At 55.3% G+C, this 247,678-nt stretch overlaps 10 protein-coding genes across 20 annotated transcripts; 3 read left to right on the top strand and 7 right to left on the bottom strand.

Moving 5' to 3' along the window:
- Positions 1 to 19,168: 19,168 nt before the first annotated feature.
- LOC123638852 (putative protein TPRXL) lies at positions 19,169 to 23,198 on the bottom strand. Its single transcript, XM_045552662.1, has 4 exons — positions 23,094 to 23,198; positions 20,755 to 21,150; positions 19,407 to 19,567; positions 19,169 to 19,295 (listed from the first exon to the last, which is right to left on the bottom strand). Exons 1-4 carry the CDS (start codon positions 23,191 to 23,193, stop codon positions 19,233 to 19,235), a joined length of 720 nt encoding a protein of 239 aa, XP_045408618.1. The 5' UTR covers positions 23,194 to 23,198; the 3' UTR covers positions 19,169 to 19,232.
- An 835-nt stretch (positions 23,199 to 24,033) lies between these two features.
- On the bottom strand, positions 24,034 to 36,094 carry IQCN (IQ motif containing N). The gene is given in 5 exon segments (XM_045552654.1): positions 24,034 to 25,099; positions 30,806 to 31,912; positions 32,672 to 34,624; positions 34,626 to 34,732; positions 36,082 to 36,094. Coding segments are annotated over 5 exon segments (4,164 nt in total). The 3' UTR covers positions 24,034 to 24,115.
- Positions 36,095 to 46,483: 10,389 nt separating this feature from the next.
- JUND (JunD proto-oncogene, AP-1 transcription factor subunit) lies at positions 46,484 to 48,366 on the bottom strand. The gene has a single exon (XM_045552644.1). It carries the CDS (start codon positions 48,195 to 48,197, stop codon positions 47,157 to 47,159), a length of 1,041 nt encoding a protein of 346 aa, XP_045408600.1. The 5' UTR covers positions 48,198 to 48,366; the 3' UTR covers positions 46,484 to 47,156.
- Positions 48,367 to 64,523: 16,157 nt separating this feature from the next.
- On the bottom strand, positions 64,524 to 76,059 carry LSM4 (LSM4 homolog, U6 small nuclear RNA and mRNA degradation associated). Its single transcript, XM_045552639.1, has 5 exons — positions 75,891 to 76,059; positions 71,807 to 71,848; positions 69,965 to 70,063; positions 67,209 to 67,392; positions 64,524 to 65,112 (listed from the first exon to the last, which is right to left on the bottom strand). The coding sequence occupies exons 1-5, from the start codon at positions 75,891 to 75,893 to the stop codon at positions 65,021 to 65,023; spliced, it is 420 nt and encodes a 139-aa protein (XP_045408595.1). The 5' UTR covers positions 75,894 to 76,059; the 3' UTR covers positions 64,524 to 65,020.
- Positions 76,060 to 89,973: 13,914 nt separating this feature from the next.
- On the top strand, positions 89,974 to 114,113 carry PGPEP1 (pyroglutamyl-peptidase I). 4 transcript variants are annotated; one of them, XM_045552621.1, is made up of 6 exons: positions 89,995 to 90,092; positions 90,807 to 90,932; positions 91,880 to 91,932; positions 104,894 to 105,010; positions 107,710 to 107,942; positions 109,638 to 114,113. In XM_045552621.1, the coding sequence occupies exons 1-6, from the start codon at positions 90,059 to 90,061 to the stop codon at positions 109,828 to 109,830; spliced, it is 756 nt and encodes a 251-aa protein (XP_045408577.1). In that variant the 5' UTR covers positions 89,995 to 90,058; the 3' UTR covers positions 109,831 to 114,113. The 4 variants fall into 4 exon arrangements, with proteins under 4 accessions (XP_045408581.1, XP_045408577.1, XP_045408586.1 ...); XM_045552630.1 differs by lacking the exons at positions 89,995 to 90,092; positions 90,807 to 90,932 and adding exons at positions 100,947 to 101,006; positions 101,140 to 101,194 and having other exon boundaries at positions 91,892 to 91,932; XM_045552625.1 differs by lacking the exon at positions 90,807 to 90,932 and having other exon boundaries at positions 89,974 to 90,092.
- A 16,571-nt stretch (positions 114,114 to 130,684) lies between these two features.
- Positions 130,685 to 133,091, top strand: GDF15 (growth differentiation factor 15). The gene is made up of 2 exons (XM_045552612.1): positions 130,685 to 131,013; positions 132,188 to 133,091. Exons 1-2 carry the CDS (start codon positions 130,704 to 130,706, stop codon positions 132,832 to 132,834), a joined length of 957 nt encoding a protein of 318 aa, XP_045408568.1. The 5' UTR covers positions 130,685 to 130,703; the 3' UTR covers positions 132,835 to 133,091.
- Positions 133,092 to 135,071: 1,980 nt separating this feature from the next.
- On the bottom strand, positions 135,072 to 138,705 carry LRRC25 (leucine rich repeat containing 25). The gene is made up of 3 exons (XM_045552604.1): positions 138,629 to 138,705; positions 137,209 to 138,026; positions 135,072 to 135,553 (listed from the first exon to the last, which is right to left on the bottom strand). Exons 2-3 carry the CDS (start codon positions 138,015 to 138,017, stop codon positions 135,415 to 135,417), a joined length of 948 nt encoding a protein of 315 aa, XP_045408560.1. The 5' UTR covers positions 138,018 to 138,026; positions 138,629 to 138,705; the 3' UTR covers positions 135,072 to 135,414.
- A 13,294-nt stretch (positions 138,706 to 151,999) lies between these two features.
- On the top strand, positions 152,000 to 170,981 carry SSBP4 (single stranded DNA binding protein 4). Of its 8 annotated transcripts, none has more exons than XM_045552569.1 (16): positions 152,003 to 152,410; positions 159,022 to 159,094; positions 159,381 to 159,442; positions 159,536 to 159,656; positions 162,461 to 162,550; positions 163,249 to 163,308; positions 163,397 to 163,466; positions 163,610 to 163,826; positions 164,161 to 164,206; positions 164,288 to 164,323; positions 164,418 to 164,472; positions 164,543 to 164,613; positions 164,691 to 164,769; positions 165,127 to 165,155; positions 165,252 to 165,359; positions 170,699 to 170,981. In XM_045552569.1, exons 1-16 carry the CDS (start codon positions 152,352 to 152,354, stop codon positions 170,798 to 170,800), a joined length of 1,278 nt encoding a protein of 425 aa, XP_045408525.1. In that variant the 5' UTR covers positions 152,003 to 152,351; the 3' UTR covers positions 170,801 to 170,981. The 8 variants fall into 8 exon arrangements, with proteins under 8 accessions (XP_045408519.1, XP_045408540.1, XP_045408551.1 ...); XM_045552576.1 differs by having other exon boundaries at positions 170,695 to 170,981; XM_045552577.1 differs by lacking the exon at positions 170,699 to 170,981 and adding an exon at positions 165,750 to 165,918 and having other exon boundaries at positions 152,008 to 152,410.
- ISYNA1 (inositol-3-phosphate synthase 1) lies at positions 166,294 to 169,423 on the bottom strand. The gene is made up of 11 exons (XM_045552554.1): positions 169,329 to 169,423; positions 169,093 to 169,221; positions 168,787 to 168,948; positions 168,334 to 168,466; positions 168,049 to 168,242; positions 167,729 to 167,878; positions 167,434 to 167,649; positions 167,170 to 167,334; positions 166,976 to 167,089; positions 166,688 to 166,905; positions 166,294 to 166,591 (listed from the first exon to the last, which is right to left on the bottom strand). The coding sequence occupies exons 2-11, from the start codon at positions 169,210 to 169,212 to the stop codon at positions 166,384 to 166,386; spliced, it is 1,680 nt and encodes a 559-aa protein (XP_045408510.1). The 5' UTR covers positions 169,213 to 169,221; positions 169,329 to 169,423; the 3' UTR covers positions 166,294 to 166,383.
- Positions 170,982 to 173,785: 2,804 nt separating the features above from the next.
- On the bottom strand, positions 173,786 to 241,955 carry ELL (elongation factor for RNA polymerase II). The gene is made up of 12 exons (XM_045552542.1): positions 241,769 to 241,955; positions 199,239 to 199,286; positions 192,584 to 192,705; positions 192,255 to 192,418; positions 189,648 to 189,922; positions 187,061 to 187,185; positions 181,112 to 181,208; positions 179,928 to 180,420; positions 176,625 to 176,691; positions 176,292 to 176,463; positions 175,262 to 175,306; positions 173,786 to 174,871 (listed from the first exon to the last, which is right to left on the bottom strand). The coding sequence occupies exons 1-12, from the start codon at positions 241,901 to 241,903 to the stop codon at positions 174,755 to 174,757; spliced, it is 1,860 nt and encodes a 619-aa protein (XP_045408498.1). The 5' UTR covers positions 241,904 to 241,955; the 3' UTR covers positions 173,786 to 174,754.
- Between the last annotated feature and the right edge of the window lie 5,723 nt (positions 241,956 to 247,678).

The following is a 247,678-nucleotide window of genomic DNA, read 5'->3' as shown; positions in this document are numbered from 1 at the left end:
GGGAAAAATCCAAAGGAGAAGAATGTTTTGTGACGTGTGAAAATTCTATGAAATTCACATTTCAGTGTTCCTAAATAAAGTTTTATTGGCACGCAGACACGCCCATTCGTTTACCTGGCTGCTCTTGCTCTAAGGAGGCAGAGTAAGTAGCTGTGAAAGATCCAAAGATCTGCAGAGCCCGATGTATTTGCCAACTGGCCTTTTATGGGGTAAGTTTATGCATCTCTGCTTTGAGGATTAATAGGACAATGGGATTGTGTCCACACGGCACCCGAATACAGGCCCCTGCACAGTGACTTTTTGCTAAATGGCCTTTGACTTAGTCCCACTCCTCCTAGCTCTACTTCCCTAGCTTTGACACCATTACTTCCCAACTGGACCAGTTCAGGAGCCTGGTACTTTCCCAGCCCTGGTACTTTCAAGAACTCACAGCATTCTACCATTGCTTCCAAACCTCCAAAGCCATCCTATTTCTTAGGAGATGAAATCTAAGCCCCTACGTTGCAGCCCATCAGACTTTACCCTTCTGAACCTTTTCTTCCAGGATTTTCTATACAAGCGAACTGCCCTGTATTCATGCAGAACCTCCTGTTCCATTGCCTGACCAGGCTGGTGGCTTCCTGGCCTCAAGCACGTATGTGAAGAGGTGCAGGAAAGTTGAGACTAAATCAGCATTGAGGGCATCATTTACCCGGAACTATGCTAGGTGTTGGGAATAGAATGGTGAAAACTAACATGAACTTGGAACTGAGAACTTTCAGTCTTTCTGGGGATAGACAGGTAGGAATTAAATAATCACACAAATGTAAAGTTTCAAGTGTAACATATACTTCAAAAGGAAGGTAAAAATGTAACAGTTACTAAATTCCTGTTACTATGGCTGTGTAACAAACCAGCCCAAGATTCAGTAGCTTCAGATGACAGCAACAACATTTATTTCAGTCTCCAATCTGCAACTGAGGCAGGCTTGGCCATAAATAGCTTATCCCTGGTGGCTTTGGTGTCTGCTGGGGTGACTCAAGGCTGGGGGCTGGAATCACTTGAATGTTTGTTCACACACATGTCTGTCATTTTCTCCTGGCTATAGGCTGAGACCCTTCCTGGAGCTGTTACCTGGAACATACACATGTGGCCCCCTCCCCACCTGACAGGCACCCTGGGCTTCCTCACAACATGGCTGCTAGGTTCCAAGCACAATCGTCCTGAGAGTGAGTTAGCCAGGTGAAAATCATATTGCCCTTTCTTTTTTTGTTTGTTTGTTTGTAGAGATGGGGGTCTCATCATCTTGCCCAGGTCAGCCTTGAACTCCTGGACTCAAGTGGTCCTCCCACCTCAGCCTCGCAAGGAGCTTGGACTACAGACACACACCACTGTGCCTGGTTCCCATGTTATTTTTTCTGGCCCAGCCTTGGAAGTCACACAGAATCATTTCCATTGCATTCTGGCCATAAAGGCTGTTACAAAGTCCCTTCCAAATTCAAGAGGAGGGCAACCTGGGGAGGGGCCAGCTTCCGGAATAGCCTGTGGGACAGAAAATATGCTATGCCTATTTTTGGAAAATATCACCTGCCACCTGTAAGGCTGGTGGCGGGCACCCCTCCCCTCCCTAATGGAAAAAGAGGAAGCCCCTCCTATTCCTCCATACCTGCCCTAAAGCTGAAACAAAGAAATTCCTCACTCTTCCCGCTGAAACCTTCCCTCCAGAGAAACTCCCATCCCCCACCCCTAAAATGGTATATAAGCCCACCCAGACTTCTGGGCGGGGCGCCTTCTCTGGTTCCACTCGTGGGACCATGAGGCTCGCCCGGGCCCCTCTCTTGGGACTCGTTACCCCCACTCGGAAGCACCCCAATAAAGCCTCTTTACCTATCCCTTTTAACTCTGCTTGTCTTTCTTTCTCTGGCGCCAGCCACTCCGTTCTTAAAACCTTACATTTGGTGCTGAAACCCCGGGAAGGGTGTTTGGCTGCGCCGGCCCGCTCTGGGGTCTTGGCTGCGCCACCCCTTTCTGCGAACTCTCGCATTCTGGACCGGGAGCTCTGCTGATGCCTTCGAGTCCCTGATTGACGACCTCGGCCTGGGTGAGTCACCCCGTGTTATCTCAACCCAGATTGCCCACCGGGAGCCTACGTTCCCTCCGGGAAACTGTTCCCTGTCCGTTAGTCCTTCCGGAGACCTCTGTTTCCGTCCGGGATCCTGGATCCCTCAGGGCTCGCATCAGAGTTATTCCCCGGCTCCGGCCTGGGATTGAGGAATTTGGGGACGCCCGATTCCTCTCTTCCCTTTTAGTCCGTGGCAGTGTAATCTGAGTGGAGACGTCCCTCCGTTTGCACTCGCCATCCAACCTCGGGCTCGTTCCTGGAACGTCTCGTTGGTTCTTGGGATCCTGGATCCCTTCTCTTTGCCCACGTCAGAGGCTCCCTCGTTCCAGGGGCTGAGGCTATTCGGGGACGCCTGAGTTCCTCTCACCCCTTTCCATGCTGGCACACTAGTCTCAGGCGGAGACGTCCCTCCAGACTTTTGCTGCCTCTGTAGCTAGGAAGCTGTTCCTGGCTGTTTCTCCATCTGGGCTGAGGTGACATGGGTAGCCAAAATTCCAAAATTCCCCGCGAGATGCCCCTGGGGTGTCTGCTGGCCAATCTGAAGGCCCTGGATTTAGACATCGGCCCAAGCGCCTCATTCTTTATTGCAACACTGCCTGGCCAATGTATAAATTGGACAATGGCTCCCAATGGCCTGAAAATGGGACTTTCGAGTTCAATATTCTGCAAGACCTTGATAATTTTTGTCATAGGAACGGCAAATGGTCGGAGAACCCATATGTCCAAGCCTTTTTCTGTTTGCGCTCCCATCCTTCTCTCTGTCTGTCCTGCCACCCTGCACAGGTCCTCCTTGCGCAGGGTCCCCCACCGCCCTCCGCCTCTTCTCCCTCTAACTCCCCACCGGGCGTCTCCTCAGATGCCCCTTCTGCTTTCTCCAATCTACCTGACTCGCTCAGCTCTCACCCCACTCGACCTCCACCATACCCGGATGTGCCCCCTCACCCTTCCCCACCACCCAGCGGCTCGCCGCTGACGTCCCCCGTCAGCCATCACACTCGCTCTCGAGTAAACGCCTCCGATCAGTCTCTCCTCTGTCCGTTACGGGAGGTGGCGGGCGCCGAGGGCGTCTTACGGGTGCATGTTCCCTTCTCCCTTTCTGACCTCTTCCAGATTGAAAAGCGCCTAGGTTCATTTTCTAATGACCCTGTAGCCTATACCAAAGAGTTCCGTTACTTGACACAAGCATATGACCTTGCCTGGCATGATATTTTTGTTATACTATTCTCTACCCTTGCTATTGATGAAAGGGAGCGCGTCTGGACAGAGGCTCAGGAACATGCTGACAATGCCCATCTTACAGACCGCTCTATGCCAGTAGGGGCCAAGGCTGTTCCTCGCAAAGAGCCGGAGTGGGAATACCAACTCGACACCCTGGCCGGCCAGGAGGGCAGGAAACGGTGGGACTGCATGTTGCAGTGTGTCCTTGCCGGCCTCCAGGCCGCTGCCCACCGTGCTGTAAATTATGATAAGCTCAGGGAAATCACTCAAAGGGCAGACGAAAACCCCACGGCCTTTCTCAGCCGCCTTACAGACGCCCTTATCCAATATACCTGCCTAGATCCTACCTCCCCCGCGGGGACTACTGTCCTTGCAACCCACTTTATTACTCAGTCCTCCCCTGACATCAGAAAGAAACTCAAAAAGGCAGAGGAGGGCCCTCAGACCCCTATCCGAGACCTGGTGAACATGGCATTTAAAATCTTTAATTCCCAAGATGAACACAGGCAGAGGCCCAAGAGGAGGCCCGTGTCTGCCAAAAGGCACACCTGCAGGCCCAAGCCTTGGTTGGAGCCCTGAGGCCGGCGGGACCCGCGAAACCATCGACCTCGTCTAAGGTGACCAGCCGTGCTCCACCAGGCACCTGCTTCAAGTGCAGTAAGGAAGGCCGCTGGGCCAAGTGGTGCCCGCAGCCACTTCCACCCACCACGCCTTGCCCGGCATGTGGTCAAGAGAGACACTGGAAAAGTGACTGCCCCTCGGGACAGATGTCCGGAGGGCCAGTCCTTCCATCCCTAGACCTGCCAATGGCAGTTTTGGGTCTGGCTGCCGAAGACTGAAGAGGCCCCGGCTGGACGACTCCGATCTCCCTCACTGAGCCCAGGGTAACAACCAAGGTAGCGGGTAAGGCAGTGTCCTTTCTGGTTGACACGGGGACTACCTACTCTGTCCTGCCTTCCTTTTCAGGCCCTATGTATCCTTCCCAGGTGTCGGTTATGGGTATTGAGGGCAATCCCTCTCAACCCCCCACCACCAGTCCCCTAACCTGTCTAATAGATGACTGTCCCATCACCCATTCCTTCCTTATCATGCCCTCCTGTCCCACTCCACTATTGGGAAGGGACTTATTAACCAAGCTGGGCACCACCCTCCACTTTTCCTCTGGAACCTCCGCCCTCCTTCTTCTATCTCTCTCTCCAGATTCCTCAGCTCTGCCCACAGCCTCTCCCACCTTACCAAGTCCTGCATACCCCCTCTCTTCTGAACTCATAGACCCTCGGGTTTGGGACATCTCCACCCCAGTAGTGGCCATACACCACACCCCCATCTTCATTCGACTCAAAGACCCCTCATCCTTCCCTTCCCGGCCACAGTTCCCTATTTCACCAACCCACCACAGAGGTCTAAAACCCATTATAAAACCTCTTCTACACAAAAAACTTTTAATTCCAACCAACTCTGCCTATAACACACCTATTCTCCTGGTAAAAAAGCCAAATGGCTCCTACCAGCTAATCCAGGACCTCAGACTCATTAATGAGGCAGTTGTCCCCATATACCCTGTGGTGTCTAATCCCTACACTTTACTCTCTCATATTCTACTGTCCACCACCCACTTTTCTGTCCTGGACCTCAAGGACACTTTCTTTACCATTCCTTTAGGCCCAGCCTACTATAATCTCTTTGCCTTTATGTGGGAAAATGTTGACACACACATGTCTCGACAACTCACTTGGACTGTCCTGCCCCAGGGGTTCAGGGGCAGCCCCTCACCTCTTTGGTCAGGCTCTCACCCAAGATCTTATTCAATGACCCTTACAGCCGAGTACTGTCCTCCAATATGTGGATGATTTATTACTCTGCAGCCCCTCATACTCCAACAGCCATACACACACTGCCTCTCTACTCAACTTTCTTGCCTCTAAGGGTTACCGGGTGTCACCAGCTAAAGTTCAAGTACCTGAACACACTGTTACCTTCCTCAGACTGTCTCTCACTCCCTCCTCCCGTCCTCTGACTGCTGATCGCCAATGGGCCCTCCGCAATCTCCAGCCTCCCACTGCTGCTAAACAAATTCTGTCCTTCCTCGGGTTCGTTAGTTTCTTCTAACACTAGATCCCCAACTTTTCTCTCCTTGCTTAACCCCTCTATGAGGCAGCACGTGATGCCTCCGCTGGCCCTCGGTTAAACCCTCAGACTGTCTGCCATGAATTCCTAAAACTTCACGACTCTCTCTTACAAGCACCGCCTCTAAGACTCCCTCATCCTGAAAAAACCCTTTATCTTTACACAGATGAGCGCCAGGGCCTGGCCCTCGGCGTCCTCACCCAACCTCTGGGACCTACTCCCATGTCCACCCCAGTGGCCTACTTATCCAAACAGCTGGACACTACGGTCCGTGACTGGCCACCCTGTCTCCGTGCCTTAGCCGCAGCCACTACTCTCACCAGGGAGGCCCTTAAACTCTCCCTGGGACAGGACTTACATGTCTTCTCCACCCACCGCTTACAGGACCTTGTAACTCACCGCTCTTTAGCCCTCCTCACTCCGTCTAGACTACAGGAATTGCATCTCTTGTTTATAAAAAATCCCACCATTACTTTATCTCAATCCCCAACTCCAAACCCTGCCACTCTGCTCCCCATTCCCTGCCTATCCCTGTCCTACTCCTGCTCAGAAATGGTTAAAACCTCCACTACCCCTAGACCCTATCTGTCAGACAAGCCACTCCCTACAGTGGACTTAACTTTCTTTGTTAATGGCAGCTCCATCACAGGTGAGGACGGCAAACGCCGGGCTGCCTATGCCATTGTCTCTGTCTCTCAGGTAATAGAAGCCTCCCATTGTTAGAACCGGTTCCCCGTTCGGCCCCAGGAACAGAATGGCAGAGTCCAAGGCTGCAAAAGGCAAAGGAGTTTATTGGCTGACTCGAGCCAGGGTCCAAGTCCCAGAGCACCAACTCAGTGGTCTCTTTACAAACTAGGACCCCGCCCTGGGGTAAAAGGTAAGCTTTTATGCTTTTCAGTAGGTTACCTACGCTATGCACACCATTCTCCCTCCCCCCTTAGTTCATTTGCTCCTTCAAAGGTGGCTTGATCGAGTTGTCTCCTGATTGGTTGGCTCCAAGGTGCTCCACGTCCCAATACTTTTCTAGCTGTTTTGCAGAGTCACTGGGCGGGAAGAGGAGGACCCGTCCCAAGAACTTGTGACTTAGGCCCACCCGTCTTGGGGAACTGAAACTTAGGCCTGTGTCAGGAGATTCAGCCTGTCATGGAGTCACTCCTGCTCCCCCTTCTGCCCTTCACCATCTTCTGGAGGGCACCACCTCGCACTCACTGCTCTCACCCGAGCCTTACACCTAGCCAAAGGCACGATTGTAAATATTTACACAGACTCCAAGTATGTGTTTATGATAACTCACTGCCATGCTGCCATATGGAGAGAACGGGGCTTTCTCTCCACCAAGGACTCCCCTGTTATTAACACCACCCTTATCTCCCATCTCCTCCAGGCCCTTCAGTTACTCACCCAATTAGCTATCATACACTGCAAGGGACACCAGTCGGACCAGTCCCTTGTCACTAAGGGAAACAACTATGCTGATACTGTCGCTGGCAGCGTAACATGCCCAAAACACCCTAGTCTGGCTCCTCTTCTTTTCCTTTCCATTCCTTCCCTCCAACCTCGCTACACTCCAGAGGAGCGCGACGGCCTTCTCACCCAAGGGGGATCAACCACCACCGAAGGGTGGGTCCTTCTTAAGGACGGCAAGCTGGCTCTCCCTAAGGCACAGGCCCTGGAACTCACTGGCCAGGTCCACTCCTCACTACATATCAGCACTAAGGGCCTCTCCCACTTCTTACAGCCTCTATTTTCACACCCTTCCCTATATTCTCTCATCAAAACTGTTTACTCGGACTGTGACATATAAGTGCCTCTGTTAACTCTCAAAGGGGCCTAAAACCCCCTGTTATCCACCCACCAGATGCGTGGTCACCTCGCCAGACAAGACTGGCAGGTCAATTTCACTCATATGCCACCTCACAGACATTTCAAACTCGTGTACGGGCTGCCTTTTCTCATTAGGCCTTTTCTCATTGACTATTATCTTCCAGCCCAGCCCCCACATTTTGCCTCCTATTTCCCATATCTTTCTCTCCTCAGGCAACTTCTCCGTGACAGCCCTGCGACTCGTCTCTCCAATGCCGCCTGCAGGAATTATCCAGAGTGACAGTAAATCAGATGCTTCTTCATCCCTACTCTCCTCTTCCAGTCACCCCTCTACCAGCCAACTCCGGCCCATAGCCCCCGCTACGCCCCTCAAAAGCAGGAAGTAGCCAGAAAGACCGCGGTGCCCTATTATCACTAAAAGGCAGGAATGTAAGGCTGGTGGCGGGCACCCCTCCCCTCCCTAATGGAAAAAGAGGAAGCCCCTCCTATTCCTCAATACGCGCCCTAAAGCTGAAACAAAGAAATTCCTCACTCTTCTCACTGAAACCTTCCTTCCAGAGAAACTCCCATCCTCCACCCCTAAAATGGTATATAAGCCCACCCAGACTTCTGGGCGGGGCGGCTTGTCTGGTTCCACTCGTGGGACCATGAGGCTCACCCGGGCCCCTCTCTTGGGACTCGTTACCCCCACCCGGGAGCACCCCAATAAAGCCTCTTTACCTATCCCTTTTAACTCTGCTTGTCTTTCTTTCTCTGGCGCTGCCCACTCCGTTCTTAAAACCTTACACCACCTAGGGAACTTAACCAGACCAGGACGGGATGGAGGAGGCTTCCCAGAGGAGGTGACATTGTAGCTGAGGTCTGAAGTTTGTATAGGTGTTTGCCATAAGAAAATTCATAAGCAGCTGTGACTGTTTATGGTAGGAGGGAGCATAGCACATTTGAAGAACTTAAAGAGAGAGAGAAAAAAAAGACTAGTTTCCCAGACTGCAGAGAGGGAAGGAAAGGAAAAGAGTGCAGGATAATCGTGAGCAACCAGGAGGGGCAGACCACGCAGCACCTTATGGGACTTAAGGCTTTGGAGCTTAGCCTTAGTGCTGGTGGAAACAGCGCTTGGGTTTTGAGTTAAGGAGCTGCACGATCAGGTTTGCATTTGAAAGTGATCACTCCGGCTGCTCTGCAGGGAAGTGATTGGAGGGCACCCAGGGAAGGTGTAGGGAGCCGGTTTCATCATTTAGGCAAAGGACAATGGAGGCTTAGACCAGGGTGGGAGCAGTAGAGAGAAGGCAGTGGAAGGGAGAGATATCTAGAAGGTAAAACATCGAGGATTCACGGCTCCCAGCCCAGAAAGGGATATTCCTGTATGGATAGCAATGAAGGCAGCCTGAACCCATTGTGGCCACCAGATATCTGGACAGCCCATTTCACACCAAAGCCTCCTGTTAGTCACTGTCTTTGAGGGCCAACAGGGTTCTCACACAATCCCCGCTCCCTCCATGGAGTGTGGATTCTATTCAAATTTTAAGGATCACTTTCAGTTTTTTCTCAAATAGTCAGGTAAAGCCTTCACTCCTTAGGGGAACAGCCCACCTGGGGCATGTGTGTGCACGTGTGAGCATGTATAAATAATACATATACATTTTTAAATTCTTTATTTATTTGTTTTTTTGTTTTGTTTTGTTTTTAGAGACAAGGTCTCACTTTGTTGCCCAGACTGGAAATTCTTATTTTTATCAAACATAAAAAGTTGCTACATTTTTTTTCTTTACTATTCTCACCTACACAGATTAAATTGGAAAGAGTTGACAACTTAGATAGACCAGCTTTGGAATGCAGATTTCTTTACCATTTGTCAAATGGAATGGCTTTAAGGCAAGGTTCTTAGGTAGGTCTTTCATGGGATAGTATTTTGGCAAGGTTAAAAAGACAAGATGATGCCAGGTGCAATGGCTCACACTTGTAATTTTAGCACTCTGGAAGGCTGAGGCGGGAGTTCAGGAACTCCCCACTGAGGTGAGGAGTTTAAGACCAGCCTGAGCAAGAGCGAGACCCCATCTCTACTAAAAAATAGAAAAAATTATCCAGGTGTGGTGGCATGCGCCTGTAGTCCCAGCTACTTGGGAGGCCGACGCAGGAGGATTGCTTAAGCCCAGGAGTTTGAGGTTGCTGTGAGCTATGATGATGCCACTGCACTCTAGCCAGGGTAACAGAGCAAAAACTCTGTCTCAAAAAAAAAAAAAAAAAAAGACAAAATCAAAAGATCCTATTTTGGATTAATCTCATCTTCCCAGTGGCAAATTTTATGACCCAATTCTCTGAAGCACAGAATCATGTGTTATGGTGGCAAAATTCTAAGGTGGCTCCCAAGATGCCCACTCCCCAGTAGTCATGCCTCTGAATGCCCTACCCTGGGGCTGTGAACAGGACCTGGGACTATGATGGAAGTCACTCCTGTGATTAGGCTACCCGAGCTGGCAAAGGGGAGGCATCTTATATTTAAGATACCAAATGAATTGGTTTTGAGTTAACCAGAGGGGAGATTGCTCTGGGTGAGCCTGACTTCATCAGGGACATCATTTAAAAGATAATTTGAGTCAGGTACTAGTACCTGTAGTCCCAGCTACTCGGGAGGCAGAGATGGGTGTATCACTTGAGGCCAGGAGTTCAAGACCAGCTTAGGCAATGTATCGAGACCCTGTCTCTAAAAAACAAAAAAACAAAAAACAAAAAAAAACAGTCTGAGGTCAGAAACTGGAAGTACCAGAGAAATGCAATCCTCCTAGCCTTGAAAAAGGAACTAGCTGTTTTTAAAAACTTCCTATGGAGAGGAGCAGCTGAGGTCCACAGTCCTCCTGCTTGGAGGAACTCAATTCTGCCAACAGTCTAAATGAGCTTGGGTGAAGTCTCTGAGTGTCTCAGTGAGAACCCAATCCGGCTGACACCTTGTGAGGCCCTGAACAAAGAATCGAGTTCCACCATACTCAGACTCCTGATCCACAGAAATTATAAGATAATAAGTGGATGTTATTTTAAGCTGCTAAATTTGTGTTAATTTGTTTTGCAGCAACAGAGAATGAATACAGCTATGACATATCCTTGCCAAAAATGTCTACCCTGTGATAAGGACGTGTCAATGCAGGTTCATCCATTGTGATAACTGTACCACTCTGGTGAGGGATGTTGACAACAGGGGAGTATGCATATTTGTGGGGGCAGGGGGCATATGGGAAACTTGTACCTTCCATTCAATTTTGCTATAAACCTAAAACTGCTCAAAACATAAAATAAAATTTAAGCCAGGTGTGTTGGCATGCACCTGTAATCCCAGCTACTTGGAACACTGAGGTGGGAGGGTGACATGAGCCCCACGAGTTCAAGGCTAGCCTGAGCAACATAGCAAGACCCCATGTCTTAAAAAAAAAAAAAAAAACTAATATCCATTTAAAAAAATGTTTACCCTAAATCTAATCAAGCCGTAAAACCAAGGGTTGGCACAATTTTTTGGTAAAGGGACAGATTGTAAACATTTTTGGCTTTGGGGCCATATATTCTTTGTCACAATGACTCAACCCTGCTGTTGTAGCACAGATGCAGTTGCAGACAATGCCTAAATAAATAGGCACGGTTGTGTTGCAGTAAAACTCTATTTACAAAAATAGACCAGGCATGGTGGCACATGTCTGTAATCCCAGCACTTTAGGAAGCTGAGGGGGAAAGGATCCCTTGAGGCCAGGAGTTCAAGACCAACCTGGGCAACATAGCAAGACCCCCCATCTCTAAAAATTTTTTTAAATTAGCTAGGCTTGGTAGCCTGCATCTGTAGTCCCAGCTACTCAAGAGGCTGAGGCAGGAGTATCACTTGAGCCCAGGAGTTCGAGGTTGCAGTGAGTTACAGTGATGCCACTGCACTCCAGCTTTGGTGGCAACATGAGACCCTGTCTCCAAAAAAAAAAAACAGGTGGCAGAACTGCAGGCTGTAGATTGTCGACCCCTGTTCTAGAATATGTGAGGAGGGTTAGGCAAGTTCCCAAAAGTGCAGGGTCAGATCCCAACTTTATATAAAATGTTGATATTTTCTTCATCATTCATTTTTAAATTCATTTGCTTTTTTAAAAACTTATAATAAATTCCTAATAAATAGTAAATGTTCATTCATTATCCTCACATTGCAACTTTGCTATAGGTTTGAACATTTTCATAAGGGAAAAAATTGAGATGGGGAGATAATTACAAAGTCTCTAGAATTATTTTTCTTTTTTTTAGAGGTGGGGTCTTGCTATATTGTCCCAGCTGATCTCAAACTCCTGGCCTCAAACAATCCTCCCACCTCAGCCTCCAAAATAGTCCCAAGGGACTACAGGTTCGAGCCACCATGCCCAGCCAGAGTCTCTAGGATCTAACATAAATCCATTCTTGCTGAAACTAGATGGGCTGGTATGTCAATTGCCCTGGGAGAGTTCCGTTTATTTCTGTTGTCCAGGAGTAATTGTTAAAAGTGTTCTAGTTTGGGTGACACGTTATGTGGTTATGTTTAGCCACAAGAGTATAAAGTAGGGATTGAAATAACCATGTTCCCATCCTGCCTGTGCCATGGCTGGGAGACCTTAGGCCAACCAATCCTCCTCAAAGCACAGTGGTTGTCAAACATTCAGAACAAGCAAACTCTCAAATGAAAACTCACTGCAAAATCCCCTATGTAAGAAATAATTTGGAGTAGCATTTTATTAGTAAAAATTTCTTTATGATGTTTATATTAGGATTTACATACCAAGCAACTGATTTTCACTAAGGCTGTTGAGATGGATGGACACATAAATTTTAAACCAGAAGTTATAGATGAAATGTTCTTCTGTCTCTCCGCATCCACTTTGTTTCTGCTTTGGGTAAATCTCTGACTCACCGAGAAACTGTGGAAAAGAGTAGCTTTTTTTCTTTTCTTTCTTTCTTTCTTTCTTTCTTTTTTTTTTTAACAGACACAGGGTCTTGCTATGTCACTGAGACTAGAGTACAGTGGCGCCATCATAGCTCACTGTAAATCAAACTCCTGGGCTCAAATGATCCTCCTGCCTCAGTCTCCAAAGTAGCTGGGACTACAGGCATGTGCCACTATGCAACATTAATTTTTTAACTTTTTGTAGAGACAGGAGGATCTTGCTATGCTGTCCAGGCTGGTCTTGAACTCCTGACCTCAAGCAATCCTCCCCCATCAGCCTCCCAGAGTGTTGGGATTATAGGTGTGAGCCACTGTGCTCAGCCAAGTAGGTATTTTATTCTAGGGCTCTCTTCATAACGTAAGCAGCCTCTTAAATGGAGATGGTGGGAGAATCCTAAATCAGTCATCTCCAACACCTTAAAACCAGCTTCGCAATGTATCTGAGCATGCACTTTAAAATCACAGTTTAAAATATTTTTTAATGGAATTTAATGCTAATGTTTGCAGAACTCCCAAAGCCCACCTTGGAACACTGGTTTGGGAGGCAAATGAATGAGCTAGACACCAGGGTCTCATTGAGCTCAAAAGCCTCTGTTTCTAAGGTTGCTTTTCCTAAAGCTCTGTCTGGAGTTCAACAAAGGGGAGAATGAGCAGCACCTTTAAGATTTGGACTCTCCTATCATTATAGCAAAAGCCCCAGAAGCAAGTGGGAATTTTAGAAAGCGGTGAGCAAAGAATAAGATCCATTTATGTGGAATGAAAACAGTTCATCTGTTGAACTTGCACAAGGCAGATGGTCCAAAAGCGAAGCAGAGATATGTCAGCAGCTCTTTCTGTCAAACTCCAAGAGCCTCCAGTTTTTAAGATTAAAAAAGCATCTTTGTCCTGAAAGTTTGGAAGTCAGGGAAGAGGGATAGGAGAACTATAACATGGTTATTGTTCTAATGCCAGCTTGAATCATGAAGTCAGCTCCTGAACCCAAGGCACACAGGCCAAATACACCTGTACATATAAATTTGAGCCAATTGCCCGCTTTAAAACATGAGAATGTTTTTGCATAAAAGTCTGCATTTCTGGCTTTGCTTATGACAACAGGAAGATCTGACAATGGGCTGTTTTGTCATGTTGATTCTGGGCTACTGTCAGGGTGCCTGTGCCCACCCTAGACACAACCTATGCCCTCCATGTGTCCAGAGCCTCCATCCCTTCCTCCTGCTCACCTAGGTGCGTGGAAATCATCTGGATGACTCACTAGCCTCTGGGAGCATTTGAGGGTGCCACCTGTGGAATAGATGGTCGTGCTTCTGAGACTAAAATTAGAATAAGGTGGTCCAACAAGGATTGGGACAAAAGGCTCCTGGCTCTTAGAGCTCTTGCACCTTGGACCTGTGACCTGGAGCAAATCTCAGCTACCTCTGCAAGGCTCTGTTTCACCATCTGTAAAATGGATGCAGAAACTCCTGCCCTCCCTTAAGTATGGGCTGTGATGATGATCAGATGACAGCACCAGGTGCTTTATAGACTGATCCTCATCAGTGGTTTGGTCTGTCTCACACTCATCCATCCCCACTTTACCTGGTACCAGTGCTCCACTTTGCCTCCCAGAAATATTCTCTTCCATTCTCAGTCTACATGATTGGCTGGTGTCATCTCCAACCTCAGCCCCAGTGGTGGACATTGGGTCCATCCAGCCAATCAGAGTGCTACATTCTCCCAGAGATAATCACTGGTTCAGAGTATGAACCAACTGGGGCCAATAGAGTTGAGGCCAAGACTTTGGTTCAAACTGTAGGAAAGGGAAGCCCTCTTTTCTACTGAACTTGAAGAAAACAGCATGTTGGCCACCATGTTGCTAACCTGGGGGTGGAAGATCTGAGACTAAAACCGACAATGAGGAAAGAAGAATAGAAAGTTGGTAAGAGGTAATGTCTGGGTCAAATGTAAAAAAGTATAAATATATACTTTTATTATTTTTTTTGAGACAGCCTCACTCTGTCACCCCAGGTAGAGGGCAGTGGCATTAACATAGATCACTGCAACCTCCAACTCCTGACCTCAAGCCATCCTCTTGCCTCGGCCTCCTCGAGTGCTAGGATTATAGGTGCGAGCCACTGCACCCAGCCAAATATATATAATTTTTGTAAATTTCTTAAAAAGCTGAAAAAAAATAGCTCATAAGAAGGAGAAATTAAACAAAAACAACACGAGGCACTTAAAGAGCTCCCGAGACTATCACGTTACCACGTGCTTCACTCCCCAGCTTTGACAACTTTGAACTTACCGAGAATTTTCTTCCCCCACGACCCTGCTCTGCTCTGAAGGCCAAAATCTTCCCAACATTTCAGGCTCCGTTGGGAACACCAACTCCTCCCTTGAGCATTTTAGTATTAAATAATTCCCACCCACATCTGCCATTGGTGCAGGAGACACCCTCGTGTCCTCTCAATGAACTGCTATATTTTACCTCACTCATTTGTGTGGGTTTCTGTATTTTGCAACTAAAAAAAAATCCCTAAAGAATCACATTTTCTATTCCAGAGGCAGAGGTGAGGATGAGGGTTCCTGGATCTCCCACCTGAATGAGTGCATCGAGGGACCCAGTGACGATCAGGTTGTTCTTAGGACCAAAAACGGCTGTCTGGACTGTGTCCCCGTGTTGCAGATCGGTGGCCAAGAATATGCGCACGGATCTTCCAAACCCTGAACCGGCAGGGAGCTGGGCTTACTCCTCCTGTGCCTGGAGGAGCTTGAGGGTAAGGCGTTCAATCACCAGGGATGTTCTGGAGCACCTGCTGTGTGCCGGGAAGGTGGACATGACCCCTGGGGAGGGAGCGCCCCCTGCTCACCTCCTGGTTTCAGACTTCAGGCCTCTGGGACTATGCGACAATCAATCCCTGTCGTTTTAAGCCCCCCAAGTTTGTGGGCTAGTTTGTTACAGTAGCCCCAGGACATTTGAGCCGATTTAAGTGGGATGAGGAGGTGGCAGCCACTGGAAAGGTGGGAACAGCAAGAGAACACCAGGAGGTAGGAGCATCCTGAGTGTGTTTGAGGAGCTGCAGAGAGACTGGTGTGGCTGCCAAGGAGTGAAGGAGGGGGAGATGGAGGATGAGAAACCGTGGCTCGATTTAACAAATAAACAAATACCAGGACACCCAGTTAATTTGAATTTCAGATAGACAATGAGGTTTGTTTGTTTTTACTTTTTCACTAGTATAAGTATATCCCAGATAATTGTGCGGGACACACTTACCCTAAAAACTTAATTTGTGCAGGACACACTTATCCTAAAACTTAATTTGTCGTCTATCTGCAATTCACATTTCGCTGAGGGTCTTGTATTTTTTCTGGCAACCCTAACCCAGGGGACTTGCTCACTGGCATTCCAAATATGATCTGAGTGATGTTTTGTTGAGAGGACCCCTAGCAGGGCAGGGAGGTGCACAAAGGACAGATTTATGTAGGATCACTGAGGCCCCAAAAAGGACACAAATGGGCCAGGCAAGGTGGCTCACAGCTGTAACCCCAGCACTTTGGGAGGCTGAGGTGGGAGGATCCCTTGAGTTCAGGAGTTGGACACCTGAGCAACATAGTGAGACCTCATCTCTACAAAAAGTAGGAAAATTAGCCGGGCGTGGTGGCATGCACCTGTAGTCTCAGCTACTAGAGAGACTGAGGCAGGAGAATCGCTTGAGCCCAGGAGTTTGAGGCTGCAGTGAGCTATGATTTTGCCACTGAATCTGGGCAGCAAAGCAAGACCCTGTCTCCAGGAAAAAAAAGAAAAAGACTTTTGTCCTTGGAACACCACGGGTCACCAGTTGATTTGCCCCTTTCTGTTGGCACCATCAGCTCAGGTGCCGTGTGTGCCTGGTGAACGTGATACCATTCAAGCGGGCATCCTGCCCTGTCACAGGAACTATTTGCTTGTAAGATAGGTGCACCATCAATTCTTCCAGATATTCAGAAACAGCATATTGGTGAGTAAACAGATGTTCTGATGCAAGGCAGCATCATGTTTGTGGAGTCAAGCCAGACTCTGGGTTCAAACCCCAGCCCCTCCACTTACAGCTGTGTGACCTCAGGCAAGTTACTTAACTTCTCTGTGCTTTAGTTTCTGCATCTATCAATGAGAATAATGAAAGTGCCTACCTCCCAGGGCTATTGTTGAGAAGTAAAAGAGTTAACACCTGCAAATCCCTTAGGACAGGTTCTGACACATTGTAACCACCCAAGTATTAGCGACTATTATGACAGTAACTCTCATGAGTGAGTCGCTATGCTATGTGCTTCACATACATCATCTCATTTTAGCAACTGTCTGATGACACACGTCCACTGTGCAAGGATATCTGCATTACATTCTTGTGCACAGAAAGATTCTCAGCAGGCCTAGCTTGACCACACCCTGCACATGAAAGGTTTGGCCTTGACCTACTCCTGGGAGGCCACCTCTAAGCACTTGCAATGTGCTGTCTGATAAGAATGGTTTGCTTAATATGATGGATTCCACCTCTCTCCAGGAGAACCAAAGAGATGTCATATCATCGTTATTTCTTATAGCTGAGTAGTACTCCATGGTATACATATACCACAGTTTACTAATCCATTCGTGGATTGATGGGCATTTGGGTTGTTTCCACATCTTTGCAATTGTGAATTGTGCTGCTATAAACATTCGGGTGCAGGTGTCTTTTTTATAGAATGACTTTGTTCTTCTGGGTAGATGCCCAATAATGGGATTCCTGGACCGAATGGTAGGTCTACTTGAATCTGTTTAAGGTATCTCCATATTGTTTTCCACAGGGGTTGCACTGGTTAAGTGAAGTATCCAAAGAATGGAAAAACAAGCATCACATGTACTCACCAGAAAATTGGTTTCCCTGATCATCACCTAAATGCACATCGGGGAAGGATACCAATTGGGTATCAGACTGAGACGGTGGGGGGGGTGTATACCTACATGATGAGTGCGTTGCACACCCTCTGGGGAATGGTCATGCTTGAAGGTGCAGACTCGGGGAGGTGGGGGGGGAGGGGATGGAGGTATGACTACATGGTGAGTGCCAGGCGCACTGTCTGGAGAGTGGACACACCTGAGGCTCTGACTCAGGGGGATGGGCGGGACACGGACAATGTATATAACCTGAGCTTTTGTACCCCCATGAAGAGCTGAAATAAAAAAAAAAAAAAGAATAATTTGCTTACCTGGAGGGTTTGGGTTACACCAGATAGTAACGAAGTGATTTATGGTGGGAGCTTTGGGACATATGGTATCACCTTGACCTATGGAGGGGCTGTAGGCTAAGGGAAGCCCCTCCTGGCCGCCCTGGAGCAAGGACAGTCAGCCATGTCTATGTGACCGACTCCTGGCAAAAACCCTGGATACCAAAGCTCAGGGGAGCTTCGCTGGTAGGCAGTGCACCATGCGTATTGTCACACACTGTCGCTGGGAGAATTAAGAGCTGTCCACGTGACTGCACTTTGAGAGGAGAATCAGAAGCTGACACACCTAGGTCTCCTGATCTCTGTTGCACGCACCCCTTCCCTTTGCTGATTTTATTTTTTATTTATTTAATTAATTTTCTTTTTCTTTTTCATTCTTTCTTTCTTTTTTTTTTTAGAGACAAAGTCTTGCTCGGTTACCCAGGCTGGAGTGTGGAGTGCAGTGGCATCATCATAGCTCACTGCAGCCTCCAACTCCTGGGCTCAAGTGATCCTCCTGCCTCAGCCTCTCGAGGAGCTGGGACTACAGGCATGTGCCATCATGCCTGGCTAATTTTTCTATTTTTTGTAGAGAGGGGGTCTCACTCTTGCTCAGGCTGGTGTCAAACTCCTGACCTCAAGTAGTCCTCCCACCTTGGCCTCCCAGAGTACTAGGATTACAGGTGTGAGCCACCATGCCCAGGCCCCCTTTTTTTTTTTTTTGAGATGGGGTCTTGCTATGTTGCCCAGACTGGCCTCAAACTCCTGGGCTCAAGGGATCCTCCTACCTCAGCCTCCCAAGTAGCAGAGCCCCTTATTTTTGTCTTGTCATAACACCAACCAGAATTTCTCATGGCTACCTAATCGTCCCTCTCTCCTGCTAGACTGGAAGAACCTAACAGCTGGGGATTGTGTGGACTGACTCATCTGTGTACAAAATCATCCCTCCCTATCCTGGCCCACTCTATCTCTGTGACTATTTGGCAAGGATGATAACTCCTATTTCAAAGATAATAAAGTGAAGCCCAGTAATTTAGGAGATTCCCCAAGAACAGGGATTGGCAAACTACAGTCCAGGGACCAACACCAACCTGCTGCCTGTTTTTGTATGCTTGTGAGCTAAGAATAGTGCCTGCATTTTTATTTGATTTTATTTTTGAGACGGGCGATCCTCCTGCCTCAGCGTCTTAAATGGCAGAGACTACAGGTACACACCACCACACTCGGCTAATTTTTAAATATTTTTATAGAGACAGGGTCTTGCTATGTTGTTCAAGCTGGGCTCAAACTCCTGGCCTCAAGTGATCCTCCTGCCTCAGCCTCCCAAAGTGCTGGGACCACATGTGTGCACCACTGCGCCTGGCCCCTTGTTGGTTTTTAAACCCCTCCACGGTTTTCCTACCACAGGGCCTTTGCACATGCTGCGCCCACTCCCCACTTTCCTCAGGGTGGCTCCTTCCCAACTTTCAGGTCTGGGCTCCTCAGAGAGGCTCCCCTGCCCTCACAGCAAACCTGGACACACTGGCCCCCCATGGTCTAGCTGCACTGTCAATCTGTGACTCCATGGCCCTCGCCACCATCTGAAATGATCTCATTGGATCCTCTGGTTCTGCTTTTTCCCCCTTGAGACTGTGGGGCCCATGAGAGCAGAGCCATGGTCCCCACTGTGATGCCAGCACAGGGCCCAGCACATGGTAGGTGCTCAATTAATGTTTGTCACACAAGTCCATGACTCAGGAGGCCTCAGATGAACAGTAGGCACTTTATTTCCTCAGGCGCCACCCTCCCCAGGGCCCCAGCCCCATCCAGGCCCCTGTCTCCGTCATCCCCTCACGGCAGGCTCACTCCGGAGAGCTGTGGGCGGGCAAAGGACGACCTTGAACTCACGGATTCCTGGTGGGAGAAAACGCACAATGGAGGTAACGAGGCACCGCAGGCTCTGCCGCAGGGGCTCGCCCTGCTTAGGGGAGAGGCGGGCCCAGCCCTGCCCTGGCTCCAGCTCACCATGGACACCTCTTCCAGCTTCTGGAACTCGGAGTCTCGCTGGCGGCAGTACCCCACAGCCATGACCACAGACCCGGTGAGCAAAACAGACAGCAACAAACACACGGTCACCACCACGCCCGGGTTCCTGTGTAACTCAGGGGCCCCAGCGTCACCTGTAGCTGGAAAAAGGAGCCTCAAGTTCAGCCCTGGGACCCGCCCCCCCCACGTCTGCGACATCCACCAGGGCCAGAGCCTTTCAAATCCCTCTTTGAGAAGCTGTGCTCACTTCCCTCTCTGGTCGCTGCTGCCACCTTTCGAAAGCACATTTTCATATTTATCTATAAAGAATTCATTTAGTTTGTTGTGTTTTCTTCGTCATTGCCGGGCATTCTCCAGAGTCCTCTCAGAGTGAAAACAATCTAACCCAGACCTCTGTTCCCAAATGCAGCGACATTCTAAGGATGCGTGGAAACGGGACACTCTGTGAAGATGCCGTGTATTCTGTGACTTGAAGCAAAAGGTCATCATTGCACTTCATGTTTACACTCTTCTTGGAACATTTTGGAGACAACTGATTCTTTTAAATAACAGATTTTTCCAGCCCTCATAAAAATGCTGACCTCTATTTAGTCCCTGGGGCCCTGTCTCACCACACCCTGCAACTTCCTCACCCTCATGGCCCCCGACTAGTGCCCACTCAATCCTGTTTCAGCCACCTCACTCTTTTTCAAACACACCAGGCGCAGTCAGCCCCACCTCAGGGCCTTCGCACAGGCCTGGACTGCCCTCCCCCTAGATACCTGCATGGCTCCCTCCTTCACCTCCTTCAAACTGGGACCCTTGCTGACCACTCTTAAAATTTTCGAACCATTTGTACCCAGGCCCCAACCCTTTGTCCGGCTCTATTATGTTATTTTATAAACCAATATGTCATGAACTACCTGTCTCCCCACTGGAGCAGGTATTATTGTCTCTCTTACACTTCGCTTTGTCCCCGGGACCTGAGACACACTGGGCACTTAATAAACTTGCGTAGAGCCAGGCGTGGTGGTGTGCACCTGTAGTCCCAGCTACTCGGGAGGCTGAGGCAGGAGGATCCCTTGAGCCCAGGAGTTGGAGGTTGCAGTGAGCTAAGATGATGCCACTGCACTCCAGCCTGGGTGACAGAGTGAGACCCTCCCCTTCTCACAAAAAAAAAAAAATAGTGCATAGAATGAAGGCTGCAAGGGCTTTAGACCACGGGAGTGGAGGAGGGAAGTCTTCAGCACATTCCTGGGTGTGTGCCTCTCCCTCGTGGTCAGTCTCAAAACTGCAGTCTGGTACCGCAGCCACCTCCCCGCAAATGCTCAAACCTCTTAATGCTCACCTGGGCCAGAGGGCTCCGATGTCCGGTCCGTGGGGGCCAAGGACACGGAGGAGGGCTCCATTCCCAGGCTGTGGGAAGTGGGACTCCAGGTCAGGGTCAAGGCTGTGGAACTGGGGGCAGTGGAATGGAAAGTGGGGGAGAGCTCTAAACTGGGCGAGCCGGAGCTGGGGTCGGTGGCTGTCTCTGATCTCATAGAGGTGGAGGCCACCGTTGAATCTGTGGAGCTGGGGCTGGGCTGGCCCGAGGAGGTCACCCCTGAACTTGAGGGGCTGAGGTGGGTCGTGGAGTCTGACTCCGAACCCAAGACACTGGAGTAGGTGTTGGGGGTTTCCCCTGAACCGGGGGTGCTGTGGCTGGAGGGAGAAGAGATCAGGGGGCTGGAAGCTGAGGACTCGTCTGTAACAAGTGGAAGGAAAAACAGCATTAGGGGTGCAGGGAGCGCATGATCACGCACCACCGCTTCCCCTGTCCACGCAGACAATAAACACCCAGTTCATAGGCAGACCAGAAGGATTTAGGACACCATGTGCATGCTCACTGGGGAACTGAGGCTCCCTGGAGCAGTCAAGCTCCTTGAACCAGTTTCGAGTCCTGGTTGGTGCTCCCAGCCCTCTGGCCCCAGGGCTCTCTAGAAGCCCTCTTCAATACAGGCAATGACTGCACCTGGGCAGTGTGCTGAGCCCCTCCTTTCAACTTTCTGGGACTCGGTTTCCCTTTTCATAAAATGGAGGTCACGGGAAGTTGGTGCTTCGGGCGGGTCATCACTCAGGCTCATGGTGGGTGTGCGGTGCTGCTCACCTGCGCAGACCCGCCCTGAGCTCGGAGGGGCTGGCCCTAATCTTCCCCAGCTCCCCGGAAGGTCCCTCAGAGCTTTAATGGGGGACACAGAGACATAAGTGCTGGGAACCCCCACACTGTCTTGGGCCAGCCACTCCCTGCCTCCCACCCCATCCCAGGCAGGGAGCCCAGGGCCAAACTGGGGGGCAGGTAAACAGTTCACCTCCCAGAACTACTTCCTGCCCAGTTCCAGGTGGCTGGGCCTTTAGGTGCTGCAAGCTCGTCCTTCAGCTGCTCACTGCCCCACCCTGTTCACTATGCCCCAGGCAGAACTTTGCATTTTCTCTTAGCCTCACACCAGGCAGCAGAAACCCGGAAGTGACACTCAGCACAGGCCCTGGCATGGGGCCTGGGTCCACTCCCTGCTCCCTAGCGCTCTGTTCAGTTTCCCAGGCCCTGTGGGGATGACAAAGGAGTCTAGAACAGGCATGGAGCACTGGCCTGAATTCACCCCTATTTTACAGATGAGGTTATGAGGTTCAGAGTGGTAGAGGGCCTGGCCTGAGGTGATCGGAAAGGTGGGCAGAAGGTCCCTCATGGACCCCCAAGGAGTCAAAAACTAAGAAGTCAGCCTCCCTGCACTACCTCCCACCATTGTTTGAAGAGGAATCCACACTATAAGAGGTTTCTGCTGAAATGAAGATGATTCAGAGGCCATAGTGGACCCCAAGCCAAGCCAAAACTCTGGGGAGCTGAGCTTTAAAACTGAACTGAGGAAAACCAGTGGGCCTTGAAAGAGGAGGAGGTGGAGGACACAAGCCTTACCAAGTGCCTGGTATAGAGTAGGCACTCTCGAGCAGATGGATAGTTTACCAGAAAGTAGGGCTATTTCTAGGTCTCGTGCCAGGTGTTTGCTTTTCCTAGAGATGCCTTGACTTGGAGGCTAGCACGAGCCAAGTCAGGTGGTCCTAATGAGGGTCTGGCACAGGCTGGACTGAGCCTCAGTTTCTGGAGCTATGAAATGGGGCTACATATGGTAACTCCTAACTGAACACCTTACCTACAATAAGCAGGCCAGCTGTGGTGGTCTCTGCTCTGATATTACAGCTTTGGGGCTGGGACACACTCAGAGAGAGTGGTGTCTTGGTGGGAGGGGGAGGGGGATGCAAGAAGCTCAACTCCACCCTGGGAACTGTCTTCTAGGGTAGCAGAAGAGAATTCAGTGAGACACCAAGAAGAACGTGCCATGGGTGACTCCTAACCAGGAAATGTGCCCTTGTTCCCTGGCCCCCTGTGGCCCTGTGGTCCTCACCATTCTCCCTTAGGGGGCTGGGCTAGGAGAACTGAGGTTTGAAGCCCCAGGGCTTGGGGGCAGGGGTTGCTCCTTCTGACGTTCTAACTTCTCCATTTGTTTCTGGGGAAAGGACAGCCTTCTCCAGAGGGCTGGCAGGCCAGCGAGGCCTGAGGGAGGGGTCCAGAAGCCAGGTGTGTGGCTGGGCCGTGTGCCCACACCCGTGCCCCACGGCTTCTGAAAGCTGGGCCTCTCTCTTACCCGCTCTTACCTGTGAGGGTGCTAAGGGTAGGAAGAGAGTCGCTCCCAAAAGCTATCAGTAGCGGCACCAAAGCCAGAAGCAGCAGCAGCGGCAGCAGGGGGCCCGCCATTCCTGCGCGGGGAGGGCCCGCCCGCTGGCACAGGTGTGCCGCCAGATGCCCGCCCGCTCCTGACACCTGCGCGGGCGCCCCCTGCTTGCAGAGCACATGGCTGCACAGAGGTGAGGCACAGGTGGGGCATGTCCCCCAGGGGTGCGGTTCCCGCTCCTCCTCTTCACCTGGACCCCACCCTTTCTAACACCCCGCCTGGACTTTGACCCTGAAGCCCGCAAACCCTGCCATCCACTCGGGACTTCCCACCCCTCCCTTTCCCTTTCCCTTTCCCGGCCGGCACCCGCCCTCATCCCACGCCGTCATCCCCTCTGTCCCTGCCCTGGCCAGGCTGCCCACTCTGGGCGCCCCCAGCCCCCTCCCCTCCTTCCACCCTGTCCCTGACCCCGCAGGGCTAGGGATATCTCTGTCTTGCTCTGCCTCACCCAGACTGGGGCCTTGCCAGGGGTGGCCCAGTATCCCCCCGGAACCGTGGGGACATGACTGAAAGCCTCCAGCATTCCTGCCTATCATGCACCTGTAGGACCTCTTAGGGCTGAGGGACTAGCGGAGGGGCTCTGGATCAGGCCCCAGACACTGGTTTCTGGAATGCACTGGGGAGAGCTTCACTGGGAACTGACTGGACACCAGCCTGCTAGCCATGGATGGATGTGGTGGCACAGGTGAGACTTCACTAGCGGCTCCTGACCTTCAGAAAAGACTTGGTGTCCCCATCCTGGCCACCATCCCCGGGTACCAAGTGTATGCTTGGAAGCTTTGGGGCTCCTCCCCTCTGGGATGTCCCAGATCCCCCCACCATGCCTGAGACGCTCCCATGAACTCAGAACACTCAAAGCAAAGTCCAGGTTGTGGAAGATTTTACTAATGAGACCCAGAGAGCCACAAGGCCCCTCCCTGGAGTCCCCTGCTGGCAGCCAGGTTTCTAGACACCAGGCCAACGTGAGTGCAAGTGCCTCGAGCCGGCCCATGGGCTTGTCCGGCCCAAGAGTGCATCCGTGGTGAGGCAGTTCCGGGTGTAGTGGCCTCTCCAGGTGGCCTGGACCATCTTGGCTGCCTTCTGCTGCTCCGTCATCTGGCGGCGGATCCTGAAGCCCCTCCACGCGGACTGGATGGAGGTGGCCGCCTTGTTCTGGCGATGCAGCTGTCTGGGATTCTGGGGCACCAGGTGGGAGACCGGGGACCACAGCGTGCTCCCATGGCCTGGGGCGCCCCTGCCCGTGCCCTGCACCACCCGCCTGAGCTGGGTGTGTCCACACATGTGGCAGGTGCGAGGGTTGGAGCCCACGAGCATCACCACGCTGGGTGGGCTCCCCAGCCCAGAGCTCAGTGACTGGCAGAGGCTGCAAACACCGGGCTGGCAGGACTGGAAACAGCGGTGGTCCGACGTGGCCCTGGCCGCCAGGTCCTGGAAACAGGGCTGGGGGGATGCGGCCACCGACCTGGGGTGCAGCCCGCCCCACGTGACCGGGAGGAGCATTTGCCTACGCCGGGAGTTGTCCCTGCGGGTGCAGTAGCCTCGCCACGCAGCCTGGATGAGCGTGATGGCTCGGTAGAGCCGCGCTAGGTTCCGCCGCACGCGGTAGCCACGCCAGTAAGTTTGGATGACCGTAGCCATCACGTGCCACATCCTGATGGTACGGCGCACCAGGTAGCCACGTGTGCCCGCTTGGATAGTGATCACTGCGCGGATGAGTATCGCCTCCACAGTCTGCATTGACACCATCAACTCCGGCGACAGCCTGGGATCCACCGCTGCCTGGCTGCACACTGTCTCCCATGGTGCAGGGTCCCTGGCCGGCTCCCATACACCTCGGGGGGCCACAGCACAGCTGGTGGGCTTCACCACTACACTGGGCACGGCAGAGTTCCACGATTGGCCACCAGCCACTCCAGCATCCACAGGGCCCTGGAGTACAGTGGGGTTTAGGGGTGCATGACTCATGAAGGCCTGTGACCCCAGCAGTGTGTCCTGGTTAAAGAGGAGCCTCAGGGAACCACTTGGTGAAGACTCATAGCCCAGAGACACCCTCCGAACTCTGGGGGACAGCCTAGGGATGGCCGTGCTGTGCACCACACCATTGGAGCGGATGATGGGGGTTAAGCCTGCCATGGGTACACCCATGGTGTGCCTGAGGCTGCCCGAGGGGGCCTGGGGTGCTTGCTTTTGCACCTCGTGGGAGGGCACAACCCTGGCCAAAGACCCTTCTAGTAGCTCTGGAACAATACTGTCATAGATGGATCTGGAGGATTTTTTGTGGCCGACAGACTCATGGCAGCTGCTCTGGGCTGGGTCCCCAGACACTGGTTTCTGGAGTGCACTGGGGACAGCGTTCGTCTGGAGGTGACCAGACGCTTCCTTTCTAGCCGCGGACAGATACGGCAGCACGAGTGGGTTCACTCTGAGAGGCCCTGACCTCTGGGGAAGAAGAGGAGGGTTCCCCATCCTGGCCACAGACCCCGGGTGCAATCCGAGTGCCCTGGTTCTGCCATGGGCCAGCAGGGGTGATCTTGGGCCTACAGTAGAAGCTACTGTCCCTTGGTAATGGCTTTCAGATCTGACATGAGCCACAGGCTGCTGTTGAACTGAGGGGGGCTCGGTGGTCCCAGGACCTAGGAGCTTACTCATCGTGGCCCTGCCAACCACACACCTCCTCTGCACGTTAGGGGCCCTGCTAACAGCCATGAGAGGGGAGCTGGGGAACCCACCACTGGTTGCTGACTTTGGCTGCAGAGTTGGGGTGCTGCTGCTAGCCATGGGGTGCTTGGGCTGGAAAGGGACAGGGACTGTGCCTTTGGCTTGGCTGGGAGCAGCCTCCCCAAACAATGGCACTGGGCCTTGGGGAAGAGTCTCCCACTCAAACGAGGACCTATGGTGGCGGCCAACACTGTCTCCTGAGAGACCATGGTCCATCCACGGGGTTGCCTCAAGGACAGTCGCTTTGCTGGTTAAGTCATCGGACTCTGACGCATGGGAGAGCGCCTCCTCTAACTCTCCTGGCTTCACCGTGGCCTGGTCCTCTGTGGCCCCGTGTGACATCAACCCATGATCTTGGCTCAATTGTAAGGCCCTTGACAGGACCGTGGGCTCTCGGTGCAGACTCCTGGCTCTCGAGTGCTGAGGGCAAACTTGAGCCAGGCTAGTGGCATGAGCCACCTGCACGGGGACTATACACCTCTCCACAGCCACTCCGTGGTAAGGACGGGGAGTGACTCCAGTTACCACGGCACCGTGGGGAGGGCTTGGGGTGGCTGTGGTGGCCCAGGGGTTTGCTGGCGGGCCTTGCTTCTTCCTGTCGGCACCACATGCTGCCAGGCTGGGGGCCGCCCTACTGGCCATAGAACCACGGGGAGGGCTCTGGCCCACACCCCTGATCACGGACCCTGGGGGAAGGCTGGCAGCTATGCCACTAGGCATGGTGCCTGGGGCCACACGTGGGGTCATCCTGTGGGCTCTGGAGCCTGGTGCAAGACCACCCCCTGCTGTGTCCACCACAGGGTCCTGCGGGACAGTCTCCCCGTGTTGGCAAGTGGACGGGTCTATCAGCACCACAGAAGGGTGGCCGTGGTCCAGAGGTACTGGAATAGCGACATTGATCTGAGACACGCTGGGGTTCACATTCATCAGGCAGAGTTTGGACAGGTCCCTCCCCAGTCTGTTGGGCACTGAAGCCGGAGGGAGGCTGGGGCCCACCCCTGTGGCCACAGAGGTTCCCTTGTGAATCAAAGGACCACCTGCGTCCCAGACCTGGGATGCGATGGGAGCCAGGCCATTGGCCACCTCATGTGGACTTTGGCCCCTGTCAGTTGCTACATTTCTCCGACAGGGAATCCCACACAGGCCGGCGGGCCCCCGAGACATGCTAAGGAACATAGTCGCAGCCATTGGCCCCTGGGGCGAGTTCGCGGCCAGGCCCCTGAACAGCGTGCTCTTAGACAGACTGTACCCTTGGCCCAGGCTGCAGGCCTCCTTGTCAGCCGCAGAGGCCTGGCAGAGATTTGGTGTTGAAACAGTGACCACAGAAGATGGGCACACACCCAAATGCCTCCCACTGACACTGGGTGGCTGATGGAACCCAATGGGCACGGTGTTGAAGTCAGAGTCCTGGAAGCTGGAGACCACCCCACTAACTCTCAGGGGCTCTTCACATGGGTCCACCCCGAAACCCGGCGGTGGCTGGCTGAAACTGTGGTCCATGCCATCAGCCACACATGGGTAGGGTCTACCTGAGCTAACTGAAATGACAATTGAAGGGTGGCACAGACCAGGGGGTACTGCATCCTGCCTTGGGCACAACACATGTGACTCCATCCTGGGAACCCAGCCAGGCTCCCTGAGGCTGACCACAGATGGCTGGGGTAGGCTCGAGGCCAATACAGTGGCCACAGGTGGCTGGACCAGGCTTAGGGCCTCCCTACAGGCCACAGATGGCTGAAATAGGCTGGGGGCCACCCCACTGGCCATATATGGGTAGGCTAGGCTTGGGGACACCCCACTGGGTCCTAATGCCTGGGCTGGGCTTGAGGACACCCCACCTGCCATAGATGGGTAGGCTAAGCTTGGGGACACCCCACTGGGTCCTAATGCCTGGGCTGGGCTTGGGGACACCCCACTGGGTCCTAATGGCTGAGCTGGGCTTAGGGACATCCCGCCGGCCATAGACGGGTAGGGTAAGCCTGGGGACACCCCACTGGGTCCTAATGGCTGAGCTGGGCTTGGGGACACCCCACTGGCCATATATGGGTAGGCTAGACTTGGGGACAACCCACTGGGTCCTAATGGCTGGGCTGGGCTTGGGGACACCCCACCGGCCATATATGGGTAGGCTAGGCTTGGGGACACCCCAGGGGTCTGAGATGGTTGAGGTATACTAGGGGCCACTTCATTGGCCATAGATGTGTGGGCTAGGCTTGGGGACACCCCACTGGCCAAAGGTGGTGGGACTGTGCCTGAGGACACCCAAATAACCTGGGATGGCTGGGCTAGCCCTGGGGTCACCCCATTGGCCCTAGAAGCCTGGGCTAGGCTTGGGGATATCCCACTGGCCATTAAGGGGTGGCCTAGGCGTGACGACCTCTTATGGATCATAGATGACCGGGCTAGGCTTGAGGACACCCCCCTGACCAAAGATGGCTGGGCTAGCCCTGGGGCTGTCCCATTGGTAGTAGAAGGCTGGGCTAGCTCAGGGGTTGCCCCATTGGCTGCGGATGGCTGGGCTGGCCCTGGGGCCACCCGATTGGCTGCGGATGGCTGGGCTGGCCCTGGGGCCACCCGATTGGCTGCTGATGGCTGGGCTAGCTCAAGGGTTGCCCCATTGGCTGCTGATGGCTGGGCTGGCGCTGGGGCCACCCCATTGGCTGCTGATGGCTGGGCTGGCGCTGGGGCCGCCCGATTGGCTGCGGATGGCTGGGCTGGCCCTGGGGCCACCCGATTGGCTGCTGATGGCTGGGCTAGCTCAAGGGTTGCCCCATTGGCTGCTGATGGCTGGGCTGGCGCTGGGGCCACCCCATTGGCTGCTGATGGCTGGGCTGGCGCTGGGGCCACCCGATTGGCTGCTGATGGCTGGGCTAGCTCAAGGGTTGCCCCATTGGCTGCTGATGGCTGGGCTGGCCCTGGGGCCACCCGATTGGCTGCGGATGGCTGGGCTGGCCCTGGGGCCACCCGATTGGCTGCTGATGGCTGGGCTAGCTCAAGGGTTGCCCCATTGGCTGCTGATGGCTGGGCTGGCGCTGGGGCCACCCCATTGGCTGCTGATGGCTGGGCTGGCACTGGGGCCGCCCCATTGGCTGCTGATGGCTGGGCTAGCTCAAGGGTTGCCCCATTGGCTGCTGATGGCTGGGCTGGCCCTGGGGCTGCCCCATTAGCTGCCAGATTGGTGTCAAATGGCCGACCTAGGCTGAGAGCCACCCCACGGGCCACAGATGGGTGGTCTGGGCCTGGGGACACCTTACTGGACGCTGTCTGCTGGGATAGGCTGAAGGTAAACTTACTGGCCCCTGGAGAGTGACCTAGGTTTGGGTCCACCCTAGTAGCCAGTGTTGGCTGGGACAGGCTTGGGGCCAAGCGCTTGGCCACATATGGCTGCTGACATACAGGCGGAGCCACCCTCCCTAAGGCCAGAGTCCTCCTAAGTTTTGGTCTGAAGGCTGTCTGAGGCATTTTCTCAATGAGATTTACGGAGCTTTGGCCTGAGGAGAACGTGGCTACCTCACTGTCTGAGCCCCAGTGCACACCCAGCCTGAGGCGGCTGCACACGGAACTGTGGTGGACAGGTGGCACTTTCTGCAAGCCCATCTCGGGCTGGCAGGGAAGGTTTGGGGTCCGGTATCTATGGCCGACTAGCTTGGTCTCTGCTATATCCCCAAACCTCTGGAGCCACACCCTGGTCTCCTGAGGGAGGAGGGGTGCCAGCCAGAGGTCCCCTTCTAAGCCGCCTTCCCAGGGGTCCTCCGCCAGGTCGGTGGCAGCAAGGCTGACCCCAGATGAGGTGGAATGGCTGAGGGAGGTGTATCTCTGCAGCGGGTTATGGGGTTTGCTCTCATCCGGGCTGTAGTTCATGGAGCCCTGGGAGAAGTTTCTGGCCAGGCCATTGACTGGCCCCCGCGGCAGGCTGACCATGAACTCACTGAGGGTGGACACGGGGCGGTCAGTGGCTCGCTCCTGGGGGCGGGGCGAAGCCGAAACAGAATGGTTTGCTGCATTCCTGAGCTGTCCAGGAACAGATGTCTGGGCATAGGCTTTTGCCAGCCCACTGCCCAGGGCAGCGTGGAACAGGCTGCGTCCCCGAGTCCCGGCTGCTTGCACTTTGCTCACCACGGCATCTCGCAGTGCGCTTGGGGTCACCTTGGTCATCACCTCCCTGGTACCCGGGGAGGCCTGTTTGTAATCTGGAGGCTGAGTGCTCCTCTGCAGGGCCTCCTCAGAGGCCCTGGGTGGCTGAACTCCGGTCCCTGAGGGTCGATACAGATTGGGAAGCCCCTTGTTGACCCTTGAGGACTGACACCAACAAGCAGGGCCCCCACAGGCGGGCTGTGGCTGGAGGACACGGGCAGCCCTCCCACTGTTCATGCTGCCCACAAGCCTGCCTGAGGCCACCCTGCCTGCCCCCGTCGATGCCCATGGACAAGGGGCTACCCTGCTGACCATGTGTGGCTTGTGGGAGCTTGGGGCCATGCCATAGGCCACCAAGGGCTGGTTCATGCTCCGGCCCACGCCCTTGGCAATGAGCGGCTGCCACAGACCGAGTGGCGGCTGCAGGGGTGGTTGCCTGGGCAAGTTGGGGCCCTCCCCACTCCCCTCGGGGTTGAGATCTGATGCCAATTCACCCGCCCCTAGTGTCAGGCACACATTTTCCTTTCTGAATTTCAGGCTCAAATACAGGTTTGAGAAGTCCCTGCCAGACCTCATCTCCCAGGACAGCATGGGGTCCAGGCCAGTGTTCAGGGGACACTGGTAAATGCTGGTGATCACCCTACTGGTCACAGAGGCTCCCACAGGGACCACTGATAAGTAGGGTAGCCCCCACACCATGGCCCCATCCCCCATCTCCTGCACAGGCCCGGCGGGCCGCCCCCTGGCGAAGCCCCCCCAGGCCCCGACCTGGGAGCCCCTGACCTTGCTGCACCGTGTTCTCACGAGGCCCAGGGCAGGCCCGCATGAGACTGACAGGCTCTCCCTGCAGTCCACCACCACCGGGGCTGGCGTCACAGTCATCCCGCTGCCGGCTGTTTTCGAGGCGGCCTTTGGGAGGATGGCTCCAGTCCTCAGGGCCACCTGAGACAAAGACTGGCTAAGAACAGCGCCCAGCTCGCCCTGACACAGGGCCTGACTCAGAGCCGCCCGCTCCTCGTCTGTCAAGGCCTTGCCGAGAACCTCGGCCAACTTGCCCTGCATGGCCTTGGTGAGCTCCGCCCGCAGCTCGCCCCGGGACAGGGCTCGGGACAGGGTGACACCCAGTTCGCTCCAGGACAACGCCTTCACCAGCACCATGCCCAGTAAGCCCTGGGGCAGGGCCTTGGCCACGGTGGCACCCAGGACCTCCTTGGACAGGGCCTGGTTCAGGGCTGCCCGGACTTCTCCCTGGGAGAGGGCTTTGGCCAGGAGGACACGGAGGTCTTCCTGGGAGCCCAGCACAGCAGCCAGCTCAGTGCACAGGGAGGCCAGCTGGGAGGCCGCCACGTCCTCTTGGCAGGGCGCAGCCTGGCTGGGCAGCGATGGCTGGGCCCGCTCGGCCCCGCTGTCTCCCCAAGACTCAATGTTGCACGTGGGCTGCACGGTGGATGCCAGCATGGGCACCAGCATGCCCTGGCTCTCGGGGGACACTGGGTGTGGGCCCTGGGAGGTCTTGCTCAGTGCATGGCTGTGGGGCTGGAGCTGGGTCAGTCTGTCCTCTGGCTTGGCTCGGGGCGGAGCGCTGAGGACGCCAAGGTGCTGGCAGGGCTGAGTGGATGCCTTGGGCCCGGCCAACAGTGGCTGGGACTGGGTCTTGCTGGTGAGGTCAGCGGCTTGGTGGGCTGTGAAGAGGCACTTGGCTGTGTCTGTGACCAGCTGGGCCTGTGACTGTGCCTTCATCAGCCCGGTGGGCAGATGTACTTGGGATTGGAACTTCATCGCTCCTGTGGCCAGATGTGACTGGGAATGCACCCTGCTCAGACATGTGACAAGATGAGCTAGGGAGGGGGCCTTGGTCATTTTGGTGGGCAGATGCAGCTGGGATGAGGCCTTGGCTGAACATGTGCCCATCTGTGTTAGGGTCAGCTCAGCGGGCAGACATACCTGGGACAAGGCCTTGGTCAGTGAGGTGGCCGGCTGTCCCTGGGACACACAAGGTGGACGTTCATGCCACAAGGCCTTGGTCGGCGAGGTGGCCGGCTGTCCCTGGGACACACAGGGTGGACGTTGATGGCACAAGGCCTTGGTCGGCGAGGTGGCCGGCTGTCCCTGGGACGCACAGGGTGGACGTTCATGGCACAAGGCCTTGGTCGGCGAGGTGGCCGGCTGTCCCTGGGACACACAAGGTGGACGTTCATGGCACAAGGCCTTGGTCAGCGAGGTGGCTGGCTGTCCCTGGGACACACAAGGTGGACGTTCATGGCACAAAGCCTTGGTCGGCGAGGTGGCCGGCTGTCCCTGGGACGCACAGGGTGGACGTTCATGGCACAAGGCCTTGGTCGGCGAGGTGGCCGGCTGTCCCTGGGACACACAAGGTGGACGTTCATGGCACAAGGCCTTGGTCAGCGAGGTGGCCGGCTGTCCCTGGGACGCACGGGGTGGACGTTCATGGCACAAGGCCTTGGTCGGCGAGGTGGCCGGCTGTCCCTGGGACGCACAGGGTGGACGTTCATGGCACAAGGCCTTGGTCGGCGAGGTGGCCGGCTGTCCCTGGGACACACGGGGTGGACGTTCATGGCACAAGGCCTTGGTCGGCGAGGTGGCCGGCTGTCCCTGGGACACACAGGGTGGAGATTCATGGCACAAGGCCTTGGTCGGCGAGGTGGCCGGCTGTCCCTGGGACACACAAGGTGGAGGTTCATGGCACAAGGCCTTGGTCGGCAAGGTGGCCGGCTGTCCCTGGGGCAGGGTCACAGCCATTTCTACAGGCACGTACACCTGGGACTGGACCTTAACAACTTCTGTCCTCAGGTGAGCCTGCAATGAGTCCTTGTTTCCTTCCTCAACCACTTTTGTCCAGGACATAGCCCTGGTCATTCCCATGGCCACGCTGGTCTTAGAGGCCGTGTCTGCATTCCCCAGCCTCGGGGGGCCGGCCCTGATTCTCTCTGCCTCCAGCAGAGGCTTGTCCATGGCCTTGGGAGCTGCCGCACCTGGATGTGGCTGGGGGAAGCATTTGGCCTTCCTGTCAGCCAGGTAGGAGTGGGGCGAGACTCTCGCTGCCCCTGTGGCCTGTTTCATGTTTGTGGCAGCCTTGGCCTTTGGCGTGTTCAGATGAATGGGGGACGAGGTGTTGAGAATTCCGGCTGCTGCTTGCGGTGGAGCCTTCAGAGTTCCAGCTGTTGGAGGGGCCAGGCACAGTGTCCTCAGGACAGTGGCCACCTGGGCTGGGGTCTTGGTTAGCATGGCTGCCAGGCGCATCTGGGCTGGGGGCTTGGTTATCGAGGTGACTGGGCATGTCTGGGATGAAGTCTTGGACGTGGTGGCCACCAGACTTGTTTGCAGTGAGCTTTTGGCTGTGGTGGTCGCCAGATGTACCTGGGGTGGGGTCTTGGCCATCATGGCCATGTGACGTGTCTGGGGCAGAGGCTTGAATGTTGAGGCCAGCAGGCACGCCTGGGGTGGGATCTTGGCCATCTTGGCCACAGGGCATGGCTGTGGCAGAGTGCTAGTCACCGAGGCTGTTGGACGCACCGGGCCTTGGGTCTTGGTCATCGCTGTGGGCCCTGGACATATCTGGGCTGGGGTCTTGGTTATTGAGACCTGGGGAGGGGTCTTGGTCATTACTATCGTGGGCACTGGGCTTGTCTTGGGTGGGGTCTTGGTCATCACGGGCACCGAATATGTCTGTGGCGGGGTCTTGGGTATGGGGACCACTGGACACGTCTGGGGCAGGGTCTTCGTGATCACAGGCCCAGGGCATATCTGGAGGGGGCCTTTAAATGTCTCTGTTTCCACACAGGCCTGGGTTTGGATTTTGAGTGGTCTGGTGACTGCCTGGCTATTTCCCGATGGTGGCGGCTCTGGGCACCCCCCTTTGTTGGTTCTGGCAGTCACATGCTTGGTCTTCACTGTGTCACCCTCTATGTGGATGAGGCAGGCACTTCTGACAGTTTCAGTCAGCAGGCACGGCTGGCATTTTGTGTCTAGACTCACTGGGCACGGAAATCGGATTGCGACTGTCTGGTGCGGCAGGAAGGCCACCCCGGGGACCTGAGGAGTAGCCCGGCACACAGGCTCCGGGGGCTGCGGGAGCGGGGCTGGCCGGGGGGTGCTGGGGGCCAGGCTGTCAGAGGACGGGAACTGCGTCTCCTTGCTCACCATCCTGCGCCCGCACAGGGGGCGGTTCTCTTCCTGGTGCTGGAACCGCACCTGCTGTGGGGCGTGGTAAGGGATGTCCCCCTCCTCTGCTGCCACCTTCTTCACCATCAACCTGCTAGACCGGAGGAGGTGTCTCATGCTGAAGCGCCGCCAGGCCTCCTGGATGGCCTTGGCCGCTGTCACCTGGGAAATCAACTTCTGGCGGAGGCGGTAGCGCCTCCAGTTGGCTTGGATGAGGGTGGCCGCCCGGGACAGCATCATGTCCATCTCGTCCACCAGGATGTTCTTGAAGGCCTGACTCTCGACCACAGCCCGGAGGCGTGGGATGCGCCGGGGCGCCATCTTGGCCTCAGCCAGCTGTTGTGAGAGGCGTTCCTTGTCCTTCTGGGGCCCATGCTGGGGCTGTGGAGACCCTTTCCCCAAATTGTCTTGGAGACCAGGCCCGGGCAGGGGCTGGAGGAAGCACTGCCCACCGGGTGGCAGCTGGTTTGGGAGCTGTGGCTGTGCTGCTCGCTGCATCGTCCCGGTTCCTGAGCAGGTCAGCGTTGCCTGTGGGGCAGCGGGGGTACACGGGGAGTGGAGACCATGCAGGTCAGCGGACTCCCAGCCCAGGCAGACGCTCGCCCCAAAACCCAGTTCCGCTTGTTCCTGGCACCTTGCCGTCCTCCTCCTCCCTTTATCCACCCCTCACTCTCCTGTCCACCTGCCCAGGTGGCTTTTGGGACCTGTGTATCCATCTTTCATCAAACCGTGGCCACCAACAGTGCATGTTCTCACCTGAATCCTGACCACCTACCAGCTTTTCAATCTCTGCATCTTGAACACACTCTGAGTAAAGCATGGACTACACTGTTTTGGAAATTTCTTGTTTGCCTCTGTGTGTGTGTGTCTGTGTGTGTCTGTGTATGTGTGTGATTTGCCTGTCCCCATTAACTGTGAATTCCTAGAGGGTAGGAACAAGGTCTGAGTCATTTCTCTGTGTCCCCATCTCAGTCACAGGGCTTGGCTCCAAGCTGTGAATGGGTACATGTTGGGTGGGTGGGTGTCTTGGCTGATAAACGGTGAGTGAATTGGAGGGGCAGAGGGACAGGAGACTAGGTGCTGAATGGATAAATCAGTGCATGAATGAATGGTAGATGGGTTTGAGTTCAAAGCTAGATGAAGGGCTGGGTAGAAAAATGAATTGGTAAATGAAGTCAGTGATTGAATTGATGAACAGGTAAATGAATAGAAAAATGGACACTGGATGGATGGATGGATGGATGGATAGGTAAATGGACTGATGAGTAGATGGGTGGATGGATAAATGGATAGAGGGAGAGACGGAATAGGTACGTAGATGGATGGATGAATGGGTGGGTGGAAGGAAGGATGGCTGGATTGATAAATGGGTAGAGGAAGGAAGGATGGATGGATACCTAGATGGATGGGTGGATACATGGATGGATGAATGGATGGATGGAAGAAGGACGGATGGATAGATGGGTTGATAAATGGATAGAGGGAGGAAGGAACAGGTGAATGGATGAATGGGTGGATGGATGGGTGTATAGATGGATGGATGAAAGCTGAACAGATAAATGGATATGTAGATGAAGTGAGCTGAAGGGATAGGTGAAGAGATGAACAGGAGGTGAACTGATGGATGGTTGGATGGATGGATGGATGGATGGCCGAGTGGATCAGGAAATGGATGTAGATGGCTGGCGTTGGTGCATAGATCACTGGCAGATGGAAGGGTGGAGACAGGAAGAAAGAGGGAATGACTGGCTTTCAGAAGTAACTTGGGTGCATAGAGAGTTGGGATGCTGTCAAGTTGGGAGGATATCACACTAGTTTGGAAAAAAACCCCTCTTCCGGCTAGGCCAGCCAGACCCCTTGCCCAGCCATCTTCTTACCTTGGAGGGTCATAGAGTTGGAGGAGGAGCAGGAGAAGAAGGTGCAATCTTGGAAGCCAGCCTGCAAGAGGAAGAGGCAGCCTTCAATCCTTCATCCCATGCAACGTGCAGTGTACTGCCCTGGGCTGGCTCTGTGCTCAAGACCAACATGAGAAGAAATGTTAGAAGCAAAAAAAGCTAAATTATGAAAGAAAAAAATTCAAGTCCGCAAAGACTGAACATACAAGGAAGTTCAACCCAGTGTTATTTTGTAGTTAGAAACAAAACAAAACAACTGTAAATAACCAAAACAGTGATCAGTAAGGGTTCAGCTACAAATGTACCAAGAAGCATGTTCAACGATCTCCATCACTGTATTGTTTATTTTTTTTCTCCCCCCACCCCATCACTATACTGTTTGGAAGAGTAAAAACTGGAAGAGACCCAGATGCTTATGAACAGAGAGATGGCTTAAATTAATTAGCAGAACATTCCTACAAGACCACGATATCCAGCTATTAGAAATGATGTCTGGGCCGGGTGCAGTGGCTCACGCCTCTAATCCTAGCACTCTGGGAGCCAGGAGGATCACTTGAGACCAGGAGTTCGAGACCAGCCTGAGCAAGAAGAAGATCCCATCTCTACTAAAAATAGAAGAATTAGCCAGGCATGGTGGTGCATGCCTGTAGTTGCAGCTATTCAGGAGGCTGAGCCAGGAGGATCGCTTGAGCCCAGGGAGTTTGAGGTTGCTGTGAGCTAGGCTGACGCCACAGCACTCCACTCAGGGCAACGGAGTGAGACTCCATCTATAAATAAATAAATAATACAGATGCCCCCTCCCCCTGCAATTCCACTCCTAAGAGATGACCCCATAGTAAAAAAAGTGCCAGGTAACCCAGAATCTACCCCAGTATGCTCACTGCTGCCTTCCTGGTGGTGATACCAAACTGGAAAGAAATTGAATGCCACCAACAGGGAAATGGTTGAGTCAATGAAACATTATGCAGCCATAAAAAAAAAAAAGTAAAATCCACACTGGACAAGCTGGAGGGGAATAATTGCATATTGTTAAGGAAATAAAAAGGGGTTGGGCACAGTGGGTCACACCTGTACTGTAATCTTAGTACTTTGGGAGGCCCAGGCAGGAGGATCACTTGAGCCCAGGAATTTGAAACCAACCTCTCTGAAATAAAAATTTAGCCAGGTATGGTGGCATGTGCCTATAGGCCCAGCTACTTGGGAGGCTGAGGCAGGAGGATGGCTTGAGCCCAGCAGTTGGAGGTTGCAGTGGGCTGTGATGACGCCACTGCATTCTAGCCCGGGTGACAGAGTGGGACCCTGTCTCAAAAAAAAAAAAAAAAGAAAAGAAAAGAAAAAAGCATGAGGGTATATCAAAGTAGGCTTCTACTGGACCAAGTCTTCCTCAGGCAACAACTATAAATGCCAGACAAAATACAAAAACCTTCCTGAAGACATTGGGGATATAACAAAAGCAACCAGATTCTTAAGGGGAGTTGGCACTTGGAGTTTCCCATTTGTTCCGAGTTTTAGCCCGAAGCCAGGGCCTATTCAGTTCCTCACAAAAAGGTTAGAAGTCACATAGAAAGCCCTCCTTCTTTCTGGCTTCAAGAACCAGAGAGCAGGCCGGGTGCAGTGGCTCACGCCTGTAATCCTAGCACTCTGGGAGGTCGAGGTGGGAGGATTGCTCGAGGTCAGCAGTTCGAGACCAGCCTGAGCAAGAGTGAGACCCGTCTCTACTAAAAATATAAAGAAATTAGACAAACAACTAAAAATAGAAAAAATTAGCCAGGCATGGTGGCACATGCCTGTAGTCCCAGCTACTTGAGAGGCTGAGGCAGGAGGATCACTTGAGCCCAGGAGTTTGAGGTTGCTGTGAGCTAGGCTGATGCCACGGCATTGTAGCCTGGGCAACAGAGTGAGACTCTGTTTCAAAAAGAAAAATAAAAGAACCAGAGAGCAGAGTTTGGGGCAACTCTGGCTACCAGAGAGTCAGAAGGAATCCCAGTAAGGAGACTGGCAGAGAAGGAGAGCTCCAGATGTGGTATGTAAACTGCCTGACTCACCAGCTGGAATGTTGGAGCATATTCTATGTAGCCCAATAAGGCTAAAGACTATGTGCCTCTCAACAGACAGTTTGAAGTTTGAGTCCAGTTAACTGCCTGCAAAGGCAAAAATAGGCATACTTTTTGGAAGAATATAACAGAATCCAGTACCTCCAGAACATAACATTCACAATGTCTAGAATACAATCCAAAATTACTCAACATATGGTTACACAGGAATATGCAACTCATTCTCATGAGAAAAAGCGATCAGTGGAGTATGACCCCAAGGTGCCCCAAATGTTGGAATTAGCACACAAGGCTTTAGAGCAGCAATTATAATTATGCTAAATAGGAAAATATGCTCATAACAAATGAAGAGACTGAGCATCTCAGCAGAGAAGTTTTAAAAAAGAGAAATATTAGAAGAGAATCAGGTGGAAATTCTGAAATTTAAAAATGTACTGGATGGGCTAAACAACAAAAGTGCAGATGACAGAAGACTCAGAAAGCTTGAATATAGGTAAGAATTATCTAATCTGAAGAACACAACAACAAAAAAATTGGGCCATAAAGCAAGACTTAGGGACCTGTGGGACAATATTGAAAGGCCTAAAAAGGGAAGGGCATAAAAAATATTTGAAGAAATAATGGCCAAAATTTTTCCAAAAACAAATTTTACAGATTGAAAAAGTTCAACAAACTCTACAGAAGATAAATATGAAAAAGTAAAACTAAACCACACCTAGGCCCGACACAGCCAAAGTCCGGAAAAATAAAGATCAGCTCTTGAAAGCATTCAGAGCAAAATCTGGAAGGGATTCCAAATTTTGGAAGAGGGCACGGTTCTGCCCACCAGAGGGCAGAGATGTTTGCTGGTGCGGCCACTGTGCTTTGTGACAAGCAAAAAGTCACCCTGGGGGGGAGGGAGGGGGGCAGGTGTGGGGACAGGTGATCGGCACCTGGTGGTGTGGGTGTGTATTGGGAGCCCAGGTGCTGGAGGGGATAGGAGGCCTGCAGGTATTTTTACTATTTGTGAGTCGCCTCTCCGTTTTTGTGTTGAGAGGGCGCAGAAAGGTTTTCACCAGGGCAAGAATACAAGGTCGCAGGTGTACCACCTTCTGGACCCACAGCTGGGCCAGGCTTCACTCGCTGTCCATCTTCACGCCTGTCACTAATGTCTTACCAGCGCCCTCTACTGAGGAAATGTAACATCGCACCCACTTGAAAGAAGACATGACAAAGGAAGTCCCTCATTTATCACAGCACATATTGAAGGGTCCATTTGGAGACAAGAGGCCATACATGGATAACTCACACACATATATTGGAAGTGTTGAAATAAAATTTTTAAAAACTGCCAACCCATAATTCTATATTCACTGAAAATATCCTAGGCTGGACGTGGTGGCTCACGCCTGTAATCCCAGCACTTTGGGAGGCCGAGGCCAGAGGATCGCTTGAGTCCAGGAGTTGGAGGCTTCAGTGAGCTGTGATGATGACACTGCACTCCAGCCTGGGCAACAGAGAGAGACTCTGTCTCTAAATAAATAAATAAATTGTTAAAAAGGCAAAATAAAGACATTTTCAGATTAAAAAAAAAAAAACTAAGAGAATTTGTCACCCATAGACCTGCACCAGGTATGAAAGACAATAAGTTTCCTTTTGTTTTTTTAAAAAAATACATGTGACTATATAAGCAAAAGTTAAAACATTGTCTTATGGCATTTATAATCTATGTAGGTGTAATTAACATGACAACTATGGCATAAAGAACACGAATGAGGGTAAAAAGACCTACAGAGTTGACAGGTGTTGACATTTTAGGCGAAGTAGAATAATATGGACTGTAAGCCAGATTGGCCAGCTGGGTATGTATGTTGCCATTCCTAAAGCAACCACTGAGAAGAAACACAAAGAGATACAGTTTAAAAGGTGATAGTTAACTTAAAACAGAATTCTATAAAACATTCAAATAACCCAAGGAGAAAGAAAAGCAGGAGGAGAGAAAAATGAAAGTCACAGACAACAGAAAGAAAAGAAATCAAACAGTAAACTTAAATTCAACCATATCAATAATGACATAAAATGATAATGGATCTCAAACTCCTCAAGCGATCCTCCTGCCTCAGCCTCCCGAGTAGCTGGGACTACAGGCATGCGCCACCATGCCCAGCTAACTTTTTAAATTTTTTGCAGAGACGGGGTCTTGCTTTGTTGCTCAGGCTGGTCTCGAACTCCTGGCCTCAAGCAATCCTCCCACCTCGGCCTCCCAGAGTGCTGGGATGACAAGCATGCGCGACAGCGCCCGGCCTGCTGTCACTTATCTACTTGTTGATCTCTTGCTCTGGGCCATGATCGCCATGATGGCAGGGGTGCACCTGTCCTACTCATAGCTGTGACCCCACATACATGCTCAGAAAAGGGAACCCACCCTCTCTGCCTCATCAAGACCTGTCATGTCGCCTTTCCATTTTCCACATGGAGAAACTGAGGCTCAGAGAGGCAGGGTCACCTGCCCAGGGTCACGCCAGGGCACACAGAGCAGAGCCATACCCAGCTCCCTGAGCCTTCAACTCCAGATTGTTCAGAGACAGCAGGGTTGGCCAGAGAGACTATGATCCCCAACTCCAGGGGCCCCAAGAGTGCCCCTTGCCCTGGAGGGGAACTGTGCCCCCACCAGGCCCATGTGACACCCCCCACTTCAACACCAGACCAGCCTGGGGTCAAAGACTGAGGCTGCATTCTCTCTGCTCTAGGAGCCAAACCCTAGATCCTTCTAAGTCTCAACTTCCTCACTGTGACCACGAGATCACCCCTGTAGGATGTAGGCAGGGGCCAATGAATGCCATGACAATAATGTTGTTGTTGCTGGTGGTATTCTAGTCCCACCTCAGAGGGAAAAGGGGGCCCAGAAGATGAGAATTAGGTGAGCAGAAATGTGTACAAAGACCACATTCGCTGATCAGTGCAGTAGGAATCGGAAGACAGGACACTGTATGCCCCCTCAGGCCACCTGGCCCCGTCCTTGCCTGTGTCATGAAGCCTCTCCACGTGAACAGAGGACAACCCACGGAGGAGGGTCTTCCCTGCCACAGAAAATTCCCAAGGACGGAGAATGCCTGGCTGTACGAGGAGTAGGACACGGTGAAGGAGGAAAGGGAGCCGCAGCCATAGTCAGCGTGACAATTGGGCAAATGGACAAGAAAAGCCAGTCTCAGAAGGGTGGCGTTTATAAAAAAACTTTACAACAATTACTCAGGCAGCGGTGGAGGTGGGAGAATCACATGAGCCCGGGCGTTCGAGGCTGCAGTGAGCTATGATTGTGCCACTGCACTCCAGCCTGGGCAACAGAGTGAGACTGTGTCTCAAAAAAAAAAAAAATTAAGCAAGAGCATCATTTAAAATATGGCCTATGGGCAGACCCAGCAAGGGTGAAAGCAGGAATGCTCCAGATGGAGCAGCTGGAGGGATCATCTCCAGGAAAGAAGAAAGAAATTTCCCAGGGTTTTGCCACCATCTGTGACTGTTTTTCAAGATCTGAAGCAAGTGCCTTAAGAGGGTAGCATTGGTTAATTCTGGGGCAGGTTATTCCCTGTTTGAAACATTTCATAATTTAAAAAAAAAAAGGTCCCATTGGTTTCTCTGCCCTGTGAACCTTGGCCAAGTTCACACCCTTCTGGGACTCAGTTTCCTCCACCTGGAAAATGAAGCTGGCATGCTAACAGTGGGCTCATGCAGGAGACAGCATCCTGAGAGGGGAGTAGGTTTGTCTACGGGGCTTGCAGGGGCCCCCCAGCTCCCAGGAGACCCCAGCCCGGCAGAAGCAATTCAAGTCCCCTCTGCCCATCTCGCACTGTAGCAGCTTTGGGGGACAACTTTGTCCACTCGTGGGTATGTCCATGTAACCATTCATTCATCAGACATTTACGAAGCACCTACTGTGTGTGGCAGGCACTCGAGGGGCTGGGGACACCATGTGGGTCAGCAGATGATACATGAGAAAGAGGTTGAGTTTCTAGCACGTTTGCATATGGTGATCGTGATGGTGATGGGGGATGGCGGGGGGGATCAAGACTCCCCTCGCTCACTCTGCTCCTGCCACTGGGGACTCCTTTCTAGCCTCAACTGGATGGACTTGGTCCCACCTCAGGGCCACCACACGAGCAGGTCCTTCTGCCAGCTACACTCTTTCCACCATTCCCAGGTTAACTGGCTCCAGCCCTTGGGTTCCAGTTCAAGCTAACCCCCACATGGACCACGAACCTCCTCCTTTCACACAGGGCATTCTTACTTCACCCCGTGGTGGCCCAAATGCCTCAATGTCCTGACTACCATGCACCCCAAGCCCTGAGATGAGCCAGGCCCGTTTGGAAGGAGCATTAACATTGACTGAATGGTAAGACAACTGCCATGGAATCACTCGCCCTGCCGGCTCCCCTGGGGGTGGGCACAGAGAGGCGCCTAAGGTCTGCAGAAGCCGGCACACCCGGTTGTCGTCCTTCTTCACCTTGCTTTTAATCGGCCTCCCCCGTTAGACTGTCAGCTGCCCAAAGGTTGGGACTCCAGTCTCTCATTTGTCATTGAATCCCCAGGGCTGAGTAGAGTGCACACAATAGGTGCTCAATAGATATTTATGGATGAATAAATGAATGGTTGGATAAATGGATGGATGGATGGCTAGGTGTAGCCCAAGCTTGAGGACTTGGAGACGGCTGCTTCAGGAACTGAATGGGTTCCCTTCCAGGGTCTGGGGTTTCATTGACCACAGGGTACAGGGCTTTGGAGGCACTCAACCACAGCGGGTGAGCAGATGGTGGAGAGAGAAAAACGGGATTGGGGGTCATGGGAAGAAGGAATAGGGCCCCCCCAGACATATAAGCTGAGCACTTGGCTCAGCAATTTTGAGTAAATTGAGTCAATTTGAGTAAAACTCTGAGCCTCAGTTTCCCTATCTGTCACAATAGCTAAGTCCACCATCCCCAGGGTCTCAAGGAGACACAACAGGCTTTCCAGGGTGGACCCCCCCCAGGGGGACAAATCCACTATCAAGGCTTCGGGGGCCCCTAGTGCCCCTGCTCTGAGGGGCTGAGGAGCTTGACCCACCACTTGGAATACCCCGGGTGGCCCAGAAGGGCTCTGAAGGCGCTGGGAGCCAAAAGGGAACGACAGGGTCCCCTGTATACACCCCAGACAAGCCCTCAACCAGCCCCACTCACCTGCCCCTGAAGCTGAACCCACCAGCCCGAATGACCAGCCTTGGGCCTTGGTGCCACGGCAGCTTTGTGACTCACAGTCAGGTTCCGGCCAATCCCCACCAGCCCTGAGGGTAGGGGATTCTGGGAGTTGGGGGCGGGATGTGGGTCAGGGCTGAAGATCATGATGGTTGCTATCTATACTTGCTCTTCGTGAGCAAGAAGTCAGGGCTCTGAGCACAGAGGGGGTCCTAACCTCCATGTGTCTGGAGGTGGCTTAAGTCTTCCAGCCCCTGGGCATTTTTCTGAGCACCTGCTGGTGGGACCTGCCCCAGGCTTCCAGATACAAACAACTCAAATAATTTGGGGGTGTAAAATTTTATTCCTCTGGGAAAGAACCCATCAGGGAGTGGGACCGGCAACCCAGGGAGCTAAGCCTGAAACGGGGAGAAGGAGATGTCCATGGGAGGCTGGGGGAGGGCATCTCAGGCAGAGGGCACAGGCCCTGGGGTGGGAAGCAGCTGGGTGTGATTAGGGAACAGCGAGGAGGCTGGTTGGTGTGCACGGTGGAAGATCAGCAGGGGCCTGATAGGTGGGGCCTCGGAGGGGAGTACAGGAGTTTGGAGGGTTTTTGGTTTTTGTTTTTGAGATAGAATCTTGCTCTGTTGCTTCAGGTACAGTGCAGTGGCATGATCCTAGCTTACAGCAACCTCAAACTTCTGGGCTCAAGAGATCCTCCTGCCTCAGCCTCCTGATTAGTTGGGATTACAAGTACATGGCACCATGCCAAGCTAATTTTTTTCTATTTTTGGTAAAGATGTGGTCTCACTCTTGTCTGGGCTGGTCTCGAACTCCTGACCTCAAGCAATCGTCCCACCTCAGCCTCCCAGAGGAGTTTGGGTTTTATTGAGAAGGCACCAGGGAGCCATGAGAGGGCTTAGAGCAAGGGAGGAATAGCAGCTTCTGACCTGCATCCCAGGTCTGGCTCTCTGACTAGGGGCTCCTTAAGGGGGGGCTGGACCTGGTGCCTGTTGGTGTCACTGTACGTCCTGCCAAAGTGGTGATGATCCTGGTCCTGGAGGGGGAAGTGAGGCCACTGCCCTAGGTCACCTCCTGGGGCTGCGCTGGGCCGGGGCCCAGTGTGAGTCACCACTGGCCCAGCCCGAGGCTGACACACACCTTGGCTTCAGTGCAGCAGACTCCAGCCAAAGCCACACAGCCTGGCCCAGAAGCCTCTGCCGGACCTGGGCTCCTTAGGGGGCCGCTGGGGGGCCCCAGGGCAAGAGGCCAGGAGGCATCCCCTCCTCTGTCCTCTTCTCTATACTGTGGATATGGCTTTGGACAAAATTGGTGACATGGCAGTTGGACAGGACTTACATACTCCGTGTTTCAGCAGTGACCAGAACAGACCTCATCTGTGCCCTCAGTGAAGCTACACACAAACCTAGACTGGTCAGGGAATAGCAGAGGAACGCAGGGCACTGTAGGAGCCCAGTAAGGTACTGGCCCAGCCTGAGGGATATCGGGGACACTCTCTGGAGGACAGCGTGTGCAGCTGGGAGGTGGAACTCAGCTGGGTGGCTGGAGGAAGGTAGCAGGCACTCTGGCGGTTGTGCAAAGGCCCTAGCGCCAGGAGGAAAGAAAATGGAGTCTGCGTGAGGAGGTGCCTGGAAGGAAACATCGAGGTTCCTCAGAGACCTCTTGCCTTAGCTGGGAGGTAGGTGAGAGTTCTGGGTTCGAATCCTGCTCTGCTATGTAACAGGGGTGTCGAGCAAGTTGCAAAACTCTCCTGAGCCTTGCCTTCTCTATACATTGGGGTCTATGCCAGACACCATCACTGAGTGCAGTCATTGCTGTTCAACCCCCAGGCACCTCCCTGGACTCCTGACTTCTGACCTAGAAGATGTCACCCCCATGCTCATTTCACAGCACAGGTGGTAGAAGCCATCAGGGCAAGAGGACTTGGCTGAGGTCACACCACAGCTGCTAACTGGCACCTAAGTTGGGACCCAGTCTCCAGATGAGTGAAGCTCTGCCGGTCTCCTGTGTGTCAAGACCCACCTCAGTACCAGCATCCTTCTTGGGCAGAGTGGGGGACCCCTCCTGAAACAGCTGCCTGACCTCAGCACAGGGCGAGATCACACAGTTTAAAGCCAGACCCTTGAAAAGTGTAGGTGGTGAGGAACCTTCTATGAACCTGTTTCCTCACCTGCGAAATGGGCACAATTCACCTGCCTTCCCTGGCAGGACACGTGCCCACCTTGGGCACCAATATTCACATCCCTGGGGGCCCAGGTGGGTCAGAAGCCCAAGGCTCAGGGTCCTAAGGGCAAAGGCGGGAGCAGGCAGGGGAAGTGGGCAGCCCGGTGTTGAGGCCCAAGAGGCGACTTGCCCAAGTCCATATGTCTGCACAGTCCTCTAAAAAGGATGTGTGACCTCAAGCCAGTTGCTCAACCTATCTGAACCCTAACTTTCCTCAAAATGTGGGAATAGGATGTTGGGGAAGGAGGGTGCCCCAGGGAGATACTTGAAAAATCCTGGACTGTGAGTCCGTGTGGACAGGCTTCCGGTGCTGGAGGCACACCATGTGGGTCAGCCCCCACCTGCGCCACCTTCCTTCTGGGACCACCGGCTTGCCCTCCGTGAGCCTCCAAATTCCACTTCCCTCCACCAAACGGTAATAAAAGCTTCCATTAACCGCCAACTGTAAGCCAAGCACTGCTTTATAAATATAAACTCTCTTAATCTTCACAACTTTACAGGCCAGTTTCTCGATGCTGTATTTCACAGACACGGAAATAGAGTCCCAGATGGGTAAATACAAGGTTAAATATGTTTCTGTCTCGGGTCGGGGCTGTCGCCTTTCCACCTCGCAATCTCTCCTCCCCAAAAGGCACGGAGGACGTTAGCTAGTTCCAAACGCTGCTCAGAGACCCCAGGATCCCCTCCCCAACCCCAACATCAGGCGGCCCCGCTCCCAGACTTGCCTAGATGGCGCTCGCTGCGCGCCAGATGTGCAGGCCCCGCCCTGCTCCCGCCCTCGTCCCCCAAAGGGAAGGAGTCGCGGCGGAGGCCGGGGGCAGGCGGCCAGGGGGAGGGGGTACGGCCAGACCCCTCCCAGCCCGCTAGGCCTCGGCGGCGAAAGGAGGAGGCGGAGAGCCGAGCTGGCGTAAGGAGACTTTACTGAAAACAGAACGCCGGGCGGACCGAGGATTACAAACAGGAATGTGGACTTGTAGCAAAACAAAAAAACAGAACAAAAAGGGCGGGGGGGGGGGGGGAGTTGGAAGGACGGGAGTGGGGAGAGCAAGGAAAGGGGTGGAGTATTTTTTTCTTCTTCCCATTTCTTTAAAAAACCAACACGAGAAAACACACACACAACACACCAACGTTTGTTCCCGAGTAGAAACATAAATAGGGCAGGATCGAACACTCTGTTCTCTCTTCCAAAGGCAAAAAAATAAAAGGAAACGCAAAGGCTTGAGGCTGCGCCCCCTCGGAACCCCCTTCCGCGGCGGTGTGTACAAAGGGGCAGTCGGGACGCGCAGGTTTATGCAACGCGGTACGGCCGCGCGCAGAGGACAGAGGCAGCGCGAGGGCGGGGGGTCATGCGCTCGCCCCCCCGGGAGCAGGGGGTCCAGCTTGTCGAGTCCGGGGCGCCCCCTCCGAGTCCTGGGCACCCTCGGGGGATCCCCGGGGGCCGCGCCCTCTCCGAGTCCTGGGCACCCAAAGCGAGGGTCCCCGGGACCGCGCCCTCTCCAAGTCCGGGGCGCCCACGACTCCCCTCCGCGAGCCCGCCCCTTGGGAGAGTGGCCGCGCATGCGCCCCGCGCGCGGGCTCAGTACGCGGGCACCTGGTGCTGGGGCAGCAGCTGGCAGCCGCTGTTGACGTGGCTGAGGACTTTCTGCTTGAGCTGCGCCACCTGCTCCCGCAGCAGGCTCGCTGTGGACGCCAGCTCCGTGTTCTGGCTCTTGAGGGTCTTCACTTTCTCCTCAAGGCGCGAGATGCGCTCCAGCTTGCGCTTGCGGCACTTGGAGGCGGCGATGCGATTGCGCAGCCGCTTGCGCTCTGCCTTGATGCGCTCCTGCGTGTCCATGTCGATGGGCGACAGCGGCGGGCTCTCGCCGAAGTTCGGCACGTCGGGCACCGTCTGTGGCTCATCCTTGAGCGTGGCGAGGCGCGGCGGCCCCAGCCCGCCCGGGGGTGGCGGCGGTGGGAAGGGCACCGGCTCTGTAGCGAAGGCGACCGTCGCAGCGCCCCCCGCGGCCCCAGCACCGCCCGCGTAGCTGCTCAGGTTCGCGTAGACCGGTGTCTCGGACGCGGCCGCCGCCGGGGCCAACTCGCCGGAGGGCGCAGAGCCCGCGACTGTGCCCGAGGGCCCGGCGGCGGCGGCGGCGGCGGCAGTAGCGGCCGCGCCCGCGCCGAGCTGGTTCTGCTTGTGCAAATCTTCCAGGGCCTTGACGAAGCCCTCGGCGAACTCCTGCTCCTCGCTGGCCGCCACCTTGGGGTAGAGGAACTGCGTGCTGGTCGGCGTGGTGGTGACCAGCCCGTTGGACTGGATGATGAGGCGCTCGAGCTCGGGGGAGGCGAGCTTGAGCAGCCCCAGGTCGGGGGAGGCGAGCAGGCCATCGGGGGGTGAGGTGCTGGGGGCGCCGTCGGCGCGCAAGGGGGCCGGAGGCGGCGCGGCCGCCGGCTTGAGCGCCGCCGCCACCTGCTCGCTCAGGCTCAGCGTCAGCGCGTCCTTCTTCATCATGCTGCCGGCCGCCGCCGTCGGGGGCGCCCCGGTGAACAGGCGGCCCGGGGACGCGAAGCTGCTGCCGTTGCCACTGCCGCCGCCCAGGCCGCTCAGCGCTTCATCGCCGTAGAAGGGTGTTTCCATCCTCCGCCTCCCCCGCCTCGCCGGCCCGGGGGGGGAGTGGCTGCGGCCTCCCGGGGGGCCCGCGCCCCCCCCCTTGCGCTCGGCCCTGCGCCCGCCCAGGCCGAAGCCGCTGCGCCCGGCCTTCCGCTGGCGGCGGCTCGTGAGCCGCGCGGCTTGTGCGTTCTCTTATAGCCTCGGCTCAGCGCGATGAGCTCACCGCCCCCGTTTGCCATTGGACGCGGATGACGTCGGTCATTTGCATGAAGGGGTGGGGCCAGGCCGCCGACGCCCGCCTGGCTGCCGTTGCCCGGGCGACGCGCGTTACACGACACAACAGCGCGCTGCCTTGTGGGTTGACGTCATGGGGGCGGGCCGCGCGCCGAGGCTGGGTCACCCCGCCCCTGTGTACGACCGATTTCCCCAGCGCCGCCTCCCGCCAAGGCACGTCCCTGGTGGCGTGATGCGCCCGGCCGCAAGGTGCCCGCCTGCTGGGGCCCCCGCCCCCTCGAGGCCCCGCCCCGCGTCCGCGCGTGGGGCCTGGGCCAGGCGGGGGCGGGGGAGGTGCCGGCCTCCGGGGACGGAGGGGGATGGGCGCCAGTGTGGATAAATAACTCCTCTGCGCCTCCCGCGCCACTACGGCGACGGCATCTCTCTCAGCGCCTTTTGGGTACTGGAGGCCTGGTGGGGCCGTGCTGCGGGGCTCGCCGGGGGTGCGGGGCAGGTCAGTCTTCCCCGCCCTCCATCCCGGGTGTGTTTGCTCCAGGAAGACGGGGCAGGGAAGAGGAGGGTCGCCAGAAGTTGCTGGAAGCTTTTCAGTTCTGATAATTTCCGCTGGGTGGGATCTAGAGCCCTGCCTTTACAGATGGGAAACTGAGGTTCACCAAGATGCAGTGACACCCCACCACCCCAGAGCTAGCTAAGAGTCACAGCAGGGTCAGGGCTGTGATTAGGCCTGAGCTCTTATCCATCCATAGAGCCCTAGAACCTGGGAGTCCCACATTTTAACTCTGGGTCTGCCAGGGCCTGATGTGGGTCCCTGGACGAGGGTGCCCCACTCCAGGGGCTGGGCCAAGAGGCAGAATCCCAGCTAGTAATTATCACCTGCTTATTACTACGATTATGGCTACTAGGCTTAGTGGGCCACCATTAAGAGTGGTGGGAAAGAGGAGCTCATTCCCACCTCAGGGCCTTTGCATGTGCTGTACCCTCTGCCTGGTATTTCCTTCCCCCAGTGCAAAGTGTGCCCTCAGGGGGCACCCACCCCCTGACTTCATTCCTTTATTGTAGCCTCTGAATCTGTCAGAATGATGGGATGAACCGTAGTCCCTGGAGGGCAGGGACCTTGTCTATCCCAGCATGCTGGGTGCACAGTGTCCTGCACAGGGCCTGGCACACAATGGGTGCTCAGTGTTAGGGGAGAATGCTACCTGAAGGGTGGCTGTGGGTGGTCTCCAGCCTCAGTTTGTCTGACGGGTCAGTGAGCATGAGTACTCCGTTTCCTACACCCCTTCCTCACCTGGGCCTGCCCCCAGCTGGGCTCTGGGGCAAGAAGGCCCTAGGGGAGGCTGTCACCATCAGCAAGAGACCTGGCTTGTCCTTATTAATTGGAATGTAGTGAGGAAATAAGAGACAGAGACCTGACCTGGCAGGCCTGAATGCTGAATTTCAGGGGCAGAGGGCTGGGCTGTTTGTCTCTAGATAGGTAGGGAAGGTGTCTGCATTTCCACACACGTGGGGCTGTGTGTTCTCCAGAGCAGGTTCTAGCCTGGGCAAGGGACCCCTAGTGGGAGGAGACCCAGCCCCCAGACCTGCAGCCATGCTGTGGGGCCAGACTGGAGGAGATGGGGTCATGCTCCTCCCTGAGGCCGCAGGGTGAGTGGGCGGCTTAGGGAGGCCCTGCCCTGACCTTCCGCCTTGGCCTTGGCAGCTAGGGCAATGGTCCAATGAAACCATAGTCTGAGCTAGCCTGAGGGGAATGGTGGACTTTTCTCAAGGCAGGAGGGCTGTGAGAGGCCAAGGCATGTTACCTCTCTGAGCCTCAGTTTCTCCCTCCTGAAAATGGAACATATAATCCTCCCTACCTTGTGGAGTACTGTGATTTTTACTGGGGGATTTGAAGAGATAGTAAGGGCTCAATAAATGTTTTTTGTAATTGTTTTACTTAATTATTATTTGGCCAAACTTAACTACAGTTCTTTGGTCTTTAGTTCTCTCAGCTTGTAGTGCCCTTACTTAGCCTCCTGGAAAACTCCTACTCATCCTTCAAAACCCACCTCCAATGCCCCCTTCTCCAAGAAGACTTTCCTAATCATGTCCCCTGGGATTCCCCTAGTCCTCCATCTGTGTCTGGCTCTGTCTCTCCCATACAGGAGGAGGGGAGGTCCTCAGGGCTGGATTGGGAGGGCTTGTCCTGGCCTCTCAAGTGTGGGGAGCTACTTTTGGCAAGCTCCGCTACCCTACTCCTCCAAGGGCTCCTCTGCCTGTGCATTGCTGTTTCTACTGCCTCAATGCCCTTCCCTGCCTCACTTTCTTCTCCCCAGCCAGGGAGCCCTCCAGACACCCCATTCCTGTCCAATTTGTCCCATCGCTGACCCCACAGCAGCTGTGTCCAGCTCTGTCCTCCCAGAATGGAGGCTTCTCAGGGGCAGGTCTGAAGTCTCTTGGGACAAGGGGAGGCCTCTAAATCTGTGAACTAGGGATCTCTCATTCATTCATTCCACATGCATCGTTCAAGCACCTACTGTGAGCCAGATGGTCTGACTCCCAGAATGAGCCAAACACCTGCACCTTCCCAGGGCCTGGTGTGAGGGAGAACTTGGTGAGCACAGCTTAGGGGACAATAAACGGTGTCCCCTCCATAGAGGGTGAAGGGGCATGCACCCCAGATGGGCATAAAGAGAAGCTGGAGCAAATCAGGAACTGATGGAGGACGGAATGTCCCGGCAGCAGGAACAGCAAATGCAAAGGCCCTGGGGTGGGAACCAGCCAGATATATTGATGGAAGGTGGGGAGGCAGGTGGGACTGGATTGAGGAACCCATGGGAGCCAAAAGGAGAGAAGGCAGGGAGGGCCTCCACCTAACCCAGGATAGGATTTGTCTCCAAGGCAGTGGTAGATTCAGATGGGGTTGGGGGTAATAGGGCTCAGCTTGGAACTCTGCATTTTCTCACCTTTATCCTCACAGCAACTGCACGAATCTTGCAGGGAATGTTCTTCCACTTCCCAGAGCAGTGTCTGCAGAAGGCCTGGCACCTGTCCCAAGTCCCACAGCCCAGCTGGAGAGAATCCCGCCCTCCAAGCAGAGGCCTCACCTGACGCCCCCACTCCCACCTGAGTGGATATTTCCTTTCTTTCTTTATATATATATTTTTTTTTCTTTTTTTTTTTTTTGAGACAGTCTCGCTCTGTTGCCCAGGCAAATGCCCTGGCGTCAGCCTAGCTCACAGCAACTTCAAACTCCTGGGCTCAAGCGATCCTCCTGCCTCAGTCTCCCCAGTAGCTGAGACTACAGGCATGCGCCACCAGGCCCCGCTAATTTTTTGTATGTTTAGTTGTCCGGCTAATTTTTTTTCTATTTTTAGTAGAGACGGACCCGCTCAGGCTGGTCTCGAAATCCTGAGCTCCAGCGATCCTCCCGCCTCAGCCTCCCAGAGTGCCGGGATCGCAGGCGTGAGCCACAGTGCTCAGCCTACTTTCTTGTTTAAAACAACCTGTAATTCGGTTTAATTTTTTAGCCTACTTTCAAGACTCAGAAACCTAAAACCAACTTGATAAATCAGAAAGTCCTAAAGAAAGAAAAAACCCAGGAGTTAAGCAGGCAGAGGGGGTGCCGCGAAGGGGGCCTCTGGGCAGGGGGCGGGGCTTGTCGGTGTTGGTCCCCTCCTCCACCCTTCCTTCACGATTCCATGGAGTTAGGGTAGGGCCTGTGGGGACCCTAACCCGCGCTTAGGACCTGCGGGCTAATGGGGCTGGGGCTTGGAGGGACAGTCCCCGGGTGGCAGGACCCCTGCGAGGCGGCGGGGGCGGGGCGTCGGCCTTAGGGCGGGGGGGGGGGGAGGGGGGCGCTGTCTGGCCTCGGCACATTCCTGAGGATCGGGTTACTGGGGAAGGCTGCAGCCTCTCTCCCCCTTTCCTGCCCCCGCTTCCACCCTCTCCGGAAACAGCGCAGGTGTTTGCCCAGCCGCACGGAGGGCACCCATGCCCTCAGGAGTGCCTGCTCTCTGAGTTGGCACTGGCTCTTTCCAGCCTCAGCCATTTTACAGATGGGGACATTGAGGCACAGTCAGCCCCCTTCAGCATTGATACTGATGGAACTAGATGGAACCTGGCAGAGCCACTTTATGACCGTTGTTCCTGACTGCTCTGAGGCTGTGGTGTCCCCAGCCTTCTTCAGGCCTGCAAGAGTGGCTCGGTCCTGTGTCTGTTGATCGACGGACTGAGCGTCCAGAGTCAGGCCCAAAGGACTAGCACAAGGAGAACGCAGCTTACCCTACTCACCCCCCCAGGGCAGGTAGGACGCCTGCACTCAATCAGCATGCACCTAATGTGCACTTGCCCTATGTCCAGGCCTAGGATAGGCCCTTTCACAGGCAGATGTTGGGGAACAGAAGGTTTGGGGGTCACAGGATGGTTTGTTGTCTTTTCTTTCTTTGGCCAAGCTCACACACCATCTTTGGTCCGTTAGACCATGCTGTATGCTGGGCAGGGGGTTTCACCACCCTGCCTTCCCTCCGGGATGAAGCACACTTTGGTCAATGTTACTGTTTTCTTTTAAGTTGCCCCCCTTTTCTGTTTTTACTTCAGTAAATATATTTCAAAAGGGAAACTTCGTGTCACCACCAAGAATGCTTGCCATAAATAGAAAGAAACCGAAAAAACGATGAAACAAGAGCCAAGCCAGGCATTCCATCCTCAGGGACACTCAGGGCTGGGGCTGGACCTCCAGTGTCTTAGTAGCGTTAAAGGCAGGGAAGCCCCAAACAGAGGGCAGGAGGGGCCTCAGGGACCCACTGGGCAGGCCTTCCAGTCCCCTTGGTTCCAGTACGCACTGAACCCAGAGTTGCCGGTATCTTGGTGATCGGTTCACTACGCCTGGGTTTCACCGTTTCAGACTGAGGGCGGGATGGTAGGGGAGTGTGGGGGACTCCATGGGGCCTCTCGGGGGAGGCTTCAGTTTAGCTCCGTGAAGTGGAAGCTCCCAACTCCACCTCCAGACCTGGGGCTGTCCCCACCCACAGTCCTGTAGGCCCTGACCCCTGTCCCTGCCGAGATGCGGGCCCGACTGCCTTCCCAGTCTGCCTGTGGTCTGTGAATCAATGAAGGAGTGAATGAATGAATGAAAGAAGGCTAGGTAACATAATAAATGAGTCAATGAAATAATGAATGGATGAGTGAATTAATAAATGAGCGGAAGTATCCACGCTGCTAAGAGGGGAAACCCACTCTCTAGAATTTAGAGATCAAAAGGAGTTTTTTCTGTAAAATTCGGGTTCAGTCAACAGGCCCCACTCAAGCATCCAGAAGGCCACATGTAGCCCCAAGGCCGCGGTTCCCCACCCTGACTAGATATTCTGCCGCCTAATCTCCGAAGTAGCCCTGGAAGGAGGGGCATCTGTCCCCATTTTTCGGATGCACAAACTGAGGCTCTGAGCAAAACGTGGCTTCAGTCTTTAGAGGGCAGGTTCCCCTCCGGGTGGCCCTGCACACCTCGGGCTGCGTCTCTGCAGGAGGACTGGGGCACCGGAGCTCAGGGGTCCCGGCTGGTGAGGAGCGGGCGCGCTGGAGCCGGCCCCGGACTTGCAGGGCCTTGCGGGCTGTCACCGGCTTGGCCGCCCGCCAGTCAGCAGAAAGGATCTGGGCCCCAGTTGGGGAGTAGATTGAAAGGGGGCGAGGCAGGCAGCCCAGGGGGCGGGGAGGAGGCGGCTGCCCAGGCCCGGGGTGGGGGCGGGGATGCAGGCAGTGTCCGGGTCGCTTAAGAGGCTCCGAGGGAGGAGCAGGTTTGGGGGGCACCTGGCACGTGGGCAGTTAAACGCCAGCCCCACCAAATCAGGTGGAGCGGTGCAGAGACCCCCCCAGTGCCCCGGACACCAAGCCGAGCTCTTGAACTCCCACGCCTTCCCCTCCCCCCCGCCGCTGTTGTCCGCGGGAGGAAGTGGCGAGAATGCGGGGGAGGACCCCCTATTCTCACTTCCCCTGGGGCAGGGCGGGGCCTGCGGGGTCCTCGCCTCCGCGGGGAGACGCCCCCCCCCGGGGTGGGGGCGAGGATCCGCGTCTGGGCCAGGGCAGCGCAGCCCCAGGCTGGGTGACGTCCCTAAACTCTCCAGGCTTTGATGGTTGAAACTAGGGGGAGAAACCGACTTTGAAACAGCTAGTTGCTGGGGAGAGAAGACCCCACCTCGAGTCCCGGGGACCCGGCCAGACGCGGACACGCCCGGCCCTGGAGGAGTCAGGGCCGGCCGGAGGGAGGGATGTCGGCTCGGGGCGGGAGACGCGGAGGGCACCGCGGGGGCCAAGGCCCGGAGCCAACCGGGACCGCTGGCTTCGCCTGGCCACGCCGGACTTGTCCGCCGCCGCCCCCCCCCCGTGGGAGGTGGAGGAGGGATCCCGGGAGGTTCGCGGCCGCCTGCGGCAGCGGAGGGGTTAATGCACCGCGGCGGACCCGGCGGCCGGGGGGATGGGGGGCAGGAGGGGGCGGCTGGCGTCAGCGCCGACGTCAGGGCTAGACAGAGCCGCGTAAACGCGGACGCCTGGGCTGCGGGCCCCCGCCCCGCGCGGCGCTGGAAGCTGTGGATGTGGTGACGAGAGTGGTCCCGCGCCATCCGGAGCGGGAGACTGAGGCACCGGAAGGCGCGTGGCCTGCCTGGGGCTGAACCCGGGGGCAGCCCAGGTCCCGCCCTGCAGCCCCCTCCCGGGCCCCCGCGGTCGGTGGGCTGAGATGAGTTGCTTTCGGGGGTTTTTGTTTTGTTTGCTTTCCGGTGCGCAGACGTATCCCCACAAAACCGCCCAAGCAGACGTTCATCCCGTGCCCCGGCGAGTCGCACGTCGGCGTGACCTCAGTTTCCCCAGCTGGATAATGGGGAGAGCTGACGTTCGCCCCGCCTATGAGAGGGGGTAGGGGAGAACAGAAAGGGGAGGCGGGCCTCAAAACCTCGCGGGTTCTGGGCCCCCCTCTCTCCTCCTGCCCCTCCTCTGCTCGTCCCCCCCCCCTCCGCTTCCCTTCCCTCCCCCTCCCACCCCACCCCCACCCCCTCCTCTCCTACTCCACCCTCCTCCCTCCCATCCCTACTTTCTCCTCTCCCCCTCCTCCCCCCTCCCTACCACCCCCGGCCGCCCCTACTGGCTGCTAATTAAATGCAGGGCTTGGGGGGAGGGGACAGCACACAGTTAACCCCTTCCCCACCAGGGCCCTGGAGGGAGCCCTGAGCAGAGAAGAGGAAAGGGTGTCCCCCACTCCGCTGGAATCACCCTCTCCCCCCAGGGTGGGCTTCAGGCCCTGGAACAAGCCCTTTTGTTGAGTGGGTATGTTGAGGCCAAGGGAGCCGCCCCAGGGTTCTGGGCAAGGCTGTGCTCAATGGGGCCCCTCAGGTAGGAGCTTAGAGATAGATGGGAGAGAAAAGCTAGACGGTGACTTGGAGATAAATGAGAAAAAAGCAGAGATAAGGGAGAGAGAGAGCAAAAGAGGAAGGGAAGAAAAAATAGAAGGAAGACAGAGCCCTAGAGAAATGAACCAGGTCTGGAGAGAACTGGCGCCCAGGCGGGGTTCCCAGAGGAGGCTGGCAGGGAGGGCTGGGGACTCCCGGCCCTGGTCTTGGCCACCTGGCCTGGCTCACCCACTGACTTCTAACAAGGCCTTGTGGCCTGGACTGAGGGTCACCCCTGCCCAGGGAGCCATTGGTCACCCCACATCCCGCACCCTGTCCCTGATGTGCTCTGATCAGGCTGGAGGACATCGCAGCAGGGAGGGGGAAGCTGTGGGGTGTGGAGGAAGTGTCCAGAGGGTCCATGAAACCAGCAGAGAGGGGGACCATGAAGATGTCCCAGGGAAGAGTGTTCCTGAAAGCTGCAATAGCATGTGCAAAGGCCCCGGGGTAGGAATTTGAGGGTGTGTTGGAGGAACATCAAGTAGGAGGCCTGGAGTGGGGTGGAGAGATGTGGGGAGGATCACAGAGGCACCCAGGTCCTCAGCAGGGAGTGTGGGGGACGGTTCGGGTCCCTTGCCAGCCCAGGTGGAGCTCATGCCGCCCTCCCTGACTCAGTTTCCCCACCAGTGTCTAAGCTCCAAAGGAGGCAGGAGAGGCTCTGGGGTTGTGGGAGCTGTCCAGGGTCATAGGGACCCCTGTTCTGCCCTCTGTGAGTGCCACCCCTGGCAGGGCTCTAGATCCCACCCTGGCCTCCCCCCACACACACATACACCCGTGGCTTCCTGCTGTGGCCCCATCTTCCCCCATCACCCCCCAGCTCTGCCTGCTTCTGCTGTCCAGCACCCAGCCCTTGTCCACACTGTTCCCTCATCTGGAGTGCCCACCCCACTTGATACCCTCCCCCCCCCAGGACATGGAGGGACTGTTGCCAATGGAAGGGTGTCGGGAAGATGGGCATTGTGGCCCTTGAGTGTTGCGCACAACCCGGGTAAAAATAGCTGCTCCATTGCCCCTGCCCCCTGTGAGGAGGCGGCCTTGACAGTGGCTGTAGTGAAGGGATGTGCCCAAAGAAGCATCCAGGAGGGCCTGAGTTGCCATGGTGATGCTGACTCAGCAGCAGAGGCAGGTAGCAGCATCTGGTACCCAGCCGGCCCGCCCATGCTTGGCCTGTGCTCATGGCACCCTGTACAGCCCCCACCCTGCAGCCTCCACCCCAGGGGCATCTTGTGAGGCTGCAGAGAGGCAAGTGAGACCCTGGGAATGGCTGGACAAGTTCCTCCACTACCCACCACCCGGTCACCACTAGAAAGGTGGGAGACACTGCTTCTCATTGACTGATTTGAGTGCCAGTTCCTCCTCCCTCCATCCATCCTTCCATCCTCCCACCCACCCATCCATCTATCCACCCACACATACACCTGTTCACCCATCCATTCACCCATCCACCCACTCATACACCTGTTCACTCCATCCATCCGTCCATCCTCCCCAGCCACCCACCCATCCATCTATCCACCCACCCATACACCTGTTCACACCATCCATCTGTCCATCCACCCACCCCACCCACCCACCCATCTATCCACCCACCCATACACCTCTTCACCCATCCATTCAACCATCCAGCTACCCATCCATCCCTCCATCCTCCCACCCATCCATCTATCCACCCACCCATACACCTGTTCACCCATCTATTCACCCATCCAGCTACCCCATCCATCCCTACATCCTCCCACCCACCCATCCACCTATCCATCTATCCACCCACCCATACACCCACACACCTATTCACCCATCCATCCATCCATCCATCTCTCCGTCCATCCATCCACCCAATATTTGTGGAGCACTTACTGGGGTGCTCACCCCTGCCTGTACAGTCCGCGTATCAGAGGGGTCTGGGACTGGGCACTCAGGTGAGTCCTGGGAGTTAGATCTCTTCCTTAGCCTCCTAATTCTCTCCCTCTCTCTTCCTGCACTCTCAGTCTCTATTTCCCCATCTCAGAGTATATCTTAGACCCCTCCTCACACCCCCAGGCCCTGAAGCACCTACCATCCACCCCCTTCCTCCTCTGTCCCTGTCACTTGTTCCACTCAGCCACACCAGCTTTCCCTCCAAGACACCAGTTTATTCCCACTTCAGGCCTTTGCACATGCTGTTCCCACCACCTGGGAGACTGGAATTTATCGTGTTTCATTCTTGGTTTTCTTATCTGTCTGTACTACATCTGAGAGGCAGCCCTCAGTCCCTCTGGTAGCCTGTCTGCTTACCTGTGCCTGTCTTTCCCCAGCTCTGAGACGGGCAAATAGGCGTGGTGATGACTGTGACCTCGCAGCTGGGGGCCGTGGTGAGGATTAAGCACTCAGTCTGTGCCCGCTGCAGAGTGAATGCTCGACAAGCACTTCCTTGGAAACAGCCTAAACGCTAGACAGTTGATGAAGGTAAATCTACACAGTGGAATATTATACAGCTGGTAAAGGAATAAGGTTTTCACATACGCCCCCTGTGTGCATGAAATGCAGAAACATGCTGCTGAGAGAAGCCAGACACAAAGGGCCACACAGTGTGTGACTCCATTGACATGAAATGTCCAGATCAGGCCAATCCACAGAGACAAGAAGCAGATTAGTGGCTGCCAGGGGTGGGGGGAGGGGAGTGGGGAGTGACTGCTGATGGGGACAGGGGTTTCTTTCATTCACTCTGCAGCGGGCACAGACTGAGGGATGGATGGGTAGCTGGATGGGTGAATGGATGGGTGAACAGCTGTATGGGTGCGTGGATAGACAGATGGAAGGGTGGGTGGGAGGGGTGGAAGGATGGATGGGTAGCTAGATGGGTACCTGGATGGGTGAACAGGTGTATGGGTGGGTGGATAGATGGATGGGTGGCTCTGCCTGCTTCTTTGGGCACATCCCTTCACTACAGCCACCGTCAAGGCCGCCTCCTCACAGGGGGCAGGGGCAGTGGAGCAGCTATTTTTACCCGGGTTGTGCGCAACACTCAAGGGCCACAATGCCCATCTTCCCCGACACCCTTCCATTGGCAACAGTCCCTCCATGTCCTGGGGGGGGAGGGTATCAAGTGGGGTGGGCACTCCAGATGAGGGAACAGTGTGGACAAGGGCTGGGTGCTGGACAGCAGAAGCAGGCAGAGCTGGGGGGTGATGGGGGGAAGATGGGCCACAGCAGGAAGCCACGGGTGTATGTGTGTGTGGGGGGAGGCCAGGGTGGGATCTAGAGCCCTGCCAGGGTGGCACTCACAGAGGGCAGAACAGGGGTCCCTATGACCCTGGACAGCTCCCACAACCCCAGAGCCTCTCCTGCCTCCTTTGGAGCTTAGACACTGGTGGGGGAAACTGAGTCAGGGAGGGCGGCATGAGCTCCACCTGGGCTGGCAAGGACCCGAACCGTCCCCCCACACTCCCTGCTGAGGACCTGGGTGCCTCTGTGATCCTCCCCACATCTCTCCACCCCACTCCAGGCCTCCTACTTGATGTTCCTCCAACACACCTCAAATTCCTACCCCGGGGCCTTTGCACATGCTATTGCAGCTTTCAGGAACACTCTTCCCTGGGACATCTTCATGGTCCCCCTCTCTGCTGGTTTCAGCAGCATTTTCATCCCCCCAAAAGAAACCCCTGTCCCCATCAGCAGTCACTCCCCACTCCCCTCCCCCCACCCCTGGCAGCCACTAATCTGCTTCTTGTCTCTGTGGATTGGCCTGATCTGAACATTTCATGTCAATGGAGTCACACACTGTGTGGCCCTTGTGTCTGGCTTCTCTCAGCAGCATGTTTCTGCATTTCATGCACACAGGGGCGTATGTGAAAACCTTATTCCTTTACCAGCTGTATAATATTCCACTGGAACTAAATAAGGTGGTGGTTAAACAACCTTGTGAATGTACTAAATGCCACTGAATTATTCACTTTAACATGGTAACATGGTTAATTTTATGTTATGGGACTCCTACCTCAATTGACAAAAAAAAGGACATAGGCAAAAACTAAGATCTGGCAAGCACTGTGGGGCACATCTGTAGTCCCAGCTACTTGGGAGGCTGAGGCAGGAGGATCACTTAAGCCCAGGAGTTGGCCAGCTTGGGTGACAGATCAAGACCCTGTCTCTAAAAATAATAAATAAAATTAATTGATTTTTTTAAAAAAAACAAAAATACTCTACTTCAATAAAGTGTGTTTTTAAAGAAACTAAGGAAATCTGAATAAAGTAGGGATTTTAGTAAAAACAAATTTAAAAAAACAACAAAACCGCTTCCTAAGTGTATCCGAGGTCAGAGAGTCCAGCCCTCTGACCTTGTCTAGGTTGACGCATCCTCCCTAAGGGAGAATGAGGAGGGCAAGGGAGGCCTTACGGGGCCCTGCGTTTCCAGCTCACCCCCTCATGCACCTGCCCCAGGGCCTTTACACCTGCTCTTCCCCTCTAGTTGGAGCCCTCAGGTGACTGAGATGCTTGATCCCACCCTGGTGGCTGAACCACAGTTCGAGTCTGTGTGCTCCTCTTCCCCCACCTTCCTTAGGCCACCAGGAAGGTCAAGGTGCTTGGTAGTGAGCACAGAGTTGACCACTCCTCGGGGCCACAGAGGCCTGTGGCATATGACCAGGAGGCCAGGTGTCTCCAAGGGTTGTAAAGTCTCCACCTTGCACGGGAGGAAGAACTCACAACCTACCCGGGGGTCTCGAAGCCAGTGGAAGGGCAAGGGGGTGCAGTTCAGGGCAGCTGCGGGCCCCATCCGATGCACCTGCTTCCGGCCACCTCAGGAACACGAACAGCAAGAATCATTCTTTAATTTTTAGGAAAAGCTGCTGAACAATGAAGGTCTCTCCGGACAACGTTGCTGAGCCCTGGCCTCCCCTACCCTAGGACTGAGACTTCGGGGAATTTCAGAAGCTGCCCCCTACAGAGGGTTCTGGGGAGATGGTGGCATCTGGAGTGGCTCCATGCTGGAGGGCCGAGGCATGGAGGGTCTGGCCCTGGCGGTGCACAGGAGGAGTTAGGGAGGGAGAGACGCATGAGGACTCGAGTATTTTTAGGTGCTGAAAGCAACCCTGAAGTATTTCCATGGCTACTCCCGAGAGCAAGCTGGGTGACTATTTTGGTGCCCGGTTCCAGCGGAGGCAGGGCAGGTGTGAGTCACTGCTGGGTGGCCACAGAGGCCGGCCCAGGATGGGAGGGGGCTTGCAGGGCAGGATTGCGGGCCTGCGAGGTGAATGCTCACAAGCCTGGGGCCAGGCCTCCAGTGCCAGCCTCCAGGGCACAGAGGACAGTGGCCTGGCCACTCCCCAGGTGCCCCCTGGACAGTCACTGACACCAAGCCCATAGCTAATAAGGCTGAAGAGGGTCCCTGGTGACTTCTGGACACTCTGCAGGTATGCAGTGAGGCACCCCTCTTACATGATTGCAGGCATTTACCGAGCACTTGCTGTATACCAGGTCAGCCCTAAGATTCCTTTCACATAATCCTCCCCAAAGCCCCATGAGATGGAGCCAATATTGTCCCCACTGACCAGCGAGGACATGGGGTACAGCTGGGTCAAACTCACCGGCCACCTTCCCCATGTGCCTTGAATCCCATCCCTCAGCTACAATCAGGGAAGTGAATTTTAAAGTAGGAGCTGACCTCACCTTGCCTCCGTCCCAACCACTTCCGGGCTTGTGATTTTGGGCCTGACACACCTGAGCTGGGAGAAAGTCAGTGGCCCCTTCAAGTTCAAGGAGGCAATGGAAGGAGCTCTGAGGAGGCCCTAGAGCAGAGGGCCAGGTCCATTGCTGTGTGACCTGGGGCAGGTCACTCACCTTGTCTGTGCCTGGGCAGTGAATAAGGACACCTCCCTGTGGGTGGGTTCAGGAACTGACACACATTCGGTAACAGACAATGGTGGGCTGTTGTGACGGTGGTGCACCTGTCCCCTGAGCCTGCATTTCTCTTATCTGTGAGGACCCTTGGAGGTGCCAAGTTGTAAGCGGCTTTGGAAACCCACAGGGCTGAGCAGGAACATGGGGGACCCACTCCTCGCCCAGTTTCCTTGAGAAGTGGCTGATGCCACAGAGGTCAGCGCGATGCTGAATGTGCTCAGTGCACTCACCCCAGCTCCAGATCGTCTGCGAGGAGCCCACAGAGCAGGCCACAGCTCAGGGCTTTGCAGTTGCCGTTCCCTGTGCTCTCCCTGTGCCCAGAGGCTTCTTGCCCTTACTAGACTTGATTTGACCCATCGGAGAGGCCTCTCTGTGGAAAGGAGGTCCCACCCCAGTGTCCTGGGCTTCCTGAGCAACAGCCACCTGGGCTGAGCCCCCAGCATGTCACTCAAGGCCTGTGCCCTCCCCATTTCCTTCCCCTCACTTTGCCCCTGTGCACATGCCATTCCCCCACCTGGAATGCTCTTCCGCCAAATGGCTGCCTCCCTGGCCTCCCTCCAGCCCTTCTTGAATCTCAAATGTCACCCTCTCACCTTCTCTGACCACCTCCTCACACACCCTGTTTCTCATTTTTTCTTCTTTTCTGCAGCATTTATGCATTTGACTTCTTTGTGGCCAGCTCACCCCTGTGGAAGAAAAGGGCCACCTGGGACGTAGGGTGCCTGGGACAGGGCAAGTGGACCCAGTGCCAGGCTTGTGTTGGGGGCCAGGGTCCAGCTGGCCGGGGGTGGGGAGGGAGGCGACGGGCACAGGCCATCTCGAGGGGCTGTCAGAGTGGCTTTGGGAGCAGCAGGTGAGGCCTGGAGGAGGAATCGGTGCTATGGTGTGTGCAGGGGCGTCTGGGGGACCACACTTCCTCTCGGGGCCACTGCCTGAGGCTGGCCTCCACATTTGTCCCTGAAACAGGCTCTTGGCCACAGAGACTTAGGTGGTGGCAGTGGTGGCGGCGGCGCTGGGCCTGTTGCACGCCAGCTGAGTCATGCCAGCCACAGTGCACGGCGTGGGCCTCCCTGACAAATAGCAAACTCCAGGCAGGGAGGTTGGGGGCGGGTGGGAACCACCTACAGTGCAGGTGGCCCCAGTCAGGTGACAAGGGTGCGGACCTCATCAGAGAGCCACAAAGATCTGGAAGCCCCAGGTTTAGGAAGTAGGCCAGGGCATTTGGTTTCTCTTCTTGTTGAGGGGGCCAAGGACAAGGCTTCTCAAAACCAACCAGGAAGAATGAAACATGGGGCTGGCCCCACCTTGGGCTCAGAAGGCTGGAAGCTTCTGGAAGTTTGCTGCACCTAAGCAGGGCAGAGGCTGCTGAGGCAGGCAAGGGGGCTCTGCCTGCGGCTCACATCACGATGAGGAGGGAACTGGCCAGGAGCCCGAGGCTGGCGAGCTGGAAAGGTCAGAGCTGCTCCAGCGTCGCAGTGCAGCGAGCTGCTACGATTAGGCACCCTGGGATTAGCCCCAGCGCTGAAAGCCCCAGTGACTTACGAGCACTTGTGACCTATAAAAGGAGCCCAAGACCCTGAAGTGTGAGAAGGCTCTTGGGGGCACCTCAACACATTCTTGGTTTGGAGCTTGGTAAGGGAGGGGAAACCAAACTGGCACCAGGAGCAGGGAAGGGGCCTCTGAAGGGCTTTCCAGGACAGCTGACCCCAGAGCTCCCAGATTTCATCAAAGCTGCATGTGACCAAAATGACCCCTGCCAGGAAGGGGCCCAGCTCCCCCAGCAGAGCCCCAGAGACCTCTCTGGGCCAATGAATCCAGGGCAGGGGGGTGTGAGCTGCCAACAAGGCCCACCTCCTCCCCGCCCCTCTTGTCCTGGGGAGGCTCCTACCCCCTCACCCTGCCAGCCTGGCCACCCCCACAGCCCGCCCTGTGATGTGCCCAGGGACGCGGCTGGGTGGGCAGGTGGATGCCATAGGCCTGGGCCATGATCACCGTCCACGTCTCTGTTGAGGGAGGCGGGTTTGCGGGCTTGGACCCCCTGCCCCCTCACCAAAAGTGCTACTTTGTCAGAAGACATCAGGCAGCAGCAGGTCCCACAATGGAGCAGGACAGCGTCCCAGGCACCAGGCACCTTTGAAGACCCAAGAAGTGGGCTCCACACATGGCGAGGCCTTAGTCCCAAGCACCCCTCCAAACAGGTTTCAACACGGTGGCCGTGGAGAGGACGTGTGCACAGGGGGATGAGCCAACACAAGTCCCAGGCCTTCCCTGCGGTTCCTTCCCTTTGCTTAGGGAAGGAAAAACCGTCCGCAGACCATGCTATCGAGAGCATTTTCCAAAAGTGCTGATTCAATGTCTCGGGTGGGTTACCCGAGGTGTGACACTCAGGGCCTTGGCTGGAAAGCAGGGTAGAGCCTGTGACAATGATCTTCGGTGCTCCTCCAGGTGGCCGCTGTCCCAGCTTCTCTGTGTGATGCCGGCACGGATGGTGCAGCCCAGGCTGCCAGGCGATGGGGGCCGCACGCGGCTTCTGCCCACCACTGCCCACCCCTGGCCTCCCCAAGGTGCTTCCATCTCCATGGAGGGGCGGGGTCACAGGGAACCTGGTGCAGGACGCCAGGGGACCCAACAGCCCGCCCACTGCCCAGGGTGAGAGGACGTCAGCACCCCAAGGAATCACTAATGCTTGATTAGAGCGAGACGGCCTTGGGAGTGTCTCTTCTGGGGCCTGTGATTTCTGGAGCCATCGGGCCTGCCAGAGCCCAGGGACAGGGGACAGGAGATCCTCTAGGTGTGCCCAGTGGCTCCAGAGGAAGGTGGACCGCCCGTATACCTGCATTCATTTTTATTTTTGTAATACAAAGAGAGTAGAATGGAAAGGGCAGGCCCAGCAAGGCCAGGTTTGTTTTGGAAAGGCAGAATCTTGGGCTGCGCTGAAGGGAACTCTCAAGGCCATCAATCTCCCCGCAAGTGCTTAAAATAAAAACCTCCGTCTGTTCTCCACGGCAAGATACAAAGCAAACCCATCTGAGAAATGCTGAAGACAGGACAGCGCGGCGCAGGCTTCAGAGGTGCCTGAAACACAGACTCTTCCAGGCTCCAGCTGGTCATGGGGACAACAACTTCACAAAACCCAACACACTGAATGACAACATTCTAGCTGCAGAACAGCTGGCTTTAAAAACAAAAAGGGACTTTGCCTAAAGAGCAGGGTCACAAAATGCTCCCCCAACACCTGCTTCTTCGCTTCTTTCGGAACAGACCTGAGAACTGGACTGCAGGAACTCGCCACCCGGCACAATGCGGTGGTCGGTCTCCGGGTGGGGCTCACTGCTTGCCCGCCTGTCTGCCCGGCTTCTTCTCCGGCTGGCCTCTGCCTGTGCCCGGGATCCCGCCTCGGCCCCGGCCGCCAAACACACCTGCAGGACATGGAGACTTGGCTGCTGCAGAGCTAGGTGGCCCGAGACTGTGTCCTGGCGCCCTCGGACACTGGGCCGGGTCCCCTCAGCTTCCTGATCCAGGAAATGGAGACCGTGACAGTGCCTCTAGCCTCTTCCACCCAGGCTGGCACCCAACCAGGCGGGCACGACACATCATCCCATCACAAGGGACTAATCCCGGCCCGCAGGGGACAAGGGGTGGGGAGGAACAGAGGCCGGCACTGAACCACTTGGGGGCTTGGGACAGGATTCAGAAAGGACAAAGCCAACCAAAAGGGCTTCCAGGAGTGCGGAGGCGGGATGGGGGTGGGACAGGCTGGGGCAGAGACCAGGGCAGCGGGGGAGGCTGGGGCTGCTATGGGCTGCGTCAGGACCGGGCCTCCCATGCCCCAGCACCACCCACCGCCCCTCATCCATCTGCCGGGAGAGAAGCAAAGGTGTGTCCACCCCGGGGATGGCCCAAGGCCCCCAAGACAAAAGGACCATGATCCCTAATGATGTTTTACATGGGGGAGGGGCCATGGGGGGGTCTGTCGCTCCCCACCCAGGGAGGTCCCAGCAGGACGAGGGCTGCACAGGCACTTGCCTGACTGGGCAGTCCTGGCGCCAACCAAAGGCAGTGGCACAGGGGGCATCCCCTGCACCCTGTGTGCTGGGCGCCCCCTCATGCCGCCCCCACCACAGACCTCTCCCTAGGGAAGGGGAGGGCTGCATCTCCCATGACCCCCAGTACACCACATCTAGGAAGCTGTCTCTGAGAACCTTTGCACCAGGCAAACGTTTGAGGAAATTACAGCTGGGGCTTCAAGCACCAGGAAAGCCAAGGCCAGCGAGAAAGAGGAGCCCGGCCCCGTGGCCTGAGCACACCACAGGTTACGCGGGGGCCCGGCAGCCTGGGGAGAGGGACTGACACCTACGGAGGTTGGAATCACTGTCTCCTCTGCACACCTCAACCCCGTGAAGGTGGGGTTGGGGTTTTTGCCAGCCAGGGCCACCAGACCTGCAGGGACAGAGGCCAACGCCAGCCTGGCAGGCTGACCTCAGTTCTCTCCAGGACCAGCTCTGCAAGGGGGCTGCAGCCAGGGGGCTCCTGCGAGGCTCTGGCTGCTGCTGAGGGCCCCAGGCGCTCCCTACAGAGTGGCCAAGAAGACCACGTCCCCTCCTCTCCACGCAGGGCAGGGCCGGACCCGCTCTCTCCACTGCAGTGGCTCCAAGTGCCAAGAACCAGGCCCTCAGGCCAGCTCAGGAGAAAGATGAGGGGCTGGGACAGGCCTGGGACCCCAGACCCTACAAGCTCCTTGCCTGCGGTACCACCCCAGCCCCTCCACTCAGGGCCGGCTCCTGTGGCCTTCCCAGCACCCTGGCCCCGCCAGGTTCGCTACCCGAGGGCAGGCCAGGCTGCGCCGAGATCCCAGACCAGCACTTGAGCTGGCACATAGGGGCTGCCCACAGATGGAAGGAACAAAGCCTGGGTCCTTCTGAGGACACAGAGCTGGGGTGGGGGAAGCGAGGGGAGTATGGGCTGCAGATGGCCCTGGGGGCGTAACAAATTGAATTTTATGCCCAATTTATCACTTCCGGTGGGGGGAGAGGGGCACAAACGTCTATCAAAAAAGGTGTGACCCTGGCTTTGTACAAAGGAGTCACAGCAGGAAAAGGGACCCCCAAGAGGTCCTAGGCTGAGGCGTTGCCAGCAGCCTGGAGAGCTGGGCACTGCCAGACCCTCTCTGCAGGGAGGCAACTGAGGCTTGGGGAGGTGACTCAATGTGCCCAGCAGGAGACAAAGGGAGGTGGGGGTTTCAGTCCCAAGTCCTGCCCCCCACAACCGTTGTCAGTGAAGCAGCCCCTAGGCTGGATCTTGGCTCACGGCACCGCTGAGGACCGCTGCCAGGCAAGAGGGCCTGGGTGCCATGGGCACACTGGCTGCCCCAGAGCTCGGGGTGCCGTGCCCCTTCTGGCCCCAGCATCTGTGGGGCCGGAGGCTCCGAGGCAGCGCTAGGGGCACCAGCCGAGCACATCAGCACGCGCAGCTGCTCGCCCCGCCCAGGCCGGTCTACTAGGGGCAGGAGGCCTACCTCGCCCAGCGCCCCCCACGCCTCGGCCCTTCTGCTGCTTCTGGTGCTGCAGGCCGCCGCGGCCGCGGCCCTTAGCCACCACCTCCTCCTTGACCATGTCGATGATCTCGTCAGGGATGCGCAGGTACTTGATGGTGCTGCCACGGATGTAGCACTCGGGCATCCGCCAGAACTTGTCCCCATCCTGCGCCAGAAGGGATGCGGGTGATCACTCAGCTATCCAGCTCGGCCCTGGGAGTGGGGGGCTCAACTCTGGGGGGAGGGGCCTGGAGAGCTGGGTGCAGATGGCCGGGCAGCATCTGTTCCCACCCTGCCTGTGCCGTGTCACCCCTGGAAGCTGCAAAGTCTCAGTCCTGGGACATGACGGAGGGGGGCGGTCCACTCTCCAGGTAGATCTCCCAACCCCAGGTAACCCTTTCCACGGGAGGAACTGTGGGTGAGGCAGGGCTGAGGTGCCCCCATGTGTGCCACGACGGAGACAGGACACCTCTGCCCAAGGGCCTGGCTCAGGCGTGGCTGACTGTGGCTCCCTCCAAAGCCCAGAGAAAGGTGGGGGCTTCTGTGTGCACCACAGGCCGCCACAAGTGAGCTCCATCTCCCTTCTGGAACCTTCTCCATGTGCCCTGACTCCTCCTGACAGGAACTGAGCTGGGCCCAGGGACACACCAGGCACACCAAGGACCCAGTGTGGCAGGTGGAGAGGTGGGGAGGGTCTGGGGCCTGCCTGGGGCCCCTCCCAAGGATGCTGGTTCTCAGGGGAGCTAACTGAGGCTGGGGAGAGGGGCTTGCAAAGTCACAGACTCACTCCGCAATGCCCACCCTGAGGCTTCTAGGAATGCCTCCCTCAGGACACACCAAGTGTCCAGCAGGAACCCACAGCCCCTTCTAGCAGATTAGAAGCCCAGCCCTACGCCCTGCCCAGGCTCCAGGACAGTCCTCTCCTCCCTCAATACCCCTAGAAACCAGATCACCATACCCCCCTGCTCAGGACCCACGAGGCCCCGCCTGCCTGTGGGTGAGGTCCAGATTCCTCAGCGTGGCTCCTCAGGGGCCGAGGCCCAGCCCTGCCCTGGCTGCCCTCTCCCGGTGATGCTCCCTACAGATGGGACTTTCTGTTTCTGGAACATATGCCAGGGGCCTGCCCCCAAAACTTTGCACATGTTGTCCCTCCTTTCCTTGTCGGGCTAACTCCAGCCCCCAACAGGCCTCCCGTCTGATACTCCCCTCCGTGCCTGGGTTGGTCTGGTCCCATGGAGGCACATGGTGGGGACAATGTCTCAGTGCCAACTCTGCCTAGCAACACACGAGCCCCTGACCAGCACAAGAACCCCTCGAGGGTTTGGGGCCAAGTCCAGGGGGTTGTAGAGTATGGCTAGCCAGAAACAGGAGGGTCTGTGGAACCTCAGGACTGGGCTGCCGGCTCAGTGCCCAGCTCTCCCCTGGCCAGGGCCAGGGCGGGCCCAGCCGCTTCCGCATGGGGGACGCAGGGTGCAGGCTTGAGCTAACTGCAGGGAGGCTCCTGCGGCCTCTCCATCTGCCAGGCCTCTGAGGGAAAGAGGGGCTGCTACTGCCCGGACGAGGACATGTGTTAACACCAGCCTTTCCTCCCTACTGGGGACAGAGGTGTCGCCACCTGGTCACAGGGGCAGACTGGCCAGAGGAAGCCATGTGTCTACTGTAAGCTGGCAGTGGAGGCTGAACAACACCTGGGGACTCTCCAGCTCTGAATTAAGGAACGGTCTTGTCACATCTGGGACCCAGAGGTGATGACAAAACCCCACGTGCTCATGCCCTGTGACACACTGGCAATTCCAAGTCCCAGAAGTGGACACAGACCTGCTGGCCACTTGCACGATGACATGTACATAGTCACACATGGTGGCACCACCTGTTACGTGACGGGCACCACTGACACCCCAGACACCCCAGTGGGAGGCAGCACAGACACCCAAGAGGCAGGCTCTGTCGTGCGGGCTGCAGAACGACCTCGCCATGGGGCCCCCACGCCTGCCTGAGGCTGTTGCCCACGAGGACACAAGACAGACGGGATCAAGGTGCAGGTTAGCGGGAGGAAGCCGCTGCCTTCACCCTATCCCTGTCCCCACCCTCATTGCTCTGTGGGTCATCTCAAGGGCAGGGAAGGCTTGTGACCCCAGGGGAACTGAGAGCCCAGGGGAGCTGCCCCATCCCTGGCCTGCCCAGCAATGTGCCCAGCCAGGCACTCCCTGGTCTCACGCTCTGGCCGGCAGCTCCTGGTCCACAGGGCCTCAGTGCTGCCCTTGCCCCCTGGTGGCCTAGATGTCCCATGGCTGCACCACCATGCCCCGCCCCACAGAGGCAGCCACACCGACCCGTGCATTGGGATTTGTAGCCACACGGAGCCCCCAGGCCCAAGTCCTTCCTGGTCAGGGGTGGCACCGACACACACACAGTGGCTGAGGCCAGCGGGGCAGCCTGCCACAGGGGCAAAGTCCAGGGCGCCCTGTGGGATTCAGAGGCCTACCTCACCCTGCCCACCCCTGCTGGTCCCCGGCAGGTGACCAGTGCAAAGCGGCGTCCTGCACTGACTCCCCCATGGGGCCCAGGAAGGCATCTTCACCCCACTCAGGAGCGAGGATGCTGAGTCACAGCAAACCCCTCTGCGAGCGTGCGCCCCCCACCAGCACCCACCCCTGGAGTCCCCATCTGTGCCAGACACAGCACCCTAAAACCACCCTCCCGCTGCCTGCCCCCCCCAGTAGGTAAGGGCCACATACCCTGGACGTGCAGATCACCTCACGCAGGTTAATGTTCATCCAGTTGTCGCAGCTCACCAGGTGCCCGTTGTACGTCTCCCCGTTTTTGAGCTCCACTAACTGGGAAAAAAAAGAGGTCAGCTGTGGCCTCAGGGCCCTGCCCCTGAAAGATGGGCCACCACTGCCCAGGCCCCAACCTGTGGCGCCAAGGCCCTGAAAATGGCCCCTCTGTACACTTCGCGTTACTAGACTTTCTACGATGATAACATTCTTTGTGTGATTAAAAAAAAGTATTAAAAACACACACGAATGTTTAAAGGAGTGAGCAAGATTAGGGTACTGATGGAGGGCGGCTCAGGGCCAGGTGGGCACGTCTGGTCTGGTCTTGGCAGGTGCCCCTTCAACGCCAGATGTGTGGGCTTTGGTGGTCTGGAAGTGCTGTTTCTCGTGGCGATAGTTACTTGCCTATTGTCATGTGTTCTGAGGAAAAAGATAAGTGGTGCACCATTCTGTAGATGTGCTGTTGCTAGAAAAAGGTTAAGATTTTATGTGTTTATTTATTTTTTAGAGACAAGGTCTCTGTATGTTCCCTGCGGTACAGTACAATGGCATGATTATAGCTCACTGCTGTAACCTCAAACTCCTGGGCTCAGGCAGTCCTCCCACCTCGGCCTCCTACAGTGCTGGGACTATGGGCACGAACCACTGCACGTGGCCAAGGCTGAGATTTTAGAAAGAACCAACTTAGGCATCTGCCTAAGAGAAATGAAGAACATGCACGCCAACACATGCACACAACTGTTGGCAGCAGCACTATCTGCAATAGCCAAAAAGCTGAAACAGCCCAAACGCCCATCAGCAGATGAATGGATAAACACAATGCGCTATCGACCCACACCACAGAGTATCACCTGGCCACAAGTGAAGCACCAACACACGCTTTAATGTGGCTGAACCTCAAAGCATGCTAAGCGAAGCAGGCACACGCAAAAGACCACATGCTCTACGTTCACATTCACAGGGAGTATCCAGAGCAGGTGAATCCATAGAAACAGGAAGCAGATGTGTGGCTGTCGGGGCTGGGGGAGGGGAATAGGGAGTGACTGCTGATGGGGTCTCCTTTTGGGGTGACCGAAGCGTTCTGGAACTAGATAGAGGTGGTGGTTGTACGACACTGTGATTGCACTAAATGCCACTGAATTGTGCACTTTGAAATGGGTCAGTAGTATGGTACACATTAATTTTATCCAGAAAGAGAGAACTTAAAAACAAAGAAACAGAATGCACTGATGGAGGTGGACAGGTGCCACACTGTATCGTTAAGGATGAAAGTGGTGGCCGGGGCGCGGTGGTGTGTGTCTATAGTCCCAGCCACTCGGAAGGCTGAGGCAGAAGGATCGCTTAAGCCCAGGAGTTTGAGGTTGCAGTGAGCTAGGCTGACACCACAGCACTCCAGCCGAGGCAACAGACACTTTGTCTCAAAAGAATAAAAAAAAAAAAAAAAAAGGATAAAAGTTCATCCAGTGGTAAAGTGATTGAAACAACACATATTGAGTCATCCCAGTCATGGTTAAGAAAAATTACCTTCATGCCTGCACGCAGGATGAAAGTCTGGACGTGCACACACCAAGGAATTAGGGTGCTGTGAAGTTGAACAAAGAGGTTTGCACTTTCTACCTTGTCTAGGGTTTGCGATTTTTAACAAGCACGTATTACTTTTACAAGCAGCAGAAATGACACACGCCTGGATGTGCTGGGAGCTGCTGGTTCTGGTGGACAGGCAGGAAGCAGGCAGGAAGCCCTCTGCCCAGGGTGTCCCTGCCCCTCTCTGAAACGTGCCATCCCAGATTGGGGCACACTCACCATGGGGTGATTCTGAGCGGTCTTCAGGAGTGACAAGGGAAGCTGAAAGGCAAACAGAGCCACGTGAATGTCTGACCAGCACCGGGGAGCTCTGGCCCCTGGGTGGGACTGGGGTCATCACATGGTCTTGAGGGCACAGGAGCATGCACTGATCACCAAAAATGCCGTCTTCTTACTGTGGCCGACCCGAAAGCAAGCCTCGTATACCCTGTCTCCTCCCAGAGAGGGCTACCACCTGGTCTTAGAGTTGACCATTCTGGCCAATTTTTTTGTTGTTGCAATAAGGTCTCACTCTGTCGCACCAGCTAGAGGGCAGTGGCATGATCATACCTCACAGCAACTTCCAACTCCTGACCTCAAGTGATCCCCCTGCCTCAGCCTCTCAGAGTGCTAGCATTACGGCATTGAGCTGGGTTTTCAAAGACAGGAGGTCACCAGGTGAAGGCAGAGGAATATTCTAGAAAAACTCTGGTTTTCAATAACAATGGCAGACAAAGGATGGGATCTTTAAAACCTCACCCAGGCAAGGTGAGCTTTCAAGATATTTCTTTTCCCAAGGCCTGGTAAGGTGGTTCACACTTGTAATCCTAGCATTCTGGGAGGCCGAGGAGGGAGGATCCCTTGAGCCCAGGAGTTTGAGGTTGCTGTGAGCTGGGCTGACTCCACGGCACTGTAGCCCAGGCAACAGAGTGAGACTCTGTCTCAAAAAAAAAAAAAAAAAAAAATATATATATATATATACATGCATATACACATATTTCTTTTCCTACACTTACTGAATTTATTTTTTTATAACAAGTTATGTATTATGTTTTTTCTGATCACTATACTAACAAGGATAATATATAATATTTTCATAATGGGGGGAAATCAGCTCTTTAATTTTAAAAACACAAAGTATGACCCATACGCTGGGGTCTGCCTCTGGGTTTCCAGAAAGAAGAGTGACTAAGGTGGCAGTGCCTGGGTCCAGGGTCTAATTTCACACCCATTCTAGTATTACCATGAGAAAGGTTCCAGCATCGAGGGGCCCTAAGGATGAGAAATCGCCTCACCAAGGAGGCTTTGCCCTGCCTTGTCCTGGCGACTTTGGAATTCCAGTTGGCCCTGACCCCAGAAGCCTTTGCAGGGGAGTCCTGGCCCCCACCACCAGCCCGATCCATGGATGGCTGCCTCTCCAGGGGCGTGAACTCGAAGGCCTCTCCCTAAGAAGGCTGGAAGTGGCCCTGGACCACAGGGGTGGTCTTCCCCATGGAAGGAAGAGACTGGGGAGGGATCCTACATCCCACAGGCTCTTCCTGAGAAGAGCTGCCCCAGGGAGGTCGGGCCAGCAGGAAGCCAGGCCCAAGTCTACTTCCTGCACTGGCTTCCTGGAAAGGCCAGATAAGGAGGCAGGACGGGCCACGTGACACAGCAAAGGGGCAGCTGCTCCCACGGCAGGAGGAGGGTGGTGGGTGGCCCCACCTGCAGGCCCGGCTCTCTCATTTGGAATGCATCTGTGCGAGGGCCCGAACACGGTGAGCCTCAGACAGCGCGAGTGGCCCATGCCTGGGTCACCCTTCACTGTGGAGAAGCCGTGGGTTTCCTTCCCGTGTCCACAGTGGGAATCTGGACACAGGGGTAGGAGCCACCTGGGCCTGCCTCCCAAATGGCCAGAGAAGGGGCAGGGGTCAAGTTAGCCCTTGTAGGCGAGGATGATGATGGACTCAGAGTCTAAATCTGCTCATTTTGCAAGAGGGACCTGCCCAGGGACACACAAGGCCCTGGCAAAGCCACCCAGAGACTGTCATCTACTGTCAGCAGGTAACCTGAAGATATACCTTCCACGCCAGCAACAGCCCTTCTTTGGGCCACCACCTCATCTCAGCCACCAGCAGGACGCAGAGCCTCCCCAGCCGTCACTGGCAATCTCCCACCCACAAAACAATGGAGAGAACACCCGAGACAGGTAGGACTAGCTCAGCCCACTCCACAGCCTTCGCCAGGTCAGCCACAGAGCCGGGCCTGAGAGGTTCCAGCCACACGGGCTGCCACACCCGTTCCTGCCACCTGACCTTTGCCCCTGCTAGTGCCTATGCCTGAGGTGCCCTTCTCCAGACCTTCCCATTGCTGGTGGCTGCTAAAATGTCACCTCCCTTGGCCAGGCCCTCTTAATGGCCACCCTCTGCTGCATGGCTGCGTGTTTCCATTACAGGATGTGGCCAATCTCTAATTACTTTGTTTATTTATTACCTGTCTCCCCAGCTAGACTGGAAAACTCGAAGTGGGTGTGGACTTTGTCCAGCACCAAGCATGGGGCCAGGCACACGAAAGGGACTCAGTAAATATTTGCTGAATAAATACACAAGGGAAATGCACACCCCACCCAGAGAGGCATGCAGGGCAGGCAGAATACCAGCCCCACCCCACAGGTAAGGAGAGGAGTGGCTCAGACAGGAATAAGTGGCTTTGAGACAGGGAGCAGCTGGACTCCCAGGCTGAGGCCTTCCAGGGGTGCAATGGCCCGGACCAGTGACCATGTAGTGTTCTCTCTTGCATCCTTACCCACAAACTGTGCTGGAACCTGAGGTCAGAGGAAGGAGTGGTTCCTTGAAAACTTAAAGATGTACGAAAGTACAAAGTGAGACAGGAGAGGGTCAGCCGCCCAGTCCACAGGGAGACAGGCTATCTGGACCTGGGAAAGTCGCAAGAGATTCAGGAAAGAGAACTCCTTTCTCTTGGCTTTCTTACAACATCTGGGGTCTAGTCCTCAGGTCTAGACAGATAGAGGACTAAAGGGAATGGCTCCTAATTCAGGAAGCCTTCCAGGACACTCCACTCCCACTGCTAACCTAGACCACTCCTCTGGTCCTGCCCTGACCCCAAGGAACTACAAGTGTGTGTCCCAACATACTTTGTCCACTCCTCCAGGCAACTCCTGGCGGAGCCAGGACTTAAGGACTCTGGATGTTTAGAAGACAAGAATGGGCTGAATGAATGAGCCCAGGCACTATTCTGACACACTGGGAATACATTGGGGATGACAAGGACCCTGCCTCCACAAAGCTTAACACAGATGTGGATCCTTCCAGTCCTACCCATCCTCACATGCCAAATCTGCTCTCTTGGAATGCAGCAGAGAGGGACGGGCTCTTCTCTGAATTCCTGCACCAACCAGCAGGATTTAGCAGAAGCCCTCAGTAATCCTCAACTATGAGAAACGTGCAGCCATCCTTTGGAGGTCCTCCTGGTTCCAGAATCCTCCCTGTTTCATAGAGTGAGCCTAGAAGTCACTTCTCCACCAAAGGCCTTGGTTTTTTTTTTTTCTAAAAACAGAAGGATTGGGTGAGGATGGGCCAGGAAGCTCCCAGCTGAATTTCTGTGTCCCTGTCTGTACACCAGGGACACTGGCACCCTCCGGCCCAGATCCAGAACTTCCCTAACCATGAACGGCATGGCCCTGGAGAGGCCTAGGACTCAATTTTTCCTTCTGTGTACTGAGGATGCACTTTGTCCACCCCTGGCTCTAAATGATCCCTTCCCCTGGAACGACACGCTACTTGACCCAGGGAGAAACAACTACCCTGTCTGGGCCTGCTTTTCAGCCAGAAAACGAGCATTGTGCTGCTAACATTCTAAGCACCTTGCAAGCCCTGAAATTCCCCAAACTGGCTTAGTTTCAGAACTCAGATCAGCCCCCTAATTCCCGGTTCTCCAGCTTCCCAGTTCATGAGGTTAGACCAGCCCAGGTGAGCTCAGAGCCCTTTCCATGGCCAAAAACTCGCTCTGCTGAATTTGGCAAGGCCCCTCCCTCTCTGGCCTCAGTTTCCCCACTTGCTTTTAATGGGAAGACTAAAGAAGGTAGGCGATTGTATTATGGATGCACGTGCGTCCCTAAACCCCAAATACAGACGTGGTAAGCGCTCCGGGAAAGCCACCTGCCCTTTCTGGCCTCAATTTCCCCGCCTCGGGCTGGGGGGCGGGACTCAAGGCTCGGAATGCACGTTCGCCTCCAGCCATCCCAGACCCCAGCGCCGGCCCTGAGAGCCCCCAACAACCGCGCCCCCTGCCTCCCGGTGAGACCCCACCGTTGCCCTGTCCTCACCATGGTGTCGGCAGGGACCGGGCTCGCCGGCCACTTCCGCCGCCCGTGCAGCTCACGCTCCCCCCTGTTGCCGCCGTGCCGTGCGCCACTAGGCTGAAAAGGAGTGACAAAGACGCGGACCAATCAGCGCGGGACTTGAGGGACAGATAACCAATCCGCGAGGAGTAGGGCGGGGCGGGCCGTGTTCCGGGAACTAGGAAAAGAGCCGTAAAGTGCCCTGGCTTGTAATGCAAAAGAAGGCGGGGCCACGCGCACCGGGGCATGATGCATTGTGGGTAAGGACGCATGTGCAGATGATGCTGTCGCTGGTCTCCTGGGCTCCACCCTGTGGGCAAAACCAGTTAATTCCTTGGGTTTGCAATAGGGAGAGAGAAACCGAGGCATTGTCATTACTGGGACGTGCCTATCGTCGCCCTTCGGGCTCCTAAGCTTCTGATTGTCGTTAGCGTAGTTGGTCATTTTCCAGGGCACATCTTTTGGTTGGACTACTCACCGCGCCCCTCTGAGCCTCAATTTGCCCCCTGTAAAACGGGTCATAATAGCAGTGCCCTAAAAGGTTGTTTTGAGGTTGAAATGAGTTAAACTGTGTGAAAGCATTAAACCACCGTCTGGCACATAACAAGCACTTAAGATATGGGCATGCAGCAGATCCATATTGTGCACCTACTGTATGCCTCCTTCTGTTCACAGAAATGAACAAAACACAAAACTGCAGCCCTCCTGGGGCTCAGAAGTCCATCAGAGAGACAGATAGTAAACAAAATAAATAGGCAAATGTATTCGTTTCCTAAGTCTTCTGTATTCTGTAACAAATTCCCATGGGTGGGTGGTTTAAAACAATAGAACTTGACTTTCTCACAGATCAGGGGACCAGAATCCTGAAATCAGGATCTCAGCAGGATTGGCTCCCTCTGGAGGGTGTGAGAGACAATGTGTTCCATGCCTCTCTACTGGCTTCTGGTGGCTGCTGGCAGTCCTTGGCTTGTAGAAGCATCACCCCAATTCTGCCTGTCTCTTTTTTTTTTTTTTTTTGAGACAGAGTCTTGCTCTGTTGCCTGGGCTAGAGTGCCTTAGCATCAGCCTAGCTCACAGCAACCTCAAACTCCTGGGCTTAAGCAATCCTTCTTACTTCAGCCTCCTGAGTAGCTGGGACTACAGGCATGCGCCACCATGCCCAGCTAATTTTTTCTACATATATTTTTAGTTGTCTGACTAATTTGTTTCTATTTTTAGTAGAGATGGGGGGGGTCTCACTCTTGCTCAGGCTGGTCTTGAACTCCTGACCTCGAGTGACCCTCCCGCCTCGGCCTCCCAGAGACCTAGGATTACAGGCATGAGCCACCGTGCCCGGCCTGCCTCTGTCTTCACGTGGCCCTTCTCTTGTGTGTCTCTGTGTCTTAAATCTTCCTTTCCTTTTTCTTATAAGGACACTTCTTTCTCTTAGTAGGCCCACCTTAAATCCAGGATAATGTCACCTCGAAATCCTTAATTACATCTGCAAAGACCCTATTTCAATTAAGGTCACATTCACAGGCACCAGGAAGTTAGGACTTGGACATCTTTTTAGGGGATGCTACTCAACCCACTACATCAAGTGTCAGCTATGATGCCTTTAAACATAGACATTTGTTTGAACAGTTCACTTCTCCAATGTGACCAAGTATGTATTTTCACATGCTTCTGAGCATGACTACAGCCTAAATTCCTGGGAGAGGCTCAGCTGGGTGCCAATCCAGAGTTCTGTCCTCTGGTGTGCCTTGACCTCCAGGCCTATAAATAGGGGTCCTTGTCCAGTGACTGCCCCTCTCTCAGCCTCCTGAGTCTCAGCACTGGACTGTGAGCCTTTTCATGCCAAGTCCAGGGTGGGGAACTTCCAGCTGAAAGAACTCTATGCCTCTTGGAGCTGAATTGGGAAATCCTTGACACTCAATTTCAAAATCTAATTAAATAATCTCCCATACCAGGCCTCAGAGACCTGAGTGGAAGAGGACAGGGACCCACAGGCCCAGCCGCTTCCCACCAGAGGGTTTGGGGCACTAAGATCTTCCTTCCAGGACCTGGTGAGGGGAGAGGGGTCTGGGTGCCCAATTCTGCTATGAAAAAGCTGAGAGGATCAGGCATGTTCCTCATCTCTACCAACCAGGGTTACTGTGCAAACTGATCAAATGCAAACCCGTATAAAGTGCAGAGCGCCCAGTAGCCCTGGACCAACAGTTGTCCTCCCTGAGGTTTGCAGAATGAAAGCAACACCCAGAAGGAAATAAAGGAGCGAAAGGGAATCCAGCCATGCCTGAAGCCAGTTTGCCCTGGCCTGAGGGAATGTGGATCCAGGTGGCATGGGAGATGAAGTTCCCACTACCCCTTTTCCATGAGCAGGCATTGCCCATGGCGTGGGAGACTCCCCTAAGAGGAGGGCTATTTGAATTCCAGGCACCAAAGGTGATGCCAATGTTCACGATGAGCTTCGCTGAATTCAAGCCCCACTGGGTGGCCTGGATATGCCAGAGAAGTCTGAGATGTGTGTAGGACGCTGGTAGGACGCCAACAGCAATATGCCAACTGGGTTAGAGGGATGCGGGTGCCCGTCCAAGCCTTGTTTGGCCAAGGCCAAAGGCTGCTTGAAATAAACAAAAGAAAGCTGGGACAGGGGTGTCCCAGCATCAACATGGCAATGAAAGTAGGAAGACATCGCGTGCTGGGGCACCCCTTTCTGACTTTTCCAGACTTTTGTATGTGCAAATTCTTTTTTCTTTTGCCCAATTGGCAAACTCCTATTCGTCATTGAACCCTCTGCTTGGGTGACCCCACGTGGCAGACTGTGGTCACTGCAGGTTTTTGTTTGCCCTTTCAACAATGAGAGTGGCCAGAGTTCTCCGTGCCCCTGGCCATAGTGATTGGTTAAAAGGCCTGCCAGGGCCAATCAGATTCTCCTCAGGGAAGGCTACTGAGGGCTGAGAGGGAAAAGGGATCTTTCCTGGGGGGTTAAAGTGAGTTAGTGAAAGTCCAGCGCAATTGGGATCTGTCTTCTGGAAGAAACTTTCTGCAGAAAGAACCCAACATAAACAAGACGCTGGAGCTATTCGGTGGAAAGGGAGGCATGGTTTGAGCCCCTGGATCCAGCTATACCTGAAGCCATAGCTGTGACTGTCCACTTAGATAAGCCCAGGAAGTTGTTCTTTATTGATTAATCCACTTGGAATTTGGAATCTGTACCCAGCAATTGGAAGAACCTGCACTAATGTGTACCTGCTCTGTGAACGCTTCCCTAACTGCCCCCATCAAAAGCTAAGCATGGCTGGACATGGTGACTTACGCCTGCAATCCTAGCACTTTGGGAAGCTGAGGCGGGAGGATCGCTTGAGGCCAGAAATTCGAGACCAGCCTCAGCAAGAGCAAGACCCCCGTCTCTATAAAAAATAGACAATGTGACCTTCTTTGGACACAGGGTCTTTTCAGATGTAATTAAGTGAAAGATCTCTAGTCTCTAGATGAGAGCATCTGAGATTAAGGATGGGTCCTAAACCCAGTGACTGTTTTCCTAAGAGAAACACAGAGGGACATTTGAGACCCAGAGAAGACAGAGGCAAAGATTGGAGTGATGCAGCCACAAGCCAAGGAATGCCAGGAGCCACCAGCAGCTGAAAGAAACAAGGCAGGGTCCTCCTCTAGAGCGTTCAGAGGGAATGTAGCCCTTCCTATACCTTGGTTTTGGACTTCCAGCCTCCAGAACTATGAGAGAATGGATTTTGGTTGTTTTAAGCCACCAGTGGTTACTTGTTATAGCAGCCACAGAAAATATATACACCACCTAAATCAAGTAATGCAGATGAACATCACCATGATAAATCTTGTGGATATCACGTACCCCTGATATGATGAGAAGAGAAGGGCACTTTCCCCAGAACCCATAACCCCAGCTAACCCCGGGAAGAACGCCGGGCAGAGCCAGACCAGGAGCATTTTGTGGGACAACGAGCCAGTCCTCCCCAAGACTGCCAAGATCGTGAGCAGCTAGTAAAGATGTCACACATCAGAGGAGACTAAAGAGATGTGACATGTAAATGCAGTGGGGGACCCTGGAGATCCTCAACCAGAGGGAAGTCATGAATAGAATATCTGATGGCATCCAAAGGACATCAGGGGGTTCATTACTAGCAATGTACTGATGTTGATTACTTAGTTGTGACAAATGTGCCTGATAATGTAAGATGTTTGTACTGGAAGGGACCCTCTGTATAATCTTTGCAACTTTTCTATAAATCTGAATTTACACCACTATAAAAAGCTTATTTTAAAAAATCAGGCTGGGGGCAATGGCTCACACCTGTAATCCCAGCACTTTGGGAGGCTAAGGCAGGAGGATTGCTTGAGGTCAGGAGTTCAAGACCAACCTGGGCAACATAGAGAGCCTCTGTCTCTACAAAAAATAGAAAAATTACCTAGGCATCATGGTGTGTACCTGTAGTCCCAGCTACTTGTGAGGCTAAGCCCAGGAGTTCAAGGCTGCCGTGAGCTATGATTGTGTGACTGCCCTCCAGCCTGGGCGACAGAGCAAGACCGTGTCTCTAAAAAAAATAAAATAAAATTTAAAAAATTTAGAAAATCACATGTGACATGCATACTACATGTAAGATGTTAAAATGTGGCTGGGCGTGATGGCTCATGCCTGTAATCCTAGCACTCTGGGAGGCTGAGGTGGGAGGATCACTCGAGGTCAGGAGTTCGAGACCAGCCTGAGCAAGAGCGAGACCCTGTCTCTACTAAAAATAGAAAGAAATGATCTGGACAGCTAAAAACATATAGAAAAAATTAGCCAGGCATGGTGGCACATGCCTGTAGTCCCAGCTACTTGGGAGGCTGAGGCTGAAGGACTGCTTGAGCTCAGGAGTTGGAGGTTGCTGCTAAGCTGACACCACGGCACTCTATCATGGGCAACAGAGCAAGACTCTGTCTCAAAAAATAAAAATAAAAACAGATGTTAAAATGTTATGCTAGAGATGCATTGTAGAAAATAATTTTGAGAGGGTTGGGGGGACAGGGGAGGGAGAAGGGGAAGGGGGACAGGTGTGCTCATGCAGGCTGAGGGCTTAAAGCTGCTGGGTCCTGTGTGTTCCTTTTTATGCTCACTCCTGGCTTGACTCTTGATGTCAAACCCATGAGATATATCCAGGTGGGGAAACCAAGGCACCACATGTATGTCCCTAATAGTACCAGGCTCTGAGCATCCAATGCTCCCAGGCAACAAGGACTACCACATGGAACACTGAAGGCCATCTCAGGCTATGAGGACATTAAGATTTCTTCTCATCTTTCCTTTTGCCTTTGGCTGCTGTTTTCAGCTGCAAGTGGAAACCCCTCCTAACAACATTCACAGCTCCTGACGACTGCCACAGTCCACCCAGCAAAAGACAAGCAAATTGCTAGAAAACCGTATGCAATACACTCTTTCAAACCATCAGAGTATGCTCTTGCATACGATGGAACATAAACAGAATGTTTTTCCTGTAAGAGATCAAAATGCAAGTTCCTTTTTGAATATTATGGATAGGTAAAAAATGGCCATGGATTATAAAAAAAGTAATATCATCGCCACATTCCTAACTGGAATTAGTATGTCTGTTTTGGTATTTTTATGCTATATGTTAACACTTTGTATTATAATACTTATGCTATTTTGCTTTGGTTAAAAATGGCTCAAGGTCGGGCGCGGTGGCTCACATCTGTAATTCTAGCACTCTGGGAGGCTGAGGTGGGAGGATCACTTGAGATCAGGAGTTTGAGACCAGCCTGAGCAAGAACAAGAACCTTTCTCTACTAAAAAAAAAGAAAGAAAGAAAGAAAGAAAAGAAAAAGGAAAAATTAGCCAGGTGGGTGGTACGCACCTGTAGTCCCAGCTACTCAGGAGGCTGTGGCAGGAGGATCACTTGAGCCCAGGAGTTGGAGGGTGCAGTGAACTATGATGATCATAGCCTAGGAGACAGAGCAAGACCCTGTGTCCAAAAAGAAAAAAGAAAGGCTCAAGTAGAAAAGTGATCCCATTCATTTCAAGATTATACAAACTGTAAATAAAATGCATATATTGAATTGTCTTTCAGACAAAAACAATTTTTAAAAAGTTTTTTTTTTTTGTAGACATGTGGGGGAGGTCTCACTACATTGCCCAAGCTAGTCTTGAACTCCTGGCCTCAAGTGTTCCTCATGCCTCAGCCTCCCAAAGTGGTGGGATTACAGGTATAAGCCACAGTTCCTGGTAAAAAAAAAAAAATTTCTTTTTTAAGAACCTGAGGGTAATATGCTTTCTGCTGGGCTTAGTGAGTAGATTTCATGCCTACAAACATCTCCTTATATAACAGAATCAGGGTGGTAGGCAGGGCTGTGCTACCTCAGAATTGTGGTCATTTGATCATCTCTGTAAAGCTTGCCTTCCTGTCCCTCTCCCAGGCTGGTTTGCTGATCTGCTTTGGGGACCTTCTATGGAGGCTAGGCCCGGACGAGGCGTGGAGTGAGGTTCCCCAAGAACTTCTAGGTGGCTGTTTTCTGGAAAGCCAGAAACCTAGACACACTCAGGGGTCAAGGCCTGGTTGGTGAAGGCAGTGACTGTGTCCCACTCCCATCCAGGGGACCTAGAGCCTCACCTGAACCTTTTCTGATCACTGGCCACCTGACCTGAAACAAAGTGTCATTTGTGCTCTGGCCAGGATGTTCCTGGAGTGCAGGGAACCATAGAGCAGACTTTCATTTGCGGGGAGGGGGGCCTTGCCCTTGTCTGTTTTCATGTCCCAGAGTCAGAAGCAGCAGAGAGTCCCCAAGGGTGGCATGCAGCCCTGCCCTCATCTCCCATGCATCCCTGCCCCTCGTGCATTTATTGAGTGCCTACTGTGTGCTGGTACACGGTACTAAAGTATTAAAGGGAAATAAGACCCAGCCTTGGCGTTCTAGTTCTCACTACTGTGGGTTGGGGGAAGTGTAGGGAGAGGCAGGGGGAGCAGAGTGGTGAGCAGATCCTCCAAGGGACCCAGCCAGGGCACGATGTGGGCCGCCACCCAAAGTGCCTCCTTGCCCAGTCTTCTAGCCTGAGCTCCCCAAAGGCCTTACACGTCTCAAGACATCACCTGGAGAAAAAAGACGCATTCATCTATCGATTGATTGATTGACAGGGTATTGCTCTGTCCCCCAGGCTGGAGTGCAGTGTCATTATCATAGCTCACTGCACCCCCAAACTCCTGGGCTCAAACGATCCTCCTGCCTCAGCCTCCCGAGGAGCTAGGACTATAGGCATGCGCCACCATGCCTGGTTACTTCTTTAATTTTTTTGTAGAGATGGGATCTTGCTATGTTGCTCAGGTTGGTCTCAAACTCCTGAGCTTAAGCAATCCTCACGCCTTGGCCTCCCAAAGTGCTGGGATTGCAGGTGTGAGCCAGCCAACCTGGCCACATTGAACCTTTAAACGCCTCACATATGCCCAAATATCCCCCTGCCCACCTTGGCCACAAGCCTCTGCAGTCCCCAAAGTGGGCTTGGTTTACCCAAATGGAGCCAAAAGGACAGAGCCCCAGCAGTGAGCCATGTGGTCCTCGTGAGCTGCCAGTCTCTTGCTCTTCCAAGGCCAGGCCTGGCAGCAGCTGGCAAAGCCCAGAGAGGATTTGAGTCCCCAGGGGCAGGATGTGAGTGCAGGGCATGCAGGGTCTGAGAAACCTGGCTTCCCTCACCCTGTGCCTGTGGCCGGGGTTCAAGGTGGTCCTAGACCCCAGAAGCTCCCCGAACCTCTCAGTGCTGTCTGGGTTGGGAGGCCAGAGAAAAGCACAGCTTCTTTTGTGAGTTAACCTCCAGCTCAGTGGGTTTTGCTATACTCGGCACATTTATTTATTTATTTATTTTATTTATTTATTTTTTTGAGACAGAGTCTCACTTTGTTGCCTGGGCTAGAGTGAGTGCCGTGGCATCAGCCTAGCTCACAGCAACCTCACACTCCCGGGCTTAAGCAATCCTACCGCCTCAGCCTCCCAAGTAGCTGGGACTACAGGCATGTGCCAACATGCCCGGCTAATTTTTTCTATATATACTTTTTTTTTAGTTGTCCAGATAATTTATTTCTATTTCTAGTAGAGACGGGGTCTCGCTTTTGCTCAGGCTGGTCTCAAACTCCTGACCTTGAGCGATCCACCCGCCTCGGCCTCGCAGAGTGCTAGGATTACAGGCGTGAGCCACCGCGCCCGGCCTCGGCACATTTATTGAGTGCCCACTGTGTACCAAAGCAGTGACCAATTCAGACCTGGTCCCTGCCTTCCTGGAGCTGTCGGTCTAGAGTGAGTAGCTATACAATCACATGAATAAATGTGACATATAGTCTGAATGTTTGCATCTCCCCAAACTCATATGGTGGTTGTGGTTGTTGTTTAGAGACAGGGTCTTGCTCTGCCACCCAGGCTGGAGTGCAGTGGCACAATCACAGCTCACTGCAGCCTCAAACTCCTGGCCTCAAACAATCCTCCTGCCTCAGCCTCCCCAGTAGCTGGGACTACAGGCACCTGTCGCCACACCTGGCTAATTTTTAAAATTTTTTGTAGAGATGGGGTCTCTCCATGTTACCCAGGCTGGAACTCCTGGCCTCAAGTGATCCTCCTGCCTTGGCCTCCCAAGGTGCTGGGATTACAGGCATGAGCCACCCCTCCTTGCCCCAAATTCATACGTTGAAAATTAATCCACAATGTATTAAGATGTGAGGACTTTGGGGAAAGTAAGCCATGAGTGCTGCACCCTCACGAATGGGACAAGTGCCCTTATAAAAGTGTTTGAAGGGAGCATGTTTCCCCTTCATTCAGGTGAGGACACATAGAAAGTGCCATCTATACTGGGTGTGGTGGCTCACACCTGTAAGTCCCAACTACTGGGGAGGCTGAGAAGGGAGGATCACTTGAGGCCATGAGTTTGAGACCAGCCTGGGCAGCACAGCAAGACCCCCATCTCTAAAAACAGTTTTAAAAAATTAGCCAGGCATGATGGCGTGCCTGTGGTCCCAGCTACTCGGGAGGCTGAGGCAGGAGGATCACCTGACTACACCCCTCCAGCCTGGGTGACAGAGAGATACCCCATCCCTAAAAGGAAAAAAAAAAAGTACCATCTATGAAGAACAGGTCATGATTAGACACTGAATCTGCTGGTGCCTTGATCTTGGACTTCCCAGCTTCTAGAACTGTGAGCAATACATTTCGATAGTTTATAAACTACCCAGCCTAAGGTGTTTTGTTATAGCAGACCAAATGAACTGAGACAGGCAGTGACACTTGTTAGGAGTATTAGGAAGTTTCATGGGGGGAGGAGGGCATGGAGAAGGGACTAAATATACTATGGGTTTTCCGACTGACTACGCAAATGTCACGCTCATCTTTCTATTAATATATGCATACACACAAGCCCATTCCTTTAAAAACAACAGCAACAAAAAGATAGCCTGTGAAGACAGTCTATGTAACAACATTATTATCTATGCTAATACTTGCATTTTAGACTTTGCCATAGGGGCCCCTGTGTTCTTTAATCCCCATTTTACAGATGAGTAAACTGAGGCTCAGAAGTGGGGAATTAACTCATTTGATAGCACACAAGCAGAATTTGAACCCGGGCCAGCTGCCTGTAACCCACATATTTTTCACCCTCCACTCTCTCCCCAAGAAAATTGCATACAAATTTTACAAGGAACAATTCTTTACAAATGAAACTTTTTTTTAAACTCTAGGAAAGACCATGTGCTACCCAAGTTCATGACATTGTACCAAAGTCAATTTCCTGGGTTGGAAGTGGTTTAATAAGAGAAACCATTTCACTGGGGGAAGCTGAGTGAAGGGTTCATGAAAGGGCTGTACTAATTTTGCAACTTTGTGTCAGTCTTAAACTATTTCAAAATAAAAGGTTACAAAACTGCAGTGGTCAAAAGGATAGAAAGCAGAGTTTTGGAGAGATACCTGTACTCCCATGTTTACCACAGCACTTTTCACAGTAGCCGAAAGGGAGAAGCAAGCCAAGCGCCCTCCCATGGATGTGTGGACAAAGTGTGGTCCACCCACACAATGGAACATTATTCCGTCTTCAAAAGGAAGGGAATTCTGAGATGTGCTCCAACACAGAAGAAACTTGAGAACATTGTGCTAAGGGAAATAAGCCCATTGCAAGAAGATAAATACTGTATGATTTCACTTATATGCGGTTCCTGAAGTAGTCAAATTCATAGAGACAAGGAAGTAGAACGGTGGGTGCCAGGGGATGGGGGAGGGGAAATGGACAGTTAGTGTTTAATGGGGACAAAGTTTTTCTTTGGGAAGATGAACAAGTTCTGGAGGTGGGTGGTGGTGATGGTTGCAAGACAGAGTGAATGTACTTAATCCCACTAAACCATGCACTTACAAATGGGTCAAGATGGTAAATTTTATGTTATTTTAGAGACAGACTCTCTGTCGCCCAGGCTGGAGTATAGTGGCATCATCATAGCTCACTACAACCTCCAACTCCTGAACTTAAGCAATCCTCCTGCCTCAGCCTCCTGAGTAGCTGGAACTACAGGCATGTGCCACCATGCCTGGCTAACTTTTAAAAAATTATTTGTATAGCACTTTGGGAGGCCGAGGCGAGAGGATCGCTTGAGCTCAGGAGTTCAAGACCAGCCTGAGCAAGAGCAAGACCCCATCTCTACTAAAAATAGAAAGAAATTAGCTGGACCACTAAATATATATATATATATATATATAATTAGCCAGGCATGGTGGCGCATGCCTGTAGTCCCAGCTACTCAGTAGGCTGAGAGGCAGGAGGATTGCTTGAGCCCAGGAGTTTGAGGTTGCTATGAGCTAGGCTGACTCTAGCCCGGGCAACAGAGTGAGACTCTGCCTCAAAAAAAAAAAAAAAATTATTATTTGTAGAGATGGGGTTTCACTTTGTTGCCTGGGCTGGTCTCTGGGGCTCAGGCGATGCTCCTCCCTCAGCCTCCAGACTAGCTGGGACTGCAGGTGGGTGCCACCACGCGCAGTTTTAAACTTTTTATTTAGAGCATTACATTCTGCAGTGCCCCCCCACTCCTGCAGTCCATATGACCCTGCTGCCCTACGTTGCTGGTTACACTGTTGCAGAGTGTATCCCTGAACTTACATCTTGGCAGCTTCAGTGTGAACTTTTTGAGTGGGACTGTCCTTTAAGGATGTGCTCATTTACTTCCAGTTCCAAATCCCAGTCCCACCTGTGTGTGACCTGGGGCAAGTGGCTTAGCTGCTCTGAGTCTCTCCGTCTCCTCACTTTGCAAACTGGGTTAAAAATAGTCTGTCCACGCTGGGCAAGGTAGCACCTGGAGTCTCAGCTACTCGGGAGGCTAAGGTAGGAGGATTGCTTGACCCCAGGAGTTCGAGACCAGCCTGGGCAACACACAGAGACCCTGTCTGCAAAATAAAAATAAATAAATAAATAAAATAAAAGAGAGTCCCTCCTTCCAAGTTTTGTGAGGTTAAAAAGGAGAACACAAGTGAAGTATTTAGAACAGGGCGGGTGCATGGTCAGGGCTGCCATTGCACATTAGTCTTTACCGCTAGTCACTCAGGGCAGCAGTGCGTGACTCGGTTTCTCCCCATCACTACTGACTCTGAGTGTTTTTGTCCCCCGCGGTTCTCTCAGTACAATAGGAGACATTGACATCTGTGGCTTGCTATCTCCACAGCCCCAACTTCTAGCAATGCGCACACTCTGTACCAGGTGCACATTACACATTTGGGTTGTAAAACCTGACTTTGGAGCATTTGGGTTTGTTCTCTTCTCCCACTTGGCTGGGGTCTGGCTCCCACAGCCTGCCCAGGCCGGCTCTCGGATTTTCTAAATTCTACCTGAGGCTGCCAAAGACCAAAATAGCCACCGAGCATGTGATCTCGGGCCTGCACTTGCAAACAGAACTTGGGCCAGTGCAGAGAACTCTGCCCTCGGCGTGGAGGTGGGGTGGCGACGTTCCTTCCACAGCAGCCTGACAAACGGAGCCAAGGCAGCTTGAAATGAGATGTCGGGGACCCAAGGCCAAGGTCCAGCCTTGTCTCTGAGGACACACAGAGAAACTCAACTTTGTTCTGGCTGTTTGGGGAGGAATTCTGGTCTCTGATGAACGTTGGCAGGGGACCTGCTGTGTGCCAGGGGATGTGCCGGGCACTGGGACGTGGAACTAACAGAGAAATACTTCCTGCTCTGGGAGTTCTAATCTCTCTGTCAGAGAAAATGGGTGAACCAACCAGAAAAGCACTAACTATATAAAATAATTTCTGACCCTCACTGCTGTGATGAGGACAGAACAGGAAATGACATGGACCCACGGGGCGAGAGGGGGTAGGGGTAGGGTAATTTCAGCCAGGGAAAGCAAGAAGGAACCACCAGGCTGGTCTGGAACTGCTGGGCTCAAGCAATCTTTAGCTGGGGGACAGACCCTCAGGGGAGGTGAGGGCGGTAGTGGGGGAAGGACCCCTGGGAGGCAGTGACAGCCAGGTAGGCTGAGGCCTGAAGGAGGAGAAGCAGCCAGCCTTGTGGGCACCTATGGGGTATGTTCCAGGCAGAGGGAATAGCAAGTGCAAAGGCCCTGCCCTATTAGCCTCCTTAGCAACATGGGGGCCTACAGAGAAACTGCTGGCACTGACCAAATGTGGTTGCAGTGTTTTTCCTTTTTTAAAAAATTTTATTTGTTTATGTGTTTGTTTGTTTATTTATTTTTTGAGACAGAGTCTTGCTCTGTCACCTGGGCTAGAGTGCTGTGGCATTGCTCACAGCAACCTCAAACTCCTGGGCTCAAGAGATCCTCCTGCCTCAGCCTGCCGAGTAGCTGGGACTACAGGTGCCACCACTACACCACGCTAATTTTTTCCATTGTTAGTAGAGACGGGGTCTCACTCTTGCTCAGGCTGGTCTCAAACTCCTGAGCTCAAGGGATCCTCCCGCCTCAGCCTCCCAGAATGCTGGGATTACAGGCGTGAGCCACTGTGCCCCGCCCATGTTTTTCCTTTTTTATTCTGTCCCTCCCCAAAGCCTCCTGGCCTGAATGCTTCTTCTGCGATCCCTAGAGGCTCTAGTTGAGTGACCTCAGACAATGGCCTTCTGATCTGTGCCTCAGTTTCCTTATCTGGAAAATGGGATGAATTGGATGGCCTGGTGGCCTGTAATCCCAGCACTTTGGGAGGCCAAGACCAAAGGATTGCTTGAGGCCAGGAGTTTCTGAGCAGCCTGGGCAGCATAGCAAGACCCCATGTCTGCAAAAAGTTAGCCAGGCATGGTGGTGCATGCCCATAGTCCCAACTACTGAGGAAGCTGAGGCAGGAGGATTACTTGAGCCCAGGAGTTTGAGGCTGCAGTGAGCTGTGATTTTGCCACTGCACTCCAGCCTGGGCAACACAGTGAGACCCTGTCTCAAAAACAAACAAACAACTGAGTGAATGAGCAATTTATGAATACTTGTGGAATAAATGACCACCTCGTCTCCCTTAGCCCCCAGCACCTGGCTCATTGCATGTAAGTGGCCACACCCTATGGCTGCAGTCCCCAGGGGACGGGTACCGGCCTGGGGCCTGTCAGGAACCCGGCGCACGTGGGCAACCCGGGCAGGAGCGAAGCTTCATCTGTGTTTACAGCCGCTCCCCATCACTCGCATCACCACACAAGGTCCGCCTCCGGCCAGAGTCGCCGTGGCGTCAGGTTCTCACAGGAGCGCGAACCCTGGGCCTGGGTTGCACCTACTTACAGCCTGGGGAGCGGCTGCACATACTGGCTGTCCCTAGCAGGGAGGTGTGACTGCACAGTAAGTGTGATGCGCTTGAATCATCCCGAAACCATCCCCCCCATGGAAAAACTGTTTTCCATGAAACCGGTCCCTGTTGCCAAAAAGGGGACAGCTGCCCTACGGGAGGGAACTATCCCCATCTCACAAGTGGGGAAACTGAGGCTGGCGCAGGCGGGGGCGGGGCGCTCCGGGACTCGGGCGCGGGGCGGGGGCGCGCACGCTGCGCCTCGGGCCCGGGGGCGCGCACGCCGAGCGGCCGGCCGCGGGGCGGGGCGGGGCGGGGCGGGGCAAGGGGCGGGGCGGCGCGGGGCCGTTGGCTGGCGGGGCGGTAGACGCGCCAGTCCGAACCGGAGTGGGTCCGAGGCGCAGCCCGAGCCCGCCATGGAGCAGCCCAGGAAGGCGGTGGTGGTGACGGGTACGCGGGCTGCGCGCCCGGGCGGCCGCGGGGGCGGCGGCCGGGACTGGGGCGGGGTGGGCGGCCCCCTGGGCGGAGCAGGTGCTAGAAGTGGCCCCAAGTTTGGGAGATGTCAACGCCTGCGGGAGTCCGGCCCGGCCCCGGCCACCCAGAAAGTGGAGGAGGCGGCGCCTCTGTGGTCTCGGGGTCGGCAGTCGGGGCCGGCAGGGGCGTGGGGACACGAGCAAGTGCCCCGCGTGGAGCAGGCCCTTCTGGCGTCCTTCCTTCCCTGAGTGGGGACAGTGACCCTCCGGGCACCTACCTGCTCTGCCTGGCCAGGGGCTGCACCAGACCCGCCTCCCTGCCCTCCTCGGAGTCGGGACTGTCCCCCCACCCTCCCTCGCCCCAGGAGACAAAGGCCGATTTGCGGGCAGGAAGCGTCCCGGTGACAAACGAACCTCCCGGCCACTGCGCTAACGGGGGCTGCTCCCCCGGGACAGAGACAGGTGTGGGTCCGGGGACCTCTGGCGCGAGTCTGCCCCTCGGCTGTCCCAGGGACTGTTTCCACCCAGAAGCCTTTTGTGCCTGGGCTGCTTGTTGGTGAGCCCAGCCCCGCTGTCACTGACTCCCCCGAAACCAACTAACTGTTCCTCCTCCCTGAGACTCCGCCTAGGGGCCACGTGGCATGTCAACTTCCGCCGGGGCCTCAGAGTGGGGGGTCATTTTGACCTGCAGTCCTGAGGGGTCAGAGTGGGAAATCCAGCCACGGTTCGAACAGCTGTTTGGCGACCGTGGAAGGGAAGCCGGGGCTGGTCCTGGAATACCTGGGGAGATGGAAGAGGCCACTCACCTGCCTAGCAGGTGTGTATAACTGCAAGGAGGGCCGCTGTCCCCCACAGCCTTCCTTTATCTCCTTATTTGTTATTGGAGAGCTTTTTGCATCAGCTGGTGATATCTTCACCATCTCCATTTTGCAGAAAGGGAAACTGAGGTCACCTCATGGAGGTCACCTAGTTTGCAAGTGGCTGAGCTGGGACTCAAACTTCAGCTGTGCTGCAGGAGTGGGCGGGGAGGTTGCCTCCTGAGCTGTGGCATCTACCTGCTTTCTCAGGACACAACATCCCTCCTGTAGCACTGATGTCACATGAGATCCTTGGCCCAGCTAGACAATTTTTTAGACAGTACGACGCAGTGATTAGAAGAGGGAGGCCAAGGCCATGGACTCTCCAGGTCTGGGTTTGAATACCAGCTCTCCCACCTTCTTGCTGTGGGACCTCAGGCAGCTGGCTTTACCTCTCTGTGCCTCAGCGCCTGCTCCTGTAAATTGGGCCCAGGAAACACCCTTGCCTGCAAAGAGGATGCTGTGAGGCTGAACACCAGGCAGGTCACTTAGCGTATCTTCCCAGGCGACAATCTTGGTTTGGAAAGGGGGCCTGGAGTTGGAGCTAGCAGGGAGGGCAGTGGGGTGGCGTGTGGACGGCTGGGAAAGACCCATACACATCCCGTAAGGGCCACTCCTCCTTCAGTGGGGATTCACGGAGCATCTGCCCCCTCCAGAGTTGGGGGAGAGGCCCCCCCATAAAGACAGTCATAAAATAGCTATAGATTGGGCCATGAGTAGTGGGGACAATTGAGAAAGGAACAGGCCAGCCTTTTCTGAGGCTAAAGAGGCCACTTCCTCTTTGTGAGGCATGAGAATCAGGCCCCCCAGAACTCCAGACCAGCCCCCCAACACTCTTGCAGGTGTTAGCTGCTGGGTAGGACCACTCTGCAATAACATTTTGCTTTTAACTGTTTATTTTTTTCAGGGTTTGGCCCTTTTGGGGAACACACTGTAAACGCCAGCTGGATTGCGGTTCAGGTAATGCATATCTGGAGGGTATGAGTCAGGCTTGGAGCTGGGTTCCCCCAAAAAATTATGGCCCAAAGAAAGTCTCCTCCTACAAGATATTTATGTCAGATACACACATCTTCTAGCTTACATTTATAGGGCACTTGTTTGCAGCCCAGAGCTCTGATTTCTTCCAACAACCCCTGTGTGGTAGGTGCAGTTATTCTTGCACTCACTTTACAGGTGAGGAAACTGAGGCCAAGAGGAGTGATGAAGGGAGTTCTCTGTGATCACGCCTAGAACTTCTGAAGTGCCCAGCCCAGCTAGTGGCTACAGATCTGGGACTGGGAGGGCCCAGGAGTGGGTATAAATGTTGCATTTCCAGGACACAGCTGCTTAAGTGGGAGGCTCCTGCTTTAACCTAGGAGTCATCTGAATATGGCATCTTTCTCCTTTGCATCAAAAATCTTTTCTATATACTCAAAGACAAACTGTGATTTGGGTTGGTTCCTGAATGGCCAACCTGAGAATTCTCCGGTGTGTTTTAGGCAGGTGCTTCCCATGTTGGGAGAAACCAGGCAGGGATGTCGGAGTGGGGGTGTCTTAACCTTGTGGGAGCCGGTGCAGTGACCCTAGCTGTCACCTCCAGGCAGCTGGGGGAGGAAAAGTTTGCATAGTGGGAGCAGGGAAGGGCTGTCTTTCCTGGTGTCAGGAGCGGGGTGTCCGTCTGCAAAGCCCTTCCTAGTTTCTTTGCCAGATGGGGCATTTGGAGGGCCAGACTTGCAAACAATGAGCAGAGAGAAAGGGGAATGTTGCTCCTTATATAAATCAGGTTTGCAGAGACTGGAGCCAAACTCGTATTAATCCTAGCCCATTAGCTGCTTGATTTAAAGTAGCCCTGCTTCCCACTCCAGAGTCCTGGATTTGGAGAAAAATCCAACTTGAACCTCAGTGTGACAACCCCCAGCTGGCCCTCCCCCCGACGCCCCACCTTTCTTTGTCATTCAGACTCCAGCTCTCAAAGTCATAGCTGCCTCCCTGTTTTTGTTTTTTTTTCCCCTCCACCCACTTTGCGGGACGAAGGGCTGGGATCCCGGGACCCTTGCAGATGGGAGCGTGTCCGAGGCCCTGCCTGTGCACCCGCTCCCTGGAGTCCCAGACAAAAAGGAACAGCGTGTTTCTGAAGACTTGTGTGTCTGGCTTTGTGCGAGGTTCAGACAGGAGCCTTCACGGGGCTGAGTGGACACAAAGCCGAGTGTCTGAATTCCTGGGCCCCAGACACTGTGATCTGCATCTAAATAGAAGAAAAAATCAATTAAACAATCTTTGGAAATCCCTCCTCGCTCCGGGCTCGGATGGTAGAGGATGGCAGCATTTCGCTCTGGGGCTGGGGGGAACATCCCTTCTACTTGGTCCTTATCTCCCCAGACCCAAAGTTTCCACTCTCCACTTTCTTCCCGGAGTTTACGAAATGAGAAGAGAGGCTTCTGCACCCTCCCCCTGCTAAAAGGATGGCAGTCTTTTCAGATCTCATTGTTTCCCTTTTTAAGGGAAAAAACAAACTGGAGTCCGGCTTGTGTACACTGAGCACACTTGTGTATATAACCAATGACATTACATCTGTGCGTCCCTGAGTCCAGATCAAGATCTCGAACATTCCCTGGTTCTTCCTCATTCATTCACAGAGGCCCCTTCCCAGGTACCGCCTCACCCCACCCCCACATAAACTTCTCTGCTGACTTTTTTGCTACGAAGGTGAGTTTCGCCTGTTCTAGAACTTGGCAGAGTTGGAGCCACACAGTGAGCTGACTGTGGGATTTGGCCTCTTCTGCGCAGCTCAGAGTTCGTGAGGTCCCCCGTGGAGTTCCCGGAGCGCCGTCCGGTGTGTCCCTGGGGCCCCAGATAAAAGCAGATTTTGCCTGTTCAAAAGGTGTCGCCTCTGGATGGGTGGGATCCAGCCTTGGGGTGTTCTTGGTGTGACACAGATATAGGTGCAGGCCACGGTGGATGTCTGGATGTCTGCCACCTCCCCCTGAAGCTGTGCGTTTTGTTCTGTGGCGTGAGCAGCGGTTGTTCCCTGTGGCAACTGACTTTTAAGATGCACAGGTACACAGGTGTCACCATCTATAGAATGTCTGCCACCTCCCCCTGAAGCTGTGCGTTTTGTTCTGTGGCGTGAGCAGCGGTTGTTCCCTGTGGCAACTGACTTTTAAGATGCACAGGTGCACAGGTGTCGCCATCTATAGAAGGAACCCCTCCTTCTCCCACGGCACCGATAACTACTCTCTTTCTCTCTGCCTGTCCCCTTCCCTTCTCTCTCTCTCTCCACCTGTGTGTCTTCCTGTCTCTGTCTCTGTCTCTTCTGATCTTCCTTCTTCATGCCCTGGTCACAGTGAACTGTTTCCCACCAGCCATGTTCAGGAGGTGGGAGTTGTTGGGGGGACAGAAGGGAAAGCCCCCTTTCATCTTCCCCTGGGGTGGTGGTTGCCCTCAGCACCTCTTGTAGGAGGCGCCACGCCTTTGGTGTGTCCTGTTGCCCCCAGGTCTCGGGTGGTGGGCTGGAACGCTGGTTGCGTTTCCCTCTCTCCCGAGGAGGCTCAGGTGGGTGTCAAGGGCCAGGGAGCCCCTGGACTCGGGGCCGTCTGGAGTGTCCCTTGCCCAAGCAGGGTGAGGAGGAGCCGGGTCACAGAACGTGGAGACATCACGGGACAATTACTGCCACAGCAAGTCTAGACAGACCTGCTAAGGATATTACCAGGGAACAAAGAGGGTCTTTGTCATGGGGTCAAGGGAAACGGTCAGATGTGGCTTCTCGGCGGGGTCTTGTCAGGTAGCCCGGGTGTAGACAATGCAGCATCTGGGGTGCCTGGGCCCTGGTCCTTTCACGGTGTGTGCTCGGGGTCGGCCGCACTCCCTACAGAATCTGGGGGACTTGGGGTTCCAAGTTGGGGACAAACTTGGGGTTTGTCCGACGTTTCCTTGTATTAAACTGAGGTGCTGTGTTTTGGGCAGAAGTGATGTGTCCTCTGTGTGCCGTCTTATAAGGAGACACCAGATGTTGACCTGTCGCATTCCTGGTGCCACTGACGGTGATCTCTTGCTTCAAGTGAGGTCTAGTGGATTTCTCCCTGCAAAGTTACTATGTATTTTGCCCTTTGTAATTAAAAAGCATCCTGGCGGGCACATGGGGCGACAGAGTGTGACTATCTCAAAAAAAAAAAAGAAAGTTATCCTGAAACAGGTGTGCTGCATGGGAGGCCCAGGTGGGAGGATCGCTTGAGGCCAGGAGTTCGAGACCAACCTGGGGAACATAGTGAGACCTTGACTTTAAAAAAAATAAAGAAGTATCCCATGGAGGCCAGGCGCGGTGGCTCATGCCTGTAATCCTAGCACTCTGGGAGGCCAAGGCGGGTGGATTGCTCGAGCTCAGGAGTTTGAGACCAGCCTCAGCAAGAGCGAGACCCCGTCTCTACTAAAAATAGAAAGAAATTATCTGGCCAACTAAAAAAATATATATAGAAAAAAAAATTAGCTGAGCATGGTGGCGCATACCTGTAGTCTCAGCTACTGGGGAGGCTGAGGCAGGAGGATCACTTAAGCCCAGGAGTTTGAGGTTGTTGTGAGCTAGGCTAACGCCACGGCACTCACTCTAGCCCCGGCAACACAGAGAGACTCTGTCTCAAAAAAAAAAAAAGAAGTATCCCATGGAAAGATACTTTGTGACCATATAAGTCTTCCTCAGACTTTCAGCCATTTTTTATTGATTGATTGAGACAGGGTCTCACTCTGTCACCTGAGCTAGAGTACAGTGGCATCATCACAGTTCACTGCAACCTCGAACTCCTGGGCTCAAGTGATCCTCCTGCCTCAGCCTCCTGAATAGCTGGGTGGCACTACAGGCACCACCACCGTGCCTGGCTAATTTTTCTATTTTTTGTAGAGACAGGGTCTTGCTCTTGCTCAGGCTGGTCTCAAACTCCTGAGCTCAAGTGATCCTCCCACGTCAGCCTCCCAGAGTGCTAGGATTACAAGTTTGAGCCACTGCACCTAACCTCCTCCCACACTTACCCTATTATTTTTTTTTATTTTAAAATTCAATAGACAATTTCTCACCTTACAGATATATTGTTAAGAAAATCATCCCCTATTGTTAACATCTCACATGAACATGGCATTTGTCAAAAAGAAGAAACCAGTGGTGACCCATTGCTATTAACTAGACTCCAGACTTGACTCATATTTCACCAGTTTTCCACTAATACCCTTTTCCTTTTTGTTCCAGAATCCCATCCAGTATGCCACTTGCATTTCACGGGGCATCTTTTTAAAATTTTGTTTCTGATTCCTACCTGAGTGTTGGATGTCAGACGTCTTGTATCTTCTGTTTTAAAAATTGAGATAAATTTTGTTGAGATATAATCACATGCCATTCAATTCACCCTTTTAAAGGTATAAGTCAGTAGGTTTTCGTATATTCACAGAGTTGTCCAGCTATCACCTCTGTCTAGTTCCAGAACATTTTCATCACCCCCAAAGGAAACCCCATCCCCATTGGCAGTCACTCCCCCTGACAGCCACTGATTTATCTTGTGTCCCTGTAGACTTGCATATTCTGGATATTTTATATCTTGGAATCGTGCCCCGTGTGACCTTTGGTGTTGGCTTCTCTCACTCAGCACCATGTCTTCAGGGCTCACCCACGTGGCAGCAGGGGTCAGGGCTTCAGTCTCTTTTCTGGCTGAGTAATATTCTACTGGGTGGATAGACCATGTTTTGGTTATTCATTCATAAGTTCACGGACATTGACTTGTTTCCACCTTTGGCCATTGTGAACAATGCTTCTATGAATAGTCATGTATGAGGTTTTGTGTGGACATATGTTTTCAATTTTATGTATGCAAATTTAGGTATAGATATACATTTATCTAGGAGAGGGTTCCTGGATCACATGGTAACTCCCCTTTGTACTTTCCTTGCCCCAGCCTTAGTACTTTTAGTGGAGAATGACATTTAAAACACAGGATCTGGCCAGGTGTGGTGGCCCACGCCTGTAACCCCAGCACTTTAGGAGGCTGAGGTGGAAGGATCGCTTGAGGCCAAGAATTCAAGACCAGCCTGAGCAACATAGCTAGACCCCATCTCTCTCTTTTTTTTTTTTTTTTTGAGACAGAGTCTCGCTCTGTTACCCGGGCTGGAGTGCCGTGGCGTTAGCCTAGCTCACAGCAACCTCAAACTCCTGGGCTCAAGTAATCCTCCTGCCTCAGCCTCCCAAGTAGCTGGGACTACAGGCATGTGCCACCATGCCTGGCTAATTTTTCTGTATATATTTTTAGTTGTCTATATAATTCCTTTCTGTTTTTAGTAGAGACGGGGGTCTCGCTCTTGCTCAGGTTGGTCTCGAACTCTTGAGGTCAAACCATCCTCCCGCCTCGGCCTCCCAGAGTGCTAGGATTACAGGCGTGAGCCACCACGCCCGGCCCCCATCTCTTAAAAATGAAAAAACTTAGCCAGGCATGGGGGTGTGCACCTGTAGCCCCAGCTACTCGGGAGGCTGAGGCAAGAGGATTGCTTGAGCCCAGGAATTCAAGGCTGCAGTGAGCTGTGATAACACCACTGCACTCCAGCCTGGGCAACACAGCAAGACCCTATCTCTAAAAAAAAAAAAAACAAAAAAGGAAGGAAAGAAAGAAAGAAAAAAGAAACATCAGGAGGAAGAGGGAAATGTTCAAAATTATTTTTTGAAATATTTCATACATGAAAAGAATGTGTGTATATATATATGCACGCACTGTATGTAGAGCACACATTATAAAATTATGATAGTTTTGTACTTAATGTGTTTTAGGGAAAAATATATAGCTAGCACATCAAGTCTCATAGTTTCGTGGATATTGTTACTTGGAATGAGGCTAAATTTATTTAAGGAAAAAATTAAGTGAGTTTGAGGAAAGTATTGAGGAAACGCTAGCTCAGGCTAGGGAAAAGGAACTGAACGTGTTGGGGTATCTAGCCCTGGGCTTGGAGCAAGTTTGTTTCCTGCCTCCAAACTCATAACTTTCTTCTTTTTTTTTTCTTTTGAGACAGAGTCTCACTCTGTCACCAGGCTCGAGTGCCATGGCGTCAGCCGAGCTCACTGCAACCTCCAACTCCAGGGCACAAGCGATCCTCCTGCCTCAGCCTCCCGAGTAGCTGGGACTACAGGGGTATGCCACGCCACCTGGCTAATTTTTCTGTTTTTAGAAAATAGAGCAATGGGGTCTTGCTCTTGCTCAGGCTGTTCTTGAACTCCTGAGCTCAAGCGATCTTCCCACTTTGGCCTCCCAGAGTGCACATCCTGCTCTTCTTAATACAGATTTCCCACTTGATTTAAAAAGCAACATGTCACGTAGGATTCAAGACGATTACCTTGTGCCCATTAGGGAAATCACAGCAAAGAGGCAGGTCTGTAGCTGTGGGTCCATGGGTCGTTTTATTTTCTTTTTTGATCTTGTAAAACATTGACATGGTTCAAAAGTCAAAACATCACATGATGAGTTTTGTGCAGCGATGTCTCCCTCCTGTCCCCATTCCCTTCTTGTTCCTTCCTTGCCCAGAAGGTGGCTCACTCACCCCACGGTGCGTGCCTGGACATCCCTCCCTCCAGGGTGGTCCAGACAGAAATGACTCATTCTTTTAAAGTTCATTCTGTTTTTAATTTTGATGAAGTCTAGTTTATTTATCTATTTTTTCTTTTATTCCTGTGCTTTGGGGTCATTTGATTGTTTTTCTTTTTTTAAAGATAGGGGCTTGCTATGTTGCCCAGGCTGGTCTTGAACTCCTGGCCTCAAGTGAACCTCCTTCCTTGGCCTCCCAAGTATCTGGGACTACAAGCGTGCACCACTACACCTAGCTGCTGATTTGTTTTTAAGAGAGAAAAGACCTCCATGGATATCTTCTTGGAGATTAGGGGAAGATTCATTTATAAACCATAAAGTTTTTCCCTCTAGGACAGTGGTCCCCAACCTTTTTGGCACTAGGGACCATTTTCATGGAAGACAATTTTTCCATGGACTGGGGAGGGGGGGATGGTTTCAGGATGATTCAAGTACATTACATTTATTGTGTACTTTATTTCTATTATTATTACATTGTAAAATATAATGAAATAATTATACAACTCACCATAGGTTGGGAAGCCCTGCCTAGGATGTACTGAATTTGAGGTCAGAAAAGCAGACTTCATTCGACAGTACTTCTCAACAGTAAATGTGGGCAGGCTGATCTTGCAATGCAGCAGTGTCACTTCTTGGCATTTATGCCTCGCACGTGGGTGAGAGACATTTGCACAGGGCATTCACTGCAGGCAGACTTACAAATGAGGAATATCCAAAGCTCCTTAAATGTTCCAGTGTAGGGGAATATTTAAATTCATGGTGGCCAGTTTCTGAGGTGGAATATTATGCAGCAGAGATAAAGGAAGCATTGATGTGCAATCCCAGCTACTTGGGAGGCTAAGACAGGAGGATCGCTTGAGCCTAGGAGTGCAAGACCAGCCTGGGAAACATAGTGAGACCCAAAAAATGCTATGTAATTTCTCAGATGGGTGTGTGCGTAAGACATTACAAAAGGGTCAGTGTAGATGTGTTTTCTGTCACTTCTGATGTGAATCAGTGAGGGGTGGGTCATGGTGGGCCTTCAGACTTGATCTGTCAGGCTTTTAAATGATACAATAACTGTCTTTTTTTTTTTTTTTTTTGAGACAGAGTCTTGCTTTGTTGCCCGGGCTAGAGTGAGTGCCATGGCATCAGCCTAGCCCACAGCAACCTCAAACTCCTGGGCTCAAGCGATCCTCCTGCCTCAGCCTCCCGAGTAGCTGGGACTACAGGCATGCGCCACCATGCCCAGCTAATTTTTTCTATATATATTTTTAGTTGGCCAGATAATTTCTTTCTTTCTTTCTTTTTTTTTTTTTTTTTTGAGACAGAGTCTCGCTTTGTTGCCCGGGCTAGAGTGAGTGCCATGGCATCAGCCTAGCTCACAGCAACCTCAAACTCCTGGGCTTAAGCGATCCTACTGCCTCAGCCTCCCGAGGAGCTGGGACTACAGGCATGCGCCACCATGCCCAGCTAATTTTTTCTATATAGATTTTTAGCTGTCCAAATCATTTCTTTCTATTTTTGGTAGAGACGGGGTCTCACTCTTGCTCAGGCTGGTCTTGAACTCCTGACCTCGAGCGATCCACCTGCCTCGGCCTCCCAGAGTGCTAGGATTACAGTTGTGAGCCACCGCGCCCGGCCTACAATAACTGTCTTAATGTCCTCATCTGTGTCATTTCTGGGCCTATTTCCATTGCTTTTTCTCCTCATCACAGGTGGTATTTTCTGCTTCTTTGTATGCCTGGTAAGTTTTGATTGAATGCTGGACACTGGGAATTTTACCTTGTTGCATGCTGGGTACTTTTGGATTTCCTCCAGATATTTTTGGCTTTTGTTCTGGGAAACAGTTAAGTTACTTGGAAATAGTTTGAATCTCTCTCTCTCTCTCTCTCTCTTTTCTTTTTTTTGGAGATAGGGTCTCACTATGTTGCCCAGGCTGGCTTTGAACTCCTGGGCTCACAAGATCCTCCTGCCCCAGCCTCCTGAGTAGCTGGGACTATAGGCACACGCCACTGTGCCTGGCTTGTTTGAGGCGTGCTGTTATGTTTTTCTCAGGCAGGACCAGAGCAGCCTTTTTTCTAGGGTTAATTTTCCCCTTCTTCGATAAGATTTTTCTCACTCTGGCCAGTGGGAACATAAACTATTTGCAGCCCTGTGTGGGCTGTGAAGATTGTCCCCTCTGCTTCTCTCAGGTGGCCCTATCTTGGTCTTGGCACACGTATATGCCCATTAGTCCTCAGCCCTCTGAAGTCAATCAACCTCTCCCACACCCTCTCCCTGCTGCTCAATCGCCTGCGGGACTCTGCCCTGCAAACTGCAGCCCCCTTACGCTCCCTGTGCCCCCCACTTTCAACTTTCTAACTTCATGCCTGAAAACTACTCATTTATATATTTTATCTATTTTTTCAGATGTTCCAGACAAGAGGGGAAATCTGATTCTTACTGCTGTGGTTTAGCCAGAAGTAGAAGGTGCTTTGATTTTTTTTAAATGAAGTGCATTCGTGTGATGGCATCATGATTTAAGCTAGGGTGTTTATAGGCACCATGCCTTTCATGCGTGTTATTTTATTTTTCCTCCCTATGCCATGGGTACTGTTTGCAGATGAGGAAACTGAGGCACGAGGAGGGTGAGCAGCCTGCCCGAGATCACCTAGCTGGTAAGCGGGAGGAGGAGGGGGCAGACCTGGCAGCCAGCTCTAGGGGCTACGCCTGTGACTCCCACCCGATACTGTCCCCGAAGCGCTGCTTTCCTGCTTTGTTCTTTTTTTAAATTGAGGTGAAATTCACGTAACATAAAATTAATCATTTTAAAGTGTATAGTTCCTTGGCATTAAGTACATTGACTATGTTGTGCCATCACCAACTCTATCTAGTTCCAGAACATTCTCATCCCCCCAAAAGGAGACCCCCGCCCCCATTGCAGTTGCTCCCCATCCCCGTCCCCCAGCTCCTGGCAGCCACTAATCTGCTTCCTGTCTTTGTGGATTTGCCTGTTCTGGGCATTTCATATCAGTGGAGTCACAAACCGTGTGGCCTTTGGTGTCCAGCTTCTCTCGCTCAGCATCGTGTTTCTGAGGCTCATCCACATGTCGGTGCTTTGTTCCTTTCCAGGGCTGCATAATATTCCATCGCGACACATTTTGTTTGTGCATTCTTTGGTTGATGGGCATCTGGGCTCTCTCCACCTCTTGGCTGTCACGCGTAGTGAGGGACTCCTTTTAAACACAGGGAAGGATGAAAAAGAAAGAGAGATCCCCAACAGCCCCTATTTCCAGCTGAGGAGAGACAGCCTCAGGAGGCTCAGTGACATGCCCAGGGCCCCAGAGCTCTGCGCTCGTTCTCAGTGACACAGCCAACATTCACAAGCACCTGCTGCGTGCTCATCCTGCACCGTGGCGGGGCCGGTGACCTGGGGATTGGGAGAGTATGATGGGGGCTGGGAGTCAGGAAGGGTTTATTCCCAAGAGGCTGAGACATGAAGGCTAAGGAGGAGTCAGCTGACTGGAAATGAGGGGAAGAGCCTTCCAAGCAGAGGGAACAGCCTGTGCAAAGCTCTAAGGCAGAGGGAAGCAAGCCTGGTGTGTCAGAGGCTGAGGCGAGGCTGTGTGGCCAGGGCCGGGGTGGTGGCAGTGAGTAGTAAGGGCGGGGAGCAGGGCGGGGGAAGGAAGAGGCAGGCAAGGAGGAGGCTGACCCTGCAGGGCCTCGTGGACCATCGTGGAGAGTTGGAATTTTATTCTGAATATGGCAGGAGCCACTGGAAATTTGGAGCAGGGAAGGGGTGTGATGTCATTTTAGACTCTTCCTAGGCTGGGTGCGGTGGCGTGTGCCTGTCGTCGTAGCTGCTCGGGAGGCTGAGACAGGAGGATTGCTTGAGTTCAAGACTGCAGTGGACACAGAGCCAAGACCCTGTCTCAAAAAAAGAAGAAAAAAAAAAAAGAAGGGAAAATGAAATTCCAGGCCAGGTGCACTAGCTCATGCCTGTAATCCTAACCGTTTGGGAGGCCAAGGCAGGAGGATCACTTGAGCCCAGGAGTTTGAGGTTGCAGTGAGCTATGATGACGCCACTGTACTCTAGCTCGGGCAACAGAGCAAGACTCTTTCTCAAAAAAAAAAAAAAAGAAAAGAAAAAGAAAAAAATTCCAAAATCAATGCAGAAGACACAAGAATGTACCTACAGTGAATTCAGTAAGGCCACACTCAGAATGTGCTTTGCCTGCAACCCACCCCATAGAATTAGATAAAATCAGCCACTGAGATCTAAGAATAATATTATTTAGTAAATAACCCTACAATAATCATTATTTGGAGTATTTATTTTATCATGAAGAACTCTCAGTTTTTCTTTTTTTGGTAAAGAAAAACTTTGGTAGTTTTATTAAGATATAATTCACATACCATACAGTTCACCCTTGTAAACTGTATTATTTATTTTTTAATTTCAGAATATTATGGGGGTATAAGCCGGGTGCAGTGGCTCACGCCTGTAATCCTAGCACTGTGGGAGGCCGAGGCGGGAGGATCTTTTAAGCTCAGGAGTTCGAGACCAGCCTGAGCAAGAGCGAGACCCTGTCTCTACTAAAAAAAAATAGAAAAATTAGCCGGACAACTAAAAATATATAGAAAAAATTAGCCGGGCATGGTGGCGCATGCCACCAACCTCGGGAGGCTGAGGCAGGAGAATCGCTTAAGCCCAGGAGTTTGAGGTTGCTGTGAGCTAGGCTGACTCCATGGCACTCTAGCCTAGGCGACAGAGTGAGAGTCTGTCTCAAAAAAAAAAAAAAAATATTATGGGGGTACAGATTTTTAGGTTATACATATTACCTTTACCCCCCTGAATCAGAGCTTCAAGCATGTCCGTCCCCCAGACGGTGTGCACCACACCCATTAGGTGCGGATGTACCCATCCCCTCCTCCCTGCCCCGACCTGCCTGACACCCGATGAATGTTACTAATATATGTGCACTTAAGTGTTGATCAGTGAAACCAGTTTGATGGTGAGTACATGTGGTGCTTGTTTTTCCATTCTTGTGACACTTCACTTAGTAGAATGGGCTCACGCTCTATCCAGGATAATACAAGAGGTGCTAGATCACTACTGTGTCTTTTAGCTGAATGAAACTTCATGGTATACATATACCGCATTTTATTAATCCACTCATTCTCACTTTCTCTTACTGAGGTGAAACCTTTGCCCCTGAACTTCTCTGCATCCTCTGCGTGCTGCGGCTGGCAGAATCATTGTCCATCCTACAAACATGGTTGCTGGTATACTCTGTGCTGTGCCGTGGGCCAGCCATGGGAAGGAGACCTGGTAGTGGGCTTTGCCCGCAAGGAGTTAACAGCTAGAACTTTGGCAGCCCGCGAGAAAAACATTGGTGCTTCTCCAGAAAAGTGCACATGTGGCTATATGTAGCCCATTTTTGTATATAATTTATGACATTCTTTTTTTTTTTTTTTGGTAGAGACAGGGTCTTGCTCTGTCACCCAGGCTGGAGTGCAGTGGTGCAATCACAGCTCACTGCAGCCTGGAACTCCTGGGCCCAAGCAATCCTCCTGCCTCAGCCTCCTGAGTAGCCGGGACTGCAGGTGCACACCACCAGGCCCGGCTACTTTTTCTTAATTTTTTTTGTAGGGTCTCTCTATGTTGCCTAGGCTGGTCTCAAACTCCTGGCCTCAAGCGATCCTCCTGCCACAGCCTCCTAAAGTGCTGGAATTATAGGCGTGAGCCACCACGCCTGTCCCATGAGAGACAATCTTAAAGCCTGTCGTGCCCTCAGATGGTTAGAAGCTTGCTAAGGAGTTGAATCAGTCTGTAAACATAGATTGAGAACCTGTTATGCACGTGCACCAAATCTATAAATAATTCTTATCAGATATAACAAGGGGGAAAGGATAATAACAAAAATAACAGTAGTAACGGCAGTGATCATTATTTGAACGCTTAAAATGTGCTGGGCGTAGCTTGGATCTCTTAGTGTGAATGGACTCATTTAATTCTTACAGCTCTCCTGGGAAGTAAGCACTTTATTATCCCCATTTTACAGATGAGGAACCGAGGCTCAGGGAAGTTAAGTGGCTTGCCCTCAGTCACACGGGCAGGGTTGAAACCCAGCAGCCTGGCCCCAGAAGCCGTGTTGTCATGCTGCCTCCCGTGGAAATGCCGGGAGAGTTGGAGAGAAGTGGGTGGGGAAGGGGACGAGAGATTTGGGGTGGATCAGCACTTGTCCCTCCTTGTTCTGCAGAATGAGTCGGGAGAGCTGCCCGTTTTCTGAGGACAGGCCATTTTATCCCTGGGGAATGCATCATCCCCACAGCTTCCTCTGATGCTGTGATGCCTCCTCTCTCCTCGCTTCCAGGAGCTGGAAAAACTGGGCCTTGGCGACAGCGTGGACCTACACGTGTACGAGATTCCGGTTGAGTACAAGACGGTCCAGAGACTCATCCCTGCCCTGTGGGAGAAGCACAGTCCACAGGTGAGCTGTGTGAAGAGCAGGTCTTCTTCATTAGGATTTTCAGGGGCACACTTCGCATGTGGGTGATTTGTGTGGCTTCATTCCTGTCCCAAACACATGACCCATGCCACAGCCCAGCACTTCTCTGGGTTGTTTTGGAGGTGAGGGAAGAAAGCAAACATTCAGGGCTTCACAAAGCCTGGCTCTGTCTCTCTAGACCTCTGTGTCAGTCAGGATGCATTTCGTTATCAGTGACTGTCAAAACACAGCTCAACATAGCTTGGACACAAAAGTTTGTGTGCTTCAGGTCTGACTTGATCCAGGTGCTCACACAGTATTGTCAGCATTCTCTCGTGGCCTCTCAGCTTCGCTTTGTGTTGCTTTGATTTGCACTAAGGGAAGAGCCTTCTAGCAGTCTCTTCCCTCATGGTGGCAAAGACAGGTGGCTGCTGGCAGCCCTCTTCCTAATTCAGCCACTAAACAGAAAGAGCACCTTTCCTCCTATAATGCCGGCACAGTCCATAGCTGATTCCCATTGGCCAGCTTGGGTCACATGCTGGTCTCCAAACCAATCACTGTGGTGGGAGGAAGGAAGGAATACTCTGATTCGCCAGGCCCAGGTCACATGCCCACTCTGGCAGGCAGGAGGTGGCACCAGCTCTCTCTAAACCTCCTGGAATGAGAAGTCAGAGTAGAGGGTGGCATAAAGGGACACTGGGTGTGGGAGGGAGTTGTGGCTAATACCAGATATGGTTGGAGCGGAGGCCAGCCAGGCAGGAAGTACACCCTTCCCTCCTGCCACAGGGACGTGTGGCCCAGGCAAGGCCATGGGCTGATAGCAGAGCTCTGCGGGGTCAGGGGAGAAAGCCACCAGGGAACCCACCTGGGCTGGTGTTTCTGAAAGGTGAGGTCCTGGTCCCTGTGGGAACCCCACTAGCTTCCCACCCTAGCCTGCCCTTTCAATGTTCTCCAGGACTAGCTGGAGGAATCTTCTTTTCTAACAAGCCCATTTTCCCCATTTTGCAGAGGGGAAGCAGAGGCTTGGTAAGACCGGATCAAAGCATCTGTAAATGGGCTTCTTCCTCTGCTGCATCTATGTAGTCTTGCCTTATTCCAATTAAAGAAACAAACAAAAATAGGCCGGGCACATTGGCTCACACCTGTAATCCTAGCACTCTGGGAGGCCAAAGCAGGAGGATCTCTTGAGCCCAGGAGTTGGAGGTTGCAGTGAGCTGTGATGACGCCACTGCACTCTACCCAGGGCGACAGAGCAACACTCTGTCCCAAAAAAAACCCAAAAATATACCAGACTTTAACTTAATTACCTTTTCCCAAATAGGGTGACATTCATGGTTTTCAGGCATTAGGTCATGGGTATGTCATTTTTGTTGGAGGGTGTGGTCACCATTCAATCCACTACATGTCAGGTGCTATTTTATTTTTGTATTCACCAGTATTCAATTTCCTGTGCACCCGATAACACAGTTCCAGGCACTAGGCCTCCACCAGCCAATAAAAACAGCCCAGTTCTTGCTCCCAGGGACATATATTCTCAAGCAACACAATCCAGTAGACATTCTCATGCCAGCCACATAGAACATTTAAAATTTTCAGCTGGGTGTGGTGGCACATGCCTGTAATCCCAGCTACTCAGGAGGCTGATGTGGGAGCATCACTTGAATCCGGGAATTTGAGACCAGCCTGGGCAACAGATGAGACCCCATCTCTAAAAAAAGAAAAAAATTCCAGTAGCCACATTAAAATCGTAAAAAAAAAAAAAAGACAAAATTGTCATCTTAAATATTTTAAATTTAACCAGTATATCTAAAATATTATCATTTCAACATGTAATCAATATGAAAAATTAATGAGATATTTTATTTTGTGTGTGTGCTCAGTCTGCAAAATCTGGTGTGTGTTTTACACAAATTGCACATCTTGATTTAGATTAGTTGTTTTTCAAGCCACATGTGGCCCGTGGCTGCCACGTGTGACAGCCACTCTTCAACCTAATTTTTAAATGTTCACATATTTTCTTATAATGTCCCTCTGCTCATAGGCATACACACAAGCAATTAATACAGTAGTTGAAGTTTAACTGTATTCAACTTGGCATCTGCTTTTTATAAATACTGTATCATGAGCATTTAATGACCTAGGTCATTAAAAATTCTCCCTAAACATTATTATGTTAATGGCTGGGTAATTTTTAGTGATTAATGTTTTCATTCTCCTATCATTGGGCATCCTAGTTGTTTCCAGAAATTTTCCTCACTCTTATAAATAATGCTGAAGTGACTGTCTACCTGACATCTCTATTTTTAGGCAAGATTACTGGAAGTTATACCTTGCCTTTTGCATTTGGCAATATCCCTTGAGTATCATTCCATATGAAACTGCCTTGGGCCTTTTAACAGCTGCATAGTAGTTTATTATTTATTGAACCAACTCCCCATGAATAGCTAGTTAGTTTATTTATGGTGTTTGATTGCAATAACAAGAAGAGGTACAATGAATAACCTTGCATGTTTCAAATGCTTGGCTGTTTCACTTGGCCATACCTTTCTGCAAGAATGACTCTAGGGTCTATTCCAACAGCAAGAGGTCAGAAACAGTGTAACCCCAGGCTGAGTTCAGTGAGGATGGCACCTACTGCTTTGCCTGGGGGGACCCCTAGTCCCACGACCAGGCCATGTTAAGTCCTGCCTGCCTGTCTGCAGCTGGTGGTGCACGTGGGGGTGTCAGGCATGGCAACCACAGTCACGCTGGAGAAATGTGGCCACAACAAGGGCTACAAGGGCCTGGACAACTGCCGCTTCTGCCCCGGCTCCCAGTGCTGCGTGGAAGATGGGCCTGAAAGCATTGACTCCATCATCGACATGGATGCTGTGTGCAAGAGAGTCACCACACTGGGCCTAGATGTGTCAGTGACCATCTCGCAGGATGCTGGCAGGTAGGGGCCCTGTGTGGTGGGAATGAGCGGGGGTTTCCCTCCTCTACTGACCAAGCCTGGTGTTGAACGAGCCAATTATATTGACTTTGGCCTCGCTGGGTGAGCACTCAGTGTGTGCAAGGCACGGTGCTAATTATGCATATATAGCAAGCGCCACTGGTTCTGTTCCTGGGACTCATTATGGACCTGTCACTCCTCTCTGCCGTCAGGTCCCCACCCAGGCCCTCAGCATCTCCCACCTGGGTGCTGCCCCAGCCGCCACCTCAGCCCTCCTTTCTGCCTCTCCCTCGACCCAAGTGGTCACTTTCTGTATTAGTTTCCTGGGGCCGCTATCACAAAACCCCACACATTGGGTGGCTTAACACAACAGAAATGTAGCATCTTCCAGTTCTGGAGGCCGGAAAGCTAAGGTCACAGTGTCAGCAGGGTTGATTCCTTCTGGGGGCGCTGAGGGACAGCCCATTCTAGGTCTCTCTCATGGTGGCTGCCAGGGATCCTTGGCTTGTAGAAACGTCACCTCGATCTCTGCCTCTGTCATCACATCACCTTCCCTGTGCCTATCCACATGGCCTTCTGGCATAAGGACAGCAGTCACCAGATTTAGGACCCACCCTAATCATCTAGTATGACCTCATCTTTTTTTTTTTTTTTTTTTGAGACAGGGTCTCACTCTGTCACCCAGGCTAGAGTGCTGTGGCATCATCATAGCTCACAGCTGCCTCAAACTCCTGGGCCCAAGCGATCCTCCCACCTCGGCCTCCCAGAGTGCTGAGATTATAGACTCAAGTAACCGCTCCTGGCCAAGTCTCTTTTTAAAATGAATTTTTAATCACACAGATAATTCTAGACTGTATCCTCATACATTCTCACTGAGAAAAATTCTCTTGCCCTTTCTCTTACCCTGTGGGGACTTCTCCGATAAGTTAGAAACCCGGGCCGTGAGCCCTCCTTCCCATCCCCATGTTGCTTTGCACGTAGGGGCCCCTTGGTGGGCAGGTTTAGGATTTCGCCTCGTTTTGCTTTGCTTTTGTGTAGATGGGTCCATGACGTGCATTTCCTGAGAATTCCCTTCCTCGGGGTTCACTTGGGGGCCACAGCATGCATGTCGGTGACGGCTCCATTCTTTCTCTCTCTGGTTTCCCTCCCTCACCTCCCCGTTGGTAGACAGAGGTCTTCATTTCCTTCTGGGTCTGTCGCACTCCTTATTTACAGCTTTGTAGTATTCCACGGTGCGGTAAACCCAAGTTCACTTAGCCACGCCGCACCTGGAGACATTTAGGTTGCTTTCTCTTTTTCCGCTTCTAGATATAACAGCACGGCAGTGAACACCCTTGTTTGTGTTTTCTCATACAGATGGTTCCTGACGGTAGATTCTAAAACCTGGACATAGCAGGTCGTAAAGTCTGGGCGGTTATAATTTTCCCAACCTGCCGAAGTGCCTTCCTCAGGAGGGCAGCCGATTTCCACTCCCACCAGCCTCCCCCTCTGCCCGCTTCCCTGCATGTGCATCAGCACTGGGAGTTATCAGGTTTTTCCATTTTTGCCAACCTGTGGAGGCAGAAGTGGTGTCCTTTCTTGCAGGTTTCTGGGGAGGTTGGAGGTCCTGCCTTTGGAGGGAGGCTGTGCCCTTGGTCTGCAGATTGACGCTGTGACCTGTTGTGTTCTCTCTCCCACCCCCCGCACCCCATGGCTTAGGTATCTCTGTGACTTCACCTACTACACCTCTCTGTACCAGAGTCACGGCCGCTCAGCCTTTGTGCATGTGCCCCCGCTGGGCAAACCATACAACGCGGGCCAGCTGGGCAGGGCACTCAGGGCCATCATCGAGGAGATGCTGGGTGTCCTGGAGCAGTCGGAAGGCAAAATCAGCTATTGCCACAAACACTGAGGGCCACTTGGTCTCCCGAGACCTCGTCCCGCCAGGGACCCCAAGAGGGACATCTGCCTTTCAAGGCCTGGCCACGAAACACAAGCTCATCTGCTGGGGGGGATCCGATTTGGATGAGATGTCGTGATGGACACACCTCCTCTTCCTTCTTCTCTGCAAAAGCTCCGGTTGGTTTGAAGGAAGCAGCAGAAGATTTTTTCTCTATTCCCCCTTGCATTTGGGGACACAGTTACTGTGGCCACCAGGCCCAGGTTTCCCCAGAAAATCTTGGTCCAGCGGATCTACGCCCTGCAGCCCCGCGGCCAGTGCCACCTGTTGTCTGCTTTTCTAAGTCTGTCGGTGGAGGGATTCCGGAGCTCACTTTATGTCCCTGACTGGTTTTCCCCACACTGAAAAGCTCTGTGAAGAGTCTCTGCCTTTGAACTGTCCCCTGACGGCCTGGCAGCCCAGAAAAGGCCGCCTTGGGGTGCGGCTTGACTTTTTTTCTTTCTTTCTTATTCTCTTTTTAAAAACAATAGTGCTAGTTTGGGTGCAGAGTAATTTATATTCCCTTTGGTTAAACGCAGGCTTTAGCCACCAACAAAAGTGTCTTTTCTTTGTCCTGGGCTGTGCCCCCTTCTGTCTCCTGCCCTGAAAACTGGATTTAAGATCTTTGTTCCAGAGCCCCTTTCGCTCAGGGCATGGGGCCCATGGCCAGGCCACGGAGTGGGGCTGCTACCCTAGGTGTGGCCATAAAAGGCTCAGCCCTTTCAACACCCAAGCTATGAGCTGTGCCCACAGAGATAGGGTCACCAGTAGAACTACAGATTTTGTCTGCTTTCAACTTTGGTTTGGAATACGTAAAACTTCATAGCAACTGCAAACCCACCGAATGTCTGGCCTGGATTTTCAAGGTCTTGCTGCTGGGGGCAAGTTCCTTGTTTCCTTTAAGGGGTGCTCTACGAAACAGGGGCCTGGGGGCCAGAGTTTGCAGAGCTCTACATGTCTGGGCATGTTTGAGCAGGAGGAAGACGGGGCAGCCAGCGTGTTTTTCTGTAGATGGTTTTTGGACACTCGCCCAGGAGTTAGGAGTAAATTTTTATCTCACCCTCTGCAACTTTGAACTCCCCAGGCAGGGACAGGGTGACGTCCCTCAGTGGGTAGCCACATTCAGCAGGACCATGACACCCTCAGACAGGGAGAGAGGGGTGGCCTCAACACAGGGAAGGCAATTGAGCAAAATGCACATTTTGGAAACCGTTTTCTATTTTTTTGGTGGAAACGTGGTTTTACCGTCCACCCCCCGCTGCAAGTGTGACACGGCTGGGATCGGAATCCACCTTGGATCCCACTGGTGTTTCCCCGGCGTTCGGTTCTTTTTCAAACAACTGAGACTTTTGCTTTGTTTTGTTTTCTTCAACATTCACCTTCTTTCCTGCATGTTCCCATGCCGGCAGTCACTGCCTCTGCTGAGCTGCTGCACAGTTTGGGACCTGGGTCGTTGGGTTTCTACGAAATGCGTTTTCCAAGTTGTGAGGGCTTTCTCTGGAGGGGAAGGTGGGGGCTGGTGGGTGACTCGGGGCGGGTGCGGACGTGGCCAGCAGGTGGGAGCCATCTGCACTCCGCAGCTCCCCCACGCCGGCCCAGCCCAGCCCTGGCTGGAAGCACCCTGTCGGCGTCCCCAGTCCGCACTCTGGGTCTCCTGTGGAATCTAGATGTCACTGCATCTGCCAGGTTGGTTTCTGTGCATGGAAGCTGTGGCTCTTTTGAAGGGAGTGGACAACTCCAGACTCGGGGTTCCCCCAGAGATCTTGCTCACACAGCGTCAGGCCTCATCTAGCTCTTTGCTCCAAGGTCCGATCTGGGGCACCCCGAGGAGAAAACAGGTCTTGGCAAGACGGGGAAGGAAGAGAGGTGGGGACTGAGCCATCTGGGCTGAGCTGAGCACCTGCCCCCTCCACAGCTCCATCTTTCTTGGGTCCTCATTTCATCTCTGCGCTTAAAGCACCGCGTGACTTAGCTCTGTAGAGAGAGAACTTCCTGTCCGACCGCTGTCAAGTGTGTGCGTGTCATCTTCGTGTGCCTGGGACCCTTCAGCTTTTCCTCATCAAGTCGAACCAGAATCTCATCCTGCTCCATAAAGCACAGCATTGGGCTCATTTTTATTTTCTCTTTGTTAATTTTTTAAAAATCTTTTTCTGTTGGTGGAACTCATCTGTGGACTCCATGGCATGTCTGTCTGCTTTTGGTGGGTCTGGGCTTAAAATGTCCTCATTTAAGGAGGCAGGTGGACCAAGTCCCATTCCCTCTCCTCTCTCATTTTCAGAGGGAGGGAGGGGTGCGCAGCCCTTGGCAGGTGTCTGGGAGCGAGGTGGGGGTGAGGCATGGAAGGATGGGCTGAGGAATGTGGCAGGAGGAGGGAGTGATGCTGGTGGGGGCTTTCCTGATGAGAGCCTGTGGAGAGTGCTGAGTGGGGGACGGGGGTACAGGGACAGTGATCGGGGTATCTGGTGTCCTAACCAGCCTGGTGATGGCATTGTGTTTAAGATGCCAGAGCTTGTGTACCTCTATTCCTTTATACCTTCCCTCAGCCCTTCAGTGCTCCCATGTCAGTGGCATGTGTGTGAGGATGCAGCTTGCAAAAAAAATAAGACAGAGAGGAAGGAAAGAAAGGCAGGGATGTGAGGTTGCTAGACGGAGCTTGGTGGCACTGAGCCCACCTGTCCCAACCAAGGGGTGGAACAGCTGAGATCCCCGAGGCCACTTGGAGGGGCCAGTCTGGGCTGGAATGGGATGGGGGTGGGGACTGACATCACAGCCAAATCTTTAGGGGGAAATGTGCCAGATGGCAGACATTTCAACAAGGAAGAGAATCCCCTGCTCTGCTCTTTGCTGGCATAGAAACATCTAGAACAGAAAGGATCCACTATGGCAGAATCAGGTTGCCTTTTTGTTTAGAGGTTTCTACCGAGAAGCAAGACCAGCTTGCGTGTGTACACCCTCGGGCCTGTGCCCCCAGCGGTAACCAGGCGGGGAGGGGGTGCGGGCAGCGGCTTGTGGAAATCTATGTGCCCCCCCCACCTTTTTGCTCAACACTGTCTAGACTGTCAACCTGTGACCTCCCTGTCCCTTGTAGTGTCTGAACCCAGAAGTCCCCTTCGGGGATAGCATCACAAAGCCCCATTTTTCCCCATGGCCTCAGCCTCTACTCTCTGGAAGCTCTTGCGATGCCGAGGTCACGTGGGCCACTGATGGTGGTTGCAGAGGCAGAGGCAGGGTAACTGCCAGGTCACCCTGTGTGGCCACGAATCTCACAGCATCCACGCACAAGAGGGGGCAGAAAAGGGTTTTGTTTTTATATCCCAGATACAATTTCTCTTCCCCGGGCACCAGTGCCTCCTGAGGGCCTAGGGCTGCCAGCTGGGAGGAGAAACATCTCTGTTTTTGCAGCGAGGAGGCAGATGGAGGGCTGCTAGGGTTCCACTTAGACCCTTGTGCCCAACGCCCATGTCTGGAAAGGTAATTCCTGGGTGGATGCCAAACACACTTGCCAAGAGGCTCTCTCCCCTGGTTTTGGGGATAGTTGTCACAAGCTGAGTGTCAGGGCCTCCCAGTCCAACCACAAACTGCACCTCCTCTCCCAAATCCTTTTCTCCTCCCCCCTCACTCCCTGGAGCCCCCTCCAATTGCCCAGAGACCCACAGAAGTGCCTGCCTCTCCAATACTCGTGACGCACAAAGCAGGGTGACAGGAATCAGCCGTTGGGAGGTGGCCATGGCTCCTGACTACCCAGGCCCAGGTCACCCCAGCCATTTGCAGGATGCAGTCTGGGGCCCAGAGGCTTTTGTGTCCTGATATTGTGTCTTAAGGAAATCCCCCGGGAGCCAGTTTCAAATAGTGCTCTCTGCTGGCCGAGGCCTGCGGTATCCAGCCCCTAGCTGGAGGCCAAGAAGGCCACACTTGGGCCTTAGGAAGTTCACTCTATGCCTGCCCAGGGAGTACCTGGCTTTTTGGGGGGGCTCCCCCTACATCTCAGGTTTCTATCTTGCCCTAAATTACTCTCTAGGAAAAACTCTTCTTGCTGAAGGTGACTGTGTTTTCTGTCCCCAAAGGAGGGCCCGTCCCGTCCAGCCTCAGCCTGGCTTCTTCCCGACACCCAGAACTCCAGCCAGTGCCTTGTCTGAAACCCCCATGTCTGGGACCCCCGGGCAGAGAAGGGTCTGCTGGACTCTGCTTGGGGCTGGGCCCTGGGAGACCCCAAACTTGACACCCCAGAAAGCAAATAAAACAGTTGAAACATGTCATTCTCCGTGTGTCCTTTCGTGAGGTCGGCCTGTGTGTCATGGTGTCAGTGGGCAGAGGGGACCCCGTACCTCAGAGTTTCCTGTCTTCAGCAGGTGGTCCGGTGCCTGGCTGGCGCTATGTGCTGAACGGATAATGGCGACAGGACGTCTGTACTGTTCTCCTGCCTCCCAACCGGGGGCCTTGGTTCTCATGCACAGAGAGGTTTAGGAACTGGTGGATGGTCACGCAGCCCGTGGGGGCGGGTGCTGGAGTTTGACCCATAACCTGTGCTGACCTGCAGCGTGTGCAAAATTCAAAATCCCCTTCCTCCTGGCAAGGGGTGCCACTGCCACCCCTTACAGAGTGACTGAGGCTCTGCCCATTGAAGCCTGTGTCTCCCCTGTCTCGGCCAGGGCGAGAGGGAGCTGGAATGGGGACCCTGGCCGGCCTCTCAGGAGGGGCAACTTGAAGAGCCCAAACACTGTTCATTCCCTTGCGTCTGTCCTCAGCAGAAGAAGAAGACACTCCCAGCTTTCTGTGGCTTCTGAAGAATAAACCTTTGAAACCAAAAGGGCTTCAGCAAAAACGAAAATGTCTTGGGGAAGGTGGGTCCCACAGGACAGGTATACATCCTCAGAGTCACTGAGGGTCTTTGCATCCCTGCAGCCCCAGGTGTAATGTAGATGCTTTCCCTCCATGGCTGGTGGAAGGTGGAAGGGGTCCTTTTCTTTTTGAGATGGGATCTCGCTCTGTCACCCAGGCTGGAGTGCAGTGGTGTCATCGTAGCTCACTGCAGCGTTGAACTCCTGAGCTCAAGTGATCCTCCTGCCTCAGCCTCCCGAGTAGGTGGGACTATAGGCGCATACCACTGCACGTGGCTAATTTTTGTATTTTTTTTTTTTAGAGATGGGGTCTTGCTATGTTGCCCAGGCTGATCTCAAACTCCTGGCCTTAAGTGATCCTCCCACCTCGGCCTCCCAAAGTGCTGTGATTACAGCCATGAGCCACCGCACCTGGCCTTGGGTCCTTTTTATATGGGGGATCCTTTCCCCAAAACCCAGCACCCTTCTCTTGCCTCCTTGGCCCTGTAGGGGAAGAAAAAAAGTTGCTCCCCTCTGCCCTCCTAGGTTCTTTGGCTGGTCTGCAAATTAAATTGACGTAAGACGGATTAACAGGAGAAAAACAATTGTCATCACATATATACACACGTGAGTCCCACAAAATTATGAGATCCAAAGAAGCAGGCACATGATTTAGGTTTGTGCATCATCCTGAGCCACAGAAAGGACTCAGGGCTTCTGCTGGGGGTGGGGTGACACTGGGGGTGACACTTTATGGGAAGTCAAGGGGCAGAAGTGCCTGGTGAACGAAGGCTGCCTTGTCTTGCTGACAAAATCTCTCAGGTGACAAGAGTTGTCCTGGAGCAGCTGTTTCTGGAACAGACACCTTTACTAATAAAATTTTCCTTTGTAAATCGTAAGTTTCTTGTATAGGAAGGCAGAGCTACTCCCATATTTGCAGTTTCTCAAAATAACCTGCTCAAAATGATCGCTGTGCCAAAGAGGTGTATTTGGGGGTGGCATATTATGGTCTCCTACAGTCACATTTTGGGGTGGTGTGTCCTGACCCACAACAGCCCAGCGGGAACCTCTGTCTCCCCTTGGCCGCGCTGACTGGGGAAACGTGCTGACTGACACCAGGGGCACCCTGCAAGTTGCAGGCAGAGAGAGGAGTGGGTGACCTGCGTGGAGGAACTGAGAGTGGGTCACGCGGGAGAGGTAACAAGACCAGAGTGGGCAGGGCCTCGAGCCTGAGGAGAGGTCAGAGTGTTCTTCTAAGAGTACTGAGACTCCAGGGGAGGGCCCCGGGCCACCCTTTTCTTTCCTGAGCCTTGGTTTACCCCTACCTCATGGGGCTTTTCTGAGAATTCAATGCAATTCTGCTTTTACAGCTCTTAGGTTGGTGCCTGGCGCATAGCTGCTGCTTAATAATACACTTGTCATTACCTCCTCCTCCAGGGAGCCCTCCTGGCTGCCCCTCTGACTCCCACGGCCACCTGAGTGCCCCCATCACACCACTCTGGATAGTGACCGACCGTTTCCTTCCATGAGAGGGTGGGTGGGGCTGCCTGGGGGTCCCTCTGTGTCACCCACGCCCAGCACAGCGCCAGGAGAGGAGGGAGCAGAGCTATGAGTTTTGCCATCTCATCCTGAGGCCAGTGGGGGTGCAGTGAGGCAGCCGGGCGTCCCGGGAGTGAATGACAGGAGGGAACACCAGGTTTTTGCGGTTAGGGGTCCCAGCCGCAGGAGGCCCCTCATCCCGTGGCTGCATCAGGCACCCTGGAAGTGCCTACTGTGTGCCGAGCCCTGGGCTAGGAACACGGTAAGGATCAGGGGCTCCCAGGCTGGAGTACAGCATGGCGGGCCCAACCATGATGGGACGCACACGCAGGGTCCAAGGGTCCAAGGCAGGACCAGGGAGGCTCATCCCAGGATGGCACTCGGAGAGGCCACACTTGGCTCCATTCCAGTGGGGTTCCTTCAGCTCAGGTGAGGGTCTCAGCCTCCATTCTTGCCCTTCCATCCTGAGCCTTCCACCCATCTGACTGCTAGACCTCTCACACCCTCCATGGCTCTCCTTTGCCCGTGGGAGAAAGCAGGACTCGTCCACTGGGCATTGGAACCCCCATTCCCTCATTTCTGCCAAGCCTGGGCTGTCTCGATTTTCCCCGTACCCTCTTCCCAAGAAGCATCCTCCCCACATCCTTCATGGATGCCTGGCGCACTCCTATGTATCCCTCAAAACCCAAGGTTTGGGGGAAGATGCTGAGATCGACTTGAGACATGGCTGAGTGTGACAGCCCTGGGTAGGGGAGAGGGGTTCAAAGGTCAGCACCGGAAATCTGGACCGAGTCCTGCCCCGCTCTGCAGTCACCCTTCCTGCTCCCTCTCCGGAGTTCTGGCAACTTGCCTCCAGCAGTTCTACAAGGAGTGCCTCAGACCTGCCCAGACATGTCTTGGTCCCTCAGAAGCTGGGAGGGGTGGGTCAGGCTGCCACACACCCCCCCACCACACTGTGTGGTGCTTGTGATGGGCAAGGACATCAAGGGGTAGAGATGGACCTAGCCAGCCAAGGATGAGGATTTGGGATGTTGGGTGACCCAAGCTCTGTGCTGGAAGACTAAGGCCCAAGGCTACCCTACTCCGGGCCTCAGTTTCCCCCTGTGACACGGAGCAGACCCTGTTCCCGCCTGGCACAGCTGCATGTTGAAGCTCAGCCAGGATCTGGCATCCAGCAGGTGCTTCATAAATGCACACTGTGGTTAGCAGAATTATTATAGGAGTGGGTGTGCCAACCGGGGTGCCAGGGAGGGTAGTGCAGTGGGGAGGGCCAGGGTCACCCGACCGATGGCTTGCAGGCGGCCGGCACGTGGGGAAGCCTCAGCTGACCCACTTCCTGCCCAGCTCCGGCTGACCCAGTGGCCCCCCCTGGCCAGGAACCTGCACAGCCGGTCCCAGGGGCTGAGCTGACCACTTCCGCCCCCTAGGAGCCCAGCCTGCTGACTCATGCTCAGCTGCCACTACCAGCCCCTCTGGCTGCCCCCAACACTTGGGGGGAGGTGGGGATCTGGCAGGAGCCCAGAATGGGAGGGAGGTCACAGCTGGGAAGCGTTGTGCAAGAGCCTGAAGTCCCGGCCTTAACTGCCTGGCAAATTCAAACCTGCCCTCCGTGAGGAAAAGATTTTTTTTTTAATTGGGGTTTTTTTTGGACAGTAAATTAACCTCAATCACAATTTCAAAGTTTTGGATGTCAATACATCCACAAAGAAATCGAAGACCAGGCGCGGTGGCTCACACCTGTAATCCCAGCACTCTGGGAGGCCGAGGCAGGAGGATCGCTTGACCTCAGGAGTTCGAGACCAGCCTGAGCAAGAGCGAGACCCCGTCTCTACTAAAAATAGAAAAATTAGTCGGGTGTGGTGGTGGCACCTGTAGTCCCAGCTACTCGGGAGGCTGAGGCAGGAGGATCGCTTGAGCCCAGAAATTGGAGGCTGCTGTGAGCTATGATGACACCACTGCACTCTGGCCCTGGTGACAGAATGAGACTCTGTCTCAAAAAAAAAAGAAAGAAAGAAAGAAAAGAAAGACATTGAAAAGACAAGCCACGGACTGGGAGATGTTATCTGCCATGCATTTAGTTGACCAAGGAGAAGCTTCCAGAACATCTGAAGGCCTCACAGACACAACTAGACTAAAGGGAAAAACAAAACAAAACAAAACCCACTAGACAGAAAATGGGCAGATGGTATTGTTTTCTGGGGCTGCCGTAACATTGACCACAAACTTGGTGGCTTAAAACAAGAATTCGTTCTGTCACGTTTCTGGAGGCCGGAAGTCCGAAATCAAGGTGTCGGCAGAATTGGTTCCTTCCAGAGGCTGTCGGGGCTCAGAACATGATACCCCGCAGTGTGGCCTTTGGCAGGCGGAGTGCTCGGGCCTAAAGCAAACCGGAAGGCAGCAGAAGCAAGATCTCTCTGCCCTTCTCCCGCCCCCTCTCTCACCCCTCTTTTGCCCCGAAGTGAGTCATGGAAACCAGAATTCCTCTTCCCCAAGGCAGGTCATAGAAACTGGAACCTTCTCCCCCCAAATAAGCTGTAAAACCTAGAAAGGTCACTCTCTCCCTTCTCTGCTGAAGACCCTTATTCCAAAGGGGTCCTGCCCCATGCCCTGAAGGCACAAGTGGCATCCAGCAGGTGCTTCATAAATGCACACAATGATTCTGCTACCCAAAGAAGCCAGCCTGTCACCATTAGACTGTATCCTTTTGTTCAATCCCATTTCTACACATTCTTCACTGAACGGAAGTATACAGACAGTTGTCCCTGGGACTATGATGATGCTGCTGCACTCTAGCCCAGGTGACAGAGTAAGACCCCATCTCACTAAAAAAAGAAAGGTCAGTCATCTCGCCCTTCTTTGACTCTCATACTTTGTGCGTGGCTCCGGTGCCCCTGCATGTCATAACTTTTGTTAGTATTTTTTTTTTCCTGTTTATCTGTTGATGGTTAATTCATTTCAGCAGACTTAGACTCGAACCTTCAGAGGGAAAAGTTTGAGCCTCTCTCCTGGCATCTGGTCTGGGAAAGACTGGTCCACAGAGACAGGCCAATCCTCTTGCAAGACACGCTCGACCACATGTCGCACAAATAGCGCTGCTCAAACTACAGATGCTGGACTTGGAAACTCTCTGTCATACACCATAGTCACCAGACTTTGCACCAACTGACTACTGCTTCTTTCAGGCTTTGGACCACTTCTTGCAAGGAAAAATATTCAATCCTCAACAGGCTGTGGAAAATGCCTTTGGCGATTTCATCGCCACTGGCTCTCCAGGCTTGGCTGTCATAAGCAAGCTACTGTTAAGATGGCAACACTGTGTTGAGAGTTTACACGCACACTTTGAACAATAGTACTGATTCTTGTTTGAGATATAATAAACTACACTTCTGATTCGAAGTCGGACATTTCCTATTGAATGGCCTAAATATGACAGCATCACTCCTTTTAATGGTTGAACAGTATTTCATGTACGGATAGACCATATTTTGTTCACCCACCCAGCTGTTGATGGACGCTTGAGTGCTTTCCACCTTTTGACTGTTGGTTACTCTGAATAATGCTGCTGTGCACATGGGGCACCAGTATTGCTTTGAGTCCCTGCGTTGAATTCTTTTGGGTCTATGCCTAGGAGCAGAATGGCTAGGTCACGTGGTATTTCTGAATTGAGTTTTCGAGGAACTCTAAACTGTCTTTCCCAGCAGTCGCACCATTTCCCCTTCCCACCAGAAGTACACAAAGCTTCCAATTTCTTCACACCAATGCTTGTCATTTTGACGGTGGCCGTCCTCGTGGGTGCAAAGTGGTACCCCATCGGGGTTCTGATTTGCATTTCCCTGATGCCTAAGGACACTGAGCATCTTCTCACGTGCCTCTCGGCCATTTGTATGTCTCCGCTGGAAAAATGTCTATTCAAGTCCTTTGCTCATTTGTTTGTGGGTTGTTTGCCTTTTAAGAGTTGACTTATAGGAGTTCTTTACATATTGTCTTTATCCAACCCTGGCTTCCAGTTGCTGATGAGAAATGCGGTGCTAACCTCATTGGGGAGACTTGTGTGTGATAAGCTACTTCTCTCTTGCTGTGTTCTAGATTGTCTGTTGTTGGACAGTTTGATCGCGATGTGTCTCAATATACTCTCTTTGAGCATAGTCTACTTAGAGTTTATTAAGCTTCTTAGATGTGCAGATTCATATATTTAATCAAATTCATTAACTTTGGGGCCATTATTTCCTCAAATATTCTTCCCACTCTTTTATCATCTCTCTTCTTCTCTCTCTCTCTTTCCTTTTCTCTTCCTCCTTCTCCTGGACTCAAGTGATCCTCTTGCCTCGGCCTCCTAAACTGCTAGGATTACAGGCGTGAGCCACCGCACTTGGCCTCTTTATTTCTTTTTCACATTTTCTTTTAGCTCTTTGAGCATATTTAAGACGGTTGTTTTATTTATTTATTTATTTATTTTTTGGAGACAGAGTCTTGCTCTGTCACCCGGGCTAGAGTGCAGTGGCATCAGCCTAGCTCACAGCAACCTCAAATTCCTGGGCTCAAGTGATCCTCCTGCCTCAGCCTCCCAAGTGGCTGGGATTACAGGCATGCACCACCATGCCTGGCTAATTTTTTCTATTTTTAGTAGAGATGGGGTCTCGCTCTTGCTGAGGCTGGTCTTGAACTCCTGATCTCAAGTGATGCTGCTGCCTCAGCCTCCCAGAGTGCTGGGATTACAGGCATGAACCACCGTGCCCAGCCTAAGACAGTTGTTTTAAAGTCTATATAGTAAGTCTGATGTCAGGGCTTCCTTAGGGATGACTTCTGTGAATTAATTTTGTTCTTTTGAATGGGCCATACTTTCCTGTTTGTTTGTATGCCTTCTGTTTTTTCTAAATTAAAAACTGGGCATTTGAATATTATAATATGGTAACTCTGGAAATCAGATTCACCACCTTCCTGAGGGGCTTCCAGGTTTTACTTTCATTTTTAATTGTTGAGGGCTGTAGTAGCCCCTTTGTTTATATACTTTTCCAAACTATTTTGGCAAAGACTGCATTCCTTGTCATGTGTGGTCACTGAAATCTCTGTTCCTTTAGCTCAGGTTCAGCTAACCTTTTGACAGAGATGTCCTTGAAATGGCAGAAGCTAAAAAAGAAAAAGCAAAACAAAGCAAAAGAATTCACCTGCCCCAGGCTTTGCAGGTGGCGTCTGTGCTGGGACACTCCTTCCACACTTCACCAGGCTGGCCCTGAGTAGAGGGAGCAATGCGTGGTGAAAGCTTAGCATCTTCTCACGTCTTCTCTGACCATGACTCTTGCCCTTGACATCTGCATGGATTCATAAATTCCCCCATATACCTGGAGGCTTTTGTCCTACATTCCCAAAGCATTGTCCCCAGCTTCTCTGCCTAGGCTTTATGTGGTCTGGGGTATGTTTCCATGGTAATCTTTTGCCCCAGGCATTTGCAGGCTGCTAGTGCAAACTGCAGTGTCTTCAAGTCATGCTTGTCACCTTTCCAGCCTGATTTCTGACTTAAGCAATGCAACAGCACCCTATGTTAGAACACCCCTACGTGACAATTTGTGAAAAGGATCTGCTCTGCTCGCTCCAGGGACTGGGGTCCCCTGCTAGGAACATGGGCTGCTGCAGCTACAAGACCACGGCTTAATCGGGAAGGGGTTAGGCAAGGATAAGTGAAAATGCCACAAAGATTTCCTGCTGTTTTCAAAGTGCCTTTTTCTTTTTTCTTCTTTTTAAGAGCTAGAGTCTCACCTTGTCTCCCAGGCTGGAGTGCAGTGGTGCAATCATAGCTCACTGTAGCCTCCAACTCCTGGGCTCAAGCAATTCTCCTGCCTCAGCCTCCCAAGCAGCTGGGACTATAGGCAGGTGCCACCACGCCTAGATAATTTTTTAAAAACTTTCTGTAGACATGATTTCCTACTATATTGCCCAGGCTGGTCTCAAACTCCTGGCCTCAAGGGATCCTCCTGCCTCAGCTTCCTAACATGCTGGTATTACAGGTGTGAGCCACCGTGCCCAACCTGCCATTTTGTTTTTTTTACTTTTGAGACAGACTCTTGCTCTGTCACTTGGGCTAGACTGCAGTGGCATCATCATAGCTCACTGCAACCTCAAACTCCTGGGCTCAAGTGATCCTCCTGCCTCAGCCTCCTGAGTAGCTGGGACTCCAGGCACGACGCCACGCCCGGCTAAGTTTTCTATTTTTAGTAGAGATGGGGTCTCGCTTTTGCTCACCAACCTGCCATTTTCCTTGATTTCACATTTCCTTAGTTGCTACAAACCTTTGACGGTTTTCCAGAGTTATGACAAAGTCGGTTCTGACAGTTTTTGGTTGTTTGATGTTTCTGTGGGGGAAGAAAAGCTTGGAGATGCCTACTCCACCATTTTGCTGATAATGTTTTAAATATGCCTACTCACCTAATATATATATGTAATAAAAACATGCAGGAGGATTGCCTGAGACCAGGAATTTGAGACCACCGTGGGCAACATAGCAAGACCCCATTTCTAAAAAAAAATGTAAAAATTAGCTGGGTGTGGTGGTGATGCCTGCAGTCCAGCTACTGGGGAGGCCGAGGCAGGAGGATCACTTGAGCCCAGGAGTTCGAGACTACAGTGAGCTATGATTGCACCATTGCAATAATCCAGCCTGCGTGACAGAGCAAGACCTTGTCTGTGAAAATAAACAAACAAATAACATGATGAAATCCAGATTTCAGAAGGGGCTTCCCTGAGATTGGGGAGAACATGATTGCGGGAAGCCCCTCAACTCTTCAACTCTCTTAGGAATGTTTTTTAAATTTAACTGGGCGCTGGGCAGGTGGATGTTGGTTATTTTATTATCAGTACTTTTGTGTATGCCTGAATATTTTATAATGAAAAATAAAACTGACAGGAACAGGTCTGACAGTTTTTCAACAAGTTAAACAATGACCCAGCAATTCCACTCCTCAGTATAGACCCCAGAGAACTAATACAGATGTTCAAACAAAAATGTGTACACACATGTTTATGGCAGCATTATTCATCGTAGCCAAAATACAATGCAGACATTGTATGATTCCATTTGCATGAAATGTTCGGAATAAATAAATCTATCTATAAAGACAGAAAGTAGGTTAGAGGTTGCCAGCATTGAAGGGGGTCAGCAGTGCCTATAACAGAGATGAGTCTCTTTTTGGGGTGACAGGGTTGTTCTGGAAGTAGACAGAGGCGATGGTTGCACCACATTGTGAATTTACTAAAATGCCACTGAATCACACACTTTTGAATGCTTAAAATGGTAAAATTTTATGTGCATTTTACCGCAATAAAGAAATTTAAAGAAATAAATCAATAAAACTGATGTTGCTCAAGAAGCAACTCCTACCACACATTGAGCAGTTTGGGGGGAGCATTAACATGCTCAAGGGCTTTCAAACATCACCCTGGCCCTAAAGATGTGCAGATAAACCTCTTCCAGGTGAGGAAACTGTCTTTGACAAGGAAAAGATTCGGAGACGTGAAGTGCTCATTTGCTCAGTTCCCTGAGCCGAGGACACGCCAAGCACGGTTGGAACCAGGCCTGCCTCCTGTCAATGGCCTTGTGGCCCTGGGTCTGTTTCCAAGCTCCTTGGGGCCAGCTCCATACCTGGAGCTGCAGATCTGAGAATTCCCTACCTCAGGGGCTTTGAACATGCTGTGTCCCCTGCCAGGAACACCTTTCCCTCTACTCCTCCCATGCCTAGAAATTTTTTCTTTTGCAACTTAAAAGTAAGCCTGGCACATAATAGGTGCTCAAGAAATATTCATGGAATGAATGAATGAATAGATGGAGGGATGGATGGGTTCCTTTAAAGCACCCCTTGTGTGAGCACAAATGAGAATGACAGTCGATCCTCACGGCTTTGGCCTGTCGAAGGGTCAGGACATTGAAGGAGAAAACTGGCACAGAACGGTCAAGCCACCTGCCCAAGGTCACACAGCCGGGAATTGGCAGAGTCAGGGTTTGAACCTGGGTCTCCTTTTTCCGAGCCTGCATTCGTCCCATCATGCCCAGATATTGCAAGTGGACTGTATGCCCCACACTGCACTTGCATCACTCCCATGCCACACTGGCCCCCTGGGGTGGCCACATTCCCCTCCTTTCAGAGGCTTAGGGGGAGATGGAGCAGGCTTGGGGACCAGCTACTTGGGGTTCCAACCCCAGCCCTTCTGGCTTCTGGCCATGTGGTCTTGAGAAGCCCAGCTCTCTGGCCTCAGTTTGTCATCTGTGTAATGGAGATAAGGTGTCTATCTCGTCAGGCTGCATAAAGATTATACCTCATGCACCTGACACATAGTAGCTGCTCAGAAAATGTCCCCTTGGTGTCTTCGTTTGTTTTCTGTTGCTTACATACCCCAAACTGGACAATTTATAAAGAAAGGTAGTTTGTCTCTTACAGTTATGGAAGCTGAGAAGTCCAAGGTCAAGGGGTTGAATCTGGTGAGAGCCTTGTTGCTGGTGGGGACTCTGTGGAGTCCTTGGTGACATGGGGCATCATATGATGAGGTGCTGAGCATGCTAGCTAAGGTCTCTCTTCCTCTTATAATAGTTGTATGAAGCCGCCCAGCCCACTCCCGTGACAACCATCAATCCACAGTTGGATTAATCCACTCACGAGGGCAGAGAGTACTCGTGACCAAGTCACCCCATCTCTTTTTTTGTTTTTTTGAGACAGGTTCTTGCTCTGTTGCCCAGGCTGGAGTGCAGTGGCGTCATGATAACTCACTGCAGCCTCCAGCTTCTGGGCTCAGCAATCCTCCTGCCTCAGCCTCCCGAGTAGCTGGGACCACAGGCACCGCCACGACACCTGGCTAATTCTTCTTTTTAGAGATGAGGTCTCACTATGTTGCCCAGGATGGTCTATCACTCTTAAAGGGCCCATCTCTCAATATTGTCACATTCATGATTCAGTTTTAGCATGAGAAGAAGAGGACAAGGCCATGTGACAGTGGAGGCAGAGGTTGGAGTGATGTGTCCACAAGTCAAGGAAACCAAGGACTGCCAGCAGCCGCCGGAAGCCAGCAGGCAGGGACAGGGCCAATTTTCTCCTAGACCCTTCAGAGGAAGCGTGGCCCTGCCGACACCTTGATTTTGGACTTTTGGCTTCCAGAACTGTGCGAGAAGAAATTTCTATTGTCTGAAGCCACCAGGTTTCTGGTACTTGTTACAGCATCTATAGGAAACTCATACAGTGACATTGGGGCTTGGTCCCTGAGAAGGCCCTGGTCTGGGGGCAGGGCACAGAGCCCTGTGTGGCCATAATGGGGCCAGAGTGAGGACCCTCGGCCTGAAGAAACCTGGGAGAAGAGTAGGGAAGGCTTTTTGGAAGACGGGGCATTGAATCTGGGATTTAAGAGATAAATAGGAGTTCACTAGCGCAGGCAAGCTAAGTTTCCTTCCAGGCAAACTTGCCCAGGCCTGTCTGAACCCAGCCCTGGCTGCAGCTAAAACACCATTGCCCAACGGCATGTAGTAACAGTGGTTCTTTGTTCTATAATCTTGGGATCACAGCTCTAATCCAGGCCCACCTACTCAGTGCTGTCAGTATCAGGTATTAAACCACTGAGGTTTGGAGAGATTACTCAACAGTCCCTGAGTCTGCCTGACACCTCCTGGCTGAGCCAGGATTCAAACCCAGGTGTGGCTGTGGAACTCCCAGAGGACAAAGGCCCGCACTGACCTCAACGGACAGTCACTCTGACCCACGGACTTGCAGGAGATTTTTTAAATAATGTGCTTTTATTTGCCTCTTGCAAATTTCGTGCCATGACCATATTTGCCTTCGATCACGGGAAACAAACAATAAAAGTGAGTTTCAATCTTTTCTGGTGTGTTGTGTATGTTTGACAAGGGCGTGGGTAACTGGGAGCGGGGAGTAGGGGGACATTCTGGGCAGTTTGGGGCCCAGCCAGGGGGAGGGAACGGCCTGACCCTTGGCCTGCAAGCTCTGTTTACCTCCGCCCCGCTCCGCCTTCGAGGACTAGTGAAAGCTGTCGGTGAGAACACAGGGTCCGGCCCGCTGAGCTCACCTCTGGCAGGCTGCCCAGAGCCCGCCCCACCTGGCCTCTTAGCTTGGCAATGAGGTCAGCGATGAGGTCATTGACTAAAGATTTTGGGAAGCAGAGCTGGGTTGGCCTGACCACCCCACTCCAAAGTTTGGCTAAGCGGAAACCGCCATGGAGCCTCGGCCCCACTCCCAGGGGCTTTCCCTGGTGTCGTGTCCCTCTGGGAAATTCCATGAATAAAATGAACTAGTTACAGCTTCTGCTGGTGACAGACACCCAGTTGTGAGCCAGCACTTCCAGACCAGGGAGTGGAATACTATACAGCAAGGAAAAAGGACGGCCCATGCAGTGGACACCCAACAACACGGTCACGCACAAACATGGTGCTTCATGAAGAACACCAGGCGGATGAGAAGATGCAGGGGCTGCTCCGTTTACATCAAACTGGGAAACGGCAAACGCACTTGTGATGAGAGACATCAGCTTGGCTGTTCTCCAGGGTTGGAGACAGTGATAGAAGGGAGCCCTGGGGGTTCCTGGAGCTGTGAATGTTCTGGAACCTCATCTGCAAAGTAGTCTGAAGGGTGCACCATGTGTAAAATGGCTAATTTTTTTTTTTTTTTTGAGACAGAGTCTTGCTTTGTTGCCCAGGCTAGAATGAATGCCGTGGTGTCAGCCTAGCTCACAGCAACCTCAGACTCCTCGGCTTAAGCGATCCTCCTGCCTCAGCCTCCCGAGTAGCTGGGACTACAGGCGTGTGCCACCATGCCCAGCTAATTTTTTTCTATATATAATTTTAGTTGGCCAGATAATTTCTTTCTATTTTTTTTTTTAGTAGAGATAGGGTCTCACTCTTGCTCAGGCTGGGCTGGAACTCCTGACCTCGAGCGATCCACCCGCCTCGGCCTCCCAGAGTGCTAGGATTACAGGCGTGAGCCACCGTGCCCGGCCAAATGGCTAATTTTTAAATTTGTTTTGTAGAGATGGAATCTTGCTATGTTGCCCAGGCTGGTCTCAAAATCCTGGCCTCAGGTGATCCGCCTGCCTCAGCCTCCCAAAGTGCTGGGATTACGGGTGTGAGCCACTGCGCCTGGCCTGTATCTTTAAAGTTAATTCCCACATGTATGCACATTCCAAGAGACTCTGTGCCCTGGTTTTGGGGACAGTTGTCGGCACACGCTGAGTGTCAGGGCCTTCCAGACCTTGGGGGACCCCAGCCCAGCCCCAAACTGCTCCTTCTCCCCCAAATCCTTTTCTCCTCCCGGCTCTTTCTGCAAATCCCCCCAAGTCAAGTTCCCCAGAGACCCACAGAAGCGCCTGCCCCCTCCAATGCTCATGGCGCACAAGCAAGGGGGACAGGACTCTGACACTGGGAGACCCAAGCCATTCGCAGGGGTGGGTTCAGGGACCCAGGGGCTTTTGTGTCCTGACACTTCATCTTGAAGGAATGCCACAGAGAGCTGGTTTTGAACTGGGCTCTCTGCCAGTGGCCAAGCTGTGGCTGGCAGCCATGCAAACCACACCTGGCTTCTTTCTGGGGCCCCGCATCACAGGTTTCTATCTTGCCCTAAGTTACTCTCTAGGAAAAACCCCTCCTGTCAAAGGTGACTGTGTTTTCTGTCCCCAAAGGAGGGCCCGTCCCGTCCAGCCTCAGCCTGGCTTCTTCCCGACACCCAGAACTCCAGCCAGTGCCTTGTCTGAAACCCCCATGTCTGGGACCCCCGGGCAGAGAAGGGTCTGCCGGACTCTGCTTGGGGCTGGGCCCTGGGAGACCCCAAACTTGACACCCCAGAAAGCAAATAAAACAGTTGAAACATGTCATTCTCCGTGTGTCCTTTCGTGAGGTCGGCCTGTGTGTCATGGTGTCAGTGGGCAGAGGGGACCCCGTACCTCAGAGTTTCCTGTCTTCAGCAGGTGGTCCGGTGCCTGGCTGGCGCTATGTGCTGAACGGATAATGGCGACAGGACGTCTGTACTGTTCTCCTGCCTCCCAACCGGGGGCCTTGGTTCTCATGCACAGAGAGGTTTAGGAACTGGTGGATGGTCACGCAGCCCGTGGGGGCGGGTGCTGGAATTTGACCCATAACCTGTGCTGACCTGCAGCGTGTGCAAAATTCCTGCCCCCTGTCTGTCCTCCTCACAATGCTGACATTGGGGGGGGGGGGGAGTCGTTGGTACCTTTTACAGACAGGGAAACTGAGGCTCCGCCAGGTGAGGCCCTTGTTCCCCATGTCACAGCCAGGATGAGGAGGGGATGGAATGTGAACCCAGGCCGGCCTCTCTGAAGCTCAGCTGCTGTCTAGGGTGTCGCTACGCAAACAAGGGCAAAGAATCTTTGCGAGGCTTTTAAATTTGGGGGCAAAAACAAGATCACACCTATAACCACAGCACTCTGGGAGGCCAAGGCAGGAGGATTGCTTGAGACCAGGAGTTTGAGACCAGCCTGGGCAGCATAGCAAGAACTCATCTCTACAAACAAAAATTGTTTTAAATTAGCCAGATGTGGTGGTCCCAGCTACTCAGGAGACTGAAGCAGGAGGATCCCTTGAGCCCAGGAGTTCGAGGCTGCAGTGAGCTATGATGGTGCCACTGCACTCCAGCCTGGGTGACAGAGTGAGAACCTGTCTCAAAAAGGAAAAAAAAAAAGAATTGTTCTTAAAAAAAAATTGGGAAAAATAGTCACAGAGGGGAGGAACTCAAGAATCCCACAACCCTAGAAATGTCAGAATAGATGTCCCAGCTGCCAGGGGGATACACACAGGGTCTCCGTCAAAGGGACAGCCCCTACAATCCTGTCCCCTCTGGGCCTTGGTGCCTGTTTCTGTAGATGACAATGAACGCTGTCCACAGCTGGGAGTCCAGTGCGTGTTGTCCTCCTGTGCCCGTTATTGATCTAGAAGGGAGGCTGACCCTGACAGTGCCCCGTTCTCTTCACACACCCCCAGGTCGGGCCTTGGTGGCTTTCCCTGTCCTGGCCAAGGCCACGTGAGGATGACTCAGAACTCCTAACCACCTGACCTCTCAGGTCTGAGGCTGGGCTCTGCAGGGGGCATGGCAGTGTGGCCACAGCTTCTTGCCAGATCGGTCTGGTGCCCTTCCTGGAGCACCGCCTACGTGTGCCAGGCTGGGGGTAGCGTAGGCAGGGCAAGAGACCCCGTCACTCAACCAGCCACAGTCAAGATGGCAGTGACAGCCTACAGAGTGGATGCGTTTACTAAGCACCTACTATGTGCCCAGAGCACCACATAGGGAGCTGAGGCTGACTCTGGGGGGCTGGAGGCTGGGCTGGGCTCGCACAGCACGGGGTGTGTGCTGGGGGCGGGGAGGCCTGGGGACGCCACGACTCCAGTGAGAGCCTTGTGTGACCCCCTGTGAGTCCCTGTGCCTCTTTCCTATTCACACCTGTCACACCCGGGCACATGCCCCTCACCTTGGTGATCTGCCTGGCGTGGCAACCTCCTGCTTGGGGCCAGGAGTCCTGAGCAGTGGAAAAGGCTTGGGATTCCCGGGGGAAAGGGTGATCCTAGGGCACCCACTGCCCCGCCACTGTCTGGTCGCTGGACCTGACACCAGCCCTCCCTGCTTTTGACCCCCAGCTCCCCAATTCCCTGCCACCTTCTCTCTGGGGCCAGCCAACCGGGGATCCATCCCTGCCCCAAAAGAGTCCCCAGTCTGGGTTAGACAGAGCTGGGCACAGAAACTTCCAGTGCTGTGGGGTCAGCTCTGGGCCGGAGGGAAGGATAGGGATTGGGAGCACCCTGCTTCACCTGGAAAAGTAATATCAGAGAAGGCCTTCTGGAGGAGGGGCTTTTTGAGTAGGGTTTTGAAGCATGAGTAGGGGTTCTCCAGAGGCAAATGAATAACTGCAATAACACCCAGTTCATCCAGAACCTTCTATGTGCCTGGCCCTGTGCTTTAACCCTCATTTGACTACCTCTCCAATGAAAGTTTCAGTCCCTGTTTTCCTGGTGAGGAAACTGAGGCACAACAAAGAGGAATGAATTGCCCAAGGTTGCCCTTTCTGGCTCTTTCTAGCCCTTTCTCTTCTGCTTTCTTTGTTTTTCACCATCTTCAGCTTTTAACCCCAACCAGAAAAGGAAGAGAGTAACTCCCCTGGGGCCAGACAGCCCCCTCTTAAGCTCCTGTCTGGAATTTATCACATGCTTATAAGTCTTTTTTCTCCAAAAAGACTACCAGGATAGGATAGTGAACCCATTTCATGGAACAGGTCACTGAGGCTCAGAGAGAGATGCCTCAGATTCCCTTGGAGTGACTCCCCCCAACCCTAAATACACCCCAAGATCCCGCCCAGCCATGGTCACTGGAGTATTTACTTTGCGCACAGGAGCGGGAGGGCGGGACCGGGAAGGCGGGGACAGGCAAAATCCGGGGACTATAAAGGACAGTCCTGCAGCCTCGGGTCGGTCAGTCCCAGCTCAAGAGTCCAAGCGGCACAGTCATGCTCGGGCCCCGGCCAAGGCCACTGCATCCCTCTCAGATGCTGCTCCTGCCGCTGATGGCAGTGATGCTTCCATGGCCGCCACTCGGGGGCGCCCTGTCCCTGGCGGAGAAGAGCCTCCCGAGCGCCCGGGGCCCCTCGGACGTGCAGTCCGACGCCTCCAGGTTCCAGGAGTTGCAGAAAGGCTACGAGGACCTGCTGACCAGGCTGCGGGCGAACCACAGCTGGGAAGACTCGAATGCCGACGCCGACCCCGTCCCTGTCCCTGCTGTCCTTGCTGTCCCTGCTGTCCGGACACTCAACCCAGAGCGTGAGTGGAACCTTGGAGACCCTCCTCTCCCAGCCTCCCCCTGGGAAGCCCCACATCTAGCCAGTGATCCCATGTCTGAGTGGTCCAAGCCCAGCTCTGAGCCTCAGTTTCCCCATCTGTGAACCGGGTAGGAACATTTTGTCCCCACCTTGGGTCTGATGGGGCAGTTGACAGCCTGGTTTACACTCGGGCAAGGTGGGGCTCAACCAACAGAGGATGTTATAACCTGACCTCAGATCGTCTATGGGGAAATTGAAGCCTGGGGCCACCAGGCAGCCTCCTGAATGCGCACAGTGCCTGGCTGGGTGGGGGCAGTGGTCCCTGCCCTGGGCTGGCCAGGGGATGCTGGAGGAAGGATGGGAGGGAGAGAGAAGTTGCATGATCGGCAGAACCTGCTGGAGCTGGTTCCTAATCTGATGCAATCGCAGGTCACAGCACAGCTAAAGTCACATGCAACAGGTGCCCTACGGGGGGTGGGGGGACAGAGAGAGTATTTTCCCCATCTCTGTGCCCTCCACTGAGGGAGGGGGAATGAGGTCTGGGCACTAGGATCCAGGAGGGGCAGGCAGAGGGAAGTGCTCTTATCCTGCCCTAACCCACCGGTGCTGTGCGATGCCAGGTAAACCTCTAGCCCTCTCTGAGCCTAGCGACTGACCGGGTTGAGGACCCTCAGATCCCAGCCTCTCCAGTCCCCCAGCACTTCTACAAGCCTGGGGGGCATCTAGGAGTCCTCGAAGCCAAGTCATCTGGAATGTGGGGGGCCTGATATTCTATTTCTCAGGTATAGAAATGAGAGCCAGACAGAAAAGGCAACTAGTGGCTGTGTCTCCAGCCCTGCACTTAGTGGGCCTTCAATGCAATGTTTTGGACTGCCAGACGAGGACTCGGAGCCAGGGTTTGGATCCTAGACTCTCTAAATATCAGATGTGCATTCATGCCTTCACGTATTTATGAAGCACCTACTGTGTGCCAGGCACGATGCCATCTAACATTCCTACTGAGATTCGGAGGGGAGGCGAATGACACGCAGTGAAATCCTATTTTAAGCAGGTGGGAGGGATGAGGAGGAGCCAGCCTTGCTGAGATGCGGGAGGGGGTGGGGAGGCTCTCAGTAGCAGAGGCGGCCGTGCAAAGGCCCTGTGGGTGACCGGCTTCCCTCTCCCTCTCCCCACAGTGCAGCTCGGGTCTGACGGCCACTTGCAGCTGCGCATCTCCCGGGCAGCCCTGACCGAGGGGCTCCCCCCATCCTCCCGCCTCCACCGAGCCCTGTTCCGGCTGTCCCCAACAGAACCGCGGTCGTGGGATGTGACACAGCAGCTGCAGCGTCAGCTCAGACTGTCCGACCCCGAGGTGCCTGAGCTACACCTGCGACTGTCACCGCCGTTGTCGCCGCCAGAGCAGTCGCTGGCTAAGTCGAGGTCAGCTCGGCCCCAGCTGGAGTTGCACCTGCGGGCACGTGCCACCTCGGTGCGCCGCAGAGCACGCGCACGCTCGGGGGACAACTGTCCGCTGGGGCCCGGGCGCTGCTGCCAACTGCACACGGTGAGCGCGTCGTTAGATGACCTGGGCTGGAAGGATTGGGTGCTGTCGCCGCGGGAGCTGCATGTGACCATGTGCATCGGCGAGTGCCCAAAACAGTTCCGGGTGGCCAACATGCACACGCAGATCAAGGCACGTCTACACGGCCTGAAGGCTTTGGTGCCTGCCCCGTGCTGCGTGCCCTCCAGCTACAGCCCCATGGTGCTCATGCAGAAGACCGACACTGGCGTGTCGCTCCAAACCTACGACGACCTCCTGGCCAAGGAGTGTCACTGCGTCTGAGTGACCCTGCTCTGCCACTCAGGGCATCTGTGCAACAGAAGCGACCTCAGTCGTCCTTGCCTGTAGAATGGGCCTGCGGGTTCTGGGACCCCCAAGTCCTGCCCCACCACTGCCTGTCCACTCCTGCCCAAACTGCTGTATTTATAAGTCTGTATTTATTATTAATTTATTAGGGTTGATCTGCCTGGGGACAGGAGGGTTGGTCTGAGGGAATGTATATTTATTTAAAACTTGCAATAAAAACGAAGCTGTCTCAATTCCCCCTTGTGGTGTCCAGGATGGGGCTGGGTGACCTTGGGAAGACCCCTCTCTCACTGGCCTCGGTTTCCCCAGGGGACCTGGTGGAGGGGTCAGAGGAAAGGTTCAGGGAATGGGTGGTGAGGGGTGCGGTGTACTTGGGGACACCAGACAATCCGAAGGCACTGATGACACCTTGGACTAAGAGGGCCACCCTCCAACATCTCTGATGTTCTTGTTCTGTTTTTTTTTTTTGTTGTTGTTGTTGTTGTTCTTGGTTTTTGTTTTGTTTTGTTTTTGTCCTTTGCTTTTAAAAATGATGATGCCTCCATTCTTTCATATAAAAAGAGCAGGGAGAAATAAATAAGTTGGGAAGAATGTTTTCAAGCACACCACATCTCCCAGGTTATACATTCTTCCCATTTAGGATCTTGGAATTGCTGAAACATGCTGAATACCTACACAGGCACGCGCGCGCACACACAGACACACATACACACACACACACACCCCAACCTGCCTGTCCACCCTAAGTCTCAGACAAATTGACAGGGGTCTGGGGAACAGAGGACCTTCTTCCAGCAGTGAGGTAGGTCTGCTGGAAATGTCACCACCCAGAGGCCAGCTTGAACAGCTGCAGGTATCCCTGGGTGGGCAGTGAAGACAGACGCAGCAGTAACAAGATGGACAAGAGTCACCTCACTTGTGGTGCTCAGTCAAGTGAGGGAGAAACATGAGTACATCCTAAGACAGTGGCCAGTGGCAGTATGAATTGCGCCAAGGGTTTAACCCAGGCAGTTCTTCAGTGCACAGAGGCAGAGATAATTTAGATAGGTGGCAGGGCTTCCCCAAGGAGGTAATGCTTGAGCTGAGACCTGGAGGAGAAGCAGGACCAGCGACGCAAACCGCGGGTGCAAAGGCCCTGAGGTGGGAATGAACTCAGTGTCTAGCAGCAAAGCTGCTGAAAATCGTCCCCAAGGAGGCCTCAAAATTAAACTGCACACCAGGGACACTCAAAAGCCAGCAGACACATGCCTTTTCACACCTCCAGGCTCTTGCACAAGCTGGTCTCCACCATATACTCCTTTTTCTCTTCTCTGCTCAAACTCCTATGCCTCCTGCAAAATCCGTTGCAGATTCCCCTCTTACATGCAACCTTGTTCTAACTCCTTCGGTTGTCTCCCTCTGGGGACCCTGCCTGCCTCCCTCCCTCCAACCCAGGCTTGATCTCCCAGGACTGGGTGTGTCTGTGTCCAGCTCTGTCACCACCAGATTGGAAGGTTGGCAGGAGCTGGGCTGGGACTAGTTACAGGAAACTAGCTGAGGCACAAGCTGGAACAAACTATTGAAAAACACTAAGGCCTGGCAGTAATGAACTCTGCCTGAGGAAGGACCAGGGAAGGCTTCCCAGAGGAGGTGGCATTACACTTGGGCCTCGAAGGACCAGTTAAGTTTCCTGAGAATATTAGAGCAAAAGCAGCCTTAGAGACCAATTCTAATCTCCTGGTTTTAGAAATGGGGTAGCCAGGCCCAGAGAGCCAATGGCAGCGTCAGGGCCAGAATCCACACCTCCTGACACCCAGGCCAGAGCTGTGCATCTGCATTAAGTAGCTTTAGAGTGAGAAAATGTGGAAGGGAATGGGTGGAAGGAATGGCAAAGGCAGGAAAATGAAGGCTTTAGCAGGGAGGTGGCTTGGTGGGGACAGAGCCCAGATTGGAAAGGTAGAAGGATGAGAAAGCCGATAAGATGGGCAGGGTTGGATCACACAGGCCTCAAGCACCAGGGTGAGGCTCTGGGGGCCATAGGGAGCCATGGAGGGTGTGTGAGCAGGGGAGGGGCACAGTCCAACTCATGAGTTATAAAGATCCCCGTGGGGCTGGCATGGGCTGCCCTGGGAGTCAAGCCTGGAGACTGGGCACCTGGGAAGGGGGCCTGAGAGGGTAGAAGGGAGTGACGGGAGGTGGGGGGCAATTCTGGCTTCTCAGATGGAGATGTGGCCTTGGGAGCCCAGGAGGAACCCACTGAGCCTGCACCAGCAGCCTCATCAGCCCCAAAGCATTTATTGAGCACCACCTGCACACCAACAGGAAGATGACGATGCAGTTCACACACTGACCTTCCAGTCCCCTAGTCAGAGATCTCTCCTCTTCCTCCTCTCGCAGCTGACAGGTCTGAGGAGCAGAGTGGGGGCAGAGAAGGGGGTTGTAGAGCCTCCTGGGGCCTCAAGGACAGTCCTTTCCTGTCCCCATTCCTCAGATAAGGAGACTGAGGCCAGAGAAGAGTTGGTGTGCCCCAAGGCAGGGACTGGGAGGGGGTCTAGCAGACATCGGGACATCACAAGCTCAGCGCCCAGGAACCACGTACTCCTCTTCATCCAGCGGGGCCCGGCCCAGTGACTGCAGGTTGCAGTAGACAGGCGCCCAGTCCACGTCGACACCCTTGTAGTTCATGTAGAGGTCATTGTCCTCTGAAGGGTGAGCTCTGTGGGCACAGACAGATCACGGGCGGGTCGGGGAGGGAGAAAGATCCAGGGGACAGGCACGTCAGCTTTAAGGAAGCTCAGGGTGCCTGAGTCCACTCGTAATATTTACATATGAAGAAACTGAGGCACAAGGCAGTGTTCTGACTACCTGCCAGGCCCTCTTTTCTCTGACGAAGTTGGGGAGGGCAGTGATTTAGGGAAGAATGTGTGGATTTTAATGCTGAGGTCTGAGGACTTTGAACCCATGGCAGGGTTTTTTCCTTCCTTAAAGTTAAGATAGCTGCTCGTTTTTACATGAAAATCTAGATTTCAGTTTCCTCTTGAAAAATCGGAAGTTCTGGCTGCCTCAGTCACATGGACACAAGTGGCTGGAGCCAAACAGTGTTTGCCCCTTTAGATGGGAAATATTTTCACCAGGTCCCCTGAAGCAACTGACTTTGTGGCCCTAGTATAAAAATAATCTCTGAGCCTCAGTTCCTACATCCATAGAATTGGCCGAAGAGTGAGTAGCCTACTTAGGAATGTCTAGTTATAGTAGGCAAGATCCCCCAGAGAAGAACCTTCCTGTCTCCAGAATATCCTAACTCCACCCCCAGCTCCTCTTGTAAAAAAGCCACTTCAGGTAAGCAGAATCTATCAGTCATTCACACGTTAGTATGAATTACTCTGAACACATAAGTGGTTGTAAGGAAATGGACAGGACTGTGAGTAGGGTTTGTTTTCTGCCTCTTCTGACTGGCTGTGTGGCCTTAAGCAAGTCATTCCCTTGCCTCCTGGACCCTCCATTTTTGCAACTGTAAACTCTAAACTGTAGGGTTGGAAATGATGTGAACATCAGAGCACAAACTGCCTTAGTGAATCAAGCGCTTTCAACTCCCTACCACAGACCACTTCTGCTTTTCAGCTATTTTACGTGTGCTTTGCATGTTTTCTCCTTTCTCATCCACGGCCACTTGACATGGATTCCGCTGCCCAAACACAGCCAGGGCAGCGTGCCCTTCCTGCTTGGATCCCTCCAGCCCCCTCCAGCCTCAGCTCTCATGTCTTGCCTTCCTAAAAACCATCTAAGGCAAGTTCTCTCTTCTTTCCTACTTCCCAGCTTCTGCCCCTTGCCCCTTGAAATTCCCTCCCCTCCCTTATCCAACCTGGAAAAGTCGAACTCATCTATCTAAGCCCAGTAAAATCATCAAGAGGTGTTAGGACTTTGTGGGGGAGAGGAACACAGATGACCTCTTTAGCATCTCATTTGTGTCAGGGGGACAAGGGGTGCTGTCCTCATTTTACGGAGACGGAAATGAAGGTTCAGAGACAGCCCTGGGTCACATGAGATCTGACCCCACGCGGAGCCTCCCATCTGCCTCAAGCACTTGCCTCTTGTCTCCCTGTCCTTGGCTGCCAGAAATTGGTTTTCCAGGTCGTGAAGGGGAAGCTTGTTCCCTATATAGGAACTCACTTAATTCTTACCCCAACACCCTGAGGCAAGGGTTGTTATTGTCCTCATTTTATAGATGAAGAGACTGAGGCTCAGATATGCGAAGCCACTTGCCTAAGAGTCTACAGCCTGTAGGAGGCAGAGCTGGGATTTGAACTCCGGCCATCTGGGTCCGGAGTCTTGCTATTAACCACTGCAGGCAGGTGTCGGTGGGTCACTCACCCATGATTGTCCCGCCGGTGCTGGGCAGCTTTCTCACCCACAAACATGTTCTCATAGTCGGGTGTGGAGGGGCGGCGTGGGGTGGCCACTCGGGGCTTGGAGCCTCGGTCCCGATTGCTGTACCGTGGCTGCAAGCCTGAGCTGGGCCTGGGACCGTCCTGAGCCACCGAGGCTTTGCCCAAGTCCTGGCTTCTGGCCGCTCTGCGTCCACAGAGTCTCCAGGCTAGCACTGCGCCCGCGATGGCAAGTCCAAGAAACAGGCATCCGCCGGCCACCATGGCCCCAATGGTTGTGGGGGCCAGACCGGGGGCACAGCTGACCTCCAGGAAGGTGGAGAGGTTGTGCCAGCCACTGGTGGCTGTGTCCAGGCACGGCATGGGCAGGTGGCCAGAGCAGTTGTCTCGCCAGACCTCATGCCAGGGAGCCAGGACGCAACTACAGTCGGCCCTCAAGTCCACACAGAGTGTAGCCAGCGCCCCGTCCACGCGGTCCAGCCGGTTGTCTGTGACGTCCAGGACCTGCAGTTTCTTCAGGTCGGTGAAGAAGGTCAGCGGCAGCTCTCCCAGGCTGTTCCCAGACAGATCGAGGAGCAGCAGGTTGCTGGCCCGCAGAGACTGGTTCCGGGGCAGGCTCACACCTTGGCCACTGAAGTTCAGGCACTCGGCCTTGAACTCCCTGGTCCAGTCCACATCCCCCGAGGTAACATTGCACCAAAGTCCCTGGCTGCCTGGGTCCTGCAGCAGCAGCAGCAGCAGCGGCAGCGGCGGCAGCGGCGGCAGCGACAACACCCACGCCAGGGCGCCCTCCATTCAGGCAACCTGAGCAAAGACACCGGCATCCAAGCCCCGACCTCAGCCCTGTGGTCACCCTCGCCCTCGCCCTCGCCCTCGCCCTCGTCCTCACTGCCTGTGTCGTTTGTTATTATTATTATTTATAGCTCAGAACAGCTCAGGCCGCTTCTGAAATGGAGAAATGGAGGCCTTGCCTTGTCACCTCTTGCTGGTTGGGCCACAGCTTCAGTGTCCCCTTCTGGGAATGGGTACGCGACCCCAGTGCCTAGGGGAAGGCGGGGAGGGGACCGCCGAGTCAAGCCTTTCTCGGTTCCCAGAGGAGCCCCTTTGGGACTCAATTCCCGCACATTTGGGGCGCCCTCATTGGCCAGGACGGGGCCATATGCAAATGAGCGGTTGCCATGGAAGCGGCCCAGCCCTGCCCCACCCTAATTGTTCCTCTGGGAACCGCGGAGTAGCTGCGGAGTCCTGGAATGGGGTGGGGTGGGGGCTGCCTACAGGGTCCCCCAGCTCCGGTCTGCGGCCCGCGCAGGCCGAAGTCCTGTGCCTCGGTCCTACTTTCGGGTCCCACTGCCACACCTTCGCCGGGGCGGGGCTGGGAAAGGGGGGGTTGCTGCGCGGCGGCTCACCTGGACGCGGGCAACCCTCCGAGGACCTGCCGTGGCCTCTGGCGCTCCCCTCCCAGCGGCTCAGGGGGAAGAGGAACTGCTGTCTGGGTGGAGCGAGGAGGGGAAGAGTGAAGACACAGCGACCCGCCCCCTGCATGGCCTCAAGGTTCTCACGCTAGGGGGAGGGGCGGCCCAGGGTCCGGCTTCCCTCCACGGCAGCCAAACTGACTGCCACCTCACCAACTCGCTTCTTGCCCTCCGCTCAGTTGGCTCCCGACCCACACATTCATTTATCCATTCAACAAACATCACCCATGCTAGGCCCTCAAGAAGCCTGAACCCTGGCCAGGTCCTCAAGGCGCATGCAGTCCTGGGAGAGGACAGAGCTGGACACAGACTCCCCCCAGGCCCATGCAGTCAGGGAAGGGCCAGAGAGAGGGACAGGGTCTTTCTGGAAGGCTTCCTGGAGGAGGAGGCATTAGAGTTGGGGCTTTAACATAGGAGTAGGAGTTTGCCAAGGATTCCCGAAACCTCTCTCTGTCTCTCCAAGCTCCTAGCCTCCCCTGGAGACTCAGACACCATGTTGCTTCTATGCTGTAGGGGGCTGAGAGGAGGGCTCCCTGGGGGAGGGGACACTGAGTGTGGGTCTTGGAGGGTGAATCAAAGTGGCAGACAGCAAGGAACACATTGCAGGAGCCCAAGGCCCAGCGCTTGAGAAAACATAGCTGGCACGGGTAGTGTGGTTAGGAGTGAAGTGCCTGTAGTGGGAGGACTGCTTAGTGATTGCGAAGCAGAGGAACTGGTGGTGTGGGCAGGGGACAGTTGGTGCAGGCTTTGGACACCGGGCTGGGGAGTGGGGCTTTATCTCCAGGGCCCTAGAGAGCCGAGACAGGTGTGTGAGCACAGCAGGGGCCCTGTGTCCAAAGCTCCCTCTGGCGTAAGCCTGGTGTCAGGAGGTGGGCAACCTGGAGAGGACACTGTGGTGCAAGTCCAACCCGGGGAGTAGTGACAACAGTGAGATTGAGGTGGGGTGAGCTTTGAGAGAGTCTCAGCCACACTGGGGTCCTTCTGGTGCCAGGCAGAGCAAGTCCCAGCGCATTCCAGCTCCTCATTTGCTCTGTGACTTCCATTGCTCCGGGCCTCAGTTTGCACATCTATAAAATGGGGTACGTGCCAAGAGACTTCTCAAGGACTCTGGGAGGGTGGGAGTCCACCCCTCTGCTCAACCTCTGGCCTGGCTGTCCCCAAACTTGGAGGAATGGTCAAAGGTTTTGAAATAAGACTTTGAAGAAAGAGCTGCAAATTGCTCTCTTGAACAATGTTGAAAACAACACATTCAAAAGTGTTCATTCCTGGTCAGCACAGTGGCTCACGCCTGTAATCCTAGCACTCTGGGAGGCTGAGGCAGGAGGACCGCTTGAGCCAGGAGTTCAAAACCAGCCTGAGCAAGAGCAAGACCCTGTCTCTACTAAAAATAGAGAAATTAGCTGGGTGTGGTGGCGCATGCCCGTAGCATCAGCTACTCGGGAGGCCGAGGCAGGAGGATCGCTTGAGCCCAGGAGTTTGAGGTTTCAGTGAGCTATGATGACGCCAGTGTACTCTAGCCCAGGCAACAGAGCAAGACTCTGTCTCAAAAAAAAAAAAAAAGAAAGAAAGAAAGAAAGGGCTCACTCCTAACAAGAAAACTGCAAATCATGACAACTCTGAGCTGTCTACCACCTATTAGATTGGTAAACATCCAAAAGCATGATGACATTCTGTGCTGGCCGGACTGGGGAGACAGGCCACTCTCCACTCTGCGCACTGCCCAGGGAGCATAGGAGGTGCAGCCCCAGTGCAGGGCACCCTGGCACAGGCCAGTGGAATTACAAACTCATGTGTCTGCTGACACAGCAAGCCCGCTGCTGGGAATCCCTCCCTAAGTATTCGCATGTTGGCAAAGTGATGGGGATGTCAGCTGAGGACCCGCTCAAAAAAATGTGGTCCATCCGCACAGTGTGATGTTGCTCAGCCAGAAAATGAATGAAGCGCAGACACCTGCTACCATGTGGATGAGCCTGGAAACGTGGTGCTGAGTGAGAGAAGCCGACACCAAAGGCCACATGTTGCAAGACTCCATTGACATGAAACGTCCAGAACAGGCAAATCCGGAGACAGGAAGCAGATCAGTGGCTGCCAGGGGCTGGAGGAGGGGCAGTGGGGAGTGACTGCCAAGGGGGACCGGGTGTCCTTTTAGGGGGATGAAAATGTTCTGAAATTAGATAGAGATGATTGTTGCACAACGTTGTACATGTGCTAAATGCCACTGAACTGTGCAATTTAAAATGGTTAAAATGGGCCGGGCGCGGTGGCTCACGCCTGTAATCCTAGCTCTCTGGGAGGTCGAGGCAGGTGGATTGTTTGAGCTCAGGAGTTCGAGACCAGCCTGAGCAAGAGCGAGACCCCGTCTCTACTAAAAATAGAAAGAAATTATATGGACAGCTAAAAATATATATAGAAAAATCAGCCGGGCATGGTGGTGCATGCCTGTAGTTCCAGCTACTTGGGAGGCTGAGGCAGAAGGATTGCTTGAGCCCAGAAGTTTGAGGTTGCTGTGAGCTAGGCTGACGCCATAGCACTCTAGCCTGGGCAACAGAGTGAGACTCCGTCCCAAAAATAAATAAATAAATAATAATTAAAAAATAATAAAAGGGTTAAAATGGTGAATTTTATGTTACATGCATTTTACAGAATAAAAACAAAAGAAAAGACAAAAAGATGGCCCAGGCTTTGAGATGATTCATTTCAGCATTGTTTGTTATATGGAAAAAAAATCAGCTATCATGGGAGGATCGCTTGAGCCCAAGAGACCAGCTTGGGCAACATAGGGAGACCCCCATCTCTACTAAAACTAGAAAAATCAGCCAGGCATGGTGGCACCTGTAGGCCCAGCTACTCAAAAGGCTGAGGCAGGAGGATCGCGTGAGCCCAGGAGTTGGAGGCTGCAGTGAGCTCTGATTGTGCCACTGCACTCCAGCCTGGGCGACAGAGTGAACAACCTTGTCTTAAAAATAAAAATAAGCTTATTTTTATTTTTATTTTATTATTTATTTATTTATTTATTTATTTTTGAGACAGAGTCTCACTCTCTTGCCTGGGCTACAGTGCCATGGCGTCAGCCTAGCTCACAGCAACCTCAGACTCCTGGGCTTAGGCGATCCTACTGCCTCAGCCTCCCGAGTACCTGGGACTACAGGCATGCGCCACCATGCCCAGCTAATTTTTTCTATATGTTTTTAGCTGTCCGGATAATTTCTTTCTATTTTTAGTAGAGACGGGGTCTCGCTCTTGCTCAGGCTGGTCTCGAACTCCTGACCTCAAACGATCTGCCTGCCTCAGCCTCCCAGAGTACTAGGATTACAGGTGTGAGCCACTGTGCACAGCCAAAATAAACTAATTTTAAAAAAACTGAAAACAACCTAAGGATCGGTTACATCAATAACAGTGCATCCATCCTTGGGGGTGCCACAGAGTTATGAAAAGGAAATCATAGATCTCTATGAACCCACAAAGACAGACTCATTCGTTTCCTCCACAAGCCTTTATTAAGCTCTTACTGTGTGCCAAGTACTGGTCTAGGAGCTGCAGCTATAGCTGTGAATAAAACAGACAAAATCTCTGCCCCCCCCCCCGGGCTGTCATTGGAGCACGTGGCATCCAACAGGAAAATGCACCATGTGCAGGTGGTGGGACCAGTGTGATGGAAAATACAGGAAGGAAACAGGGAGGGAGGGAAGGAAGGTAGCAACTTGTTTTTTTTCCCTGAGATGGGGTCTTGCTCTGTGGCCTGGGCTAGAGTGTGTGAGATTATCACAGCTCACTGCAACCTCCAACTCCTGGGCTCACACGATCCTCCTGCCTCAGCCTCCCAAGTGGCTGGGACTACAGGTGCACACCACCACGCCAGGCTAATTTGTTCTATTTTTAGTAGAGATGGGGTCTCGCTCTTGCTCAGGCTGGTATGGCAACTTTTAAATGGGATGATCAAGGAAGGCCTTAGAGAGGAGAGAACTTCAGATTAAGGAGGGAGGGATGTGGGAAAAGGCATCTAGGAGAGGGAACAGCCTGTGCAAAGGCCCTGTGGTGGAAGCAGTCCTGGCTAGAGAGCACCTGTTTCCAAGTGTGAGTCAGTTCAGGCTGCTAACAAAATGCTACAGACTGGGTGGCCTACAAACAACAGAAATTTATTCCTCACCATTCGGGAGGCTGCGAAGTCCAAGATCAAGGCACCCACAGATTAGCTTCCTGGTTTGCAGATGACCCTCTTCTCACTTGTCCTCACAGGGCAGAAAGAGCAAGGGCACTCTGGAGACACTAACTGCATTCCCGAAGACTCTGCCCTGGGAACCTAATTACCTCCCCAGAGCCCCACCTCCTAATACACAGTGGGGACTAGGTGACTAGGTTTCAACATTTGGACACAAAATTTCAGTCTATAGCACAAAGAGGAAATGTTAAGTGCGAAAAGCAAAAAACAACAACAACAAAAAAATAAAAACAAAATAAGAAGCATCTAGATTTCATTTGCGTAGAAAACCCTGAATGAAACCGAAGAAGCAAACACCCGTGGTGACCCTTAGGGGCAGGCAGGGGAGGAGAACCTCACCTCGAACTTTTTTACAGTTTTTATTTCGGGATGGTCCTATCACACTGTGTGACTGCAAAGTATAGTCAACCCGTTCGACTTCCACATGGAAACCAACCATCAACCACACTCATGATGAACAGGGGGACAGAGGGACCGAGAGGTGCCACCAGCAGTGGGCCTGGTGTGGCTGTGTGTCTCCCTCGCCCCAGGAGGCTGCTGAGGGTCCAGCCCTAAGGCCTCTTAGAAAACGAGGAAACGGGGACAGGAGGACACGGCAGACGCAGGGCTGCAGGCAGTGGGGGTCCGGCAGCCCTGGGGCCTGGGACAGTGAACTCTGAGGAAGCTGGGTACCCTGGAGTCTGGTGGTCTGGGTCTGGGGATCCCACGATCTGGGGGCCCTGGGGACTAGGAGTCCTGGGATCTGGGAGGGGTCTGAGGGGCTCTGGAGCCAGCAGTCAGGACCAGAGACAGGTGTAACGAGCAGAGGCTGGGCCACGGCAGACTTAGGGGCAAATCTGGAGTATGGACAGGGGTGGACATCCGTGGCCCTCCATGCATTAAGTCAGCAAATGATGACTGAGGCCTGCTCGGCCACTTTGAGGCTGTGTGGCCCAAGGCCAGTGCCTTAACCTCTCTGTGCCTTGGTTTCCTCCTCTGTGGAAATGAGGACAATAGTAACACCACAGTGAAGCACTGCAAGTAGGGCCCAGAACCACAGACACCCATATGAACATGAGAGTGTGCCTGGCGCTAGGGACACTGAGTGATCCATAGGCAAGCTGAGTGTCCCCTGGGGGAGGGGATGGGTCGATGCTGGCCCATCCATGCACAGAAATGGAATTCAGGAAGTCAAGCAATGAGGCTGAAGCATGATTTTTTTTTTTTTTGAGATAAAGTCTCACCCTGTCACCCCGGCTAGAGTGCCGTGGTGTCATCATAGCTCACTGCAACCTCAAACTCCTGGGCTCAAGCGATCCTCCTGCCTCAGCCTCCCGAGTAGCTGGAACTACAGGTGTGTGCCATGACACCCCAATAATTTTTCTATTTTTAGTAGAGATGGGGTCTCATTCTTGCTTAGGCTGGTTTTGAACTCCTAAGACAATCTTGCTCTGTTGCCCCAGGTAGAATGCAGTGGTATCATAACTTACTGCAACCTCAAACTCCTGAGCTCAAGCAATTCTCCCACCTTGGCCTCCCAGAATGCTAGGATTATAGGCGTGAGCCACCTCGCCCAGCCAAAGCATGAATTTTAATGACATGGGAAGACCTCATTTAAGGTCACATGGTGCCAGACGCAGCGGCGCACACCTGTGGTCCCAGCTACATGGGAAGCTGAGGCAGGAGGACTGCATGAGGTCAGACTTCAAGGCCAGCCTGGGCAACACAGCAAGACTATCTCTAGGAAAAAAAAAAGAGAGAGAGAGAAGGTCACATGGCCTTGTTGGTTATAGTAAAATTTCAAAAGCCACTGAATGCCCTTGAGAGAGTAGTGGGCAGGAGGGCACCTCCTCCCTCCCCCTGGGCAGCTGTGGTAGCTCCTGCAGCCACTGCCGGTGCCCCCTTTAGGGGAGGCAGGGGGCTTTAAAAAAATTAAAAAAAAAAAAAGAAAAAAAAAGAGAGAGAGAGGAGTGAGTAAACAGAATGTGGCCTAACTAAGGCAGCTATGGTTGGTCAAGCAAGCAAGTCCCACCTGTGAGAGCTGCATGTCTTGGCTGACAGCAGCTCTGGCCACAGGAGGCCACGCCGCTGGGCCACATAGCTCTCTTGAGAGCAGTCCTCAACCACAGATGGAAAGAGAGTTGGTTATAAATGCCTCAGCTCTCTCTACCCTCAGGTAGGACAGGTCTGAGGACAAGATCTATGCCATCCCCTGAGGTCCCCAGAGACTGAGCCCATGCTGAACCTGCTCGTTGGCACCCCCCGCAGGGCTCCTTCCTTCCGTGTCTCTCCCTTTATCCCCTAAGAGGCTTCCTGGAAGCCCTTCCGGAATAATCATGCCCTTGAACTTCAGCCTTAGGGTCTGCTTCTCAAAGACACCAAATCAAGACAGTTGTAGTGACACAAAGAAATACTATACGTCAGTTACAAACTTTAGACATTTTAAATAATTATAATAGCAGCAGCCAAGAACTGGCTAGTTAAATAATATTAAGTCATATAATCGTCACAATAGCTCCTTGAGGTAGGTACTGTCATTACCCCCGTTACAGATGAGGAAACTGAGGCATGGTGTGTTTGGGCAGCTTGCCCAAGGCTCTGCAGCAACTGGGGGTCTGCCCTGAATCCGTGTGGCTAACCATTAGGCACACTGTATTCAGAGACAAGATTTACATAGCTGCACCTACCTGGAAGGGTCTGTCAAGTGATTTCTCAAGATACAATGAAACTTCATGTTGCTCACGGACAGGTGCATTTGGACTTGATTTGGAGAAATCAAGAAAGGGGCCTTTAGTTAGAGACCAAAGGGAATATTTAGCTTTATATTTGCTAGGATTTATTTTATTTTATTGTTGTCATTTCTGAGACATTCTGAGACATTGCTTTATGTAAGACTATATTTTGTAATACTGTGACATGTTTAATAATTTTCTGGTTTTTAAACAGCGCTCCAAAGAACATCTATGTACAGGACTTCTCTAAGCTATATATTAAAAGCAAAATTATGGGGATAATAGAATTGGGTCTCACTCTTGTTGCCCAGAATAGAGTGCAGTGGCACAGTCATAGCTCACTGCAGCCTTGAACTCCTGGGCTCAAGCCATACTCCTGCCTCAACCTCCTGAGCAGCTGGGACTACAGGCACAGGCCACCATGTCCGCCTAATTTTCCTTATTTTTTGTAGAGATGGGGTCTTGCTATATTGACCAGGCTGATCTCAAACTCCTGGCTTCAGGTGATCCTCCTGACTCGGCCTCACAGAGTGCTGGGATTACAGGCGTGAGCCGCTGCGCCCAGTCTAGGTTTTATTTTTTATTTTTGGTAAAACTGTTTATTCCACAAATATTTACTGAGCACCTATGGGATGCGGCAAAACTCCCACCCTTGGGGAGCTGATGCTCCGGAGGGGAGATGCACCATGTACCGGAAACCAGCGGATTCTAAAGGTCACAACAACCAGGCTACGGTAAAATTCAAGTCAGGGGCACTGGGAGAGTAAGATGGGGTAGTTCACAGTTTTGGAAAGGCCTAGTCTAGGAAGGCTCTCTAGTAAAAAAATATACGACAAAAAAGAAAAAAAATGTGCATGGACGAGTTCAAAATGGAAACAGGGTTTTTTTAGGTTGTTGAGGTGACTAGCTGATTTTTTTCTGTATTTTTCCCCTTTTTGCCATGAAATGATTCAATACATAAACATATATTTGGAAGCCGACCTGGGAGAATGCGCAAGGTCAAAGAGGCAGAATAGTTCCACACTGGAAAGTGGGGTCTCCCGGCAGCTCCAAGCAGGTGCTAGGGCGCAGCCTGCGGACTCTGAATCTCTGCTGTCCTCAAGTGGCCACACAAGGAACTGCAGTCCCTGGCAGCCTTGGCAGAAGCAGAAAAGGGGCCCAAGGGGCAAGAAAAGACCCTTCCCCTGTCCAGTCTAGAGAGTAACACCTTAGAGTGCCACGAAAACTCTTTCCTCCACGAGTAGGAAGAAAGGCTGCAGGTAGGGAGGGGCGTTAACAGGGTACCCGATAGTCAGACCTGGTGCCTCTGCTCCCAGGTGCTGTGTGTTCTCCTGCAAGTTGCTCTGCTGCTCTGAGCCCATTTTCTCCTCTGCAGAACCGGCGTATGGGCGCCTGCTGGGATGGTTCCATGAAGGCACCAAAGCAGAGTGCTTGGCATACTGTGGGGCCATCAGAAGCTGGCTCTGAGTCAAGGATTCAAGGCCTGGTTGGGGTCAGTTGGGGTAGGAGGTATCTGGGAAGTGATTCCACAACAGGGAAGGAGCCCTAAAAGGCGCGCCAACTGCCCACAGGCAGGCGATGCTGCGGGCAAGTGGTGCTCAGACCTGCTTGGGACCACTGGGGGACAGTGGAGATGCTCACCCAAGTGGTCCCACTCGGGTGAGCGGGCTGGGGTGTTTATCCATCCCCAACCCCACTGCAATTTCCCAGAAAACAGAATCACACACTGAGACTGCAGGGCACACAGGGGGTTTCTAGGTCACCCCAGGAAGTCCCGGAGGGAGCTGGGGAAGGTGCCCTGCTGGGGACGCCAGCAAGCGGGTGAGGTGGTGGGCAGCAAAGGCTCAGGGCTGCCTTAGAGAACTTAGAGGGACTGGCCCATCCAGGACGGGTGTTCCCGAGGCCAGGGAAGGCTACAGGTGAAGAGAAGCAGCGGCCAGCAGTGGGGCGTCCAGCCATGTGGTGTGGTCCCTGTGGCCTGCAGGGGGTGGGCAGGCGACCAGCAGCTGACCTGCCCCCTATTCCCTACTTCCCTGTCCCTCCCCCCAGGCCTGGGACTTCCACAAAATGCCTCCAGCTTTCCAGAATGAGTATCCCAAACTCAGACAGGGTGCTGGAAGCACTCCAGCGGGTGTGGTGCTGCCTCTGGGTGGCTTGTGTGATTCCCTCCCTTGGAGCCTTTCTGAGCCTCAGTTTCCCCATCTGTAACATGGGGAGAAGAAATGCTGCCTCCCTCAGGGGGCGGCTGGGAGGATGTTACAGGATGCACAAGGTCCCAGTGATTTTGTCTCTGGAGTCCAAGTGCAGGGCAGAGGACTCGATTTGTTGGCAGCCACAGAAGGTGCTAGAAGCAGAGTGGTGTACCCGGCTTGGGTTAAGCATTGTGGTGGATGGACGTGGGGGTGGGAGGTGGCAGGTTTGGCTGGAACTCATTGACCCAGTTCTCTTGTGTCCCTTCTCTTGCCTGGAGTCCCTTGAAGCCCATGACCCCACAGCTCAGAGAGGTCACTGGAGTTCAGCTGGCTCCCTATCAAGGCCACACAGCAGGACAGGGGACAGCCAGGGTTCAAACCCAAGCCCACTGGTCTGTGGCTTAAAAACAAAAACAAAACACCCAACCCAGGCCCAGATCCTCCCTGCGGGGCCTTCAGCCTCCAGGCAGCCGGTCTTGATCTTGGGGCAGAATTCCCCATTTTGGAAGCCCCAGACTCCAAGGAGGGAAGCTGTCTCAACGACCCTCCGCCAGCTGCCAGGGCTGCTCCCATCCTGGTGTTGTCTGGGTTTTAATTTTTGTGTTGCATTTAGAAAACTACCCATAATTATAGCTTCTGGGAGGAAACAGTCTCATAGCATAGCCCCTGCTCCCAGCTGCACCTGCCTCCCATGCAAGCACAGCTGGTGAGGGGCTGTGGGGGCGACAGCTGGGGTCGGGGCCCCTCCCAGAGCCCCTCACTTGAATGGGTTGGAGGTGAAGGGGCCGCTTCCACCTCCTAGGGAGAGGAAAAACCATCATCAGGAAAAAACCCAGCCTCCTCCCGAGGACTCCAGCATGAGCAACCAGGCATACCCCCACCCCCACCCCATCCGTCCCCCACCGTGGTGTCCTCAGGGAGACCGGATCCAGAGGGAAGAGGAGGCTGTCAGCCGAGAACGGGATGCATCATCCAACCGAGACCAGTGCTGAGACAGTAATCTGGAGGAAGAGCCCAGGGAAGGCTGGGAGGAGGAAGAAGAGGAGAAGGGGGGAGGAGAAAGGGGAAGGAGAAGGGGGAAGGAGAAGGGGGAAGGAGAAGGGGGGAGGAGGAGGAGGAACTGTTCGTTGGCAGGAGGAGCCAGAGGAGGCCAGGAGCCAGAGAAAGAGCGTTCCAGGCGACAGGAGAGGCCGGGAGGTGGGACTGTGTAGGGTGACCGCATGGCTGTAGGGGAGTGAAAGCCCCTTCTCCGGGCAGCTCCCCTGTCCCATAAGCAAAGCCTCCTTTGGGCTCCCGCAGGTGCTGCCCTCCACCCATGCTTGTGGGACGTCGGTGGTGGGTAACTCCCCACCACCCACCCTGAGAGGCAGAGACCCAGTTGAGGGCTGAAGTTGGCAGAGACCCAGTTGATGGCTGACCGCACTACGTTGGTCCCTAAATTAACTCCCAGGCTTGTCCTGCCCAGGACCCCCGTCTACCTGGGCCCCTTCCCGGGGCAATCTCGCTGCCTCCTCTATTCCACCTCGATCGTGGCTTCCCACGGCTGCCCCGGGGAGATTCTTAAAATCATGATGCAAATCCCACCCCTCGAGGCTCCACATCCTCCCATGGCTCCCTATTGCTCTTGCAACAAATCTCCACTCCTCCCCGCCTGGGCGAGGTCAGGCTCCTCTGTCTTCCCGGCCATCATCTCCCTCCTCTTACCCCTGCTCCAGCCACACCTGCCTCCAACATCTTAACCGTGCGCCCACCTCAGGGCCTTTGCACTGGCTGTGACTGCAGTCTGAACACTTTGCTTCCAGATCTTTCAGGTCCGCCCCTCCCCCTTATGAAAACACGTTCCCGCCTCGCCATGCCCTGCCCCCGGATGGGTGGGGGGGACCCTGACTGTGGGTGCTGCTCCCGCAAGGCACGCACCCTGGCTGGGTGTGCGCGCAGCTACGCTTCCCGACGCCGCGTGGGCCCCAGAGCCCTCTCTGCCGCGACTTTCCCGCCGGCGACCAGGCTATGTTTGGAAATCCTTCCCGGTTGCCATGAGAACCAAGCTGGTCGCTGCCGCCCGCCGCGCCTCCCCCACCGCAGCCGGCCGGGCCGCGGGCGCCTCCGCCCTGCTCCAGGAGCCCGGCCGACCTCGCGTCGCCCGTCCTCTGTCCACCCCGGGCCCCTCCCTCTGCCCAGCATGTGGCACTCCCTGAAATTACCCAACTGACTCGCCAGCTTTTGACTGTCTGCCTTCCCCATTAGACCATCTGCTCTGCGGAGAGGTAGCCACGTGCCCCGGCTGGGTCCCCAAAACAGGGCACACAGCAGGCGCTCGATAAATGTCTGCGGGTGGATGAAGACACACTGACTCTAGGAACCGCGGCTCAGAGAGGGCGAGGGATCCGCCAAGGGAACACAGGATACCGGGGAGCCACGGAGCTTTGGGAGATAAATGGGGAGGTGGCCGGAGGGGTGTCACCAACTCGCTGTGAGACTTGGGTGAGCCGCACCCTCTCTGTGCCTGGATGAATGTAGGCGCTGGAGAGCAGTGGTGGGAGCGGTAGTTAGTATGAGGGGTGTCCCTGACGCCAAAACCCACGCCCCACGGTGGCTCTCCAGGCACCTGGCAGTCGGCAGCCGGCGGCTCGGCGACATCGAGCGGGCAGCCCCATTAGCGCGCAGCACCCGCCCGTGCTTCCGGCGGCCCATGCCGGGAGGCCTGCGGGAGAGGAAGCTGGGGGAGGGGGCGGCCGGCTGGACAGGAAGTGGGAAGGGCTGGCGTCCCCCTCCGTCGCCTGGCCCCTCGGGGAGGAGGCGGGGCTGGAACCGGCCCTGCCCCTCCCTTCCTCTTCGCGGGTCTGGAACCCTGGCGGCTTCCGACTTCCCGCCCGCCAGACGGCTGGGGGTGGGGGTGGGGGTGGGGGTGTTGTCCGGTACTGGGGGGGTTGGCCGGCAGCAGGAGAAATCGAGACCCACACACGCACGACACAGGACACGTGAGCGCACAGCTACACAACGCGCGCCCCGGAGAGCGGGCGGTCCACCCACGCGCGCACTCGCACACGCTTGTGCACACACCCCGATTCTGGGCCAGTCGGCCCCACACGACCGCCGCGGACGCACTACTGCCACCGCGGAGCCAGGGACAGTTGCCCCGACAACTATCGTTCCTTGAGTGCCTGCCAACCCCCCACGCACAATGACGTCCACGTGCATTCACACGGAAATCGCATGTTTACACACAGACACCCTCGCTGGCTTGTGTAGGAGAAAAAAAAGAATACCCGTAGCAAACATGTCACAGAAACATCCAGACCGAGTCACAGCTAGATCTCCTCTCCCCACCCCGCCCAGGCGCGCGGCCCACAGGTCCCCTAGACACAGGTCTCCACTTCTCCCGGGCACTCCTGCCTCAGTGTCCGCCCCCAGCGCCTCCGCACACCCTTTGGGAAAGGGGAATGGGGCACCCGCTGCCCGCGCCCCTGCATCCGCAGTGGCAGAAGTGGGACGCGCCCTATTTACAGGGGCAACACCGAGCCTGATCCGCGGCGCATGCGGTCGCCCAGGGGTTAGGTGGGTCCGTGCAGGGTGGCTCCCAGGACCTGGGCACCCCTTCATATGCGTGGCTGTGGGTGGTTTACTGTGGGTGTGCACAGGCCTTGGGACCGTGGAGCTGGGTCGGGTGCGGTTCCGTACCCCGGGGTGACCGCGACTGCGTGGGCTCTTTTCACCGCTATTGGAAGCTATGGCATGGCCTTGCGGAAGCGTGTCTCTGTGCACCTGTGTGCCCACGACGTGTGCGGTGACCTGTGTTTAGTTGTTCTGTGACAGCCATTGTGTGAGCTGTGTGTCGCGCTGGGCCAGCTGGGCGTGTGGCGGTCCCCACCCAAGTGGGCGTGAGTGGCTCTGCGGGGTGATGCACCCAGGTGACTGCTTGAAGCTCTATGGGGCTGTCAGTAGTTGTCCGGCAGCTGCGCGGACTTTTGTCGTATAAGGACTGTGTCCGAGAGTCGCCGCGACTAGGACTGTGGCTGTGTCCCGGGGCGTACGGCAATCTGGGCGCCTAGTCCTGCTTGGGGTGTGCGTGTGTGTGACTGTGATCAGCTGTGTGCCCCCATGGCCGTCCCCCTCCGAGGCCCACATTGGTGGCGCCGCACCCAACACCCGGCGGCGGGCACTGCGCGTGCGCGCCCGACCCGCGGGCCAAACGGTGGGACCCACCGCGCGCCTGCCATCGCCCCTTTAAGAGCGGCGCCCGAGGGCGGCGGGCGGGGGCGCGCGCGGCAGAAGGAGGGGGCGCGCACTTCCCGGAACAGCCCGCGCTGAGGGAAGAGAGAAAAAAAATAAAACCCGCGGCCGGAGCCGAAGCTGGAGCCGCCGCGGCCGCCGCCGCGGCCGTCTGGAGCTCCCCCGCGCGGACGATGCCCGCGGTGCCCGCCCGGGGCTCGGGGCGGTGAGGCCCGGGGCCGGGGGTAGCTATGGCGACGGTGAGCGCGGCCCGCGGCGCCGCCTGACAGGTGTGGATCCCGGCGGCGGCGGCGGCGTGGAGCAGCATGTACGCCAAGGGGGGCAAGGGCTCGGTCGTGCCCTCGGACAGCCAGGCCCGCGAGAAGTGAGTCGGCAGGCTGGGGCCGGGGGCGGGGCTCGGCATCCGCGCCGTTTCCGTGGGCTCCGGCGCGGGCGGCGGGGCGTGTGGGACCCGAGCGCGCTCGAGGGGTCGCGAGATTTGCGGGGGCGCGCGAGACCCTAGGAGCGCGAGATTTGCGGGGGCGCCGACACCCGAGGGGTCGCGAGAGTTGATGGGGCGCGGGAGACCCTAGGGGCGGGAGATTTGAGGGTGCGCGGGAGATCCGAGCGGGACTCGAGGGTCGCGAGACCTCCCCGAAGGGCGAGACTTGGGTGCGCCAGGCGGCGGACGCGGGCGTTCGAGACCCGCGGCGCTTCTCCTCGCAGCCTCCGCGGAAGTTTCCGGAGCGGACGAGACTGGCCACTCCGGGGCCCCGGCGCTTCGAAAAGAGCTGGAGAGGAACAGAGAGGCCCGGAGGGGCGCGCGGCCACTTGTCTGCCTCGACCGGGACAGCTGCGTGGGGCTCCCAGGGAGGCGGCACAGTTCACAGCTCTGGGGTGGGGCGCTGTCCTGGGGCCCTTCTTGTTCCGGCGTGGCTCTGGGCTGCGGTGCGGGAAGTCTCCGGCTGGTGGGGCAGGTTCCTAACTCCCTAGACCGTGGTGTGGGTGAAGGCAGGGTCGTGGCGGATGGGGTCTCTGAAGCCGGGCTGCTGCTTGCTTGCTGCTGCTGTGGTTTCGGGCGAGGGACCACCCCCTTCTGGGCTCACTTTCTTGAGAAATGCAGAAGTGATAACAGTGCCATCTTTCGGAATGGGGAGCATTTGAAAGGTACTTGGAGCCTTGACTGCGCCACAGCAAGGGCAGCTGACGGTTTTGCAGTATTGTTGAAGTGCCAGGGAGAAGGGCTTGCTACGGCTGCAGAATTCCAGAAGTTGAGCCAACGGGCCACCGAGCAGAGGGGACACTGGGCTCCCAGAAGGACAGATCCTGAGGGCCAGGCCAGAATCAAGGACTTGAGCATCTGGGTAGTGAAGAGGAGCCCTGGATGTCGGCTGACTCTACCCCTGTGCTTCCTTTTCTGCCTGGGCTACCATTGGAATTTCTCCTCCTCTTCACAAAGATGAGCAAGCCTTCTCTGCCCAGCCTCTGGGTCATTTTGGAGAAGAGGCTCTTCTGGCCAGAAGGTGGTAGGCAAATGACTGCCCCGTCAGGCCTCCCTTGCCTGTCTACACAGGAAGCTGGACTCCAATTCCAAGCACCCTTTAGTGCAAAGACTTTTCAAAACTGAAAAAATTAGCCAGGCGCAGTGGTTCGTACCTGTAGTCCCAGCTACTCAGGAAGCTGAGGCAGGAGGATCGCTTGAGCCCAGGAGTTTGAGGTTGCTGTGAGCTAGGCTGACGCCACTGTAGTCTAGCCTGGGCAACAGAGCTAGACTCTGTCTCAAAAACAAAAACCAAAACCCTGGCGTCTGGTTCCTTCCCAGGTTGGAAACAGGGTGTCTAGCATAGTCACCCCATCCCTTGCCTGTCCCTTCTGTGTCTCCAGCCAGCTGTTGAGTCTGGAGGTGACCATCCACCCAGTGGGAATTGTTCAATTGTTCGGCACACCTGTGATGGGTGGGTCCCAGGGTGTGGTGGCTGGGCAGGCAGGCCTGGGCCCTGAAGAAGCCCACCTAGCTGGAGTCGGGGATCTGGTTCCCCATGGGCCCATCTCAGGTCTTGAGATGTGCTGTGAAGAAAGCAAAGTGGGTGCTAGTGAAGTGTGAGGAGGATGTCAGGGGCAGAAGGCACAGCATGTGCAAAGGCCCTGAGGTGGGGCCAGGCAAAGGAACTAGGGTGAAGGAAGGGGCAGCCCACTGAGTGCTGTGTGCGCTTCAGCTCCTATATGGAGTGGGGCTTATAGGGGGTCAGGAATAAGACCAGGAGTGGTCTGGGGGAGGCAGGCACAGCTGTCTGTGAGAGAGCTAATGGCAGCCCAGACTAAGGACGTAGCCATGGAGATAAGAGAAGGAATAAAGGGTTCGAGCCCAGGGTGGTGGGGTTTGGAGTTGATTTCTTGACCCTAGCAGACATCCCAGGAGAGATGTTGGTTCTTTGAACCTGGCTTCTACACTTGGTCAGGGCTGGAAGAGGGGTTCCTGGCCCCTTCCCCCACTATACCCCCACCCCCTTGCCTGCCCAGCAGAGGTGCTTGGAGGACACTAGTCTCAGGACACAAGATCCTCAGCAGCGCCTTGGCTTCTTGTGCAGAAGCTGAGGGTCCAATCTCTGCCCAGAGCTGTCCTGTGCCCTACTGTTCCACAGAGAGGGACCCATGTACACATGGGTTTGGAGATGGGGTTCTGCTGCTGATGAAAGCGTGGGCAACACCAGATGGTTGTGTCCCCATTTCACTGAGGGGAGCACCTCAGCCCTGGAGAGGAAGCAACCTGCCAAGGGCTCCGTGTCTTGGTGTGGGAGAGCTTTCAGAGGTGTGGGGGCTGCCACACTGGAGAGGCAGGCTGGTGGCCCCGAGCCTCGGTGTCCTTATCCGAAATGTGGATGACCTGGCTTTCGGGATTCTCATGGGGACTGTGTGGGAGGCCACAGGTAGAGTACCCACCCCGGTAGCCACTCAGCTCTCAGGAAATATCAGCCACTGGTGAGTCACTTCCTGTCTCCGGGCCTCGGTTTCCTCCTCTGTGAAATGGGGTGAAGGGGTTACACTGCTCCGATCCTCACTCTCTCCAGCACTGTGCTTCCCCCCTGCTCTGAGACTCCTGCCTCCTAAAAATGAGGCCCTTCCTTTCCTTCTCTCTCTGGCCCCAGTCCTGAGTCCCTTCTGGCTCCCCTTGGAAATTACAAGCCTCTCTGTTTCAGGCTAGGTCTAGGCCAGCTGCTCCAGAAAGGACTGAGCGCCTGCTGGATGCCTGTCCTCGGGTTCTCGCAGCACATGGGCAGCCCCAAGGGAGGCTGGGGTCTGAGTGGGCCGAATGCAAGAAGGGTGTGTGTGTATATCCTTGAACACTTAAGTGATGCCAAGTAGGTTTAGAATAGTTCTATAAGTGACAACCACAGTCAGTGTCACTGGGCATCTTGTGTTTTTCTCCCAGGCATGGCTTTGAGACGGGCACACAGACTCAGGTACTTCAGTCCAGCAGGCAGGAGGTTCTTGAGGAGCCAGCCCCAGAAGAGTCCTCGAATTTGAGGAGGGAACTGGAGCTTCAGAGGAAGGCCAGAGAAAGCTGGGGTGGGATTCAGGATTGGGGGTTCTCACTCTGGCCGCTGGAGGACAAGGGTGGTAAAGGGAGCAAAAGCGGAGGGGCCACCACCTGGGTAAGAGATTGCTGAAGGCCCGTCCTCTAGGGTTGGCAGAGGGGAGGGAGGACTGCGTGGGTTGGAACGTCTCCATGGGGCAGCAGTGGGGCCTGGTGACAGATGAGATGGTGACCCAAGGCCGTGAGTAGAGGGTGTCTCCCGGCTCCCAGCAGCATGTATGTACAGAAAGGGTGCTGGGCAGAGCACCCATTACGGTCATTCTCTGTAATTACAGTGGTGGTGGTGGCACTAAAGCCACATTACATCTCCACTGCCTGGCACGCACTCTGGGTCCAGGCGCCCCATATCCTCCAGGTCGCCCATTCCTTCTAGAGGGAGGGCTGTGTGCTGCTCTGTCCCGGGCCGCCCCGGGGCCTCCCCACGTCCCTTTCTGGCCACCTGCCCTCTGTGAGGGGAGGGCCCTGTGTGTTCCAAACTCCCTGGCCAAACATCCAGGCTTCAAAACTTTTCACCAAAAACAAAAAACAACTCACAATTCTTCCCTGAAACTCCAGCCTATTAAAAGTAAAAGTAGCAGCTTGTGAGGGAAATGAGCAAAACTGAAAACCTTTGCCTGGCTCTTAGGGTAGATTCGGGAGTCCTTAAAGTCGGCGTGAGGAGCATCGGCCTTTATTAGCGCTAGGCCGCGATCTCGGTCAGTCCACGTGGCAGCCTGAGGGGGCCCAGGACACCCCGGCTCTACCCTAATCACGGGCATGTCAGATGCCGATGAGAGGCTGGTGGGGAAATGGAGTGGGTGGGGGCTTAGATATGACAGGGAAGCCTCTGATAGGTGACACGAGCCGCACTGGTGTCTGGTGGAAGTGCCCTAGGCAGGGGACAGCGTGTGCAAAGGCCCCAGGATGGGTGGGCGGCCAGCTGGAGGTGCAGATGGTAGCGGCCAGGTAGTTGCAGCCCCCAGAGAGGCCCTGCCTAGTCTGTGTGGGAAGATGGCAGTGACCTGGGCGAGGTGTGCAGTGGGGGTGGGGAGAGGGGCATGAATGAGGAGCGAGATCTTAAGTGTTTTTTTTTTTTTTTCAATTCAGTGAGTGCAGTGATGTTGGGGTGCATCGGGGTGCGTTCTCATAGGTGCACGTGCTGTGAGTGCCACCTGGGGTCCTCGGGGTGGGATGTGTGTGTAAAGGCTGAGCTGATGGCATCTGGCTGAGGTGAGAGGACAGGAGTCAGGGCAGCAGCCGGAGGGGGCAGGAAGAATGGGGCAGGGGTGGGGACGCACCAAGGTGGACCTGTGATGTCAGGTGGGCAGTGGACCCCGAGCTCAGGGGCAGGGAGGCCAGACCAAGCACCCTCTGGGCAGCCACTTTGTGAAGATACTATCAGAGCAGGAGGGGCCGCCCAGGGAGAGAGCAGAGGCGTGGATGGAGGAGGACCTCAGGTGGGGGTGGGCTCCTTGGTGAACCCCTTCCTTCGGGAGTAACACCTGATCTCCGGAGGATCATCTGCCCCTGGAGGGAGTTGGTCAGACCACAGGCACAGCAGGACCTGGCACCCTCACGCTGCCCCTCCCTGCTGGGGCACCCACCCGGGTTCCCCAGACTCTGTCTTGCTCCCTGTCTCTGGGCATCTCACCCTCCCCCAGCTTTTGCTCCCACTGCTCTGACCCCAAAGTGGCCAGGGGACTGGCTGGCCCCTCAGCTTCTCTCCTGGGGTCTGGAGGGTGGGGCTCTGGTGCTGGCCTTTTGTGCTCATCCTCCACTGACGGACATGGGGCCGTTGGCCACTGGCCACCAGTGAGCTCAGGAAGCCTCTGGAAAGGGAGGCAGGTCACAGAAGCGGGTTGGACACCTGGGCCTGGAGGCTGAGGGGCCAAGAAAGTAACAGGCAGAGGAGGGTGGACACTGCAGCCTGGAAGGTGGGGGGAGTCAGAACTGGGGGGCCCTGGGCCGGGGGTGCTCCTGAGAACAGGGTGATGTGGTGGTGACACAGGCCTGTCCTGGGGGCTGAGCCCACGCTGGGAGCCTGCCCTGCCCTGCCCTTCACAGCGCCTGCTTACCTTTGCCGGGTATGGGCACCTGCCAGCCCCGCACAGCATGTGACTCACCTCAGCAGTGTCGCCTCTCCCCAGGAGAACACGGCCTCCAGGACAGGGGCAGGTTGTGTCCCCTGCACAAAGGGGCTCTCGGGGCATCCAGGGCAAGGGCAGGAGGGCTGGGGTCTGCCAGGGAGCTGGGGTGTGTGGGTGCAGGGCACTGGGATGTGAGGCCGCAGCTCAGAGAAGCCCGGCCAGGAGGGAGTGCGCGTGAGTCAAAGGAAGGTTATTTTCGGATAGGGCCGGCAGCCCGGGGACTCAGCCAGGGGAGAGTGGCGCAGCAGGGCTGGGGCGGACAGCTGAGCCGCAGGCATATGGAAGGGCCTCAAGGCCTCCTGCCTCCTCCTCCACAGGGGCTCAGCCTCAGGCTGGTTCTTGGGGAGCCCTCAGCCCTTGGGGAGCCTTGAGTCTCAGATCCAGGACCACCTTCCACCCCCACAGCCCACCTAGGGCCTGGCTGGGCAGTAGGAGGAACCTGGGGCAACCAGAGGGTGAGGCTTAGATCCAGGGATTTGGGAGGTGACCCTGGGGGTGGGGGTTTGTCCCTCTGCCACCTGGTGTGCCAGGTGGATTGGAACGGGGTAGATGGTCCGGCCTGTGCTCTTGGGGTGTGCAGTTGCTGGGGAGGCAAGTCCAGGGGTCCTGGGCAGGCTGGGGACTCACAGGGCATTGTGGGCATTTGGGCAGGGTGGTGCCATGGCAGACGTGTGGCACCACTGGCCCAACCTCCCCTCACCTACCCACCCCCATTCCCCAGACTCCTCCTGGGGTTAGCACTGCCCCGCTGGGGGAGTCTGCCAGAACAGTGTGGCCACCACTGGTAGATGAGCACCAATCGCAGGGAAGAGGATGGGGCCCAGGGATGCCAAGGAGTGGGGGGTTGGGATGGAGGGGCCCCTTCCCTCCTTCCTTGGCAGGCAAGGCTAGGGATGGGTTAGGTGGGGGGCCCGGGGCACACTGGGAGTGCCCACCTGGTGCACCATCAGGAGTAACACCCTATCTCTGGGCAAAAGATCTCCTTGGGGCTGAGGCTACTCTGGGGTGTCAGCATTGGCACGATAGGGCCGGGCCTTGGTGCCCAAAGGGAGTGTTGAATTGAGCAGAATTTGGCTTAGAGTTTTGGGTGTCAGGGGTACCTGGGAGGGGCTTGCAGGCTGGGTGTTGATGTATGGGTAGGAGTTGTACAACTGGTAGGGAGGCCATATCTTCCTTGTCACCTTCACCTCACATTTGAGAGCCAGGAAGGGGCTTCAGGACTGGCCCTGGGCCCATGAAGAGCCTGAGCCGCCCGGCCCGCCTCATCCCCTGCAGGTTGGCGCTGTATGTGTATGAGTACCTGCTGCACGTCGGCGCCCAGAAGTCAGCCCAGACTTTTCTGTCCGAGGTAAGCAGCTCCGCTTGCAGACGACAAGGTCCTCCACCCTGTTCCCGTGGGGGTTCCAAGTGGTGGGCCAGGGTTGCCCCTCTGCTGGCCCTGAGAACTGAGGGCTGGCGTCCAGGCATCTGTCTGCCAGAATCTGCCGCACACATGCCCAGGGCCCTCGGCTCACCAGGCCACCCTCCTGCCTCCCAGGGCTCCCTCCCTGTCCCCATGTTCTTGGGGCGCTGTGCTGGGTGGTGCGGAGGGGCTCAGGCTGCAGCCGCCTCACATCCTTCCCTCTCCCCTGCAGATCCGATGGGAGAAGAACATCACGCTGGGGGAGCCCCCCGGGTTCCTGCACTCCTGGTGGTGGTGCGTGCAGGACTATCCCAGGGCCATGGCAGGGTGGGGGTTGGGCGGGGGTGGGTGGGCCATGGAGCAACTTTCGTCTCCTGCCACCCACAGCGTGTTCTGGGACCTGTACTGTGCAGCACCTGACCGCAGAGAGGCTTGTGAGCACTCCAGTGAGGCCAAGGCCTTCCAGGACTACGTGAGTCCCCACCCTGGCGGGGACCGGGACTGGAGGGTATGGGCAGGTTGGCCCAGCCTGTGGCCTTGGGAGGGTGGGGCAGGGGCTGTACAGCCTGAGGGGGACTGGGGGGGGGCAGGTGGGCAGGTGGGCCTGGCAGGCAGGGCTGTAGGGTACCACCCGGGATCTTGGCCACTTCTGGGGGACCCTATGCCCCCCTGTTGGTCCAGGGTCACTCACAGCGTGGGGCAGGCTCCCTCCACTGCACCTGGGTGCTGCCTCCTCCCCATCACATACAATGGGGGGGAAGCCTCTGGGCCTTCTGGATAGGAGCCCAGGGGGTGGGGGATGTTGGGGCCAGCACTGGGGACTTCCTGACCTTTGCTCCTGACTGGGGTGCTGGCTCCACCTCTCTGTCCTCAGTTTCCCTCTGGGTTGAAAGGGGTCAGAGGCCTGTCTGGAGAGGTGGCTGGGGGTGGCATGTTGTCACGGGTGGCAGACGGCAGCCCCTCTCTTCATCCTCTGCACTTGGCTACCCAGTTCCTCAGAGTAGGGCTCGAAGGGGACATGCAGGTCAGCTGCCCGTGGCAGGGCCAGTCCTGCCTGCCCCTCCCCCCATTGGAGCACAGGCCTGTGCAGGGTCATGGTGCCCCTTGTCCCTGGAGATGCCTCCTGCACACTGTATACACATGCACGGTAGCAGGGTCACGGTACTGACTCTCCTGGCTTCACTGCCTGTGTGCAGTGTCCGCTGTGCAATCCCCTTGTCCTAGTCCTCACAGTGTATGTACTCACCTGGGTGACTCTCCCACTCCTCTGTTGAGCCCCAGCTCCCTCTCTGTGCTCTGTGGTGTCCCCTGGACTGTGCTCCCCCTCAGCCTGCACCGCTCCGTCGTCCCCTCCCGCTGAGGTCTGGCAGCCTCTGGCCACCCCCACCCCTACCCTCTCACGGGTGGGGAGGGCAGAGCGGGCTCCCAGCCATGATTGTGAACATGCTTCCTGCCCAAGGCGCTGGTTACCATGGCAGCGCAGGGCGTCAGGAGACTACTGGGCACAGCAGGAGGTGCCCACAAAGGGAAGCCAGGCACCTGTCATGCCAGGCCACCGTTGTCATCTTTGCTCGTAACTGGGGGCACGCACACAGTCCGTGGCTCCGGGCGCGCAGTGGGGGCCCCTTCCTCTGGCCCTCCGAGTTGGGAGTTGGTGCTCCCCTGTCGACCTTGGGGTCTCCAGGAAATGCTAGCACCCAGCCCATAGTCATGGCAACAGGAGGGCCTGTGCCTCTTCAGGGGTGATTGACTAGGGGGTCCGCCCGGGCCACTGGCCAGGGAGGGTGTGCTGGACCAGGATTAACTCCTCAGGGCCTAGAGTTGGGAGCTGTGGGGGGCTTGGAGGGTGCGGGATGTGCCCTCCTGCACCGGAGCACAGCGCCCAGCCATGCCCTCATCTTCGCCTCCCCAGGAAATGTCAGGCACCTGCTGTGGCCCGAAAGGGGGGCTGCCCTCCCTGCAGAGTGGACAGACCCAGAGCCCACAGGCAGCCTGGGAGCCCACTGCTCCAGACCATGGTGTTTGTGGCGTGGGGCAGCGGGGCAGACCCCAGAGGGGACCTGGCAGTTCAGAACTGGGAACAGACGCAGCACAGGAGTGGGGCGCTGGGGCATGTGTCTTTCAAATGATTTGCTCTGGGCCTTGGGCATGCTCTCAGTCTTGTGGGCTTGGGGGGCTCCCACCCGTCCTCCCACCTCAGGGCCTGGCAGGCATACTGAGCCTGAACTTTGAGTAAGGGCAGGAAGGGGCCAGCCTGGAGTCCCTCAGGGGGCAGGAGGGTGTCTCCAAGGGGCCCCTTCTCTACTCCTGCAGCACAGGGAACACTGTGTCACTGCAGTTCTGAAAACTCTGGAACCGCTTTGTGTGCTGGCCCCTCAACGGGCCGTCCCCTTCCTCTTGGGGTTCAGGGCCTGGCTGGGAGGGGGGATGCAGGTAGACCTGAGTCGTCCTCTCGCCTCCCTCTCCTGAGATGGGGCCCTCTGCCCTGGCAGATGGGGCCTCCCTCCACACACCCCCTGCCCTCCTCCCCCTGCCTGACCCTGGAAGCCCCACAGGCAGACAGTTCTGGGACTTGGAACCAGCAGAAGTGGCCTGTCAGCCTGCTCCTGCCACCCCGGGCTGCCACCAGAACCTCCACCCTTGGCAGATACAGGAACCCCCCCTCAGCACCCAATCTTCTCCCCTTCTCCATCTGAGGGAAGCTGGGAGCCTGGGGATCTTCTCCCAGCTTCTGCTCTTCCTCTCCCTGCCTCCTAGGGGAATGCGGCAGGGGTCTGCACAGGAATGCCAAGAGGGGTCTTAAGGGAGGTTCATCTTGGAACTGCTGATGGATTTTTGGGGGTGTTTATTTGGGGTATCGGGTAGATCTGGGGGCCACCCGAGCTCTCTGCAAGCCAGGAGACACAGGGCTCGGTTGGGGTGGGCCGGGGAGGGACCACTGTCGGGAGCTGGCTGAGGGGCTGCTGTAGTCCCGGGCCCTTCACACCTTCAGGCCCATGGCAGCCTCAGGCCGGGCGCTCCTCGAGGCTGGGACCGCTAGCCAGCAGCTGGGACCGCTAGCTGGTGTGGTGGGAGGCCTATCAGGGTAGCCTAACTGGGGGTGGGAGTGGGGGCAGGGACAGCTGCTCTTCCCCCTCCTACAGACCTCTTTTCCATTCCCCGTACGTGGTCCCGTGGCCTGGGTTCAAATCCTGGCTTGACCACCGGACAACTCTCTGTCCCCTGGGGCTGGCCCCTGCACAGAGAGAAAGGGTAACACCCTGGGCAGGAAGTGTCCTGACTGGGCCCTCTGGATCTCCCCTACTCCTACAGAGCACCGGGGCAGCACCCAGCCCTGTGATGGGGAGCATGGCCCCCAGCGATTCCATGGCTGCAGGGCCAATGGCGGCCGGCTTCTTCCAGGTACAGACAGGGCTGGGACTGCTGGGACCCCCTCGTCCCCCAACCCTGGGTGGACATGTGTCTGAGGGTGGGGCCCCCATACCAGGAGAGGTCCTGAGGCCGGCAGGCTGGAGTCAGCTGGGGTGTTGGCCACATGGTAGGTGTCCCCACTCCAGCCTTTGCTAGGGAGGGGCCCAAGTGCAGTGGAGGGTGAATCTCGGTGCAGTTGGCCTGTGCGTGCATGTGTTTGGAGTGCTTGTGGATCCAGTAGCCGCCAGTGGTCCTGGTGACCACTGGTGCCATTAGTCCTGGCCCAGACCCTTTCTGCAGGGCTCCCTGTCCCATAGGCTGGCCACCCTCCCTCCCCTTCCCTGGCCAGGCTCAGCAGGGCCACAAGAAATAGGGCTTCTGATGGCCTCGCTGTCCCCAACCCCCTGGTTGTGTCCTAGGCGCCCCACCCCGCTCCCAGCCACACCCCCCACAACCCCAATGCCCCCATGATGGGGCCTCACAGCCAGGTAAGGACCTGTGGCGCCTGCCCTGCACACACACGCATCCCCCAGCACCTCCATACCACCCCCCCCCCCACATTGGCCGGCTTGCTGGCTTGTTCTGGGCGAGAGGCGATCCAGGTTGGGGATCCAGGCATAGTAGGAATGGAGTAGCTCTGGGGGGCCAGAGGGTGGAGGGAGGTGCTGACCTTTGCCCACCTCTTCCAGCCCTTCATGTCACCACGGTTCCCAGGGGGCCCACGGCCCACCCTGCGGATGCCAAGTCAGGTGAGAGGGATGAGGGGAGGGGGGCAGGAGTTGGGCAGGGTGGGGACACCCCATACTTAGTGCCACTGTGCCCCCACCCCCTCTGCAGCCTCCTGTGGGCCTCCCCGGCTCCCAGCCCCTCCTCCCGGGTGCCATGGACCCCTCCCTGCGTGCTCAGGGTGAGTAGGGAAACTCTAGCTGCTGTCCCCTTACCCTGATCAGTCAGGACCCCAGCTCAGCGCCCTGTCCTTGCTGTCTCACCATTATGTCCACTCTGGGGAGTGGTCCCGGTCTGAGCCCCACCCTTTTGCCTCCACTCCAGGGCATCTGAGCATGGGAGGCCCCACGCAGAGGGTGACGCCCCCTAGGGGCATGGCCAGCATAGGGCCCCAGGTAAGGGCTGGGCCCCGGTGGAGGGTGTGGCTTGAAGGGCTGTCCCCCCTCCCCCTCACAGCCCCTTTGCCTTCACAGAGCTACGGAGGGGGCATGCGGCCCCTACCGAACTCCCTTGCGGGTCCAGGCCTGCCTGCCATGAACATGTAAGGCCCTCGGGGACCCCAGGAATGTGTCCACCTTGCAGGCCAGCACCCAGCTTCATGGGCTGGTTCTGCTAGGGCAGGCCCCGAGCCCCTAGGACAGCCCTGGATATTTATTTCACTGTTACTGTTAGGTGGGCAAATTGAGGCCTATAGTAACAATTAGTCTCCCCATGGCCAAAAGGCCATTGAGTTGGGATTTGAACCATGGCAGCTCAAGGTGACCATGTCTCAGGCACCATCTGTGGGCACAGGGGAGTGGGGTGGGGGGTGTAGGGCATGGGAAGGGCTGTGTACTGTCTAGGCCCAGGGTCCGACCACCCACCATCTCTTCCAGAGGCCCTGGAGTGCGCGGCCCGTGGGCCAGCCCCAGTGGCAACTCGGTGAGTCCCAGGCTGGGTGGGCGGGGCGTTGGGGGTGTGGGCAAGCAGCGCAGCTGACTGCTTACCTGCCCGTGTCCCCAGATCCCCTACTCCTCCTCATCCCCGGGCAGCTACACGGTGAGTCGGGGCGAGGCTGGGCGACCTTCGGGCACGGGCTGCGGGATGGCAGATGAGTGCCTTTTTCATGGTCCCTGTCTCCCTCCGTGTTTAGGGACCCCCAGGAGGAGGTGGCCCCCCTGGAACACCCATCATGCCTAGCCCTGGAGGTGCGGCCTGTGGGCAGGGAGGGGGTGGGCTGTGATGGGGGGAAGCCCCCTCACATCCCGGTCTCCCCAGACTCCACCAACTCCAGCGAGAACATGTACACCACCATGAACCCCATCGGGCCAGGCGCCGGCAGGGCTAACGTGAGTGGGGTTGCGGGGCTGCTTCTCCAGGCGGTGCAGCTGGCGGCCCGGGTCCCACGCTGCCCCTGTGCCCGCAGTTTCCGCTTGGCCCCGGCGCGGAGGGCCCGATGGCTGCCATGAGCGCGATGGAACCGCACCACGTGAACGGATCCCTGGGTGAGTGGGTGCCCCGCGTCCCCGTCCCCGCGTCCCCGCCCTCGCCCCTCCGCCCGAGCGCACTGGAGATGTCGGGGCAGCTCTCCAGCCCCCGAGGGGCGCTCAGTGACGCGCGCTGCGCCGAGGCGGCGTCCAGCAACGAGGCCACTGGGACGCACTGACACCCCCCCAGTTCGGACTTTCCGCGCGGCCCCTGTCCCAGGACTCCCCGTGGCGCCCCAGCGGGCAGGACCGGGGTGAGGGGCGCGGCGGCGGGGGCAGCTCCGGGCGCGGAGTCGGGTGGAGGAGGCCCTTGGAGGCGGGCGGGCCCGGCGCAGGCGCGTCTGAGCCGGGTGTCCGTGGTCTGTCGGTCCGCAGGCTCGGGCGACTTGGACGGGTTGCCGAAGGTGAGGGGGCCGCGCTCCGGCGGGGGGCGGGGCCCGTGGGTCGCGGGCGGGGCGGGGCGGGGCCGGAAGTCCCGCGCTGACCGCGGCCGCCCCCAGAGCTCCCCCGGCGCCGTGGCCGGCCTGAGCAACGCCCCGGGCACCCCGCGGGACGACGGCGAGATGGCGGCCGCCGGAACCTTCCTGCACCCGTTCCCGAGCGAAAGCGTAAGCGACTGCGTCGACTCTCCCCCCGCGGCGGCGTCGGGCCGGAGGGGCCTGGCGGGCAGGCCCCGGCGGGGCGGCCGGGGGGCCAGAGCAAGACCGTGACCGCGGCGGGCCAGGTGGGGGGGGGCGGCCGCGGCATCCTCACCTCTCCCTGAACCCTCTCACTCTCTCCACTCCCGCCCCCGTCTCACCGTCCCGCCCCCACCCCACCCCGGGACCCGCGCCCCAGGGCGGCTTCCTCACGTATCGGCCCCACCCCATCCCCTCCTGTCCCCTCCCCGTGTCTGCCCAGGACCCGGCCCTGCCCTGTCCCCCATTGTCTCCCGGGGGCGGGTCCCAGCCTGTTCCGGAGCTAAGCCGTGCCCTGCGCGCTGCCCCCTCTCTCCGCAGTACTCAACCGGGATGGCCGTGAGCGTGTGACGGGCCTGGCCCTGCTCGGGCGGGGCTCTGAGGTCCCGCGTTGGGCAACGGGACTCCGGCCAAACAAGGCTTGCCTGGCTCAGAGGCCCCGAACGAAAGACTTTCTCATTTTATAAAAAACAAAAACGCAAGGACCTCAGAGACGTTCTTTTCTGTGTGGGCCTTTCCCGCCATTTGTATTTTTTTCGGGGAGAGGGGCTCCTCGGGTTCCCCCTCTTTCCAGGGCGGCAGGGGGTGAACCCCATCAATAAATGTAACTTGGTTTTGGGTTTTGGTAGCTGGTGTCAGACTGCCTCACTTTGGTCTGTAGCCCCTGTCCCCCGAGTTCCACCTTCAAGGACTGTGGATGCACTGAGGCTCCAGGGGTTGCCAGGTCCCTGGGATTGGGGTAAAAGCTTTGAAAAAAGGGAGTGGGCTGAAGTCCGGCCTGGAGACGCTCGGAACTGGGGGATCAGAGGGAGGCGCATCCCGGTCACAGGCCCTAAGGACCCACAGGTGGAAGTTTGGTGGGTGGGGGACCGGCTTTATTGTCTTTGGGGACCTGAAGGGGGTGGGTTCGGAGGTGCAAAGGGAAGGAAGCCCGGGAAACTGCGTGACCACAGCCTCAGGTAGTGGGTGTCTGGGGTTCCTGCACCTGCGGGTGCCCACTGGCGTCACCTGTGCAGCCGTTGGGGGAAGTGAGTGCCGGTCCTTTCTTGAGCGGCACAGGGCAGGCAGCAGCCGCGGGTACGACTCGCTTGAGGCTCGTGCCTGGGCGCTCCATCTTGTGCTCCAGCAACATATGGCTCTGTGGCGGGAGTCCCACGCAGGCCCTGGGGGGACAGTGGGAGCTCAGCAGGGCCAGGCCCCCCGCCCCCGGCCCTGCGCACAGCCCCGCCAGGTGCCTTATGCGCCGAGCCCGGGCGCACCTGAGGATGTTCTCGATGCAGCTGCGCTGGCGAAAGAGCGCGTTGACCACTGGGCTGCCGGGCGGCACAAGCGGCGCCTTGAAGAGGAAGCTGAGCAGGGACAGCACCGGGTGGAAGGTCTGCGGCTCCGGGTCGTCGTCAGTGCAGAAGCTCACGCGCTGGCACAGCTCCGTCAGCAGTGCCAGGTCCAGCATGATGGGCGCGGCCAGCAGGGAGTCCTGGGGGGCAGGCGGGTCAGGGGGGGCGGGGCCGGTCCCCTCCCCGACACCGCCCCACGCCCGCCCGCACCTCACACGTGTTGTGCAGCACCAGCGTGTTGGTTCCGCCCAGCATCAGCTCCGACGTATACTCATCCAGCGCTCGCTTGCTGTCGCCCACGTAGGGCACGTACTTGATGACCACCTGGGGTGCGGCACAAGGTCGCACAGGTCCCTGCCACCCCCCCGTCGGGTGCCCCCCACCCGCGCCCGGCCCCCACGCACGCAGTGGTCGGGCTCCTCGCCGGGCGCGTAGAGCACCGGGTTGCTCTGCACCATGTCGTCCACCACGTTGCTCTTGGACACCTCCTTAGAGCGGAACTGCGACGGCGCCGACAGGTTCTGCCCGTCATTGTTGCCCAGGTGGTTATAACTCACGATGGACACGGTCTGCGGGTACAAATGACACCACAGCGGCTCAGGCCCTGTGGCATACAAGCCGGGTGCTCGGAGTCCAGGTCCCCTACCTGCACCCCCAGGCCCACACACCTTGAGGCCAGAGCTGATGAGGAAGTCCACGAGCACGGACTTGACCTTGGTCTGGCCTGACTTGAAGTCATCTCCACCCACGAAGACGCGGTGCTGCCAGGCAAGCTCCAGCGCGCCGGGCACCAGCGTGTTCTGCGGGGACCCATTGAGAAAGGCACAGCCCTCCAGGATGCTGGCCACAGCGAAGAGTGTAGATGGGGACACCTCCAGGCCGAGCTGCGGGGACGACCGGGCAGTCAGCGCAGACGGGTCTTTGGGGCTGGACCCGACCTCACTGTCCCTGGTGCACGCCTACCTGGATGGTGCACAGCAGGTTCTCGGCCGTGTCGTTGAGACCCGGAACCACTTCGCAGAAGCGCTCGGTGTTCGCCGTCCACAGGACAATGACCTTGTCCAGGCCCGCACTAGATCGGAAGTCTCGGATGTCCCTGCGGATCTGCTCCAGCTGGGGGTGGGGTACGGGGAGGTTGTACAGGTCCCCACGGCCTACGGAGGCCTGGACCACTCAGTTCCGCAAGTGCTAAGTGGGCCCTGGACTCGCGTGATGGGGCAAAAGTGGGGGAACAGGAGACGAAAAATAGGTGATGTGGAAACGGATGCGGGATGGGGCAGCACCTGCTGCGCGCGCGTGCCGGGGATGAGGTTGTCTGCGCGTGCGCTCTGGTTGGCCGCGATGAACTCCGGGATGTAGACTGAGGGCCGCGGGCGCAGGCCTTCCATGTGGGGCCACAATTGCTCCTGCAGCCCCCAGTCCAGCACCTCTGCGCGCCGCATCGCCTCGGCCAGGTTCAGCGACGATATGTCCCAGCCTGCGGGGGATCCTCACGCTCGGTCCCGCCCGGGTTCAGCATCCTCCAGACCCCTCGCCCACCCCGCCTCCTGGCCTAGGGCTCCGCCCACCATCGAACACCAGGTCGTTGGGGTCCACCATGGGCAGCAGCGCGTTGAAGGGCACGAACACTTCCTGGCCTTCGGCATCTAGGCCCAAGCTCACGGTGCCCGCCTGAGTCAGCGAGCCGTAGTAGTTGGCCTCCTGTGGGGCGGTGGACACAGTGGGGTGACGGTGGGAGTGGCGCGGGGGGAGGGGCAAAGACCCGGCCAGGGCCCCGCGCAGACCCTCAAGCTCCGCCCCGCCGTCGGGCGCTTTCGGTTCGGGGCTCCTAGCCAGGGCGGAAACCTCCCGCCTCCCCGGCCCTCCGCCAAGGCCGCAGGCACCTTAGGCTCCGCCCCCACGAGACCGACGCCGACCCCCCACCTCGTGGAAACCCCTCCTCCGAGCCCGCCCGCAGCCGGGCCCTGCCTCCTGGAGGCCCCGCCCCCCGCAGGGGCCCGGCGGAGCCCCGCCGCCCCCACCTTGCGGCCGGCGCGCGTGGGCCAGGACAGGCGCAGTCGGTTGGCCAGCACGGCAGCAGTGAGCGTGGAACCGTTGTTCCCGCCCCAACCGACTAGCATGACGCCGAGCCGGGGCACCTGCCGGGCGGTCCGGAAGGTGAAGCGCGTGGACGTAGGGTGCACCTGGAGGCAGGCAGCGGAGTGAGCCCCGGGGACCCGTCCCCGATCTCCTTTTCGCAGGGACAGGGTTGGAGATGTTGGGCAATCAGCCAATTCCCGGACTCCCCAGCACCCCCAATCCCTACGTCTCCCTGGTCCCTCGCCCACCTTGAGGACACCGCCCACGCAGCTGACGCGCGTCGTCCGGTACTCGTACTGCGCCTCGATGGCCTCGGAGCCATAGACCACGTCCGGGCTCTCCACCAAAAACTGGGCGGCGGCCTCCATCACGGCGGGCTGGGGGACGCGGGGTTAGCAAGGGTCAGCAGGGACATTAAGACCCCGAGAGAAGCCGGTCTGGGCGCCCGGGGAGCCCGCACCCCAACCCCCGGGACCGCACTCACCAGCGCGGAGTCGACTAGGGCAGCGGCGGCGGGCAACGCGGGCTCTGCTGCGCGCGGCCTCCGGAGAAAAGCCCTGCAGCCACGCCCCCGCCACGCCCCGCCTGCGCCGGATGGCGGGGAGGAGTGGCACGATATCTGGGGCCTGGGGTTCGGGCCCCGACTTTCCGGAGCCAAAGTGGCCACTGGGTCCCTGTCTAGCGGAAATAGCGCGGCGTCCATAGCGCGGCGTGCAGTGGTTCACCTCGCCCCGCAAACCCTGGGGCGCGCGGCCGCGTATTCCTATTTTACAAAAGAGGACGAGGAGGGTGCAAATGAGCGCGAGGCCGGGGTGGAGCTGGGCGGGGGTTAGGGGGATCTCAGGGCCCGAGACACCGGAGGGGAAACCGAGGCAGAGGACCAGCCAGGACTCGGACCTCAAAGCCAGAATCCCCCTGTACCACCAGGCTCCCCATGCCCCATTCCCGTCTGGTGTTTGACGAAGTCCCTCTGTCTCCAGAGGGGACTCGCGTGGATGGGGCCTGCGTGGCCTCATTCCTCCCTCCACCTGCAGCAGGAGGGCTCGCGAGGGTGGGCTGGAGGGGAGGGCACTGGCAGGGCTCCGCAGCCAGCTGGGAAGGACAGGAAGGAGGCCAGCACAGCAAGGCGCCCCTCACACGGCAGATAAGGGATAAGGGAGCGTGGGAACCCAGCCGCGGGCGGGGGCAGCTCCCCCAGGAACTTTCCAAAACAAGCCTCGGAAAGTTTCCACCACTGCAGCTGTTCCCAAAGGTGGATGGTTGGGAACGTCTGCAGGAGACAGTCAGGGCCTGACCTTGGGGAATGGGGGCTCCAAGATTCTGGCTCCAGGCCTCACCCTGAAGGGGCTCCAGTCTGAGGGAGTTGGAAGTGGACTGGGGCAGCCCCTCCCCGCCACCCCCCCGCCAGCTGGAGAGAACTCACAGGCAGGGCCCTACAAGGCAGATTTCCCAGATGAGCTGGGAAAGGGTTTTGAGATATGAAGAGGAGTTCACTGAGAAAACTACAGGCTAGGCCACCTGAGCTGCCCAGAGGGCAGAGGCAAAGATGGCTAGATGGGAGGCAGTTTGGGGACTGGGGCAGACCCTCAGGGCTGAGTGTGCGATGTATACTGTTTGGTCTTTCTCCCTGGTGGGGCTGGAGATTTAAATTTAATTGCTAGTGGCCATTGATTTAATCAATCATATCTTTGTAGAGACGGCTATGGCTTAGGACACAAGGCGGAGTGCTCGGGCCTAAAGCAAACCGGAAGGCAGCAGAAGCAAGATCTCTCTGCCCTTCTCCCGCCCCCTCTCTCGCCCCTCTTTCGCCTCGAAGTGAGTCATGGAAACCAGAATTTCTCTTCCCCAAGGCAGGTCATAGAAACTGGAACCTTCTCCCTTGAAGACCCTCATTCCAGAAGGGCTCTACCCATACCCTGGAGGAAGGAATGCTACTGGGGGAGCCAAGAAGTCTGAGCAGACAGGCCGTGCTGGGTCCCACCCCAGCCGCAGTGTGTTTCCGGGAGACTGTACCCTTTTGTCCAATCACATGTCTGCACATTCTTCATCGAACTGGAGCAGAAAGTTTTCCCTGGGTCTTCCTTCCTGAAGCCTCCTGTCCCGAAAAACTTGGATTAAATAAATTTGTTACACTTTTCTTTTGTTAACTTGTCTTTTGTTACAGGAGTGTCAACAGGGACCCTTATGATGGGTGGGGAAAAAGGTATCGCACATCTCCGATCCCAGATGTCCATAAAAACCCCTAAACAAAGCCAGGTGTGGTGCATGCCTGTTGTCCCAGCTACTTGGGAGGCTGAGGTGAGAGGGTCGCTTGAGCCCAGAAGTTTGTCCCTGTCTCTGAACTTTTGTTTTAAACCTTTAACAATGGGGTTTAGTGCAGACATGGGGGAGCTCCGTGCCCCATGCCCGGCTGCACTCTGCGGGTCTCCTCTGCCAGCTGTCAGCATTTTCCTGAGCTAGCAAATTGTCAAAGCTGAGATGGGGTTTGGGGGGGACCCCCGATTTACAACAGGCTGGTCGGAGGCATGGGGGCAGGAATTTCCTGTGAGACTAACTTGTGGAGTCTGATGCTATCTCTGGGGACTGAACTGTTGGACGCTCAGGAGGTATCGGAGGATCAGAGAATCAGAGAGGGAGCCTGTGCCTTGAGGCGACGCGTGACATAGGAATGTGTACAGGTAAGAGGGGGAGGCCCTGTGCTCACAGGGTGGCCATGGGCAGTGCCAGCAGAAGGCTGGTGGGGTGGGAGGCGGCATTGGGCTGCGCTGCTTCCACTCCAGCAGTTGGCGCCGTGTGGTGACTACAAGGGCCTGCAGCTGGCAAGGCTGAGGGGAGAGGCGGGGGACCAGTCAGGGCCAGGTCTGCTGCCCCGGCTAGGTGCAGAAAACAGGCACCGGCCTTCAGGCTCCCAGAGGTGGAGATGGGGCTGCCTGTCACTGCTGTGTCCCAGAGCCAGGTGGAGCCCGGCACACAGGAGGGGCTGCAGGAATAGGGGTGCTGGTGGGAAGAGAGCAGCCGGGGACACCATCCTGCAAGTGGCAAGAATGGGTGGGCAGCCCAGAGCCCCTCTCTGCCGTGGTGCCCTGGACACTGGGGTGGGAAGACCCTTCTGGGTCCCAGCGGACTAGACCAGTGGCACCCATGACTCAGGAAGGATGGCCAGGGGACTGACTATGGCCGGGGGAGGCCGCTGGGCAGGGCACCGAGGCGGAGGAGGTAGGTGTCGCCCGGGGCTGTGAGGACAGAGATGTAATCCTCTGGAAGAACAGCACGGCCAGGCCATGCGGGGGGTGGGGCAGGTACACTCTGCCCTGCCGGGCCGCCTGACTTCTCCTCCTGTGGCCCTTGGACTCCTGGGCCACCTCAGAACCCAGGCCAAGGCCGCCGGCCAGCAGGGAGGCTGGGACCCACAGCCGCTGACCCCAGCAACCCTTCGCTCCCTGCTATGCCCACCCCTACCTCGACCTTGGAGGGCAGGACCATCGCTCTGCATCCTCTGCACCTCACCTGGAACTCAGGACAGGGATGGTAATTCCCACTAGGCCTCAGCATCCCTGTCCCCACGGGTGGCAATGGGGGCCCCTGCCCCAGCGTGCCGGCCTGAAGGAACAGACAATAAAACCTCGCCAGTACCCACAGCTGTTTTCATCAGAGGGTGAAGAGTCACAGCTGTTTCCCCCAAATAATCGCCCCTCCTGGCCCCACTCTTGTGGGCTTTGGTGTGGAGGTGGCCAAGGGATCCCCTTGCCGGGCTCAGCCCACCCCGTCTGCAGCGGGGTGCTGCTGTGCTGCACCTGCTGTGGCTCCCCATCACCCGAGTCTCTTCCTGCTCTCAGCCAGGCTGTCTGGCTCCTGGCCATGGAGCCTGTGGGGTCCCCTGCTGGGGTTCTCATCCCTGGGGGACGGCTTGGGACACTGGAGCCCCACGCACCCTCCTCACCACCGTGGCGGCCCCATGCCAAGTCACGGCCACCCCTGCCACAGGACCACATGGAAACCCAGCTATGACACAACACGACAGCCAAGCAGCCCGAGCTGCCGATGCAGTTCAGTGAAATTTATTGTAGGTTGAAAAAATCAGCATTCACCTGTTTAGTGTACAAAAAGGACACTAGATCTTTTAAGAAAATATTAGGAAACTGAAGACCTGGATGCCTTTCAATTTTAACATTTTGGCAACAGTGAAAAGTTCTTGTAAACACCGACTCCATGGCTCAAATAGTTTTTCTCCACAGTAAAACATTAAAGGGAAAAAAAACAGTATCAATAAGTTAGACCATATTTAATCAGCTAAACTTTCGTCCACCAACCCCCAAAGCATGAAACTTTCCTTAGCTTCATAATTCCTTAAAAGGAGAACAAATAACATCAAAAAGGCAAATTCAACTGAAAGTCCCTTGAACGGGTTCCCAGGGGCAGTTGGTGCCCCCGGGCTGGGACCTCCTTAAATCCTGTGTGACCCACGTCTGCGAGTCTGGCAAGGCACTCCATGGGGCTTGGGGTGCCCCACTGCCTGCTTGGCTCTTTCCCCACCTCGTCCCAAATGAAAACAAAACAACAGATACTGAAACATGAAGGATTGGCTTCCTCAGCTCTGGGAACCCAGGGTCCCAAAGGAAAGAGACTTCGGGGCAGGGGGTGGAACGCACTGCAGGCACCTCCACTCAGCGACAGTTCTTTGGAAGCCATTAGGAGGCGCCCCCTGCAGTTTAGAAAAATAGACATCTCTGTACTTGCGCACTTCCGCCCTCCCTGCCTTGCTGCTGGCAGCAGTGACCCCCGGAGAGAGCCCCGGGCTCCAGGTCACGGCCACCCCTCACCTCCCCAAGTCGTGGCTCCACTCAGCCCTGCATGGGACACACACGGCAGACTCCCCCTCACCCCGCGGGGCCACACACACGCACAGCCTCCTGACGCTTTGGGGGCACCAGGACCACTAGGCATGGCAACACAGAAGCAACTGGGGTGTCCACAGAGCCTGTGCCCCCAGAGTGGACAGACCTTTCCTTCCGGCTCCCGCTGCTCTGCCCCGGGCCTCCCTGACCCCATTGGCCCCTCCAGCCCCTCCCTGAGTGCAAACCTCAGTGGTGCCTCTGCTGAGATAACCCCGGGACCCACAAATGGACGGAGCGATGGAGAAAGACCACGTGGCCTCCACCGTGGGAGATGGGAAGGCGGCAGCCAAAGGGGAGAGCGAGGACAGCGTGAAGAGAGCCGCCGCTGCAGCCTGCAAGCCTGGAGCCCGGCAGCTGGGCCCGGCGCTCCTCACCGCCTGGAGCCCGGCAGCCGCCCAGGGGCACCCGCTGAGCTCTTCCAACAGGCACCCTGGGGCCACCCCTTTGCTTGACACAGACCTCGCCCAAGGGGCAGGAGGGGGCACAGAGGCTTCACTGCCCAGAGCTCCCAGACACGGTGGCACCTTCCGGCAGCTTCCGTAATACTGCAGAAAGGACGCAGGGCAGCCTCTAGACCCTGGGCATCCGAGGGGAGGGAGGCACAGGTTTAGAAAAAAAGGTTTTGCTTTGTTTTTTGTACAAAAATAGACTCAAGTCTCACTAGCGTAGCTAAAGTGGCTGTCTTTGTATAAAACTAGAAAAGGCAGGCAGGTGGCTTCTGAGGGCCTTGAGTCTTCTGGCGAGAGGAAGCTGAGTGGCCCGGGCCGCAGCAGAGGAGGTGGGCTTCCCGGAGCCCATTGGGCCAGGGCTGCGCAGGAGCTGCAGGGAGGGCCGGGGGTGGGCTCGAGGCTGCCCCACCTGGGCCAGAGGTCTGCAGGGCTCCCCTGGAAGCCAGCAGAGCTGGCTCAGATGTGTGTGTCTTCCTCATGTTTATTGTTTTAAATAAATCCTCTTTCGCCCCCCACCCACAGCTCCCCGCCACCTGGCGGGTCAGGAGAGGCAAGGTGGCAGGCAGCTAGGGCCAGGCCTGCAGCTGCCGCTGGTCGTACTCCGAGATGAGCCTCTTGATGTGGGCCAGCTTGCTGTGCAGGTACTCGCAGCGGTGCTTCTCCTGGCTGTAGTTGGTGTTGGTCTGGGGACAGCCACAGGCCCAGCGTCAGGCTCTGCCCCCCGTACTGTCCCCCACCACCACCCCACAGTGACAGCCCTCCAACCAGAACCCTCCATGCTGAGCTCGATGTCCAGGGTTCTGGTCCCCTGTATGCCGGCTCAGGTGGCTGGGACCCACAGGCTGCTCCCCATGCCCCACAGGGGCCAGACAGGGCAGGGGCTACGCCAGCAGCTAGGGACGGGCCTGAGTGAGGCCCTGCCCAGGCTCACCCACAGGCTAGGCCGCCGCCTGTGAGAGGTGGGGCAGGGAGGCCGCTGAGACCTGCTGAGGCCCTCCGCTCTCCCCCCAGGCTCCCTTTGAACTGGCTGCTTCTGATATGGCCCCAGTGCCTGCCATGTGGTGGAGACTCACCTTCTTGATTTTCCGATATTCCTGCAAAATCTGCCCACGTGTGGTCTGCAGGGAAAACGAGAGAAATAAATGACACCCCTGCCTGTGGGAAACCCAAGTTGAGTGGCCCTTTCTCCCTGGTGACAGACGCTCTGCTCAGGTGGCAGAGGAGGGGGTGGGGGTGAGGCAGGCTCCGGCACAGGAGCACCCCGAGCAGCGCCCCGGGGGCCCGCAGCTGCAAGGCTCCCCGTGGGTGGGGCAGGACAGAAAGGCTGCGGGGCAGAGGCCACAGGCCTGGGACAGGGGTGGGGGTGGGGACTGTTGGAGCCTCGGGAGGCTGTACCTGCACGTGGGCCCAGCCACTGCTCAGGAGTGTGGGGGCAGCCCTAGAGGCTCCTTATGTTCAGACCCCCCGAATCCCCCAGGGTCCCTCTAATCACGAGGCCTCCTTTGGAAACCAGAGAGGCCTCCCCTGACAAGACATACCCCAGGATGAATCAGGGCCCAGCCCTACAGTCAGGGCACCAGAACTGAAGGGCGGCAACGAGGACTGGTGGCTGAGGGTAGAGACCCTCCCCTCCCACAGGGTGGCTCAGGAAGCCACGTGCCCAAGCCTGAGAACCAAGGGCCGCCTGGTACTGAGGATCACCGGGACCCCCAGCGCCCTCCCACCTCCCTCCGCTGCAGCAGCACGGATGGTCCCAGAGTGCTGGACGGGTCTCAGCTGTGGGGTGTCTGCCGCGGTCCGGCCCATGACGTGCGTACAGTCAGCCCTGTGTCCTGGGTGGAGAGAGGCCCCCAGGCACCGAGGCAGCCCCCAGCTGAGGAGGTGGGTCATGGCTGTCCCCACCGCAGAGGAGGCTGACAACCTGGGTCAACTGTGAGGACTCCCACGGCAGAACCCAGGCCCGGAGCTGAAAGCCAGGATAGCCGCATGTGCGCGGGGTGCTCAGCACCTGGGACAGAGCACTGTCCTGAGCCCTCGTGGTCCTGGCGGCAACACAGCGTGGACTGGGCAGAGCCAGGGCGCAGAGGGGCAGGGGGCACCCACCTCATACTCCTCGGAGCCCTGGGACAGCTGCCTGAGCTGGGTGTCGAGCTGTGTGAACCTACGCGTGATCTGCTCGATGCGGGCGTGCAAGTCGCGGTACTCGCTGTACTCGGCGTTGAAGTCGTTCTTGTAGCGCTGGCGCTGCTCTGAGGACGAGATGGCTGCGTACTTCCTGCGGGGGTGGGAGAGAGGGGCCGGCCTGGAGGGGGATGCCTCGGCCGACGTGTCATACGGATCCACAAACCCAACTCAGCAGTGGGTTCTGCCTCCGCTAAGCTGCAGTACTGGGGGCGGGGGGTGAGCCCAGGAAAGGGGAGCCCCGCAAGGACTCACAGCAAGTAGTCTGGCGTCTCCGATGTGGACGTGGGCACACTGGAGCTGCTGCACGTTCCGTTTAAACCTGCAAGAGCAGACGCGCCTGCTGAGCCCCGGCTGGGCACTGGTCTGCAGGAGCCTCGGGGATGGGGACACGTGTGAGGGGGCACGTTTGGCTGAGGGCCAAGGAGGAATGGCAGCAGAGAGGCGGTGTGGGAGGGTATGCAGCTGTCCACTGGGGGCCAGGCACCGAGGGCTGCTGGACCCAGGAGCGCCCCCAGGTGGTGAGCCGGGCACAGCATGCACCCGGTGCCCAGGCCAGAGCCCTGCAGGGTGCAGAGCCCAGGCGCCGGTCGCATTCTTGGCCATCATCAATTGCAGGGCCAAAGCCTGCGCAACCTGTCCGGAGCTCGACGCCAGCAAGCCTTCTGCAGCGTCCCCTGACTGTATGTCAAAGGTCACCGGGCTGCAAACAAATGACTCCTGGCACGATCCAAGTCCCTGGGGCATCCCAGTCTCTGGCCACAAAAGGCAGACAGGGTGGCTCACAGGGCCTGCGCCTCTGGGCCTTTGGTCTGAGCCCCGCCTGGCTCTCCCCACCAGACTCCGGGCTGCAGGCTCCGCATGGCAGCTGGGGAACAGGGCCGGCTGGGGCCAGCCAGCCGTCCACGAGTGGCGCTCGAGGACATGTAATTGTTGACAACATTTAGCTCTTCAGGCCACAAAGAGCCTGGCCTGAAGCAGCCATCAGCCAACAGCAACTACGATTTGGCCTGTTTTCCCTATGCCGCCTTCCAGAGGCCTTTTTCCAACCCAGTAATGATCTTGTCACTTCACGTCCCTAGAAAGGCCCCCTGCAAGCGGGAGCAGCCCACCCACAACCTGCAGGCTGCAGAGCCCTCCCCCCACTACTGCCTGGGCCTCCACGCTGCAGGTCCCCACGAGGGGCCTGAGCACACCCTGCGGCTCTAACACCCCACTCTGGGCCATGCGTGGCCTTCGGATCAATGCCGCCACCACCTGGTCACCCTTAAGAGGCTGTGGCCTCCCCAGGGCCACAGGGAATGGGGCAGCTGGGCTCGGGCTCTGGCCTGAGGGGCCAAGCCCATGCATGCATCCGCCCCGTGGTGGTGGGGGGCTCCCCACATCTGGAATGGGCGACTGCTGGGTGCTGGGCCCGGTTGGCATCACCTCATTTAATCCCAAGATCTTCACCAGCTAGGGTGACAAATAGGGAAACCGAGGCTCAGGGTCAGTTTAACACAGTACCTGTGGGACCTCCCAGGTCAGCCCTTGTGGCCCCCGTTCCTGCTCAGGCACCGGCTGTGGGGGGCTGCTGAGCAGCCCCGCTGGGAACACCCCCACTGCGCTCCCTTCCCTAGCTGTCCTCACCTCCTCAGACATGTACCACCTTTGAGGCCCTGGGTGAGACGGACCACCCAGCACCAGTAACGGCTTCTGGTGCCTCAGTCACCTGCTTCTTGTTACTTGGGGCACCTACTCCGTCTCGCACTTCCTCACTCATGGCATGGGACGACCGCCCCGGGCCTGGGGACCGACACACACCATGCTGGATCAGAAGCCACCTCTGACCCCCCTATCTGGCACCGGCCTGGGCTGTGTCTCTTCTTTGGTCCAACCCAGTCCTGGGCCCAGGGTCCTCCTCCTTCCTGGGACACTGCCAGGCTATCCAGGGTCTCATTCTGCCATTTGAGATAGACTCTGGCCTCAGCCTGGCTGTGTGGTGTCCTGCCCTAGGCCCGGCCCAGGCAGGGGCTGCCTCCGCCCGACCAGTTGCCAACATGTGGGCCCATGGGAGTTGCTGAGCCCACACGAGGCAGGATGGACCCGACCCAACCGTGAGATGCCTCCTCTCTGCCCAATGGGACCCGACCTCAGCAGGGGGAGGGGCTCGGCCTTTGTGGAGGGCGGTGGCGAACTCACAGCCAAGCTGACAAAAGACAGGCTCCCACTCTAGACCCAGGAACGCCCCTCTCCTCAGGGTCCTCCCAGGGAAATAATCCAAACTTGGCAGCAGGCGACACAGCCTGGGCTGCCCTCAGCCAGCTGACGCTGGAGAGTGAGGCGGCCACCGGTGCCATCGTCTGTAGTGACACACAAGCCCCCGCCCCATGTGGCTGGTATGGCTGCCTTCTCACTGTTGCTTCACACTGATTAGTATAAATTGGCAACCGCAGGCTGGGCGCGGTGGCTCACGCCTGTAATCCTAGCTCTCTGGGAGGCCGAGGCGGGCGGATTGTTTGAGCTCAGGAGTTCGAGACCAGCCTGAGCAAGAGCGAGACCCCGTCTCTACTAAAAATACAAAGAAATTATATGGACAGCTAAAAATATATATAGAAAAAACAATTAGCCGGGCACGGTGGCGCATGCCTGTAGTCCCAGCTACTCGGGAGGCTGAGGCAGTAGGATCGCTTGAGCCCAGGAGTTTGAGGTTGCTGTGAGCTAGGCTGATGCCATGGCACTCACTCTAGCCCGGGCAACAGAGTGAGACTGTCTCAAAAAAAAAAAAAAAGAAAAAAAATCGGCAACTGCAGGGGGCCCTGCCTCTGCCACGGCACAGGCTCCCTGGTCCTGGTAACACTCCCAACACAGAGAAGCCCCCACCACCAGCCCTACCTCTCTCAGCAGGACACGTCCCTGATGCCCCCACAGCCCACCGTGTACTCTCCCCACAGAGGGTCCTCTGCTCAGTGAACAGGCTGCCGGCCCCACACCCCGACCCTGCTGCTGGCATCCGGGTCTCCTGGGTCCTCCTGGCTTTCCATCCCCCCAATCTTTTCCCTGTAGGCCAAAACCTACACTCCTCAGCAGGCTGCACAAGGCCACAGGAGGGCTGGGTGCTACCGATGTCCTGCCAGCTCTATCCACTTACACCTGCCCTATGTTTCTTCAGGTGGGGCTGGCTCCCCCTCCACCCTCCCTCCCTGTGTCCAGGGCCTCCTTGTAGCCAGAGCTGCGGCCTGGGATCTGTCCCTCTTGCTACATGTCACCCCTCCGTGAGCCCCAGCCCCAGTGTTGGCTTGGCACACAGTGACAGCAACTGCGAGCGTCACGGGGCCCAGACCACCAGGACGTTGCCTGAGCTTACACTGCAGAGGCGCAGAGACATGACGACGAGGTGCGAGGACACGGGGCACCATGGCTGGATGTGCGGGAGAGGCGAACAGGGGACTTGCAGGCAGCACAGCCCCATGCCCACAGCCGCCTGCAGCCTGCAGCCCCTTGACCCCCCAAGAGTAAGGGTGGCACAGGGCAGTGCCCTCCTGCAGAACCCCTGCTCGGGCCTTCCTAGGCACCTACCCGGGGCATCTGGCGGGGCTCCGTGAGTGGTGGGCACGTGGTCTGGCGGCTGGGGCTGGTGCCTGTCCTCAGCAGCCCTCTCCTTGTCTTTGTGCTTCTTGCACTTTTTCCTGGACTTGCTGCGTGAGGGGCTGCCGTGAGGCCTGCCGGGCTGGGCACAGTCCATCGGCAGGGGCAGGCCAAGGTGCACGGTGGGGCCTGGGATAGCTGCATCCCCACGCTCACAGTCCCAGCTGCTGTGGCCCAGGTCATTGCTGACATCGGTCAGGGGTTCATGGGCCCTCGGAGGCTCCAACCGTGGGGACAGGTGGGTGCTGGAGCTGAGGACATCCGCAATGGCCGGTGGACCTGGGGCAGGCAGCAGGCCCTCACGGCCATTTGGCACAGCCAGCTTCCCGTTGACGGTGGCAGGCTGAGCTCTCTGGATGAAGTGGGATACCCTGGGCCTCTTATTGGCCAGGGGGTCGATGAACTCGGGAGGCTGGGGCCGTTTCTGGGACGGAATGGAGACCGTTTCAGAGGGCAGCCGGGCCCCGTACCAGCCTGAGCAAGGAAACCCAGCGCCCACTGCAGGGCCCGCTCCGGCCACACGGGGGCACCCGGAGACCAAGCCAGGCCCCAGGTGCCCAGAGCTGGGGGACAGGAGGGCTTAGCCCCAGCAAGTGGGCAGGGAAGGGCAGCCGGGGTCCAGTCGCAATCATAAGGCCACACCCGGGGGCTGGTCTGAAGTGCCGCTCAGCACATTTACCCCAGTGACGAGCCGAGTCATGGGAATGGGAAGCCGAGGGACACAGGGAGAACCGAAGCCAGGAGCCACTCTGTCCCCAGGCTGCGCTCCATGAGAGACACAGCGGTGCTGTGGCTGCCCCAGCAGGACCCCAGCCCCCAGTGCAGCTGCCCCCTTGGTCATGAGGCAGACATGAGCAGCTCAGGACAGCTCGTGCTCCAAGGAGCTGGGGACCAAAGTGACAAAGGTGACACACCACAGGGTGCCCTGCAGGGGCTCAGGATGGTTACCCAGACCTGCAGCCCTGTGGCCAAGGAAGGTGAAGGTGTCCCCAGGCAAGACTCAGAGGGGCGGCAGGACGAGGTGCCGGGATGGGCTCCAAGCAGCAGCCATGAACGCCCCACACCCTCCTCCAGCACCAGCAGCAGCACCTGCCGCCCAGGCCCACCGCACGCACCTGAGGGGGCGAGGCCGAGCTCCCGTGCTCACCCGGAGGGCTGGAGGCAGCAGGGTCTCCCGGGAGACCACCCGCACTCTGTGGCTGGCACAGCTTCCTGCAGGGACAGGCAGGGCTCGGTTAGCTGGGGGCGGATGCCTCAGGGGAGGGACACCCCGCTGGGGGATCCTGTGAGCCCGGGCCTGAGCGAGTCCTCCAGAGGAGGACTTCCCTGTTCAGTGTCCTGCGCCCAGGAGAGCTCAGCTGGCCGCCAGCTCATTTAGACGCCTGCTACCACGTGGATCAGCGCACACACTGGGGCACTGGCCCCTTCTTTTAAAGACAATTGTTCATCCCGCTAACAATGCTCTCTACAGAAACGTTACAAAATGCAGAAGGGATCTGAGGGCCCTGGCCTAGGACAGAATGGCCTTCCCGTCACAGGAAGCCCCAGTGAAAGCATGACCTCAAGTGGCCACTGGCCCACCAGGACCAAGCAAATGACGCAGCCAGGGGTGAGGGAAGAGGCACCTCAATGTACAGCCCCTCTTCCTCCCGATGTGAGCAGGCCAAGTAGGGCCCCTCTCTGTCAACTCTCCAACTCCTAGGGGCTGTGTGCCTCAGGGGAGCCCAGGAGGCCAGAGCCCTCCCCGCACTCCCAGGGAGGCCCAGGTCTGGGGCCATGGTGATTAGCTGCCAGCCAGCAACGACCAGAGCCGTGTTCCTGACCCACAGCTTCACTGCCAGACCACAGCTGTCCCTTCCAGAGTGGCCTGAGAGGTTGGGAGAACCACAGAGAGCCATGTGGAAACACACAGAGTTCTGGCAAAGAAAAGAAAAAAGGACCAGCGTCTGAATCCACGCTCTTCGGGCCCCCACTGAGAAGGCGAGACGGAGGCAGGAAGAAAGACAGCAATGACATTTGAAAGCTCAACGCAGAGGCGTGTAAGTGGTCACCATCTCATAGGAGCTGAGAGGATGGAGTCAAAGGCCTGGAGCAAGAGCCCCCGGGGCTCCTGCCAGCTGGCCCCCCGCAGCCCCCTCTGGGTCCTGGTCACTCCCGGTGGGGCTGCAGGGCAGTGAATCCAGGGCACCATCGGGTGGCACAGGAGCCTGGGCCCCTCCCCTTCAGGCAGTTGAGAAGCCACTTGGGCCATGCCTGGAAGACAGGAGGGACAGATGTGTGGCCTCGGAAGATGAGGAAAGAGAGGGCCCAGGTCTGGGGAACATGTGGGAGTCAGAGACTGCTCAAGCAGCTATCCTGAAGGAAGCCGAGCTGCCCAGAGGAATGTTCCTCAAAGGCTGCACCAAACGTCAGACCCCAGGACAGACAGGAAAATGCATTTGAAAGGACGAGGGAGAGATTTGGTAAGGGGAGAAGAATGTTAAAAAAATATAAATCAACAAAAACACCAGCTTTAATATCCTTAGAAAAACTAAAGATTTAAGGTGGGGCGCAGTAGCTCACGCCTGTAATCCTAGCACTTTGGGAAACTAAGGCAGGATTGACTGAGCCCAGGAGTTTAAGATCAGCCTGGGCAACATAGTGAGATCCTGTCTCTACAAAAATAAATAAGTAATTTGAAAAATGAGCCAGATGTAGCGGTGCGCGCCTGTAGTCCCAGCTACTCGGGAGGCTGAGGCAGAAGGATCGCTTGAGCTCAGGAGTTGGAGGCTGCTGTGAGCTGTGACTGCACCACTGCACTCCAGCCTGGGTGACAGAGTGAGACCCTGTCAGTTAAAAAAAAAAAAGACTAAAAATTTGAATGGACATGTCCCCAAAGACACAGAGATGGCCAACAAGCACATGAATAGATGCTCAACCTCCTCTATATCAGGGAAAAGCAAATCAAAACCACAAGGAGATACCACTGCATACCCACGAGGATGGCTAGAATCAGAAAAACAGAAAATAACAACTGTTGGCGAGGACATGGAGGAACTGTAATCCTTGTGCCCTGCTGGTGGGACTGCAAGATGATACACTGGTTGAAGAAAAGAGCTTGGAGGTTCCTCAAAGTGAAACACAGGACGGCCACACAATCTAGCGATTCCACTCCTTGGTGTGTTTGAGAGAAATGGAAATCTATGTCCACACAAACCCTTGTGTACACTGTTCACAGCAGCCTTACTGACAAGAGCCAATAGCTAGAAACGACCCAAGAGTCCCCACGAGGAAATGTCAGCGATCCAGGAGCCGCAGTGGCCCCCTTTGCAGCTGTGCGAGTTGACCTCTTGTCTACCCAAACTGGGTGACCACGTGGCTGCAGTAACCACCAGATGTTTCCTGACGCTCCCTGGGAAGTACTCAAGAGAAGGGAAACCCAGGTCCATACAAAGCCCTGCACACGCATGTCCACGGCAGCTCTACTCACACTTGGCAAAACGTGGAAAGAGCCCAAGTGTCCAGCAGCTGATGAATGGAGACGTTTATCCATACACCAGTACAGTACTGAGCCATGAAAAGGGATGAGGCGCTGACACCCGCCACGACATGATGAACCTCAACAACATGATGCTGAGTGAAAGAAGCCACACACAAAAGGCCACATGTTGTATGAAATGTCCAGAACAGCCAAATCCATAGAAACAGGAAGCAGACTGGTGGCTGCCAGGGGCTGGGGGAGGGGGAGTGGGGAGTGACTGCTGATGGGGACAGGTTTTGTTTCAGCGGGGATGAAATGTTCTGGAACTAGGAAGATGGTAGCAAAACAACATCCGAATGTATCAAATACCACTGAGTTGTTCACTTTAAATGGGTGACTCGTGTTACTTGAATTGTATCTCAACAAAGCTGTTCTTTTTAACATCCTTAGACAGATAAGATTAAAAATGACATTGCTTCCCTGAAGTAAGAACATAATGCTACAACAAAGCAGCTGGGAACACTCTCAGACACTAGAAATGACAGGCTGGGCACAGTGGCTCACACCTCATAATCCCAGCACTTTGGGAAGCCAAGGTGGGAGGATTGCTTGAGGCCAGAATTTCGAGACCAGCCTGGGCAACATAGCAAGACCCCATCTCTACCAAAAAAATCTAAAAATTAGGCAGGTGTGGTGGCATGTGCCTGTAGTCCCAGCTACTCGGGAGGCTGAGGTGAGAAGCCAGGAGTTCAAGGCTGCAGTGAGCTGATTGTACCACTGCACTCCAGCCTGGGTGACAGAGGAGAACCTGTCAATCAATCAATCAATCAATCAATAAGAAAAAGAAACTATAAAGGATAGCAAAATAGAGACAGGATAGAAAAAGTCGATAAAATCTCCCAAAAGTACGATAAAAGAGAAAGATAAAAACTGGGACGAGAACAGAAGCCAGAGGCGCAGCCTGCCATGGCAGAACCAGAGTCCACAGGAGGGCGGCTGCAAGGGTGCACCGGTCTTCCCACAACCACGTGTGGGACACACGGAGGGACAGGGTTACTTTTCAGACCGTGAGGGCTGCCCAGCTGTCCTGTGGCTGTGTGGACCAGCAAAGGGTTAGGTCGGGAAGGCTCTGACCTTCCACGTGGTGGAAGAACTCCCATGGCTTTGAGTCTACATTTGACCAACCACCGACTGGCAGGAGTGTCACCTGGGGGTGAAGGCATGGCCAACAGCCCTCCCAGAGCCCTGTCCTCAGAGAGGTGTGCCCAGAGCTGCATTCCCTCTGCACCAGGTCTGAAGGGGAGGCAGAGGGGCAGAGCCAGGCTCAGGGGCCCACATGAGAGGGGAGACGCTCAGGCTGCAAGCGAGGGCCCTGAGAAGTGTGTGGCTCAGGCGGAGGAGTCAGGGGCTCCCAGGGGGACCCAAAGGACCCTGGACCACTGACAGTGATGAGAGGTGAGGGGATAAATGGGGAGAGTCTGGTTGGATGTGATGGATGAAGAGAACACCTAGCCGAGAAATCAGCGCCAGAACCACGGCGCACAGCCCAGCTCAGCTGTAGGCAGCTCCCGCAGTGACACCCTCGCCCATGCCTGGTCCGTGACAGAGGAAACTCCCCGAGGCCCTGTTTTCACACACGAGGCCATGGCTTCAAGAACTGCTACCAACAGGCCTTTCTTTGGACAGGGGAGAACCTAAACAGACATGCCATGCAGACAGGTTACGGGCGGTGAGGGGACATCCACCTTGCCCCCTGCACACCAGTTCAAGCTTCAGAGGATGACAGGTGCTGATCCCCGAGGTGGCTCAGAGTGACAGCTGAGTGCCTGGGGCCGGCACGAGCCCAGCAGCTCACTCAGCAGAGGAAGCATGAGCCCCAAGTCAGGGCAGCCGGTGCCTGGCTCCAGGGCGCACATCCTAGGGACATTCCCGCCTGATGCCCCTGGACACGTGGTTCAGGCACTCTCCCTGGGGACCCCACGTACAGGTGATCCTCCACTTGCTCTCAGCAATTCCTGTCTAGTGCCCTCAGGGTCTGAGGGACCTGGGGCCCCAGGGAGGGGAACAAGGGGGTGGGGATGAGTCTTCCGCCGGGGCTGTGTGTCTTCCGCCAGCCTCCCCTGGGCACCCAGAACTGCCGCACAAGCCAGGCTCCAGCCAGCCAGAGCGTGGCCCAAGGGACCCTGACCAGCAGGCCCAGTTCAGGCAAACACTGCCTAAGCATGGGGTGTGACCCAGGCTCCGCTCTGCTCTCCAGATGCAATTACTGCCTTAGACAACTGAACTTCAAAAAAAAAAAAACAACAAACTCATAAATAGCTCCAAGTCCCTGAGAAATCACTTAAGGACTAATTAGCGTACAGGCCTGCTCTGAACGATCTGCCCCACAGCCCGCGCTACCCGAGCACACAGCTGCTGGGAAGGAAATCATCAGCCACCTGCGTCCTTAACCACTGCTCCCAGAGCCCATGCCCCCCTGACCTCAGTTCCAATTAGTCTGAGAGGGGATGCGTTTAATTAACGCTGCTTAGTCACGTCTGTGGGGAGTTTTGCTTTGCCTTTTGCCTTGTTTCTCTGCACTCTGTGTTCTCAAGAGTTTGTTTTTTTTTTTTTTTTGAGACAGAGTCTCGCTCTGTTGCCCGGGCTAGAGTGCCATGGCGTCAGCCTAGCTCACAGCAACCTCAAACTCCTGGGCTCAGGCGATCCTCCTGCCTCAGCCTCCCGAGTAGCTGGGACTACAGGTGTGCACCACCACACTCGGCTAATTTTTTTTTCTATATATATTTTTAGCTGTCCATATAATTTCTTTGTGTTTTTAGTAGAGACGGGGTCTCGCTCTTGCTCAGGCTGGTCTTGAACTCCTGAACTCAAACGATTCTCCCGCCTCGGCCTCCCAGAGTGCTAGGATTACAGGTGTGAGCCACCGCACCCAGCCTCAAGAGTTCTGGGAGGCCGAGGCGGGCAGATTGTTTGAGCTCAGGTGTTCGAGACCAGCCTGAGCAAGAGCGAGACCCCGTCTCTACTAAAAATACAAAGAAATTATATGGACAGCTAAAAATATATATAGAAAAAAAAATTAGCCGAGCGTGGTGGTGCACACCTGTAGTCCCAGCTACTCGGGAGGCTGAGGCAGGAGGATCGCCTGAGCCCAGGAGTTTGAGGTTGCTGTGAGCTAGGCTGATGCCATGGCACTCTAGCCCGGGCAACAGAGCGAGAATCTGTCTCAAAAAAAAAAAAAAAGTGGACTTCAGCAGAAGCCTCTGGGGACACCCAGGTTTGGGGGGAAGCTTCTCAGGAAGTTAGGGACAGCCAAGGATGGCCTGGGTGGACTGAAGCCTTTCTTCCAAGGATTCTGGGGTTGGGGCTGGTAACTCACGCCCCAGCCCCACTCCGAGGGTGCTGGCCATTCCCCCCCACATGGGAAACCATGGGGCGCCACAGGGCAGTGGGGAGAACAGCCAGAAAGGCCTCCTCGGACCCTTCCAATCTGCTCTCGGGCCCTGCAGCCTTTGGGATCACTCAAGACTTCCCCAGCATCCTCAGGACGAACTCTGGCCCATGCTCAGGGGTTAGGGACACAGCAGGGGACGAGTGGCGGCATTACCGGACAAGCACGCGCTTCAGCAGCTGCTGGTCCCCCTCTGAGTAGCCAGGCCAGTCCTTCTGCACATCCTTGTACATGCAGTCCCTCAGGGTGCACGTGCCATCCTTGGTACTCACGTTGGCCACCTGCAAGACAGAGCCGGCCGTCACCCTGCGGGAAGCCTGAGGTGTAGAGGCTACCAAAAACATCTGATTGGAGGGAGTGGGGGTGGGTGAGGCATGCAGAGACACAGAGGGAGGTGGGCAGATAGACTGAGACAGGGGAGGGCAGGGAAGATGGCCTACTCCTGCCCACCCTCAGCTCCCCAGCATGCAACCCTCAGGGTGCAGAGGCACGAGTCACAGCTTGAGGTCCAGACTCAATCATCTTACAGGTGCTAGAGGCAAGGCTAGTTCCCAAACAGGGAGGACTGCCACCTGCAGTCCCAAGACCCCATCACTTGCCCCTTCTGATGGCAGCTCCCACAGCAGAGTTGGCTATGGCTGGAGGGGCACCTCCAAGGACCAGGCCTCACCCAGCCATCTCTGCTCTCGCCAGTTAACTACAGTGGAGCTTGCCTCCCAGACTCTTGGCCACGATGGGTTCAGAATATGTGCCTTAGAGGGGCTTGAAGGAGCCCCAGGCCACTGCCACAGCCGGTGCTTGCATGCCAGCCTCCAGGCACCCTGGAGTCCAGCACACACACCATGCGTGTGGCACCGTCTCGCTGCTGGCAAGGCAGCTGCTGTTTTCTGCTACATCTGATGAGAACTCCGTGTCACAGCAGTTTCCACAGGGAGCATTTTTTTAACAGTTGAGTAATATTCCACCCAGTGATTAATCTCCACCATCAGACATCGCCACCATTGCCAGTTTCTCTGCAGCATAAACAGACGTCACTGTGTGCAGGTTTTCCACACTGGCAATGGCTTCCTTCGGCAGGCTTCCCAGAAGTGGGATTATCAGGTCGAAGGCTGAACGTTTTTATGGCTCTTGATAGCTTTTGCTAAACACCACTCACCCGTCAACACCCCCCCTTCAAAGGACAAGCCTGTGGGTTTCCCTGGGGCCCAGCCAGCCCCACAGATGGCCATCTTTGCTTTGGATGTTTCCAGAGGAGGAAGAGCCCTCGCCTTGGAAGAATACGGTTTCATCACTGCTGCTCCTCAGAGTCTCTGGTGGCCTGGGGAGGCTGGAAATGTCCACCCTAAGTGAGGCGCATGCCCAAGACCTTTCTCTTCTGCAAGCTAATGGGGTCCTGCCACCATGGCCCCCATCACCAAATTGCTGGGGAGAACCAGCTGTGTAATAAACACAGAAGCACAAGGCAGATGAGCCATGCAGGAGAAATCAAGGTGGTCACGGGAAGGGATATTCTGCCTGCAGACACTGGCCGGGCCAGTCCTCCAGGAGGCAGCCAAACCAAAGTCACCAGGAGAGGCCAGGGTCTGGCATGGCCTCTCTCTTGTCCTGGGAAAGGGCCTGGCTTGGGGACTTCTTGGCCAGGCCAGCATGGGTCCCACATCTGACGACTCCATCAAGCTCCCCTCAGGGATACTGCCAGCAGTGCGCCAGCCCTGCCTCGGGAGCAGCAGGAGCGGACGGGGGCCGAGCCAACGTGCTCCCAAGGAACATGCTGCAAGGTCCACACAAGCCGGGCTCAGGATGCAGCGGAGTGGAGAAGCCTCACGCTAAGCGCAGTGACGTGGGGATGTGCCTTTGGCACAGCCGCGGGCTGCCACACACCTCATGGCATGTGCTGTCCACAACAGGAGGTGCCGTCTGTGTTCCCAGGGTGTCTGAGGCAGGAAGTGAGGCAGGGGTGACCTGGAGGATGTGACCCCTAATATCCTGCTGCCACCCTGGCAGACACAGGAGCACAGCCACGCCTCCTTCTCGACCACAGCAGCGATCTGAGGTGGCCCACGCCCAATTCATTTGAGGGCACATCCAAACAGCCCACTGATGTCTCAGAGCCAGCACCTGCCACTTGCCTTCCTAGGGATCCTGGGCATCTCTGTGGGTGAGGGGTGGCAAGAGGCACCCAGGGCCACTGTACCTGCTGCAACACCCAAGGTTGTTCTCAATGGCGGGCTCACTGCCAGCACTGCAACCCTGCGGGCTTACCCTGGACCCCGAGAGAGGCAGTGGTGTCACACCCATCACAGAGAGAAGCCTGAAGGTCTGATACGTGAAGCCCTTTACTCGATTCCCAGCCCGGCTTGCCTGCCTGCCCAGCTCTGACTTGCACCTGTGGGTTCCCTGCCCAGACCTCGATTCTATAACCCGTCTGCAGCCGCAGTCTCGGATCCTCCACCACTGCCCACTTGGTGGCAGACGGTGGAGGAAAGGGCATTGGCCCCGCAGAGCAGGTAGCATGCCCAGAGACATGTCCACAGCCCACCGAGTGGGCTCTAACCCAGGACGCTCCCACTCCGAGGCAGGCTGTGAACACAGAAGGGGCCCCAGAAAGGGCTCTTCCCCACTGGCCAGAGGCCCAGCCTCGACGTTCTGGCCCATCCTGCTCATGAACGACCACCTAAGGACGCCATTTGTAGAGACTCACAGTCAGGTGGGCTGGACATGCCCCACCCCCGGATGCACGTACCTGCTGGAGAAGGCCATCTAGCGCCTCCTTGTCCGCCTGTGCCAGGCCATCCTTCTGCAGCCGCAGCAGCAGCTCAGCCTTGCGGTAGGGCCTCAGTGCCAGGAGGTGCAGCACCCGGTCACGGAAGGGCCTCAGGGACACCCCACCACCCCCGCTCACGCCACCGATGCCACTCTTCCTGATGGCACTTGCCAGGTTCATGGGGGTCGCCCGCTTCCGGGAAGGCACAGCATCTGTCGCCCCTGGGGCTGGTTTCCGAAACTGAACCTTCTTGCCTGCAAAAAGAGCCCGAGCATTAAGGAATGGAGGGGTTTAAGGAAATGAGGGGGCAGCTGCTGTGCCCCACGGCTGGTGCCTGAAGATTTGAGACTAGAGAGCGCTGGCTGAAGACCCCACACTAGCCAAGGCAAAGTCCAGCCCTGCCTGCTCAGCAGGGTGCAGGGCCCCCAGCCTCAGAAGCTGGAAGTGCAGGCAGTAGAACAGTGTTTTAGAGACTTAACTGACTTCATCCACTGGGGACCTAAATTCTAGGTACCAAAATACCCAACTATTCAAGCGGGTCGAGGAGGCTTGGGGGTATTTATAAACCTTCTGATGTTAAATCGAAGGTCCCAGAACCGCAGGAGGCAGGCACCTCCAAGCCCATATTTCAGTCTTATGCAGGCACCGTGGGGCTGTTTTTGTCTTCTGGGTTTTTTTTAAAGCAGTGAATAAAGGTGTCAGGGCCACTTCTGGCAGCTGCTCTGGAGACCCTGGGATGTGAGCATCTCCCATGGGCTTCCCCTCTGTCGCCAGTGTAGACAGACACACAGACAAGATCCAGTATGCCATACCTTTGTCCTGTCCTGAACAACGTCCTGGCACCCTTGGGAAGGTACATGGCTGATAGCTCAGCAGCATGTCTTGCATCCTTCCAGCAAAAATCTTCACAGCATTGGGGTTGTGTGTGTGTGTGTGTGCATGTGACAGAGTCTCGCTCTGTCACCCCAGGTAGAGTGCAGTGGTATCATCATAGCTCATTGCAACCTCCAATTTCTGGGCTCAAGTAACCCTCCTGCCCCAGCTTCCTGAGTAGCTGGGACTACAGGTGCACATCACCATGCTTGGCTAACTTGTTTATTTTTAGTAGAGATGGTGTCTCACTCTTGCTCAGGATGGTCTCAAACTCATATGATCCTCCCGCCTCGGCCTTGCAGAGTGCTAGGATTACAGGCGTAAGCCATCCCGTCCCTAAAAATCTGACTTGCCCAATTACCACAGAAAGACGTGCTTTTAGAATCCCCAGGGTCAGCCGCTCACGCCTCTGGGGTCTGTTCAACGGGGTCCTGCCAGGGGGGACAGGCTTCATCCCCAGGGTACCAGGCTAACTCACCAACACGGGGTCCCAGGAGGGGGGCTGGCCTGACCTCAGGGTGCTGAGACAGCAGGGAAGTGCACAATAATGACATCCTTAGAGAGGGTTCCTACCAGCATGCAAACTGTTTCAAAAACGCTTTTTGTACCCAAAGTGGTTCAATGAGACAAATTTTCTGACCAAGTTTTTTGCCACAGGACCCACAGCCTTATTAACATGCACAGATGCCACGTGGCCACTCCGAATAGGCAGTGAGCAGGAGCAGCATTCTGGAGGCTTGGGAGCCTCCGGGGCCACTCTCCCTGCAGCAGCCCCGTGTGCAGGGCTCGCAGCTCAGCACCTCAACATTCCAGACAGCCCAGGGTGTGCAACATGCCCACCCGGCCCAGCACCAAACAAAAGACCAGCTCCTGCGCTGGCATCTGGGGTTTCGTCCAGAGCCAAGCCCACTGCGGAGCAAGGAGAAATCATGTGCTCTTTGGGGTGTGGAGAGGGGAACTAAAATCCTTCTGCCTTTTCTTACAAAAGAAAAGAAAAAAAAACAAAACGCCGTCAAGTTTCCCGTCTTCTCTGGGCGGTTTCGCTCCTCTCTGAAGCCTGGCGCCCTTCTCTGTGGACAACGCATGCCAGCGACTCTTCAGCTCTGTCTGGTCTGAGAGACAGGAGGGCCGCAGCGGGACGAGGGAGCTCTCCACATAAACGACACTTTCCTTCCTGCTTTTAGTACTTGCTCCTTCTCAACTTCGCTGAAATTGTCCCCAAGCTAATGCTGAGCTGCCAGAGCCTTCCTGGCAGTGCAGGGGGGTCACATTAGCAGCAGGCTACCACAGGGCTCACCCCAGCCCCGTCTGCATGTTGCCGTGGCCCGTGGTGGCCTCAGGGAGGAGCTGGAAGACATGTAGATGGCGACCGTGCCCTAACAGCACCCCAGTTTGGAGGAGCCTGTCTCCCTGACAGGTACAGGTCTCCAAGGCCACAGCCTGGGAGAGGGGCCTGCCGACTCAGGGCTCCTGGGGTTCTCCACCCTGTGTCCACCTCAGGCTTCACAAGGCAGCAGCTGTTACAGCCCCCAGGGCCACTGTGCCCAGACCTTCCTTCCCGACCTGGACACTGGCTTGCGTTATGTCCTGCTCGGGGGCCGGCTCCTTGGTTGACCCATCGCTTTCACTGCAAGCACTGCCAGTGCCCCTGGCCTGGACAGCCCCCGAACCACTCCCTCCTCCCAAAGCTGGCCCTGAGCCCCCACCGCTCACCCAGGTAGCGGCCTCCAGCCTTGATGACGATGGCACTGCGGCTCCGAGTCTCCTCCTCCGCCTGGGCCATGCTCTGCCGCGCCTTCTGGTAGGAGTCATCGGTGGCACACACTGTGATCTTGTCCTGGATGCTGCCCAGGCAGTCCAGGAGGACGTCCCCACGGCTGCAAGACAAGGGGCGAGGGGCCGGGATCAGCGCCTGGGACGATGTAGGGAGACTGTTGAGGGGCCCAAGCCCCCATCCCCACAGAAACGGGGTTCAGTCAGCATCAACTCAGGCGAGGAGATTTCAATAGGGCACATCTGCACCTGGGCCGGGGCGGTCTCACCTGGAGACATACTGCTGGATGCAGTCGAAGCTGCCCTGCGGGCTGTCACGGCCAATGTTGGAGAGGTAGAAGGAGAAGATCCGTGCCTCTGCCGGGCAGTCGGGCTGGGGGATGGAGATGTGCTGTGTGGGGGGAGAAGGTGTCATCAGGAGTCCTTGGCATGGAGGGGACCACAAGACTGGCCAGGGCCTCTACCCAGGCTCATCTCTCCCACATCCCCCACAGCACAACCCTCACAATGGGAATGTGCCAGCGATTCCCTCTGAACACACCTCTGCTCTCCTTACAGTGACAGACCAGAGGCAAATGTCCCCTATGGGGGGAGGGGGGGGATGGGGGCTGTGTCTGGTTTCTCAGCAGCAATGGCACTGCAGTCTGAGGATGACACAGTGCTTAGCACCTGCCTGGAGGCAGGGAGCCCACCCTGATTGTGTGACCCTGGGAAAGTGGTTTGTCTGGACTGTGACTCAGTTTCCCCAGATTTGGCCCAAGACATCCTCCAAGGTGATATTTGACAAGAGGGGTGTCAGCTGCCCCACAACTCTGGCACCCCTGCTTGGTGACAGCTTCTTGGCAGCCACCTACACTGGCCACAGACTCCATGTGTGTCCATTCACCATCCCACGGCCTGTGGGGCTCACAGATCAACAGTGCATCACGGTTCACATGAGACACAGAATGTGTGTCACAGTTTACATAAACCTGACTTTGGACAGCATCCCTGTAGCCCTGCCCAGGAGGACAGACAGCCTGGGGCAGGCAGATAGACAGACTGTGCTGTCCTAGCCAAACGCAGGGCCCGGGCAAGACAGTGTCGCACCAGAGGGCACTGCATTCCAGGCCAACCCTGTCACCAGGGGTGACCCTTCCTGAACAGGTCCCTGGACTTGAGCACACGAGCTCCTCACAGCCTGGCAGACATGCAAAGGGGGCTCAAGTGGTCTATGAGGACCCGAACACACAGGGTGGCATCAGGCCTTGTCCCTGGGCTGCCACACCCCCTCAGCAACCCTGAGTCCCGTCTCTTCGTCCAGTGCCTTCAGACACCCAGATACTTCATCAGCATGGGACAGAACAGGGGGGCCCAAGGGTGAACCCTCTGCCCATCGCCCTGCCAAGCTGCCACATGCACCTACGGGAGGCTTCACCGGTCCTCGCCCCATGCGTGAGACTGAGGACAGAGTTCCTGAGCCGCTGGGAACATGGAGGAACACTGCTCCCCTGGCCCCTGCTATGTGGCTGCAGCTGGGACCTGGCCCTCAGGGCAGTGTTTGGACCCACAAGGGAAGCCGTGGACACACCTAGTCTACAGTCGGCCCCCACTGGCGGTGGACCCACAGAGTCCAGCGCCCATCCCCAGCCCAGGCATGGCCGCCCCGGGGGCACCAGGCAGTCTCTGCAGCAGCCCTCCTGGGCTGATGATCCTCCTGTCCCCACCCTTGCATGCTGAATGCTACTCCAGGAAGAAGGCGTCCCATCCACTGGCATCTGCCCAGCACCCCCTCTCGGCCTCAGACACGTCCCTCTCCTGCTGATAACAGAGTTACAAGCTGGGGGGTCAGGGCCCACCCAGACAGGTGCTGGTGGAGGCAAGAGCAAGGCCCATCTCTGGCCCCCCATGCCAGTCCTGACCTGACCACAAACGTGGTTTTATTAGGGCAGAGAAGGCTGGACAGGCTTATACTCGGCGTCTGAAAAGTCACACCCAGCTGCCTCCAATGACTCACCCTGGGGCACAGAAACATGCGCACACACCCTGCAGCCTCTGCCAGACACTCAGAGGCTCCAAGGGGGCCGGTGTACACGTGATGTGGTGACCCAAAATGTAGCCACGAGGGAAGCCCGGGGACCACAGTGCTGAGGGAAATCAAAGGGAGCCTCGACTGAGCCTGAACTATGGTGTCGGGGGCTCTCCCTCCCCAATCCCCCCGACGCTCACTGCACCCACAGTCCTGGCTCCAGCTAAGGAGGACCGAGGGGCCCCTGGCCTGAGTCCAAGTTGCTCGTGGCTCTGCCCCTGCACATGTGTGTGGCCCTGTCCCCAGCAAACACAGACCCCGCCCGGCAGGTAGGATCCTATCTGGCTCCAGGAGAGAGCGCACCGCTGGGCAGAGCGGGCAGTGAGACCGGGCCGGCACACGAGGCTCGAGGAGCCAGACACACCAAGGCCGGCCTCCACGGGAAGGTCCCACAGCAGGCAGGGCAGTCGCGCACACAGTCAGTGCCACAAGGGCCCCACGTGAGCCTGCCCAGCCACCAGCCACCCACGCTCTCTGGGTAAGGGACCAGAGCAGCTTCACTGTGCCCTGTGTGTCTGCCCCTAATGCCATCCTAGAAGGGGTGGCGAGAGTCACAGTGCAGAGCCCAGGCCAGGCTTAAGCAGCTACGAGGGGAATGTGGGGGCTGCATGACAATGGGTGACATAGGCTTTGAGTCTGATGCTCGGGAGGGCATCGTGCCCCTGGTGACAAGGGGAGACACACAGGACACTGTGGCCTGTGTCCTTCAGGATGGAGGGTGCACAGGCACCCAGGGGAGGCTGTTAGGAGAAGGTTTACCTGGAGTTGGGCACGGCAGGTCTCATATCCTCCACCCTCCCTGGTGCAGAGGCGCTGCCCACATGGGGGAGCCCTGACGAAAGGGCCACCGGGCTGTAGTACTGGGGCCTGGGTCCAGGCCCCACACGGCAGCGGCCGGGAAAGCAGCCCGGCAACATGGGCGCGTTCTCCACGCCAGCCGAGGGCTCGCCTGACACACGGCCCCCACTTGGCCTCCTGGACGGGGTCTCAGCTGCCCCCTGGGAGCTGCATGAGAGCCCCGGTGGTGGGTGCACTCTCGTTTGGGTGTGCCAGATGTCGGCCCTGGCTGCAGGTTGCTGGGGAGCCTGGGTGGGGGTCACCATAAACTTGAGCCCGTGTCCGAGGTCACAGACAGACATGTAGACAGAGCCTGGAGCAGGACACAGGCTCATCCGGGTGGTTCCAAAGGGGCCGCCCGTCCTTCCCACCGACCTGACCCACAGCCACCAGGGGGCAGTGGTTCCACAGCAGGTGGGGACCCTGCCAGAGCCCTGTCACCTCTTTCCTTCAAAACCTGCCCCAAATTGGAGCCTGCCACCCTCCCTGAGACCTTCCAGGCCTCTTTTGCAGTTCGAGGGGAGAGGAGTTGCAGGGTTTTGAAGAGGCAAATTAAGGGGAGAGCTGCAGCGTGATGAGGAAAAGGCCCACATCCTGCACAGTTAAACAAGGACGGCAGTGGGTGACCCCGGGCACAGCCCACACAATGCTCACAGGAACCCAAACACTGCCTGACCAGGGACACTCTGTCTGGAAAGGTTTTCAGGTAACATTGTTTTCTTCGTTATTTTTATTTCCTAGCAAACTCTCAGAGTAAGATACATTCTTCTTCAGAGAGAGCAGGAGGGAAGCAGCCCCGCGCCCAGCGGGAGGCCTCGGCTCCTCAGCCCCACACCCAGCGTGCTGAGCACCTACTTCCCTTCAGGGAACCACTCGCCCAGGCTGTGGCCTTTCAGTAGAGCTGCGTGCCATGCCCACCCGACTCCCTGACACAGATGGCTCCAGATTCTGAAAAACTCCCAATTTAGGCATTTTTTAGATTGTTTCCAAATTGTCCCGGTTACAAACAAGCACCCCTTGTGGCTACATCTTTGTCCACATCACTAAGCACTCCCACAAAATCCATTCCCAGACTTGCAGACACCCATCACAGGCCGCTGACAAGCCTGGCCAAATCTCATTCTTGAAACTGGGGCTCCGAAGTCTTGACACCTGGAGCCGCCCTGGACACCAGGCGCTACTTTTCCTTTTTTAGTAACTGGCACTTCGCTGAAGAGTTCCAGCGGTGAGGCCAGCCAGGTGGGGGTTTCTTTGCCCCTTCGGCGGCTGCCGGCCTCTCGAGGGTTGAAAACTGAGAAGCCACCCCCACCCAGACAGCCCAGGGCCACAAACGAAACAGACTGCATGCTGCTCTGAGGCCAGTACAGGCGCCCAGTCCTCCTGAGGAACCTGGAAACGCCATGAAGTTACTGCAAAGAATCCGCCCATACGGGGCGGCAGCTGCACAGCACAACACCAGGGAGGGAGGAAGGTGGCTGGGCAGACACCCGACGCCCACTCCATGAGTGCATGACGCCAAGACCCTACACGGGCCACAGAGCTTTCACACGGAGAGGGACGCTCACAGGAGGGGCTGAGATCGCCCTGAGGCACAAGGAGGACACTGGCTCTCCTGACATCGAGTGTAACCCAGAGGTGGACAAGGAGGCCGGTGAACAGAGGGAGAAGACCAGCCATAGTCCCAGAGCCAAGGAGCCTACAGATCACCTGTAGATCGGGTCTGTCGTGGGCCTGTGGAGAATGGGTCCCTTCATCCTACACAGGGCCTTGAACACTGCATCAATGCATGCACCTGGTGACAACCAAACGTTTGTCCCTCTAGACTCTAGACCCAGGATGATGACCAGCAGAAGGCAGGAAGATGCTGGCTGACAAGGTGAATGACACACCTCCAGAGAACGTTCCTTGGCAAATCATGGGATGCCTCAGGCCAGAGAGCCCCTCTCAGGGCCTGGTGGCAGCCTGCTGGCAGCACGGCCCAGGACTGAAAGCCCTGGAGCAAACTCCCTGCTAACTAACCTGCAGTAGCTGCTTCACCCCACATTGCTGAATGGGGGTTCCTGTCTCCCGCTCATGGCATGCCCAGGGCCCCCAGCTCTCTCTCGCTTGGTGCCTTCTCGTCAGTGACATGGTCCGATACTGTACGTGTGGGGGACATGAGTCTGGACAGGCTGTCTGGACACACGCAGTCTCCAAGTCATGGCACATGGCATACAAGGGTAACATGCTATGTGCTTTTGCCACAACCAGGCTGGAAAACATCTGTAGACAGGCATACGGAGCGGCGGGTAATGGGGGCACTTTCCCACTGCTTAAGTGGAGGGCTGCTCAGGTTGGCACCAGGTGGCTGCAGAAGGCACGGAGTTGCCACTGTGGGGCACCAGAAGGCGCTGTGGCACTGCTCTGGCAGCAAGTCCGTCCGTCCCCGGGGATGGTAAGAAGGACACCAGAGAGGATGACCACAGGAACCAGGTGGGCTGATGGAGCTGCAGGGTCTGGGGACTCATTACTTCATGACACCCGGTCTAGGTGCACCCTGGAGCTGTGCTGTGGTCACCATCTACAACCAGCTGACTTCAAGTAAGTAAGGAGGTGACCTCGTTCAACCAGCTGAAGGTTTTAGGAGGGAAACTGAGGTTTCCATGAGGAGGAAGAAACTCCGTCTGGGGACTGCGGCCCACAACTGCCTGAGCCCATTCTTTGCGACGAATCTCTCCACATCTGTACACACAGATACCCATCTCCTAGAGGCTCCGTCTCTCTGCAGCACCAAGAGGCACCTGGAAGCCCACAGAGTACCACATCCACGCCTTGCCAGCTGTGAGGAGCCCTCAGGACATGGGATAGCAACTGACTTGGATACAACGTGGAAACTCACAAAACAAAAATGGCCAGGCGCGGTGGCTCAGGTAATCCCAGCACTTTGGGAGAGACAACTGCTTGAGTCCAAGAGTTTGAGACCAGGCTAGGCAATACAGTAACACCCCATCTCTACAAAAAAAATTTTTAAAAAAAAGAGCCAGAGGCCGGGCGCAGTGGCTCATGCCTGTAATCCTAGCCCTCTGGGAGGCGGAGGTGGGTGGATCGCTCGAGGTCAGGAGTTCGAGACCAGCCTGAGCGAGACCCTGTCTCTACTAAAAATAGAAATAAATTATCTGGACAACTAAAAATATATATATAGAAAAAATTAGCCGGGCATGGTGGTGCATGCCTGTAGTCCCAGCTATTCGGGAGGCTGAGTCAGGAGGATCGCTTAAGCCCAGGAGTTTGAGGTTGCTGTGAGCTAGGCTGACGCCACGGCACTCACTCTAGCCCGGGCAACAGAGTGAGACTCTGTCTCAAAAAAAAAAAAAAAAAAAACAACGAGCCAGGCATGGTGGCACACACTTGTAGTCCCAGCTGCTTGGGAGGCTGAGGCAGGAGGATTCCTATAGCCTCAGGAGTTGAAAGCTGCAGTGAGCTATGACAACACCCCTGCACTCCAGCCTGGGCAACAGAGCCAGACCCTGTCTCTAAAAACAAACAAATAAATAAATAATTTTTAAAAAAAGACTTGTAAAGAAGACTAGAAGAAAAAACCAAATTGCTCCAAGGTGTGTCGGTGGGTGCAGAGAAGACCTGGGGGACACGGGTGGTGGGCAACTTGCTCTTTCTTTCATTCTCTAATTTTTCAATAAGATGATCATTTAGAAGGAAACACATTAAAAAAAAAAATGAGAGTGCTGAGCTTCTGTGAACTCCCCTTCCCTAGCCCAAATCCTGACAAACACCCATGGCCCTGGCCCCCACTAACAGACTGGGAGCCTGGAGCCTGGGAGCCAGGTGGCCTGTTGTGGGCTCCAGAGACCCAGCTTGGTGCTCGCTCCTCCAGCCACACAAACCCTGGAGCCCACCCTTACACGGAGACAAAAGGGCTGAAACGCTGCCCCTGGCCTGCTGCTGTGCCCAGCGAGCGAGCACAGCCCTGAGACTGCACCAGCTCCATGATTCCAAATACAACTGAGACAAAAAAGACTCACCCCTTGGCTTCCTTGAAATCGGATTGATGGTCTCAGTGAAACAGAATCCTACAGAAAAAAGAAAAAAGAAAAACGTCAATAAAGATACCTGGAAATCCAAAGATTCACTTCCCAGTTATATAAGGAGCAGGATAAAGAGTGTTTTCAGGCTGCGCACGGTGGCTCACGCCTGTGATCCCAGCACTTTGGGAGGCCAAGGCAGGAGGATCACTTGAGGCCATGAGTTTGAGACCAGCCTGGCGACAGAGTGAGACCCTATCTCTACAAAAATAAAAAAAAAAAACATTAGCCGGGTGTGGGGGCATGTGCCTGTAGTCCCAGCTACTCAGGAGGCTGTGCCCGGGAGTTCGAGGCTGCAGTGAGTTAAGGATCATGCCACTGTACAGCCTGTACAACAAAGTAAGGTCCCGTCTCTTAAAAAAAAAAAAAAGAAAAGAAAAGAAAAAAATTATACAAAAGAGGTCAAAATAAATACTGATGCTTCAGCTATTCCGAGGTCAGCCTTCTAGCAGCATCTTAGAAAGGACCTGGAGCCAGGAGGAGGAATGCACCTTCCTTTCTCTCACCTTGAACTCCAAGGACGCATCTCCAGTGTCCCAGACACCACCCACAGCATGGTCCTAGGTGGTCACTGGGACCTTCAGCCCCCAAATCCACCCCTGCACCACCTGTCCTGGACGCCCCACTGAGGTCTATCACCACATTCTCTCGCTGAGAGGACGCCCTGCCTCACCTCTCCTGGCTCTCGTCTCGACCCCTCGGGTCTGGGCTCCCGTCCTGCCTATGGAGAGGAGAAGCTCTCCCAGGAGAGCTGAGTGCCGCTTGCATCCGCAGTGGCCACCTGTCCACCACCACACACCCAGGGTGGGTGGAGCCACTCCGCACGGGTGGGGAGAATCAACGTTATGGGTGGGACAGGAGCAGAGACAACACCCACCCCAGGTCAAACGAGCATCTGCCCTGGGGAGCTGCTTGGCGCAGGGTCAGGCAGTCTGGGGACTGAGAGGTGGCTGGCCTCTCAGCACTGGCTCTATAGCAGCCCTGACCCCTGGGTCCACTCAGCCAGCTCAGACCACACAGCTGTACACGCTCCACATGCATGGCACCTGGGGTGGGAGGTGCCGGGGCCCCACCTTTGTTTACCAGCAGCCCCCTCCTTTGCCAGAACGCGTCAAGGACTCCACTGTCTGGAGCAGACCCGAGGGGAAACATCCCAGGACACTAACACAGTGTGGGACCTGATGTCCCAGAAACCACCCCATGCTTCCAAAGCACGCCAGCCCTCACCACCAGCAGGCAGAGGTCCACTCCACAGTGAACACCACTCACGGGGCACGGGAGGGATGCACACAGTCCCACCCCCTTGCCCTGCTCCGAGACTGGGAACCAGCTGCTGCTGCACAAGGGCCACTGTATATTGAGACAAGGGTGAGGCTCCCTCCAAAGCAGCTCCAGAAGGGCTGACCCCATCCCACACACCATGAGCCGACCACCTGCCTGTCCTGCCACTCAGAGACCAGGAAGTGCAGCACCATGGGGGCCCCTGGCCTGGCTGTGCCCTTAGGGATGCAGCATTTAAGGGACCTTTGCTTGGAATTTGGCTCAGGACAGACACAAAAAAGAGACCTGTAGAGGCTAATAAAGGCATGAAAGACAGTGGGTGCCATTACTCATTAGGGAGCTGCATACGGCAACCACAGCGGGATACCACTGACCTATCGAGGCGGCTAAAACAAAGGGGCTAACAACAGCAAGCGCTGGCAAGCACGGAGCACCCGGAAGCGTCTGCTGTTGCTGGTGGGAATGCGCAAGGTATAGCCGCTATGGAAACTGTCTGGTAGTTTTTCAAAAGATTAAACAAAGGGTTGCACACACCCAGCAATTCCACTCCTGGGTACCCAAGAGAAGCAAAAACTGCTTCTGTACAAAAACTTATACCTAACTGTTCACAGCATAATCATACAGAGTATCCAAAATGCGGCAGCAACCCAAATGTCCGTCAACTGGCGGACAGAGAACCAAACGACAAAACGCTACCCAGCAACAGAAAGGAACGCGCTGACAGAAAACCCAGAAGAACCGCAAACCCCAAGCTGAGTGAGTACAGCACATAGCGCTACAGCCGCCGTAGAGTGGGATTCCATTTACATAAGCCTCAGAAAAGACAAAACCCAAGAGAAAGAAAGCAGTTCTGCGTGCACCTGGGGACTGGGAAGTGGCTGCAGATGGCCCCGGGCCGGAATATCAAACTCACTGACTGCACACATAAGATGAGCACGCCTCACAGGATGTTCGCTGCACCACCGTAAGGCTGTGAGCCGCCCTCGGGCTCACGGGGGTCTGCAGCAACTGGGCGCTTTCAAGCAGCATCCTCTGAACACACACAGAGAGTTCTTAACAGGTGGGAGAAACAGTCCCATCTGTTCACCTTTTTTCCCCCTTGGATTAGAGATGGGAGTCTCACTACATTGCCCAGGCTGGTCTCGAAATCCTGGGCTCAAGCCATCTTCCCACTTCAGCCTGCCAGGTAGCTGGGATTACAGACACATGCTACTGTGCTCAGCTCCTGAAACACGTTTAATGCATGAGTGACGTGACATGGGTAAAAAGGGAACCAGCAGGAGACACAAGAACCATGCAGAGCAAAGGGAACACTGAGGCAGGATGGCCCTTCCGCAGTCACTTGCACAGCCCTCCGCAACACCACAGCATCAGTCCTCACAGGCCCAGGGAGTCCTTGATCCAGGCCAGGAAGGAAGGGTGTCCCCGGTGGAGGGAACAGCAGGTACAAGGAATTCAGGCAGGTGGGGCTTGTCTCTCTCAGCCCAAACCTCCGGAGAGGGGTCAGCCTGGGGCTAACTGTAGCACTCTGTCTACCGTCCACACCTGGCGAGGCCTCTGTGTGCAGCAGTGAGCCAGGGATAGGGACTGTGACAATGGCGATGACAGCAAGGCTGGTTAGGGTGATGAGGGACAGGAACCAGTGAGGATGACCAGGAAATGCACCAGGGCAGCCCAGCAGTGCGGGTACTGATAGTGACAGCCCCTGCAGATGCTGGCTCTGCCGCCCTCCCCATGGCCACATGCTCCCCGTGGGCTACGCCATCCAGTTAAGCAACTGACCGTGTTCCGGTAGCTGACTGCCAACCGGGTTATCGGGAAGACTCCTTTCTTGCCAAGTCACTCATTCCCCAAGAGTATGGAGAATGAAACGTTATGTACCAGAGAGAGGAGAAGGGCTGAGGGGCCTAACAGGCCAGGCTTTCTCCAAGACGTGGGGAGGGCTGACCTCAAGTGCCTGTCCCCATGGGACGCGGCTGTCGTCATGGCCATGGTCCCGGTCACACAGGCCAGCACCGTGTCTCCACCCTCCAGCAGGAGACTAGGCCCTTCTTGTCAACAGAGCAACTCACTTGTAACATCACACACAAGGGTGACACCCCGCACACCACACATTCAGTCATTAAAGAAACCAACACTCTCTCAGTGATGCTCACCCGGTGCACGCTACCAGGCAGGGGACCCACCTGGAATACCAGCTTCCAAAAACAACCCTCCAGACAAGTGAAGCAGCAGGAAAACGTGACATCGTCCCCCCAAGCCAGGAGAAAAATCAGTCAACAGAAACAGACTTGGAAAGGACAGAGACAACAGAATTAGCAGACAAGGGCTTTAGGATAACTACTATGAATTAAAAATGCTTGCCTAGGCAAAGAATTCATGGCTTAGACCCCAAAAGCAAAGGCAAATGCAACAAAAACAAAAATAAATGGGACTTCATTAAACTAAAAAGCTTCTTCATAGCAAAAGAAATAATAAACAGACAACCTAAAGAATAGGAGAAAATATTTGCAAACTGTCCATTTGACAAAGGACACCCAGAATCTACAAGGAATTCAATCAAATCAGCAAGAAAAAAACAACCGCATTAAAAAGTAGGCAAATGATATGAACAGACATTTCTCAAAAGATGACACAGAAATGGCCAACAAACACATGAAAAGATGCTCAACATGATTATTCATTAGGAAAATGCAACTTAAAACCACAATGAGATGCCACCTTACCCCAGTCAGAATGGCCATTATTAGAAAGCAAAAAAACAGCCCGGCACAGTGGCTTACGCCTGTAATCCTAGCACTCTGGGAAGCTGAGGCAATAGGATCACTTGAGCTCAGGAGTTCAAGACCAGTCTGAGAAAGAGCGAGATCCTATCCCTACTAAAAATAAAAAAATTAGGTGGGCGTGGTGGTGTGAGCCTGTAGTCCCAGCTACTTGGGAGGCTGAGGCAGGAGGATTGCTTGAGCCCAGGAGTTTGAGGTTGCCGTGAGCTACGATGACCCCACTGCACTCTATCTAGAGCAACAGAGTGAGACTCTGTCTTTAAAAAAAAAAAAAAAAAAAGGCAAAAAAACAACAGATGTTGGCAAGGATGTGGTGAAAAGGAAATGCTTACACACTGCTGGTGGGAATGTAAATTAGTGCAACCTCTATAGAAAACAGTGTGGCGATTCCTCAAAGAACTATTATAAAAGTAGGCTGGGCATAGTGACTCAAACCTGTAAATCTATTAATAGCACTCTGAGAGGGTCAGGAGGGAGGATCACTTGAGGCCAGGAGTTTGAGATCAGCCTGAGCAACATAGTGAGACCCTGTCTCTATAAAAAAATTTAAAAATTAGCTGGGCGTGGTGGTGTGTGCACCTGTAGTCCCAGCTACTCAGGGGGCTGAGGCAGGAGGATTGTTTGAGCCCAGATGTTTGAGGTTACAGTGAGCTATGATGATGCCACTGCATTCTAGCCCAGGCTACAGAGTAAGACCCTGTCTCAATTAAAAAAAAAAAAAAAGAACTAAATCTACCATTTGATCCAATAATCCCACATCTAGGTAAATACCCAAAGAAGACATTTTATTAAAAGACACCTGCACATGTGTATTTATCACAGCACAATTCACAACTGCAAAGATAAGAAACCAACCAAAGTGCTCATCAACTGATCAGTGGATAAAGAAAACGTGACATAGATAGATACACACACATCCCCACGAAACACTACTCAGCCATTAAAAAGAATGAAATAATGTCTTTTGCAGCAACTTGGATAGAACTGAAGTGAAATATCTCAGGAACAGAAAACCAACCACCACATGTTCTCACAAGTGGGAGCAAGGCTGTGGGCGTGCACAGTCACCCAGAGTGACTTAATCGACACTGGAGACTTACAAGGGAAAGGGCAGGGGGAGGGACAGGGATGAAAAACTACCTATCAGGCACAATAAACACTATTTGGGTGATGTGTACACTAAAACCCAAATACCACCACCACACAATTATCTGTGTAACTAAAAATCATTTGTGCCCCTAAATCTATTGAAATAAAAACTTTTTTTAAATGCTCAGGGGCTTATAGGAAAATTAGAACTGATGGAAAGAAATACAAGCTTTCAGGAGAGAACCACTGGAAACTCCGGAGCTGAGAAACACAATGTCTGGAGTGAAACTTCACCAGGTGGGATTAACAGTAGACACTGCAGAAGAGGATTAGTGAACCTGAGAACAAAGCCACAGGAACTGCCCAAAAAGCAGCGCGGAGAGAAAAGGCCCAAAGGAAAAGGGATGCAGACTTGCTGACCTGTGGGACGACACACGTGTGACTGGAACCCCAGGGGTGGGCAGGGAATGTGAAGAAAGAGGGGCCAAAAGCTCCCAAGTGTGGTGGACGCTACAAATCCACAGACCCAAGTTTCACCAGCCCTGGCAAGAAACAGAGAACCACACCGGGGCTCATGATAAGCTAATTAGTGCGGCCGCCGGCAGGCGCCCCTCCACTGAGCAGCAGGGACAGACACTCAAGGCCAAGTGTCAGCCACCGGCCGGGAGGTTGTGTTCCAAGCGCTGAGGGAAAAACACCACCAACCCGGAATTCCAGACCCCTTGAATAGAGAAGGTGAAGTACAGACTTGTTCAGACTGACCCATGCTGCAAGGAAGGTTCTGAAAGTTCTTCAGGAGGCAGGACAGTGACACCAGATGGGCACAAAGGTTTAAGAGGATGACGAGTGTCCGGCACAGTGAGCATGTGTGTGAACATGAAAGAATTTTTTCTCATTACATTTCTGTAAAAGATGATCATTTAAGGCCCAAATGATAGCAGTGGGGTTTGGGTTTTGAACGTGCAGCACTGAACGGACAGTGACCAGAACACAAGGACTAGGGTGGGGGATGAACCAAATGGCAGGAACGGGCCAGGGTACAGCACCCTGACGAACCAACAGAGGGGCCCCCAGGAGGTGGTGTCTGCTGGGCAGGCGGCCCCAGCCCACATCGCAGGGCCCGAAGGAACACGGTGTCAGGACTGCTACTTGTTAGGGGAGCCCTGTGCCTGCAACCTTGTCTACACTGCAGGACAGACAGTAGTGACTAGCCTTCTCACAGATGATTTCCCTGTCACCTGAGCAGCTTTGGGGTTGTCCCCAGGCTGCATTAAGTCACTGGGTAACTTAACAGCACACCACAGCCTCCCCTGCCACCCAGGGCATGGCACAGCCTATGTCACCTCAGGCAGGCAAGGCCTGGTAACACTGCACTTCAAGCCGCCCACCTGCCCCATCTCCACAGACCCTTCAATGGGGTGTGACACTCCCACAGTGTCAGAGGGGACACCTTTTCCCTCGGCCCCACACTGGGTAACAAGTCATATCAGGCCCTTGCATGACAGAAATCCATCTTTCATTAGCCAAGCACAAGGGTCAAAACCAGGAGCCCCTGGGAGACAAACGTCACTTTCCTGGTGCTATGATCACACCAGGGCCACAGGTGTGAGTCGGGAGACCTCGCAGGGCTACCACAGCTGCCTAACATGGTCAGCAGGGTTGTCGGGGGCTGGGCAGGTGAGAACCAGACTGTGAGGAGGCTGGTGCTTCAGAGACCCGACTAGACTCCAGACCCTGGCTCAGGAGACGGACCTCAATGCAGCAGGGCAGTGACGCCTGTGCCCTGCGGTCACTCTGCCTGGGCACCCACTCAGGCTGCTGAGCACAGACTTGGCAACCCCGTTGGCAGCTCCCCCTCCACGAGGACAGTCATGTAATTAAACTTGGTAATGGCTTCAGGAGGAACAAGGGCAGGCACAGGGGTGGGGGTGTTGGTGACAGCTCCATGGGAGGAGGCGAGGTCCAGCGAATCCTGGCCAAGACCCCTCTGATACAGGGAAAGGGCAAGGAGGAACCTCTCTCCAGGCCAGAATCCCCTGATCCTCTCGCCACAGAGAGGAGCACTTCCGTGGGTGAAGCAACAGGAAGTGGCTTACAAAATCCTCCTCCGGGCCTGGTGACCAGTTTACTGGAAGTGCAGTGGGTGACTCTTCCCCAGGGGACAAGACAAAGTCTGGAGACATTTCTGATCATCACCACTGTGATGGGGCGGGAGGGTGCTCCTGGTATCTGGGGGGTGGAGGCCGGGGATGCTGCCCAACATGCTACAGTGCACAGAGAACCTCTAGCCCCAAATGTCAACACAGTGCGGGGGCTAAGAAGCCTGGGGCTGGCCCTGCCACAGAAGCGATCATAAGAGCAGAATGCGGGAAATTCTTTGGGACAAAAAGACTTGTCCCTTCAACAGATAAATAGGGGAAAAGGAGGGAGTGTTACAAATCACCATGGGCTTGAGATGCCACTGCGGAGATGCTGTGGGCATAGCCTGGCGCAGGTGCACAGGAGCCCGGGCCCCAGCGCCACTTCAGAGCTGCTGCTGGCCGGGTCAGATGTGCATACCACGCCAAGGCTAAATTTTTAAAAAGCAAGCCTTTATGTGTTGACATGAAATACTGTCATTGGAAAAGTTATGGGCAAAATGAAAAGACAGCTGAGACTGTTACAAGAAACGCTCCAGCAAAGACAAAAGCTAGGGAGGGGGTCACAGGGAAGAGAGGAGACACAGCAACGGATGGACGTGCCTGATCCCGATGGAGGCCCAAGACACTGGCCATCTGCCAGGAGGTGGTGAGGCCTGAGGCAGTTGGTGCCAAGGCTGCCCCAAGGGCACACACCCCTTCCCCCCACCCTCCAGGAGCACCCATTCTGCAGGGGCGCCTGCTCCGCCAGGCAGCACGTTCTCCTTGCCATCTGCACGGCACAGCCTGCCACCCCCACGACGCAGATGGGAGGAAACGACGATGGAATGGAAGAACCTTCAAGAATCTGTGTCACTGGCCAGGCGCGGTGGCTCACGCTTGTAATCCTAGCACTTGGGAGGCCAAGGCGGGTGGATCGTTTGAGCTCAGGAGTTCGAGACGAGCCTGAGCAAGAGCGAGACCCCGTCTCTACTAAAAATAGAAAGAAATTATATGGACAACTAAATATGTATAGAAAAAATTAGTCGGGCATGGTGGCGCATGCCTGTAGTCCCAGCTACTCAGGAGGCTGAGGCAGTAGGATCGCTTGAGCCCAGGAGTTTGAGGTTGCTGTGAGCTAGGCTGATGCCATGGCACTCGAGCCCGGGCAACAGAGCAAGACTCTGTTTCAAGAAAAAAAAAAAAAAGGAATCTGTGTCACTGACTCTACCAAGCACTGGTGTCAGCACACGCTGGTTTTACAGAGCACGTGGGCCACGAGAGGGGAGCTGAAGCCCTGGGAAGAACCCTGGCCAGTGACCTCCTGGCAACAGGCCCTCCTTTCCAGTAAAGCATGGACGACTGGGAAACTCTTCAAGAACCCTCCCCAGGACTTCCTGGCAGTCCTGGAGCAGGACGTGGAGGCTGTGGAGAGTTCAGATGGTGACTCTGTGAACCACGACGAATCGCAGGGATGTCAGCCCCGTGGGGGACCTGGATAGACACACCTTGGACCTCAGCGAGGTTACACACCAGGAGCCTGGCAGCCTCAGTCCCCTGACCAGGTCACAGCAAAGCAGGGGGGACGTGGCAGGGCTCACGGCAGCTCCTCCCCTTGGCCCAGGAGTCAGTGAGTTCAGCAGGCTGTGGACTGACACAGAAGAGCAGAAAAGGGACTTCAAGTGACCACAAGCCAGGTGTAAGTCAGCAGCCACCACAGCAGATGTTTCTATCTAAATTCACGAAGGTGCACAGAAAGCGTATTAAAAAAGGCTTTTCAGAAAACTTGAAGATTAGAAAAAAGATGCAGATCACCTGCAGAGGCAGCCCTGACACTCTCCCGAGTGTCCTGCCTGGCTTTGGTCAGTGCGCTGGATGGGCCACCTTCCTTCCTGCCTGACTTCCCGCCTGCCTGCTTGGGGCCCAATTGTCCCCTCACCCCAAGTCCCTGGCAATCTCAGATCTATTTTCTGTCCCTACGATTTTGTCTTTTCCGGGAAGTCTTATCAACGCAATTGCACTGTGTGAGTTCCCTGTGGCCGCTATAACAAATGACCAGAAACTTGGTGGCTTAAAACAACGGAAATCTATTCTCTCACAGATCTGGGGGCCAGAAGTCTGAATTCAAAGTGTCAGCAGGGCCTCCCTCATACCAGGGCTCTCGGGGAGGACCATTCTTGACCTCTTCACCTGCTAGTGACTCCAAGCCCTCTTTGGCTTGTGGCTGCATCACCCCAACCTCTGCTTCTGGGGTCATGTGGCCTTCAAAGCCCTCCTCTGCCTGTGTCAAATCTCCGTCTCTCTAATACAAGGATACCTGTGAGGACAAAGAGAGCCCACCCAGATAATTCAGGGTGATCTCCCCTCTCAAGATCCTTGATCTCATCTGCACACTCCCTTCCTCCACGTAAGGTCACATTCACAGGTTCCAGGGATCTACTGGGGCCATTATTCAGACGGCCACACTTATGTGGCATCACGCCTTTGCATTCCTCCACGTCCATGCCTCAGTAGCTCACAGCATAAATATGCCATCTTTCCTCCACCTGTGAGCTGGCTGAAGGACACTGGGGTTCTTTCCAGTTTGAGGGATCCATGAGCAAAGCATCTACAAATGCTAAGACACAGGTCTTCGTGTGGATGCAGGTTTTCATTTCACTTGGTGAAGCCCCAGGCGCTTGACTGCCAGGCCGTACGGCCAGCGTTTAACTTTGTAGGAAGCCGCTCCGCTGACTTCCAGAGCGGCTGTGCCACTTTGCATGGCCACCAGCAATGAAGGAGAGTCCTACTTCCTCCCCGTCTGTGTCAGCGTTTAGTGTTAGCTTTTTAAAAATTTTTGCCATTCTGGCAGGTGTGTTGTAATAGCTCATAATGCTTTCAATTTGCATTTCCCTGGTGACTAGGGATGTGGAGCATTTTTTCACGGCTAATTTGCCATTTTTCTATCTCCTTTGGTGAAGCTATCCAAATCTTTAATCCATTTTCAAAAACTGGCTCATTTTCTTATTGAGTTTTCTGGGTTTGTTTTTTTGTTTGTTTGTTTTTGAGACAGTTTCAACTCTGTTGCTTCAGTTGGAGCATAGTGGCACAATCACAGCTCACTGTAACCTTGAACTCTTGGGCTCATGAGATCCTCCCAAATCAGCCTCCCAAGTGGCTGAGACTACAGGCGCGCCTCACCACACTTGGCTAATTTAAAAAAATATGTTTTAGAGATAGGGTCTTGCTAGGTTGTCCAGGCTGGTTTCAAACTCCTGGCCTCACCCAATCGTCCCGCCTCAGCTTCCCAAAGTGCTGGGATTACAGGCATGAGCCACCACACCCTGCCTTCTTACTGAGTTTTGAGGGTTCTTTATATATTCTGGACGTAATGGCTTTATAAGATAAATTTTGCAAAGATTGCCTCCTAGTCCATGACTTGTCTTTTTATTCTCATCTTTCAAAATCCAGAAGTTTTTAATTTTGATGAAGTGGAATTTTTCATTTGCTTTCTTTCATGGGTCTTGCTTTTATGTCATAGCTTCCCCCACCTGTTTTAAGTAGCTCTATTTTATGAAAATCTTCCAAATTGCCACTCTTACCAACTCCACTCTCCTCTTCCAAAAAAGCAGCTCCAGGTCTCTGCTGTGTTCATCCCCACCCCCACCACCAACCCCTCCATGGTCCCCAGCAAAGAGGTCTGGCAGATTCCCAAGTCCGCACACTCTTGGGGTCATGACCACAGATGCTCCCTGGAGGCCGACTGCCCACCTGGCAGCTGCAGCTGCAGACACCGTCCAAGCCCTTCTTGGGTGCTTAGCAAGGTGGGCGGGAAGCTGGCCTTTGTCACCAGGGAGGCCCTGGGGTGTCTATCCATCCCGTGTTGTGGCTGGGGGAGGAAGCTTCTTGGACTCGCTGAGCACAGCCTCTCCATGGAAACTGACACAGTGACGCATGGTACCACGGATGGCCAGCCTCCACCACCAATCCACAGCCACCCGAAACTGCACAGGAATCCAGATTCCAGTTGTTACAACTGAGGAAAATGAGGCACCGAGAGAGAAGGGGGCTGCCTGATGTCACAGGGCAGGGCTGGGTCCCCACTCCACCAGCAGAGCCGATGCCGACCTTACACAAGACCCAGGCCTGGGGTCCCCGTGACACTTTCAGAATTTATCCACACTCCTTGTGAAAGGTGCCTGACCCTGTGGTAACAGGATGAGACAAACATCTGCTAGATGATTCTTCAAGTTACAGTGATTACACACTCCTGAACTCTCCTTCGTCCAACAGAGAACAGCGCTCCTTTCAGGGACAGATGAGCGCCCTGCCTGCCACCTCCCTGGCCCCTCCAAGGAACACGTCCGGGTACAGGCCAGGCCTGCTTCCAGCAGAGCAGTGTCCCTCGTCTCCCGCAGCCACGCAGCCCACCCGGCTGGCCCACTCTGCCTTTCCCTTGGTTATCCCATCTTTCAAGTCTGCCCTGTGTGCATGCTGCACGCCCCAGGGGCTCCCAGCCTGCAGTGTCGGGCCCCTGGGTCCCTGGCCAGCCCACCCTACAGCCTCTGGGACACAGCAAACCTGCAAATGACAGTGTGGTGGGCACAGAATCCCCTTGAGCACCAAGGTGTCCAAGGCTGCTGGCCCCTCACTCTGCTCCTGGGACCCAAGGCCCTTCTGAGCAGGAAGCTGACCTCAGGGAGGGGTGTCCTTGGCCACTTCCCACTCTGTCAGGGCCCTTGAGGAGGCTGCCAGAGCCTGCAGAGAAATGTAGGCAAGGAAGTCTGCGGGGTCCACAGCGGCCTCTTCCAATTCGCACCGTGCACCTTGGGAGGAGTGCATTTGGTGCGGCTTTTTCTTTTTAACCACTCACTAAAACTCAAGGACGACAGGCGCCAAGCTTGGTGTCTTTACTGAGGAACTTGAAACACAGGGTCTCTGAGCAGCAGCCCTCACTCTCCCCCATCTGCCCTCTGCTCACGGCCTGCACTTCCCCCCAGACAGCAGCGACTAAGATCCAGTCGCATGACAGTGGAGGAAGCTGAGGGCCTGCTCTAGGCTGCCAGGTCCTCTGGGGCATGGCACAGGCCTCCCCTATGCCTGGGTTCCCTACATGTCCGAGGTGAATGAGAACTCTCTAGGGCCTGACATGGCCACCCCCTCCTCAGAGCCCAAGCCAGGCCTCTGTGGGAGATGGGGTCCCTGAGAATATGGCTCTGTCCTGCCACTTGCACTCTCTGCTTGGAGGTCCCTGTACCTCACTCACCTTCACAGCACGGGGACTGTTTGGAGCCAAGCAGATGCTGCCTATGGGCTCTCCTGCCCCCAGGAGACCCCTCCAGCCCAGCTCCATCTCAGCTCCCTCCTTCAGACAAGGCTGTGTTCATTAGCTTGGCTTGTCTGCCGCTCAGGCCACCTCACCTCTGAGTGCAGTCCCTTCCTGGCTGGGCCCTCAGAGTGCTGCTTCTTTGCCACATTCCCAAAGTCACCTGTCCTCAGCCGCAACACAGAGCCAAGCCCTCTTCATGCCCCAGCCTCCTCACACCACCAGCCTCGTCTACAACAGTCCACGGCAGTCCTACCCGAGACATGTGCTCCACATCTGTCTGCCCCCTGCACCCTCTGCAAAGGGCCCAAACCAGTCTCAGGAGACAGGGGTTCAAAGTCTAGGATAAAAGATTCCCTGGGGTTTGGGAACAGCCCAAATGGTAACCGTGGGTCACTCAGCAACATGCTTGCTCTCACTGACACCCTAAGAGGGGGCACCTGGGTCAACGGCTTGGCTGGACCTGCCCTTGAATGAGTGGGTCCAGCAAGGACAGAGCAGACACAACAAACACATTCTGAGACGGGCACGCAAGGAGGTGCCAGAACAGGAAGGCCTCAGGAGGCCGCCACAACTACGTGCAGCCCCCAGGGTCTTCCTTCTCACGCAAGGGGCAGCCAGGCTTGGGGGATGGCTGCTCTCAGGATGGTAGCAGTTCAGGGGTCTAGACGCACTCAGATCCCAAGCTGTGCCATCTCAGGAAAACCCCCTGCCCTGCTGGGTCTCACCGAGGGTGCTGCAAGAAGCCAGCACGTTTTAAACTTTTCTTCAAGACAGGACCTGACGCACCCAAGGCCAGGCTGCACTGGCCCCGTGGGGAGGCCCCTGGACCACACAAACACTGTCCTACATCCTTCACCTGAGGAACATCTCTGGGGCAAGGACCTGCGCAGCTGTCTAGTGCTCAGGTTTCATCACCAACAGAGCCAAGTTCTTCCTTTTGGAAGAACGGAATCGGTCCCTTCAGATCTTCCTGAAAGCCGAGCACTTGGCTTCTGATGGGCCCAGGTGTTTACCTTCTGAACAACAGGATCTTCTGTTACCCAGAAAAGCAGAGCAGAGCCTCCCTCGTACAATCTGTACTTTTAGACTCGGAATGGTCAGGAGCTGGAGGCAGGGCTGAGTGAATTCAGACCCCAGCTGGCAGGGACCGCCCCATACAGCCACAATCACAGCCACCAGCTTCTGACCTACACCACAAGCACCCTCTACTTTCTGTCCCCACCTGGCATGGAGCACAGCCAGAGAGTGTTCCCGAGGGCCCACGTTCGGCAAGCAGCTCAGTGGCGTGGTGTGGGCACCCTGTCAACCTCCACCCGTCCAGCGTGTTGAGAAACATGCCCAAGGTCACCTGGCCAGTAAGTAGCAAGTGGGTCCATCCCAGGCTGCCTCTCTGCATGGGTCCTATCTCATAAAAGGACTCGCCTTGTGCTTGGGTTAGATTGTGGGTAAGCATACACCAAGATCCACCCACTGACTTCTCCCCAGAAAGATGACCTTCCCTCACACAAACAGTCCAACAAGAAATGTCACTAAGCTGGGCTCCTTGCTGCCAGCAGCTCAGAACCCAGAAAGCTCAGCCGTGAGTAGCTCCCAGGGCTCGCCGAGGAGACCACACAGCAAGAAGCGCATGGCACTACCGAGCTTGGCAAGGGCTGCAGAGGTGGTCTGTGACCAGTGGGACATGTGCTGGCCAGGGATGGCCCAGAGCAAGCCCCCAAATCTCAAAGAGTACCCAAGAGGCCATGGTGCTCAGGAGCCAGGGCTCTGGGGCGGGGTTGCGTCCTCCTGGCCTCTCACAGGGCAGGGACCAGAACAAAACACGCTCTGCCAGGTGCTCAGTGGCCACACACCCTCAAAAGCCTGACAAGGGATCTTCTATGGACAGGGCTGTGCATTTTGAGGGCCAGCTTTGAGCAGATGAGGAAATCGAGGCTCAGGAAACAGGTGTGCTCAGAGTCACCCACTCAGTGAGCCGCAGAGCTTAAGCGCAAACCGAAAATGAGAAAGCCGCTGCCCCTGCTGCATCAGGTGTCTCTCTCCCTGCACACAGATGGACTCCCTGCTTCAGACACACTGGCCAGCCCTCCCCTACGGCTGACCCGTCCTGGCCAGAGTCCTTGCCACCTGCAGGGGGTGGGGAAGCCCTGCCTGACAGTGAGAGGGAGAGCCAGAGGTCTGCCTTTTTACAGAACATCGTGTCACCTGCCTTCAAACAAAAGTGACTGATCTCGGCTCAAGGTGACAAGATTAGCATAGGGTACTTGCTTAGAAGCTGACACACACGAGAGGCCAGGAGGCAGCCTGAGCTCTGCCAAGCCTGCCGCAAAACAGGTCGGGACAGGCTGCAGACATAAGGGAGGGCATGTCCTTCCGGGAGGGCCAGCACAGCTCCGCGGTTTAGGGAAGATGTTTCTTAAGTCCTGCCAGGTCAGACAATCGCCCCACCATGGACAGGGCTAGGGAAAACAGCGTGGGCTGGGTATGCCTTGGGCTTGGCCCTCAGGTTGGCCACCCTGCCGCCCCCACCTGCTCCTGCCCACCTCAAGTCAGCCTGTGGCCCCCTTCCCCATGGCTCACTCCCTCTGGGACCTCTCGGGGTTGGGGGGTACCCAGGCTCTCAGCTGCTGCATCCAGACCCTGAGCCTTTTCTCAGCCAGCTCCCGCAGCTTCTCAGCCTCTCCAGCCTCCTTACAGGGGGATCTTGCACATTCGTCCATCCAATCACACCTGACAGACCCCAACTGTGCCAACAAGGCCTGTAGGCGTGGCCCTGCTGGACCCTTCCTGGTACTCACACCCAGCACTGTGAAGCCCCCACGCCACCAACAGTCCACATCCTCCAGGATCCTGCGGTCGACTCCTCCTCCAGGACCTCCTCCCAGAGGCTGTCTGGTGGCCAGGCTCACTCAGCCCTGCCCCCAGCTGCAGGCATCTCACCAAGAGTGCTAGGTTGGTCCTTCCCCACCTAAAGCTGAGTCTCAGGAGGAGGGAGTCCATCCTGTCACTGCCGATCCCCCGGGACTGATGGCCTAACACTAGAACATCAGAGTCAGGGCTCAGATACCCACTGATACCAGCCCCAACCAAGCTACATAGCCTCGGCTGGCCCCTCGGGCCTTCAGCCACCTGTGCACGGGGCTGGCCAGGCCAGGTGACACAAAGCCCTGCTTCCGAGAGCAGGGAGCCCTGCCCTGGCTTGCTCTCCTGGACATGACCTGGAAATAATCTCAAACTTAACTGAAAAACTGCAAGAATGGAAGGAAGAACAGCCCAGAACCTTCACACCCCATGGTGACCTGCTGTTGCCCTCCCCCACCTGCTCTCCCATGGGCTCTCTCCATCCCCTCTACACACATGCACGGAGGCACACACGCATGCCGTCCCGAACCATCTGCGAGCTGGCCAGATACACTGCCACACTTTACCCCAACCACCTGGTGTGTCTGCAGAGAGAGAACATATTCTCTCCTGTGCCTACATGACAGGCACAGGCGTTTACATCTTGGGATGACACACAGCCCCTCTCCCCTTTCTTTACCAGAGGATGCTGGACATCGGGTCTGCCTAGATGGCACATGATCAAACACACCGCCCGTTCCCAGCCGAGCACTGCATGGCGACATGGCCCCTCGAAGCACCCACCCTCACCAGCCTCCACCCCTGAGGGCCTGGGCAGGGCTGCCCCGTGCCACTGCCTGTCTCCCACACGGCTCCGCACCTACAGCCACAGCTTTGCTGTGGTGGCCATAGACGCCGTTGTGTCTCCCCAGACTCAGCAAGAGCTCCTTCGCCCTGTGCATCACGCACACGCTCACCATCGGCAGCGCGAGACGGTGGCTTGGCTAGGCTACGGTACCCAGTTGTTCAGTCAAACGATAGTCTACATGTTGCCGTGAAGATATTTTTTAGTTGAGATTAACATTTAAATCACCAGACTTGGCTAGTCTGATGGTAGTGGGCTACCAGAACTCACTAACACGGCTGTCATCAGAGCCTGCCCAGCCCGAAAGCCTCTGGGAGGCCCTGGAGGAGGAGCTGGCCGGACGGATCCTGGGAGGATGTAGACTGCGGGTGGATAAAGTCGGCATACAATACCCCCTGCGAAATTTCACTGGCTAAAATAAATAAGTGGATTTTGAGTAAAGCAGATCACCCTCCACAATGTGGGTGGGCCTTGCCCAATGAGTTGAAGGCCTTGAGAGAAAAAGCCCGAGGTCCCCACAGGAAGGAATTCTGCCCCCAAACAGCTGCAACACCAATTCCTTCCTGGGTCTCCAGCCTGCCCTGCCGATTTCAGACTTGTCCCCGACAACCGCAAAATCGCTTGAGCCAATTCCTAAAAAGAAAGATAGCTCTATATCCACCTATAAACTGCTCTTTTCCTATCTGTGTCTAAAGACATGCCCCCTCTGGGCTCTGTTTCTCTAGAGAGCCTAACCACGGACTCACAGACTGCCTTCTGCAATGGTCTGGAATGCACTACTGTCCTTAAAATCTTTTTTGTTTTGAGACAGAGTCTCGCTCTGTTGCCCGGGCTAGAGTGCCATGGCATCAAGCTCACAGCAACCTCAAACTCCTGGGCTTAAGCAATCCTTCTGCCTCAGCCTCCCGAGTAGCTGGGACTACAGGCATGTGCCACCATGCCTGGCTAATTTTTTTCTATATATATTTTTTTAGCTGTCCAGATCATTTTTTTCTATTTTCAGTAGAGACGGGGCCTCACTCTTGCTCAGGCTGGTCTTGAACTCCTGACCTCGAGCGATCCTCCCACCTCAGCCCCCCAGAGTGCTAGGATTACAGGCGGTGAGCCACCGCGCCCGGCCTGATTACGGCAATCAGGCCTGCTGCTAGATCTCATTATTAACGTATTAAAAGAGTAAACCTGTTACTAAGGTTGTACACTTCTGTTTAATGCTTCAATAACTCTCCTGACACACAAGCAAGCCCTATCACCCTCCCAACGGAAGGCATTCCCGAAGTCCCTCAGTTACCAAGGAAGAGAGGTGACAGACAGAAGCCAAAGTCGGCAGAGGGCAGCTCGGAGTGGAGAGCAGGGCTGAGTCCAGCCCCCAGGCCCAGGCCCTGCTCCACTGCCCTCTCAGCCTTGTGGCCTGGGTGAACAAGTGAGCCTATCCAAGCCTTGGTTTCCTTTTCTGGAAAATGGGGCCATGAAGTCCCATCAGCCAGGCTGAGAAGGCACCAGAAAAGGCTGGGATGAGTATTCCCCCCTCCTCTCATAACTCTTTCCTAAGACCCCCTTCACACTCCCACAGTGAAAAGCACAACCTCGCCACCCACTGCTCCTGCTGCTCCTAATCTGATGTGGCTTGTAAAAGCAGACGGTGACGGCCAGAGGCAAGCACAGGCTGCCTTCGTCTTCTGCACAGAGACGGAACACGAGAGCAACCAGGAAGGCAAGGCAGGGCACCTGCACCCATGCAGACAGACCATTGCTACAAGTCCAAGGATTTGTCTGAGAAAATAACAAAGAGGCAGGGGACACGCCATCAGGGCCAGTTCAGAGACGCTGGTGATGAGAAAGGCCATTGTCACCAGAGCTGCCCACCATGTCGTGTGGGAAGCTCTGCCCAGCACCTTCCAGAAAAGATGCTCTCTGTGCCACAGCTCTGAGGAGCTCGCCCTGGGCCTAGCCAGCATAATGATGCCTTTGTCCCCTCCGAGGTCAAGGCTGTGTGATATGACTGCTGGTCAGGGCAGAGAGGACGGAGCTCCCCAAATGCAGGACGTGGTGCTCCAACTTTGGTGGAAAACAGAAACCATGAAATAAGAGCAAGTTGCCCCATCTGGGAGGTAGAAATGACACAAACATGGTATTTTCCTACCTCTAACCCACCCCAGCAACCCAGCGGGCACGGTACACAGCATAGCTGCGGCTGGACAGCGGAGCCACAGCCCCGCAGACACGAGGAGGGGAGGTGTGGGTCTAGAGAGGAAGGTGGGCTTGCAGGGCCCCACTGCCCTGTCCCTGGGAGATGCCGCCCCTTGCCCTGTGGCCTGGGAAAGGCCTGCTGGGTCACTGACCACTCTTCACAGCTCTTTGTCTGCTCTCTTGTCCTAGCCCACAGGTGCCCCCCCAGAGAACCCTGGGAGGTGGCCTGCCCTATGAGGGCATAGGAAAGTGAGTTCACAGCCTCTAGCCCTGGGTAGCTAGTCAGAAACAAAAATCAGTACCAGAAACCTATCCACGGGCAGGCAGGTCTACACACACCAAAAGCCCCCAGAGACACCCCTCAGGTCTCTCTCCCGTACTCCAGCCTTGTCCCTCCTCTCTGCTGCCTGGCATGAAAGGCCACAAAGGAAAGTTCTGACTTCCTCTCCTCACCTGAGCCACCCCCTCAGGTCCACGCGCCCCAGCAGTGGATCACAGCCCCCATTCCCCAGCCTCTGGGTTCCAACCAGGTGACCACATCTTCCAGCCTTTGCTTTCAGAGCCTGGGAGGCCCTGCCTGTGCTGGAGCACCCCCTCCCTCTGCTTACCAAGCTGGGCAGCACCTAGACAGCTCCACCCAGTACCTCTAGGCAGATGCGATCTCGGAAGCACCAGGCTCAGGATTGGAGATTTGGAAAAGACAGCCACAGAAGTGCTACGGTGAGCCAGAGGTGGCCCTGCTTACTTGGGGCCCCTGGGCACAAGTTTCAAAGTGGACAATAAACAGAGCGACACAGGAGACCCCTGGCTTGGGAATGTGGAGGGGGTGGTCGGCCAGTGAGTACCCTAGGATGCTGGGATGCAGGGGGAGCCAGTGGGAGCCGTGGAGAGCCCTGACAGGAGGTGACAGCCCTGGGCCACCGCCGCCTGGTCCCCACAGCCTGCATTTCCTTCCCTCCAGCGTCAGGAGGACTATTGCATCATCTCGGAAGCAGAGCCTGGCAGGAGGGTACCCAGGTCCCACCACTGCCGAGGGAGGAGGGCCGAGGGGCTGCAGGGGCATGGAGGGCAGACGGAATGGCAAGTGGCAGCAGCTGCCCCACTGACGAGGGGAAGAGGAGCCACCCATCTCCTATCTTGCCCCCCTGCCAGGCATGGCCACTTCAGGGCAGCCTGCAGTGGGGCGGGGGTGGGCAGGCAGGGCCCGCATACCTCGGTTTTCCCAACACTGACCATGACCCGGGCTGCGGGGAAGATTTGGACATGGACAGTGCCAGCCGGGGGCAGGCGCTGCAGAAATGTCAGCTCCAGCCTGGGCCAGGCCTCTTTTGATCTGACTGCAGGGTGGCGAGGCTCAGGTGCTGGGAGGGGCCTATCCTCAGCGAGCCCCTACCTGCTTCACATGGAGAGCATTTGTGTAGCACGAGGGACAATGTGGGAGGTGTAGATGGGAAGGCCGCAGAGGGCATGGAGACCCAGACGAGTGTAGCCTCTTCCAGGCGTGCCAGTGGTGCTGAGGCCACAGTGCCACCCGAGTGGCCTTTTACTCACCACTCCACTTGGTCCCCACAACCTCCTGGGCAGGCGGGACTGCTCCCTCCCTACAGAAGGGGAAACTGAGGCTAAGACAGGGCTGTACCTGTGCCCTGCACAAGCACCTTTCAGTGCTGAGTGAAACGTCAGAACTTGATGCTGGAGCTGTGACAGCCGTGCCCAAGCATGTGGGTGTCGGCAGGAAGGACGCCACACGTGGGCCCCTGGAGTTGGAACAGGCCACAGCCTCATCCACAAAACTCCTCTGCATGAAGGAAGAGCTCAGGACAGCTCTGCAGTGACACTGGGCAAGGCAGAGCACAAGATCTCCTGGAGGAACAGGTGACCCAGGAAAGGGAGACCTGACGAGCCCCAGCCACATGCCAGCCCAGAACGTTTCCTCTATTTCCTGTGGGTGACAGAGCCCGTCCTCCTGGGCTCGAGAATAAACAAAACCAGGTCAAATGGAGGAAACAACTTTTTTTAACCTTACTAGAAAGGTGTAGTTTGGCAGGAGCTACAAAAAGACCACAGGTTGGCTGGGCCCAGGCCCCTCCCTTCCCAGTGTCCCCCGTGGGTCAGCCAGGCCGGCTCCCAGCTGCTGTCCCCTAGGGTGGTGGGGACTGGGGAAGTTCCCTGCCAAGGCCAGGTGGGCAGCACAGCAGCCTCTTACTGTGGCCTGCAACACCAAGTCTTCCACAATAAGCGGCAGCATGTCAATAATGTAAAAAAAATCTAGAAGGAAAAACTGAGTCTTGGACGACAGTGAGATACCACCACACACCTATCAGAATGGCCACAACCCAGAACACTGACAACGCCAACTGCTGGCGAGGACGTGGGGCCACAGGAACCCTCGCTCATGGCTGGTGGGAGTGCGAGATGGCGCAGCCACTTCGGAAGACAGTTCAGCGGTTTCTTGCACGGCTCACCACACACTCATCATAGGATCCGGCACCTGTACCCTGGTAGTTACTCAAAGGAACTAAAATCTTGTGTCCACACAAAGACCTGCTCACAGTTAGAGCAGCTTTGCCCATCACTGCCTAAACTTGGGAGCAGTCAAGATGTCCTTTGGCAGGTGAATGGATAAATAAGCTTCCTGTATCCAGACGAAGGGACAGTATTCAGCAACAGAAAGAAATGAGCTATAAAGCCATGAAAATTTGGACCCAGACCCATTGAAAGAAAAAAATGAAATAAAATAAAATAAAGCCACAAAAAGACGCAGAGGAACTGCAAACGCATATTACCGAGGGAAAGCAGCCCGTCTGAAAAGGCCACAGACTGCACAATCCCAACTACATGACGCTCGGGGAAAGGAAAACTGCAAACGGCATAAAGACCGGCGGTTGCCGGGGGCTGGGAGGGAGGGATGAGTGGGTGGAACACAGGGGATGTTTGGGGCAGTGACACTATTCTGTGTGACACTACAATGGTGGGCACATGTCATTAGGCATTTGGCCAACCCACAGAATGTACTGCACAGAGAGTGACCGCTAATGTCCATCAGGGGCTCTGGGTGACAAGGACATGTTGGTGCAGGTTCGTCTACAGCAACAAATGCACCACTCGGGGGTGTTGATAACAGGACAGGGAGCACATGGGAACTCTACCTTTGCTATGAACCTAAAACTGCTCTAAAAAATAAACTCTTTAATTAAAAAAAAAAAAAGTCACGTCTCCTACCTTCCTACTCAGTAATATCAGCAAAAGCCAACCTGGATCATTAAAACTGTTTTATTTTAGGCCTGAAATTAGATTTTGGGAACAGCTTATGACCTGCACCCTCACAGAAGTAGAACCTGCCGGGGCTGCGGGTCCAGTGGAGGACAATCAGGAGGTCTATTTACTTAGGAAAGAAAAACAAAGCCGTCTTCCTGGCACTGGGCAGCTGCTCTTGCCCGCAGCAGATGACACAGTACCATCCAAACTCCTGCTGGAGCTCCATGGTGGGAAAGCAGAATCCGCCAGGGCAAAGGCCTGGTTTAGCCTTGGGGGCGGCCCCTGAACAGCCTTCACAACACCTCGCTGCCCCAGAGTGGGCAGGCAGGTGCTGGGCGGGCAGCCAAGGGCCTGGGAGAGGAAGAACTTACAGACGTGTACAGTGCTTGCAAAGTGAAAGGTGCTAAAATCCACGCAGTCTGGGGCTGCTCCCTCCTCCACACCACCCTGGGCCACTCACACCCAACCCCAGGGCTGCCGGGAAGGCCTGGCCTCAGACCTCTCCTTGCAGGAGATCCAGAAGGAGAATAACACACCAGGGCCACAAGCAGCTACTGGGAACAGAAAGCAAAGCTTCTGTCTCAGGGCCCAAGAGCTGAGATGAGAAGATTCAGTTCCAATTTGGTATCTGCCGTGTAAAAGCTACGTGACCTCAGTAGGAGACTTAGCCTCTCTGGACTTTGTCACATGGACCTGGCAATCTCACTGGCCAGGCTGCCAAAACAGCATACTAACGACACAAGCTGCACTCCACCACATATGTGACCCCCAGCGCTGTCCTCTGAGAGTCTAAATGCTGGAAAATAAAGCAACATTCTTTGAAATAAAACAACACAACACAATGACAAACCCTGATGTGGGTAAGGCCGTGGCAGCCCCACAGACCTCAAAGGTCAGGGAAACAGTCCCTCAACCTGCCGTGTGGTCTTGGATGACGTACTTGACACCTGTGTAAGTCAGTTTTCTCATCTGTGAAATGGAAATGACCCCATCCAGGCTTTCAGGGGCTGCAGTCAGGACCTGGTGAAGTTTAGGCCTCCTGGGGGCCAGAGTCACATGGGTAACCACAGCCACACAACCTCACAGCATCTGCTCTTTTACAGGGGAACACCACAAAGGCCATGCGGGACAAAGGCTGGGGCGCTCTGGGCTCATGAGGAGCCCCCACCAGGGACCACTGTCGAGACAGTCCTTGACAAAGGGAGGAAGAGCAGGGCTAAGGAAGCCATCTGACCACAGAACCTGTTTGGTGACCCTTCCCAGACTTTATTGATGACCTCAAATACAAATAACATTCAGCAAGGTGACAGCCTATTAAAAAAGTGCTCATTTAAGTAAAATGTGAGACTATCAGCCGTGCTCCCATTCCCGCCTGTGTCACTCATGACACAGGAGTGTCTGTGAGGATTCCTTGGTTTGTGACTGAACCCCGTTAGGCTGCACTGAAGGCTCATCAAGAGGACGCCTGTCCTGGCTCCTGTCACAGCCACTCCATCAACTCGCCACTTGTGACATTTGAAATCTTACACACTGAATCCAGCTGCCTCCCCAGAGAATTGACTCTCCCAGAAGGAGAAAGGAGAACCGTGGGCTTCCTCCAAGGAAGCAGCTATGTGTTGGGGCCAACCAAGCAGTCAGGTCCACGTCCTCACAGAGATCAGCATGTGCCCTTTGACCACTTGGGGAACCCTTGCTCTGGGGAACCACAGGTGCTCGTTGACCTCTTGGGGAACCCTTGCTCTGTGCTAGACCCCGGGGCAGCATGGCAGAGGGTGGCTGTGGGCTCCAATACATACATGAGACGGCTCTGGGAATTGTCAGAGGCCATGCACAGCTCACCACTTCCAATCCACACATGTGCTTTAGCTCTCTCACCAATGCCACTAACGTATGCTGAAGCCAACCAGAGACCCTCAAAAATAGCCTAATGACATGGTCCAAAAACCTGGCCAGATTGGGCCTGGCATGGTGGCTCACACCTGTAGTCCCAGCTACTGGGGAGGCCGAGGCAAGAGGATCACTTGAGCCCACGGGTTTGAGTCGAGCCTGGACAATACAGCAAGACCCCATGTCTAAAATTAAAAAAAAGAAAAATAATAACAACAAAACCTGGCCAGCTTGCTTGGTACACAGGTCACACCAAGAAAGTGAACAAATGGCTGGCTGGCTGCCAAATCCATATGTGATGGCAGAGCAGAACCTAGTGCTGGTGCCCACAAGGAGGACAGGACAACTTCTACCAGCCAAACTCAGGCCAAAACTCATAGCGGGAGGGTACCGCTGTTCCACCTCGAGCTTGGTGGGGCACACCTGAGAGGGGAACGAGCACACCACAACCCATCCTCACCGGCTGAGCCAGCAGATGGGGCCAGCCTGCTCCAGAGCCAGCCCCACTCCACGCCAAACCACCTGCAGGAAACAGTGACGAACACAGCATGGACTCCAGAGTAACGCATGCGGCTAATACAGGAAGACACAAATGAGATCGAGATGAGACCATGTTTGTCCAACACCACCACAAATACGGCATAATCAGAAACTCTGCAGGTCAAGAAGTGGGAGAGGCCTGGGGTATGCCAGCAGAGGCAACAGGCAGGGTCTGCCCCTGTCGGAAGGGGCCCACCCCTCACAGAGTGAGACGGACCCTCCAACCTGCCTCCCACCTTGAGGCAGCTCTTCCCGGACAGCCTGGCCTCGGCATGCATGGCCACCCCTTGGAGGAGGGAGTGAGACCCGGCCCATGGCATACTCAGTTCAGAACTGGCTGACACGGCCGGGCCTTGCCAGGGGCCAGTTATTCAAGGGAGCAGGTAAAGATGAACGGGGTCCACTGGGGCAGGATCCGCAGGGCCTTGGCAGGATGTGCACAGGGAGCCCAACCCCAGGCACTTCCTGCTGGTCCATGCAACACACCTGGCTGGGACCCCAAAGGTGGTGGCACCACATAAAAGCAAAAGAAAGTTGAAACTGCTGATCCAGACATGTTCATGGACTGTCCCGCTAACACTCCACCCTTGGGGCAGCCTCTTCAGCCTCCGGGAACCTGCCCATGGATGAGGAAGTGGGAGGGCAGGCAGCAAGGACACCACCAGCAGTCAGGTCAGCGCAGCCCTTTCCAAAGAAAGGCCCTCAGCAGAATCAAGAGGAAGAGGGGGGCGAGAGCGGTGGCTCATGTCTGTCATGCCAGCACTTTGGGAGGCTGAAGCAGGAGAATCTCTTGAGTCCAGGAGTTCAAGACCAGGCTGGGCAACATAGCGAGGCCTTGTCTCTGTACAAAAAATAAAATTAGCCAGGCATGGTGGTGCGCACCCGTAGTCCCAGTTACTCAGGAGGCTGAGGCAGGAGGATCATTTGGGCCCAGGAGTTCAAGGCTACAGTGAGCTACGATTGTACCACTGCACTCCAGCCTGCGCAACATTGCAAGACCCCATCTCAGAATCACTGGGGCCTGGTCAGCCAGTCCTGGAGCCCCCATGAGGGTGGTTTGGGTTCAGGAGACACATGACCAGGAATCAAGTGTCACCACCAGAGAGCATCCCAGAGGCTGCTGGAGTGCATGCCCCAGAGCACTGAGTAGCACTGGCCACTTGGGAAGAAGGGTTTGTATCAAGTGGAAGATGCCCCATGTTAAGCTGCCCATTGTCCTAAAGCTCTGTGGGAGAGGGAGGCCCCGGGAAACCCCTACCACCATGGCTCAAGGTCCCCATTAAGGATGTAAACCCCTAGTTCAGCAGCCAGAGACCAATGAGGGCTCCCAAGACAGCAGGGGACCCAGGGGACAGACATGACCACCCTGGGGTGATGGGCCAAGGGAACAGCTGTGGATGCAGAAAGGCTCCCAGAAGCCAAAACCACAGAGTGATTTCTGCTGATGGAGCACCTTCCACGGGTCATGGGCACACGAGGAGTGAGCCAGGTCGGGAAGGAGGCATCTAGGGAGAGGGGCTGATGGTGCCAAGGTGCCCAGCAGGCATGTGGGCACTCACCCAGCGGCAGGCAACCCTGCAGCAGGGCTGCGGATGTGGGCACCAGAACCCTGGGAGAGCTCACCTTAGTCAGTTCTGCCAACTGGACCCCCACCCCACAGAAAATCCTGCAACCAGCCAGATTCAAAGCAAACATTTAGAGCTAAAAGGTCAAATGTCCCCAACTGAGGAAGTTCTAATACCCAGAACGTGGGGCTTCCCAAAACCCACCTGAGGGAAGACAGCTAAAGAGGCCGAGGAGGAAGGGACAGTGCGGAGAGAGGGGGCCCAGTGACAATGGACACCAACACTTGTCACTGCACAGATGCTGAGACATAGGAACAGAGGGTGTCAGCATGAACTAGTGTTCTGCCAAGAAGCCCAATGACCATCCTATTTTTGCTTCTGAGCCAACTTAGGGAAGTTTTGGGCCCATCAATGCAGAACCCAAAATCCCCCGCCTGGGGAAACCCGAGCCACCTGGGGGAGGCCACCCCAGAGGTGCCTTTGTGGCGCTCTAGGAAGGCTCTCACCCCGGGGTGAGAGCCGGGTGACCTGGATAAAAAGGAGATGACAGAGTTTTTCTGTCTTTATCTTTGGAAAAGGCATCTGGCAGGGCTGGAGGACGCGAAGGGAGCGACTGGATGGACACACGCGAGGGAGGGGAGCCCCCAGCAGGGGAGCGCAGGCCGGCCCAGAATCCCAAGCAGGACGAGGGCCTCGGAGGCCATGGACCAGACAGAACAGACTGTCACAGGACCCGCCACACCACGGGCTCATAGGGTACCAATCCACCCAGCACACCAATATGGCTGCAGGTACTGAGATACTCAGGGCTCCGGGGACACATACGCAGCAGAGCTGAGGCTGCTGAAGCTCAGGGGTCATGAGAAGGGACATCTGGTGACGGGAAAGGATGGGAGGAAGGAGCCCTCCCAAGACCTGGAGGTCACTGTGACCTGGCACCCCTGGGAGTGGGCTGGGCTGCTCCCTCAGCACAGCTTCCAGGGCCCCTCAGGCTGTTCTCCAGCACCCACCTGGGCCCAGGAACTACACTCTTCCTTTTGGGTCCCAGCAAATGTCCCTCCTCCAGGGAGCCTGCTTGGTGCCTGCAGGCTACATTAGAGCCCACGGGGCTGCGGCTCTTCACTCAGGACCCCCACCTCCCAGCACAGCACCAGGTGCTCAGAATGTGACTGGCTAATTGGTGGTCACACCTGGGGGCCAAGGTTAAGGATGCATGCTCTGGTGAGACACCAGGTCTGACCCAGACTCCACGTGTCCAAACCCTGCTCGCTCATTTCTCAGGATCAAGGGGCTCTTCTCCACGCCTACTCCTCAGAGTCTGGGGGAGGGCTGGTCCAGTGGCCATGGTGTACAGAGGGCCTGCAGACAGTCCCAGTGGGTACAGAGGATGCCTGTGCCCACACCCCTGCAGGGCACACACTGCTTCATCTCAGCCTCCCATCCACTTGTGCCGATGGGCCAAGAGGGGTGAGGTGGAGGAGGAGCCCCTCCAGATGGGCCAGGGGCATCTGCTGAGCCATTTACTGGGGGTGGCTGACAGGCTCGGGGACACTTCTGTTGTTTTTTCAATGCAATCTTGTGACTCCTGTGGTTACCAACATCTCAACGCACATCCTGATTGAAATCGATGACATGTGGCTTTGCTAAATTTCCCCTACGTCTTCTACAGACCTCGGTATTCCTCCCGTCAGAAACTGCCACGCACATCTGCCCTCGGTCACATTCACCTCTGCCTAGGAAGGAAGGGGAAGTGCCCTCGAACTCCAGAACCCCAGGCCCTGGTCTTCAGAGCAGCCACGCTCATCTGCCATTGGCTGGCACAGCTCAGAGCCTGTCCGGCCTGGGGAGAGCCTGGTGCCAGCCACAGGGTGCATCAATGGGTTAATAAGTCACACAGAAAAGGGGCTCGACTTTAAACAAAGGGACTTCTCCGCACTGCATCCTGGCAAGGCCAGGCAGCGATGCTGGTGTGTGTGCAGTGTTCTTCCCACCAACGCACCCCTCAGGCTCTAATGAGAAATGCACCTTATGCCAAACCCGCCTGCTCTGGGACACCCTTCGTGGGGTCCTGCCACCAACTGTCCAGTACAGATCCTGGGGATCCACACAGCCCCTGAGCACCCGAGGAGCCAGGTGGCCTGGGGATCTGAGACGCCTGCACCCAGGAGGTGCTCAGCCTACAGCTCCAATGCAGGGGCAATCCCCTGCCTTTTGGGGACAGTCTGGGCCACCAAGGCTGTGGAAGCAGCTGGTCACCATGGCCGAATCTTGGGGGGCCGGGAATGACAGGTAACTTCTGGGTGCTCAGAAGCTCAGACGGCAGAGACATGCTGGCACATCAGGAAACAGAAGCTGCTGTCCTGCTGGCCCCTTTCCACACCCCCAGCCACGGTGCACTTCCTTCCCACCCACCTGAGCTGGCCCAACAGCAGGCGCAATCCCAGCTGGGCAAGCTCCAGTAAGGACCATTAAGACGGCTCAAGCAGCCTTTGCTAGACTTTTCTTTTCTTTTTTTTTTTTTTTTGAGACAGAATCTCACTCTGTTGCCCGGGCTAGAGTGCCGTGGTGTCAGCCTAGCTCACAGTAACCTCAAACTCCTGGGCTCAAATGGTCCTCCTGCCTCAGCATCCCGAGTAGCTGGGACTACAGGCATGCGCCACCATACCCGGCTAATTTTTTCTATATATTTTTAGTTGTCCGGTTAATTTCTTTCTATTTTTCAGTAGAGACAGGGTCTCGCTCTTGCTCAGGCTGGTCTTGAACCCCTGACCTCAAGTGATCCTCCCGCTTCGGCCTCCCAGAGTGCTAGGATTACAGCCGTGAGCCACAGCACCCGGCCTTGCTAAGGATGCTGAGGCCAGCCAAGCCCTCCCCCGATCTAGAGGACCCTGCTGTAGCCCCAGCCACGGCCACTGTTCATCCCACACCCCAGCGAAGAAGGAAGGCAGGTACACAGAGTGGTGGGCAGGGCTGCAGTGCCAGTGCCGGGCACACACCTGACACTTCTCCCAGACAGTGGCCACGCACTTTCTGTCTTGTCCAGAGTTCCTCATTTTCCACAGCCTTGATAAAGTGGCTCTTCCCTGCACCAGACCAGTGGGAGAAAGTCGGCATTTCTCCAACGAGAACCAGTCGAGCAGGGAAAGGGCGGCACCGTGTGCCAGACGCCCTGCAAGCCACTTTAGGATGCAACCCCCAAACACCCCACAGACAAGGAAAGTGAGGCAAGGAGGGGTAAGGATGCATAGCAAGAGGGGCCACAGGCACCCCACACTTCTAGGACAACCCCCACGCTGTGGAGCGGGAAACTAAGGCCCAGAGGGTGGCATTACTATACAGCTGGGTGCCCCCATCCTGGGTCATACTCTGCACTTTGCTCGTGTGATTGACATGAGGGAGGGGAAGGACACCGCTTGGCCCCCACGCTGGCCCTCAGCTGCCCTTAGACACCAGCTCAGACACCCAGAAGTTCTGTGTCTGAGCCCACTGGCCCAGCCTCCCTCCAAGCCCTGAGCACTTATGTACACCCAGCCTGCCGGCCCAGGCTGCCACCCCTGGGGCCTAGGCCACACTGCAGGCAGCTGCTAGATCTGCAGGCTGTCTTGGAAACAGCCCCAGCACAGTCGCTGTGGCGACAGCCCTGCTGGCACTGCCAAGTGCCCGGGCCTCAATGAATTCACGTGCCAGAAACCAAGAACAGCAAGGGAGAGGAGAGGAGAAGTGGACAGCAGTGAGGATGCCAGGACAAGCTCCCGTCAGAGTCACGGCCCCAGAGCACAGACCCTGGCAAGTTGTCCCCACTCCAGAGGAGAGAGGGGTCCAAACCCCTGTGCCTTTGTGGTGTGGCATCAGCTCACACTTCTGCTCACCAGCGCATGAGCCTCGCCCTGCACACCTGGGCTGTGGCAGAGCTGGCGCAGCTGGGGGCTCATCAAGCTCCTTAGCCCAGAGAGGAAAAGGGACCCTCCTCACACAGATGCTACAATGGGAGGGTCAGGGGCCCTCTCATCAATCCTACGCTGTAGGCCAGATGCTGCCTCAGAATCCTTCTCAACACAACTCCACTTCCTGTCTACTAGGAGCTGGCCCATGAGACAGAGGCGATTCACAGATCATGGGGTCACATGGCTCCATGCCCAAGGCCCTCAACCAGTAGGACCCTGTGCCCAGGTAAGGGAGCTGGGATGGCCTGGTCCCGACCCCAGAGCAGGCTGGAAATGAGCTGGACACAGGCTACTGGTGCCAGCTGCCTCCTCCTATTTGCCATACCCAGCATGAGCTGAGCACATTTTACTGGAACAAGCAGGCATCTGTGAGCATTCAACTCCAAAAATAGGGCCACCAGGAAAGAGAGGCACTCTTCCAGCTGCGACCTGCCCCTGCCCTCAGACGCTTCCCTGCATGGTCCTATACCCAGTCTGCAGCAGTTCAAGGGTCACACCCAACTCTGAAAAGGGAGAGACAACATCCCAAGATAAGAGCAAAAACAGGCCACTTCTGCTGACACAGCCCAGAAGCCACAGACCCACAGCCCCTTGCCAGAGACCTGCCCAGGAAGCCCTCCTCTGGGTCTTTCAGGCCACCAGTATCTAACACAGAATCTAATCTATAAACAGCACTTGTCCTGGGCTGAGAAAGCTCTACAACGTTCTCTGAGGACCCCCAGCCCAGGGTGAGCTCGCTCCTATAAGGGGAAGATGCTGCCTGCCCACCATCCCTGCACAACAGACCCGTCTGAAGCCACTGTCATGTGGTGGTTCATGGTTTACCGTGTGCCTCCTCCTGTGGGGAGGTCGGCCACGTGAGGGCAGGGGCTTCACCCCTCCTGTCTGCCAATGGCCATGGGGTGCACTTTGGAAAAACACTTGGGTGAGCAACCAAACCCTCATTCAGTGCCATCCCTCTGTGGAGGATGCCAGCCCCACTACATGATCTCGGAGCTGAGGTGGAGAGATTGGGGCCAGAGCCCACCTAGAATTGGACCAGAGTCCTACGGGGCCCAGCGCCCCCTGGAGCCAGACACCCCGTGGGGTGGGGAGGACCTGGAGGCGGAGGCTGCCCCTGTGCCACAGCAGCTCCCACTTCCACAGTGACATGTACACTAGCCCTTCCCATCAGGCTACGCACGACTATCTTGTTTTCAGTTCCAAAAGTCACAACCAGGTCACAAGTAAAAAGGCAGGTCCCACTGGAAGCTATGCCAGACTCGACGCTGTCCCTGAGCAAAGCTCCGGGAATACCCAGGGGCTTGCACGAGGGATGAGAAGCATTTTGAGTCCGAACAAGATCAAAATGGGGGTCGGCAGCCAGGAGGGTAGCTGGGCCAGGGTGGACACCCTCGGGTTCGAGGCTCAACCTCACCTGCACTATGTGACCTTGGGTTAGCCATCATCCTCCAGGTGTCCCGTCAGGGAAAAAAGGAGCTAGAACAAAGGGACCCTCTAGGTCTCATCTGGCTCTGGCCAATGGCAAGGCCTCACAGGGCTGTTCAGCATGGGCCTGGGAGCCCACGGCCCAAGCCTGGTCCCAGGACAGCAGGTACAGTGACACCAAGTCTGCCCGCCACACACCCACCCCAACAACCTAGACCAGCAGCTGGCAAGCTGTTCCCACGAAGGGCCAGAAAGTCAGTATTTCAGGCTTCACAGGCCAGTGTCTGTTGCAAAGACTTGAGCAAAATCAGCCATGGGTGATAGGAAAGTCGACGGGCAAGGTACATCCCAATAAAACTTTATTTACAAAGACAGGTGGTGGGCAGTGCCTGGCCCTCAAGGAGCAGTTTATTAACCAGATTTAGGCTCTAAGGTCCACTGAGATCACACTGTGGCAGCCCACTCTGTCAGTAGCCTACCCAATTCTGCTGAACTAAAACAGCAGCAAGCACTCCAGAAGCCTTGGGGCTGGGGGCAGGCAGCTACGCAGTGACGGTGGGCAGAGCCTATGGGCCTCACCTTCCTCAGGGACACAAAAAGAGGTCCCTGTCATCTCTACTACTAATCCCATGGGGAAACAGCTACCAAGAAGCTGACGCAGCCTGGTTCCCCATCAGGATCCCAGGAACATTTCAGAGAAGCCATGGGCAGAAGGCACCCACCGGGCCCTTCCCCACGGCAGCCCAGTCCCAGGGGAAGCTGAACGGAGCTCACCTCAGCCCCTGCAACCTGGGTTCCCACCCTTGTAGTGCCTTGCTGGGACATGTAAGTCACTCCCTCAAGATGTAGGGGGACCACGAGGCCCATAGCAGGAAGCTGAATTTCCCTAAAAAGTCACTGTTTTAAAGGGGGAAAGGAAAAAGGAAGTCCTGACCCAGCTGACCTCCTCAGGTCGGTGGGAAGAGATGAGGCCACTCCAAGCCTTCTGGGTTCTTGGTGGGGGGACACCACCCCTACTAGGGAGGGCAGCGAGAAGGGGCAGCCACCCCAACCCAGCCCCTCAGCCCACAGGCCCCCTCAGACCAGCCTAGCGTGGACTAAGGGGCTGAACCTCATGTCTCCAGGGTGAGCACAGATCGTGACATGGGGCTGACACACACATGGTAGTGCACACACACTCACCTCCAATGCTGAAGGTGTGGGCTGCTCCCAGCAGCAGGTGGGCTGCATCTGCCCACAGAATCCTGAGAAGACACCGCTGCTCCTGCCCCTCTCCTCATCCACTTCCAGCAAACGCCTCAGAGCCAGGTCAAGGGCAGCAGCTCAGCCCCCACCTCCCCGCAGTGGGCATCACCCAACCTGTGGGGTCCCCAACCTGCAAAACCCTGCTTCCCACCTAGAAGAAAGCTCAGCAGTTATCTTTCCATCCAAGACAGATTAAAAGGGGCTCACAAAAGTAGAGATTCTGCACCCATCTGAGCTGAATGCCAGGAAAGGGCCCCCGCAGCCTCAGCACCTGCAGGCAGAGCCTGCCCTTCCCCGTCACCTTCAGGACCTCTGTCTGGTTGGGGGGCACAGGACACAGAGGTCCTGCCACGGGGAGGCTCAGGAGGTGGGGGGCAGGCACTCAAGGTACTTCCTAACCCTCACTGCTCAGAGAAACTGAGTCCCAACGGGTGTGCACATGCCAGCCTTCCAGAAGCAGGGCACATCGTCACTGTTACCTCCACTCAGCCCCAGCTTCTCCAGATCTCGCTCCCTCTCACCAGGGCCCATGTGACCCTGCTCAAGACCTTCCCTCGGGCACGACCTGAAGCCAGGACAAGCCCACCTCAAGCTTGGGTCCCAAGAGTCTCCGCTGTGCTCATATCAGCTGAGGTCAGGTTCCGTGACCTGTGACCAGGTGACTCCTGAGCCAGTCCATGGCCAACCAAGCATCAGGGGCCCTACGGACCCTAACTCTGCCAGGAGAGTTAGGTGCATTAACACATTAGGGCATTTACACAGCTCCAAGACCGCCTCACACTTATTAGGATGGCTACTAGCAAAGAACTAAGTATCAGCCGGGTGCAGTGGTGTGCAATGTAGTCCCAGCTACTTGGGAGACTGTGGAGGGAGAATTGCTTGAGGCCAGCCTGGACGATGCAGCAAAACCCTGTCTCTTAAAACAAAACAAAAACCACCAGAAAACAAGTGCTAGTGAGGAAGAGGAGAAACTGGAGCCCTGCGCACTACTGGTAGGAATGTAAAATTGTGGAAAACAAAACAATCTTGTGATTCCTGAAAAAATTAAACATAGAACTTCCGCATGATCAAACAAGTCGACTTTTGGGTATATACCCAAAAGAAATGAGTGCAGGGACATGAACAGATACTCGTCTACCCATCTTCATAGCAGTAGTATCCGCAATAGCCAAACGGAGGAAGCAACCCAAGCTTCCGTGGAGAGATGACAGATAAACACCATGTGGTCTGCGCACACCGTGGGACACTATTAGTCTGGCCCCTGCCCACCACCCCTCACCATTCACCACCTGTTGGGCCGCTCGAGGTACAGAGAAGGCACAGGCACAGGAGGGCCCAGCTCGGCCCAGCTCCCTCTAAGGGTGCGTGGCACAGTGGGCTTCCCAGCAGGGAAACTGCTGAAGAAACCAGGAAAGCCATTTCTGTATTTAAAAACATAACACACTGTGGGAAGCCAAGGCGGGAGGATCACTTGAGGCCAGGAATTCAAGACCAGTCGGGGCAACACAGAGAGACCCTGTTTCTACAAAAAATAAAAAACTTAGGGCCAGGCCGCAGTGGCTCACGCCTACAATCCAGCACTCTGGGAGGCCGAGGCAGGAGAATCGTCTGAGCTCAGGAGTTCGAAACCAGCCCGATCAAGAGTGAGACCCCGTCTCTACTAAAAATAGAAAAAAATTAGCTGGACAACTAAAAATATATAGGAAAAATTAGCCAAGCATGGAGGCGCATGCCTGTAGTCCCGGCTGCTCGGGAGGCTGAGGCAGAAGGATTGCTTGAGCCCAGGAGTTTGAGGTTGCTGTGAGCTAGGCTGATGCCACAGCACTCTAGCCCGAGCAACAGGGCAAGACTCTGTCTCAAAAAAAAAAAAAACTTAGCCAGGAATAGGGGTGCACACCTGTAGTCTCAGCTATTCAAGAGGCTGAGGCAGGAGGATCACTGAGCCCAGGAGTTCAAGGCTGCAGTGAGCTACGATGATGCCACTGCACTCCAGCCTGGGCTACAGAGTGAGACTCTTGTCTCAAAAAAAAAAATAAAAACAAAACAAAACCCTAATGGAGAGCCAAGGGAGAAGCTATTTTAAATTTGGAGGACTTGCTCTCTCAGGTCATTTGTGGGACAAGGAGAGCCAATGGCATCTCCTCCTGCACACACGATGAAACAGGATTCTGTCCAACCTCCGTGGCATCACCCAGAGAAACTGAGGCTAGGGAAACAGCAGCCCAGGGCCCCAGGCTATCAGTGGGAGCCGGTGAGCTCCAATTTACCCAATCCCAACGTGCAGTCCTCAGTGTCCTTCAAAGGAGACACTTCCTTGTGAAAACACTTTCCCTGGGCACTGGGCAGTGAGAATAGCCCGTGAGGAGCTGACGCACCAGTGGGTCCGAGGCCAGAACAGGGGCTAGCTGGGAGGGCACACACCCAAGGAAAGTGAGTGAAGGCCTCGGTATCCTCCTCTGAAGAAGATGAAAACTGGCTACGGCCCTCTCGCCTGCAATCCTTTATTTCTCAAAGGCAGAGAAGCCCAAGGGGGGCTGAGCTGCTCTAGGCCGCCTGCTGCAGAGGCATCTGGGAATGCTGGGAAGCAGTGGGGAGAAGACTGCTAAGGCTCTCCATGTGGCGTTCCCTGTGCTTGGATGTCATCGCCTACCCACAAGACAGACTTGGGGTGATGACGACCCCCCAGGCACTGTCTCAGGAAGCAGCCCCTCCAGTGCCCCGGCTCCCCCAGCATCCAGAGCATCCACAGCACCCACTGTCCAGAAACTGCCGCTGGGCTGGTCTATGCTACTGTGTTGCCAGAAATCTGTGGTCTGATTGCCCCCCGAGCAAAGAACACAATCCAAGAACCTGGAAAGAAAGGCTGCTGGCTGCCAGTGCAGCCACACCCACTCAAATCCACCTTCGCACTGCACACTCGAGGACGTCTGCAAGGTCCTCAGAACATCCACACCCCAGGACAAGGGCAGCAGCCCAAAAAGACGTGGGTTTTGGCCAGTGACACCTCAGCAGCGCATGCACAGCTTCTGCAGCCTCGACCATAACGATACACACACCCACCACAGACCTACCGAGGTTCTCTGATCCCCTGTGGTCTAGGTGACATTCCAGCACCAACCATCAGCACCTCCTCTGGCCCTGCATAAACTCAGCCCTCTCATTGGTAAACAAACCCAGCTCAGGCAGAACAATAAAGCCAGGTGTGTTAAGACATTTCTGCCATATGGCCAGAATAAAGAAAGGTTAGAAATGTCCATCTCTGCCAGGCGCGGTGGCTCATGCCTATAATCCCAGCACTCTGAGAGGCCGAGGCAGGAGGACCGCTTAAGCTTAGGAGTTCAAGAGCAGCCTGAGCAAAAGTGAGACCCCATCTCTACCAAAAATAGAAAAAAAAACTAACCGGTGTGGTGGTACTCACCTGTAGTCCCAGCGACTTAGGAGACTAAATTGCTTGAGCCCAAGAGTTACAGGTTGCAGTGAGCTACAATGACACCACTGCACTCTACCCAGGGCAACAGAGAAACTGTCTCAAAAAGGAAATTCCATCTCATCCAACCAGGTATAGGTGACTTCCCAAATACCTCCCAAATCTGTCCTCTCACCAGGTCCCAGGTGCTGTTCCAGGTCAGGCCCTCAGAGCCTCCCTGCCTCCCACCTGGTCCGACCATGCCATCATCCCCGCAGGCATGCACAGGCCACCTTCATTACCTCTGCACCCTCACCACAGGACAGCAGACCGGGCCACAGACACACAAGGCCCTTGGCACCCAGGAGCCCCCAGGATCAGGCGCAGTGCTCGGAACACACAAATGCTCAAAGAACACTGGCTTGTTAGGGTCCACACCACACAGCCAGCAAAAAGTAAAGTGTCAGGGAAAAAAGACAGACACAAAATCGTATGAGTGCACGGTGATAACACGATGCAATGCACCGAGAAGAGAGAGCTGAGATGCCAACAGTGACTATCTGGGGCAATGGGAATAGCCTTGCTACTTTTAAGTACTTTTCAAGTTTTCTACACTGAGCTATACTGCATATGTAGTAAAAAGCAAAAAAAAAAAAAAAACTTCAAATGTGTCACTTTTAAAACAGGAGTTCCCCCATTCCACAAACTTCACCTGGACTTGAGGCTCCATCCCTCCAGAGGGCCTGCAGGAAGCCAAAAACGTGTTCTGCTGACCTGGCCAGGGATGGGTCCAGCTCTGGAGGATATAATTAGCATCAGACTCCAGTGCACGTGGACACTTCGGGTGGCAGCAGATCTCTAGGACACTTTTATTTGGAGGAACGGTCTCCTTTCAGATGCTTATTTGGGCACCAGCTTTTTTTTATTAAAAAGCAAAGTGTGAGGCCGGGCGCGGTGGCTCACGCCTGTAATCCTAGCACTCTGGGAGGCTGAGGCGGGTGGATTGCTCGAGGTCAGGAGTTCGAGACCAGCCTCAGCAAGAGTGAGACCCTGTCTCTACCAAAAATAGAAAGAAATTATATGGACAGCTAAAAATATATATAGAAAAAATTAGCTGGGCATGGTGATGCATGCCTGTAGGCCCAGCTACTTGGGAGGCTGAGGCAGAAGGATTGCTTGAGCCCAGGAGTTTGAGATTGCTGTGAGCTCGGCTGACGCCACGGCACTCACTCTAGCCCAGGCAACAGAGTGAGACTCTGTCTCAAAAAAAAAAAAAAAAAAAAAAAATCAAAGTGTGGCCAGGTGTGGTGGCTCACGACTGTAATACTAGCACTTTGGGAGGCCAAGGCACGAGGATCACTTGAGGCCAACAGTTCAAGACCAGCCTAAGCAACACAGCAAGACCCCACCTCTACAAAAAAATAGAAAACTTAGCCAGGCGTGGTGGCCCATGCCTGTAGTCCTAGCTACTCAGGAGGTTGAGGCAAGAGAATCACCTGAGCCCAGGAATCTGAGGTTGCTGTGAGCTATGATCACACTACTGCACTCTAGCAAGGGAAACAGAGCAAGACCTTATCTCACACACACAAAAAAAGGCAAAGCAATACCCCAGGAAAATGGATGGCTTAAAAAAAAAAAGTGAAGTGACAAAATAACTGCGTATCACAGCTGTCTCTGTCAGACATTGCACTTACAGGTCAGAGATCATTTGGAGGCATTGTTCCAAGTGTCCCTTTGGGCTCTGTGGCTGACTATGGAGATAAGATTCACAGACCAGGAGAAAATGCCAACAACCCAAGCCATAAAGGTAGAAAATGGGGAGCAAATCCCTAAAAATGAAGAACACAGAAGAGGCCAAAGGCTCAAAAGCACAGTATTAATTATAAGTCTGCACCGTGCCACCCCAAGTGGATTTCTGAAAACGGGGGTCTCCTCTGTGTCAAGCTGCTCCAAACCCAGAGTGTGGAGTTCGGGAAGCAGTCTTGTTTTTCAAGCTGCCTGGTTCCTCCCTCAAGGTCTCCCGGCGATGTCATAACCCTGGTGTGATGTCAAAACTAATTCAAGGGTGATGAACTCTGGCCTTGCCAATGAGTCAACAGAAGGGTGGGTTTCCCCGAGAGCTGTCTGGGGCCTGCTGTTTACACACAATCACAGCACAGGCACGATGCAGCCTGAAGCACGGTAAAGGGTCACAGTGGTGGCTGAGGGCGGGGTTTGGTCCCTCTCCCACACCCTCACCTGCCTCCTGCAGAGACTGCCAGCTCAGATCCCACAGACTCAGGTTGGCTCGTCCTCTTCCAGTGCCTTCTGGGACCCAACCCACCCAGAACCACTAACACCCACCTTGGAACACACAAACCGGACCCCACGTGCCAGCCAGGTGGAGGCACAAGGCCATGCTCCTGATGCTGGATGCCCCGTGCCAGCCCGTTTGCCCCCTGACCCACCCAGCCCTTGCAGCCCAGCCACGGCCCTTCAGAGGCAGAGCCGGGGCCACAATGCCTGGGTCTGGGTTCTCAGCTACTTTCCAGCTGGGAGATCCTACCCAGTGACTCAGCCTCCAGAGGAATCCCTGCCCATTTCCGCACCTGAGAACCTGAGAAATGGGAAGTCTCCCACCACAGGGAGACGGGGGACTAAATGAATTCCGGGGGACTAAATGAATTCCCGTGGGCAGCACAGCATGGGGGCCACACTCCACCGGTGTAAGCTGTTGTCACCTTTAGGCTTTCGGGGGGCAGTACAACCACTCCTATCACCAACCTTTGGGGCTCCATGGGGGCCCAGAATGCTGACGTTTAACCAGGGCTGGAGACCAGGGTGTGACTCCCACTCAGAACCCATGTCCCCTGTGACTCAAGCCACCTCCAAACCCCAAACAAGGTCTTGGCTCAAGCACTGGAGAGGCAGCCAGTGAAGACAGCTGAGTGCCCTCAGGCGGGTGACACTGCCCCGGCCACCAGACCCTCACCTGCCTCCAACATAAAGGGGGACCACAAGCTAGCCTTCTCCTCAAGGTGGTCAAAGTGACATGTGCTCGTGGCAAGGCCTTGTCTGAGAAGCATGCAGAGCTGGAGAGAAGCTGCCCTGCTCAGGGCCCGGTGGGGAGACCACTGGGAAAAGGAAGACAAGCCAGGGCTCCAGGGCTGTGCGGTGGGAGGGGAACTCAGGCTAAATTAAGGCTCCTCCTGCCACCAGTGCCCAGGTTGACATCCACACAGCCTGCCCACTTAGCAGCAGGCTGCAGCCCCCCCCCACAGCTCCAGGGTCGTCCAGAACAACTAGCTGCAGGCCTCAGTTCCCTGCGCACCCTGCCCCAGGACGGCGTACCAACTGTGCCTGGGACCTCAGCTGTGCATCATCTCCAAGAAGTGCCCACTCAACGCCCTGTTCCACAGGCCTTGTTTCTGTCCTAACATGGCCACAGGCCAGTTCTTCCTGGTTTCTGTGCCACCCTCCCAGTTCATCATCTGTCTGTTGCCACAAGAGTGTCAGCTGGTGACACGGGGGGCTGGCCTCGGTCATCTGTGGGTGTCCAGCCCCTGAGTGGTGGCCCTGCGCTGAGCAGGTGCTCAATCAAATTGAGTTAGATGAGTGAGCCTAGGCTATCTGTCTCCTGAAGGCTCTGCATGAACCCTGCAAGGGAGCAGGCACCGGCTCCCCTGGGAGCTGGCTCTAGATAGAGCACCAAGCACTGAATACACAAGAGGGTCACAGCTGCACTGAGGGTGGGACCCTCATCCCGAGAGAAGGATCAGTGGGGAGAGGGATGTCAAATACTGGGACCCTCACAGTTCTGAGGAGAATGCCAGGCACTCACCCAAGGCCTCGTGAAGCTAGTGGAGCCAAGATTCAAACCCACAGAGGCTCTATTTGCCCCGCTTCACTGACCCCTCCCTGGGCCCTCAATTCTTCCTGAACAACGTGTTCCCCTCCACCAACGAGCTTGTAATCCAAGAGAGGAGGTCACCCAGCAACAGAGCCCATCCAAGCCCACGGTGACAAAATATAACCCAGGTGGTTGAGGCAGATGCTCCTGGGAGGGTCACTTCCTCAGAGCAGTCAGAAGAAATTTCTCCAGCAAGTGAGGGACACTGTCCTGGAAGGATGGGTTGTGTCCATACTTCCTCTCTCTCCTCTTCCAGAAGTAACCCACCAGAGCAAAAAGGGAGATCCATGGAGCAGCCACCTCAGAATCCACTCGGGTTTTTATACTCAAAGAAAAACTGCATGCAGTCCAAAGTGGGCTGGGAAGGCCAGGCTGGCCACCAGGTCTGCACCAGGGCGGCTCCAACTTCAGATCCCTCTAGGGAGAGAAACCCCAGGGGCCCCTACCTGGGCTGCTCCCGGTCATCCCAGAGAAAGTTCAGCATCAAGTCCCATTCCAGCCCTGGCCACACCTGAATGTGTAAAAGCCTCTCCACAAGTTGCTACTGGCAAACCGTATAATCACAGCGCTGGGGAACAGAAAACTCTGGCTGCCAGTCGACAGAGTTGTCCTGGTGAGGTAACCAGTAAGCTTATCCAGTCACACAATCAAGTTCTTCAAGCCGCCTTCCCTGTGCCCACCACTGAAACCACGGGCAGCATCGGAGTTGCCCTGACCTTAGCTCGGTCACCACACTGCGCGATGGGCAAGATTAAATAGGAAAGTTGCCAGGCCACTTAAACTACCAGAGAGCTTTTGAGAAAAACATTAAGTTCAGATTATCCCAAAATTTAACCCAGCCAGCCAAGTTGCTCTGGGTGGCTCAGAGAAGTGCTTCCAGGGAGCCCCTCCTGGCTAGTCAACACATCGCCATACACAGCCAAGGTCCCAGCGTGCAGAGCTTAACAGTCTGCAGCTCCCTTCACCCACCCTCACAGGAGGAAGATCCAGCTTAATGAGGGGATGTAACCAACACCCTATTAAAAATAGCAGTGTGACAACATGAGGTGGATGCACAGGCCAGCCTTCCGGACTGGAGCAAGTGAGGGCAGCATCAGTGAGAGGGCAGGGCTCCTGGTCCCTGAAGCACAGAAGACCGTGGTGACCAAGTACCAAGTCCGCCTTAATTACATGACTCATGAGCTCTTACCCGGCTGTGTCTAGGAAAGCCTGCCTTCCTGCAGGACAAGTCACCATCGCCCAGGGAAAAAGACTCAAGGCCGGAATTCCACCAGGAAGAGAGGCTCAGGCTGGGCAGTAAGCTGCAGCTGCCACAGCCACTACCACCTCCTCCTCCTCCTCCTCCTCCTCCTCCTCACCTGCAGGGGCGCCTCAGCCTCATCCTGGAGAGTCATTCTGACAAGGTGAGAACTAGCTCTTCCAAAAAAGATGAAATCCCCATGCTATGAAAGAGAAAACTGAGACACCAAGACAGGAAGGAAACTGCTCAAAGAAGTAGGAAGAAGCGTTGGGGGGGGGGGGGGGCACCAGGAGAGCAGTAGAAATGAAACAGGGGAAGAAATTCCCGGCTTAGCTAATGGTGCTGAACAAGTCTGGGGCAGGAAGAAAGCCACATTCCTTCCTAGTTAGTCTCTCTCCTCACCCGCCCGTGCCCCCCCCCCAATCCCCAGTATACACAAACACACACATGCAGGGAGTGGGGCCTCCCAAGCCTGAGACCAGACGCACCCCCATCCCCAGCCACCTTATAACTACGAAGCCCCCAGTTTCCAGAAAAAGAGTTAAAACCTTCCCAAACCACTTCCCCTCAAGACCTGGCCACTGGGCATCTGCAACTTCTGTCCCAACAGGTGATGCCATGACACAAACAGAAATGGGAAGAGGCAAGTTTCTGACCGCGGCCCCAGATGTGCCCCAAAATCAGGCCTGAAAGAAGGTGCACAGCAGCCTCCTCTCCCCACCCCGTCAGGTGGCAGAAATGAAATGCCTCAAACTTCCCCAGATGGGCCCAAATTGGTCCCTGAGAAAAATCAAGAGTCAGCAGCCAGGTGCAGTGGCCAGAGCTTCCTCCCAGATGCCCACTATGGCCAGGGATCCCCCACATATGCCTTTAGGAAAACATCACAGCCCCCCCTCAACGCTTCCGCTCTCCAAAAGTGTTCACTAAGACAGGGTCACCCAGCCGAGGTGGAGCAGGGAGCAAGCTGTCACTTTCTGCCCAAACTCCCCCTCCCAAGAATCAAAAGAGTGACCCCATTGGAAAGCATCGAAGTCGGCCCCCCCGGTGCAGAGACAGCCTCCTACCCACACGAAACAGGCCCCCACAGGTGCCCCGACAACAATGCCCTGCCGACCCACCTTGCAAGGGACCTAGACAAAAAAGCTGCTTCCCAGGAGAGCAGACACAGGCACCCCCATCAACTGCCCTTCCCAAGGGCCCAGATGGAGAAGCCCTTAAGCTTGCCCCCCACCCCACCGTGCCCGGGCAGCGCTGCCCACCGCCCCCACACCCCGCCGCCAGGTGCGCAGACCAGTTCCTGCCCAGGTGGGCGGCGGGCCAGGAAAGGCCCCGACGTCCCCAAGTGCCGGCACTAACGCGCCCCTAGCCAGGGGAGCAAGTTTGGGCCCCTAAGCAGCCCCGGCCGCCAGCCTGTGTGGCGTCCTGGTACCGAGAAGGAAGTCGGTTCCCCGCGCTCCGGGCAGGACGGCCGCCCACCCCGCGCCCCGCTGGCCCAGGGACTCGCGAGCGGCACCCCGGACCCGGCGCCCGGGCGCCGCGACGATGGGGGCGCGAGGCCGGCCCGCGTCCCGACGGCCGCGCCGGGCCTGAAGCTGTTCACCTGGTTGGCGCGGTAGCTCTCGAAGGCCTTCAGGGCACTGTCAGTGAGCTTCACGTGAAACACAGACACCTTGCTACCGTCGCTCACGCGCCCGCAGGACAGCCCATAGCTCCGGGCCTCCTTCAGCGCCGCCATCTTGCGACCGTCTCTCCCCCGCCCCCCTTCCCGGCCCGGCGCCGGCGCCCGCTGACGCGCTGCATTATTCATAAAACGCTGGAGGCCACGCCCCCTCCGATTCCCGCGAGGCCAACAGTCGCCGGCGCCTCGCTTACCAACGTGCTACATTATTCATGAGCCGCGGTTGGCCACGCCCTCTGCGGGCCCGAATAGGCGCGTCGTCTGTTCCCCGACGTCCTGCATATTCATAAGGCACGGATTGCCCCGCCCCTCCAGGCCCCAGAGGCGGCCAATTCCGTGCGCGAACTCCGCCTCCACACGCGCACCTCTCCAGGCCCCACCTCCATGTGGATTATGCATGATCTTGACTCAGCCGGGAGCATCGAAGCCCCGCCCCCAGGCCGCTGACGTGATGCATTATTTATGAGCTCGCTCGTGCCTTCGGTCTTTGGCTTCCGTTGAGAGGCCCAGCGAGGGCGTGGAACGGGCGGGGCCGGCGAAAACACGTGGGGGCGGGGGGCTCGCAGCTGGCGGAGTTGGTGGGCGTGGCTATGTAAACGACGCGCGCGTTGGACGCTGGGTTAGCGGATGGGGCTTCCCTTAAGGTGGCCGGTAGGTGGAGGAGGAGCCTGTAAACTTTGCTTGTGATATAAGTAGAATTTTAACAATAAAATCCCACATCCCCACAGGCCCAGAGCGATGGTGGAGTCCAGCTCCATTTTCTAGAAAACAACTTTTCTGGGTTATAATTTGCATGTAAAATTCACCTACTTAATTTAAGCTGTTCGGTAGTATTTAGCGCATTCACAATGCTGTGCAACCGCTGCCACGCGCTGCGGTGATTCCAGAACGTTCTCATCACCCTTAAAGGAGATTCAGTCCCCATTTGCAGTCATGCCCATTCCCCTCCCCAGCCGCTGAGAACCACCAGTTTCATGTCTCTAGGGATTTGCCTGATCTGGACGTTTCATATAAATGGAATTATACACCATGTGGCCTTCTGTGTCTGCCTTCTTCCACTCAGTATAATGTTGTCAAAGTACATTAACTTGATAGCATGTTACCAGTGCTTCATTCCTTTTCATGGCCGCATACTATTCCACGTTTTGTTTACCCATTCATCTGTTGACAGATGTTTGGGTGCCTCCCCTTTTTCACCGTTATAAATAGTGCCTCTACCAACATTCATGTACAAGTTTTTGTGTAGACGAATGTTTTCCCTTCTCTTCGGTATAGAGCAGATCCTCACATCATGTTGCTTCATTATAACGCCGAGGGGGGAAAAAATCCATTCCCAGCCAGGGCCGCTGCCTGTGTGGAGTTTGCACATTCTTCCCAGGTCTGCATGGTTTTCTCCAGGTATTCCGGTTTCCTCCCACATCCCAAAGACGTGCATGTTAGTTTAAGTGTCGTGTCTCAATGGTCCCAGTCTGAGCGACTGTGGACTGTGAGTACATGTCAGTGCGCCCCTGTGATGGGATGGCGATTGGTTCCTGCCTTCCACACCTGAGCCACCAAGATAGCTCCGACCACCCTCAACCCTGAACTGTTATGATTGAGTAAATAATTATCTCACTTGTTTTTATAAATCTTTCTTAAATGTATGTATACCTCACACTTATTTCCATGTTGAACATTAGAGCCAGGCACGGTTATACATTGTTTCACTTAAAGTCACAGTTTCCAAGAACCTATAAATGACATTAATCGAGGACTGTATACCTAAGAGTGGAATTACTGGGTCATATGGTGATTCTACATTTAACCTTTTTATTTTTTCTTTCTTCACTTTTTTTATTTTTTTGAGACAGAGTCTCTCTGTTGCCCTGGCCAGAATGCAGTGGCATCATCGTAGCTCACTGCAACCTCAAACTCCTGAGCTCAGGTGAGCCTCCTAACTCAGTTTCCCAAATAGCTGGGACTATAGGGGTGCACCACCACACCCAGCTAATTTTTTCTCTTTTTAGTAGAGACCGGGTCTCACTCCTGCTCAGGCTGGTCTTGAACTCCTGACCTCAAGCGATCCTTCTGTCTCGCTCTCCCAAAGTGCTAGGATTACAGGCGTGAGCCACTTCGCCTGGCCAGAGCCATCTTAATTACCAGTACTCCACCATGCCTCCAGTACTGGGGTCCAGAAAGGGATTTCTGAATATTTTCTCATTGAACACCCCAGCACAGGGCCTGGCAGGAAATATGTGTTGAATACATAAACGATTTCATTTAGTGCCCACAACTTAGCTATCAGCCCACTTTGTAGATGAGAAAACTGAGGCAAGATCTCATGCATTGCTGCAGAGATTACAACTCCAGCCTGTCTGCACTCAGAGCCAAAGATCTAGATCTTCCACCCTTCACCTGGGATCAGCTGGTCCTACAGGGAGAACACTGCTGCTTGCCCAGACACACTGGCCCATCTGCCCACCGTCTGTGCCAGCTGTTGATCGGGGAGGCTGGGCCAGTAAATCTGAAGCCACAGGGCCCCAGTGCTTGGGAGGGTCACAGAAGGGCAGAAAAAGGCAGCTGAGGCTTATTAGATCTGTAGTAAGAAGAGAGAAGGGTGGAAACAGCTAGGCTGCCCACTGGAGGACCACATGGGAGGAGCCAGCTTTGAGGGCCAACCAGCTTGCTGTGTGACATTGGGAAAGGCACTGTCTCTCTCAGCCTCTGTGGATTTGCCTGGGAAACAGCCAACAGTAATAATAACAGCTACCCAGCACTGAGCACTTAACATGCACCAGGCTCTTGGCACCTTGGCTGCCCACTGGAGTGGATATGGTGGTTTAGACCTATCTGCCAGATGAGGAAACTGAGGCCTGGAAAGGTAAAGGGAAGGGAAGATTTAGAGAGGTTAACCATGGGCTGCACTTTCCATTTGATTCCCAGTGGCTCTCGATGGGACCCCAAGAACGATAAGGAAAGAAGCAGCAGGCATTGACAAGCTCTCCACAAGTCTCTAAGAACCAGATCACCTAAGAAATAGAAAGCCAGGTGATCACCATGTGGTGGCCCATTGACACATACTCCATCTGGTGAGCTCTGTGATGGGGACAGTGCCTCCAGCCTGCCCCTCACCCCGTGTGGCCTTGGACATGTCTTGCCCTTTCTATTCCTCAATTTGCTCATCTAGAAAATAGGGCTAATAATGGCACCTGCTTCAGAGCCCTGGGAAGGTTGTCCTGTGAAGATGACACAAGGTAGGGACATGTATGTGTAGGTCACCCTGTTGAAGGGCTCCAGAAATGTGAGCTCACACACACGCAAAGCTCACTTCCAACTGGCAGCCGTGGGAGCTACGCTCCTTGAGGGCAATGCCAGCCTAAGTCACTGCTCAAGGCCAAGTACACGGCAGGCACTGGTAAATGTTTGCTATGAAAGGAAAACAGTCCATCCTGGCTGCTCTCCAAAAGCACCATGCACGGTCCAGCCGGCACACCTTTGCATGCGCTATGCCAGGCGCCAGGAAAGCACAGACATTCACGAAGAGTTGAAGTGAAAGGGTGAAGGTCAGAGGGCAGGGAGGTGTGGAACGGCGGGTAGGCAGAACTCGGGCTTTGGAGGCAGGTGACCTGGGACGAATCCTGCCTGCTGGGTGAGAGCTGTCTTCTCTCTGGGTCTCCGTCTGCTCAGCTAATCATGGGCACAGCCAAAGCAGCCTTGGAGAACAGGAGCAAAGGTGGCAACACACAGGGCCTCACTCCAGCATTATTGAAAAGCAATACAGTCTCCCAGACAGCGTGGGACCCACGAAGGGGACAAGAGACCCTCAGTATGGAGCAGAGAAAGCTGCATGGGCCAAGGGGGACCGATAAACCTGAGACAAAAGTAGAGTCCAGAAAAGACTCGTAAGTGTGGGGTCAGCTGGTTTTTGACAAAACTGCCACACAGTCCCACACTAGGGAAGAGAAGTCTTCCTTATATGCACAGATGTCCCAGGTGAGTGTGTCCTGAGAGCTCTGCCCACGTGAATGGATTATCATGAGAGTGGGACTGGTGGCTTTATAAGAGAAGAAAGAGAGCTGGGCGTGGTGGCTCACGCCTGTAATCCTAGCACTCTGGGAGGCCAAGGCGAGAGCATCGCTTGAGGTCAGGAGTTCAAGACCAGCCCCAGCAAGAATGAGACCCCCGTCTCTACTAAAAATAGAAAAAATTAGCCAGGCATGGTGACACGTGCCTGTAGTCCCAGCTACTTGGGAGGCTGAGGTAGGAGGATCGCTTGAGCCCAGGAGTGTGAGGTTGCAGTGAGCTTCGATGATGCCACTGCACTCCAGCCAAAGTGACAGAGAGAGACTGTATCAAAAAAACAAAACAAAACAAAACAAAGCAAAACCAAGCAGAGAGACCTGAACTAGCATGCTCAGGCCCCTCCCCATATGATATCCTCTGCTGTGGCCCCTCAACCTTGGACTTCTCCGCCTTTCTAACTATACAGAATAAATTCGCTTTCTTTATAAAGTACCCAGTTTCAGGTGTTCTATTGTAAGCAATAAGAAAGAGACTAAGACAGACCTAAAATGTAAAAACTAAAGCATTAAGATGTTTAGAAGAAAACCTTTGCAAACTTAGGCTCAGCAAATATGTCTACACAAGAAGCACAAGAAATAGAAGACAAAAACTGATCAACTGGACTTTAAGGAAATTTACATCTGCTCTTTTGTTTTTGTTTTTGTTTCTGAGACAGGGTCTTGCTCTGTCACCCAGGCTTAGAGCCTCAAACTCCTGGGCTCAAGTGATCCTCCTACCTCAGCCTCCCTCCCGAGCAGCTGGGACTACATACACACCACCACGCCCGGCTAATTTTTCTACTTTTTGTAGAGACGGGGTCTTGTTCTTGCTCAGGCTAGTCTCGAACTCCTAGCTTCAAATGATCCTCCTGTCTCATCCTCGCAGAGTGCTAGGATTACAGGTGTGAGCCACTTCACCCAGCTTGGGTGACACTTGGCCAGAACGTCTGCTCTTTAAAAAAGACATAGTGAGTGAGCAGATGAACAGCAACCCATAGAATGAATGAGAAAAACATTCACAATATACCTCTCTGACAAAGGACCTGTCCCCAAAATACACAAAAAGGCACAGAATGAGGCTGCCATGGGTACCCAGGGGACTGATGCCACCCAGCAAGCACTCAGCACTTGGGAATGACGGTGGCAGTGATGACTCTCATACAGGGTTGGGCTAGATGGTCACCGCACGTGGCCCAAGGTCTAGCTGGCTGTCACGTAGGCCAGTTTTCCAGCCTATGCCTGAGAGCAGGGTATTGCCCAGGCTGGTGAGACTGAGAAAAGATGGGGTACCCTGTCTTGGGGTGTCCACAGCCCCTACCCCAGAGCCTCTAGCAAAGCCCCCTTCCAGTCTGAGGACAAGGTTGATACCAACAGGGATTGAACTGCTGGAGAGACAGACAGACTAAAGCCATATGCAGCCTCGTGTCCTCAGAGTCACCCAGGTGGCCCAGAGAGCAAGGGCCTGGAAGCAGGGAGGGCACAGATTCAGGTTCCAGGCCTGAATGCCACCTTCTGCTGGGTGGCCGTGGCAGGTGGCCCCCTCCCAGGCTATAAGGGGAAGATGCAGGCGAGATAGTTACGGTGGTCTGTTTTCTGGGACGCTCTCGTTCCTGGAGGCAGGAGGGAACAGCAGGAAGGAGGGCCACAGGTGCTGGGCTGACAGAGGCCCCACCGCTGCCTGCTCCTCCTGGCTATGGCAGTGAGACAACATTAATGGGAGTCCCATGTTGTAGGGTTCGCCAAATGGGATCTGGGAGCACCTGAAATCAGTCCCAACCCCTTCCCGTGGCTT

The sequence above is a fragment of the Lemur catta genome, chromosome 1 (genome assembly GCF_020740605.2).
Source record: "Lemur catta isolate mLemCat1 chromosome 1, mLemCat1.pri, whole genome shotgun sequence".
NCBI classification, from domain to species: domain Eukaryota; kingdom Metazoa; phylum Chordata; class Mammalia; order Primates; family Lemuridae; genus Lemur; species Lemur catta.
This window is presented reverse-complemented; position numbering and strand designations above follow the sequence as displayed.

Coding starts and splice junctions, on each gene's coding strand:
- LOC123638852 (XM_045552662.1), bottom strand. CDS start 23,193: ATGGCGGGCCCCCTGCTGCCGCTGCTGCTGCTTCTGGCTTTGGTGCCG. Junction 21,151..23,093: donor TACCCTTAGCACCCTCACAG/GTAAGAGCGGGT, acceptor CACTTGTTACAG/ACGAGTCCTCAGCTTCCAGC. Junction 19,296..19,406: donor AGCTGGAAGAGGTGTCCATG/GTGAGCTGGAGC, acceptor TTCTCCCACCAG/GAATCCGTGAGTTCAAGGTC.
- JUND (XM_045552644.1), bottom strand. CDS start 48,197: ATGGAAACACCCTTCTACGGCGATGAAGCGCTGAGCGGCCTGGGCGGC.
- LSM4 (XM_045552639.1), bottom strand. Junction 70,064..71,806: donor CCGCTCAGAATCACCCCATG/GTGAGTGTGCCC, acceptor TTTTTTTCCCAG/TTAGTGGAGCTCAAAAACGG. Junction 65,113..67,208: donor CGTGGGGGGCGCTGGGCGAG/GTAGGCCTCCTG, acceptor CATGTCCTGCAG/GTGTGTTTGGCGGCCGGGGC.
- PGPEP1 (XM_045552621.1), top strand. CDS start 90,059: ATGGAGCAGCCCAGGAAGGCGGTGGTGGTGACGG. Junction 91,933..104,893: donor CCAGCTGGATTGCGGTTCAG/GTAATGCATATC, acceptor CCTCGCTTCCAG/GAGCTGGAAAAACTGGGCCT. Junction 107,943..109,637: donor ATCTCGCAGGATGCTGGCAG/GTAGGGGCCCTG, acceptor CCCATGGCTTAG/GTATCTCTGTGACTTCACCT.
- GDF15 (XM_045552612.1), top strand. CDS start 130,704: ATGCTCGGGCCCCGGCCAAGGCCACTGCATCCCTCTCAGATGCTGCTC. Junction 131,014..132,187: donor CCGGACACTCAACCCAGAGC/GTGAGTGGAACC, acceptor CTCTCCCCACAG/TGCAGCTCGGGTCTGACGGC.
- LRRC25 (XM_045552604.1), bottom strand. CDS start 138,017: ATGGAGGGCGCCCTGGCGTGGGTGTTGTCGCTGCCGCCGCTGCCGCCG. Junction 135,554..137,208: donor CACCGGCGGGACAATCATGG/GTGAGTGACCCA, acceptor CTGTGCCCACAG/AGCTCACCCTTCAGAGGACA.
- SSBP4 (XM_045552558.1), top strand. CDS start 152,352: ATGTACGCCAAGGGGGGCAAGGGCTCGGTCGTGCCCTCGGACAGCCAG. Junction 163,309..163,396: donor CCCTGCGGATGCCAAGTCAG/GTGAGAGGGATG, acceptor CCCCCTCTGCAG/CCTCCTGTGGGCCTCCCCGG. Junction 164,614..164,690: donor CAGGCGCCGGCAGGGCTAAC/GTGAGTGGGGTT, acceptor CTGTGCCCGCAG/TTTCCGCTTGGCCCCGGCGC.
- ISYNA1 (XM_045552554.1), bottom strand. CDS start 169,212: ATGGAGGCCGCCGCCCAGTTTTTGGTGGAGAGCCCGGACGTGGTCTAT. Junction 167,879..168,048: donor CCGGCACGCGCGCGCAGCAG/GTGCTGCCCCAT, acceptor CCCCACCCCCAG/CTGGAGCAGATCCGCAGGGA. Junction 166,906..166,975: donor TGCTGCACAACACGTGTGAG/GTGCGGGCGGGC, acceptor CCTGCCCCCCAG/GACTCCCTGCTGGCCGCGCC.
- ELL (XM_045552542.1), bottom strand. CDS start 241,903: ATGGCGGCGCTGAAGGAGGCCCGGAGCTATGGGCTGTCCTGCGGGCGC. Junction 176,464..176,624: donor GAGACGCCAGACTACTTGCT/GTGAGTCCTTGC, acceptor CCACCCCCGCAG/GAAGTACGCAGCCATCTCGT. Junction 175,307..176,291: donor AGGGCTCCGAGGAGTATGAG/GTGGGTGCCCCC, acceptor TTTTCCCTGCAG/ACCACACGTGGGCAGATTTT.